This window comes from Ahaetulla prasina, chromosome 1, assembly GCF_028640845.1.
Source record: "Ahaetulla prasina isolate Xishuangbanna chromosome 1, ASM2864084v1, whole genome shotgun sequence".
Lineage (NCBI taxonomy): Eukaryota > Metazoa > Chordata > Lepidosauria > Squamata > Colubridae > Ahaetulla > Ahaetulla prasina.
In genome coordinates, this window is record NC_080539.1 from 243,826,236 (window position 1) to 244,064,565 (window position 238,330).

Below are 238,330 nucleotides of genomic sequence, written 5' to 3' on the forward strand. Positions count from 1 at the left end.
GGGCTGATCTTGTCCATTTATACACTGGTTAAAAGAAGAAGAAATGAGAACTTGTACAAATAGATTTGCTCCACTAGTTTTAAAAAAATTATTCAGTCCTGTCTGACTCTTGGAGACTGCCTGAACAAGTCCCTACAGTTTTCTTAGCAAGGTTTTTCAGAAGTTGTTTGCCAATGCTGGCTTCCTAGGGCCAAGAGAAAATGAGTGACCCAAAGTCACCTGGCTAGCTTTACGCCTAAGAAAGAGTTAGAACTCAGTCTCTCCGTTTCTAGGCTGGTGCCATAACCACTACACCAAACTGGCTCTCCAAATTGCTATTAATTATACTTAATTTAAAAAATAAATCCAGAACAAACACTAAACTGGGGCACGATACCAACACAACTGGAGTAAACCAGGACTTTCCTGGGCAAACTACGTCATATTGCTTAGCGTGATCCACAAGTCTAGTACTGTGAATTTCACATTGCTTCTGTTCCTTAGCAATGGTAATTCTAAGGGGTATGGCAATTACCACTTAATATGGTAATTCTGTTCTGTTGTTCTGTTGAAACCTTATGTTAATGTCAGGCTTGAGTAATAAAGTTGTAACCTTAAATTTGTATCAGATTAAATCTTTTTCTGATTATTTTCAAAGACAATCTTCATATTTAATTGTTACAGGTTTGCTGACTTCAGTGGCAGCTGAAATTATCTGCTGCCTTTGCATTAAATGTCAAAGCTGCAAGCTGACACTGGATGTGTTATTCTATACAGTAATTGCAAAAAAGTTCATCCAAAAAAGGCTATAGAAATAACCTCTTTTGCAATATTGAGTTGGAGATAGTCCTACATGTGCATTATTAGTCTTAATAAATCTTCAGTTCTATCCATGCACTGTGTAGTTTACTTATTGAATAAAGCAGAATTGGCAAGGTTTGTCCACATTCTAGGCCACAAGGCATTATGACAATATGTTGCATGAGCCTAGTCTTAGGCTGAAAGCATGCAACATATTGAGCCATAAATTGCTCAACTGCATTTCAGCTGCTCTGTTGCATGAATCTGGCTTGCCAAGTTAGCTGATGGTTAAGTATGTCATATAAAACTATTATATTGTGTTAATTGACCATGACAAATGAACATAGGCATATGTTCCTGAACAGACGTTAGGCCCGAAAACAATACACCAGGACTAAATTAAAACAGGGAAATATAGGAAGGCACATCTGGCCAGATTGTATAAAATATTTTCATCTTACAAATTTGTTATCAGCCTTGTTACACAATATTTTGCATATAATGGGTACAACAATGACCTACAAAAATGGAATCCAAAGATTAACACTTTAGAAACAATCTTGCCAGCAGAGGGAGCCAGCTCCCTTTGAATACAGAACCTATATAAATTGAGCTGTAACTTTTTCCTCCTGGTTTAAACTATGGTAGCAAAACTTTAAAGATTACTTGAAGTACCTAAGAGTACAGTAATTGAAGTAATTTTGTATAGGAAGAATTGGTTGTATATTTTGTTTTCTAACTCTTAATTCAGAAACCAACAGTTGATTATTTCATATAAAAGATTAGTTTTGCCTTCTAGAGCAGGGGTTCCCAATCTTGGCAACTTTAAGACATGAATTTCAGATCCCAGAATTCTCCAGCTAGCTAAAGAATTCTGGGAGTTGAAGTCACATGTCTTAAAGTTGCCAAGAGTGGGACCCCCTGCTCTACAGCAACTAAAAGTATCTGAAGTTTGGGGTCAAGAATGGACAGCAAGAATTAGCAAGACTCGTATATATAGAAGACTATGTAAGGAGGTCAAAATATGAAGATCTGGAAAGAATTATGGTAGAATGCCCCAGAAGGGTTACAACACTGAAGACTTTTCATTCACTGGTAACAAGTCACTAGTAACTCAAGATTATTGCAGTATTCCATTAAATTTATTAAATAAAATTTACTAAGTAACGGCTGCTAAAAACAGATCTTATGACCCTGAGCAGTTTCACTTTAGTCACTCAGCTAGAAGCATGTATCACTTGGTGGCATGTAATATTTTAGCAGAATCATACTTAAGATGATATAGTCTAAAAACCCTGTTTCACTAATAGCTGCCTGAATCTTGCTTTTCTTTTTCCCCACCCCCTCTGCTTCTTTCTTTTGAACTTTTATCTCATGTGCCTTTCTGACTGCTCCCTGGTCCCTAGAGACCATCTTGCCTTCCTCTGAAGAGCGGAGAGATGGGGGTACAAGTAATCTTCTAATTACGATCACAACTGAGCCCAAAATTTCTGTCGCTAAGCAAGACATTTTAAGTGAGTTTAGCGCCATTTTACAACCTTTCTTGTCACAGTTGTTAAATGAATCACTACAGCTGTTTAAATTAGTAACACGATTGTTAAGTGGATCTGGGTTCCCTATTGACTTTACTTGTCAGAAGGTCACAAATGGTGATCGCATGGCCTGGGACACTGTAACTGTCATAAATATATGCCATATGCCCAGTGCCCAAATTTTGATCATGGGGATGCTGCAATTGACATGCCCCTGTCGGAGCCTGAATCTGCAGAGGAGGACAAGCCGAAGCTGGAGCCCATGGAGATAGAGAAGGCGGCTTTCTTGGCTTCGGAGGAATGTGGGGAGGAGCAGGCCGAGGCAGCCCAGGGCCCCTCAGGATGGGGAAAGCTTGTTAGAAAGGAGGAACGGGGGAAGAATGACAGAAAGAGGGTAAGCAGTGGATTTGAGGAGCAACGGAGCTCAGGAAATGAGCAAGAACCACCCCCTCCTGATCCCCAAGCACGGAGAGTGGAGAGAAGGCAGGAACAGCACAGGCCGATCCAATGACTTGGGAGGAGAGCAACCCCCCCTCTTCCCAAGGCATATCTGGGGACTGAGATTTAAGGAGATGCTGTGGGGAAGGGCATTTGTCGGGAACAAACACTGAATTGGTAAAATTTGATGTGCTGGTACAAACATTTGGAGTTTGCAGGACTGCTTGCTTCTTCCTTCCTTCATGGACTCAGAATCTTGTTCCTGACTTTGTGAACTCCGTACATTGTTCCTTACTTGATGGACTACTTGTTTGTTCCTTGTTTTATGGACTCATTTCCATGTTCCTTTGTTTTGCTGGATTGGGCGCAGCCAGAGGCTGCTTTGTGTGTGTGTGTGTGCACACGCGTGCTTTGCTCTGGGACTTGCCAAGAATGTGGGAGCATTTGGGGGAAAATCTGGAGCATTAAAGGGGAGTTTGAACTCTCAGCTGGCTGTGTGACCCTCGTGTCTTGTCATCACCGTAATGGGGTTCCTGGTCTGGCTACCGTTTGTAGTAGTCCAGGAGGTTTTCCCGGAGGTCTTTTGGATGATGCACAGACCGGGCAACTTGCCACATATGCTTGAATGTCTTTTTTAAGACTTGGCCACCAAAATTGTCTTTTAAGAAGATGCAAAGTTTTCACAAATCCAAAATGCCCTGCCATCTTGGCATCATGGCATCGTTGTAGGATGGTTTCTCTGAGTGATAGAGGAACATATAGTTTTGTTCCAATCCAAGCTAGTCCATCACGGAGTGTGCATTCATGGGAATGCGTTAAGTACCAGTCATCGGTGTTTAAAGCTTCTTTAAACGATTTGGTTAGTTCATCTGGGAGTGAGGGGTCAGCTTTCGAGTGGCTTCTAGTTATTGCTGGGGCCGCCAACTGTTGCACGGGAAGTATTGGTTGAACCACCTCGGAGCGAGTGCAATTGTATTGGGGTAAACGTGAAAGAGCATCTGCTAAGAAGTTTTTCCCTCCAGGAATATACTGTAAAGTAAAATTAAAGCGGTTAAAATATTGAGTCCAACGGGCTTGTTTAGGCGAAAGTTTTCTAGGAGTCTTTAGCGCTTCCAGATTTTTGTGATCAGTCCAAACTTCAAAAGGATGATTTGAACCTTCTAAGAATTGTCTCCATGTCCGTAGAGCCCAATGAACTGCAAACGCTTCCTTTCCCAAATAGCCCATCGTCTTTCGGTTTCAGTCAATTTTCGAGAAGTGAAAGCACAGGGTTGTAAATTACCATCAGCATTGTTTTGGAGCAAGACGGCTCCGACTGCTACATCACTTGCATCAGCTTGTATTACAAAAGGAACATCCATGTCAGGGTGCTTTAAAATAGGTTCGGCGGCAAAGAGTCGTTTCAATTTTTCAAATGCTGCTTGACATTCCATTGTCCATTCGAGGGGTAATGATGGTTTGGGTTTCGTGTCTCCTTTAGTTTTTAAGAGGTTAGTGATTGGTAAAGCAATTTGAGCAAAGGAGGGGATGAATTGACGATAGAAATTTGCAAATCCCAAAAAACTTTGGAGCTGTTTATGCGTGCGTGGGGGCCCATTCCAAAACAGCTTTCACTTTTCCTGGATCCATTTCTAACCCATCAGCCGAGATGCGATATCCTAGGTAGTCTATTTTGGTTTGATGGAAATCACATTTGGATAGCTTGCAATACAGTTCAGCAGATAATAACTTTTGAGAACTGCTCTTACTAGTTTAATGTGTTCTTCCATAGTTTCTGTATAGATGAGTATGTCGTCAAGGTAGACAAGAACCCCTTTGAACAAATGCTGATGGAGTATTTCATTTATCAGTTGCATAAAAACTGCAGGCGCCCCCTGCAGACCAAAAGGCAGTACTCGAAACTGGAAACACCCTAGTGGACAGTTGAAAGCGGTTTTCCATTCATCCCCCTCCTTTATACGGACTCTGTAGTAAGCTTCTCGCAGGTCCAATTTGGTGAAGAACTTCCCCTTCGCTAAGTGTGCTAACATATCTTTCATGAGCGGCATGGGGTATATGTTTTCGGCGCACACTGCGTTCAAATTTCTATAGTCAACTATAAGACGAAATGAGCCGTCTTTCTTTTCCCGGAACATCACAGGTGCGGCCACGCGAGGCCTAGCTGGTTGGATAAAGCCCCGCTCTAGGTTTTTGTCTATGAACTTTCGCAGCTCTCCCAATTCTTTTTGGGTCATGGGGTAAGCTTTTGGTTTTGGAAGTTTTACCCCCGGTAGGATGTCGATGGCACAATCAATAGGCCTATGGGGAGGTAGAACGTCTGATGCTTTCTCACTAAAGACTTCCCGCAGGTCCCAGTACTCCTTAGGTATCCTTTCCTCCCCATCTATCCGTTCAACCATTGCCCCCCATTTATCTTGGAGCATGGCCATAGTCTGACTCTTCTTGGAACCCCCTTTTCCTCCTTTTAACGCTCTTGAGCGGAACCGTAAGACTCCCGTTCTCCAGTTAATATGGGGGTTCCATTTCCGCAACCATGACAGTCCTAGTACCAAAGGTTGGTCCATTCCAGGGGCTACTATGAAGTTTAAAATCTCGCGATGGTCTCCAATTTCCATTTCTATGGGTTCTGTTACGAAATGGGCGGGTCCTCCCCCTGCCACACTGCCATCCAACTGGGCAAATGCTATGGGCCTGCTTAGGTGTCTCAACCTTAGTTCCATTTTTTCTACTAGTTCGGGACTGATCATGCATCTAGTACATCCCGAATCTAATAATGCTAACATTTCCCCCTTGTTGCCCGAGGAGGGAACATGCAGGTTGACTGGAATGTCCAAGGGCCCCCGTGCCCAACTCACCAGAAAGTCTTCGTCGGACTCCGATGTGGTTTTGCTGTCATCAGTGTCGGTCGACGCTTCGCGGTCCTCTTGGATGGGCGTGCCCTTCTTGGCAATGCCGTCCTCCACTTTTGCCGGTTTTCGCGCCTTAGCAGTTGGTTTCACTGCTTCCTTCCCACCACCAGGGGTCGTGCTTGGAACCAACTTCACTCGACAGTCGGCTGCTCGATGGCCCTCTTTTCCGCACCTGTAGCACGCAGTCGATCGTGTCTCCTCCCTCTGGTCTAGGCGTGTCCCTTCAGGGCCACCCAGGAGAATGGGCCGGGTAAGGTCTTCCAGTGCGCTGCTTTCTGCTATGGTCCTTCGCTAGTTCAATTTCCATCTCTGCTGCCAGGGTATACCAGCCATACAATGTGGTTGGAGACGCTCGTGCCCGGCACAGTTCATAGAGATCTCCATTCAGGCCCTCTTTGTAAAGTCGACCAGGATCACCTCCGACCACCCTCTCATCAAGGGGACTAGATCACTGAATTCCTGGGTATAATCAGCCACCGGTCTCCTCCCTTGCCTGATGGTTTTCATTCGACCTTTGGCTTTCTGCTCCGCCAGGGGGTCCTCAAACCTCCTCCTTAGTGCCGTAATAAAATGCTCGTAATTTTGCAGTAGGGGGGAGTGGTTTTTATACAGCGACACAAACCATGCAGCTGCTCTTCCGGTCAAATTGTGGGTCACAGCTCTAACTTGTGCTGCCTGTGACCAATAATCTCCCCCCCAGTCTAACATGTGGTCATTCACTATCGCCAGGAACAATTCCAGCTCCTTCGCATCTCCATCAAATTTTTCTAATATGGGAGGAATTTTTGGCTTTTCCCTTCCCCTGCTGGCCTTGCATGGTCAGCAGGTGGCGCCTGCCCCCATCCAATTCAGCTTCCTCTGGGAGAGAGTTTCCGTCTCTTCAGGAATCTCACCACCCTGGAAATCACCTCTAACGGCCTCTTTGTAATTTCTTCTTCCTCTTCCTCCCCTTGGAGGACTGAACAGGGATTCATACCTTTGGCGAACAGCTAGCCTTACTTTCACCTCACGGAAAAGACGAAGGCTTCCTCCAGCTGGCGTCTGTCTCTTATCTCTCTCTCCTTGCCAATCCGAAAGTCTCACCGTCCTTCTTTTCCTCTTTTGTTACTCCAGGCTGAAACTCTTCGGCAGTTGGTTTCACTGCTTCCTTCCCACCACCAGGGTCGTGCTTGGAACCAACTTCACTCGACAGTCGGCTGCTCGATGGCCCTCTTTTCCGCATCTGTAGCACGCAGTCGATCGCTGTCTCCTCCCTCTGGTCTAGGCGTGTCCCTTGAGGGCCACCCAGGAGAATGGGCCGGTAAGGTCTTCCAGTGCGCTGCTTTCTGCTATGGTCCTTCGCTAGTTCAATTTCCATCTCTGCTGCCAGGGTATACCAGCCATACAATGTGGTTGGAGACGCTCGTGCCGGCACAGTTCATAGAGATCTCCATTCAGGCCCTCTTTGTAAAGTCGACCAGGATCACCTCCGACCACCCTCTCATCAAGGGACTAGATCACTGAATTCCTGGGTATAATCAGCCACCGGTCTCCTCCCTTGCCTGATGGTTTTCATTCGACCTTTGGCTTTCTGCTCCGCCAGGGGGTCCTCAAACCTCCTCCTTAGTGCCGTAATAAAATGCTCGTAATTTTGCAGTAGGGGGGAGTGGTTTTTATACAGCGACACAAACCATGCAGCTGCTCTTCCGGTCAAATTGTGGGTCACAGCTCTAACTTGTGCTGCCTGTGACCAATAATCTCCCCCCCAGTCTAACATGTGGTCATTCACTATCGCCAGGAACAATTCCAGCTCCTTCGCATCTCCATCAGATTTCTCTAATATGGGGGAATTTTGGCTTTTCCTTCCCCTGCTGGCCTTGCATGGTCAGCAGGTGGCGCCCGGCCCCCATCCAATTCAGCTTCCTCTGGGGAGAGAGTTTCCGTCTCTTCAGGAATCTCACCACCCTGGAAATCACCTCTAACGGGCCTCTTTGTAATTTCTTCTTCCTCTTCCCCTCCCCCCTTGGAGGACTGAACAGGGGATTCATACCTTTGGCGAACAGCTAGCCTTACTTTCACCTCACGGAAAAGACGAAGGCTTCCTCCAGCTGGCGCCTGTCTCTTATCTCTCTCTCCTTGCCAATCCGAAAGTCTCACCGTCCTTCTTTTCCTCTTTTGTTACTCCAGGCTGAAACTCTTCGGCACTTGGTTCCACCTTCCTCTTCCAGCTTTAATTGCTCAGTCCACGAGCTCTGCAAACTTCCAGCTCGGGGTTAAAAGTGTCAGCAAAAATTCCTCCGGACGCCTCCCCCAGCTCAGCCGGCGGCAGTCCTTCCATCACATTTGGGTTTTCTTCCCCCCCGGTATTGCGATTGCAATCCTGGTTGGTAGACATGGGTGAGTTCCAGCTTAATGTCAGGCTACCCCCGACGGCAAATAGGAAAGAATTCACCTTGACTCCATTTGAAATAGAAACAAGTACTTTTACTTTTACAGTCTGGTTAGCAGCCAAGCAAAGCTGGAACTGAGACAAAATATGGCAAACATATCATATCCCCCCAATTGTCCCTCCTCCTCCAGGAGGTCAGGCTGGTCTGGTCCAATGCCAACTCCTTCACGGCCCCTCGTGGTAATCTTCTTCCACAAGTCTCTGGATGTCAGTCAACTCAGGAATGCAGTGTCGGTTAGGAAAGCGCGCGCTGATAACACTCAATCATTAATCACCCCTCCTCCCAGTTATGTCAGCCGACACTAATAATAAGCTCTTTTCCCTTACCCCGGATGGTGGTATGATTCATCTCATGATCCTAAGAGTTTATAATACAGAAATAAACATTTTACATTCTATCTACTGATATAATCATTTAAAAGTAAATGAAGAGTGGAGTGGAGGCTGACAGTGGGAGCATTTGGGGGAAAATCTGGAGCATTAAAGGGGAGTTTGAACTCTCAGCTGGCTGTGTGACCCTCGTGTCTTGTCATCACCGTAATGGTCATAAGTGTAAAAAAAAACATCATAAATCACTATTTTCAGTGCTGTTATAATTTTGGTCACTAAATGAATGGATGTAAATTGAGGATAACCTGTAGACAGTCCTCAGATGGTTTCAGCATGCTTTTGCAGACCATTCCCAAAAACAGCACCCACCTTGGGTAGGGGGAGAACAGGCAGGAGGGTTTGTTCACAGTGGGCAGCACAATATTGTGAGAGGCCTTGGGGCATTGTCTACTTCAGGGGTCTGCAAACTTCGCTCTTTTAAGTAAAGCTGGCTGAGGAACTCTGGGAGTTGAAGTCCACAAGTCTTAAAAGAGCCAGGTTTGCAGACCCCTGGTCTAGTTGACCCAGCCAGCTAGACTCTGCTATGGCCAGGAGACTCACCACTAAAGCTAAGGTGAGCTATGAGGTTGTTTGTCTTCCCAGAATACTTCTGACAGCCCAGCTGGCCCATGTACACTTTCCCTAGGCATATTTTCAGCATCTTCAAATAAATGATTTGAAGAGGAGCTGAATCTCTTGATGGATACCTCCATTTAACTGTTCCAAAACGAAATCCCTATAATATTTATGAAAATGGAAGTATCTCATTGGTGGGATTCAAGTAATTTAACAACCAGTTCTCTGCCCTAATAATTTCTTCCAACAACCAGTTTTCCAAACTTGAAAAAAAAATGCATAAAGTCTACTTCTATTACATGGAAATAAAGCATGAGCCCTTAACCTTACCTTTATTCTGTTTAAGGGAATTGTGTTGAGCTACATTCAGAATCAGTGTCTTTCAATGTCTACATACCATTTCAGTGCCAAAGTATGGGAACGAAAATCCATTTTTACCATTTCCACCAGCACTGCCATCTCCACCCCACTTCCTCTGCTTTCCAATGTGATCATATCGGCTGTCTTTACAAAGCTATTTAAGAGAATCAACCCAATAGTTTGTCAACAACAGATGACACCATGAATCATCTTTATCTTTCAAGAATGTTTAAAAGTCATGTGGACTCCATGGTCATTTTGTTAATTAAGAAAGGTGCTTTGCTTTATAGATGCTCGCCTCCCCCCCCCCTCTTTTTTTAAAATGAAGTTTAAAATTTAGTCAACGAGGAATATGGAATTTAGTATGATTTTCCTGGCATTTTGATGTCCACCAATGCTCAGTTGTCTGTTCTTGCTCAAGGGAATTGAAAGAAGAGAATATTTGTAGCTCAGGATTAAATTGTGGGGGTCTTTGGTGAGTTTTCTTGCAGACATTTCATTAGCAAACGAGCAAGAAAAAAACCCTACCGAGCTCAGAGAGCACCAAGGACCCCTCGAGGGAGTTTTCAAACTTCCTGATCATGCTCTAATTAAACATCTAGATTGCTATATTTGCAGGAGCCCATTTGGACTTTGGCAGCAATACTGCTGCACTGCTGATAAAATAGGGTGTTTTTCTTTTTGATTCTCATGTTGCAACTTTTTCTGAAGCAGGAACCATTGATCAAGTATGGCAAAAGTGTACAAAGTTGATCATTTAATCTCAGTGATAAACTTTTCCTGCTTATTTTAGTAATTAGAACACTATCGTGTTCAATGTATGTAGTATCAAATGTTAATGTCTGAGACCTTTAGTAAATTCTCTAACCCATACAAGGCTGTCAGTCTGTTCTCTAAATATTCATCTCTGCTGTGTTTTCTGTTTGATCTTTAAAGGTATATTTGGAAAAAGGCTTAATTTCTGGTTTGTAACATAATTAAAAAAGACTTCCTACAGTGACAAAATAGAATGAATGAATGTGTGTGTATACACACACACCCACCACTAAAAGTATCATCAATCCTTTCATTTAATTACATTATGTGGAATCAAGTCAATAAAATGAGGTCTTGAAGTGTGTCAATTCCTGCATAACAGTCATCATCCAGAAAGAAAGAACAGAAGATACTCAGGAACACAGGAATATCATGAGGTAAATTAAACAGTATACTGAACACACAGAAAAAAAAGGCGGGAAAAAAGGGAAACTCCCCCTTTACACTTATGGCAGCCAATCATAGTGTAGATGACCTCATGCATGAATCAGCACTCTCTAATCAACTATAACCAGTGGTGGGTTGCTACCGGTTTGCCCCGGTTCAGACGAACCAGTAGCAGCGGGAGGCTCCGCCCACCTGCCTGGAGCACGAACAAACAGGTAGCAAACTAAATTGAAACCCACTATTGACTATAACTGTATATTCTGGCCTATTTTACACTTTACCGTTCCAGCTAAATTCAGTATCCTAACGAAGTGCAACTCTACAGTACTTCAAAAGTGATCCACAGGATGCTTTGGGTCATTATTTGTAAGGAATAATACTGCATAAAACTAACAAAATAATCAAATAAACATATCGCATTAATCATAAGAAAAAGTCAGAAGAGCACGCAGATCTGCTATATACAACAACAAAAAGAAAATGGCCCATTCTGAAAGAAAATAGCAGAAAATAGATGCATTATTTATGGCACAATTATATGCATATGTATTCAGGATACTTCCTCGGGGCTAAATTACAGTGCTGTCCACACTTTCTTGAGCCAGCAGAAAACTATCAGAACCGAACACTTGTTAATCTCATTGGCAATTCCTATCCTGCCAGCATAATATCAGCAAAGGGTGCTATATGTATTTATGGTGTAGAGGACACACCAGGAGAAGGGACTGGTGGATCCATCTGGTTTTGTGTTCTTCTTCTGTTATTGGATACCACTATCTGGCAAAAAATGGGGATTTTGCAGTAACCTTCCCCTGGAGTGGGGTGGGAATGGAGATTTTACAGTATTCTTCCCATGCCACGCCCACTAAGCTATGTCCACAGAACCGGTAGTAAAAAATTTTGAAACCCATCACTGCTTCTGTGGAATAAAATGGAATCTGACAACCTAGCTACCTATTGTCGTGTCCCACTCCTCCGCTGACGGCCAGGTCAGGGAAATCCGAATCAGGCTTGCCTCTGCAGCTCTGCCCAAAGTCCTAGCAAAGTCCTCAGAGCAGGCAGGAGACCAGAAAGTGACTTCAGCAAGATAAGTTCGACTTTGCCTGACTCAGAGACTGCCAGAAAGCAGATCCTTTATATAGGCCATGGGGTGTGGCTCCATGACTCAGCACTCATTAAGGCCTGCCCCTCCCTTCCTTCTGTTGCCTCAGCCTATCCAGTCTTCTGATGCGAGGGTCACTCCAATCAGCAGCTGTTGGAAATAAACCTTCCTCAGGCTCACATGCTGTGGAGGAGGGGGAGGGGTCTAGCTGCTCCGTTTGCCTGGGCATGGAGCCAGGGCTGGGGCCGGGGCCGGGAGGTGCCCCCTCCTCTTCAGCTTGTCTGGGCATGGAGCCAGGACTGGGGCCGGAAGGCATACATTCCTCCGTGTTCGGGAGCAGATAAGAAGGCCCCGGCTGCTGTGAGAGCGGGCAAGACACAACACATATCAAGATTCCCAGATGAAGGTGAGTGACTGGTAAATGTTTTCCTACTGATCAGCTGGGACTTGGGAGGCAGAGAATAAATGGGGGCGAGGCCAGTCAGAATTTTTACTACCGGTTCTCCGAACTACTCAAAATTTCCGCTACCAGTTCTCCAGATCTGGGCAGAACCTGCTGACACCCATCTCTGCACAAAAGCACTAAAATTCATGTTGCAAACTGCCAACCGATAAAGAAGACTGCAGCCTGAGACCTTGTCTCCCACTTCTACTTTGCTGGGCAGCTCCTTTCCAACTGGTCAGCTGCAGATCAGTCTGCAAATTGAGAAGAGCCCGGTTTGAAAGAATACAACTTTCCCCACTGCCCAAAGCAGAATGGCCCTGAGTACCCAGGGACTGGGGGAGAATAGTGGTTAATAGAAGCTACAGTAGATTGACTCCACCCTATATGGCTCACCAAGCTGTGCCACTGACAAAATGCCTGGGAGAGCGCATCAGATGGTAACCAGGGCAAAAATGGTGATCAGGTAAGGATGATCTAAGGCAATGATGGCAAATCTATGGCACATGTGCCAGAGGTGGCACCCAGCACCCTCTCTGTGGGCATGCGAGCTTTCACCCCAGCTCAGCTCCACTGTGCATGTGTGCATGCCTCTCACTGACCCCCTGGTCTTTGGGTCTCTGCCATGCATGCGCGGGGGGTGGGGTGCAAATGGGGGGCCATGTGCACATGTGTGAGGGGTGGGGCATATGCAGGGGGGACAGGCATGCATGCTCAGGGAACAAAGTGCATGCGGGGGGCTGTGTGTGCATATGGGGGTGGGGGGCATGCGGGGGGCATGCATTTTGGGGGTTCGAGTGCTTTGGGCACTCGGTCCAGAAAAGGTTAGCCATCACTGATCTAAGGCTTTCTCCTGTATGGGCTGGACAACATCACAGCAGACATAAAAATTTTGAAGGGCATGTTGGTGCTGACATTAGCTGCCAATGAGGAAAGGCTCTCATATACATTCTACCGTAATATAATTCAAAGGTCACAGAATGTGAAGCTCATGTATTTTTCATCTTATCCACATTTCATTACTGAAGTCAGATGGAGGGGGAAGGGTTGTTTCCTTTCTTCTGCACAAGATCTGCGTTGAGAAGGGAAGTGAAATGTGAATCCACATTCAAATCCTCATTCCTAACAAACAGGAAGCAGCAGGTGAAGCTAAGCAAGATCACATCAAATACCTGTACAATTAGCACAGAGGCCCCCCAAGGCTGTGTGCTCTCCCCACTTCTCTTCTCTCTGTATACCAATGACTGCATCTCCAATGATCCATCTGTTAAGCTACTGAAGTTCGCAGATGACACAACAGTGATTGGTCTCATTCGAGACAATGACGAATCCGCATATAGACAAGAGGTCAAACGACTAGCCTTGTGGTGCAACCAAAACAATCTGGAACTGAACACACTCAAAACCGTAGAAATGGTGGTAGACTTTAGGAGAAACCCTTCCATACTTCCACCTCTCACAATACTTGACAACACAGTATCAACAGTAGAAACCTTCAAATTTCTAGGTTCTATCATATCGCAAGATCTAAAATGGACAGCTAACATCAAAAACATCATTAAAAAAGGACAACAAAGAATGTTCTTTCTGCGCCAACTCAGTAAGCTCAAACTGCCCAAGGAGCTGCTGATTCAGTTCTACAGAGGAATTATTGAGTCTGTCATTTGCACCTCTATAACTGTCTGGTTCGGTTCTGCAACCCAACAAGAAAAACACAGACTTCAGAGGATAATTAGAACTGCAGAAAAAATAATTGCTACCAACCTGCCTTCCATTGAGGACCTGTATACTGCACGAATCAAGAAGAGGGCCGTGAAAATATTTACAGACCCCTCGCATCCTGGACATAAACTGTTTCAACTACTACCCTCAAAACGACGCTATAGAGCACTGCACACCAGAACAACTAGACACAAGAACAGTTTTTTCCCGAAGGCCATCACTCTGCTAAACAAATAATTCCATCAACACTGTCAGACTATTTACTGAATCTGCACTACTATTAATCTTCTCATAGTTCCCATCACCAATCTCTTTCCATTTATGACTGTATGACAATAATTTGTTGCTGGCAATCCTTATGATTTATATTGATATATTGACCATCAATTGTGTTGTAAATGTTGTACCTTGATGAACGTATCTTTTCTTTTATGTACACTGAGAGCATATGCACCAAGACAAATTCCTTGTGTGTCCAATCACACTTGGCCAATAAAAAATTCTATTCTATTCTATTCTAGTTTTCAGCCCAGCCTGGCTTAGAAGGTTCTTCTTAAGAGGATAAATACTCCACATATCCTACCCCTATATTCCCCCAACCAACCCCTAATGATTGGTTTAAAGATGTGCCTCTCAAGATGATCTGAGAACACAACATGCAGTCCAAAGGAACTCATGTATAAATTTATATCCAAGTCACAAAGTGTGGAGAAACTGCAGTACTTGGAATCTTCTTCTTGTTCCATCATCCTGCTCCAACAATAATTTCACTGCACAGGCAAGGAGTGCTCAAGTCAAAATAGTCTTGCTCCTATTTGATTCAAGCAAAGTCTCCTGCTTGAGCAGAGGATTGTACTAGACGACCCTTCCAACCTATTATTCTATGTTTTATTTGTTTCCTTCATTCTGTAATTCCTGGATAGTTAATTCATACATTTATCTCATGTTTTATTGTTACACAGAGTATGGGGATAGAATATGTGGAGTATTTCATTTTATCCTCTAAAGAAGAACCTTCTAAGCCAGGCTGGGCTGAAAACTAATGAGGATTTGAACGTGGAACTTGAAGGACTATGTTCCATGCACATTCCCTACTTGTTCCAACTTGTGAGCATAAAGGGAAACATAGAAGAATAGTAGAAGATTGCCCATGGATCATCTTAGCATAATAACGATGCCAGTTTCATGGAGATTAAAAGTGATCAGAAAAAGACAAAATGCTGACATGGGTTTCAGTTTTTCCAGACTCGCTAAAATTACTCCAGTCCAGTGGTGAAATCCAGAAGATTCTGACAGGTTCTGAAGAACCGATAGCGGAAATTTTGAGTAGTTTGGAGAATCGGCAAAAACCACCTCTGGCTGGCCCCAGAGTGGGATGGGAATGGAGCTTTTGCAGTATCCTTCCTCTGCTATGCCCACCAAGCCACGCCCCCTATGCCAAGCAAGCCATGCCCACAAAACCGGTAGTAAAAAAAACTGGATTTCAACCCTGCCAAAGTCAATATTTCTCCTGTGACTTCTAACGTTATATGTGTTGTGTAATTCTTGCTGGGCTTATCCCCTTGTTGAAGAGATGTTTTATAAGAAGGGATGGAGATTTGCAACATTTTAAAGACGTAGCAAAATGAAGCTTTGCAGACTCATTCAGCTATGAAACGTATGAAATGCTTTTCTCGGTTGAAAGGTTTTATACAAATAGGTTTTGAGGTATCATAAAATCTGATTTGGCATTTGTTTCATTGTTGCAGGCAAGGTATTAAGTTAATAAGCCAATAAAACAAAATAATGGTGTTAGATGCAATTAGATGAGATGCAAGAAACAATTGGTTAATTTCTCTAACTCAACTATCCTCCTACATATCAAAACATCTGCCGATAATGCTACTGCAGTACAAGTAGTCCTTACAAGCATTCATTTAGTGAGCATCTGATGTTACAATAGCACTGAAAGAAGTGTCTTAAAAAGTGACTTATTTTCATACTTAAGACCATTGCAGCATCCCCATGGTCACGTGATCAAAGGTGCTTGGCAACTGGCATGTATTTATAGTTGCTGTGTCCCCAGGTCATGTGATCACCTTTTGTGACTTTCCCAGCTGGCTTCCAACAAGCAAAGTTAGTGGGGGAACCCAGATTTGTTTAACAACTGCACGATTCACTTAACTGCAGTGATTCAGTTAACTGCTGCAAAAAAAGGTTTGAAACGGGGTGCAATTCACAATTGTCCTGCTTAGCAACAGAAATTTTGGGCTTAATTGTGATAGTAAATTGAAGACTACCTATATATATGTGGTGGATCTGATTGGATTACTTTACCATATCTACACTCATTCATTTGACATCCCATTTTCTTCTTATCCAAGTTGAGCAAAGTTTTTGTTTTGTTAAAAAAAAAAATAGATTAGAGTCCTGAAGGGAGCTGAGTCACAAGCAGAATATTCTGCTCTTCTTTATCTTTCTTTGTCTGCAGACTTTGATCCAGGAGGCTGAGCTTGATTATTTGCTTGCAGATATTCACCAGATTAGGTAATATCTTCAAGGATTTCTCAGTTCAATCCTGAACTTCTACTCTTCTACTGAAATTTTACATAATTTGCAATTGCCATAAGATGTTGATTTCATGAAGAAAAATAAACTATTTTAACAGCAGTACAGCTATGGATTAAGTAATTAAGATGCTTTACTCAAAAGAGAAAAATTGTTATTAGGAACATGGCATCTTCCACCCAAAAACAAAAATTAGCCAAGGCATACTGGCTCTGGTTAGGTGACTGTAGAAAAAGGTCTTTTAAAACCCAAATTGCCATCCTGAAATGTTTTTTGAAAAAGGATCTTCAAAGGAAAACTGAAGTATGGCGCACCTGAATCGGAAATGTTAGCCTGGATTGAGTCACACATTAGACCAATGTTTTGGCAAACTCAGCTAAGGTAATTTAAACATAATGTTTTAAGTAACAATGGTATAGCAAAATATTTAGCACTTCTCCTGTTTATTCAGGGAGTTTTTGGGAGCACATCTGCTATTTTTTTCTACCTTTCTAACATTGCATCAATCCCATCAGATAAATCAGATTGAACAGATGCTAAATGGTCAGACAAGAAGCTCTGAGGTTGAGATAAAATTAGCACCCAAATATTTTACTCCCAATGTGACATTCTATCAACTAAATGCTGCTGTTCCTTCGTTTTGTTCTTGTAGGATTTACACTTCATCCAACAAAATTAGAGCATTACACAGTGTTGTTTTCACTTCCCTTTCAACCTTAATTTCCACCTCCTGGGCATAGTGTTTGATGCATATATTTTAACACTGCTCATCTCATTATTATCAGGAGTCTAATCAATCAAACACTGTCAGCTGCGTGGCTGATTCAAAAAATACATTTAAGCACATCCCTCCCTTTCTTTCCACCAGCTTGCAGATAATATGTGAACAGAGAAAAATGCTAAAATCAAGAGATACCCAGAATTCTGATTTATTTTCGTTTTCCTGAATGGATATTATCTCAATTTTGCTGTACTTCAGAATGGGTAGTGTTTTCATGATACACCTTGTTCATGCAAAAAAAAAAAAAAAATTCCCCCCTATCCTGAGAATGGGAAAACGGCCTTTGAAAACAGAAGGACAAGGTAGAGAAAATGCAATTATCTTCTTGATATAATAAATAATTGAGTAGGTAGGACACTTTTTCTAGCCTAGGACCCTATAGATCGGGGGTGTCAAACTCATGGTGCCACATCATCACATGATGTATCATAACTTTTCCCCCCTTCACTAAACCAGGGATGAGTATGGCCAGCACACGACGCATCGGACCCACGGCTGCAAGTTTGACACCCCTGCTATAGATGTACAGATAAGCCTCAACTTACAACCATTTGTTTAGTGACCATCGAAAGTTATAACAGCACAGAAGAAAGTGACTTATGATCAGTCCTCAAATTTATGACCATCACACTATTCCCACAGTTATGTGATCAAATGTGACTTGGCAGAGTTGGGTGCTTGGCATCCAACATTTATTTATGACAGTTACAGCACCCTGGAGTCATGTGATCACCATTTGCGACTTTCCCAGCCAATTTCCAACACCAAAGTCAATGGGGAAACCTGGCCTTGCTTAACCATGTGCTTCACTTAACTAGTGCTTCACTTAACAACCATGGCAAAAAAAGGTTGTACAATTGTATTACAGAGATTGAGAGATGGGTCTTTATCCTACCTAATTTTGCTGGCTGGGTGTAGCATTTTGGATCAACAGGATAGGGCAGAGCTGGCAATATCCTTATCATATTTTAATTACTCCGATGTCCTGTCTTGTGCAACATACTGACCCAGAAACTAACCAGAAAGGCTGGGTTTGCATAGAACTGCTTATTAAATGAAAAGGTAACTGGGTTGTGCTTCAGAGACTCACATAACCCAGTCACTGATTACAGTTAAAAAGCAGAAACTTTCCACAATTCCACAATGTTCCCATTTCCACAATTAATCTACAGTTGGGATGGGGCTACCAAAAGTGATCTGGAAAACCAACAATCACTGGATGGCAAGATGGACAGTAAACTCTTATCTCTTTGTTACCATTGAGTGACCATCTTGATTTGGAAGTGTTTGGCTTTGTCACCAGAAAGTCAACATGGATGTGATTATCCTGATTGCAAGTAGCTGAGTCTGACTGCAAGAAGATGAAATCTTTTTTTCTTTTTCTTTTTGAGGTAGGGGGAGAGGGGTTGTGGGCTTATTCTAGCCTCTCTTCTTCTGGCCTTTAACCCTCTTTATTCATCCGCTTTTAAAGAAGGATAAACAGTGGGTGTCACTGCCCTGCAATTCTTTCCCGGCTTTGAGTGGGATCCAGGAAATAAGATGCTACTTAGGCGTTGCAACATCCTGCCTGCATTTGCATAAGAGATTAATCTTGATGAGTTTTTAACTTTGCTCAGATGTTTGTGTTTGTTTTCTTTGCGGCAGCCTATTGTGCACAACCCATTCCGCTCGCGCTCTCTTGTGCAACCATCTCAAGCAATTGGGTTAATTCAGGTTCCCGAGTTCCACTACTGTAATTAAGGTCTTCAGCCAGTGACAACGCAGCACAACCTCGGGGTTTGGATGACCCACTGACCCGCTAACCCCCAAAGCAGCCACCCTTATATTAACTCAGCCTAGGGCAACACACTCACCGACACATTCATTCCCTTTACAACCCAGTGTATGGTGGCAAACCTAGGGGAGGGGGGAGGCAATGAGAGAGAGGGAGGGAGGGGGAGAGAGAAAATGAGAACGATAAAGAGAATGAGAAAGAATGAGAATGAGAGGGGGGGGGGCAGAGAGAATGAGAGAGAGAGAGAGAGAGAGCGCGCGAATGAGAGAGAGAATAAAAGAGAGAGAGAGAGCGCACCGCCTTCTTGGAAGAAGCTCGGGGCCCCCCGAAGGGGGATGTCTTGCATTAAGTATCTACCCCCCCCCCCAATTCGCAAGGTCGGCGCAGCAGACAGCGGCCCTTCCCGGCGCGCTTTGTTTCTCCGGAGCATTCCCCGCGCGCCCCTGCTTCTGCCCGCCTCCTCCTCCTCCTCCTCCTCCCGGAGTCTTTGGGCTGCTGACTCAGCCGGAGGGAAAACTCAAAGGGCGCTCCGCCGCCCGGCTTGCCCGCCTCCCCGGGGATGTCGCCCGGGGCCCCGCTCTCTTCGCAGCTCTTGCTCGAAGCCGCCTGGCTCTAAAAGCGACGCGCGGAGACTTTTCCCGCCAGCGCCGGGAACAAAGCGGAGCGAAGTTGCCCTCTGCTTTCCTCCTCCTCCTCCTTGTCCGCCGGGAACCCCAGTCACCATGACAGCCATAGCAGCGCAAGTAAGTTGGGGACAGCGGGGGAGAGGGCCGCGTCCTGGGGGCGGAAGGGGTGCTCTTTGGGACGGGGAGCGAGATTTGGGAGTGGGGGCAGGAGGAGAAGGGGGGGTCCCATCCCTGGAAGCCTTGTGTCGGCCGGTCCTTTGTTCTCCCTGGTACAATGTTCGCTCTTCGCCCTACAGGCAGAGCGGTTCCTCTGGGACTGAGCGGTCGGCGGACTCACCTGTTGCTCTTCGTCAAATTTTCTCTCGAAACGCGGAGTGGGTGGAGGGGGGAGAGCCCTCGTGTCCCAAAAACGTAAATCCCGACCGTGGCGTTTTCTCTTTTAGGCGGAGGGCTTCCCTAACCGAGCACTCCAAGAGTGGAAAGTTGAAAAGTCTTTCTATCATGCGATTTGTCCTCTCTCCCCGCTCGCCCAGGAGTTGACTTTTAAATCTGCCTTCCGAGATTTACTATCGCCCAGGGATGACAAATGCCTCGCTTTTTGTTGGCGAGTGGGTTGCACAGCTTAGAGAAGGGCTTTAGGGCTTGGGGAAAGGGGGTGCGGGTGGGACACGATTGAAGATGGGCCTTCAAGTAAAGAGTACCAGTGCTGGCTCGCTCTCGCTCTCTCTGGTTCCCCACATGGTTCAAACTTTCTGGCCATCCATCAGCTGGGTGACTCCCAAAAGTGAACTGAATGGTTTTTTTAAAAAAAACAAAAAAACCCAGGGTGGGTGTGATGGGAGAAGCTGGCAAAAGAAAGACTAAATTTCACAAAAGGAAAACAAAGATCTGCTTGGAAGACAATCTTCCTGGAAAACACACACACACACACAAAAGGCAGCTGAGACTGCTGTTGTTTAAGGGTCCATTCTTAACCTCCTCTTGTAGTCATGTGACCCAGGGCAGAGCAATTAAGGGGAACAAAAGTAGGCATCCTCTCTTTCAAGATGGAAGGTCATGTGGTTTAGAAAGAAGCATTTACAGTCTGCCCTATTCTTCCCAGAGCTTCCCAGAGCTTACATACATTAAAACAAGACAGGGGGGCGGGCGATGGACAGACAGAAACACAGATACCATTAACCTAAGGTATATGAATCAACCTGATAATATTCTGAGGGGGATTCAATGCAAATCCAACTAATGGAGTGAGGCGAAGCATACCGGGCGTATGCAAAGTGAAATGTTTCCAACAAAACAGAAGGTTGGAAAGAAATTGTGTAGAGAGATTCGGGACCCTGTCTATCTGCTCATGCAGAGGGTATCTGTACAAACATTGAACAGAGTTAGACTAAATCTAAGAGGGGAAGCCAACAAAAGACAGTGGAGTTTGAAAATGGGTCAGAGTTGGCCAAAGACTGCAAAGAAAAATATTCCAGGGGGGAATAGATCTGCCTGTGCATCGTTTGGGTATTTTCACAGATTGCAATTAACGATTGCATTCTAAGCCGGTTTTCCTTTTCTCTCTCCTGGTCATGTGAGCAGAGTATCTGCACACACACACTGATGCAGACATTACACAAACACAGACAAGAGGTAAGAAAGAAATCACACTAACCCAGAGAGATGAAACATGTTACTTCATTATACAGAAGCCAGTACAGATGCCTCATCTAGCTATTGTTGACAAGGAGCTTGGAACAAATTAAATAACTTATGCTCCATATTCTGTCCCTATTTTTTTTTAGGGGTGAGGGCATCCAAGAATCAAAGTGTTTAGGGGCCGGGATAGCTCAGGCAGTAGAGAAGCCTGTTATTAGAACACAGAGCCTGCAATTACTGCAGGTTCGAGCCCGGCCCAAGGTTGACTCAGCCTTCCACCCTTTATAAGGTAGGTAAAATGAGGACCCAGATTGTTGGGGGGGCAATAAGTTGACTTTGTAAAAAAATATACAAATAGAATGAGACTATTGCCTTATACATTGTAAGCCGCCCTGAGTCTTCGGAGAAGGGCGGGGTATAAATGTGAACAAAAAAAAAAAAAAAGTAACTCAATTTGCTCAACTTCCTCCTTTTTTCTTAGACTGCAATGAGTTGTTTACAAAGATCAGCAAATATGTCTCGTGCTGGCATGTTGTTCCTGATGTTTCAGCAAAACTAGCTCATACACAGCAAGGCTTGTACAAGAGTGGTTTTCAAAACAAAGTGCGCCACAGGAATGACAATTAAGAGAAACGGAAATGTGGGGGAATATTTCTTGGTCAATACTTTTAGAGCTAAATTTCTCACAAATGGGGCAGTGCTGATTAACTTGAGATACGTTTCTCTAATCATCTTTAGCGTTTATGTATATTAGAGTTTTCAATACCTCTAAATGCAAGGATGATGACTCATTAGTCCTCCAAATATTGCTGACCTTAAGTTCCCAGCATTTCTCATAATTGACCATGATGGGGAAGTTTTAATTGAGCAATATCTGGAGAGCTACTGTGTATCCATTTTGCTATAGTTTACTGCTTTTTTGTTTTCTCATATTTTGTCCAAAGTGAAATGCACAATCTCCTATCTCTTTTTTTTATTTTTTTGACATACATACAGACCTTTCCTTCCTTCCTTCCTTCCTTCCTTCCTTCCTTCCTTCCTTCCTTCCTTCCTTCCTTCCTTCCTTCCAAAGTTTGGTCATTGCTTGCCAATTACTGCTGCTTGTTTCTCTTGGTCTTCTGTTGTCTTCTTTTCATCCATCTATGTCTATCAGATATTTAGCTCATTGAAGGTTTAGAATCTGTTTGATATCTTCCCTTCAGCCCGTGTTCACATAGCATGTTTAACTGGGTCAAAGAGGGTATTAGGGGTGGTCATGTGAACATCATAACAGTGAAATAAATCTCAGTCAGTGTTATTGCCAAGAAAAGAGAATTAATTTTAGCTGGAAATAAGTCCCAAGTTGTTCAAAGCCAAACCCCCACTTAACTATCTGAAGAAGGTAAGAAAAGCTTCTTTTCTTTAATAGGATAGATAAGACCCCACAATATTTTTAGGTGATCATTCACTAAAAAACAAACAAACCACGATAGCTGGATCACTTCAAAAATGTCCACCACGAGAGCATCCATGATTGAGTGGTGCTAGATCTGGAATGAATTGATTGCCAGCTGAGCAACTGACTCAGAAATGTCATCTATATAGATCTTGCAAAGGTTCCTTATCCTTGGAAAGCCTTCTATTGCATCATCTCTCCATGCTGATAATTCTAGCACATCTCTTCGTGTCACCATCACTCTACAACTCCATTGATCCTGGACTTCTTGAAATGAATGCTCCCTTGGTATCCCTGATGCCAGAAACTTTTTTTTTTTTAAACCTTCAAACTCACCTCTCCTGAAAAAGCCTTGAGATCTTTCTCTCTCTTCCTCAATACTGTTATGTTATGAGCAAAACCGCATGACCTGCGGTGGGGTGGGGTATACCTATTCTTTCTTGCTATTCTGTTTTCTTCGTTTGGAGGAGGAGGGTTGTTCCCTGGCCTGTCTTAGATTACAGACCTTTGGAATTAAGGTGTTTCCAGCAGTGGTGCGATTCAAATAATTTAAAACCGGTTCTCTGCCTTAATAACTGGCTGGGTGGGCATGGCTATGGTGGGTGTGGCCATGGTGGGTGTGGCCAGGGGTTGTGACAGGCAGCACTTGGCCTCCTGCACCCTCCTGGGAGCAAAAACGGGCCACGGGGGGGTGGGGGTGTGCCGCCCCCCCCATGCCCTGTTCTGGGCCTACTAGGCCTTCCTGCACCTCCCTGGGAGAAAAACGGGCCATAGGAGGGTGCTACACATCCCCATATTCCGTTTTGGGCCTAGGAGGCCTCCCTGCACTTACCTGGGAGCCAAACTGGGGTGCATGGAGACTCCTGGAAGGGGCGGGAAGGGGCAAGGCCAGCCAACTACTGGTTCTCCCGAATTGGCTGAATCCCACCACTGGTTTCCAACCTGTTGCTTGTCAAATATAAAGAATACAGGTAGTCTCAACTTACAACCATTTGTTTAGTGACCATTCAAAGTTACAATGGCGCTGAAAAAGTGACTGATGAACATTTTTCACACTTACAACTGTTGCAGCATCCCCATGGTCACGTGATCAAAATCCAGATGCTTGGATTTTGGCAAGCTGGCAGATATGAGGGCTTTGGTGTCCTGGGGTCGTGTGATCACCTTTTGCGACCTCCTGACAAGCAACGTCAATGGGAAGCCAGATTCATTTAACAACTTAATCATACATGCAGGGATTCACTTAACAACTGTGGCAAGTAAGGAGATAAAATGGGGCAAAACTCAGCATCTGTCTTGCCTAGCAATGGAAATTGGGGGCTTGACTGTGGTTGTAAATCGAGGACTACCTGTATTACAAAATGAGTTCAGTATTACACAGATGAGGGAAAGCAATTGGAAAACAGAGAATGAAGGATTGCTTCTTTGGCTCTGCCAGTATACCTTATAACAATGGCTATGTTTTCATGCTTTATATTTGTCCCTTATGGTTAACTACTTTTTAATGCCAGATAAACATCAACAGCTAGCACTGTATAGTGGTCAAAGTGTTGGACCAGAACTAGGGAGGCCCAGATTCTAGTATTTTCTAGCCAAAGAAACCTATTGGGTGATTCTGCATCTGCCACTGTCTCTCAGCTCAACCTACCTCACGAGGTAAACTCTTATGGATTAAAAATGAAGATAGTCCTACAGTAAGTGAAATAAATATACATAGTTGGAGGACACCAACTATGGAGGATGGAAAAGCTGTTGCCCTTGTGGTGCATACACAAGAGAGTCAAAACAAGCTCTTTCTGGGACTCGGAATGTACTAAGGTTATTTCCACAAGAGGTGAAAGTAGAATCTTGATATTGTTATGATGAGAAAAGCTACAGTAGAGGCAAAACATGTCTAATCCTGCAGCATTATTTCCTGTTATTCCCTTTCAGAGGGGGGGGGGAAGCAGCACACAGACAAAGTGAGTTGGATTGTGCCAACTCCCTTCTTCTCAGTTTTGCCTCTGTTCCATTATTCTTCCTCAAGGATGTAGGAGTAAAGCAAGGGTCCTGCTTGAGGCTTTGCAAACCAAACGGGCCAAGCAGATAAAGTCTGTGGGAGTCGAGCGAGAATGTTTGCTTGGGATATTTGTAGCACAGTCTTAAGCCAAATAGTGCAATTGAGTTAATCAGAAATACTTAGGTAAACAGATCTGTGCTATCCACAGAAATTTTAAAAGCCTATTTTGTAATGGGATGGTGGGATTTCCTGTGAATGTCAAGCATCAGTCTCAACTCTATTTGCAAAATGCATGCTTCTAGCTATATCCGCTGGTATGAAAAGCTGTATCTTGAGACTTCTTTGAATAGTTTGCCTGTTTGGTACACACAGGATGTGTGTACCAAAAAATTGAAAGAAGGAAATCACATTAAAACGGCTGTTTTGGTTTAATTTCCTTGGGAATAACAAATCACAGATAATGTTCTTTATTTCCAATTATTACATTCCCATAGAAAAACTGATGGAACATTTACTAGGGCTTTTATTCTATAGAATTCATGAAATGTATATACTCGAATATAAGCCGATCCGAGTATAAGCCGAGGTCCCCAATTTTACCCCAAAAACTGGGGTAAACTGGGGACTCGAGTATAAGCCGAGGGTGGGAAATGAGGCACCTACCGGTCGGCGAAACCCTCCCTCCCTCGGCCGAGAAGGCTGGCGGCTCCCCCGCCCCGCCCTCTCACTGCACCGGCAGGGCTTCCCCGCGCTAAAGCAAAAGCCCGCCAAGTTCGCGCCGGCCGGTATAATGTGAAAAAAACGAAAAAAAAAAACTCGAGTATAAGCCGTATATACTCGAGTATAAGCCGAGGGGACGTTTTTCAGCACAAAAAACGTGCTGAAAAACTCGGCTTATACTCGAGTATATACGGTACATCAATATTGTTTATTATGCATTCTTCCCAAGGCACTTTCAGATCAATTGTGTATAAATGGTCTTTAAAGTATATTTAATTGACTTCACTGATGGTATTTATTGGCATGCCAAAAATCAGTTTGTTCATTGTTTAATAAGAGATCCAGTATGGTAATGTCAAACAACCCTCAGTCTGTTTTCAGAAACTTTGCAAGTCGGCAATTTAGATCTTTGCTAAGAACAACCTGCCCTGCCACCCTAAGGGACAGAGAGAAAGAAAGAATAGCAGAAAAATAAAGAATTAGAAAAAGAGACATCAGAAAGACAATATGCATGAAGGGTCCTTGGTGCTCTCTATGAACTTCGTTGTCTTCTTGCAGTGTTTCACTACCCATACTAGGTAACATAATTAATGCATGTTACCTAGTTTGGGTAATGAAACATCTGCAAGAAAACAATCAAACACAGAGAGCACCAAGAATCCTTCATTCCAACCCTGAGATACAGATATTCTCCTTTATTGGTAGAATATGCATGGCCTAGCTCCCTTTGGGGTTTGGCTGCACAGCTACTGTCTGTCTTGGTTCCAGCATCACAGGCACCGTGACTTTGAAAAGATAATCTTGAGGCGATGTAGCTCTTAACGAAAATGGTCTGTTCCACCTGAACTAAACCCAGGGGTGAAATCCAGGTTCTGACAGGTTCTGGAGAACTGGTAGCAGAAATTTTGAGTAGTTCGAAGAACCAGCAAATACCACCTCTGGCTGGCCCCCGAGTGGGGTGAGAATGGAAATTTTACAGTAGCCTTCCCCTGGAGTGGGGTGGGAATGACGATTCCCACCCACCTCCCCTGCCACGTCCACCAAACCACACCATGCCCACCAAGCCACGCCTACAGAACCGGTAGTAAAAAAAATTGGATTTCACCACTGACTAAACCTATGTTTCTTTTTTCTTTTTCCTGTTCCTTCTTTGGGAATTTCTCCTGAAGACCCAGTGGCTACTTACTCGTAGAAGACCGAAGAAATCATTCTTTGAGACCTTTATCAGGAGCTTAATTATCCTCTGTGTTGCAATTGCCATTGTTCTGCTGTCCATTGCGGTATGCGATGGACATTGGCTTTTTACAAAAGGAAAACTCTTTGGTCTGTGGCATTTCTGTACCCTTGGAAGCAATAGCACCTTGAAATGCACCACTGATCTCTCTTTGACCAATATCAGAGGGATAAGCATAGGAATGACCTTTATAAGAAGCACGGTGTCTTTTGCCATTGTTGTTGCAATCTTTGGCCTGGAACTTCTCATGGTCTCTCAAGTCTGCGAAGATATCAACTCAAGGAGAAAATGGTCCATGGGCTCAGTCTTCATTCTTGTCTCATTTCTACTGTCATCAGCTGGAATGGTGAGCTTCTTAATCCTCCTGAGAGACTACATCACGATCACAAGTTTTACGTTAACCTATTGGTGTGAATTTATTGCAACGTTCCTTTTTTTCCTTAATGGAATCAGTGGACTTCACCTTAACAACCTAACTTTTCCATGGAACAGAGTGAGAAAAAATTAAACATGATGAACCAAATATCCCCGAGAATATATTGCAGGTCATTAACATTTGAGAAAGACACCAAGGGGGTTGTTTTTGAGGGGAATTGTTTAGTTTGATTATTATTTTTTTGGTAGCATAAGGTAAAAAGATTTCCAACAGCTTGCCACTTTCCAGAGGATGTCTCCAAATTAAGTTGATAATGGATGCTGAGTACTGGAAATGGGAAATTATAACCTGTTGGGATTTTAAATAATGCATCTAACCATAGTAATGGAATAGGAAAAAGTAACTTGCTTAATTTAAAACTCAGTTCCTAAGCCTCAACATCCTTAGTCCAGTTACAGTCATTATCTTTTAAGTGTCTCACTGAAATGAATAAGACAACCAATCACATTATTTTTATTTGAATTGGGTGGGAACCAAATTCCATAGCCAAGTAGAATAAGATATATGCTGTGTGAATGGGTTTTGTGCATTTTCATGATTGTGTTCTTCATATCAGTAATTTGTATCACCATAAATATTTGTACTATGCAGGGCATAGGGCAGTACCAACTAGAACTTCACTTTCTAATAAACACAAATAATTTGCCTTTTCACATTGTCATATGTAAGTCACGGTTAAAATTTGTGCTTTTATCATATATTCTTTGGCAAATACATGATTTATAAACCATGCCAGTACTGTGTGCATTTTCTACCAAAGTAAGATCTTTTACTGCTGAGAAGCTATCCAACCAACATCTTTTTAAAAGAGACCTGTGCTATTACAATTTAATGAATGACAGTGGAGTGTCGGACCCTTCCTGCGAGCTAGAAATAATTTTTCATAGAGACATCTCAACTCTGTGTATTTCTAACCATAGAGTTTGTAACACAAAATGCCCAGTTAAATTTACTTGCTGCTTTTCAAAATTATAGAAAAATAAGTTTTTATCCTTCTACAAAGTACATTCTTTGCTGAGAATATTAGGATCAGGCCATTATCATAGAAAGCATTTACTTGCACATATATAGTGGTAAAAGTGGAAGGAGGCTCCTATACTCCTTTCTGGACATATAGCCTATATGATTTCAGTCCTAAGACACACCCTGTGGTATGAATGAAATAAATTGTATATCAGATTTGGTGTAAGTTTAGAGCATGAATTCTCTATTGTTCAGTAATAACTTGTACCCTTCTCTTTATAAGTGTCTCACTGAAATGAATAAGACAACCAATCACATTATTTTTATTTGAATTGGGTGGGAACCAAATTCCATAGCCAAGTAGAATAAGATATATGCTGTGTGAATGGGTTTTGTGCATTTTCATGATTGTGTTCTTCATATCAGTAATTTGTATCACCATAAATATTTGTACTATGCAGGGCATAGGGCAGTACCAACTAGAACTTCACTTTCTAATAAACACAAATAATTTGCCTTTTCACATTGTCATATGTAAGTCACGGTTAAAATTTGTGCTTTTATCATATATTCTTTGGCAAATACATGATTTATAAACCATGCCAGTACTGTGTGCATTTTCTACCAAAGTAAGATCTTTTACTGCTGAGAAGCTATCCAACCAACATCTTTTTAAAAGAGACCTGTGCTATTACAATTTAATGAATGACAGTGGAGTGTCGGACCCTTCCTGCGAGCTAGAAATAATTTTTCATAGAGACATCTCAACTCTGTGTATTTCTAACCATAGAGTTTGTAACACAAAATGCCCAGTTAAATTTACTTGCTGCTTTTCAAAATTATAGAAAAATAAGTTTTTATCCTTCTACAAAGTACATTCTTTGCTGAGAATATTAGGATCAGGCCATTATCATAGAAAGCATTTACTTGCACATATATAGTGGTAAAAGTGGAAGGAGGCTCCTATACTCCTTTCTGGACATATAGCCTATATGATTTCAGTCCTAAGACACACCCTGTGGTATGAATGAAATAAATTGTATATCAGATTTGGTGTAAGTTTAGAGCATGAATTCTCTATTGTTCAGTAATAACTTGTACCCTTCTCTTTATATGTATTTCACAATATTTTACTACAACAATAATTAGTTTCATAAACTCGGGACAGCTGTTACCATTTAAAATTGTAAATGTTTGACTCCATCCCTGTGAACTTCCTACTTCTAAATATCCTATATTATTAATCCAAATTGTTCATTATTGTCAACAAAAAAAAGTCAGTAGCCGAAGAAATGCGCAGATCAGCTGTTAAATTATCTATGGAAACCACTGCACTGAACCATCGTTTTTGAGAGAACCAGTGTTATTTCAATAAAGCTACATGCTTGTTGAATTCTAAGTTCTCTAATCCTTATTTATATTTGTGTCTTTACAGTTGTGTCTAACTGTAAGACTATTTAGGAATGCCCTAATTATTCTACTAAGTTTTTCTCTAAAACCTTTGTAGAAGTTTCCAAGCCATTTGCTTGGAAATAAAGTAAAGCCAGTATGTTGGCAGTCCAGCCAAGCTTCCCCAATGCTGGTGGGGTCATATTAAATGCCTAACCCAACCAGTATTGCATAGGCTGCTTTGGGCAATGGGAGTTGTAGTGCAATATATTAAAAAGGACCCCCAACTAGAAAGAGTGCTTAATAATTAACTAGACAGGTTATGATACCAGTAGAATAAATAGATTCACAAGCCATCGTATACTTTTATATGTTTACCATGATAAAAAAGAAGATACTCCAGTCATTGTCCCTTAGGAAGATCTTGGCTGTCATTCAACTTGCATTGTTATTATTGCCTCTTATGAGCTGTTAAGAGCTGTTATGAGCTCTTTTGCACGGTTGAAGAACACAATATCTTCTACAGTGAAGTATCTCCAGACCTTTCCCAGGGTGAGGGATGACCTCCAATTAGCAAATCTACTTGTATTGTATCTACCTGTATTGTTTTGTAGTCTGTATAAATTAAATTGTAGAAGGAAGAAGTCTGTCTTTCTTCTGCCTGAAGAAAGAAAGATTTGCTTGATTGGAGTTTTGAAGTTTTCATATTGAGAATATTTTGCAAAATCTATAGTATTTTGCCCCAATTTAGAGCATTGATTATTATTGCCTATCTAGAAGTCTATTATCTTGCTGATTTCATTCAACAGTTTTCCCAACTAGCTGGTGAACAAATTTCATGGGAAAAAATTATGTGCTAAAGAACCGAACACAAATCGCCGTGGACCTATCAAAATGGTTGGCCTTTACTACAACAAATGTGGAATTCATCCAGATTTCTTGCATGATATACTGCCATTGTCTGTCTTTGCTGTTGTATTGTTTAATTTTTTTTGCACTGATTATTCCATCCTTTGCCTGGAATTTCAGTTCATGTTCAAAAGGTGGAACACTCTCTTCTCATGGGCTAAATCAGGGGTCAGCAACCCATGGGTCTGGAGCCACATGTGGCTCTTTCATCCCTCTGCTGCGGCTCCCTGTTGCCAGTCAGCTCCACAATTGATAGGGCTTTTGGTTAGGACAAGTAGAGGAAAAAGGACACCATGCTAGGAGGAGACTATGATGGGGGAACTGGACTTCTGATTGGCTCCAGAATTGAATGGGGGGGCTTCTGGTTAGGACCTTTGTGGCTCTTTGAGTGTTTAAGGTTGCTGACCCCGGGCTAAATGAATGACCATCATCTTTGCCTTCGAAAAATGATGGTTCTGATTAAATTAGACCTTCAAAACTATCTAGCTGTAGTACATTAGAGATCAATTTTGAGCTGATGTTCTAAAAGAGTTGTAAATACTATTTACCGTTGACTCTTTTTTTGTCCTATTAAAGGCCATTTGCCAGTAAATGCCAGAGAATGTTTGTTTAGATGATCTTTATCTTTAATAATAATTGTTTTACTAAGTAAGTTATAACAAGTAAGCTTTTCTAAACTTTAATAATGATTGTTTTATTAAGTAAATTATAACCTGTGGGCTTTTCTAAACTCTTTTCTACAAACTATAAAAGGAAATTGGAAGATATCTAGGATCAGAATGTCAAATGTTCAATAAACTACTTTTTAAAATGGTAATTCTAGTCACTTATACGTGTCACAGCTGGGAGACATACAGCAAATACATGTGAATATATATGCACACACATATACCCCAGTATATTTGTACTAAGTGTTAGAGAAAAGGAACTGGAAAAGGTTCTCCTAGAAATCAGAATTTGAAAATGTTTGTAAAATAGGTTTAAATTGATAATGTCTTTGCTGAGCAAACCTACCCAAATTGAAAAAGGGAGGTAACTTAAGAATTTTAAACAGAGATTCATTAGATAGATAATGTGCAGAAATGAGATGCAATGTGCTTGGTCATTAGACTATTAAAAGCACTCCTGAATGATGTATTTATTCAGAGTGTTTCCTAACTTTTCTCTAAACCCAGCATGACTAGAAGATTTTTAAAAATAAAGCTAAGACTATAGAAACAACTGCCATATTTTACTGCTTTCAACTTTGCATGGTGCACTTAGTCGTTGGATGGGATGATCCCACAAACAGGGACTGACCTTTAGAAAACAATAGTGATTCAGGTATACCACATGGTGGGGATATATACCTTCTACGGATAAATAAATGCTGGAGCATGCTGACTTCTTTATTCATGCCTCATAGAAATTAATCATCTCTGAATGGCATGAAGTTGAGGAAAGTTGGGGTAAGGTATGTTATCCCCAGATCAAATCCAACCAGAAAATTCTTTTCAGACAGTAATGATTTAGCTTGAGCTGGTAAATCATGATAATTCACTAAGTGTATAGGTAGTCCTCAATTTACAACCATAATCGGAACCAGAAAATTTGTCATTAAGTGATACACTTATTAAGCGAGATACTACGTGACTGCACCCAATTTTACATCTTTTTGTCATGTCCATTAAGCAGGAGATTACATGATTGCAATTTGGGATCTTCCCTGCCAGTTTCCCCACTCATTTTGTTGGAATTTAGCTGGGAAGGTTGCAAGTGTCAGTCACGTGACCCCAAAATACTGCAACTATTGTAATTGTGAGCCAGTTGTCAACTGCTTTAATTGACGATTGTAAGTGTGATGACTGATTGTGAGTCACTTGTTTCAATACTGTTGTAACTTCAGTCACTAAACCAATGGTCGTAAGTCAAGGATGGCTTCAAAATGATCATGGTAGGCAAGACAGACATGTCAAAATTGACTTATGGAATATTGGTATTAATGGGTATTATTTAGCGCTCTCAGACTTTTTGTCTCCAGCAACGGTACATATTACATGTTTATATGCACATTCACAAAAAGTTGGGTAGGTGAGAAAGAGAGCGCACAAGATGGAAGCATACCCAGAACTAAATTGACATAGATAAAGCTTCTTATTACCATTAATGCAAAGTTAAAGCTTAAGAATGATGAGGTTGAATTAAGAAAAAAAACCCTAATTTTAATTATTCCAGTAAGTTCGTATTATGGTCAGGACAGAGAACCGTCCAAGCATGCTGGCATGATGTGTGACAGCCCTTCCCCCCTTTCCTATCTTGGGGTCTATATACTGATCTCTCACCTGGGGCTAACAAACAGGTTGCTTTACTTTGAATTTCTGTTCAGGTAGCCAAGTATGCCACCATAACTTTCTAACAACAAAGCAAGTGTACATCTGGCATTCCCAGATAAGAGTTGATATTAACAGAGCCTAAAGCCACTAATGATCTTGCAACAAAGGCACCAAAGATGGGGGCATCATAAAGATCCTGTGACACAAGAACAGGTTAGCCAGAGGCCACTCAGAGAGATAAATGCATAAATAATAAATTTAAGAGATAAACTTGCCTTTATTATTTCTATAAACATCTTAAGATGACGAACCCACACAATACTCCTTCTTCCCCCTCTTTTCCCTACAACAACCCTGTGAAGAAGGTTAGGCTGAGAGGGAGAGAGAGAATGACTACTCAAAGTCAGCCAAGCTGGCCTTCATGCTTTAAGGATGGATGGATGGATGAATGAATGAATGAATGAATGAAGCAGCCATTTCAATGGGTTGGTTCTCAAACTTGGCAGCACCCTAAAACAAAAATTTAATTTGTGTGATGCCTTCCATGAATAAAACTAGTGATTTCATTGGCGTCCCCAGGGTTAATTATACAGTATATTTATAATTGAGAGATATAAGGCTACACAACACAGTTATGTTTGCTATATATATAGCAATTCTCCATTGAGAGCTCATGCAGGTAATTTGAGGGAAAAAGTCCAGAATAAATTTTTGACAGTGTTCCCATTTTGCTTATACAAACATTTTTAAAAATGTGTCCCCTCTCTTCTAAATTACTTGAGATCCTCAATAGAGAGTCTTGGGTCACAGTTGTCAGAACAGTTGACATGACACTTTGGTCATTAACCCACGGGAGAAGGGTTTGATTTATTTTTATGCTTTTACTGAGTGAAACCCTGTGAAAGCCAAGCTTATACAAAGGAACTGGTTCTCCCACCTCCAGCATATGCAAGGGCAGAGGGTTGGATTAAATGATCTCCGGACATTGTGGGCTATAATCAGGGGGGAAAAATCTTAATGGTAAAACTGTTCAGCAATGGTTCAGCCAGCTTTGACAGATTTTCTCTGCTTACTCTAAAATTTTAATCTGTTTTCCACCATAACATGATAAAAATCTATACTGACAGTTTTCAGCATAGTATAATGTGTGAACTCAATCATAGAAAACCAAAATGGGCAGAATATAGCTTTAGGCTCTGTGTGAGATGTCTAAATGTCCCAGGAACATCCAAGTATCTTGGACAACAACTCTCACCACTTTGTACATACTGGCTTGAGGTAATAATCTAACTGTCGTGTCCCACTCCTCCGCTGACGGCCGGGTCAGGGAAATCCGAATCAGGCTTGCCTCTGCAGCTCTGCCCAAAGTCCTAGCAAAGTCCTCAGAGCAGGCAGGAGACCAGAAAGTGACTTCAGCAAGGTAAGTTCGACTTTGCCTGACTCAGAGACTGCCAGAAAGCAGATCCTTTATATAGGCCATGGGGTGTGGCTCCATGACTCAGCACTCATTAAGGCCTGCCCCTCCCTTCCTTCTGTTGCCTCCGCCTATCCAGTCTTCTGATGCGAGGGTCACTCCAATCAGCAGCTGTTGGAAATAAACCTTCCTCAGGCTCACATGCTGTGGAGGAGGGGGAGGGGTCTAGCTGCTCCGTTTGCCTGGGCATGGAGCCAGGGCTGGGGCCGGGGGGTGCTCCCTCCTCTGCAGCCTGCTTGGGCATGGAGCCAGGGCTGGGACCAGGAGGTGCCCCCTCCTCTTCAGCTTGTCTGGGCATGGAGCCAGGACTGGGGCCGGGAGGCATACATTCCTCCGTGTTCGGGAGCAGATAAGAAGGCCCCGGCTGCTGTGAGAGCGGGCAAGACACAACACTAACACACCCAGAGGCCACTTGCACAGGGCAACCTAGTTTACGGGGGGGAAGAGAGTCCACAAAAGTCATTGCTGGCTCTGGACACCCTCAGAAAATAAAAAGTTGTGACTGGTTGTTGGTTCTTTTTGCATCATATGGCCCAGAAATATTATATTTGTGACTACTATTAAATACAATAGTACTTTCACTGGAGAGATGCTTGGCACAGGCAGTGGATGAACTAGAATCAAATTCAACAATATGAAAAAACATGCTTAACTTTCACAATAAGATGATTTCCCAAAGCCACTCAATTGCTCTTACCACAGAACTATACTGGTAATTGTCAATTCAAGCCACTGCCAATATCAATATTCACTGATGCAATATATCACAGCAAGCAAAAGACTGACATGAACTACCTGCACTAGTTTGAACATTGTCCAACTAGTGTAAAATAGCTAGAGCTTGGCAGGTTTACAGTACCTGTCTTATTTTTTGTGAAAAATTCAAAGGAGGAGGAGGAGGAGGAGGAGGGCACTGCAAATGCCACTGATGTGCTGATTATTACGAAGATTTAAGTAGCTAAGAGAGCACTCTTGAAACAGTTTGATAAGATCACTGTAAAATAGGTTATAATGAGAAACAGTCAGTTGAAGGCAGGGATAAGAAACCCTCCAAATCAGTCCCAAAGGTGCTTTTTCAGGAGGCAAGTGAATTTTTCTTGTTTTTTCTTTGAAGGCCTTTCACTTCTCATCCAAGAAGCTCCTTCAGCTTTGACAGGATAGTGGGGAATGGAAGGATTTATATTCCTTGCAGACAGCTGGTCATTTGCAACTTTTTAGAGAGTCATTGAGGCACTTGGAGGTTTATTTGTGTCCTGAGGGACATAGCCATGTGCTTTGGCATCAAATGGTGTGGGAGTATTAATGGATTTCCAGAGGAAAAAATTGCAGACCACAGGAACTATTTGCACTACTCAGGTGGCCCTGAGGACACAGATAAACCTCCAAGTGCCTCAACGATTCTCTGAAAGGATGCAAATAATCAACTGTCTGCAAGGAATATAAATCCTTCCATTCCCCATCATCCAGTCACAGCTGAAGAAGCCTCTTGGATGAGAAGCGAAACGTCTTCTAAGAAAAAATAAGGAAAATCCAATTGCTTCCAGAAATAAGCACCTTTGGCACAAACCATGACCTGGATGACTGAAAATCTCCATAGACCTCCAAATCAGTGTTTTTCAATCTTGGCAGCTTGATAATGTGTGGACCAACTCAGAATTTTTGGCTCGCTGGGGAATTCTGGGAGTTGAAGTCCACCCATCTTCAAGTGGTCAAGGTTGAAAAACACTGCTCCAGATCTGCCTAGTTTCTATCTATTATCAGTTCAAGTCAGCATGGCTAATGGTCAGAGATGCTGGAAAATGTAGTCCCACAGAACTGGGAAAAATAATAGATACAATAAGCCACTTTGACACTTGGCCAATAAAGAATCCTGTTCTGTATTGTTATTTTCTGTTCTGTAGTAGTTAAAATATCAGGTTAGAAACTGGGAGGCTGAGTCCTTCCTTAGGCATAAAACTACTAAAACACTACTAACAAATAAAACTACTAATAAAACACTACTAACCAGAGCATATAAAACATTTGCTAGACCAATTCTAGAATACAGCTCACCTGTTTGGAACCCTCACCACATCTCTGACATCAATACAATTGAACGTGTCCAGAAATATTTTACAAGAAGAGTTCTCCATTCCTCTGAAAACAACAAAATACCTTATCCCACCAGACTTGAAATCCTAGGCTTAGAAAACTTGGAACTCCGTCGCCTTCGACAAGACCTAAGTTTAACTCACAGAATCATCTATTGTAATGTCCTTCCTGTCAAAGACTACTTCAGCTTTAATTGCAATAATACAAGGGCAACCAATAGATTTAAACTTAATGTAAACCGCTTTAATCTAGATTGCAGAAAATATGACTTCTGCAACAGAATCATCAGTGCTTGGAATACTTTACCTGACTCTGTGGTCTCTTCCCATAATCCTAAAAGCTTTAACCAAAAACTTTCTACTATTGACCTCACCCCATTCCTAAGAGGACCATAAGGGGCGTGCATAAGCGCACAAACGTGCCTACCGTTCCTGTCCTATTGTTTTTCTTTTCTTTTTCCTATATATGTTTATATGTGTATATACTATATAATCTTTTTGTATGATGTTGTGACAAAATAAATAAATAAAATAAATAAAACCAGCTGGGAAACCTTGAGCCATTTTCTCTCTCTTAGCCCCAGAAAGGACAAGCCAGTTCTAAAATCTTGCCAAGAAAACTGCAGGGACTTGTCCAGGCATCACCAGGTGTCAACACTAGTTGAAGGCACAGACACACAGATTTATGCCTGGCACCTCCCTAATTCATTGGAGCTTTGTGAATCTAAAGCAATCTCTCAAATTAGGCTCAGAATACAAAAGGAAATCATGTCAGAAAAATGGGCATCTTTCTAATCCAACTTCTGTCTTAGATGAATTGAAGATACACAGCTGTCTCTCACAGAGTGAATTGTTTTTAGCTAGCTTCCAGGTGGCAGCCCCAAGTCTCACAGAGCCGCAATCAGCTCTCAAGAGGAAGTTGTAAAAGGTCTTTTGTGGCAGCTGAATTGCCAAGACTCCTAAACAGCAAACTCAAATGTCCATATACAATGCCTAGAAAAACCCCTTGATTTAATTGTGGGCATGGGCTCGATACCAAAGGGGTATCTTTTCTCTCTGCCAAAAAGATGTACACTCTATCATGTTCACACAATGCAACACTTACCGAAGATATATAACCAGTTTATAAGTCAGTCATATATAAAATGGCAATACTGTTCAGAATCCTTACTCCAATGAAGAACCAAACAGAAAGAGAGGGTACAGATTCCAAAAAACAAAACTAGCAAGTTGAGAGGGATGATCCTTCCATTTGGAAATTACTTTTCACACATCATCTTTTCAAAATAATCCACATGATAGCAAGGTTAGGCCCACAGCCTAAGTCTGTCTCCAGGTAGAGCTAACAACTAGCTTTTAAGTCCTGAACCACAATGCCCGATTAGGTAATGCAAGTTTCCTCTGAGTTTTAGCACGTTCTTGTGTGCCCTGGAAACATTTACAGTTTACTCAGAATTGGGTGAGAAGGTCGCCTTTCCTCCTGAGAACCAGGCTTTGTCAGCTGCAAGATTTGAGTGAGTCCGCTTACTTCATTCGGAAACAAAGAGCTGTGGTGCTTATGAGTACCGAGATCCTTCCTTAAATGCCACTGCCACCATTTTCTGTGAAGCTCCTGCCGGACCTGAACAAAAAGTTTCAGTTTAGTAAGAAGGCTCGTGGTTTTCTTAAGAGAAAGAGGTTGCCCTCTCCCTGTCCAACATAGGGGCTCAACCTTTGCAGTCAATAACAAGGATAAATCCTGACTCTGTGGTCTCTTCCCAAAATCCCCAAATCTTCAACCAAAAACTCTACTATTGATCTCACCCCATTCCTAAGAGGTCTATAAGGGGTGTGCATAAGAGCACAAGAGTGCCTACCATTCCTGTCCTATTGTTTCCTTTCTTTATATTCAATTAATTTAGTTATTACATACTCATACTTATATATATATTTATATACTGTATAGTTATTCATGCTTATGCTCATATATACTATATGACTAAATAAATAAATAAATAAATAAAATAAAATAAATCAGTTTCAAGCAATATCCTGTCCTGATGATATGTGGTCAACCACTACTTGCCTGCAGAGGAAAGAAGCAAAGCCAAAATGTGGGCAGGGACAATCAATTATTAGTAGACAATCAATTATTAGAAAAGGGGAAAGGAAGCTCAGAAAGACCAATAAATGGACTAATGTGAAGAAACAAGAAGAAGAATGGGCTGAGGTAACAAGAGAAATGACACTGCATTGTAAAGATTTTACAGACTTGACAATTCAGGACCCATTGAATCATCTTTTCAGAGATACTTTCTTATTTAAGCAGAGATGGAATGATCACAGGTAGAGCAAAAAAAAAAAGAGTGGGAATGGAAGGGACTTCCAATTTCCTGCTGGCTTCCCCATTGATATTGCTTGTAAGAAGTTGGCAGGGGGTATCAGAAATCATTCCTCCTCTTCCTCCTTGGCTGACCCTTGGAACTGCCTGCCACATTTGTGTGTGTGGGGGGGAGGAATAAAGCGATTTGCGGACTGATAGAAAAATGGCACTCTTGCTTCCCATTCTGTTCCCAAGGGCCCCTTTGCTCCAGGGAGGAAGAAGGCACACCCATCAACTGCTGGAGACCCCAAACTAGCCCTTCTTGCCAGCAGGCATCCGAATTGCTCCCTCACCCCTCCCATATTGTCCACCATTATTAAGAAAAGAAAAGAAAAGAGAGGGGGCCCAACTGGTACAAAAGTCTCTCCATCCAATTGGCAGCTGGAAGAAAGGATATAGAGCTGAATAAAAAAAATCAGTAGCCTGCAGTGGAGTGGGCTTCAAAAATTTTAGCAAGGGGTTCTCTGCCCAGTTGCTGGGTGGGTGTGGCCATGGCGGGCGTAGCCTAGTTGGCCTCCTGCACCACAATGGGGGGCGTTTTTGCTCTCCCTGGGCTCTGGAAGTTTTCCTCGAGTCTGCGGGATAGCGAAAATGGCCTCCCCAGGCTCTGGAGGCCCTCTTAAGGCTGGAAACGGGCCTGTTTCCAGCCTTCCCGAACTTCCGGTAGGCCCGTTTTTCACCCTCCACGAACCTCTGCACACAGCCTGCACTTACCTGCATCCAAAACGGGCTGCATGGGGACTCCTGGGAGGGGAGGAGAGGGGTGGGCAGGGCCAGCCAGGAGTGGGATTTGTGGGTTCTCCGAACTGCACAGAATCTTAGCTAGAGGTTCTCTCGAACCCCTGCAAACCACCAGCAGCCCACCCCTTACTGGAGTCCATTAAGAAAGATGGTCTTTGAAAAGGCATCAGCCTTTTCTACATATTTCTAAGGTGGTCCAAAAGGGCAGTAGAGTCACTTTTTTTCCCAACTAGAATGGGAACTCATCAAGTTTGCAGATGACACAAAACACATTATACACACACATACATACACACACACACAAAATGCCCACAAAAGTCCTGAACCCTGCTGGGTCAACTGGAATTTTGAAAAAGTATCTTAGGGCATTTTCACAAAATGACTTTGGTGGTGGAAGCAATAGTAACTATGATCAAAAATAAACTGATCGCGCCATTAATCACCACCTCTATCCCCTTAAGATCACTATCATTTCCATTTATTTCTTTTTCTTGGGCAAGTGAACTCTCCTTATCCCTGACTGATTTTATTTTCTGATGCTATTTTGGGATATGCGTGGGACTTGAAAGAAAATAAAGCTAATGTTTGCATCAGTTTACAATATACTAGCCTCCCATTTATTCTGTTTATTAGAAGGGTCAAAATCAATAATATAAAAAAATAGGTGAAACATGGAGTCCAAGAGGCATGCTGATAGCAATAACACTTAGACTTATATACCACTTTACACTGCTTTACAGCAGGGGTAAAATGCTACCGGTTCGTTCCAGTTCAAGAGAACCGGTAGTAAAGAAAAAGCTACCGGTTCCTCCGAACCGGTTTTTCCGATGATCAGCTGAACCGATAGTTAAAAAAAGCTACCAGTTCCTCTAAACCGGTATTTCCGCCAACCAGCTGTGCAGTGGGGTTTAGCTTTGCTAGAAAGCAGGAAATCCTGCTTTCTAGCAAAGCTAAACTTCACACCACAGCTGATTCCCCCCCTCACTGTTCTACTTACCTTCCTAAGCCTCCTTCTGGTGTGTACTGCACATGCGCACATGTACAGCATGTGCCAAAAGGAGGTTTGGGAATGTAAGTAGAATAGCGGTGGGGGAGGGGATGAGCTGTGCAGCGCAGTTTAGCTTTGCTAGAAAGCAGGAAATCCTGCTTTAGCAAAGCTAAATCGTGTGCCACAGCTGATCCCCCCCCTCACTTCTACTTACCTTCCCAAGTCTCATTTTGGTGCGCACCGCGCACTGCAATGTGCATGCAGTGCACATTTGACAAGCAGTGCACATGCGCAGCCAGAGAACCAGTAGCAAACCTGTTTGGATTTCACCATTGCTTTACAGCCCTCTCTAAGTGGTTTACAGAGTTAGCAAGCATATTGCCCCCAATAATCTGGATCCTCATTTTACCCACCTTGGAGGGATGGAAGGCTGAGTCAACTTTGAGCCTGAGGGATTCAAACTGCCGAACTACCGGCAGCCAGCAGTCAGCAGAAGTAGCCCGCCGGACTGCATTCTAACCACTGTCCAACACAGTTCTTGATGCCCATGGATACCATGTTGGTAACCCACGATTTAATGCCATGGGTGAACAAGGACTTAAACTAGATTCATAAGGATTCCTTGCTCCTATTTTTAAAACTTAGATGCTGCCATTACGTGGATTAGTAGCTTTGTTGCATGTTCTCCATTTATGAGAATGATAAACGGATAAGAATAAAATGTTCAACACTACATAGGGTGAAGCTAACTATTTGCAGTAATGGCTATATATTACATCCATCTCAGTATCAGGAATAGCATGCTCCTTAGTGCTGATTGAAGGGGAATTTATGGTGAAAAGTGCTATTGTTCTCCAGCCCTGCATTTGGTGGGCTGCCATGGGAAACAGGATGCTGGGTTAGACAAACGTTTGATCTTATCCAGCAGGATTCATGACAAAATCTCAGTCCATGGGAAGCTCACCTCTCCATTAAGAAAACAGTAAAGAACAGCCACAGCCAAACCCTGAAACAAAACAAGCAAATTATTCATTATGAAATACACAATAACAAATGGCAGACTGCCATTCCAGAAGGAAGATGGAACGTCATTTTTAAAAAAAATCACACTGAAATGTGGTGCATGTGGCGAATGGAGATTACTTTGCAGCTTCAATGGTTCCAAAGACCAAGGCTGAGGATGGGATATTTACTTTAGGCTGAACCTGCAGGTGGCTTGCAGCATCCTACACGTTCTATTTACAAAATGACTTTACCAATTATGCTAGCATAATAGCATAAACATTAGGAGCTTTGAAAAAAAAACAGCATAAAATAGTTCAATGCAGAAGATAGGAGTTATACCAGTACTAACCAGAGTTTGAACTTGTAAACATGGTAGGCCAGCCTCCCCCCAACATATGCCATTCCAGAAGTTGTAACCCTAACACATTTAAGGGTTACCGGCTTGGGGAAAGTGGCTTCACTACTTTAGTGCTTACGTGCATTCTCAGATCCCTAATTTAAGTGTCTAAGGAATTTTTCATCAGAGGAACTAACCCCTCTTACCTGGAAAGATCCTAGGGCTTTTTCAAACAGAGCTTGAACTTCCATGGTGCCATTTGTGGTATCAAAAGGGAAAAAAGCAAAAAGAATGTAATGGATTCCAAAGAGAGGGATGAGTACCAATGTTGATTTAGCAAGCCTCCTAGGAGCAAAGAAAGAGAGAATGACAATGATGATGATGATGATGATGATGATGATAAATCAATAAATTGCAGCCTTCTCAATGACACCAGTGGAACTGCAAAAAACTGTACTACTTGGAACATCGTACACAGTAGTGGGATTCAAATCCCAGAGCTACCAGTTTGCTATGGGTAGCGCGAGAGTGTGCGTGCGTGCTTTGCGAGCACACGGCGCTTCTGTGCATGCACAGAGCATTTTTGATGATGTCTGGGTGGGTGGGCGATGCCTCCTGCTGCCGCCACTACCGGTTCACCTGAACCGGGGTGAACCAGGAGCAACCCACCACTGATCATACATCTTAAGAAGGTACTTGGTCGATAACTAGGATGCTGGCAGCAACCCGTATTAACCATCAGCGCCACTTAATAATATTTGTGATATATTTTAAAATGTTCAGTTGACTTAGTTTCATGTTTAATGAGCAAAAGAGATAATCATCATCATCATCAACATCATCAAGATTTGAGAATCGAATTGCAGAGACTCTGGCATAAACCAGTGCAGGTGGTTCCAGTAGTACTCGGCACACTGGGAGCTGTGCCTAAAGACCTAGGCAAGCACTTAAAAGCAATTGGCGCTGACAAGATCACCATTGGTCAGCTGCAGAAGGCCATCTTACTGGGATCTGTTCGTATAATTCGCCGATACATCACGCAGTCCTAAACGCTTGGGAAGTGTTCGACTAGTGATCTGTGATACGAAATCCAGCATAATTATCTCGTCTGCTGTGTATACTGTTATTTTGTGTAAATAAAATAATAATAATAATAATAGTAATAATAATAATAGTAGTAGTAGTAGTAGTAGTAGTAGTAGTAGTAGTAGTAGTAGTAATAGGGCAGTTTAATATTAGCTTTTGGATACAGATAGGTCTATGCTAGCTGGGGTCATCTCAATGTGTTCCATTGCTACTTAGAAGTTATGGAAACCTTGTTTTCCCTGAATAACCTCTTTTCCTGTTTCCCCCAAAAATGTTGACAGTGTGGGTTCTCTGCTCCTAATAAGATAAAGGTAAAGGTAAAGGTTCCCCTAGCACATATGCTAGTCGTTTCTGACTCTAGGGGGTGGTGCTCATCTCCGTTTCAAAGCCAAAGAGCCAGTACTGTCCAAAGTCGTCTCCATGGTCATGTGGCCAGCATGACTAAATGCGAAAGGTGCATGGAACACTGTTACCTTCCCACCAAAGGTGGTCCCTATTTTTCTACTTGCCTTTTTTATGTGCTTTCGAACTGCTAGGTTGGCAGAAGCTGGGACAAGTAACGGGAGCTCACCCGTTACGCGGCACTAGGGATTCGAACCACTGAACTGCCGACCTTTTGATCGACAAGCTCTGTCTTAGCCACTGAGACACCGCGTTCCCTTTCCTAATAACATACTGTAGGTGAACATAAAAAGAGGTGCCTTAAACAGAACCATAGATAGGTTTAGCACCCTTCACTGTAATGGGGCAATCATCCTTGAGGCAAATTTCTATACAGATCCATGACATGCCAACAAAGAAAACCTTCACCCTCTGGTCATTTTATTTGCTGTTGCATTTATTTAAAGAAGCCTCCTTACTTATATTGATTGGAGTCCTTGCCTCTTCCATCTGGCCATCGCAGTTTATTCATCAGAATCCTTACAATATTAATAAATAGAATGAAATTGATCTACAAAACAAGGAAGCACAAGTGAGATGGAGATTTTTCACTATGCTCACCCCATTTCTCCACCAGCATTTTATTACATCTTCTAGGATCTCCCAGCCATTGTTGAGCGTACAAGCTTTATCCCAGGTAACACTAATAATCTCAGCACCACAACATACCTCGCTGTAACTTAGTAGTGGAGAAATAGAAAAGAGTTTATCTGGGAAATTAGCTTTGAAGTAGACTTACTGCAATGGAAGCCACCACCGGGCCTTGAATGAACCACAGCGCATATGTAAGATGCATATCCCAGCACCTGTAAAAACAACAAACAAACAAACAAACCTGAAATCGTTGAATGAATAAAAGGTTCTCATTTAGAAAAACCAGTGGATGAACATCCTAGAAAATTCTTATGCTGAGAGAAATATTTCATGAAGGAATATGTAATCATCTATCACGTTATAGAAATTTACAGCAGGAGCATATAATTATTAGAAAAGGGGGCACATTGGGAGGGTGAGGCAGAGGGACAGTCTTGTTTGGACTTGAGAGATTAGTTTTAAGGAAGATTTGAAAAGTTCAGATGAACTCAGGAACTTGCAGTAATGCAGCAAAGCACGCAATCATTACACTACCCAAGCCTTTCACTTTTCTGTTGCTTGTTAGAGCTAAAGGCTGATTCACACAGGATTCAAATAGTGCAATATTCAATTTTAGTGCAAATTGTAAATGGATACCAGGTTTCATTTAATGAAAGTCAAAATTCAGTTAATGTAAGGCTGGCGGCCAGTGGTGGGTTGCCCCGGTTCGGACCGGTTCTATAAAACCAGTAGTAAAACTGGTGGGAGGCTCCGCCCACTGACCCGAACGTCATCAAAAGCAATCTGCGCATGTGCGTGCAGGCATGATGCGAACCGGTAGTAAAGGTAAGTAGAACCCAGTCCTGCTGGTGGCCACACCATTGCAATTGGGGTTTTTGATGCTAATTATTGTGTACACAACAACAAAAGGAGATGTTCTGTTTGGGGAAAGTTCAAGAAAGAAGGGGCTTATTTTGGAGAACCAGAGCAGAATATAAGATATAGCTTTGGATATGGGCTTAGGCTCTAGCTTAGCTTTGGTCCACTTGATTTATTTATTTTAAATATTCAAGAGGATTATTAATCTAGAATATAGATATGAATTATATTTAGTAATTGTTAAAGTTTGTTACCCTATTTTGGCAAGGTTAAGCTGGAACCAATTACCGTTATTTCCATAGAAATATCACTTTGAATAGCGTGAGTTTGAATAATGCAACTATTTGTGTCAGCATTAATTGAGAACAACCCCTTGTTGGTTGTGACACCGGAGAATGTTTTCTAGATGGCCAAAATAACCACCCTCCTTTATTGTACCTTATGGGACTGTGGTGAGAACAAGGAAAATTCTTTACATATGCCTCTTCCTCTGCCCAAGAACCTATATCACTTTCTCCCATGAGATTGTTTCCCAAATTTTCTGAAGCCCTAAAAAAGGTAAATTACCTGTCCTGATTTGATTGTAAAAACTTAAGTTAAAATGGTTCTTGGGAAAAAAAGGGACTTGCCAAAATGCAACTTCTTTTATTTTCATTTGCTACGTTCTATTCATTTCCCAATTTCTGAACTGGGATGCAGTCTCCTCTGAATCTGAGCATTGCAAAATCTCGCCCTATTGGATGGAAAATTCTCCAAACCAAAAAACTTAATGGCATGCATTGCAGTACACCGATCAGGTTTTAAGAGCCAGTTTAGTCTAGCGGTTAAGGCATCTGGTGGAAGACAATGAGGTCTTGTCTCACACTTTTTAGGCACAAAGCCAGCTGGGTAAACCTGGGCCAGTCCCTGTCTCACAGTCCTAGGAACTAGGAGGCAAAAGGCAAATCACTTTGGAAAAACCTTGCCAAGAAAATTGTAGGGACTTGTCCAAGAAATTGCCCCGAGTCTGCACTGACTTGAAGGCACAAAGTAAATGTATAAATCATGTTTTAAGGGAACTGCCATTTTTGCTAAAAGAGAATAAAATAGCTGGTTGTTGTTTTTTTTTAAAAATCTGTATTTGTATTTTATCATGCTAAGAAATGCAAATAATAACTGCTACACCTGTGATTATACTGCAAAAAGTTCCTGAAAATGTCATGTTCTCACAGAACAGTTCTAAGTTACTGTAATGAACTCTATACAGTCTGTTGATTCAGCTGAGGTCTCCTGCTAGCCCCAATAGCTTAATAACCCATTGAGTGTGTTACCAAATTGTGTTGCATGTTGTCAGCCCAAAATACGTGGCATGCTATCGTTTGGTGTATTGCTTCCTCAAAAACCCAGGCTAAAAATCCGGGTTGATTTGTTTGGCAACAAGAAGACAGGATCTCGACATCTGATGAAATGCTAAATAATGTTGACTCTGTTTACCCCAGCAGAAGGATCCAAATGGAGCCAAACAACCTATGTTTCATTGCACATCACTCATTCCTGGGAAGCTAGATTCATCCGAATAGAGGATAGGTTCACTATCATTAAAATAACCTTGTTATTTTACTTCATGAATAAAAGTGAGTTCCAAGACAAGCAGAATAGAAGAGAGTAGAATTTTTTATTGGCCAAGTGTGATTGGACACACAAGGAACGTGTCTTGGTGCATATGCTCTCAGCGTACATAAAAGAAAATATATGTTCATCAAGAATCATAAGGTACAACACTTAATGATAGTCATAGGGTACAAATAAACTATCAGCTAGCAGCAGAAAATTGGGACGTAGTGGCTTAGTGGGTACGAGAAGATGAGTTTGTCGATCGAAAGGTCAGCAGTTCGGCGGTTCGAATCCCTAGTGCTGCATAACAGGGTGAGTTCCCATTACTTGTCCCAGCTTCTGCCAACCTAGCAGTTCGAAAGCAAGTAAAAAATGCAAGTAGAAAAATAGAGACCACCTTTGGTGGGAAGGTAACAGCGTTCCGTGCGCCTTTGGCATTGAGTCATGCCGGCCACATGACCACGGAGATGTCTTCGGACAGCGCTGGCTCTTCGGCTTTGAAACAGAGATGAGCACCACCCCCTAGAGTTGGGAACGATTAGCACATATGTGCAAGGGGAACCTTTACCTTTAGCAGCAGAAAAGATATCTTCCTGTTGTATCTATTCAACAGATACGAAAATGCTTTGAAACCAGATTAACTTGAACATTATCCATCATTAAGAGGGACAGGAACAGTCTTTTTGTAGATTGTAAATTCTTAAATGAGAATTCTAGGGATTTAGACAGATGTTGGAGACCTGTTGTAAGCTGCCCAGAGTTGCCTTGAATTGTGAGGTGTAATATAAATTTCATAATAAAAAAATAAAATAAATGTGCAGTTGCCCTGTCCAACCATGGAACATTAAGGAGCCCACATCTTTCTATCTCTTTTTTTTTCTTTCCTTCCTTCCTTCCTTCCTTCGTTCCTTCCTTCCTTCCTTCCTTCTTTCCTTTCCCTTTCTTTCTTTCTTTCTTTCTTTGTTTCTTTCTTTCTTTCTTTCTTTCTTTCTTTCTTTCTTTCTTTCTTTCTTTCTTTCTTACCAGTCTGTATATTCCCACTGCATTTCTACAAAATTGCCACTCCTTTCTACAAAAGTATCTTTAAAAGGACAGTTTGGCATAACTGTAAAAAAGCCCATGCTTCTCCTCTAATCTCACAAAGCACTCCTGTTTGTTTCCACAATAATTATCAAACTGCCATGCTCAGAACTCATCAGAGAGAAGGAGATTTGATAGTCAGGAAATGGAATATAATGTGCTGGCTTTTTATTAAGGGCTCATCTCTCTAATCGAACAGCAGAATTTTTTTCTTTCCTCAGAAAGAAGGGGCGTGCATAAGAGCACAAACGTGCCTACCGTTCCTGTCCTATTGTTTCTTTTCATTATATCCAATTAATATAGTTATTACATACTTATGCTCATATATATGCTTATATATTATATAGCTATTTCATTTCATGTTAATGCCTATATATACTGATATGACAAAATAAAAAATTAAATAAATAAAAAGAATCTCTGAGCACTTCACAAACAAACAAACAAAATCAGATTTTAAACCAATTACTATTCATTCTGTGGAGTGATGAGAAACATGAATACATAATGAATACTGTGTTTACACTAAGCCATAATATGTTATTTGTTTAGTTTTGGCAAACCAACATGAACCCTGCCGTTTTATAACTTAAAAATAGTTCTGCTGCAAAACATTCAAACCCTAAAACTGATTCTAAGTATCACAAAATAGATGGTTTCAAATATTCCAGAAGTGATCCAGAAGCTGTTCTGGACAAATTCAAAATGGGCTTATTTTGAGGATAGATCACTTCCAGAATATTCAGAGCAGTTTCTTTCAGGATCATAACATTTTGTGATGGCACATTTTACAACACTTGCAATGGCACACTTTAGTATTCTGCTTTATTCAGTAAATCACAGTTGGAACCAACCGTGTCTTAGCATGATTTGCAAACAGACTGCTGAGTTTGGAAAACATGCTTACCCAGCATTTTCATGTAACAGTCTGGCTATGACCCATGCAATTACAAATAACTTTGGAGCACCTGCAACAGAGAAAACAATTTTGTGGTTAGTGCCTACTCATAATATAGAAGAAAAGCTAGATTAGAATAGCTGAACATTTTGAATAATAATAACCAAGTCTAATAACCTTATGAAAAGGCAAAATGGATCTGCCTAAAAATAAAAGAAGGATGGACCCAAGACACCTAACAAAAAGCTGAAGTCCACAGAAATACATAATCTTTCAAAATGTCCTTACCCATGAAGACAATTCCCCTGCTTTCCCAGCTGAGTGCTGCATGCACAATAAGGGTGATGGGTGAAGGTAATTACAATCCAACATTCCTCTTCAGCATCTTATTTGGCAGGAATGGTATATACTTGCTTACAGGTTCATATTCAGTTATATCAGTGGCAAGAGCTTGGGCATAAATCTCATTTTTTTCCCCAAGCACAGGAAAAGAGATGGAAGAGGAGTAAAAAATTCCAGGACAAAGAAGAAAAGCAAAGAGATGAAGAGGAACAAACCAGAAGCAAAACCAAAATGGGAAAAAGTGAGCCAAAGGCAATGTAGGGAGAGGGAAACTAAGAGACCACTGCCACGAATTAGGCAAGGGGAGTAAGTTGAGGCTCTGCAATAGGTCGCTGAACATCCCTAGACAACATGCTTGTCTGGTAATTATGTAGATGCTTACCCCATCCCAGAGCCACAAACCACCAGAAGAACTTTCTGTCGGAGAAGAAAGAAATGGCCAGCAGGCTGTGGAGATAAAGCCCTTCTACAAGAAGCCAACTGTAATTTGCCAGGATGCAGAAGTTAACAAAGGCTATGATCATCTTGCACCTGCCCTGAAGGGGAAACAAGAAACATTATAAATAAGGTATGTTTTATTTATTTTTGTTTTATCTCCTTTCCAGAGAACCTTTGCCCCATTGCACTTCATTCATCAGTGGTCTATCAGTTCCTCGATCTCAATACCTTAGAAGAACCATGCTAGATCAGACCATCTGCACTGGCATTCTGTTATCCTAGCAGAAGCATAAAAGCACGTCATAAATCTGCCGATATGTGCAAATCACCACCAGAGTGTTCCAGATGTGCTCATACTGGATGAATATTTTACTGTATACTTTTCAGTTCATTTCCTAAGAGGCCTTAACATGGGATTTTTATTTTTCCACCAGCTATGGACTAGGGTAGCATTTTCATCAGGTATCAATCCCAGAATCCTTTGAGTAGTAAAATTGCTTCTGCTTCAGTTTCTTCTAAAGATAATCAAGATTATTAGACCAATTCCTGCAATTTGCTACCTTATGAAAATGCTACCCTAGTCCACAGCTGGTGGAAAAGCTTTTCTAGATGACACATGTCACTTTCTTCAGTCTGATATTAAGTAGGAATTAACCAGAATTGTTTACAAATATGTTTGCCCTATGTTTCTCCTCTGAGCTTATATGACTAATTAATCTATGCTGATCATTTTAATCAAGTTGTTACTGTCACAAAATCAAAGACAAATTAAACACAACTTATGCCACTTTAAATACTAACAACTTCAGGGCGAAAGAAGATGTGGTTTATATAAATGAGCATGGAAATATTAAGACATGATTAAAATATGGAAAAATAATATTTTGGCAGAAATTGTAACTAAGTAAAATGTATTTGGATATGTTAAGTTGTATAAGATATGATATGGCCAATACTCTGTTCATAAACTATGTGCGTGGGGGGGGGAATAAAAAATAAATAAATTGATTATTAAAAGAAAACACTAACAACTTCTTAAACTGCAACTTACTTAAACAAGGGAAAGGTACCAGAATAAGCAATGTGGCAATAAGTTTCTCTGAGCTTAAAAGGGATAAAAGTGATTTTCCCCCCCCACCATTTTCGTTCTCAAGTAGCTTTTTTGATGCTTTAATGAACTGGGGAGGTGTATATTTCTACTTCCTTACTGTGTGTGATTCACAGTAGACAGCATCATCTGTATCCTCTGACAGTATAGGATCCTTGATAAAGTTTGCAGTCACCCTTAAGATGAAAGAAGCAAAAAGCTGTATGTGGATGTAATTCCTTGTACAATGGAGTCTCCTGTTCAAAAGGGGAAAACAAGGCATTATGCAGGATTCAATAGAGATATGTTCATCAGCCACACAAAGATTTAGGGAAGACAGATCATTACTATTGTTTATACTGCTTGGAATAATTTGCTTTAATCTGCAGCAGGCTTTTCAAGATCTCAGCCAGACGTCTTTCCAAGTCTTCTTGCCTGAACCCATTCACTAATGGCACTGGGGACGACATGTAAGGGAGAACATATTGCGTAGAACCCAATTATATGCAAAGACGAGCACATTGCCACTCTAGCTTAATATTTAATGTTGATTAAACATTCAATCGATATGCTGATTAAATTAAAAATGTTGATTTTCAATGCTGGACGCCTTCTAGAGTCACTGTGTGCGAATCAGGCAGCCATATAAATCTACTTAATTAAATTTAAAAAATTTATCAGATGGCTTATTCCTGAGGATAAAAACTCAAAATGAATTCATCTGGACTTGGGTGAGTTCATAGACACATATGTATAGGTTTCCTGGCTGAAGTGGTTTGCCACTGCCTACTTTCAGGATTTTTCCAGTTTAGTCTAAAACCCTGGAGTTCAATCAAATTCCCAGTTTAGCCTAAAGCGCTGGAGTTTTCTGGTAGTCTCACAGCCAAGTACTTTTTGAATCTCAACCCTGTTTAACTTTTTGAGGTCATATGACCTCTGCTATGTCCAGCAACCGAGTTGGGCTTTTGTATGGTAAAACTGATAACTGTAAAATATGTTAATATCTTGCACCGTGGCTCTCATGGAAACATGGTATTAAAAATACAAAATCCACTTAACAAATTAAATGCAGTATCATACGATCAAGTAAAAGCAGATGAAGCAGTACGGTGGCACATTCTGAACATATCATGGAAAAGTATTGTCAGACTGCTGATTCTCATCATTTCTCCACTCTCAACCCCACCAATGAATGGAACAAGATTCAAAGTATCTCAGTGTTTCACATAATTTAACACACAGAGGCATATTCCTGTGGGTCATTACAAGATAAACTAAGGAAAGGGAAGAAATATATGGATAATTCTTCCTCACCGAAAAGAAGCTAAAATGCCTAAGGCTGCTGCCAGAGCTATGAGGGAGATGCTGCTTCCAACAGTATACACTGTCTCCAATTTCATTAGATAAGATACCTGTAAGAAGACATCCAAGGAGAATTTTTTTCAGGTAGGAGTTGTGTTCATACAAGAAGCCTTTCAATGTTGCTTTTAAAAAAACAATCACAGTAATATATCTTTTATTTGCAATAAACTTAGCACCACCATGAATTGAGGCAAATGACTTTCTCTGCAAATCCCAGTTATTTCTCTGGCAGAACTCAGCTTGATTGAAAACATGGAAGGAACAAAACAAAGAAATATCCCCAGCCAGGTGTTTAATTCCTTTTACCATATTTAAATCAGAAGTGGGATATATCAGTACATATTACGCTAGACCAGAATATGATTTATTTGGGGCTCAGTTTAATGTGTGAATATAGCCATTATGATTGGTTTACAATTTAGAAGTTTACAATTTAGTTATGTGTAAGCTCAGTCACTATGGCTTTCTTGACAAACCATGGCTAATCATGGACTAGCAACATGGGTGATCTTCAATGATGGGTTGCTACTGGATTGGGCGAACTGGTAGTGGCGGCGGCAGGAAGCCCCGCCCACCGGCCTGGACGCTTCTGCGCATGTGCGAATGGATAGCAATGGGATTTGGAATCCGCCCCTGGTGATCTTCATGAGTACTTATGTGATTGCAGTAGGAATCAATGATCTGAGGCATGTTGAGTTGCCTTGTTCACATGACCCTCAAAAGCAACACCTAATTCACTTAATGCAATGACAGATATATGATTCTGCCATTCCAACATTTTGAAAGGGCATGTATTAAAGAAGCTGTTGTGAATTAGGCAGTACTAAATTAGATCACTAGGTGTTGCTATTTACAATTATTTTTCTTATATGCAGCAGCTCTATTGTCTCTGAATCCAAGTAACCAAGCAAAAGGAATAAACACTTATGGACTAAAGATGAAAGTAATCCCAAAAAATACATTTTCTGTCAAGATAATAAAATGTCTTTGTTCCTTGGATTTTATATCCCACCTCTCTATGTCTATTTAAATGGAATATAAAGTAAAGCTTTAAATATAAATATAAATATAAATATTATATAAATATAAATATTATATAAATATAAAGTAAAGCTTCTGTAAAGCTTTTGACTCTGTGGCACATGACAAACTTCTCCTAAAACTAAAATCCTACGGCATCTCAGGACCCCTCCACAATTGGATAACAGTGTTCCTGTCAAACAGGCAACAAGTGGTCAAAATAGGCAATACACTATCAAATCCTGTTCCTGTCAATAGCGGTATTCCCCAAGGCAGTGTTCTTGGACCAACACTCTTCATATTATGCATTAATGATCTCTGTGACTATATTACAAGTAATTGTGTACTCTTTGCTGACGATGTTAAACTATTCAACACTACCAACAATACAGCTACCCTTCAAAAAGACCTTGACTTTGTGTCGGATTGGTCAAAAACTTGGCAACTCCAAATCTCAACCAGCAAATGCTCTGTTTTACACATTGAAAAAAAGAATCTGAGCACCAAATACAAGCTTGATGGACATTACCTTGTAGATGACCCCCACCCCGTTAAAGACCTTGGAGTTTTCATATCAAATGATCTAAGTGCCAAAGCCCACTGCAACTACATTGCAAAAAAGGCTTTAAGAGTTGTAAACTTAATCTTGCATAGCTTCTTCTCCAAAAACACTACGCTACTAACCAGAGCATATAAAACATTCGCTAGACCAATTCTTGAATACAGCTCGCCTGTCTGGAACCCATACCTCATTTCGGATATTAATACAATTGAGCATGTCCAGAAATATTTTACAAGAGTTCTCCACTCCTCTGTTCACAATAAAATACCTTATACCACCAGACTTGAAATCCTGGGTTTAGAAAATTTAGAACTCCGCTGCCTTCGACATGACCTGAGTTTAACTCATAGAATCATCTGTTACAACGTCCTTCCTGTTGATGACTACTTCAGCTTCAATCACAACAATACACGAGCACACAATAGATTTAAGCTTAATGTGAACCGCTCTAATCTTGATTGCAGAAAATATGACTTCAGTAACAGAGTTGTTAATGCCTGGAATGCACTACTTGACTCTGTGGCACATGACAAACTTCTCCTAAAACTAAAATCCTACGGCATCTCAGGACCCCTCCACAATTGGATAACAGTGTTCCTGTCAAACAGGCAACAAGTGGTCAAAATAGGCAATACACTATCAAATCCTGTTCCTGTCAATAGCGGTATTCCCCAAGGCAGTGTTCTTGGACCAACACTCTTCATATTATGCATTAATGATCTCTGTGACTATATTACAAGTAATTGTGTACTCTTTGCTGACGATGTTAAACTATTCAACACTACCAACAATACAGCTACCCTTCAAAAAGACCTTGACTTTGTGTCGGATTGGTCAAAAACTTGGCAACCCAAATCTCAACCAGCAAATGCTCTGTTTTACACATTGAAAAAAAGAATCTGAGCACCAAATACAAGCTTGATGGACATTACCTTGTAGATGACCCCCACCCCGTTAAAGACCTTGGAGTTTTCATATCAAATGATCTAAGTGCCAAAGCCCACTGCAACTACATTGCAAAAAAGGCTTTAAGAGTTGTAAACTTAATCTTGCATAGCTTCTTCTCCAAAAACACTACGCTACTAACCAGAGCATATAAAACATTCGCTAGACCAATTCTTGAATACAGCTCGCCTGTCTGGAACCCATACCTCATTTCGGATATTAATACAATTGAGCATGTCCAGAAATATTTTACAAGAGTTCTCCACTCCTCTGTTCACAATAAAATACCTTATACCACCAGACTTGAAATCCTGGGTTTAGAAAATTTAGAACTCCGCTGCCTTCGACATGACCTGAGTTTAACTCATAGAATCATCTGTTACAACGTCCTTCCTGTTGATGACTACTTCAGCTTCAATCACAACAATACACGAGCACACAATAGATTTAAGCTTAATGTGAACCGCTCTAATCTTGATTGCAGAAAATATGACTTCAGTAACAGAGTTGTTAATGCCTGGAATGCACTACTTGACTCAGTGGCACATGACAAACTTCTTCTAAAACTAAAATCCTATGACATCTCCGGACCCCTCCATAATTGGATAACAGCGTGCCTGTCAAAAAGACAACAAATGGTCAAAATAGGCAGTGCCTTATCAAATCCTGCTCCTGTCAATAGCGGTGTCCCGCAAGGCAGCGTTCTAGGACCAATATTCTTCATATTATACATTAATGATCTCTGTGACCATATTATAAGTAATTGTGTTCTCTTTGCTGACGATGTTAAACTATTTAACACTACCAACAATACGGCTACCCTTCAAAAAGACCTTGACTTTGTGTCGGAATGGTCAAAAACTTGGCAACTCCAAATCTCAACCAGCAAATGCTCTGTCTTACACATTGGAAAAAAGAATCTGAACACTAAATACAAGCTTGATGGACATTACCTTGTAAATGACCCCCACCCCGTTAAAGACCTTGGAGTTTTCATATCAAATGATCTACGTGCCAAAGCTCATTGCAACTACATCGCAAAAAAGGCTTTAAGAATTGTAAACTTAATCTTGCATAGCTTCTTCTTCAAAAACACTACACTACTAACCAGAGCATATAAAACATTTGCTAGACCAATTCTTGAATACAGCTCGCCTGTCTAGAACCCATACCTCATTTTGGACATTAATACAATTGAGCGTGTCTAGAAATATTTTACAAGAGTTCTCCACTCCTCTGAATACAACAAAATACCTTATGCCACCAGACTTGAAATCCTGGGTTTAGAAAATTTAGAACTCCGCTGCCTTTGACATGACCTGAGTTTAACTCATAGAATCATCTGTTACAATGTCCTTCCTGTTGAAGAGTACTTCAGCCTCAATCACAACAATACACGAGCACACAATAGATTTAAGCTTAATGTGAACCGCTCTAATCTTGATTGCAGAAAATATGACTTCAGTAACAGAGTTGTTAATGCCTGGAATGCACTACTTGACTCTGTGGTATCTTCCCAAAATCCCCAAAGCTTTAACCAAAAATTATTTACTATTGACCTACCCCATTCCTAAGAGGTCTGTAAGGGGCATGCATAAGAGCACCAACATGCCTACCGTTCCTGTCTTAATGTTCCCTTTGATTGTATCCAATTTTATATAATCATTACATTATTATGATTATATATATGTTTATATATCGTATAGTTATTTCATGCTTATGCTTATATATACAGTTGTGACAAAAATAAATAAAATAAAAAATAAATAAAATAAAATGATTAGTGCCTGTGCACAACAATTACAAAGGAACTAAATTGCAAAATAAAAGCAGCCTCATAAAGCACAACCACTGAGAATAAAAGAGCCATTAAGTGACTGCAAAAATAAAACTCTCTCGGGTCTGCTTAAAAGAGGGCAAGGAAACAAGTGATGACGACATCCCACTGTTTGTATATTGCATCTCCTGATCAAAGTCTGTTGGCAGCATATTCAAGTAACTTAAATTTTCAGGCAGTCTGCCAGGACAGCCCCTTGTGGAAGCCGCTGTAGTAATCTATTCTGTAATTAAGTAGAGTGTCAAAAATAAAGGCTTGATCCAATTCCTCCTTCAAAGGGCATAATTCACTAATCAGTCAAAAAAGAGAATATATATATTCCTGCCCTTCCTCTGTGTGACCTACCTATCCATTTGCACATCCATGTTTCAAATATGTAGTTTAGGAAAGTTGAATCCTTCTTCAGAGTTTGTCCATAGCACAGATGTATGGATGCCCCGTGAGTTCTTAAATTGGTGGGTTTCGACCTGAATCAGTCAGGTTGGCACTTTATTTATCCTTCAGTGTGTTTCATTGAACCCAGTCCTTCAGTGCGCCAAGAGAAAATCCAGATCCATGAAGTCAAATGAGTGCAATTGTATCAGAAAAAAATATATTTCAGAGATATAGAACACTTCCAGACAAGTAGTTTTTCTGATCTACCAATCCTTCTGAATCCAGTTTAAAATGCACCTACTGAATAAGGTGGCTTTAAACCAGTGGTGGGTTCTAAACGATGTTGCCACCGGTTTGCTTCGCGCACACGCCTTGCGCGTGATCGGCTTTGCACACAATAAAATTTGTACGCGCTTTGTGTGCGATAAACTTGTGCTTTGTGCAAGCGCATTGACTGGCTGAACAGCTGAGGCATCGCAATCGGCTCTGCTGCACCTTTCAGCTGGGCTAAAAACGGAGAAATAAAGGTAGGTATAGCACAGAGGTGGGGGGGCGGGCCCGGTTGACGGTTGGAGCGAACCAGTTCGCTGTCACTGCAACATCTCTCCTACCGGGGAGCCGGTAGCAACCCACCACTGCTTTAAACTATTTCCAGACCTATACAGAATATTAAGTACAAGGGCAGTATAGAGTTCACAGTGAATCTCTCATCAATTACTGCTTGCTCTTTTGTCCAATAGCTGAGCAGAAAGAACTGTCAGCTATTTAGGGGTCACTTGACAGCCAATCACTGACTGCCTTCATCCTCCATCCCTCTGCAAGTCCATGCCGTTCATAGAGTCTGTGTTTGTCATGATGGCAATCCTTGTGGCCTTCACCATTCCCAATGGCCAATGTAATAATTATTCCGCATTTTGAGTTCTTCCAATCATAACAGCATGGTGCTAGGATCTCGGATCTTTATGAGCCTTGCTGGCGCATTGGTCCGAATGCAATATGGCAGACAAACTCTGGAAGTTCGATCCTGATGAGGCTCCAGGTTGACTAAGCCTTCCATCCTTTTGAGGTTGGTAAAATGAGGAACCAGGTTGTTGGGGCAATAGGCTGACTCTGTAACTGATTACAGAGGGCTGTAAACGCACTATGTGGTGATATATAAATCTAAGTGCTATTGCTATGAAAAGATGAGAAGCTGGTAGAGCTATGAATATCCCTCCAATAGAGCCCGGACTATCCTGAAGCAGCAACACTATCTTTTTCTGAAGCTGATTTTGTTGCCTTGAAATAGCAATTTTGCATCCATGGTTATAAATCAGTAGTGGGTTTCCAAAAAATTTACTACTGGTTCTGTGGGTGTGGCTTGTCGGATGTGGCATTGCTTGTAGGCGTGGCTTGGTGGGAATGGCATGGGAAGAATACTGTAAAATCTACATTCCCATCCCACTCCAGGAGAAGGTTACTGCAAAATCCCCATTTCCTCCTGATCAGCCGGGACTTGGGAGGCAGAGAATAGATGGAGGCCAGTCAGAATTTCCACTACCGGTTCTCCAGAACTGGTCAGAACCTGCTGGAACCCACCTCTGTTATAAATGATACCACTGACATAGAGACAGAGGTGGACTTTCTTCTTATGTTGACTTTCACATTTCTCTGAATGCTAAACAGTGGTAGGCTGTCAGTATATGTACAAGCCAATTTTCACATGTTCATAGCTAATTTATGGACCTGAAAAATATGAATGTGCTTTTACACATTCAGAAAATACTTTTTAACAACCCCCCCCCTTTTTTTTTTTGTTGGTACTCTACACGAGGGCCAAATATTAGATCAACTTTTGAGCCTGCATAAAGGATTTTCTATCACGTGCAGAAATATTATAGCTGAAGAGGTGAACTCACCTTAGATTCCCACTCAGTTATAGGGGCATTGAGTTGTTTGGCATTTAAGCCACAAGCAATATATGGTTTGGGGTATTTTTCTGACCAGCCTTCCCTGGTGCAATTACGATACATAAACCCTGTATTGCAACAAGAAGAACAGAAAAAACCCATACATTAAGTAGTGGACTGTAAATAAGAGGAAAATGTCATTTTCAATATACAATCTAAATTATTTGATTTTATTGTTAAATTAAAGCAAATATTGATTGTAATGCGACGAAAAGGTCTCACATTACTTCCCATTTCCTTTGCTAAGGAAATTATTTTCTTAAAAATAATCTATTTTATTTTAATTTTTTTAAATAGGAAGCCGGAGCTAAAACAAAGATATACACACAAGACCACACAGAAGGTTTACATCTGTGCCATGATCCCAAGTAGAGCATTGATTGGATTAATATGTCATGCATGGAAGGTAGGGAAGGGGAGCTATGGTAAACAAGAGGCAAATGACAAAATATGTGGCAGAGGACAGAAATATAAAAGGGCCAGGTCTGCACTGTGATGCCACCATGCACATTTTATCATTTCCTGAATCATCATGGTTTATACCCAATGTCTCCGAGAGCATACTAATTAATAATGTCTCCGAGAGCATACTTAGTTAATAATGATACATTCAAGAAAACTAATGTTTTCTTGAACGGATCATTATTAACTAAGTTTCTGCAATGCATTATGTGAGCAATATGTGAACTTTCTGTTCATTTCATAATAACATCAAGCAAGCCCAGCTGAACAGAATCAAGAATTCATCTAATGCACTGTCCTCTGTTTCAGGATGGCCCCGGTAAATTCTTTTGGGAAGGCACTTCTTCATGCTGTCCTTCTGGGATATGAAGGCCACAGCTGCCCTCCATTGTAAGCTCTCCATCAACTGGATTAAGTTATTCCTCCTAACCATCATGGCTAATACACATTGATGAGTATATCTTCATCAATATAACTGTCTAGACCAGGGGTAGTCAAGCTTTTTATACCTAACGCCCACTTTCGTATCTCTGTTAGTAAAATTTTCTAACTGCCCACCAGTTGCACAGTAATGGCGATTTATAAAGTGTATCGTCATCTGCGCATACCTCTCATGCATCATGGATTGGGTTTGGGAGGGGGCGCCGGCTACCAGCTCTGCTTGTCTGTTACAGCTGGGTGGTGTAAGGGGAGATGCGCGAACTCTTCTGGGACGAGGCTCTTTTGTTTGTGGTCTCACAATAGCATCATTTAGTTTCACTTATGTAACATGAACTAAACTTATGCGCGGGCGATACAAATAGTATATTTTCAGAAATTTAAATTGTCACGGGGAATTTTATGAAAACCTAATGAAAATGTTTTTAAATAATGCTATGAATTTGTTTTTACAAAGTCAATTACATTAAAAAAAAGGAAAGTGCTTCAGTATTGGACAAAACCCCTACCGCCCACCATGAAAGCTGGAACGCTCACTAGTGGGCGGTAGAGACCAGGTTGACTACCACTGCTCTAGGCCAACGGTCCTCAACCTTTTTGGGTCCATGGACCAGTAGCAGCAGCGAGTGTGTGTGTGTGTGTGTGTGTGTGTGTGTGTGTGTTGGTATTCAGCTGGTTCTATCTGGTTCGGGTGAACTGGTAGCGGCAGCTGTGGGAGGCTCTGTTCACCCGCCTGGACATCATCACGTCCCATTTTTGATGCTCTGCACATGCGCGGTAGGTCCTGCGCATGCATGGAGATGGGATGTGCAAGCGAAGCAAGCTTGTGCACATGCTCACATTTGCGAACCAGTAGTGAAGGTAATTGAATACCACTCCTGGTGTGGGTGAGTGTGAGGGGATGGTTTCGCGCATACAACCTAATCCCGCACATGCACAAATGGAGCTTTGCGCCCTTGTCTACCCTTGCACAGACCAGTGTGCAATGGGCTGTGGTCTAGACAACTACCAGGAGTCACTTTGAGTCTTGTAGGAAATAAACTAGCAAAGGAGTAAGCAAATTCTTGGACCTGTTACTTTTGCTTTTTTAATGCAACTCTCAGAGCTCAACCTATAGTGTTTTGATGCCCAAAAAATGAGCAACTATGGTGTCCTGGCTTTTGGGGATGAAAAACAGACAAAATTCTTCATATAAGAACAGAAGTTGGTTCCATACAGTTTGCAAAGTAGGCTATGTCAACTCTGAAATGAACCCGGATGAAGCCCTCTTGTCCTGCCTCACAGTTGCCATGAAGCCTGAGAAAGAAAGGGGGGAGGAAGTAAATAGCCCAGCTTGCAGTCAAAATAATAAGTTTTCCTGTGGGAACCAAGGTCATCATAACAGGTGGCTGATGAAGGAGGAAAGGAGCCAGACATCTATATTCATTGGACAATGTGACTGATGACACTGGGGAGCGGGGGAAGTATTAGGTGAAAACCATAGGAACTTTCAGAGTTGGTTTTCACCAGCTGTGCCGATATGATGTATCCAATAAACATATCTTTTGGGAGATCTGCCTGCCTCGGAGTTATGCTTTCAATGGGTGCGTTACTCGAAACACTAACAGTCTAACTCCTTCAGTTCCAAAAACCTAAAGCAACTTCAGATCCTCTGAAAACATGTGTGACCATTAAATCAGTGGTGGGTTGCTACCAGTTCACCCTGGATTGGGTGAACTGGTAGCGGTGGCGGCGGGAGGCTCCGTCCACTACCCGGATGCTTCCGCGCATGCACAGAAGTGTCACACAAGCTTGCAAGCGCCCACAAGCAAACCGGTGGTGACGGTTTTTAAAACCCGCCCCTGCATTAAATCATAGTTTTCATGTTACCTGTTTGTCCCGTGACTATTTGAAAGGCTTGGGGACAGGGTGCACTAGCAGTTTGTCCGATGGGAGAAGATAGCCAACAGGTAAGATTATCCCACATGCCAAGGCATCTGCCTAAGGTACAAGAACACAAACACATCAAAATAGTAAATGAATCCCACAGAGAGGAGGTAAAAAAAATCGTGTCACAATCCAGATGCTGTGCTTGCATCAACCAGTTGTGGGGGTAATCAACCTCTAGCACTGATAATGTTACCTAGTTGGGTAATGAAATGCCTGCAAGAAATCAGCCAAGCTCAGAGAGCATCAAGGGCCCGTCGTTTCAGCCCTGAGCTACAGATATTCACCTTTACTGGTAAATCAATCTCTGTGAAGCAGAGTAAAAGAGAGCAATAACCACACACCGTGCCCTTTAGCCTCCTTCTTTCTGATGCCACAAGTATTTTACAGCTTATAAAAATATATTAAAAGAGTTCCCCCTATTTACCCTGCGTCTCACAATGCACTTGCTGTAATTTTGATCAGCTAGGCCTGCATTATATATAAACCAAACAACACAGATTTTGGCAGTCTACCAGCCTCCATTAACTAATGCCAGTAATCACAAATCATGCCATCCCAGGAGCCTTTATTAATGGACTGTTGAGTGTGCTAAGAAGGAAGGGAGAGGTGAATTGGTCCTCTTATCTTCTACTAAAGGTCTACCTTTACTTTGGTGTTCAGAGCTGTGTGAGATTACTATCGGAGGGCAAGGAGCAAACATATACTCTAAAAGCAGATACAAGTTGGACAGATATTTCTGAATTCAAGGTGCTGATTAATAAGGCATGCAAGGCCGTTCTTTTGTTTAGACAAGGGCTGAGTGGGTCAATGAAACCTAATTAATTAAAACCAGAAAGAAATGCCTTCATATTAGTCTTCAATCAACCATTGTTCCAGAAATCTCTTTCCCAGAAGGCAGCTCTATTGCTAATCCTCCTGAACATTTAAGCCTACTTCATCATATCATGGGACATAAATGCACCACACAGATCCCACTTTTTACACCAGGTTTAGCCCTTTTGGTACTGTCACTCTCTTAAGGGAGCTGGGCAGCGGACTTTCCATTGTTCAGAAGAAATATAAAAAATAGCAAAGGGGTCATAATACTTAAATCTTCATTTTCTAGCATCCAATATGGTTACTGTGGTCGTCCAAAATTGTGGTATCAGAGAAAGGTTTTAGAGATTTGTGGCAAGTTAGAGTAGAGATTTTGGCAAACAGACTATGCCCAATATTGATTTTTGAAAGTTAATCTCAACTCTTCTTCTTCAATGCACAAAGTGACACATAGAGGAGCCTATACTGGAATGGGAAGACAATGTGATCTGGAATTCTTTCATTTTCATATCCTATACATTCTTGCTCCTATAGGAGATGTAGACATCAGAAATTTAGGCTAGATCTATACAACACGCCATGATTTTCTGGATTCACAAGGCATGCTGAACCGTCAACAAACCATAAATTACCTGAACCATGTCTTACCTAAATTATACAAGCCTTCCCTTAGCACTAATCCTTAGTCTGATAGGCAGCTGCACTGGTTCCAAAAGTCTTTTGTCTCTTTATATATATGAATATAACTAGACACAAACATAGTGTGTACACACACACACACACACACATATGGCAGAGAGATACAGAAAGAGAGATGATCCTAACGTGACATTAATTAACAGTTTAACCTTCCAGCTTCTCTACGGGATATTCTTCCCTGATCAGTATAACTACAGTCCTTCGGGAGATAGGGCGGTATAAAAATTTGATTAAATAAATAAATAAATAAATAAATAAATAAATAAATAAATAAATAAATAAATAAATAAATAAATAAATAAATAAATAAATAAATAAATAAATAAATAAATAAATAAATAAATAAATAAATAAATAAATAAATAAATAGTGTTTGGTTCCTCCTTAATTAATCTTTTATTCCTTAAATGGAATTATTCTGATCTTTCCTTCTTCCTTTCTTATAATCCTCCAATTTCAGAATTCTTTATGAAAATGAAAAAATAGGTTAAAAAAAGAGAGAAGAGCTATGGATTAAATTGCCATTTCTAAATTTGCAACATATGCTATTTAATTAAAAGGCACTTTATCACTAATCATTCAACTAAATCAAACAGGAGTAATATAATCACAAAACTTGCAAATAAGCGATCATATTTCTGCTATAACTTGGAATACAAGTTGCTTATTGAATACCCTAGTTTGCGGGAGGGGAATGAAGGCTGAGTAAAAATCACTGTGTTGCACAGGACCACAAATGCTGTGTTCAGATGGTTGTAGAAAAGATCCTGACAAATAACAGATTATGAAGCAACAATTTTCAAAATTGGGAAAGCAGTGCACCAAGGTTACATAATGTCACTTTATTTATTTAACCTGCATGCAGAAAATATGAGAAAAAAATAGAAATTGCAATTTAAAGCACTGGGAGAAATATCAACAAACTCAAAGAGAACTGCAAATGAGAAAGTTTTAAGGAATCTTTTGTAGAAACTGCAAGAAGAGAATACCAAAGCCAGTTTGCTGATGAATATTAAAATAATACCAAAATAATGTCAGTAGATAAAGTGAACTTGTATATATAAGCAGAGAAAAAGTTAACTAGTAAAAGTTTGTCTTATAGTCTCATAAATTCACCAAGACTACAGCTGTGTACAATAAAAGATTCTGATTCTTGGAAGAAAGTCTAGACAATACCCAGGCACACAGACTGAGCTGCACCAAGGCAAGATTTTAATGTGTAGAGATGTTACTTTGATACCTAAGATAAAGTAAAGGTTCCCCCGCACATGCATGCTAGTTGTTTCCGGCTCCAGGGGCAGTGCTTATCTCTGTTTCTAAGCCGAAGAACCAGTACTGTCTGAAGACGTCTCTGTAGTCATGTGGCCGGCATGACTTGATGCTGAAGGCGCATGGAGCGCAGTTACCTTCCCACCAAAGTGGTCCCTATTTTTCTACTTGCATTTTTTACGTGCTTTTGAATTGCTAGGTTGGCAGAAGCTGGGACAAGTAACAGGAGCTCACTCCTACACGGCACTAGGGATTCGAACTGCTGAACTGCCGACTTTCTGATCAATAAGCTCAGCATCTTAGCCACTGAGCCACTGCGTCCCCTTGATAACTAAGATACATACTGTCAAAGCCAGGGATTTCCAGTTGTAAATGAAAATTGGACTATCAGAAAGGCTAAACAAAGGAAAAATGTTGGCCTTTGAATTATGGTTTTGGAGAAAACTGCTGAAAGTACCTTGAATTGCAAAATTAAATTATTATTCCATATAAAATGAATTAGAACCCACCTACTCACTAGAAGCACTAATCAAAAAGCCAAAGCTTAAATATTTTGCGATTATTATGGGAAGATAGGAATCTTGGAAAGGACCCCAATGCTTGGAAAAATCAAAGGCAATTAGAAAAATGGCTAACAGAAGACAAGCTGGCTAAAAACTAACATTGACAATGCAAGCATGAGTGTCAATGATCCGACTAGTGGACCCAAAATAAGAAAACACTCTTCAGAGCTCTGAATTCCCAAAAGCAAAACTTTATTGGATACACCATTTCATTACTGAAGAATCAAAACCAGCTCTGGTTTTCCCACACAAATGCTTGCTTAGCACATATTAAACAATAGCTTCCCTTTCTCCCCACCTCTGGGTGTTCACATTGTCCTATAATGACACGTCCTTTTGTTATGGGAACCATCCACCACCTTATCAAGCACCTGCAGTTGTGACCTTGATGGTTTCCAGGCTCTCACGATCTATGCACAAAATCTCAGCATTCCATTCCATTCTTCCCTTCCCCCAGTTCATTGGCAAGTTGAATAGTGATAAGGTTTAAAAGAAACAAAGTGGTTCAATCTTGACAATGAGTTTACAAGAATACTAAAAGACAATTTTTAAAACTGCCCCAGTGAGTCCCAAAAAGCAACAGAATTCCTGAACAAGAAGATGTTTACAAGACATGGTAATTGAATATATAGCCGTTCCGCAATTTTAGGTGATCCAAGTTTCTCTTGCTAAATTTTCAAATAGTTTAAACTACTGTTTCTCAATCTCAGCAAGTGTAGGATGTATGGATTTCAGCCCCCATGGCTGGCTGTGGAGGGGCCGCGGTGTGGTTCAGGCTGTAAGAAGCCTGTTATTAAACACAGCTGCTTGCAATGACTGCAGGTTCTAGTCCCACCAGGCCCAAGGTTGACTCAGCCTTCCATCCTTTATAAGGTAGGTAAAATGAGGACCCAGATTGTTGGGGGGGCAATAAGTTGACTTTGTATATAAATATACAAATAGGATGAGACTATTGCCTTACACAATGTAAGCCGCCCTGAGTCTTCGGAGAAGGGCGGGATATAAATGTAAAAAAAAATAAAAAATTCTGGGAGATGGTCCAAATATCTTGAAGTTGCTGAGGCTGAAAGACCGCTTTAAAACACTGATAAATAACTCTGTCTGCCCATTAAATTTATTTGCAATTTTCAAACTGAGATTATTCCAGATTCATATTATCTAAGTGAATAACTCATTTTGGATCCCATTCAGCTGTCATACAATCTTACCCCAAACTGATCTCTAGTTATTTTATCAATATAATTTACTGTGTACCTATCACCATCTTATGAATTCTTATTTTAATAGAAGTCCACAATGATTTAGATCAGAGGTCAAGATCAGGGCTGTCAAACTCCTGGCCCATGGGCCGGATGTGTCACGTGCTGGCCACGCCCATGCCTACGCCCCGTCTAGTGAAGGGGAGGAAAGTCCCCGATACGTCACGAGATGCCATTGTGACGACATGAATTTGACACCCCTGGTCTAGATCATTGTGGACTTCAATTCCCAGAATTCCTCAGCCAGCTTGGCTGATTGAGGAATTCTGGGTATTGGAAGTTCACAGTTCTTAAAGCTGCCAAACTGGATACCCTTGATCTAAATGGCCCCAGTTCATACTCTGAGACATACCTGTACTCCTCAATAATTCATTTCCAGCTGTTCTGTTTGCTTCTTCCTGGGCAAGTGCCAAGGTGCACAGTTCTTCTTCCATCCTCATAGTTTTTTTGATTTCGCATGATGAAATGAAAGCTCCAATCTATGTAATTAAGAAAAATATATTTGAATAGTTTGAACGGTATAAGATAAGGTCACTACTGTGTTTGTGTTTGTGTGGAGGGGGGAAAATTAAAAATCAATAAAAAACTTGTCTAAAAAAAAGAATGAAAGCTCCAATCTGCTGTATTAAAAAGTTTCACTTTATCACTCTTTTGTTACTCTGATTACAAAATACTGCAGCTAGGTCCTTTTTTATATAATTACAGCATTTTAAAATAACACAGTGACTTTTTTTTCTTCTGAACTCAACTAGAACCCAAACTCATTGGAATTCAATCCCACGATTTGTTTGCAGAAGTGGGGAAGCATTCTAAGAGATAAAGCTGCTTTCTTCCACCCCGATAAAAAAAATTTTTTTAACAATCCCATGACAGTTCTGAAAAGGGTATTCAAACTTAAGGACAAAATGGTTAGCTAGATTCCAATGTAGATAGATCTTTTTTTTAATTGCCTTTCTCAGGTTGTTATGTGACACCTAATTCCAATCAATGGATCACATAATTCCAGTTGAGGCTTATAGCACAATCAGTCAAAACCATGATGAGGTTATTCCATCATGATTGTCATAGGCATATACTTCAAACTGGGAAGGCAGAAAAATGACCCAAAAATGCATTCTTATATCACTATGTAAATGCTTAAGTTCTGAGCATCATGCTGTGACATCACAACATTCCTTTGTGTCTTCTTGCCCTCTTGGGAGGTCTCCTGTGATAGTTTTCCCCATTCCATTCACTATTGAGGCCTCTTTGTATTCTTCCAACCTTTTTTGCTTAATGCAAGTAATGTACAACACAATCTAAACTGAAAATGATTTATTCATCAGCTCTGTTTTTGGGGTTTTCCTAAGGAATTTATTAAGTTTGGGTTTTACCACATAGTGTATTCAAATCTGATTGGCTAGTCTGCGGTTTAGTAAGTCTTCCGAATGCAACTTCAATGCAGTTACTGTGTCTTTTGACTGGATCCATGGGAAATTGAAAGCCCCCCCCCCTTTCTCTATGCTTGCATAATTTAGGCACTACCAGTGGAATTAAGATTGTAAATTGTATATTGCTAGTAAGTAGATCCTGGGCAACCTTTTGCGATTCCAAACAAGCAGCCCCAAGAGATTTACAACATTCCTGGCAACTGCCTTATATGGTGGTAAAGCATAGTTGGCTTTGCAGGTCAGTTTATGCAAGCCTGATTTACATCAACCCTGCCTAGTGTACAAAAAGTATCTATTACTATTTGTGTAGCTGGGCTAATATCTATTTTCACACATTATGAAAAAAGGTAGTATGACCATTATTGGGCCCCGAGTCCACTTCTTCTACTAAAATCAATTATGTATATGAATTAGAAAGTTTTATGCAACAGATACCCCAGAACTGATGATAACATAGTTTATCTTGACATGTTACCACCTGCAAAGGATTGTTGAATGCTGAATGCCCACAAGGTTATGTCTCACCCAGCCATTCTTCATATAGGTTTCGATTCCTTTACTTAAAATACTTTTGAAATTCTAATTTGCATGCCAGTTTATGTTACAGTAAAATGATTGCCTTTTAAATCAGATTTCTTAATCCATCTATTGCCCTCTCTATCTGGAGGGGGTTATGTCCAGCTATCCAAAAACCGAAGGGAAAGACGAATTGATTCAGAAAGAGCAACTGTAGACACAAGGGGAAAAGCATATGATGTTTAGCACATCAAACTCATGCAATTTCTCTATTAAGGAATTACAAAGGCTATTGCATAGGTAAATCCAAATCCAAATTTATTTTATAGAGTGCATCTCTTTTAGGTTATGCAACGACCCATCAGTTATACATTAGGAAGACTTTCTGTTTATGCAGCTGAATCATTTCTCTGAGTAAGAGCTGTGAGTCTTATTGGAATTAAGCTTGAGCTTTAATTTATGAGACCTTTTAGAATATCGCTGTAACTCAATCAAAAACATTTCAACTTGATTAACCTAACATTATGGTTAAGTAACTATACAGGTAAATGTTGCAATCAAATGCATGGCGTCTGCATTAGATATGTCACTCAGAAAGCAAAGATTGCCATCTTTGCCATAAGAAGACTGTCTTCAATCCTGGATAGGTGAGATATAAGGCTTCTACTATTAATGAAAAACAGTCATTGAGGCTTTCTGCAAATCATTTAGGAAAGTTATAAAACATAAGTGGTTATTTTTATACCAGTCAAAAGTATTTTGTCCTCCAAGCCAGGACTATATTTTCAATTCTGACAGGCAATTGCTTACTGTGTTCTCAGGGGAAAATCTTCCTTTTCCTCTGTGCTTTCTGAAAAAGAGATGCTAGAAATTCAGCCTAACAGTTTGAGAGGTCACACTTGGATTTTTGTAGACTGTGGTAAGGCAAGGGTAAAGTAGGAGTATACCATGAAAAGCTCTTATTTTGCTTTAGCTGCATCTACTTTTTGATGGAGATTTCGCCACTCCCATCCATTTTCTCACTTTGTCTTAAAATGACATTTAATTTTATTTACCTATCAGTAATCGTAAGGAGTTGAGGAGAGATATACAGGAAATACTAAGAGTTTGATGCATCTTGAAGATATACAGCAATATTGACCGCCATATGGGAACCAGGGCTTCAACTTCTCATATGGCCAGATGGGATGATGGCAGTTATATGTTCACCCTATCTGGAAGATCATAGCTTTCCTACTATCAATTGGCCTAACTTTATCCATGTTGATGGGACAATGACATGACTCCAACAAAAAGGGGAGGTTTCTACTTGAGGAAGTTTCTCTAATTGCTATACCAAAGACAGAGTAGCAACTTCAGTTAAGACGACAGCCTAATATTGATAAACATTAACGCAAGCTGTCAGTCATACACAGAGAGAATCATGTTTATGCAAGAAGGAGTTTTTCTTTCTTGGTCCTAAATGGCAGATTATTTTGGAAAAAGAAACCTATGACACTTAGCGGTACCATATCAGATCTGGATCGTAACTTCGGGAAGATCACTCAGTGGAAAGAAAGACAGACAGACAAAATGCTCTTTTCATTCTAATGATTGCCCAGATTTTTGCATCCAAGATCCAGTAGTCCTAATGAAGTGTGAGCCTTGTATCCACAACCATAAGAAATACAGGACAGCAAGTTGAAATTCTTCTATTTCAACTTTGCAGAGGTAAATCAAAATTGCCTGTGATAACAACTGGCAACAGGTTTCAACACAAGATGCATTCTGCCTTTCAAGAACAAAGCAAGACCTTTTCCCTCACCTTAGAGGATATGCCAGAATAAGTAAACATCACATACGGCTTCCTGAAGTGATTCAAGGGCTTGAATTGGTTTCCATGCCTGACATTCTAAATACCAAGTGGTGTTTATAAATGTGTGTGAAATAAGTTGCCTGAAAAAGGGAAAGGCATGAAACACTGCTGCTACAGTTATTCAGTCAGTAACTCATAAGGCTTGCAGTAGGTACGGATAGCACATCCTTATTACAAGACAGCCTCACAATTGCTGCACCTGCTTATGTGTACAATACGGGAGGTGGGAGGAGGGGGAGAAGTATAGAGGAAACCATAATGTGGTGAAATGTGATGAACACTGTGCAAAAGATTTTGAGGTCCCTCAGCTATTGTCCTCTAAATGTTTTGGACGTCAACTTATCATCCCACACATATCACACACATTGACTTATGACAATTGAGCCCAACAGTTCTGTTGCTAAACAAAACACCTTGTTAAGTGAGTTTTGCTCCATTTTATGACCTTTTTTGCCACAGTTGTTAAGTGAATCATTGAAGTTGTTAATTTAGTAACATGGTTATAAAGTGAATCTGGCTTCTCTATTGACTTTGCTTGACAGAAGATCTCAAAGGTAATTTCATGACTTCGGGACACTGCAATTGACATAAATATGAGTTAATTGCCAAGCGTCTAGATTTTGATCACATGACCATGGAATGGTGCAATGGTCCTAAGTGTGAAAAACAGCCCTAAGTCAACTTTTTCAGTGCCATTGTAACGTCAAAGGGTCACTAAATGAACGGTTGTAAGTTGAGAGCTACCTGTATACACGCATTCATACATACACACCCACACTCTTTTCTTTCATTTTTTCCTTCTTTTGGTTGCACTTTAAATAAAATGTATGGGAGGGAGGGACGGAGGGAGAGAGAGAGAGAAATCCACAGGGAAGGTGATTCTGTCTTGTTTCAGTTCCTGGTATTTTGCTCTGCCAAGAAGCAAAGTCACAATGCCACTTTGTCAATGGGATCATTTTGCAAATAGGACAAAATTATGGAAGTTAACATCTTAGAACCACAGTGCCACATCACAACTTTATTGCAGCTTATGCAGGACTAAGGCACAATTACATCACAAAAGTCATAGATTTTGTAAATAATGTTGATTGTGGCCAAATACCTGAACAGAAAAGTCACAGATGACTTCTGATACCTATTATTTATCCAATACTAACATGTAAAAGAAATTATCTGTCATTTAAAACTTATAAAAATGAATGCAATATTTTATTCCATTCATTTTTATTTCCATTTACTATTTATGGTAGCTTCCCTTAAGTGTTAACCCTCTGTGAATAAAAAAAATTCAAAATGAAAGAGTCAATAAATTGTTATAATCTGAATAATAATTCAAACTTTATATAAATGTTTACATATCCATCTTTTTTATTAGAAACGTAATAATTTCTATTTATTTATACCATTATTTGCATGCAGTCTCACCTGACAACTATTCATATTTTTAATATGTACTTGATTATTTGTTTCATCTCTATATTTTGGGCCTCAGTTTAAACTATTCACTCCTGCCCATACTAAGCAATATTTGAACACGAGACAAGGAGCAAGAAATAACCTTTTAATCAGACATACATTAGCACAGTTCCTAATTTTAGAGTGAAATTAGTGTATCAATTTCAATAAATTATTATGCAGAACGCAATTAAATATTTATGTTTGACTAGCAACTGTCTTTATATGCTCCTTGACAATCCAGCAAATTGCTGTCATAAATTATATTTTTACAGACTGCGTAACAAGCTAATTGTCCTGTCACTATAATGCACAGCGCTTGTGCGTTTTTTGGTCTCCGAAGCACAACCAGACAAGAGTTTACGCAACCTACACATTTTAACTTTGATCAGGGCAGATGGGACTCTCTAAAGCGCATTCTCATATTTTTTATAAATCCCACTGAAAGAGTTCGAAGATATTTTAAGCAACTCTAAATCCCGGTTTGGATTCCACACACACACATGCACACACCCGCATTTTACATCACAATCCTATATAGATACTGGCTCAGAAGCAAATGCCAATGAATTTTAAAGAAGTTGTTCTGTATACTGTATACTGCTCTGCTCTGATATCCCTCTCCCATATTTTTCTCCTTCTCCCTTTAAGTGGGTGGACAGAGACATTTGGCTTCCTTGCTACCAAACACGGTATTCCCCTGATCAGTTACAGTCCTTACCGTTAGCTCCAGAGATGTGAAGATAATTAATGTAAAAACCCACATGGCTGATGCTTGCTTCTTCCCTTCACTTCTTGCACACAGATCAAAAGTTACTTCCATGGGTTCCTAGGTGTTCTTCCTTCTCTCCTGGATAATGTGGCTGTCTGCATCTTGCTGGTGCTGTTATATCTGTCCCTGAATACTAGCAGGATGCTAGAACACCTCCAGCCACAGGCAATGTTAGGGTTTGTGCCATCAAGATATTTCCACCTCTCTCTTCCATTACTCACTGTTATCATCCCGTGTCAAGAGGAAAGATCAATCCTTTGTGTTCCCATGGATAAGAGAACAAGTCTGGTTATGGGACAACTGCATTCAAGTTTCACTAAACCAAAGATAAATCTGTCAAGGCATGGAAAATAACAGAAATTGTTCCAGAACCTAGAAGGAATAAAGTGGCAGCACAAATTTCTGGCAGGAGAAAAGCTACTATCCATGGGGTGATTCAGCTAGTCTGAAACACTCTGCTAGCGTCTGCCCTGTGCAAACTGCATTTTCCAGGAGCACAGATATTCAGAGAGCATCTTTGACAGACAAAAATGTATGCTCCATCTCACAGGATGGCTGTTGGATGGAGCCTCCTTACTTGGGCAGAAAGCAACATCAGTACAAAGCAATCTACTCTGGTATGACAACTATATAATTCCATCTATACCAATATGATTCTCTAAACAAAAGGGAAAGACTGGATATAAATTTCATAGACATCAAAAAACTTTTTAATAACTACAGGTTATATTGATATGAATGGATGGATGGATGGAGGAATGGAAGAAAGAGAGTGAGAAGGAGGGAGGGAGAGGGGGGAGAGGGAGATGGGGGGGGGAGAGAGAGAAACTAGATGTACCAGAACTCAAAGTTACCATAACAAGTTAATTTTCAGAAACAGAATGGTTCAGAAGAGGAAAGAAAGTGAGACAAGAATACATATTGTTCCATTTATGTTTAACTTACACAGCAAGTGCACCATAAATATAGTGTGGGGAAGAAATGACAGCTGGAACAAAAGTTGCAAAATTTCAAAACAATAATAGTTTGTGGTACGTAGATGATGCCACTTGGTATTAAGGACTTGGAAGAGCTTATAACCGAACAGAACATGCTGGAGTTTTCTTTTGTTGAACTCAAGATGGATAAAGATGAACAGTGTGTTGGACAAGTATCCAGTCCCATCACTTCCGGGCAAATAGAAGGGAACGAAATGGAAGCTTTGACAGATTTTATTTCCTTGGGCTACAAGATCATTGCAGATGGTGACTGCAGCCATGAAATTAAAAGACCCTTGCTCTTGGGAGGAAAGCTATGGCAAACCTAGACAGCATATTCAAAAACAGAGACCTCACCTTGCTTACAAAAGTCTGTATAGTCAAAGCTATGGCTTTCCCTATAGTAATGTATGGCTGTGAGAGTTGGACCATAAGAAAGGCTGAGCACCAAATAATTTGATGCTTTCCAATTGTGGTGTTGGAGAAGACTCTTGAAAGTCTCTTGGACTGCAAGGAGATCAAATCAATCAATCCCAAAGAAATCAACCCTGATTGTTCCTTGGAGGGACAAAAACTGAAGCTCAAGCTCAAATACTTTGGCCACTGAATGAGAAGAGAAGACTCCTTTGAAAAAACCCTGATGTTGGGAAAGATTGAAGGCAAAGGGAGAAGGGGACAGCAGATGATGAGATGGTTACAGAATGTAGACTGTGCAACCTTTCAGTACCGGAATCACTTCCAACACTGGTTTAACATTCTCACAGTATTCAAAGGCCCCTGCACAAAAGGAGCCACAAACAATATAGCCTTAGCTCTGCATTGTTAGAAGAAATGTCCATCTGGGTTCAGTTCCAAGTGGTAAGAAAGGCACTGGAAACATGGAGGCTGCTTGGAAAGCTGGTTTAATGGAGCAGAACCATTAAGCACATGGTCTTGGTGCAGCTGAACACATGGAGTGGAGAGTGAGTGTTATTTATACTCTCTCTTGGGCCTTGCCCTAGAGCTGTGATAGCGAACCTATGGCACACATGCCACAGGTGGCACGTGGAGCCATATCTATGGGCATGCAAGTGTTGCACTAGCTTAGCTCCAGCATGCACATGCGTGTTAACCAGCTGATTTTCGGGCCTTCTAGGCCCACCGGAACTCAGGAAACGAGCCGTTTCCAGCCTCCGGGGGGCCTCTGGGGGAGAGAGGCCGTTTTCACCCTTCCCAGGCTCCAAGAAAGTCTCTGGAGCCTTGGGAGGGCAAAAGATGGGCCTACCAGGCCCACCATGCCATCACATGCCAAAAGCAGGGGGAGCATGGGGGGGGGGGTCACACACGCATGCATGGGGGGCAGGGCACATGGGGGCATTGAATAATGGGTGTGGGCACGTGCTGTAGACCACCCTACGCTCCCCCTGCTTTTTGCACATGATGGCAAAAAGGTTAGCCATCACTGCCCTAGAGCTTCCTGTTCCTGTGTAAGAAATGTATCCTATTGGTTGCTGTAGGGGTCATGTGCAAATCCTAGGAGTTTGTCTGAGATAAGCCAGGTTGAACTGTGCTGGGTGATGTAATATCCCCAGGTGCCCTATGGTGAGTTCTGCTGCTAGATGGGTAGAGGGCTAATCCTATTATGTCCTGGAGGGTCATGTCTTAATCCCATCACCCTGGAGCAGGAAGCCTTTTGATTTGTAGATAGGATGGTCCAGTCTTTCTGGGGCTATTAACAAAGGTGGGGGGCTGCTTTCCAAGAGCTTGTTTCTCCTTTTCTCATCCAGGGAGGTATAATATTCTGCCTTTTTAATATTTCCTAGAATATTTCATTCTTCTAGGAAACGGATGGGTGCTAACTTTCTACAGCATCAGATAGTGAAGTTGGACCCACTGAAAATAAGCAAATATCTTAAAAGTTAAAATTGGCACTATTTTGCTTGGAATAAGGCAATAGTTCCATTTGCAGTTTCATGTTTATATATAACAGGTAGCAGCACAGTTTCTTCTTCCACTGGGCTGGTTTCTAGTATCTGGGTAAAATATTCATTGCAAATAATGCTGTTTAAGTTATCACAATGCTGTAGAAATGATCAAAATGAGCATTGTACATTTGCAAACCTGCTACTTTCAGGGAACCTTTTTCTCAAAATCTGGAACAGTTCCAATTATTTAAAAAAATAAATATTTAAATATTTATAGCCTCCCTCCCCTCCACAGACTTATTTGAGAAAAGATATAATCTAGACCTAGAAGTATACCTGCTGTTTCAATTGGAAGGAAGATGTATCTTGGCAGGAATGGGAAATGTGCAGCTTTGCTGAGCTTCATCTCACAGCATTTCTTCACAGTGGGCTTACCAGTTGGAGCAGCTGCAAGCTGTGTTTTAAGAGTGCCATAAAGTCTCCACTGTTGACAGAGATGCAATAAATCAGAAGATGGTAAGAAGATGCTCCCCTTCCATGGAGGGCCTAAAGGGAGTAATCTGGTGCTAGAGGTCATGTCCTAATGCTACACTACCCTTTGGTTTGATTTGAAAATATATGCAGTGCAGCTGAGAACTGTACTGTATTTTTTAAAAAGGCAAAATCTTTAAATAAACCTCAGATCCTAGTGACTTTACAGACATGTCCTTTAAGGGATTTTGGAAATTGTACTAAAGCTCTTTACTAGATTGTTTCAATACAACTAGCCTACAGTGACAGTCCTGGGATTTTCTGGTGGGCTTCTATCCTAGTGCTCTCAAGATCAGTTGTCAGTTATTTCCTGCTACCAAGGTGAGCAACTAGGCATGGACACACATATCTATACAATACACAATATTAACTGCAAAATACGGGTTACTATATATATCCTTTTAAATATGTAGTCTTAGCAGCTAAAAATGTATCAGCATATTTTTACAGTGACTGTGCTGGCACACTTACCTCTCAACTCTTCACTGTTTTATTTTTTATTTGATATTTTCTAGGATATAGTTTTTTGGGAAACAGCTTTGAAGTTGAGCTATATACATGTAGCTGAGATAATAAAGGCAAAGGGTGTTTACCGTGTCCCTCTTTATTAATTCCACCCACCCCATTTCCTCTTTCAAATTCAAATTCAAGTCTTGCAATCCCTTGGCCGTCTCGGCTAAATAATTAATTGCCACAATTTGCTACTGATTAATTGCTAGTAATTAATTGCACACCACTATCTCTTATTATTCAACTCCCAACTCTTTTCTAAGAGTTGCAACGCAACCCCAACAAGCACAAAACCATTCCGTTTTCCACGGCTGAGAGAGACACTTTGTACACTTCGTTGACCGTCCGTCAACATGCTATATCTGCATAAGCGCACCCGCGGGCCTACCGTCCCTGTCCTAATATTCCTTTTTTACTTACTCTTTTCATGTATCCAAATTATGTTTATACTTTTACCTGTTATCTTATATATGATTGACAAATAAAAATAAATCAAATATCTCTTCTCCTTGTCTTCCCCTCCCAAGGTTAGAGAATGGTACGGTCCAAAGCCCTCTTGCCGCTCTAGAACGTCACAGTTGACGACCAGCATAGCAACCGAAGCTTTTGAGGCGGGCGGGCGCGAAGTGGTTTGTGAGCTACAGATCGCACCTGGCCGGTTCACCGGCTCAATTCTTCCTCTGTGGAAGGACCTCCGCCCCTGGTAGGTTCGCCGGTCCCTCCAAGCGAAGGACAAAATAAAACTGGGAGGGACCGTGGAGTGTGGGGAGGTAATTAGGAGTTTCTGGGGTCCGCTGCAAATGCAAACTCCTCTTCTCGGAGCAGCGCCTGCCCCCTTTGATCTAGTAGTGGCTTTTTTTCGTTTTGCCTTAAGACTTAAGAGTTACCACTTGCACATTTTACTACAAGTTCTTTGTCCACCCCACCAGAACAGAATGAAAATATATATGTGTGTGTGTATGTATGTATGTATATATCTATATATATATATATATATATATATATATATATATATATATATATATATATATATATATATATATATATATATATATATATATATATATATATATACACACACACACACACACACACACACATACATATATTATGTGTGTATGTACAAAATATATAGCAAGGGCTTTAATTAGAAATGCTAGGCATTACAATGAAGATTTCCTTTTTTTTTTAGCAAGCATTCTGCTTGTTGTTAATTGTCTCAACCTTGGTCCTTTAAGACTAGGATTAACTCCCAGAGTCCCTCAGCCAGCAAAGCTGGCTGAGGAACTCTGGGAGTTGAAGTCCACAAGTCTTAAAGGGACCAAGGTTGGAGACCCCTGCGCTAAATGATCAGCACTCCACTCCGCTGAATCTATGTATAAGCATGTGAAGAAGCTAGCTTGCTTTTTTTCTAGGTACCAAGATTGTTAATTATAGTACATATTTTATACTATTTATAAAACTATACATTTTTAAGAAAAGTGTATAATATATTTTTTATATTATTTGTAAAATTGTATATTTTTAAGAAAGGTACACAGGTAGTCCTCGACTTACAACCATTCATTTAGTGACCGTTTGAAGTTACAAGGGCACTGAAAAAAGGGACTTATGACCATTTTTCATGCTTAAAACCTTTGCAGGATCTCCATGGTCATGTGATCAAAACCCAGGCGGTTGGCAACTGGCTCACATTTATAACAGTTGCAGTGTCCCAGGGTCATGTGATCACCTTTGTGACCTTCTGATAAGCAAAGTCAGTGCAAAAGCCAGTTACTAACCGTGTTAGGAACTTAGCAAATGTAGTGATTCATTTTACAAGTGAAATACGCGCGCATGCCAGAAACTGGAAGAGCATATGCATGCCGGGAAGATGATCTTCTGGTTTCCAGTGCGTGCATGCGCATCGACCAGTTGGTCTTTGCGTGTGCATGTACACCAGAAACCAGAAGACTACGTGGCTGGTGTGCATGCGTGCACTGGAAACCAGAAGAGCAGCTGCCCGGCGTGCGCATGCGTACCGAGTGGCTGTTCTTCCGGTTTCCGATGCTCCCGGGCTCATGAAGACCAGCTGGCCAGTGCGCCGGAACCCAAAAGAGCAACAGGCGACGGCTCACATGCCCAGAGAGATGTCTCTGTGTGCCACTTTCAGCACGCATGCCATAGGTTCGCTATCATGGATCTAGGCTTTTTTATCTTTTTTATCGAAATTTGTTAAGTCTAGGGTGTTAGGTGGCAGGTGCCTGTCTGCTTACTATTATTTTATTTATTTATTTTTGTCGGACGATGGGCCTGTGTTTATCCCAAGCAGGTTTAACTCAGTTAGTGATGGCTGACCTACTACTTCGGCTGGAAGTTGATTCCAAGCTTCTACTACTCTTTCTTTGAAGTAATACTTTCTAACGGTACTTTTGAACTTTCCCTCCAGTCAGTCTGAGGTTTCAGTCACGTGCCCCGCTTTCCCTCCTATCCTCCATGCTGTACATATTCAGTTTCTCCAATCTCATCTTAAGTCATTTGGTCAGGTGTAAGAAGATTTGGCATTGGGATGCTGTTTAATGGTCAGCTTCACCTTATAATATATTGTATCTTCCTGAAAAAGTATTTGTTTCCCTTTGACATTGTGAGGGAATTGGCAGTGACAGCTGTCAAAAAAGTCATATTTTGGGAACTGGCGTTTTATAGCTTAATTTTCTGTCCTGAGCCTCAAGCTAGATTTACATTTAAATAATTCATCTTATTCCAGTTGGACATATAATTTCTTCTAGGTTCTACTGTGTTTTATATTTATCTTCATTATGTAAACAACTCATTCTAAAGTTACCGTATATACTCGAATATAAGCCGATCCGAGTATAAGCCGAGGTCCCCAATTTTACCCCAAAAACTGGGGTAAACTGGGGACTCGAGTATAAGCCGAGGGTGGGAAATGAGGCACCTACCGGTTGGGGAAACCCTCCCTCCCTCAGCTGAGAAGGCTGGCGGCTCCCCCGCCCCGCCCTCTCACTGCACCGGCAGGGCTTCAGTCCGGTAAAATGTGAAAAAAAGAAAAAAAAAAACTCGAGTATAAGCCGTATATACTCGAGTATAAGCCGAGGGGACGTTTTTCAGCACAAAAAATGTGCTGAAAAACTCGGCTTATACTCGAGTATATACGGTATTTTAAACTTTAAATGCTACTATTATGCCACGTATTAAACGAATGAAGAAAAAACTGGAAAAATTAAGATACTTCTAAATATTGCCTGAGGAGAATAATTATCAAATAGACAGATCTGGAGCCAGGGGAGATCATTTCAAGCTGTTGGCAGCAATCATTTGTTTAATTTCATTGGAAAATCTTACTAATTTGTATACTAGATAGCAGTTGAAATAAATACATTGATGCATGTAGAATTTCTATAGGTAGTGGCATGGTGGCCTAGTTGTGAGGATGCTCACCTCCCCCTTGGAAGGTTGAGAGTTCAATCCCAGGTAGCGGCAGAGGTTTCTTTCCTAGAAATAAAGAAAAAATATCTGCTGCAAACTCCACATGATGTCAGGAGGAGCATCTAGCCATTAAACACTCATTTTAATCTGGTTGCCCTGACTCTACCCTGAATTAAGCTATTATAGCAAGCCTGTCAAACTGGTGGTCCGTGGGCTTCATACAGCCCACGCAGGCCACACCCACCCTGACTCCACAAAGGCAAAAAATATCCCAATATGTCACGATATGGCCCACAGTGTGATCGGACGTGACACCCCTGGATTACAGGGACGGATTTTTTATGTTACATGTTTTGTATCGGGTAACAAGGAACTATCTTTTTGCTTTTCTAGAAACTGTAAATTCCAACCAGAGGATGGAAGTTGTGAGTAATATTCAGACTGACTTCCACAGCACCAAAGGGTCTTGCAGAAGCCCTCCATCCCTTCTTCTGGACAGCTTTGTGGAGGAGCCCCAGCAAACAACTGATGTTCCCCATCACCTCCTGGAATCAAGTGAGTGATTAGTTGACTATTCTCAGGCAGAAAAGAATTGTTGGTTACCATAATAATCTTGACGAACTTGATTGTTTATCACCTCGGCTTATAGGCAGAGTCTTGTTGATTCATTTCAAAATATAATAATTCAGTAGATTATCACCAGTTGTTGCTGTCTCTGTTAATAGCATGCACTCCCCTTTCTTCCTCCCTTACAATCCACTCCTGAGGTTGGAATATCCTTTCCAGTGGTTGAGGAAGGCGGAAACCTAGGGCACTGCCAGTGGAGAACAGAATTTCACTGAACTAACAGTCCTCTTTTATATTTTTTTCAAGACATATATCATCATGTAAGATAATCTTAATTTTAATACTTTGTTTAGCCAAGTGTGATTAGACACGCAAAGAATATTTTTCTGCAGAAACTCTCACTGTACATGCAAAGCAACAGAATAATAATAACCATAATCATAATACCAATAAAAGGAAGTAGTAAAGAAGATAATAAGATGGATAAATAATAACACTTCAGCCATACTACATGGGTAAATATACATAGTAATAGACAGCACTGACAGAAACATAGACAGAAACATAATTGTTTCTGACATTCTAGACATTCATATTGAATGAACAGAGAATATTAGTTATTTGTTAAATTTATTGGCTGCCTATCTCACTGTGGGGCTACGCTAGGCTGCTTACAATAATAAGAAAATGAAAGGACCCTAAACAGAAGAGAAATAAAATAATGGGACAATAAAACAAATAATGAAAAAGCAACACAAGAGTACAACAATATCATAACCAAAAAGATGGGTGGAAAACAGAGAGCTGGGGGGGGAGGGGGGGAGGGGGACTCTGCCATCAGTCCAGCAGCCACCTCCAATTTAGAACTCCCCCATTTGATAACCAGGTTCTTGTGGAAGGATAAGAGGGTGGGAGCAGATCTTAGATCTTAAGATATTCCAAAGCGCAAGCACCGCAGCAGAGAAGGCTCCTGGATCCCAATAGTTGGAGTGGGATCTGAAATAAGCCCTCTCTGCCTATATAACATAATTGAATAATACAGTATCATTGATCTGCATACATAATCCCATACATAATGCTACCTTAGGATGAAGCCTAATATTGGCCAGAAAAAAAAGACTGTCAAATTGAGGAATGGGGTAGTTTGAGGTTTGGTAGACTAAATGGATTGTTTTTGTGCAGGGAAGACCTTGAGATAGATTATATCAGTCCATCTAATATTAAGAAAAAAATAGAATAAAATTAGTCATAGTGAACTCCTGGAGCTATTGTCTGGCTGTGCCAATTATTGTTTTGTTTCTTTTTTTTATTTCAGAGATTTATACAAAGCTATTAAGAAATAATGCTATACAGGCTAAACCTGCTATCATGCATTATGGAGGATTTGAGGTAGAAAAACATCATCAGCAAGTGCTGGTAAGTAATGAAAGAGTTGAGAGCTGATACCCTGAAATGAGTTCATGCATTTATTAACTTATTTATGATTTACCGACTTACATATTTAGGATGGGTGGCTTAGGGGTTTTAATGTCTTGATTTTTAATGTTGTGATCCATCCTTGGTCACGTATGTGTGAGTTGGGTGGCCATATAAATTTGCTTAATTTATAAAGAAATATAGTCCTTATGAACCAAAGCCGCTTACAGTGTATAAAGATAATGACATATATAAAACATAATTTTAAAAGCAATAAATTAATTACAGTTCATAAAAGCTATTGTTGTCCTTGGGGGCATGTGATTTTAAAGGGAGGGAGCTGCTCCTGAGAATGCAATTCTCCAAATCCCAGCATCCCACTTGTATTGTATTCTCTTTCTGCTAAGACAGAGTAAGGCAGACAGATTCTACAAGAAGAAGAAAGTCCCAAAGATAATGAGGTCCTAAGCTGTATAAGGTGCTATACTCAGGACTTTGAATTGGCTTCAGAAGCCATAGTCAACCAATGCAGCTCCTGCAGACGGGGCATTACCCACCTGAATTGACTAGTGCTAGTTAACAAACTGTATCCTGTTCCATTCGTGTCCTCCACATTAATTTAAATGTTAACCATTTTATTTACATCACTGTCTGTCTGTAATTGTGCCAAAAATACTGACAGGAACATCTTTTTTCTTCCATTGAATTATTTGCCTTATCCTACAGAAACTGATAAATATTTCCGGAGAAGTTATAAACATCCATATTATTCCGCCGGAGACAAACTATTTCCAGATCAAATATAGCAAAATTGTAAGTGTCGGTTCAGTAACCTTGAGAGTGCTCACATTTATTTCGTTTCTTCCTTTTTGAATTTCGCCAAATTGCAAAGCAAATAATTTGAAGCCTTCCATAGGATATTGTTCTGCTCTGTTTTTATAGCAGCGGCTTGTCCCTGGCTTGTCCTTTTCAGTAACGGTTGATTTTTGCCCTGATGAATGGCGATACTATTATGACTGCATCCGAATCCATTCTCAGGTAAGAAAAGATAATACATCTAGGTAGGAACTCTCCTCTCCCTATAAATGCAAATCGAGATAGTGCTGACTGTACATGACATCAGCACATACAGTGAATATTTTTACTATGCTTAGATTGAAGATTCTTTAGACTCTTTAATGATCAGCTTCTTTTACTAGCTTCTTTGACTCATTCCTTTTCTTCAAGTTATTTTGTTCCAAGGTCAATCAAAAGAGAATGCACCCAGCACCTAGTTGTGGGGAGGGGGTGGGGGGAATGGACACTCAAATGGAATTATATACTTCAGTTTAAAATAAAATAGGTGACAGGTTTCCACCATTTTTTTATTGCTTTCCTAGGAACTGGGTTGCTTATTTAAAAACATTCCTGAACATTTTGTAAGATGGAACATGTAAACTAGGTTGTCAGCTTTAATATTAATTGTGCTACATGCAGCTTTCATACTAATTGTGATGAACATTAGTAAATTGGCCAAAATGTGCCAAAAGTGATCGGTAATTATATTGACAGTATTGATCACTTTGGCACATTTTGGCCAATTTATCACAACTTCAACCAAAGCTCAGTTTTATTCCAAATTTCTTCTACTCTAAGTTAGGATTTCTGATTTAGAGATTTTCTTGCAAACCAAGGTACTAGTTGCATCCCACCAACTATGCAATACATTTATGCATAGTGAATTGTAACTAGGCTCCACTAGGTTTCTTTTTTCTGTTTAGAACTCATGTTTCCAAGTACTTTGGCATCCTGCTTCTTATACCTTTTCTGAACTCAGCATAATATTTATTCTTTTTTAATACAATAGTTTTTTATCCAGAAATTTAAAATACAAGCTCCAAAAAAAGTTTTTTTAAATGAAATAAAACAGACAATTTTTTAAAAAAATGTGCATTAGAAAGACACACAGAGACAAATAGACAGACAGATAAACAAACAGACAGATGACTAAAGATAGATATAATCCTCCTACTTGAATACTGATAAATATATGGATATTTGGTACCTTGCTCAATAGTAGTAACTGTGAGAGGGATCTTGGAGTCCTAGTGGACAACCATTTAGATATGAGCCAGCAGTGTGCAGAGCTGGCAAAAAAGCCAACACAGTTCTGGGCTGCATAAATAGAGGGATAGAATCAAGATCACGTGAAGTGTTAATACCACTTTATAATGCCTTGGTAAGGCCACACTTGGAATATTGCATTCAGTTTTGGTCACCACGATATAAAAAAGATGTTGAGACTCCAGAAATAGTGCAGAGAAGAGCAACAAAGATGATTAGGGGACTGGAGGCTAAAACATATGAAGAACAGTTGCAAGAACTCGGTATGCCTAGTTTAATGAAAAGAAGGACTAGGGGAGACATGATGGCAGTGTTCCAATATCTCAGGGGCTGCCACAAAGAAGAGGGAGTCAAACTATTCTCCAAAGCACCTGAGGGTAGAACAAGAAGCAATGGGTGGAAACTAATCAAGGAGAGATGCAACTTAGAGCTAAGGAGAAATTTCCTGGCAGTTAGAACAATTAATCAGTGGAACAACTTGCCCGCAGAGGTTATAAATGCTCCAACACTGAAAATTTTTAAGAAAATGTTGGATAACCATTTGTCTGAAATGGTCTAGGGTTTCCTGCCTGAACAGGGGGTTGGACTGGAAGACCTCCGAGGTCCCTTCCAACTCTGTTGTTGTTGTTGTTATCATTATCATTATTATTATATTGCAGCAATAATAGTTTCTGCCCCTTGCAAAGCAGGCCTACAATTTATAAATTTCTGCATATCTATTTACTTCTAATTTAACCTGTCATCTATCCACTACTACCATATAGCTAAGAAAAGGTAGTTAATTGGTAAGCCAACAGCAAAATTAAACATCAAAGCCCTCTGTTAACAATCTAATGTGGTGTTTAACTCGTAGAATGTCTAAATGTTTCTCACCCTAAAAGAAATAGCATGGTGTACATGCATGTGGGCATGCATGCAAGTGGAAAAATTCATGTTAATTTGGGGTGTCAAAACTTCAAGAACAGGAATGGTAATAGGTTTAGTCCTCCCAAGTCTTAAATCTAGGAAAATATACAAAATTAGGCTTTCACATGCTGCATGTTTTATATTAGCTGGGAATTAAAATATCCCCATAATTATTTAAGTCATATGAGCAGTATAGCCTTAACTGTGTAAGAGAGCAGAACTAGTTTCCCCCTAGATCACAATTCTCCTGAGACTGTCTGTATCCTTCTCTTCTTTTCTTCTCAGGGAGATGAAACTTTGCTGATCCCTCTCCATGCCTATCCTGTGATGAATAATGTAGATTTTCCATCCTACATTAATTTGTCGGATGTTCCTTTGGGACAATGGCAAGTGGCTATTAAAGCAATAACTTTTCTTTCATCTCTTCTTCATGCATGATAAAAAGAATTGGCATAATTAGACTTTGGCCGGTGGGCAGCGAAAGATCAGAATGCCTCATCTACAGCAATAATTTAATCGGGAAATGCAATTGGAGTTGTTTTTATTCTAGCCATATTTATATATTTTTCGTTTGGTGACAAGGCACTGTGAAATGTAATTCTGGAATTACTTTGTAAAATTATTGATAGCTATTACACCCTGATTGTGTTCACTGATGACTCTGAGAACATTTGCAAAGAGAGAAAATGAAAGTGGGAGGCTAAAGATCTAGACAATATTTTTGTTTTCTGGAGCCTTAAATCTGTTAAGGAAATGTGATTAGTGGGGAGGTATTTCTCTTTTTTTAAATTTTCCCCTGAAAAAAAAAACAGGATTTGTTTCATCTTTTTCTCTGGGTAAACATTCCCATCTGAACACCTTTATATTGGTGGGAATAAATGATTATATACAGAGAAAGAATAGGCCTATGGATAACTGCTATGAAATAATAGTGTGTTCGTAGTATAAACTGAGTAGAATTACTGCTCTCTGAGCTTACAGTAGTGGCCAAAATTGTGGAAATGTTTTGGGAAAAGTGTATTTTTGAGTTTGATGGTTAATAACACCACTTTTTTTTTGGAGTTTCAAGATAAACATATTCCACTGCTGGAATGGCCTGGCAACAGCCCAGACCTTAACCCAATTGAAAATCTATGGAGCCGACTAAAGAAACTTGTTAGTCAGAAGTGACCCAGCAATAAAACCCAGTTAATAGAAGCAATCATTCAATCTTGGTTTCACATTATAACAGCTTCAGAACTAAAATAATTGGTTCACTCCATGGGAAGACGTTGTAAGGTCTTAATTCATGCTAAAGGTTACCCAACTAAGCATTAACTGACATGATAATTTTTGTATATGTCATTTTTTCTATGGTGATAATTTTTGTATATCTCATTTTTTCTGCGTTTCACTTTTCTTCTTTATATTGTAACTTCTATTCTAATAGCAAATCCTTCATAAAAGTTATTGCATTACATTCTTGATTAAATTATCTTTCCATTGATATATAATTTTATGGTACTACTCCCCCAAAAAAGTAGTGTTATTAGCTAGTTTTAGAAAATACACTTTTCCCAAAAGGTTTCCACAATTTTGGCCACTACTATAGTTGCTGTCTTGCAGATGTCACATTACTCAAACTAAGTAACATCATAATGATGATTTTACCTAGTTTGGGTGATGAAACATCTGCAAGAAAACCACCAAGTTCAGAGAACACTAATGACCCCTCTCATTTCATTCCTGAACTACAAATGTTCTCCTTTATGAGTAGTATAACTTGGTGGTAGCAGTAGTTCTAGTAAGTTTTATACTCAAATATACCATCCCTGCCTGTCGAAGGGAGCCAGTTTACCTACAGTTCATGATGCCAACTTCAATTGTATATTCAAGCATTGAACTTCTTTTCTGTTGTAGAAGCAGATGTATACATCTTTGGAAAAAGTTATGTAAAGAGGTTTTTGTGTTCTCTGTGCTGTAAATTTCACATATCTCTTGTTGGAGCAAGGTCTGAAATTTATGGCAGCCCCGCCTGTCTCTAGCTTTCAGGATGCTGTTGCATTATTTTTCGAGAATGTTCAAATTCTCCATCTAATATACTTGTTAAATGAACTGAGAATTATTTCTGAGTAGGACTAAGGCGTTATTCTTATTTCTGAGTAGGACTTAGTCCTGAATAGGACTAAGGCGTTATTCTTTCTTAGAATTTTTTTTGTTTTTTACTTTTAAATCTTACATTTTATTTTATTTTATTTATTACAAATGCTGTCTTTTTTACCTTTTCTTTTTTCCTGCTTTAATCCTTGGCCCATATCCTCTATACATCCATGGCTTCGTTTATTTGCAAAGGATAGAAATGTTTCCCAAGTTGAACTTCTTGAAAGCCCATCATAGAAAGATACTATTGATAACAATTCACACAAACAAGAAAGACAGAAAGAATTGTTTTTAGGAAGTACTGTATGTAAACTACATTCCATTGTAATCGGCTAGACAGGATTCAAATGAGACAGTTTATTTATATTGGAGTTCATGGAATGAAATATACTTAAATGGAGGATATTCAGATTTTTTTCCTAAATAATATTGAATCAGGAATTGCTATCTGCACAGAAAAGTAAACTTGGGGGAAAAATTACAAGATACTCAAGAACGTACAAATTGAAGCTACATGCTAGTTATAATAGCATTGGATTTTATGGAGGAAGTCCATTCCCTGAAGCTCCATTGCCTGATGCCCACCTAGAGGATCATGGCAGAATTGCATTCAGTGCTTCACCCTTGCATTCGATACTAAGGTTTGAAGTAAAGCTTCTTTATTGATTTAAGCTGCTGTCCTAAACAAGAAATGAATTCATGCACATAAACACATAAATTATTAAACAAGGCTTTATAAATATGGTACTGTATATGCAGTATATATTACAAGTAAGAGTCAAGTTATAGATTTAGTTTTCTTCAGTTCTATCTTTTTTGGTAAAGAGATCTAGTTTCCAAATGTCCCTTGTTCATTTTTATTATTCATGTCATTCCACTTGAAAAATCCCATTAATGGAAGTGAAAAATTGTAGTCTTCCAGCCGCAGCCATTAGTGATTTTTTTCAGATTACTTTACAAAATTAAATTTACTGAATTAAAATTGTGCAGTTTCATAGACTTTGCTTCATTTTAAAAACAGAACAAAGTTTGTGAGCTTGCATATTTTTAAATCACAACAAATAGTGCAATATTGCAGATCTGTTAAAGAAGTAAGCCTCACTGAATTCAACAGGATTTCAAGGAGGTGGATGGAATAGAAATATGAAATATGAAATAAATAAATTACAGCCATGAAGCTTTCATTGTTAATTTTTAAAAAGGAAGAATATTTAAATTAAAATCAAGTCAGGTCTTTTTTTTTTACTCATGAAAACAGGAAGCTGCTTTTTCTTTTATATGAATTCATAATGCAAAAGCTCAAACCTCACTAAAATAAATTACATACATACAGAGGTAAATGCATATGTATTTTCAATTATTAATATGTGACTGCCAACTTTCATAAAATATGAAATCATAACTTATCTAATATAGTTGCTTGATTAGGGCTGCATATTCATGTAGCTCGTTTTCCAGTAACTAAATAAAATTTGGGTACAAATCATTTAAATTGGAACAGGCTTTAATTTAACATATGGCAGGCATTGTTTTGAAAATTGCTCTCCTGTTTACAGGTTCCGGATTTTATGCCATCGTATCAGCATATTTTCTGCCATGCTACTGCTGGAATGATAATATTAAAAATTTGAATATAATTATGTCCTATTTGGTCCTGTTCTCCTTTTTCAGTAAGCCCTATGTGATCCCACTGCAGTGTGGCTGCCCCATAGATTTTGAGTTTCAAATTGAGTACCTTCAATCCCACAAAGCCTTCACTGTACAACCCATGTCAGGTAAGTTCTGAAAGGAAAGCCGTGTTTCATGAATGTTTGAAATTTTACATAGTAATATATATGAATGAATGAATGAATCTTAAATGGCTATCTCCCAGGATGATTTCATGCGTCACCTTAAGTCCTCCCAAGTTCTGTTTGATTTTCACTGAGCATGTTATGTGAACCTATCCATAGGTCTAATTTATACACCCAAAGCAAATCAACTTACCATGTATATACTTCCTTCCTACTCTGCCTTGATAATGGGGATAATTTGCTCCAGCATAGATTTTCAAAATACAGACGGTCTTCCCAAAATTTAGCCTGCCTTGGATGCCGGTCTCCATAGGATAGGAATGGTTCACAGACTCTCTTTTTGTAAAGCTAACCAAAACTGAGCTTTCGTAATCAAAACACTTTATGTTGATTTTAAATCCTTTGCATCATGGATGTCCAGACATTGGAATGAACAATAAGAAAAATAATGGGAAGGGTTTGAAAAAGGATGAATTAGGAAAGCCATGTCATGAACTTCTTAGAAAGCAATCCTAACTGAAATTCAAGGGGAAAGAATGTACTCAAAATTTTCAAAACCCACCAATTCACACAGGCAGAAGTACTTTTATTGGGCTTTTCAGTGCAGTGCATCTAACTTTGGGGAAATTGATCCTACCCGCCAATTCAAAATAGCAGAATGATCTGAAGGAGATGGCAGTTCAGAAATATGAAAACAAAGTAAATGTATTATACTAGCTCTAAATTGATTATTTGGGAAACTTGATCCAAGTCTTTCCAGGGAAACGAGGCTTTTGAATTCAAAAATAATTTAGTTCCAAGCTACTTTTATTCCAGAATCATCTTTTGGTACCTTGGGCCACAAGGACAGTCAATGTACGATATGTATAAAGGTTCAGAGAGGAGACATGTTAATTCTTTAGAAAGCAATCCAAGTAGTTGAAGGTTGCTTTGCTTAGCACACACACACACACACACACACACACACACACACACAATATATATATTTAGGCAGGAAAAGAATAGCAGATTTTTAGAATTAGTACATTAACTCCAACATAACATTTTGTTTGTTCATTACAGGAATAATTCCAGCCAGTGGGAAAGCAGAAGTGATGGTTACATTTGCACCTTTTGAATATGGGACAGCCCAAATAAAAATCCAGTTGTGGATTTCACAGTTTAACTCAAAACCTTACAGTTGTACGTTCACGGGAACATCTATTCCACACCTAAACTTAATGTATGTGAAGCTCATAATGTTTTGAATATTAGTTAACAGAGATCTTTATTAGATAATATTTGCAACTGAGGGTTACCTATTCAAAAAACTATATCAATTGAATAGGTCAAACTCCCAAAAACATATCATGTTGAAAATGTTAATTACATTTATCTCCCATTGAAATTGATGTACTATAAAATATCCTCCTGGTTAAACTCTTTTTTTGCACTGCAATCTATAGGTACTTGCCTCAGTGATAGTTTTGACTACTAGACCATGTTTACCAAGACTCCTAGTTAGTGGATTCTGGACCAGTGTAGAAGAAAGTAACAAAACTGTGAATTATTTCACAAAACAATTCACAAAAATGGCTTTCATTTGAGTTGTAAGGTGCAGGACAGCATGTCAGCAACAGAATAACTTAATATACAGGTAGTTCTCGACTTATAACAATTTGTTTAGTGACCGTTCAAAGTTACAATGGCACTGAAAAAATTGACTCACGGCAATTTTTCACACTTATGACCATTGTAGAGTCCCCGTGGTCACGTGATTTACATTCAGATGCTTGACACCTGTTTCATATTTATGACGGTTGCAGTGTCCCTGGGTCATGTGATCACCTTTTGTGTCCTTCTGACAAGCAAAGTCAATGGGGAAGCCAGATTCACTTAACAATCATGTCACTAATTTAACAACTGAAGTGATTCACTTAAGAAATGTGACCAGAAAAGTTATAAAAAGGCACAGAACTCACTTAACAAATTTCTCACTTAGCAACATAAATTCTGGCCTTGAGGACTACCTGTAAAAAGAAACAAATGGGACTAGGTCATTGTAAAATGGTTCACTAGCCATAGGCCCTTTCCACCTGCAAGGGACTCACTAATATTGGCATTTGACGTCCTTGCTGTGCTATGGATTCCAGTTGTCTTCAGAAACTAAACTGATTAACTCAAGATGATTAACACAAGTTAATCAACTCAGCTCCAACACCAGAGGAGACACCGTGATGGTAGTACCTCTTCTAAACTTGTGAAATAGCTTTCACATCCTTGAGAACGCCAGCTTCATCTGTCTCCTGGATTCCCTCTCCTCCTCCTCCTCCAAGAAGCCATGGAGCTATGACTTCTCCTCAATCCCAGCTGCACAGAGAAGTAGCTTTACTGTTCCCTAAAGAAAGGTCAGCTTGCTTCCTCCCCCTTTCCCTTATTGTTTAGCTAATGCACCATGTCATGTGATGGAGACAAGCAATAGAAAACCAGCTGTCTCCTCTTTTTGATACTCTGTTTATAAACTGGCTGCAGGAAGCTTTGACAAGTGCCAAGAGAGTACAAATGATCATTAGAGTGATGAGGGCCAAGATGATGTCTGTGAAGAAAAAAGTCATAGTATTTCAGTCAGGAGAACATCGTTCCAGAAACATCCGATCATATCTAAGCCTTCAGAGCTCCAGGGAGAAAACTGCCCTTGAAGACATTTTAAGAATGGACTGTTTTGGAGTAATAAACCAAACAAGCCAGTTTAAAATAAATAATGTGCCAAGATTTTTTTGGAATTGAGTCTGGAGAAGTGATGTTGCGTCCCACGCCATTGAAGCAGTTTGCCAATTTTGGCCTCAGATTTCAAGAATCCCCATAAAGTATGTTTCAAAGGGAGAAACGTTTGCTACAAGATTTTTTCCTCCAGTCCAAATGAAAATCTGAACTGGAGAACAGTTTTGGCCTCCCCCTTGGTTACCGCTACCACATTCCATTATTCCCCAAGTCTACTGGTGCTACACTCTAGCACAAGGGTGGGGAACTATGGCCCTTTTATGACTTGTGAACTTCAACTCTCAGAATTCCTGAGCCAATCATGCTGGCTTAGGAATTCTGGGAGTTGAAGTTCACAAGTCATAAAGGGGCCATAGTTCCCCACCTCTGCTCTAGCACATCCATTTCTTTTTCCTCAAAAGTAGCAGGAACTGGTTTAACGATCTTTTACAATGAAAAGGGAAATGTCTCTGTGGTGTATAATTTGAACTGAGTTCTATGTGTGCTCTGAATGTATGTAATTTTCCCAAGGAATCCTCTCTTTACTAGAGCTTTACCTTTTTAGAGCAATATTTCATTACCCAGATAATAAAGCTAATGTGTTTCCCCCCGCCTAAATTTCTGTACTCTCCCATCCCCCAATTCCAGAAGAGGAGATTTGGAGAACCAAGAGTCAGTTTTGCAAAGAATACCAAAGTCTGCTGAAAAAGCAGTGTTGTGCCTGCCACAGAAAACACGATCACCAAAAGACAAAAAGCTCAGGCTGCTACAAAAAGGACAGGTACAGAATGGACAAAGATAAATTGTTGCTATAAAGGAAGGAAATAACATTCAACAGTCATTTTGACATAACCTATTTGTTTTCGTAGACTATTGAATATAAAAACTTGAGGTTTCCTGTTGATTTGTCCAATCCTTATGCTGTGGGAACAGTTTTGATTCAGGAACCAGGCAAATTGAAGATTAAACATTTAAGGGAAGGTAATAACTATTATTATTATTGTTTGGTCACATAATCACCCAAATATTTAGACTTGATTTGACATTTTTATCCACCAATCAAGTCCTCCTCAAAGATAGTTAGGCAGATGTTGTTTGATGGTGTTAAAGGTCTCATTGCAGAATAGAAGCTGTTCCAGTTAAGCTGCCTTTTGCAATTAACTGACGTTGATTTTTGTCAATTCCAATGTATGTTCTTACCATACTTAATATTAGATTTTATCCTGCCCTATTATATATAACCGTGATGGCGAACCTATGGCACGTTTGCCACAGGTGGCACATGGAGCAATATCTGTGGGCACGCGAGCGTTGCCCTAACTCAGCTCCAGTGCACATGCATGCACTGGCCAGTTAATTTTCGGACTTTCTGGGCCCACTGGAAGTCAGGAAACGGGCCATTTCTGGCTTCCGGGGAGCCTCCAGGAGGGTGGGGAAGGCTGTTTTCGCCCTCCCCAGGCTCCAAGAAAGCCTCTGGAGCCTGGGAAGGGCGAAAAACGGGCCTACTGGGCCCACCATGCCATCACGTGCCAAAAGCGGGGGGAGCGCGGGGTGTGTATGTAGCGCACACATGCATAGGGGACGGGGCACATTGAATTATGAGTAGGGGCACATGCGCGCGTGACTTCCCCTGCACTTCCTTTGCTTTTGGCATGTGATGGCAAAAAGATTAGCCATCACTGATATACAGTTTACATTTATTTTACTAAGGACTCCACAAATTTATCATATATATAATAAATTAGCATTTATTGTTCGTGCGCACATATATATATGTGTGGGTGGGTGTCAATCGTGTAGGAAGTAATATAAAATATAATTATAATAATAATAATATATCAGAGTTGGAAGGGACCTTGGAGGTCTTCTAGTCCAACCCCCTGCCCAGGCAGGAAACCCTACACCATTTCAGACAAATGGCTATCCAACATTTTCTTAAACATTTCTAGTGTTGGAGCATTTACAACTTCTGCAGGCAAGTTGTTCCACTGATTAATTGTTCTAACTGTCAGGAGATTTCTCCTTAGTGCTAGGTTGCTTCTCTCCTTGATCAGTTTCCACCCATTGCTTCTTGTTCTACCCTCAGGTGCTTTGGAGAACAGCCCGACTCCCTCTTCTTTGTGGCAGCCCCTGAGATATTGGAACACTGCTATCATGTCTCCCCTAGTCCTTCTTTTCATTAAACTAGACATACCGAGTTCCTGCAACCGTTCTTCATATGTTTTAGCCTCCAGTCCCCTAATCATCTTTGTTGCTCTTCTCTGCACTCTTTCTAGAGTCTCAACATCCTTTTTACATCGTGGCGACCAAAACAATGCAATATTCCAGGTGTGGCCTTACCAAGGCATTATAAAGTGGTATTAACACTTCACGTGATCTTGATTCTATCCCTCTGTTTATGCAGCCCAGAACTGTGTTGGCTTTTTTGCCAGCTGCTGCACACTGCTGGCTCATATCTAAATGGTTGTCCACTAGGACTCCAAGATCCCTCTCACAGTTACTACTATTGAGCAAAGTACCACATATCCGGTACCTGTGCATTTTGTTTTTTTGGCCTAAATGTAGAACCTTACTTTTTTCACTGTTGAATTTCATTTTGTTAGATAGTGCCCAATGTTCAAGTCTGTCAAGATCTTCAAAATGTATTTAATGATAATAATGTAATAATAATTAAATTAATTATCTTAGGATGCTCCTGATATCAGTGAAGTGTTTTGAAATCTTGCAACTTCTCAATAATTCTACTTCTTTCAGATATTTAATAATGGGAAATATGCTTAACGCTACCCTGGAGCAAGTAATTCATTGCCTTTTTAATATACTGATTAACAGTTTTTGATTTCTGTGTTATGCAGTCCTAGGAGGACAAGGTGATGGAGGAACTAAAACACGACAGATAAAAGAGGCCGTTTTTCAACTAAAAGTCAAACAGGATATACAAGAAGAGGAAATTAATCAACTTAAGTGGTGAGTCATGGCACACTTTATACCAAACGGGCAGGATGTTAAAATAACTCTTCCAATCAAATCATTCTGCCACTTAGCATATTAATAAAAGAGGTTTTGCAATAAAAGTTACATAATTATCATTTCTCAGTTTGTATTTGATTACATGTTCTAAAATTGTGGTTAATTGTTTCACTGTAGGTAAACAGCAGATACCAACAAAAGTGGGAAGGGACATTTTTAAATCTGTTGGTGGCCTTTTAATAACTCCAGATGTAATAATACATACATCCAAGGATAATAAAGAGGCTTGATAGAGGTTTTAGAATAATGTAAAAGAGCAGAAATAATAAGAGGGAATAATAAATAAGTGTATTGCTTGATCATTTGATTGATTGATTGATTGATTGATTGATTGATTGATTGATTGCCTTAACATGAACAGAAGCATTGTTGCAAAGCCACCAATGAGTACAATCAATTGACTAGATTAACACAATGCTCTAAGACATTAAAAATGTAAAAACAAATCCAGGCAAAGTATTTAGATGTTAACCTAATTTATTACTTTCAAACCATGATTTATGGTTTACTGCGTTCTGTGAATTCAGCCATTGTGATATGTTTAACAACCAGAGTTGAAACAAGCCATGATTTTACATATGTATGAATTAGCCATTATGATCTTTGACCTGGCTTGTCCATTATTAATTACAAGTCCCACAGCTCTAAATTTGTGAAAACCCTATGAAGCATAAATCAGCCCAGCATTTTACAATTGTGTGACTTCAGGAGAACAATTTAAGTTCATTTCTTTAACTAAAATAAGTGGATTTTTAAAATCTTCAATGCTATAATATTGTTATCCATCCTGTCACCTCACTTTCAGTCATGTGCATCAACATGATTGATTGATGTGTGTAGTGAAGTGACAGTAGGTCAGTGGACAGATAATCTACAAAAGTCATTTTTATATTACCGGTAGGTTTATTTTTCTTCAGATGGAAGGATTGTTGGTCAAGAAGGCTTTGTCTGATCAGATAGTTTTTTTTTTACTAAAACTCTTTTTCTTTTGAATTTCAAACATAGGCAAGTTCATTTAGGTAAAGATCCAATATGTCCAACTCTTCAAAAGCAAATCCTTGAAGATCGACTGAAAGAAGAAGAAATTTACAAGGTGAGTAGAGTTATAGAGTATAAAAATAACTCCTGGCTATCTATGGAGACTCAATAATCCAGGTCATGGTTGTCCCAAAGATGTTTTTTTTTTCCAAAAGGCAAGTGGACTTTCTTGGTATTTGCTTTGAAAACCTTTCGCTTCAAGAACTGAAAAAGCTTCTTGGATGAGAAGCAAAACATTTTCCAAGAAAACACCAAGAAAGTCCAGTTACCTTTGGAAAAGAAACAGCTTTGGGACTCTGGCTTCATATATTCTGGGAAATATCAGGAGGATAGAATAAATTTTTTAAACTAAAGAAGATGGGATCTTATCTTGAAACACAGCAGACATCATTGTTGTTGCTATAATCTTTTGTACAACTTATTTTAAAAAATGGTTTATTTTCCTAACTCCAGAGTTCACATGCAATGTCAAAAGAAAAGAGGAGCAGTAGAAGAGAAATGGGGATAGTCTGCTGGACAATCCCTTTGGGAACATCTAGCCATAGTCTCTTGTGGTTTGGATCCAAAAATAGCACTACTGCTTTATTTCTTTTCGAGTCCTTTATTTTGTATATGTCAGATTGTACTTGGATGATATCCTGTCCCATAGAAGAACATGAGAAACTGGAGATCTGTCGCTTTCCAACCCTTTGTTTTTTATTTCTATTCTTTATTACAATTCTGTGGGTCCCATCATCTCCCACATCTTCTCTCAATTTATTTTTTCCAAAAAATAGCTCTCTACTCTAAGCCACTTTTCCTTGAAAGAGTTATTTTTTTAATGAACAGCAGGGATGTAGAACTGTATAGATGGTGATATAATTAGAATCCCTTCCCAAGTACTTTGAAATGATTATTAGGGCTGTGCAGCAATTCAGACTGAAAATGGAAAATTGCTTGGCTTTGTTGGACTACGACGGCATAAGGCCAGGAAAAGGTGCTGCTTCACTAAGAGCCAACACTAACTTGCTGGCACATGATCAGCCTTTAAGAAAGTATCAACGGACCTTATTTGAGCTTCCATGCAGATTCCAAATCACCGTTTCATCTTCAAGTGTAGCTTGCTGCAGGACTTCGATTATTATCCCTGCAGGCCTGATCTTATAGTTCTGAAAGGAGTCCCATTGAACATAGCTGGATTTCATTCTGAATAGGTTGAAAACCTCCGACTTAAGATTGCTTTCAGCTGTATAAAATGATCTAAGGAATCCACATATCATCTGCAATCACTTTTTTCTTTTAATTGTTCTAATTAAAATCCCTCATTTGTCAATATCTATATCTGTTAGATACAAGTAGTCCACAATTGGGATGGGAATTTCCATCATGTATTGGTGCAGTTGTAAAGCAAGTCATCACATGACCAGAGTCAATTTTAGCACCATTTTTTTTACCATGGTTGTTAAGTGAATCACGGGTCGATAAGCAAATCAGACTTCCCCAATTGACTTTGCTTGTTGGAAACAGACTGGGAAGATACAGACCATGATCATGTGACCACAAAACATTGCAACCATTGTAAAGGCAAGCTAGTTGCCAAGTGTCTGAATTGTGATGAGCATGGGGGGGGGGTTGGACTAGATGACCTATAAGGTTCCTTCCAACTCTGTTAATCTGTTATCTGTGATCACAGGACCAAGCGGGTGGTGCGACAGATGTAACGGGTCAAAAGTGACTTTTTCAAATAGTTCTGAGAAGAAACATTTTGAGATAGCTTAAAGAGAAAAAGAGTCATATATAAATGTCTGTGGACAATTCTCAGTCATCCAGGTCATGGTTTTCCCTTTTTGAAAAGGCAACTGGACTGTGCTTTTTCCTGGAAGACATTTCGCTTCTCATCCAAAATGCTGCTTCAGTTCTTTAAAGTCTTTGCCTTCAAGGAAAAACAATGCCCAGTTGCCTTTTGAAAAAGCACCTTTGGGTCATATATAGATCTCATTAGATTCCCAGGAACTATAATGTTACAATTAAATTTTCACTTTTGGAGGAAAGCAACGATGCTACAATATTTGGAGCTTTGTGTCTGAAAACAGCCCTATACTGTCATGGGAATTAAGGGAGTGTCCAGATGTTTTAGACTTCAATATCTTCTAGCTCCAACCGATATGATAATTGCAAAGACATGTTGGAACTGTAGTTTAAAACATTTGGCAGGTTGTATGTCTATTCCTGCTCTACATTCACAGCGGTTTGTGCGTGGATTTTAATAGCAACCATATGGATAAGATACTTGGCATGCAACATTTTGCTAATCAGCTCTGCTCATATTACTAAACACAATGCTTTTGATTGATGTGTTTTATTCCTTCCTTCCTTTCTTCCTTTATGGTCCGAACTAGATTAAAAGAAGAGACCCCATCCTGGAGAAGGAGTTTGAAAGAAAACATATCGAAATCTCTGTGAAACGTATCGTCCGGCACATCAGTGAGGTATGGCTTTGTTTAAAAGGGTTAAAAGTAGATGGAATTATACTTTAAAATTAAAATATACAAGTAAATATTTATTTCCATTGTCAGGCCCTCTTGTCAGAATATTAATGGACGGAGAGGTCTAGATGTTTGGGTTGCACAAGTGAGAATTAGATTAGTATTGCACAGGGATCAGGTGGAAGATAAATTTAATAGGCTTGTCCTAGATTTAACTCATGTGAAGTTGGTAAAAAAAAGAAAAAAAATTACGTTGTCATCATAAATCTTTGATTATGATTTAGATTAGATTTTTTTATTTTTATTTTTATTCTTTAATTTTACTTTTAATAAACTTCCTCCAGATGTGCTGGATTTTTTTTTATTTTTTATTTTTTTAGACTTTAGACTTAGAATAACTTTATTGTCACTTTGAATGTACACTAATCGGCACACTCCAAAATGAAACCCCGTTGCACACAGCTCCCAAAGGGCCACCACCTCCAATACACACCACACAAACATGATGAAATAAATAAATACAAACCCATGCATATACCCACATATATTATATGACATGGAGAAACAACACAGTCTAGTTCAGATCTATACATATACATGGCAAAAAAACCAACAACACGAATCTTGTGAGTTTACCAGATGCATGGCATAGAGCAGGGGTCTCCAACCTTGGCAACTCCACGACTTGTGGACTTCAACTCCCAGAATTCACAAGTGGTAAAGTTGCCAAGGTTGGAGACCCCTGGCATAAAGAACAAATTATTGTAGCTATAATAGCACTGAAAACAACCAATTATGACTATTTCTCACATGACCATTGCAGCATTCCCATGGTCTCGTGAGCAAAATTCAGACACCTGGCAACTGGCTCATATTTATGATGGTTGCAGTGTCCCAAGGTCATGTGACCACCTTCTGCAATCTTCTGGCAAGCAAAGTCAATAAGGAAGCCAGATTCACTTAACAACCATGTTACTGATTTAACAACTGCAGTGATTTACTTAACAACTGTGGCAAGAAAGATCAGAAAATGAGGCAAATCTCTTAACAAAAGTCTCGCTTAGTAAAAAATTTTGGGCTCAGTTGTGGTATAGGACTACCTGTAGAGGCAGATGTGCTGGATTTTTAACTCACCATCAACCCCACCTAACATGGCCAAATTCAGGGGAGCTGAAGCTTAAAACATCTAGAGGAAGCAGGTTGAAGAATGCAGAGTTTAGAATTTCAAAAATAAACCCATTTACAAGTAGTTCTTGACTTACGACCAAACAAAGCTTCCCCATTGACTTTGCTTGTTGCAAAAGGGATCACATGATACTGCAACTGTCATAAATACCGTATTTTTCAGAGTTTAAAACGCACCTTTTTCCCCAAAAAAAGAGGGTGAAAATCTGGGTATGTCTTATACTCCAAATGTAGCCCCACCCAGCTTCTCAAACAAACGATACGGCATCAGAAAAAAAGCTTCAGAAAAAAAGCCCCAAACAGACCTTCAGAGACTTTTTTTTTCTGAAGTTCTGTTTTGGAGGCTTTCAGAGGCAGAAAAATGTTTTTTCTGAAACAGAGTTTCAGAGGCAGGGAAAAAAAAGCCAAAAAAAGCAAGGCACAGAGCTCACAACCAAGGAGCCTGTTGCTAAAATTCACCTCTGGGACCAGCTGATTGAGGGTATTCCGAGAGGCCAATCTACCTGCCAGTCAGCTTTTTTCTTATTTTCCTCACCAAAAACTAAGATGCTTCTTACGAAAAATATAGTACGTGCGAGTTGCCAACCATTTTGATCATGTGACCGTGGGGATGCTACCAACAGTCATAAATGTGAAAAACAGTCCTAAATCCCTTTTTTTCAGTGCTATTGTAACTTCAAATAGTCACTAAGTGAATGGTCGTAACTACCTGTAGTTATCAATAGGTACTGCTTAAGGAACTGGTTCAAGTTTCAAGGTTCTCCTCCTCTTTTGTACTTTCACTGCTTACCACTTTGGGTGTCAAGAAGGACAAATTGGGTTGCTGAGATGTAATGTTCCATTGTTAAATTAGATGTAATAACATTAAATCGGTAGTATCATTGCTTAAAATTCCAAACTCTGAACATTTACGGCTGCAACGTTCTTTTCTTATCTGCCAATAGAGTCCCCAGTTTCAGCCTACTTTTGACCTTCTGCTTAATAATCCTTGGTATCACAAGCACAGAATTCAGCAGCGATTCCAACAAGCTGCACGAAAGGTACTGAAACAAAATTACTGCAGGTAAATACACACATGCAGATACCAGCTGCAGATATACTTATTCAGTTTTGCTCAGCCTTTTTCTGATCCTATAGATATATGGTATCTAATAAATTTGCCTAAGAGATGAGCGCTTTTAAAAATTGTATTTATTGGAGCTATTGTAGATTCACAGTGTTTACATGCATGAATAGAGTTGTGTATCTTCAGCCCAGAAAAACTTTCCATTTAGTTGAAGTGGAGAGAATGGGTCTATATTTGTTATTTGTTTAGGATTAAACTCTGTTGAGTTCTGTTCCCCCCCCCCCTTTTTTAGTACATACAATAGGGTTGAATAAATATTCTCTATGTTTTATTTTTCATAAAATAGAAATGTCATCCTTTGTATTTGCTTCAGTATGAAAAGTTCTAAGTTCTGATTAAAATCAACAAGTCTGAGCATTAAAATGAAGGAATTCCAGTATATATTATAAAGCTATTATAACCTTTAACATTTACAACACTTGGCTCTAATTTTTTTAGATATTTGTTGACTGATAAATCTTCAAGTTTAGGAAAAACATATCTCAATTTTCAATAAGCAAATGCTCTGCTAAATTAAAATAATTTGAAATATATAATCTCAGTTTACTCAGTATTAATACTGTTTTGTGCATTCCATGTACTCTCTATGCAATTATAATAATGTTCGGTATCAAAGAATAATATCCTATTATCGAAGAATAATATCCTATTATTGAAAAACTAAAAAATTATCATAATTCAATTCTTGATTTTAACAAGACATTATATTTATTTTCCCCACACTGGTCATACTCTTCTGCTGATCAAATTGTATTTCAATAAATTCATGCTATTAACTAGTTTTAATCTGCTATTGCAGTTGTTATGTTTACTCTTTTCAATACAGTGCTACCTTCTGAGGTAACTATTTGGTGAAATTAACATGAAATTTGCCTAAATAAATAAATAACTACATAACAATGATAAAAACTTCCCCCTGTACTTTCTACTTTTTAATTGGCTCAATCTAGATATCATGGTTATGAAGCTTAACTGACTGGGTACCATTTAATTTGACAAGTTATGACTAGTAATTGTCTAGTAACAAGTATCAGAATATTTGCTATGGAAAGTTTTGCGCTTCCTTAATCATTTTGTTCCTAAAATTTTGAAAGTTTATTTTTAGAAATTTGGGTTTTTAGTTACAGTTACATTTAGGATAAGCCTAGATATGCAGTCTATTTACTCCGCACTACCGGTGTATGGTACTTTCCAGATATTTCAGACCTGCAGTTTGCACAGTCACAGCCTACATAGCAAAATACCAGGATTACTGTGGATTCTGGGAGTTGTAGTCACCAAATTTTGAGTAATTACGATAATGCATTGGTGATCAGCTTTCAGTTATTTTACATCCTTTCAGGAACATTTTGCAGTTTTTGACTTGTTTGCAAAAAGTTAAAAATAGTGTTTGGCCTGTTATCTCAAATACATATCATTATATCTCAGTGTTTATGTGTTGTACCTTAATTTTTTTTAAAAAAATAATATGCCAAAGGATTATTTGTCTTATCTATTTTCAAGATTGTTCTATAAACATTTATGATCTACAAACATTTATAATTTTAATAGAGAAAAACTGAGAATAGAATAGAATAGAATAGAATTTTTATTGGCCAAGTGTGATTGGACACACAAGGAATTTGTCTTGGTACATATGCTCTCAGTGTACATAAAAGAAAAGATACGTTCATCAAGGTACAACATTTACAACACAATTGATGGTCAATATATCAATATAAATCATAAGGATTGCCAGCAACAAGTTATAGTCATACAGTCATAAATGGAAAGAGATTGGTGATGGGAACTATGAGAAGATTAATAGTAGTGCAGATTCAGTAAATAGTTTGACAGTGTTGATGGAATTATTTGTTTAGCAGAGTGATGGCCTTCAGGAAAAAACTGTTCTTGTGTCTAGTTGTTCTGGTGTGCAGTGCTCTATAGCGTTGTTTTGAAGGTAAGAGTTGAAACAGTTTATGTCCAGGATGCGAGGGGTCTGTAAATATTTTCACGGCCCTCTTCTTGATTCGTGCAGTATACAGGTCCTCAATGGAAGGCAGGTTGGTAGCAATTATTTTTTCTGCAGTTCTAATTATCCTCTGAAATCTGTGTTTTTCTTGTTGGGTTGCAGAACTGAACCAGACAGTTATAGAGGTGCAAATGACAGACTCAATAATTCCTCTGTAGAACTGAATCAGCAGCTCCTTGGGCAGTTTGAGCTTACTGAGTTGACACAGAAAGAACATTCTTTGCTGTCCTTTTTTAATGATGTTTTTGATGTTAGCTGTCCATTTTAGATCTTGCGATATGATAGAACCTAGAAATTTGAAGGTTTCTACTGTTGATACTGTGTTGTCTACTATTGTCCTAGTATAGAGCCTGTCACTTTTTAGACGTACTGACTGAGGGCACCTACCTGAACATATCTCAAAGATAGATAATCCTTTTTATAGGTCCTGATTCAGATTCGGCTAGATAAAGTGATAAATTTGCTTCATGACGTGTTTAAGCGGTACAAAGAACAAGAAGAGGAAGAGAAGAGATTGATATCAGGTAAACCCTCAGAATGATACAACTATTGCCAGTTTTTGCTTCCTTTACAAGTACAGGTCATTTCATATGTTGTAATTAAAATATGTGCCGCCACAATGTGTAAAATGTGTGATGAAAACATGGAATTTATTAGATGTAAATAATTAGAAAAACATTTCCATGAAGGTGGCTTCCATTGTCAAGTGGGCCCATGTCTTTTCGTTCCGCTGCTTTCCCCACTTCTTTGTTGCCAGGCCATAATTCACAATTATTGAAGCCACAGAAGATGGGTAAATAGGTTGTCCCATTTGACTCATAAAAATCAAGCGATAGAGCACAAAGAAAAGATGAAAAGATACAGCTTTGTCCTCTTCTTCCTCAGCCTTGGAGTCAAGAGGTAAATGACTAGATGAAGCACCGGAATGCTTCTCTGTCACCCATCCAATGTTCTTATACTTCAGATCTTAGCATTTGTCCATGTCTGTCTCCGTGTGGCAGAATGCAGCAGTTTTAAAACATCCAGCACCGCTGCTATAAACGAAGAGGAGAAGAGAATGCCTTTTGCCTTGATTGCAGCTCGAATACAGCCGTTTGAATTCCCTACTTACAATCCACCACAATGGGCTGATGAACTGGTAAGTACCACCAGGAGGATACCAACAATGCAGTCCCCAATAACCCTCTTTGTTTGTTCTGAATCCACCAATCTATAGAACCAGCATCAGTGAAGCTGTCAAAACAAATTTGTGAACGTTATGAGCACTAAACCTCAGTTCTCTTAATTTTTCACAATTGCTCTTTTAGATGATCCTGTTAAAGGTATTATCCTAAAACAGATGTTGGGGTTTTTTCCCCCTTACATGAGCCAGTGCAGCCATCATCATCGTTCAAGTTAAACCTGATTCACCAAATGCACACATAAATTTATTTGTTTATAAAACTTTGTGGCCATCCATCTTAAATAAGGGATGTGGTGGCTCAGTGGCTAAGATGCTGAGCTTCTCGATCGAAAGGTCAGCAGTTTGAATCCCTAGTGCCGCATAATGGGGTGAGCTCCCATTACTTGTCCCAGCTTCTGCATTTTGAAAGCACGTAAAAATGCAACGTAGAAAAATAGGGACCACCTATAGCATTTTGAAAGCACGTAGCATTTTGAAAGCACGTAAAAATGCAAGTAGAAAAATAGGGACCACCTTTGGTGGAAAGGTAACAGTGGTCTGTGCGCCTTTGGCATTTAATCATGCAAGCCACATGACCACAGAGACATTTTTGGACAGCACTGGCTCTTTGGCTTTGATACGGAGATGAGCACCGCCCCCTAGAGTCCGCCCCCTACTAGCATGTAGGTGCGAGGGGAACCTTTACCATCTTAAATACATACTCTGGGTGGCTAACAACCAAATAACCAAAACTAATTTAAAAACAAAACCCTGTAGCTCCTGTAACCAAACAAACTATAGATAAAATATAAAAAGAAAGGGTTGAGGCATATTGAAACAGAGTCAAGGGAATGGCGGTGAAAAATAGACATTTTTATCATGCAAGAAGAAAAAGAGAACAGGAAGTGAACAGGAGAACAGGAAGTGAACAGGAAGTGAGGAAGGAAAAATGAATCTCCGAAGCTTGCTCCCCTCAGTGGCTTGCTTTTCAAAAGGTTTTTCTTTCTCTCTGTCAGATTGGAAGAATTTTTTAAAATAAAAATTAAGTGCGGTATATAAGTATGATTAATAAATAAATAAATAAATAAATTCTGCTGATACAATGCTAGCTTTTAAAGAGTTTTGGGATTGGTTTTGTTTTTATTTGTTTTTGTTTAGGTGGCTAGTAGGCTGATCTCTATTTGCGCTGATTTGGAACAAAAGGAGCCGCTGGTTTAGCTCGTGTAATATTCCATGGCAAAATCTACTGGTTTTTTGTTTTTTTTTGCTACTGTTTGTTTGCTGTGTGAACCAGCCATTGTAGTTTACAAACCATAGTTTATGTACAGTGCATTTTGTGAACGTAGCCATTTGTAGTTTATTGAATAAGCTATATATGAACATAGCAATAGTTTTAACGTGTGCAGCTCTTCCAGTCTCATAAACAATTTATGGGATAGGATAAGGTGGAAGGAGACATAAAAGCCAGCCTCAGAGCTGCACTATTTCCTTCTTTGGACCTAAAAAAAGATTTGCAGCCTTAGAGTAGTAGCATTGTCTGGATAGTTCTGCCTAGCCAGGATTACTCTCAATGGAGGCAGTATACCTTGTGTTACTGTATTACCTGGGCTCTTATTCTGGGTAGAGAACGGCAGAAATGTATCTGTAGAGATTCTAAATCATCCAGGTCATGGTTGCCCCAAAGGTGCTTTTCAAAAGTGAGCTGGACTTTCTTGTTTTTTTCTGAAGTTTCTATCAGAACTGAAAAAGCTTATTGAAGGGGTCCCCAACCCCCAGGCCGCGGCCCACTATCAGGCCTTGACCCTTTCAGAACCGGGCCGCTGAAGTGGCTGGCAAGTGCATATGCGCACCCCAATCTCACAAGCAGCAGGTAAGCACTTGCGCAAATGGAGCTGCACACCCACCTACCCATGCAGGGAATCATCCCTTTGCCCCCCTCCCTCTCGCCAGTCCGCAATGCCAAAAAGGTTGTGGACCTCTGGCTTATTGGATGAGAAGCTAAACATTTTTAAGGAAAAAAAATCAGAGAAGTCCAGTTGCCTTTTGAAAAGCACTTTTGGGGCAGAAATGTCCGTGTCCTTGTCTTGGCTCTTTGCTGGCTCTGCCGTGATTTGATCACACTTCTTCCTTTCGATCCTCCTGCAAGTAATCTTGGCTGCATTTATACACATCATGGAGCCAGGATTCTTTTCAATATTCTTGTTCAACAAACCATTGGTTTTGGACATAATGCTAAACTATGATAGGTGGATTTTAAAAAATGTTTTAAGATAAATTATTACGATAGGTGGATTTTCTCATCACAATAAGCAATAGAAGTAACCATACATTAGCCTAGTATTAAATGTGAACCAAGTAAACGTATGTGCTAGAATTTATTTTTGCAAATCATGACTAACAATGTGATACATAAGCTACATTGTGAACAAAATATGTTCCAATCTGATACTGATGATTTTAAAAAAACGAGCAAAAACACATATCCACATAACAACTTGGTTGGTTGATTTTTTTTTTCTCCCTCCAGGCACCAGAAGTTTTGGGCATAGTTCCTCTTAAGTCTGCTTCAGTGAAAATCAAACAGCTCCATCACTTTTATGATCTAAAGGTTAGCTGCAATTGATCGAGTCATGCTCTGTGGTCATATTAATGTATTCTATGCAAGCAGTAGTTAATGTTAATTTAGTACCCAATTCGGCATCCCCAAGTATGTAGAATTTCAATTACTGCAGCCCGAGATGACAGTAAGTTCATTTTTAATTGGGATATGTGAAATTTTAGAGGACCAGAAGGTTCTGTATATAGGTTCTGAACATCACTTGTTGGCCTCCTTAAAGGAACTGCCCCTGCTAGCCTACCACAGAAACCATGCCACCTATAAGTAAGGAAGCCCCAAGAGTGCTTTCGTACCCATTCCAAAGGATCTTCTCTCACTCTATCAGTAACCCTTAGTTCAAATGCACGCAGGCAGTCCTCGATGTATGATTATAATTGAGCCCAACATTTCTTTTCTTAAGTGAGACATTTGTTAAGTGAGTTTTGCCCCCATTTTATGACCTTTCTTGTCACCATTGTTAAGTGAATCACTGCAGTTGTTAAGTTATTAACACAGATGTTAAGAGAATCTGGCTTCCCCATTGACTTTGCTCGCCAGAAGGTCCCCAGGATACTGCAACTGTCATAAATACATGCCAGCTGCTAAGAGTCTTGATTTTTGATTACATGACCATGGGGATGCATGGGGTCGTAAGTGTGAAAAACAGTCCTAAGTCCCTTTTTTTCAATGCTATTGTAATTTGGAATGGTTACCAAATGTACTATTGTAAGTTAAGGACTACCTGTATGTTCTTGGGACTGTACAGCTACTGTGAGTCCAGGAAAAGATGCAACCTCTTGAAGGAGCCCAACAAGAGAGGCATGTATGCCAGTGCTGAAATTCCATTTTTTTTGAACTACCGGTTCTGTGGGCGTGGCTTGGTGGGCATGGCAGGGGAAGGATACTGCAAAATCTCCATTTCCACCCCACTCTGGGGCCAGCCAGAGATGGTAATTGCCGGTTCTCCAAACTGCTCAAAATTTCCGCTACCGGTTCTCCAGAACCTGCTGGATTTCACCCCTGATGTATGCCCACATATGCCTATGAAGGAACTTTGCTGCTTCAGCACCGGGCATCCATGGCAGAACACTTTTCCTGTACCAAGAGATATTTTGTAGCAAGTTACATGCTGGGTGTGCGAATCATGAACAGTAAGGTACTTTTTAAATTTCATTTGGTTTATTCATTTGATTTTCAGGAATCTCTGGTTTTTTGTTTTTTGTTTTGTTTTACTTCAAGGTACCCCAGCATTTCAGTAGCATGGCATATCAGCCATTCTGTGTACATCATGCAGCCACTAGTTACAAGGTTCCAAAATATTTTCAAACACTGAAATCAGGCGCAGAGGTAATTAATCTGTAATTAATTAATTAATTAATTAATGTGGTCACTTCCCATAATCCCAAAAGCTTTAACCAAAAACTTTCTACTATTGACCTTACCCCATTCCTAAGAGGACCATAAGGGGCGTGCATAAGAGCACAAACGTGCCTACCGTTCCTGTCCTATTGTTTTTCTTTTTTTTTCTTCATATATATATATGAAGAAACAAATATATATATATATGCTTATACCTCCTTATATTTCCTCATATATATGTTTATATACTATATAATCTTTTGTGTGATGCTTATATATATTGTTGTGACAAATTAAATAAATTAAATAAATAAATAATCTGTTCTGTGTTTTATTTTTATTTTTCGGATCTGTTGTTTTGGTCATGCTACGTCCCTGCAATAATTTTCTGCCTTTTTTCAGGAAGAGCTGATTCCACTAATATCTGCCTCTAAAGAAGAACCTTCAGTTGCACAGGCTGAGGATTGGGACACTTCCCTCTTAAACCTGAAAGCCCCTGAAGCTTTGCTTCACCCTCCAAACCATCATCCACTTCAAATTTTTGTGAGTAAAACAGACAGAGTTAAGGAACCTGGGACAGTTTGTCCCACAACAAAGGATGAGGAATATCCACAGATAAGATTGTTGCTGTATAATTTTAGGACAGTTGTATTTAATCTTGATCATATGCATACACACACACACACACACACACACACACACACACACACACACACTTTATTTAATATTTGGACAATAATCTAATTCAGGATTAATTAACAAATGTTTGCTAAGATCTTGGATTTCCCATTCCTGAATGTTTCCCAATGCCATTGAAGTATGTTGATTGGATTTGCACATTGTGCTGAAGCATGGTACAGTTAGTTTGCTTTTGGCTTAGTATTTTGAGCATATTTCACACTTCTGGTTAGTGGATTCTATCTTATGACTTAGCATGTTGTGAGAATGCAACCATGGATGTTTATTAAATAAATCTTAAGTGTGTTCCCTAAACAAGCAATTCCTCCCAGGCAAAAATTTATAGCTCTTTTTGCTCCAAGGATCTCTCTATCAGCAGCCAAGTATCATTTGGCCCTTGGATGGGAGCCTTTTTTAAAATGCAACCTCCAATTATAAAATAGTTTTCTAGCATGTTTTATTTGAGCACGGTTGGTGAGGTTTGCATAGTCCACTAAGATACAACCTAGAGAGGCTACTTTCCCACAGTAGAAAAGAAGCAGCTATATTTTACGGTGGTGAACGAACTCAGTCAAAAATTCCAGGATCGCTAATCAGAACTTTCAGAATTGCTAGGCTAATAGTCTTTCTATCAGACTCAGCATGTCATCCTGTGTGACTTCATATTATATGCTGAGGTGCTTCCTTTTTGATGGGAATAAAAGCTATGCAAGATGACTGTAAGCTTTTCTTTGTTTTTGTTCCAAAATTAGGTTTTTTTCCCCGCAGTTGGCCCAAAGGTGTTCTTGCTTCAATGTTTCTCTTCTTTGCTTTTCAGAATCCTTGTCCAGGACTGCTTGATCTTAAGCTACCCCTGCCCTATACAGAAACCAGCATGGAATATCACGTTTGCCCTCTTCCAAAATTTCCAAATTGCAATAAATACCCAAACGGCACTACAGTTACACAAAAGAAGTTTCTTCATCATAGGGTAAAACTTGTGACTGGAACTTTTAACAACTTTTAAAAGCTGGATAGCTTTTCCTAACATGTCATTATGGTCATTTCAGGAAGTGATTCGTGGTGTGACTAACTGGAGAAAATTCCCACCAGTTATCAATTCAAGCTTATCGGGTACACTGCCTCTGAATAGCACGGCAGTGCCATTTTGGTAAGAATATTTATCATTTTTATTAAAAGCATCTTCACTTTCTAGACCAGAGGTCTTCAAACTTGGCAGCTTTAAGACTTGTGGGCTTCAAGTTGAAGTCCACAAGTCTTAAAGCTGCCAAGTTTGAAGACCTCTGCTGTAGACCAAAGTGGCCCTTTTTCACTTGGAATACTGCTAAAAATGGTAAAGAGAGTTTCAGCAACATAATAGAAAAAGTTTGGAAAAGTTTGACTTTATAAGAAGCAGTGGAAAGCCCTTCTCCCAAACTTCTGGATGATTTTAGGCTGCTCTTCTTGAAGAAAAATGTCCTCTGGGTGTTTTAGATCCCCTATATTCCCAAATAAAATATTTGTCATATTTTATAGGTTTGGATAAAGTCAAAAATATCAAGAGAGGATTAAGCTGATGCCTCTGCTGTAAAGTAATACTGCTTCTAGACACATTGTATGAGTTGATTATATGAAATACTTTTAGTATCCTAGTCTTCAGCTGTTTAGGTTCTTAAATTTGTTAGCTAAAGTCAGTTGCAAACAATGTGATTATTATTGCTCATCATTTAGTACCTGGCTCAGATTTAGGTATAGGTACAAATCCTGGAGCTTACTTAGTTTGCTTATACTAGGCATATTTAATAGAAAATGAAACATAGTTAAAGTGTAAGGTATTTGGAATGGTTTTCAGAGACCAGAAATTTTATACTTTGCTTCTCAGCAAAATGGGGTGGGGGGAATGGGAAAATGATTGAAGACTTAAGTGAACGAGTGTGGCTTATTCCACAGACTATAATTAAAACAAGCCTGAACTTAGCAGTGTGTGATGTCAAGCACCATATATTCTAGACAGTGGTGAAATGTAAAATTCGTTAGTACTGGTTCTGTGGGCATGGCTTGGTGGTGGTGGGGTAATGTGACTGGGTGGGCATGGCCAACTTTTTTTTTTAACTTTTAAAAGCATTTTTTCTACAACCTCTTCAGGTTGTAGAACCTTGGCAGAAGAAAAAATGCTTTTAAAAGTAAAAAAAAAAACCTCTGATGATCGCGCAGCTCAGCTGAGCATGGGGGAGAGGCAGGAATTTTTGCTACTGGTTCTCCGAACTACCCGTCACCATCACTACCGGATCGAACGATCCGCTCCGAACTGGGAGCATTTCACCCTTGATTCTAGATCATTAAGGGGAAATAGAGGTAAAGCATGGAAGAGTAGTAGTATACCGGTAGCCCTCGATTTAACAACCATTCAAAGTTACAATGGCACTGAAAAAAGTGACTTATGACCAGTTTTCACACTTATGACCTTTGTAGCATGATCATGTTGATCGCATGATCATGTGATCAAAATTCATATGTTTGGCGACTAGTTCATACTTTCATGATCATTGCTGTGTCCCAAGGTCATGTGATTGAGCCTTTTGCAATCTTTTGATCAGCAAAATCAATGGTGAAAGCCAGTTTCACTTAATAACCATGTTACTAACTTATCAATTGCAGCGATTCACTTAACAACTATGGCAAGAAAGGTCATAAAATGGAGCAAAACTCACTTAATAAATGTCTCACTTAGTAATAGAAATTTTGGGTTCAGTTGTGATTAATAAAGTCAAGGACTACCTGTAATAGGGAAGAGCCTATAATGAATGTGGTTCTTGTTTATTGTAATATATTTTTTTACTTTTTAACTGCTTGGTATTATATTAGAATAAGATAACATGCTTCATTTATTTTAAAGGATGTAGCAGAGGTAAAATGCTTGGGGATTTGGGGATGATTTGCTGTACCAGTAGCAATTGCTGGCTGGCCACGCCCCTGAACGGTCCACGGCCCACAGCCCTGCTATGCTTCCCTGCCAAACTCATTGTTCGTACCATCAGCGATTAAGGAAACATCTTCCAACTCTTCAAGATCGACTTTAAAAGCTCCAAAAAGCCAACAGCAAAAGTAGCGGCAGCTGGGATGACGGGTGTGTTTGTATGTGTCCCTCCGCAGTCTTCCTCTCCTAGGTGAGAGACTGGGCTTCGCCACCACCTCTTTTCCTAAGAGGGGTGGTGTCTGCATCCAAGTCCTTGCAGAAGGAAACACACACACACACACACACACGCCTGTCACCCCCGCTGCCACTTTTTTTGCTGTTGGCTTCTCGGCGCTCTTCAAGGCGATCTTGAAGAGCTGGAAGATGTTTCCTTAGATTGCCAAACGTCAGTGATCTAAGGAAATGTCTTCTTACACTTTCTCCTCCCTCCCCTCTCATTTTTCCATTTCTGTGCCTGAATTCTGCTTTTGCAAGAGAAGGCTCTGATGTTCGCTTGGGTGGCGGAGGGAAACTCAAAGTGTTGGGGGCTTGAAAAGGGCAGAATGTGCTTCAAAATCTGCAGCTCCTGGCTCTAATAGTGAGTAACATCAAGTTGGCCATGCCCACCCGCTCATATAGAATAGAATAGAATAGAATAGAATAGAATTTTTTATTGGCCAAGTGTGATTGGACACACAAGGAATTTGTCTTGGTGCATATGCTCTCAGTGTACATAAAAGAAAAGATACGTTCATCAAGGTACAACATTTACAACACAAATGATGGTCAATATATCAATATAAACCATAAGGATATGACCACCAAGCCACGCCCATCAAGCCATGCCCACAGAACCGGTAGCAAACTTTTTTACATTTCACCCCTGGGTTGTAGGTATCAAAACCAGGCAAATGGCATCAGTGCTGTAGTTCATCCATATTCAACATTAAACCCTACACTTGTTTTAGAATGCAATACTTCTATGGATTAGGAGACGTGTAGTCCCAATACCACTGGAAGAGCCAGCCCTAAAGTTAATTTCAATTGTCCTTACCACGTGCTTCCCTTAACATCTCAATATGATTCTACTTTCTGCAGCATTGATCCTTATAACCCCGACATGCTTCCAGATGATGTGCCTCCAATTCTGCATGAGTTACCACAACAAGACAAGGAAAACGTGGTGGACGAGTAAGTTTTCTCTCCACTGCTCATTCCGAATAATCCTATTGCATATCAAGCACTGGGATTTAATATAAGCGGGTGCTTATGTGTGGGTGCATAGCTAAAAGCTCACAAGTTTGCCGTCAGACATCTTGAAAAGTAAAATAATTGGCAACTTAAATTTTAGAGCAATGGAAGGAGAGGCTGCCGTCTTACTTACACCACAGATGATAAAAGCCGAATTTCCACAGATTGACACCTTAGCAGAAGAGAGTAAATCAAAAGAGGGAAGGTATGTCTGTTTCTGCTGAAATCTCATGCAAAGCCTATGCTCTGGTCCTTAAAATGTGAACTTCAGGCAACATGCAGTGGTTCTGAACAGGAAATGCAGGGATGGAATATTCTGAATGGATAGCTTTTCCTGTGAGAAAAAGAGAGATTTAAATGCTTCATGAACCTTAGGAATAGTCCACAACTATTTATGGATGGTTTTGCCCTTAAGCACAAAAATCAGATAGGGTTAGGTACAGAAGTGACTCAGAAGTGTAGTTTTTGTAGCACTGATTAATAGCAAGGAAGTAAAATATTTAACCAACCTTGCCTTGAGTTATAGTCTGGAATTGGGGAAAGGGATTTTTTTCTTCCTAAATAATAGTTCTTTGAACAAAAAATGTTGCCACATTCCCCACGTTCAACCCAAGCTTGCTTGGATTTTTATGGTAAAGCAATACGCTTTATAATGCTGATTGACAAATATTTATCCTCTAGACTTGATTAAGTTTTTCTGTTCTTAAGTCTAGAGTCTCAAAGCAATTAAGACGATGGTTGGAATAGTCCCTTAAAAGTGTGTTCCAGGCAGCCAACCATGGTGCCCAAACTGCTACATTGTGCCACCATAAATTGCCACTGCTTTAGTTCCGGAGAGCTTGCTATCACATACATAATTTAAAGGGCATTCAGCTCCATTTAAATCACATTCACACTAATAAAGGGTATTGGCGACAAGCTTATTCATGCAGGGATGTTCCCTACAGGCAGAGTTGACAAAGAAGACTGGTCCATCACTTTTTGCCCCATCCCTGCACTTATTAGTTATATTAATTTATTTCTGAACACCAAGCCTTCTAAGACATTCTGGAAAAGTCAAAATAAAAAAGTCATAATAAAATTATTACCCAATGATGGAGGAGTGTTTTTTTGACAATTATTTCTTTTTTATTTCTCTTTTAGTGAAGGAAATGCAGAAGTGAAAATCGGTTCTTTTACATCTCTATATAAATCTGTGCCTGTTTCCAGGTAATGGAATTATTTGAATTGTAAATGCCAATGGATTGCTTTGGTATTAGCACTAATAGAAATCATACTGAAGTGTATTGTTAGATGTGCAAAGATTCCTTATGGACATATTCAGTGGAGTCAAAAGAGCAAAAGGACAAGGCTGGATGCCCTCAAGAAACTTAGTAAAAAAAAGCTAAGAAAGGCTGGATTTTAGTAAAATTCAGCAAAGAATTGCAAATACTGACAAAGCAATGGGGCTTATTTCCGAAAAGGCCTAATAATGTTCTCATTCTTTACAGATTTATTCAAATCTGGGCTTCCTTAACTGATCTTATTGAGATTGGAAGGTTTCTTCCTTTATTTGGTTTTACAAAAACTCAATAATGATGCTAGTAGCATTATAGAATTAAAAAGAAACTAGACTATATTTCAAAGAAATGGGGTTTTGTTTTGTTTTAGCATGTTACAGACTTGCATTTTTTTAAAACCCTTATTTTGCCCTAGGGCAGAGTTTTTTGGAACTTGGCAACTTTAAAAGGATTGGAATTCTGGAAGTTGGAGTCCATATCGTATAACTTAAAGTTGTCCGGTTCCAAAAACCCTACTCTAGCACTTCAATACAAAATGAAGATGGGATATGAACATAAGCTTTCCTTTTATTCTACAGTTCTTTAGGATCAGACCTTCAAAACATACTTTTCTTCCTCTTCTTCTCCCATCCCATCCCACCCCACCTCATCCTATCATATACCTCCCGCTTTCCAACATACAAAATCTTTTCCCTCTCTCCAGTGCTGTTTCTTTCATGGTTAGTTTTTTCCAAGCATGTAGATAATATATTTTTGTTCCTTTCCTCATTTTCATAACACTTAGAACAGGGGTGTCAAACTCGCGGCCCACAGGCCAAATGTGTCACGTGCTGGCCATGCCCGCTCACCCACCCTGGTTCAGTGGGGGGAAAAGTCATATGATGACAATGTGATGCCACAAGTTTGACATCCCTGACTTAGAATATATGGAAACCACTTACCCGTAATTGATTCTGCTCCCTGAGGCAGAAAGATAAAACTGGTTTAGCCTTATGATAAAACCTGCTCCTTAAGGATTACCGTATATACTCGAGTATAAGCCGATCCGAATATAAGCCGAGGTACCTAATTTTATCACAAAAACTGGGAAAAACTATTGACTCGAGTATAAGCCGAGGGTGGGAAATGAGGCAGCTACTGGTCAATGTAAAAAATAAAGATAGAGCCAAGTAAAATAACATGAATATTTATTTGAACGAAAAACAATAAAAGTGCAAAAGGGGGTCCCCAAAAAGAATATGGTATCAAAAATACAGTATCTTTAAAAGTAACAGCAACCAAGCTAACGAGAGCTAAAATCCCTCAAAACTGGAGTTCTCCTCCTCATCATCTGTTTGTCCAAACAGAGCTTCAGCTACTTCAGCTTCTGTGATGTTATCCGCATATACGTTGTCGTCATCACTGAGTTCACAGTCGTCATCATCACTGCTGTCACTCTCATACAATGCGCTGTCTTCACTGCCATCCATAGCATTACTAATGCCACATTTCTTTTTTTTTTTTTTTTTTTTTATTCAAAAAGTTTTACAAAATTTTTTTTCCCCCTTTCCCCCCCTCCTCCCCCCTCCCTTCGCAACCCCCCTCCCCCCCCCGACTTCCCGGAACGAGCACAAGGTATAGTTAAAAGTAAAACAAACATATGCTAAAAGTTTTGTCCCAACTTAATTATACCCCTACAATCATCAATTCCTAACTTCCCCAAAAGCAATCAAAATAATACATCATAATCATTCAAAACAGTCTGATAACTCTTAGTCTGATATCTACGTTGAATATAGTCAATCCATTTTTCCATTCCTTTAAGTATCTTTCTTGCGTATTGTCTTTCAAAAGGCTGATATCTTCGCCATCTCAGCCAAATTGGCAACTTTCAATATCCATTCTTGTATTGTTGGTACTTCTTTTTCTTCCAATATTGTCCTATTAGTAATCTTGCTGCAGTTATTAGATTTAAAATCAATTTAGTCTCAATTACTGTACAATCCGTAATAATTCCCAACAAGAAAAATTGCAGGAACTTTATCTTCTTTTCAGAACATTTTGTAAAATCCACCAAATTTTTATCCAAAAGGCCTTTATGTCCTTACAAGTCCACCAAATGTGAAAATATGTAGCGTCATCACAATTACATCTCCAACATTTTGCTTGCATTTCTGGATACATACACGATAATTTTTAGGATCTAGATGCCATCTATAAAACATTTTATAAAAATTTTCCTCAGATTCTGTGCTCGTGAATTTAACATTTCTAACCCAAATTTTTCCCACGTTTCCAATAATATTGGCTCCTGAAAATTTTGTGCCCACTTTATCATACAGTCCTTTACCAAGTCCCTTTCAGAATCTATTTCAAGTAACACATTATACAATCTCTTTATATGCTCCTGAGACTGATTTCTAATTTGCTTTACCAAATTTTCCTCGTTCTGCTCTATACCAATTTTCTGATCTCCTTCCATCTAGCATGTAATTGCTCATATTGAAACCAAGTATAATTTTTCCTTCCTCTTAATACTTGCAGAGATTTTAACTGCAAATTACCTCTTTCAGTATACAAAAGATCTTTATATGTAATCATTTCCTGCTTCTGTTCTATGTTTATATTTTCTACTGTATGTCTAGGACATGCCCATATAGGAACCTTATAATTTAGTTTATAAGAGTATTTTTCCAAACACGCAGAAGGGCATTTCTTAGCACATGATTTTTAAAGGCCTTATCCACTTTTTTGTCATAAATTAAATATGCATGCCATCCATATAACAAATCATAACCTTCTATATTCAAAATTCTGTCCTCTGTTAAATTAAACCAATCACTTATTGCAGAGAGAGCAGCTGCTTCATAATATAATTTAACACTAGGCATTTTAAACCTCCCTTTCCGAGAATCTTGAATTATTTTCATTTTAACCCTAGCTTTTTTACCTTCCCATATAAATTTGTTAATTCCCTTCTGCCATTCCTCAAGATTCTTATCTTTCTTAATTATTGGTATCATCTGAAAGAGGAATAAAAATCTAGGTAAAACATTCATTTTAATAGCAGCAATTCTCCCCAGCAAAGATAATTGCAATTTTTCCAAACAATCAACTCCTTCTGAACTTTTTGCCATAAAACCTCATAGTTATTCTTATACAATTTCACATTTGATGACGTAATATAAACCCCTAAATACTTAACCTTCTTTACAATTTCAAATCCTGTTACTTCCTCTAGTTTTTCTTTCTGTTGTCTGGCCATATTTTTTATTATCACTTTTGTCTTTTTCTGATTTACCTTAAACCCTGAGACATTCCCATATTGATCAATTATTTCCAACAAAGATTTACTAGAATTTATAGGGTTTGTTAAAGTAATCACCAAATCATCTGCAAAAGCTCTTAACTTATATTCATACTGTCTAACTCTAATTCCCTCTATCTCCTTTACTTCGTATTTTATCCAATAATGGTTCTAGAGTTAAAATAAACAATAATGGTGATAAAGGACATCCCTGTCTTGTTCCTTTCGCAATCTTAAAAGGTTCTGTTAAGCTACCATTGATTATAATCTGTGCTGTTTGCTCTCCATAAATTGCCCTAATTATTCTTAAAAAACCATCTCCAAATTGCATCTTTTCTATTAATTTAAATAAAAAATCCCAATGCAATCGATCAAAAGCTTTCTCTGCATCGAGAAAAATAAATGCTGCTGGAATAAAATTTTTCTTTTCTAAGTACTCCAGTAAATTAACAATCTGCCTAACATTATTCCTCATCTGTCTCCCTTTTATAAATCCAGATTGATCATTATGAATTCTTCGCTGCAGAATCAACATTAATCTATTAGCTATTATTTTAACAAAAATCTTATAATCATTATTTAAAAGTGAGATTGGCCTATAATTCCCAGGTTTAGAACAATCCTGTTCCTCTTTTGGTATCAATGAAATAAAAGAGGTTCTCCATGAGGGGGGAATTCCCCCTCCTAGTTGTATCTGATTAAATAATTCCTTAAGTGGACCTAACATCTCATCCTGTAAATTCCTATAATAACTAACTGTAAGCCCATCCGTACCAGGAGTTTTCCCCATTTTTAATTGTTTAATTACCAAAATAATTTCTTCCGAGGTTATAGGCCGATTCAATTCATCCGTTTGTTCTAAAGTTAAATTTTTAACCTTATATTCCTTCAAATATTTATCAATATCCCTATTCAATATATTATCTTTAAGATATAAATTTGTATAATATTCTAAAAAAGCTTTTTTAATTTTATCCTGTTGATATCTCTCTTTACCTTTGTATTCTATTTTTTCTATAGTACGTTGTTTTTGTCTTTTCCTTAAAGTGTATGCTAACCACCTACCAGGTCTATTTGCGTTACAAAAAGTATTATGTTTGGCATATTGTATATTTGTTGCCACCTGATCAGCCATTATCATATTAAATTGATTCTGTAGTAACTTTATTGCATCTTTAAGTTTTTGATCATGTGGGTTATGTATTAATAATTGTTGTTTCTTATAGATTTCTCTTCTAAATACCTCGCTGTCTTTGTTGCTTATTTCTCTGTCTATTATTAAGATATATTAATACACCTCTCATAAAAGCTTTACTGCAGTCCCAAACCATTTCTATCGATGTTTCATTATTCAAATTATAATCAAAAAATTCTTTCATCTGCTTTTTACATTGATTTACATTATCCTGATATCTAAACAAATTTTCATTTAATCTCCAAGTTCTTCTACCCTCTTTTCCATATTGCAATTCCATCCAAACAGGACTATGATCAGACAAACATCTTGGAAATATCTTAGTTTTCTTCACCCTAAAAAGCAAATCATTAGAAATTAAAATAAAATCAATACGTGAGAAGGATTGATGCCTATCAGAGAAAAAGTATAGTCTCTTTCCTCCAGATTCCGTAGTCTCCATACATCTCTTAACTCAAAATCTTCTATCATATCAAAAAAGGATTTAGGCAGCTTTGCATGTGCAGGTATCTTCTTGGGAGAAATTCTCTTGTCCTTTCGTGTATCTATTACTCCATTCCAATCTCCCAAAATAATACACCATTTATAATCCCATAGATCAACTTATCATATAACATTCTATAAAATTTTTCTTGTTGCTGGTTGGGTGCATATATACCAAGCAAGAGAGTCCTTTTTGTTTCTATTGTAAGTTCAATAGCAATATATCTTCCATAAATATCTGCCTCTATTAACTTGGCTGGTATTTCTTTTCTCAAATAAACCACTATGCCATGTTTTTTCTCCAAAGCTGAAGCAACAAAATGTTTACCTAACTTTGAGTTTATTAGGTACTTTTGATCTGATAATTTAATATGCGTTTCTTGTAAGCAAATAACATCATTTTTAAATTGTTTCAAATAATGAAATATTTTTCTTCTCTTCTGAGCTGAGTTCAAACCATTGACATTCCAAGTCAAGATTTTATTTGCCATTACTGGGCTGCTGAAGCCTTTGGGCAATCAACTGAAGATCGTCCTCCCGTATCTTCGGCCGTGCTCCTCCCACCGCTTCTGTAGCAGAGTCCTGAACTTTACTTTGAGTTTGTTGCTCCTTTTCTTTACGCTTAAGGGCCCCTCGTCAGTCTTTGTTCTTGTGGTTGTTCCTCTGATGGTAACATCACTGGAATCACCTCAGCTTCCACACCCATTTGAGTCTCTTGAATTCTTTTTCTATTATTTCTATTTCAAATTTCAGCACTGTAGAAAGAAAATCTTTGGCCTTAAGCACTGTGTCAATACGATATCTTCTTCCCTGATAATACACTGTCAAGCCAACTGGAACCTCCCATCTAAATTGAATCTGGTATTTCTTAAGTTCTTGTGTAAAAAATGTAAAGTCTTTTCTATCCCTTAACATCTTGGGAGGGATCTCTTTCAAAACCTTCAACACCTGTTCCCTATTTTCAAGTTTTTCTGAAAAGCAACTTGCAAAATTTGATTCCTCACTGTTCTTTTCAACAAATAAACCACGATGTCTCTAGGAAGTTTCTTTTGCCTAGCAATCCAAGAATTAACTCTATAAATTTTGTCAATTTGATAAGCAACCTCTTGTGGATCAAGTTCAATAAATTCAGCCAGAGCTTCTGATAAAATTTTTTTTAAATCTTCCCCTTTGACCTCATTCAAACCTCTAATTCTCAGAGCTCCTTCCATCATTCTATACTGCATCACCACCACTTGATCTTCATTTTATCCAATTTGATTTGCATTCCCCATTCTATTTTCTATTTGTTGATTTGACTGAACAATTTCTTGCACCTCCTCCTCCACCACCTCCAGTCTTTTGCCAAACCTTGAAAAGCCATTAAGATATCTTCTCTTATTTTTTATTATTCTCTTATTTCTTCTCTTATTTTCTCATTATTATCCATAATCTCCTTAAACCTTTCTTCAGACACTTTCCTTGCTCTTTAATCAGATCTTCTAAAGCTGGTTCAGAACCCTTCTGCCCCAGTCTTAGGTGGTTTAGTAGCCATTTCAGTTTTAAAATTCACAAAATATAAGTCTAGAAACTTCTTTTCCCTTTAAATATAGGAGAGCTCAGTTCACTTCATTAAAATCCACACATAACATTTCTTATCTTCTTAGTTGCACAGACTGTTTAAAATTCCATTCGTCATTTTCACTCCCGTTCAGGCGCCATCTTTAAGAGTCAATTAGAACAAAGAAAAAAAAAATTCTCTTTTTTAGAAAGTAGAAGTCAGGAAATCAAAAATACTTGCAATCCAATAATCGTCCGCTTGCACTCATTCCGTCTGCTTAAAGAGATCCATAAAGATAAGACAATTAGCAGAGATGGACACCTTCTTCTTTTCCTGCTTTTGCAGACACGCACTGAAGTCGGAGATGGCAGGAATATTTATGGGACCCATCGACCCTTCGAGGCTCTGCTTAATTAAAACAAAGCCTCTGGGGAGGTCTACCAACATTCCTGCGCTCTTATCTTGCCCCTTTCATCCAGGGAAAAAGATTAAAAGGCTTTTCCTGGCTTTTACGATGTTCAGTGCGGAGCCCCTTTAATTAGGGCTCAGCGAAGAGGTGGAGCCACCCGGAAGCCACTAATGCCACATTTCTTGAAGGCACGTTGCACCATGTCCTCTGGAATATCTTCCCATGCATCACGAACCCACTGTGCTATTAGTTCTATGTCTGGCTTTCTCAGATTTCCAACTTTTGTCAGACGAGCTTGACCAGATGTCATCCATTCATGCCACATCCTTCGCACACGGTCCTTGAAAGGTTTATTTAAACTGACATCTAGGGGCTGCAATACAGATGTAAGCCCACCTGGAATAACGGCCAAAGTGACTTGAGATGACTTTGCCAATTTTTTTATGTCATCAGATGTGTGGGCTCTGAACATATCCCAAACTAACAGTGATCTTCTAGTCCAGTCCCCACTCCTCAAGCAAGAGATCCTATACTGTTTCAGACAAAGGATTGTCCAGTCTGTTCTTTAAAAACCCTCCAGGAATGAAGTGTCCAATAAGGTTCAAATTGCAAGTACCGGTAGTCCTCAATTTAAGACTGCAATTGAGCCCAAAACATTGTTTTGTTATTTTTCCCTAACCGTGTATGTATCCCCCTGCCCCCCATTTTACGTCAGGCTGCCATCAAAGCGAAGCACGGCTGAATATTATTATTATTATTATTATTATTATCATTATCATTATCATTATCATCATTATCATCATCATCATCATCATCATCATTATTATTATTATTATTATCATTATCATTATTATCATCATCATCATCATCATTATTATTATTATCATTATCATTATTATCATTATCATCATCATCATCATTATTATTATTATTATTATCATTATCATTATTATCATTATCATCATCATCATCATTATTATTATTATTATTATTTATTTATTTATTTATTTATTTATTTAATTTAATTTTTATACCGCCCTTCTCCCGAAGGACTCAGGGCGGTGTACAGGCAAGATAAAAACCAACAATACAAATATACAAGTTAAAATACCCTTTAAAAAACTTATTTAAAATAGCCCAAAGTTAAAAAATTGCCATCAGTTAAAACCCCATTTAAAATTAATAAAATTCCCCTTATTAAAATCCAAATTTAAGCCAGCCCCGCGCAAATAAAAAGATGGGTCTTCAGTTCGCGACGGAATGTCCGAAGGTCAGGTATTTGACGTAAACCCGGGGGAAGCTCGTTCCAGAGTGTGGGAGCCCCCACAGAGAAGGCCCTTCCCCTGGGGGCCGCCAGCCGACATTGTTTGGCGGACGGCACCCTGAGAAGTCCCTCTCTATGGGAGCGTACGGGTCGGTGGGAGGCGTGTGGTAACAGCAGGCGGTCCCGTAAGTACCCAGGTCCTAAGCCATGGAGCGATTTAAAGGTCGTCACCAACACCTTAAAGCGCACTCGAAAGGCCACAGGCAGCCAGTGCAGTCTGCGCAGGAGCGGTGTTACATGGGAGCTACGCGTAGCTCCCTCTATCACCCGCGCAGCTGCATTCTGGACTAACTGAAGCCTCCGAGTGCACTTCAAGGGGAGCCCCATGTAGAGAGCATTACAATAATCCAAGCGAGAGGTAACGAGCGCATGAGTGACCGTGCATAAGGCATCCCGATCAAGGAAGGGGCGCAACTGCCGAACCAGCCGATCATCCAGGAGGACACCTAAGTTGCGCACCCTATCCTTTGGGGCCAATAACTCGCCTCCGACAGCCAGCTGCGGCTGCAGCTGACTGAATCGGGACGCCGGCATCCACAGCCACTCCGTCTTGGATGGATTAAGCTTGAGCCTGTTTCATCCAGGTATTGGGGTAGCTGTCGCGCCACGGCACTCTCTACAACCTTTGCAACAAAGCGAAGGTTGGAGACTGGACGATAGTTACCCAAAATAGCTGGGTCCAGGGAGGGCTTCTTAAGGAGGGGTCTCACCACCGCCTCTTTCAAGGCGGCAGGGAAAACCCCTTCCAATAAAGAAGCGTTGATAATCCTCTGGAGCCAGCCTCGTGTCACCGCCTGAGTGGCCAGTACCAGCCAGGAAGGACACGGGTCCAGTAAACATGTCGTGCCGTGAAGCCTCCCCAACAACCTGTCGACGTCCTCGGGAGCCACAGGGTCAAACTCATCCCAAATGAGCTCAACAAGACGTGCCTCCTCTCCCTCGCTTGGATCATCCCAAATTCGGTCCAGACCGTCCCTCAGCTGAGCGATTTTATCGTATAGATACCGGCTAACCTCCTCGGCCCGTCCCTGCAAGGGGTCATCCCGTACCTCCTGATGTAGGAGAGAACGGGTCACCCGAAACAGGGCGGCCGGGCGGTTATCTGCCGACGCAATGAGGGTGGAGGCGTAGGAACGCCTCGCTTCCCTCATTGCCACTAGGTAGGTCCTAGAATAGGACCTAACTAGTGTCCGATCAGCTTCGAGCGACTGGACCTCCAGGTGCTCTCCAGGCGTCTTCGGCGTTTCATCTCCCTCAGCCCCTCGGAGTACCAAGGGGCCGGACGAGATCTACGCCGGGTCAGAGGCCGCAAAGGCACGACACGGTCCAAGGCCCGGCCGCGCCTGTTCCCAGGCCACGACCAGTTCTTCAGCCGTGCGTGGGCCAGATCCTCAGGGAATGGCCCAAGCTCCGTCAGGAACCTCTCAGGGTCCATCAGGCGCCTGGGACGGAACCACCGTATAGGTTCCGTCTCCCTGCGGTGGTGAATGGCGGTCCGGAAATCTAGGCGAAGGAGGAAATGATCCGACCATGACATTGGTTCTGTTACTAAATCATCTAACACCAGATCATTAAGCCACTGTCCAGAGATATAAATCAGATCCAGCGTGCCTCCCCCCGTGTGCGTAGGGCCATCATTTACTCGAATCAGGTCCAAGGCCGTCATGGAAGCCTGGAACTCCCGAGCTGCCGTTGATAACAAGCCAACTGATGGCAGGTTAAAATCCCCCATGACTATAAGTCTGGGGGTCTCAACCGCCACAGCAGCGAGTACCTCCAACAGCTCAGGCAGGGCTGTGGTCACGCAGCAAGGAGCCAGGTATGCGATCACCAAGCCCAACTGATTCCTATAGCCCCACCGCACATAGAGGGATTCACAGCCGGCAATCTGAGGAACAGTGGTCTCCCTCGGCTCTAGATCCTCCTTAATGACAACCGCCACCCCACTACCTTGGACCTCGGCTGATGAAATGCTCGAAACCTGAGGGCACATCTCGACAAGGGGACCCCCTCTGGGCCCAACCAGGTCTCCGTGATGCCCATAAGGTCCGCGGACTCCCCCTGAATAAGATCACAAATCAGGGGGGCCTTATTAACCACGGACCGAGCATTACATAACATCAGCCGAAGATCCAAGCTCTGAGGATCATGGCCACCCGGGGAACGGGTCGGGACTGAGGGGCCGAGCACGCGATCGCCGCAGACATCGAACGCGTGCTCCCTCACCTTGGTCCGGCCCCTCCCCCCCGCCATATCTGCCTCTCCCACTTACCGTACAGATCGAACAACCCACTACACCTGGAACGTCCTCCCCCCCTGCCTTCAGACTAGATGGGATAGTGTCGCGAACTAGCACAGGGGCTGGATCCCTCCCCGACGGGTTCTCACCCCCACCCGCCACATCCCTCCCCCCCCTTAAAAAACCCTTATTTAAAAAACTATTATTATCATCATTATTATCATTATCATCATCATCATCATTATTATTATTATTATTATCATTATCATTATTATCATCATCATCATCATCATTATTATTATTATTATCATTATCATTATTATCATTATCATCATCATCATCATTATTATTATTATTATCATTATCATTATTATCATTATCATCATCATCATCATCATTATTATTATTATTATCATTATCATTATTATCATTATCATCATCATCATTATTATTATTATTATTATTATTATTATTATTATTATCATTATTATCATTATTATCATTATTATTATTATTATATGATGATGATGATTTTTTTGCATTGGACAGAGCGAGCTTCAGTTTACCAAACTTTGTATCTTTTAATGAAACGTGTTAGTCTGGAAGGGACTGTTTGAACTCACAAAACACTTGCAACTTTTAGTTCCGTGCTGAGGATTTTTGGAAAGCAGCCCAGCAATATTTATTTATTGCTCGGACTGCTCTTATTTTCACTCCCCCTTTTCTTTTCTTTTCCTTCCTCCTCCTCCTTCTCTGCCTCTCTTCGTCCCCCACCTCCCGGGATCCTTGCGGGTCGAAGGTTCTGCCCTGCCTTGCACCAGCCGCCCACCTATGCCAAGGTCTCCTGGCTCTTTCGCTCTCTGTAAGCAGCGGCTCGGCAGCGTCGCCCCTCCCTCCATGGATCGGCTCCTTCCCCAGCACTGAAGGCATCCTTAGGAATACACCTCCACCTCCAGGAAAATAAAAGAGGCAGAGAAGGTAAATCGCCCGCCTGCTCGGAAAGGAAGGGAGAGGACTCCAATGGAAGAAGGAGAGGAGAATTACCAATAACAAACACAAAGCGCTGGGTTAGAGGTGCCTTGTCATGTACAAGGAGATCAGAGAGGGCAACCACCATGAAACAATAATCAGACTCAAAACGGGCTGCTTATTTGCCATTTGCTCTGGGTAGAACGGGTTTTTAAAAAATTGGTTTGGAGAAGGAAAGCTAATTTGCTGATCTGCGAGGGTCGGTTTCTTTTGCCTCCTTCTTCTTCCTCCTCCTTCTTCCCACCCTAGCTTGCAATGCCCCCATCTCTCCTCCTCCTCCTCCTCCTGCCCCTCTCGGATTCGCGTTCATTTCTTGCCTTGCGGAGCGGAGGTGTTGGGGGAGGTTTGGGAATAGATTTGGCAGAGGAGATTACCGTAATTTTGCTCACTGTTTACGAGCAAGTCTCGGGTTACAATGTTCACTCGGGGGAGTGAAACGCAAAGTATAGTTAGCCTGAAAAAAAACTGAACCGTGTGACTGGCGGGAGAGAAGGACGGCGCTGGGAGGGGCGGGGGGGGGGGGGAAAACCGTTGTTCTTGCCGTATTTCTTCCCTTTCCCAGGGGCCTTTCCTTTTCCCCTCTTTCTCCCTACCTCCCCAATTTTCATAGGGGGAAAAAAAAAACCTGGGGAAAACTTGGCAAAAAATAAAATAAAATAAAAAGTACTGAGTGCAAATGTTTTTTTTTTATACTGTAGTTGGAGTTTTCCACGTTTCTTTCACATTCAAGGCAGCATTCTCCCCCCATCCCTCGCTGCTTTTCCAAAACATGCTTTGAAACCTTTGCATTTTATTGGGATGTATTCGTGACAACGCCTCCGCCCCCACCGCGGGCAAGAGGAGGACGAGTGAGAGGGGGGCGAAAATGTCGAACGCCCCCTCCGCCCCCCGCCCCCTCCGCCGACCACCGCCGCCGCCATCAAAAAGCGGCGGAAGAAAACGCTGGAGGGCAGCCGCCGCCCCAAAACGAGCCGGCCGAGCTGGCAAAGCATGCCGGCAGCATTTGGGCTCGTCCTGCCGGCCCAGCTGTTCCCGAGGGCAAAAAACCCTCTCCCTGGGTCGGCTCTGCAAGGGTAGACTCGAGTATAAGCCGAGGGGGCGTTTTTCAGCACAAAAAACGTGCTGAAAAACTCGGCTTATACTCGAGTATATACGGTAGTTAATTTTGTTAAGATGCTAAACTCATGATGAAGCACACCAGAGGAGCTTCTATTGAGAACTCACTCCGTCGTCTTCTTTACAGGAAAAGAGAACTCTTTTCCTGTAAAGAGGAAACTAGTACCAAATAGGTAATCCATCCTCCCCCTTGAAGGTCTGTAGAACCATTTTTTATAGGACTCGGTTTTTTATCTATATATTTATAAATTGGCCAGGATATCCAGCTTGGAGGACAAAACTAGGACAACCTAATCAAAACAGAAACTATGATAAAAATAGAATATGTTTTGATAGTCTGACTCTATTTGAATTCTAAGAACAGTTTTAAACAACAGCAGACTATGGATGATAATATAAGATTATATTTTGAGACTTCAAGGTATGATCCAAATATATAACTTTGACAGCAAATCTTTTATTTTCCAAATCATCATTTGCCTAGCCTTTTTTATTTAAAACAGTATTTCCTTTTGCTGGTTTGAAAACAACCTAATTCACATGTTCAAACTTTTTCTGTATTCTTATTTCTAGTGATGTGAGGGACATTGTGGATTCCTATATTGCGAGTCAGAAAAATATTTATGGCCGAAGGATTTCAGAAACTGCAGAGAAACTGAAAGAGAAGACTATTGACAAGACTATGATCCTAAATTAGATTGTCTCCTTGGGACAGGCTTGAATGTTTTTATGTGCCATTCACATTTTTCTATGCTTCTTATAATGTGAGTCACCCAGTAGGGACACAACATTCTAGTGATTCAGGAACAGAACATTCCAGAGAGCTCCAAAACATTCTTTTTCCCTTCTAGATTATGTCAAACCGAGGAGGAATGGAACATTCCAATGTTTTTCCCACTTCTAAATTGTCAAATTTTGCTGATCCATAGTGCCCCTACTGTTATACTTCCATGCAAGATACTATAACTTTGCAAATTATATTTGTGCAGGAGCCTCTGCTACACAAAATGAAGCATAGATTTCCTAGCTACTGAGATCAACTTTGTATGTTAGCACAGGAAAGAATGTCAAATAAGTTGTTATGTGTGTGATAATCTTCCGTGGGTAATTGCCAATTTGATCTTCTGTGTTCTTTATTTCTTACTCTCATCTCCAATGTGGCCTCTTTAATTATTGCTGTTAATATGTATATATTTATCCATTCCATTAAAATTCCTAGACTGGCCAGTGTATACATAAACCCACCTAAACTATTTTTATATCTGTGCATATATAGTTTTGTCAGTCTCCTGTGAATGAACACTTACCACTTTCCAATAAAATGTAGAGAAAGTACTATTCTGTATTTGTGCTGAGTGGCTATAATATGAATAGTATTATAAGCTGGATCGCTGTGAAGTATTTGATTCTCGTGTTTTCCTAAGTCTAACCCAATGGCTGTTCTTCAGACTATAAGTCAAATAAATTAGGTCAGGAGTAGGCAGGTTTGAACTTCAGTTCTTGTTAGATGTATCCAGCGCAGCGATGGACAAGGGACCAGGGGCAGGAGGTTACAGTTTTAAAAAAGCTGCACTAATTTGCCAACCCCTGGAAAAAGCACATTAAGTAGAAAAAGTGATCAGGAATAAGTGAACACATGGCCCTGCCCCCAACTTGAATCCATTCAGAACCTGTTTAAAATGACACATTAGAGTTGTCTTAGCAGCAGTCAAAACAGAGAGGAAGTCTTATTTGTTGTTCCATCAAAGCCAAGAAAAATATCATGGAAACAAAATGTCAGCAAATAAGCTTGCCCCTATTAATTTACAATAAATAAATGTGCTTTATTTTCTCCTTTTTTTTGTAATGGGATTAATTTGTTAGGCAGGTTTTCTTACCTTGTTGCCTCATATCTGTTTCACCTGGCAAATCATCATGTATTTATTAATATATTGATTCATGGCTTTCATTCATGTGAAATTGAATATGAGGGGCGGATGTATGGTGTTCATTAATGTCTTAAAAATTTGAAAATGCTGATGAGTTTTGATGCTTGATGTTCATAGAAAAGCACTGTATTTTCTAATGTTAGAATTACATCATAATTAAGGTGAATTGTATGGCTAACTACATTTAGCAGGTGTAATATGTGGTTTATCTTAAACTACACGATTATAGGGAGAGGAGAAAAATAAACTGACCTGAATTTATTTTTATTTATTTATTCATATTTTTATACCGCCCTATCTCCCTAGGGACTCAGGGCGGTGTACAGCCATCTAAAAACAACATAAATATACAAAGTAAAACATTAGTCTAAAAAACTTATTAAATAGGCCGAATATTTAAAATAGACATATAAATAATAAAACCCCAATTTAAAACCAAATCTAAAATTTAAACAATTAAAATTTAAAAAATCTAGTCCAGTCCTGCGCAAATAAATAGATGTGTCTTAAGCTCGCGGCGGAAGGTCCGAAGGTCGGGAAGTTGACGAAGTCCTGGGGGAAGCTCGTTCCAGAGGGTGGGAGCCCCCACAGAAAAGGCCCTTCCCCTGGGCGTCGCCAGTCGGCACTGCCTAGCTGACGGCACCCTGAGGAGTCCCTCCCTGTGGGAGCGCACGGGTCGGTGGGAGGCATTCGGTGGCAGCAGACGGTCCCGTAAGTAACCCGGCCCTATGCCATGGAGCGCTTTAAAGATCATTACCAAAACCTTGAAGCACACCCGGAAAACCACAGGCAGCCAGTGCAGTCTGCGCAGGAGAGGTGTCACATGGGAGCCACGAGGGGCTCCCTCTATCACCCGCGCAGCCGCATTCTGAACTACCTGGAGTCTCCGGGTGCTCCTCAAGGGGAGCCTCATGTAGAGAGCATTGCAGTAGTCCAGACGAGATGTCACGAGAGCATGAGTGACCGTGCATAAGGCATCCCGGTCTAGAAAGGGGCGCAACTGGCGGACCAGGCGAACCTGGTAAAAAGCTCTCCTGGAGACGGCCGTCAAATGATCTTCGAAAGACAGCCGTCCATCCAGGAGAATGCCCAAGTTGCGTACCCTCTCCATTGGGGCCAATGACTCGCCCCCAACAGTCAGCCGAGGCTGCAGCTGACTGTACCGGGATGCCGGCATCCACAGCCACTCAGTCTTGGAGGGGTTGAGCTTGAGCCTGTTTCTCCCCATCCAGACCCGTACGGCTTCCAGACACCGGGACAACACCTCGATAGCTTCGCTAGGGTGGTCCGGTGTGGAAAAGTACAGCTGGGTGTCATCAGCGTACAGCTTGTACCTCACACCGAAACCACAACAACAAATAGATTTAAGTATTTCTAAATTCTAATGAATAATATCCTAAAGCTATAAATGTCCGATTCAGACTTGCATTCATTTCTGGGTATGTTGCTTAATTTTCACTTTCTGTGAGGGCGCAGAATATATTAAAGTTTATGAAAGTATTCTTCTAAATCTGCTGGTGGTACTATATTTGCAGTTTTCTATTGACAGGTGTTAGCTGTGTTCTGAAGTTGTCGTCTTCTAATGAATATCATGAACCTTCTCTTAGGGCACTGAAGATACCACTGAAGACTTTTTTCAGTGCCATTGCAATTTTGAACAGTGCCTAAGTGATGTAAGTCAAGGAAAAAAATGTTTTTTTCTAGCAGTTGAATCTAGCACATAAAAATAGCCTTGTTGGATAAAGCCAAGGTGCATCTTGGCCAGCATTTTTTGTTTGTTTGCTTGCTTGCTTGCTTGCTTGCTTGCTTGTTTTCACAGTGACCATGGCTTTGCCTTGGATTGCTGTCAAAGAGAAAATGAAATTTTCTGCTCTCCTACCTTTGCTCCCTTTGGAATCCTCCAGATGTACTAGAGAGCAGCCCATCTCAATAGTGGCAAACATGCTATGGGATGTTCTCCCAACCAGAAATACAAATGCACTTTTCTTTTCACAGTGTTGTAAAGACCTCCCTATTCTAGAGCCAGATAGCAGGTAGGATCATGGTGCAGTACTAGAAAGAGTCAAGAAAGCAAGTTAAGAGCTCTTTCTTGTTATCCAAGTAGACTTCAGTTTGAAAACGCCTTTATAAGAGTCAATCTAAGTAACCAAAGCCATTCCATTTTCAGGGACCATCCTTGTTTCCATTCCCCCCCGCTTCCCCCCCCGCCCCCCCGTTACTCCTTTCTAGGGTGCCACCTGTTAGTGATCTGTAAGCTAGCACGCCCGGATTCTTTTATTTGTGAAGTGGGAGTATAAATGATTTAAATGTTAACTGAACAAATAATCCAGTTAATAACCAAAAGGTTGGCTGGTGGACTTTAAGGCCAAAAAATTTTCAGATGACTTGTGATTTATAACAGAATATGACTGTAATGTGGCCGCTTTGAAAAACGATTACAAATCTTCAGCTGATACACAAAAGGCAAATAAAGGACTGTGAAAATGAAGGACTGTCCTGCCATTTTTAAGACACCAGCCTTAACTACTAAAGTTTGTAGTTCTCTTCAAAGCAAGATTCAGTATTTGTATCTTTGACTTCCTGTATGGCTTAGGATCAATATCTTATCTAGAACAATTGCTTTTGCACAAATCTGCTGGATATTAAGATATATTAAAGAAATAAAGAGAATAATAACCATAAATTGAGAATCCCCCGCCCCCCGGTGCAGGGGCGGGTATCTCATTTTTAAAATCCCTTCTGTCAAGGATGCTTACCCAGCACTGGTTTTACTATTTTTTTTCCTGCATTTAACAATGTTTTTAAAATGTTGTCTAAGTTGGGATTTGCAGACTTCATTTAAGCAGAGATTTTAAATCTACTTGGTTTGAATTTTCTCATATCACCATCTTTTATTGTTCTATGCAGTTGTTACAAAATAAATGTAACATAAAGGACTATTCGTTTTTTAACCAGACTCATTAAATCATTCAAACATTATTTGTTCCTACACCATTCTTCAGAAATTAGAGTGCTGATTTCCTCAAGTTGATTCATATTAAAATAGTTACTATATCAGGTAGGCACATCCTATTTGTACACCTATTTTTTCTAAAAATGAATATCTAAAAACTGAATTAAGATGTGAATAAGGTTAAGAAATCTTAACTTGTATAAATAATAGTTGGTACAATCATAATTCTAACAGTAAACTTATGTAAGCCAATAAACTAACAACTAAATTGGCAATAAATCAGGAACAGGCAGAAAGAAATATTAGTTCACAAGTGGATAATTGCATTATGGAATTCGCTGTTACCAAGGCCAGCAATGTATTGGTGATTTTAAAATATAATCACGCACATTTATTTTTTATGAAGTGTTTATAATCTGCAAGGATTCCTGCTGGTTAACAATAACAGATGGTATGCATAAAAATTAAAATGTTCACAGCAAAAATGTATTTAATTAAAAACATTAAAATAAACAGTGCAGCGACAATAACATTCTAACAGCACAGACAGCATCGTGTTACTCTCCAAATACTCTCCAGAAGATCTCTGTTTTCAACAGCTTGCAGTGAGCAAAGATGGGCTAATCTGATTTTTAACAGGCAGCCCTTCCAATCCAGGTGCCACTATAAACAAAAATTAGCTTCTCTAAAGTTCATCCTCCTTCACTTCATAAAAGTGAGGAACCTATTGTGCTTTCCGCTGAAATCACAAATCAGACCAGTTGATTCCACTTGAAATCTTCCTTGTATCAATTTCACTTGTCCATTCAGCTGTATAATCCAGTCCAGAACCATGCCCAAATCCTAGATGTGATCCTTCTGGTGTTATGCCTTTCCTGCAAGAATCACACTGGGGCTGATGGAGAACCTCAGTGAACAAAAAATAACATTCCACCTCTCGAGTTCAGCTTTAGTCTTTTTCATCCCAACAGCCTCCAAGCATGGGTAAAAGATTATGACAGTATCTTCAACTTTATCTAAAGTGGTAGTTCCCATATGGAAAACATAATTGAATGCACTAAGAATTGGCTGGCTGATTAAGAAGTACATGTGCTAAAACCAGAAGAGATGAATCAGTAATGAACAAATGTGGATGGAATACCAACATGTGTAACCAATGCAAGACGTTAAGGTGGTTTGGTCATATAGAGAGGATTGTACTGCAAAACAAAGAGTGAAGAGTGAAAGGGTTGAAAGCAACAACACATCCTTAGAGAGAGGAGCGCAGAAAGGGTAGGCAAGATGGAAGGTACATGTCGCAACTAACATCTTGTCCCTTTTTCATATGCACCAATATTGCACACATATACAAAAGAGGTAATCTTTTGTGCATGACTGCCACCTTGCATGACTGCCACCTTGCTTAATTTAACTCTGTCTGCAGATGGTGGTGGTGGAGTGGAAGGGAAAGACTGGGAAAGTCAAGGGTGGATGGAGTTGATGTAATATAAAGCAAGAGGGTTAAAGAGCAAAAGACAGTATATGGAGTGGTATAAGAATTAGTCCTTCCTATTTCTTCTTTTTTTCCCCTGCACTCTGACTAACTATCTACCACAAAAGGGGAAAGCATGATGGGTATGCATATAGTATATGTATGCTAGCTCTTTTTAGAAAGGTATAAAAACAAGTTAATCGAAAAGCCATTTGTCCTATAGCATCATTAAAATATGGAAACATTCTTGGTTATTGTATGCATGGAACGAACTACCATAATAAAATGCAGGTATTCCAGTTTTGCCAGTTTGCTGAATTGGTTGAGTAAATACTTCAAGTGTACCTTTTCTTTTATTGTATCTAGCACATATTTATTGCTGCAGAAATAGTAAATAAGTAGCACCCACAATTTAACTTCTGATATTTGAAATATGCTTTAATGATTAGGTTAATGCACCCTACCTTATAGTCTATGAGCTGACTACATAAAATAGCGACTGTTAATTTATTTTTCCTTGCATTTTTTCACCTAAGCACCAGATGGCATTAGGAGCAAAGTAATAAAATATACATATTTTTTTTTAACCCAGCATATTGTTCCAAAGAAAAGTTATCCAATCCCTCCCTGCATAAGGGAGCCAACAGCATATTACTGTCAAATCCTATAGAATAACATGGAAGTCTATGAAAGCTAATTCTCTTGCAATGTAGTTATGGTCTGTCCTCTGTAGAATTCAATCTGCAGTTGTATGTCAAAGCAAAAAGGAAATTAATTCTCTTAAATCCAAAACTTCCCTACTTTAAGTCTGAGTTTTCAAAAAAATTATTTATCACTATTCTGCTCAGCTTGGCTAATCTCCAAAAAATTAAAGAAGATGAACTGTAATTCATTCTTGAATGGCATACCTTCAGAAAATCCTGGGCCGAACCTTAGACTTGAAACTCAAAGAAATTTTTAAAAATCCCAGAACAAGGCTATGACAAACCACATTCATACTTTGGCCAAAAAAAAATAATGCATACATTGTGTCCATGTGGAACACGAAGTTGAACTTTATGTTAAAGGAATCTTTTTACCTGATCATCAAACGTCTAAGAATAATTGAAGAAATATGATCCTCTTTGCTCTTTTCCACTCCTCCATGATTCATAAAGGTTATGCTTAAAATCCTACAAGCTAGGCTCCAGCAGTATGTAGATCGAGAACTACCAGAAGAACAGGCAGGATTTCGAAGAGGCAGAGGAACTAGAGATCAAATTGCCAACATACGCTGGATCATGGAGAAAGCTAGGGAGTTCCAGAAAAACATCTACTTCTGCTTCATTGACTATGTTAAAGCTTTTAATTGTGTGGATCACAACAAATTGTAGCAAGTTCTTAAAGAGATGGGTGTACCAGACTATCTTATTTGTCTCTTGAGAAACCTGTATGCAGGTCAAGAAGCAACAGTGAGAACTGGACACGGAACCACTGATTGGTTCAAAATTGGGAAAGGAGTGTATACTATCACCCTGCCTATTTAACTTATATGCAGAGCACATCATGAGAAAGGCGGGGCTGGATGAATCAAAAGTTGGAATTAAGATTGCCGGGAGAAATATCAACAACCTCAGATATGCAGATGATACCACTCTAATGGCAGAAAGTGAAGAGGAACCTCTTGATGCGGGTGAAGCAGAACAGTGCAAAAGTTGGCTTGAAACTCAACATTAAGAAAACTAAGTTCATGGCATCCGGCCCTCTCAATTCCTGGCAAATAGATGGGGAAGAAATGGAGGTAGTGACAGATTTTATTTTTCTGGGCTCCAAGATCACTGCAGCCAAAAAATTAAAAGATGCTTGCTCCTGGGGAGGAAAGCTATGGCAAATCTAGACACCATAATAAAAAGCAGGGACATCATCCTGCCAACAAAACTGCGTATAGTCAAGGCTATGGTTTTCCCAGTTGCAACGTATGGCTGTGAAAGTTGGATCATAAGAAAAGCTGAGTGCTAAAGAATTGAGGCCTTTGAACTCTGGTGCTAGAGAAGACTCCTGTGAGTCCTTGGACTGCAAGGCGATCAAACCAGTCAGTCCTAGAGGAGATCACCTGATCAACCCTGACTGTTCTTTAGAAGGCCAGATCCCAAAGATGAAACTGAAATACTTTGGCCACCTAATGAGAAGGAAGGACTCACTGGAGAAGAGCCTAATGCTGGGAAAGATTGAGGGCAAAAGAAGAAACGGATGACAGAGAATGAGGTGGCTGGATGGAGTCATTGAAGCAGTCGGCGTGAGGTTAAATGGACTCCAGAGGATGGTAGAGGACAGGAAGGCCTGAAGGAACATTGTCCATGGATTGGACATGACTTCTCAACTAACAACAACAGCAGTATTCCAGTATTTTAAAGGTTGCCACAAAGAGGAGGGCCGCAGTGTGGCTCAGGCTGTAAGAAGCCTGTTATTAAAACACAGCTGCCTGCAATTACTGTAGGTTCTAGTCCCACCAGGTCCAAGGTTGACTCAGCCTTCCATCCTTTATAAGGTAGGTAAAATGAGGACCCAGATTGTTGGGAGGGCAATAAGTTGACTTTGTAAAGATACAAATAGAATGAGACTATTGCCTTACACACTGTAAGCCGCCCTGAATCTTCGGAGAAGGGCGGGATATAAATGTAAATTTAAAAAAAACAAAACTTATTTTTCAAAGCATCAGAGGGCAGGACAAGAAATGAATGGAAATTAATCAAGGAGAGAAGCAATCTGAAATTAAAGAGAAACTTCATAACAGTGAACAAGTAACCGGTGGAACAGCTTGCTCTCAGAAGTTGTGGGTGTTCCATCACTGGAGTTTTTAAAGAAGAGACTGGACAATCACTTGTCTGAAATGGTATAGGGCAGAGTTTCCTACCTGAGCAGAGGCTTGGACTAGAAGACCTCCCTGTCCTAATGTTCCTTTTAATTGTATTCATTGTATGTATTCAGTTCATTCTTATACTTATATATATTATCTAATATGTACTCGACAAGGTCCCTTCCAGCTCTATTCTGATTGATTGGTTGAACCATAACCTGAGAATTTCTATAGACAAACTTATCGAGGTTTTTCCTTACCGCGTGGCCCTCTAGGGGGCAGCAAAGCGCAGCGACACGAGATTTTCTCCCACCTGCTGGCCCGGCTGCAGGGAGGAGGAGGAGGAGGAGGAGGAGAGGCCGAAAATCAGCAGCACACCTGAGCGAGACTTTGCCTTGCCGGGGCGTCGCTGAGGGAGACGGAGGAGGAGGAGAGTAAATGGGCGGCGGCAGCCGCAGCAACAGTAGCAGCACTACGGATGCTCTTGGACGACCGCTTGGAGCGCTCCGGGCTGCCTGAGGGAGCTGCGTTGAGGTGCTGAGCACCTGCCCTGCCGGCCGGGAGCAGCGGCGTCGTTCTTCGTGGTTTCGTTCGGGCTCTACCCGCCATGCAGCCGACGGCTGCGGCTGCGGCCCCGGCGCACTCCGACTCTGCTACTACCTCGAACGCCGCTCCGATGGAGCCGAGCGAAGAACAACTTTCGTGGTGGGAAGCCAAGCCGCTGCCCCCGCTGCTCCGGGAGCTGAGTTCCTTCGCGAGCCGGGCTGTGCTGTGCCTCGCGCCGGTCTACCTGGCCGGCTACTTGGGGCTCAGTACGATCTGGGTGCTGATCGGCTTGTTCTTCTGGATGTGGTGGAGAAGGAACCGGCGCGAGAAGCACTCCCGGCTCTTGGCAGCCTTCGGGCTGGTTGAGGATGAGAAGGAAGCCATCAGCCAAGGAATCGCCCTCCAGCAGCTCCCGGCCTGGGTGAGTAACGCAACACCGACTTTGCTCTCTCTTTCCGGCCTGAGGAACAACTTGGGAGCGGAGGGGCTTGCTCTTCTGGAGCCAGTTCTGCAAATGAGCCCCTGGACCTTATATCGCCGGAGGCTTTAGTGGGCTCCCTCTCTGTTCCTTGGTACCTGGTATTAAATAGTATCGAGTTAGGGAAAATTACTCCCTCCCACCAAATAGCCCGTGTCCAACCTCAGGTGGGAGACTGGCAATGCAATGGTTCTTGTCCATTCTTTTAGGGGAGTGAGGGAAGCTTGCCGTTCTACACTGCTGGTTTGGAATTCAGGGGGACACCTGATAAATTAACATGAATCGAAACTGTGATTTAAGTATGCTACTTGCTTACTGATCCTACTCATCAGAAGTAAGTTAACAGAGTTGGAAGGGACCTTGCAGGTCTTCTAATCCAAGCTCCTGCTCAAGCAGGAGACCCAATACCATTTCAGACAAAAGGTTGTCCAATCTCTTCTTAAAAACCTCCAGTGCTGGAGCACCCACAACTTCTGAAGGCAGCTTGTTCCACTGGTTAATTGCTCTAACTGTCAGGAAGTTTCTCCTTAGTTCTAAGCCCTTTGATTAGTTTCCATCTGTTACTTCTCATCCTGTCCTCTGGTGCTTTGGAGAATAGGCTAACTCACTCTTCTCTCTGATAGGTTGCCTACTTTTAATAGGATTCAGAGTAAAACATGGGGCAAAGGATTTGAAGTGGTAATGGCACAGTTTTACAAATCTTTCCTCTATAAAACCAAACTGATGCCCAGCATTCAGCACGAATAGAATAGAATAGAATAGAATAGAATAGAATAGAATAGAATAGAATAGAATAGAATAGAATAGAATTTTTTATTGGCCAAGTGTGATTGGACACACAAGGAATTTGTCTTGGTGCGTATGCTCTCAGTGTACATAAAAGAAAAGATACAGTCATCAAGAATCATAAGGTACAACACTTAATGATAGTCATAGGGTACAAATAAGCAATAGAATAGAATAGAATAGAATTTTATTGGCCAAGTGTGATTGGACACACAAGGAATTTGTGTGATTGGAAACACAAGGAATCAGGACACAATATCAATATAAATTGTAAGGATACAAGCAACAAAGTTACAATCATACAGTCATAAGTGGAAGGAGATGGGTGGTGGGAACGATGAGAAGATTAATAGTAATGCAAACTTAGGAATAGTTTGACAGTGTTGAGGGAATTATTTGTTTAGCAGAGTGATGGAATACGGGGAAAAATTGTTCTTGTGTCTAGTTGTTCTGGTGTGCAGTGCTCTATAGTGTCGTTTTGAGGGTAGGAGTTGAAACAGTTTATGTCCAGGATGTGAGGGACAAGTCTTTAAGCTGTGATTTGTGACTTTTAAACTTCTGTTCATTATGTTTTGTAGTTAAAATGGTTGATGCAAGTTTTACAGTCCATTTTGGACATTTTTTTAGGACTTGTTTTCAAAATGCTTTTATATTCTTTTTCCAAGCACAAAGTCATTGACTGACAAAAACAACAGCATCACTTCCCCAGAGTGAAATAGAACACCTTTCACTTTGCTGCCAGGAGCAAATCTGGGGAGCTTTTTCTGGTCAAGGAGTTGCACTGCTTTTGAGGATTTCTTCCAATTCTATTGAAACAAAAACCCCTCCCTAAAATCTTGGCTATGACTGAAAGTTGTTGTTCATTGGGAAAGACAAAGACTCACAGTGGCATTACTAGGATTGTGGGGTAATTGGCCAGAAAGTCCTCTGAGGTCCATGCACATACTCATGGGTGCTTTTTCTCTGTACGTCCCATCTCAAATATTGACATCTCCATCTCTTTTCTTAATAGTTACAAGTGTTGAGCTGTGCTGCAGATTAGATCTCATTAAGGTGTGGGTGAATGAGAGAATAGAAAATGTGAATATGTTAAGTAACTTCCGTTATTTTCTGGCCTAGAAAAACAGCAATTAATATTATTTAACTAAATCCCAACTCCTGGCGATTTCTTGGAAGCATCCATATAGTTCAGTTAACAATAGTGTGGAAGTGGCTTGCCATTGCTTTTTTCAATATGCTTTTCTATTCCCAAGTCCAGCTTACCATTTAGCCTTTGCTGGAGGTCTCTTATCCAAGTATAAAGCAGGCTCACCCTATTTAATTTCCAGATGCAGACAAAGCCAGTCAGATGTTGCCCCCTGATAAAACCAGAATATAATCAACAAAAAGCTTAGGCCTCCTAAACTAAAGTGACCAGATTTCAGCGATGGCAAAGCGGGACACCATTGACCGGGGGGGGGGCTGCGCATGCGCACTGAGTCTTGCCACCTGCCTGAAGGAGGAGGAATGGCTGCTGCTTCTCCGCTCTTCCAGGCAGGCTCGGCTCTCCTCGGCTCTCCTCTCGGCTCTTCTCTTTCTCTCGGGTGAAGTCAAGCGGCGTCTCTCCTCCCTCTCGTGCCCCCTTCTCTGCCACTCCCCCTTCCCCGCCTCCTCCTCTTGCGTTGCCGCCTCCCATTTTCAGAATGAGAGTGAAACAAAAAAAAATCGGGACTTTTTGGAATTGCCGCGGGACGCAGGAAAAATTATTAAAAAGCGGGACTGTCCCGCCAAAAGCGGGACGTCTGGTCACTATATCCTACACTGCTTCCAATGATCCAACTGTAATGGCACCTTGGGAGAAGCAGAACTCTTAAAGTCTAGGGCAATACCAGAAACTCGTCTCCTCAGCCCTCCAGTGAACTCATCCCCTTCGTACTTCAGTGAGAAGACCTCAGGGAGTGCTACCATCTGCTGAGATAGAAACATGAGATAGAGACTTCCAGAAGGTGTTCCGCAGGTCATCATTTGCCAGACAAAGAAATTGGATGGGCTGAAGTTTCCCCATAGTTAGTTGCAATTAAGTTTTTAAAAAAACTTGTATAAAGGAAATTAGTGGAACAGAAAATCTGTTGATGCATATGTTTTGAGGAAATGGGATATACAGATGCAAAATTAGTTGATATAGAATGCATTCAGAATGGTTAAAGGACTATCATATATAAGAAACTCAACCAAATGATTGTTTTTAACTTTGAACTTTACTAGATGCATATTTAATATTTTTTTAAAAAATTAAGGTAACTAGTTGATTACTTGTATAGCCACTCTCTGCCAGTAGTTTCTGTTTCATAGAGTTTTAACAAGGACTGCAAATCCAGAATACCCACCAGAACCATATTGTTGTGTCTGCGCCCCCCAAGCCGGGCCTGCTGCCAGAAAGGGACTTGGACAGTGAGGGGGAAGGGCCGTCAGGACTTACCTCGGGAGCACCGGCTTGCCTGGCTCAGCTCCAGGAGCCAGAAACAGGTCAGGTGGAAGAGATAACGAGGCCTCCATCCCCTGACTCTTCCCACCCCCCAGGGCACGCCTGCAGACCCAGCTGACGGCAATCAGGCTTGGTTTTGTAGGCAGGAGAGGAGGGAACAACAGAAGCAAGGGTGGGGCAGGCCCAGGAAGTGCTGAGTCATGGAGCCACACCCCACAGGATATAAAAGGCAGCCAGAGCTGCTGTGTCTCTTTGTAACAGGCAAATCCACTGATTAAGAGCTGAAGTTTATTTCTAGGTGACTCACCAGCGTCGTGGAAGATAACAGAGGCTCTTGGCAGATGCTGGCTATTCTGCTGCCAGAGCTGATAGTGACGGCTAATCAAGCCATCATTCGGACGGAGGCGAGGGAGGACAGAACACATATGTTGTAGTTGTTAAGATCCTATACTAGGACTGGAGGGATGCACGTTCAAGTCCACTTTCAGCTGAGACAACTCATTGAGTACCTTTGGACCAATCCTTATTCCCAGTCTAGTTCACAAAGTTCTAATCAGGATAACATTAGAGAGGGTTGTGCAATGGATGTTTCTTTGAGCCTGCAGTAGAAAGGCACTATATACAGGTAGTCCTTGACTTAACAACAAACTGTTGTTAAGTTTGTTTAGTGACTGTTCAGAATTACAATGGTACTGAAAAAGTGACTTATTACCGTTTTTCATACTTACAATCATTACAGCATCCTCATGGATCAGTGGTGGGTTTCAATTTTTTTTACCCTGGTTCTGTGGGCGTGGCTTAGTGGGCGTGACAGGGGAAGGATACTGTAAAATCTCCATTCCCTCGCCAATCCAGGGGAAGGTTACAGCAAAATTTCCCCATTTCCTCCCAATCAGCTGGGACCTGGGAGGCAGAGAATAGATGGGGGTGAGGCCAGTCAGAATTTTTACTACCGGTTCTCCGAAATATTCAAAATTTCCACTACTGGTTCTCCAGGACTGGTCAGAACCTGCTGAAACCCACCTCTACCCTGGATATCTTCAGAATTCAGACTTTTGGCAATTGACTCATGTTTATGATGGTTGCATTGTCCTGAGGTCATGTGATCCCCTTTTGCATCCTTCTGACAAGCAAAGTTAATGGGGAGCCAGGTTTGCTTAACAACTGTGTTACTAACTTAACAACTGCAATGATTCACTTAACAACTATGGCAAGAAAGCTTTTAAAGTGGGGCAAAACTCACTTAACTGCCTCGCTTGCCAACAGAAATGGTGACAAAAATTGTGGTCGTTAGTCAAGGACTATCTGTACACCAAATAAATAAATAGATTTCAGAAGATGGCTCATGAAAGGGTCTGTAGAAAAATATTTCGTACTCCTTAATGTCAGCAGAAATGTTACAGATTTCTAGAAATATTCTGCTCTGCTTCGTAATAAAGGGGTGGATCAGTGGTGGGATTCAAGTAATTTAACAACCGGTTCTCTGCCCTAATGATTTCTTCCAACAACCAGTTTGCCAAACTGCTCAGAAAGTTAACAACCGGTTCTCCTGAAGTGGTGCGAACTGGCTGAATCCCACCACTGGGGTGGATGTAGTAATAAGAACATATTTAGAAAATTGTCTCTAGTTTGTTCAGTCATGGATTATTGAGTGAACCAAGTTTGATTACATCCATTCAATATGCTAAGCAAAGCCAAAGAAATCATATTATAGCTTAATGCAGTGTACAAACCCTGACTCCCTTAGCACTGGTAACTTTTGACTGCCTGCTCAACTAAATTTCTACTGGGTTAATGTCGTATTTACAATATCATATTATTGCAGTAAAGGATTTGCTAATGTAGCCAGCTTGGATGGGAAAGCTGAATGAGGTTTTTAAAGACCTCCTGAGACCTATCAGGTCTTATGGCTTTGAAAAGTTTTGAGTGTCAGATTTAATTCATATGGGCCTTATGCAAAGAGCATTCCTTTAGTTCTTTAAACCCGGAGCTGTTTCATGAAGGAATAAAGCTTCCAAAGGAATTCTTTCTAGAGGTATTCCAGAGCAGGTTATGAAGGGATCTGATGTTAAAAACCCGACAAACCTGTTAAATGGTTATGGGTTTGATATGTTTTTGGGTGGCTGATTGGGAATCTTTTTCAACAAAGCAGTCTTAATTTCTTTCAGAAACAGAAACAGGATAAGAGTAATAGTAAGCAAATACTAGTTGGGTCCTAGGTTTACCTAAATCTCAAGGACTGGGCACATGATAAATTTGGCACTTAAACTTTGTAAATCCTAACTGATCCAAATACTTCACATCATAGAAAACAGCCTATCGAATTACTAATGTATTTCAAACGTCTCTTTTTCCTGGCTACTTAATGTGAAAGGTTAAGTACAGCTTTCCTTTTCTTTCGGTATAAAAGCAATGTAGTAAAGAGTTATGTATGGCCAATTATGAACTGTTGAATTCGTTATCACGAGAATACTTTCAGAACAGAATGCCTCAGCCTGACCTCTCTCAGTTACACAGACACAATACAGTAGCTGTTACACCATTAGTGTGAATGTTAGCGTAGGGGAAATAAAGAACAATTTTACATTGAGATCTGTTTAGAGCTGGACTTGCCAACAACTAATGAACTTTTCACCTAGTATTTTAAAAGATTTTGAAACTTACCTACAATAAGGTAAAGGTTCCCCTTGCACATATGTGCTAGTTGTTCCCGACTCTAGGGGACGGTGCTCATCTCTGTTTCAAAGCCGAAGAGCCAGCGCTGTCCGAAAACATCTCCGTGGTCATGTGGCCAGCGTGACTAAACACCAAAGGCGCATGGAATGCTGTTACTTTCCCACCAAATGTGGTCCCTATTTTTCTACTTGCATTTTTTACATGCTTTTGAACTGCTAAGTTGGCAGAAGCTGGGACAAGTAATGGGAGCTCACCCTGTTATGCGGTTCTAGGGATTCGAACTGCTGAACTGCCGACCTTTCGATTGACAAACTCAGTGTCTTAGCCACTGAGCCACCATGTCCCTTTTTTACCTACAGTAGAGAATAAAAAGCAACAAAATTGGTTCACTGGAATGATCACAAAACACCTGTGATTTTTTTTATGCATTCTATTCTTTTATACTATACCAGCAGTATTTGCTTGTGTTATGAACTAGCTAAGATCATGAGTGGCATAGTTCAATTCTTTGGGTGGGCTTCATCCTCCTAGACCATCTGGAGAAAGATACAAAGTTATGGGTGAGATCAGGAACAAAACGAAGCTTGCACTCTGAGTGATTGCATATACCACATACAAGTACTGTACAGATCAAGTCCCCATTTTTATCGATTAATGTGATGTATTCTAACAAACAGTCTTTAAAACTGCCTTAGGTCAATTTTTTTCTGTTGCTCTGCTCCTCTGTTACACGTGAGGAACACTGAGGCTGAGTAAGAAATACCTGGAGTACTGTAAATCAGATATGGCTTATCATTTCGTTTACTTTGCATTTTTGTTTTGCTTTACAAAGCAATCTTGTGTGAATCACTTTACCATCAGGGACTGGTTTGTTTCCTATTTGCTTAATCTAGTGTACCTATTAAGGTGGAAGTATACTTAATAGTAAGAGAGTGCACATGTTTACCCATAAGTGACTTTTGCTTGGTTGAATATATCTTCTCCTATGCAAGTAGAAAACAGCTTGTCTCTCCCTCCAAAGTTATAGTTGAGAGTGGGAGTGGGACTCTGGTCATGATCAGTAGCATTTGATAGCTTCTTGCAGTGGTTCCATCCTATTAATGACCTTTCTTACTGAGTAACAGGAAACTGTGGCAGTGAAGATATTGCCTTTTCTGCTTACACCTGTAATTTTCTCATGCTTCTGTAACAGATCATGGGCAAGAGACTTCCTAGGTTGATTAGGAGCTAACTGTCCATACAGGCATTCCTATAAAGTATAATAAAGTGATAAATGAGAAATGCCATCATGGATCTCTAAAACAGGGTACTGAATTTAATTCCTGAATTCCACTACCTCTTGGACTATCCTTTCCCTCCCATCAAAGGTCTTGTAATACCCACATCACATCTAACGTCAGCTTTCACTCAAATTGAGTCTCCCCCCTCTTGTCTGAATTGTATTGTGTATGGTGTTAATATATTTATACACGGAGCCAAGCTTATAAATGTTATAAGCATATCTTTGAGAATTGGGATGAAAAAAAAGGAAGATACCTATTGTGTCTGAGTATTCATGTACTCACCAGGGGTGGGTTCTACTCAGGGGTGGGATTCAAGTAATTTAACAACCGGTTCTCTGCCCTAATGATTTCTTTCAACAACCAGTTTGCCAAACTGCTCAGAAAGTTAACAACCGGTTCTCCCGAAGTGGTGCGAACTGGCTGAATCCCACAACTGGTTCTACTTACCTTTACTACCGGTTCACAACAGGAACGTGCACGTGCATGTGCAGATCTCCTATGATGACATCCGGGTCGGTGGGGAAGCCTCCTACTGGTTTTACTACTAGTTCTTGCGAAACAATCCGAACCGAGCAACCTACCACTGGCACTCACCTATTTACACAAGAAGGATTTTGTATCTACCATAACTTCTCTCCCTCCCTGGGCAAATTTTGTGCAATTTATGTTGCAGGATTTGCTAATATGTGTGTTAGATTTGGGCAATAACGAGGCAGGAGACCAGATGAGTAACAACAGCTCTTTACTATATGGTGAACCCAGCAAAAGCAAACGGTAAAAACCCCTCCTTATATACAGTTCAGCTGGAGGCTTCAGCCAATTAGCAACGTGCTATTTCCGCCTATTTTCCTCCAAAACCCTTAAAGATACATTACACCTCCCTCCCAGAAAACTTTTACCCTATTTACATAAAATGAATAATTATTTTTCACGTAGTCACGTAAGCACGCAGGGCGCCTCCTAACTCTTCGGACCTGCGCAGTTCATTATCTGGGAGTGAGTCGAGCTGGCCGGAGGGACTGTTCGTTCCTCTCAGCTCCTCCTCCAGGCCATCCGGCCTTGGATTACTTGCAGAGTCGTTCCTGCTTTCCTTTGGAGGGACCGGTTGGTGTCGCTGGAACTCAGATAAGTCCTGCGGTTTTCTCGGGTTTGAGTTAGCTGTGGATTCAATCATTGGATAGTCAGGGCCTGTTTCGTCTGTTTCTAGACTGGTGGCCATTCTTTTTCTTTACTGGTCTATGTGGCGTTTCCAAACCCGCCATCCTCTATTTCTACGAGATATGATTTGGGCCCGGTTGTTTCTAGGATTGTTCCCTTTTGCCAGTTTGGGCCTTCACCATAATTGTGTGCCCATACGGGACTCCCTACTGTCAATTCTCTTGTTTTGCCGGTGTTGTTTTGTACCCGTCTGGTGTGTAGTTCGGGTTTAACCGGTCTAACGGGCATCTAAGCTTTCTCCCCATCAGTAGCTCTGCTGGGCTGCGGCCAGTCGCTACACAAGGGGTTCTGTGTTGTACCGCTAAGAAGGTGTCAATTTTTAATTGCCAATCCCCGGGTCTGATTCTGGACAATGCCTCTTTTGCACTCCGGACGAAACGCTCTGCAAGGCCGTTCGTCGCAGGGTGGAAAGGCGCCGAGAGGACATGCCAGATGCCCTCTTCCGCCAAGTACCCCTCAAAAAGGGTCGGCGTGAACTGTGGCCCGTTGTCTGAAATGAGTGTGTCTGGTAACCCGTGTGTTACAAAAAGGTGCCGCAGGACTGAAATTACAGCCTCTGCGGTCATGGATTTCATTAGAATGATTTCCAGCCATTTGGAAAATGCGTCTACCACCACTAAGAATGTTTGGCCGTGGAAAGGGCCGGCAAAGTCGATATGGATTAGGGACCATGGGCCCTGGGGTTTCTCCCACTCTCGGATTGGGGCCGTTGGTGGTAGTGGTCTGGATTCCTGGCATGCTTGGCATTTCCCAACCCTATCGCTAATCTCCATGTCCATCAAGGGCCACCACACATAGCTCCTGGCTAAACCCTTCATTCTCACGATTCCAGGATGGCCTTCGTGCAGAAGTTCCAGAACTTTTTTCCGCAATTTCTCTGGGACCACCACTCTATCCCCCCAGAGCAAACACCCCCCTTGCACCGACAATTCCCCGCGCTTTTTTACATATTCCCTAAAACGCTCACCCGGCGCAGCGGGCCATCCTCTTTGCACCCAACCCATTACAGTCCTTAATGTAATGTCCTTGTAAGAAGCCCGAGCCACCTCCTTGGAAGTGACTGGACCAGAGTCCAAAGAGTCAATTAACAAGACGGGTGTGCCCGGAGTGGGGTCTTCGATAGTCGCTGGTAAAGGGCATCTGCTCAAGGCGTCTGCATGCCCTAACTCCTTTCCTGGCCGATGTAGCAGTTTGTAAGAATATGCAGCCAGAAAGATAGTCCATCGGGTCAATCTGGGCGAAAGTGCCACGGGCGTTGGGCGGTCGCCCGCCAGCAACCCTAGTAAGGGTCTATGGTCTGTGACGATTTCGAAGTCGCGACCGAAAACATATTCATGGAACTTCTTTACCCCGGAGACTATGGCCAAGGCTTCCCTATCCAACTGGCTATAGTTCCTTTCAGCTGAGGACATTGTTCGGGAGTAAAACGCTATAGGGGCTTCTGTGCCATTTGGCAGCCTGTGGCTGAGCACAGCCCCCACCCCGTAGGGGGATGCATCACAAACTAGCACCAATGGTAGTGTGCTATTGTATTGGATCAATAGGCTATCACTAGACAGGAGGTTTTTTATTGCTTCGAATGCTCTAGCTTCCGCCTTTCCCCAAGACCATGCAGCATTTTTTCCTAGTAATTTGTGTAGCAGCTCGGCTATGGTAGCCTTACTTTTTAAAAAAACCGCGTAAAAATTTACCAGACCCAAAAACGCCTGCAACTCTGTTTTGTTTTGGGGTGCTGGGGCCTTTCTGATTGCCCTAACCTTGCTCTCAGCGGGGTGGATCCTCCTGTCTATCCGTAGCCCAGGAATTCTACGGATCCTACCCCGATCTGGCACTTGTTTAATTTGACTTTTAAACCGGCGGACCGGAAAATACTCAAAACTTTTCTCAGTCGCACCCCTAGTTCTTCCATATTATCGGCGGATACCAGTACGTCATCAAAGTACGGTACCACCCCGGGGAGCCCCTGCAGAAGCCGCTCCATTAAATTTTGAAATAATCCTGGTGCCACACTGACCCCAAACTGTAACCTGGTGCATTTGAAAGCACCCCTGTGCGTTACGATTGTTTGTGCCTCGGCCGTGCTGCTATCTACGGGCAACTGTTGATAGGCTTGGGCCAAATCTAGTTTGGCAAAAACCTGCCCTTGCCCTAGCGAGTGCAGCAAGTGTTGCACCACTGGGAAGGGGTAAGCGCTTTTTTGCAAAGCTTTGTTTAGCGTCGCCTTGTAATCGGCGCAAATCCTGACTGACCCGTCTGGTTTCACTGGGATGACTATCGGCGTCTCCCACTTCGCATGGTCGACTGGTACTAGTATCCCCTGGCTTGCTAGTTTGTCCAGTTCCCGGTCAATCTTGGGTTTCAGAACGAAGGGAACCCTCCTAGCCTTTAAACGGATAGGGGCAACTTGAGGGTCTAGGTTGAAGGAGGTAGGGGTCCCCTTGTACTTGCCCAGGCAGTCTTTGAAAACGTCCTCGAACTCCTTCATGAGTTCGTCCTTGAGGTCGACTTCATTTCGGAAGACTCCGGTCACTCCCATGCCCAATGCCCGGAACCAGTCTAGTCCCAACAAACTCGGCAGAGTCCCATCGACGATGGTGATGGGCAGAGTTTTTTCGAACTGTCCATACTTGACGTGGACGGTCGTCGCCTCGGACAGGGATCCTGTTCCTTGATAGTCCTGCACTCGTAGCTTCTGTGGCCGCAGTTTGGGTTCCGCGATAGCCGGCAAGTATTTTTCTAAGTTGCTCCAGGACATGATCGTAATTGAAGATCCAGTGTCCACTTCCATTCGGCACGGCACTCCTTCGATGAGTGTTTTAATAAAGATTTTTTTTTCTAGGCGTGTTGATGCCTGGCCCACTCTCACGGCGGTCTGATTCAACTTCGCGCCTTTTTTCCCTTGACCAATCCCGGGCCGTTTCGCGGTTCCCGCGCTTTGATTGGTCGGTTTGAATTTTTGGCGGGAAGGTTGGGGCGCTCGGCAGGCTTTCACGATGTGCCCTTTTTTTTCACATCGCCGACACGTGGCATCCTTAAATTTGCAATGTTGCCGTTGGTGTTGGCCCCCGCAACTCGCGCATTCGCCCCGGTCTTCCCTTTCCGGCTTCCCGGTGTGGAAGACTTCTTCCTCTTCCTCCTCTTCCGACTCGGCCTGTACTTCCTCGTTGTGGACCGGGGTTGTTTTCGCTGTCGCCCCTGGCGCGACCGGCTTTTGTAGTGTTTCTGCCGCTTGGGTAGACATCTCGTGAGCCCTTGCCTCGTCCAGGGCGATTGCGAGCGTTAGGTTGCTTCTGGATAGCAGCCGCCGTCGCAAACGGATGTCCCTGACCCCGCAAATTAGCTGGTCGAGCAACGCGTCTTCCAAGTCTCGGTACTCACAATGGTTCGCGGCTTTCCTCAGTGCTGCCATGTACACACTGATGGACTCGCCCTCTTGCTGCATGCGCTGCCTTAATTCGAACCGTTGAACGAACTTGGAAGGCGTTGGTGCATAGTGGGCTTTCAAAACAGTCTGCAGAGTTTGCCACGGTACTGCCTGTACCGGCGTTGGCTCAGAAAGCGATTCCGCGGTGTCGAAAACCTCGGGACCGCAGTGACTCAGGAAGATCGCCCGTTTCCTGTTGTCCGAGACTCCTTGGAGCTCGTTGGCTTCGAGGAAACACTCGAAGCGAGCCATGTATGACCCCCATTTTTCTTTGGCTGGGTCGAATGGCGCTGGCGGTGTATAGCTGGACATCGTTGCTAACCGCCCTTATTTTGCTGGGTTCGTTCCTGGTGCTCTTTTGCCTCGAGATCCCACCTTCGTCGCCAGTGTTAGATTCGGGCAATAACGAGGCAGGAGACCAGATGAGTAACAACAGCTCTTTACTATATGGTGAACCCAGCAAAAGCAAACGGTAAAAACCCCTCCTTATATACAGTTCAGCTGGAGGCTTCAGCCAATTAGCAACGTGCTATTTCCCACTCTATTTTCCCTCCAAAACCCTTAAAGATACATTACAATGTGATTATCATTTTTATTGAACTATGCTGAGAACTGATCTCAACCTGCCATTTATTTTATTTTTCTCCCAAAGCCACTACCCATGTAGGCATAAATTCCTTGGTTTTATTAACATATATCCTTACATTCATCTGATTTACTCACATAAAATGTAGATCTCCTTGATATACACCCATAATAAAAGCCCACAATTTTGGTTGTAAGTAAGTTGTGATGGTTGTAAAGCAAGTCATCGTGTGACCGTGTCTGATTTTATGATATATTTTTCCAGCAATTGTTCAATTGCTGCAGCACCGCAGTCATTAGGGGAATGCAGTGGTCATTAATTGAATCCATTGTTTGCTATTTTTCCAGGAACTGGATATAAACACTGGTTTCGGGGGGGCGGGGGAAACAAAATCACAGTCATATGACTGTGGGATGCTCTGTCTTACACATTGGGGGGAAAAAATCAGAACGCTAAATACAAGCTTGATGGACATTACCTTGTAGATGACCCTCATCCCGTCAAAGACCTTGGAGTTTTCGTATCAAACGATCTAAGTGCCAAAGCCCACTGCAACTACATCGCCAAAAAGGCTTTAAGAATTCTAAACTTAATCTTGCGTAGCTTCTTCTCCAGAAAAATTACACTACTAACCAGAGCATACAAAACATTTGCTAGACCAATTCGTGAATACAGCTCGCCTGTCTGGAACCCACACCTCATTTCGGACATACAATTGAGCATGTCCAGAAATATTTTACAAGAAGAGTTCTCCACTGCTCTGATCACAACAAAATACCTTATGCCACCAGACTTGAAATCCTGGGTTTAGAAAATTTAGAACTCCGCCGCCTTTGGCATGACCTGAGTATAACTCATAAAATCATCTGCTACAATGTCCTTCCTGTCGAAGACTACTTCAGCTTCAATCGCAACAATACATGAGCACACAATAGATTTAAACTTAATGTGAACTGCTCCAGTCTTGATTGTAGTAAATATGACTTCAGTAACAGAGTTATTAATGCCCAGAATGCACTACCTGACTCTGTGGTCTCTTCCCAAAATCCCCAAAACTTTAACCAAAGACTATCTACTATTGACCTCATCCCATTCCTAAGAGGTCTGTAAGGGGCGTGCATAAGAGCACCAGCGTGCCTACCGTTCCTGTCCTAATGTTCCCGTTGATTGTATCCAATTTGTATGGTTATTTCATGCTTATACTTATATATAATGTTGTGTTTGACAAAATAAATAAATTAAATAAATGGCTGCAAATGCAGGCTGACTGCAAGCACCCAAAATGCAGTCATGTGACCATGGGAGATGGACATTGCAACTTTGAAACTGGATTGTAAATCCCATTCTTAGGATCCGTTGTAACTTTGAACCATCTCTAAACAATCAGACATAAGTCAAGAACTAGCTGTACTATATTTTTAAATAAATACGATATATACATCTGTGTGTTTGTGTACACTAACACACACACACGGGGGTGGGGGAGAGAGAGTTCATATTCATCATACTTTCAGGATGAGCAAGTGTATGCAAAATGCAGGAAGAGTAACGAAGTCACCAAATGGACCCATAAATATTGACTTTTCTTATTTAAGAAAGCTTAAATAACAATTATCTAATTGTAATATTTAATACAATTAAAAGCAAAAATATTATCCCCTAATCTTAATTTAAATCAGACTTCCAGTTAATTCTACAGTGGTTCTTTTTTTTTTTTTTTAAAGAATGTGTGGCCTTTTTAACTAAGATATTTGCTCTCAGTCTTTAGGGAAAAGCAATTCTATTTACTAGCATTATCTTAAGATGTAAATACAAAATAGGCCTTTTATTGTTGCTCATTTTTAATAAGCTGATGAGATGATGAGCATTTTATCTGTACAATAAATCTGGTTTACTATGAAGAGTTAGCCTAAGGCTAGCAAGGTGAAATAAATCACTTTATTTCACATTAGTGTGGGTAACAAAAATTGAAGGTAAAGAAATCCCAATATCTCAATGATCTCCACCCTGAAATGTGTGAGAACCTGGATTGCATGTAAGGTATAATTGTGGACTTCTGTAGACGCCTTTATCGTGATTTCTGAATAGTTGGTTGACCTACTCCAATTGACTGTTCTCAGAAGAAGAAGAAGCTGTCAGACGGAAAAACAAAAATAATGTTTTTTCTGAAGTATTGCTTAATTGACTTTTAAATGGAAGTTCCACAAATTAATTTTTTCCTTCCTTCCTTCCTTCCCTGTTTCTGGAGGCTCTGGTAACTAATAATCAAGTTCCCATAAAATAAAAAGCAGCCTCCTCAACCTAAAAGTAATAAACGGAAAAACAGAAATTAGCTTGTTTGTATATAAAATGTTGCCCTCTACTGCAAAGCTATAGCAATTTCTTGGAGTTGAATTAATCTTGTCTTCCATTTTCAGTATGGAGCTCTGTTTGTAACTGTAATTGTCTCATAATGGATATAAATCTGAAAATGAAATACATTTTGTAGGGATATTTTTTATATTTTTATAGAATTATGCTATATTTCAGACTTTATAATAGTCCTTTGTTAGTCCTGTCACTTTACTTGCATCTTGTGTATTAATTCTCATAGTCCAGTCGGTTTTCACTTGTTTCTTCTTTGCCTTGCTTTTCAGGTGCACTTCCCAGATGTTGAACGGGTAGAATGGCTGAACAAGGTAAGGCACTGGATAAGTTTATCAGCTTTTATCTGATAAACAGAAGGCTGAAATGTTTCTGCTTTAAAGTTTGCTTTGTAACTTGGCTGCTGAATCAACCATGAATAAGCTTGTTTGCTCTACTTAAGTGGCTGGGGTAAGTTGGATATCGTTTGTATCACATTCAGGGTTTGCCCTGAAGTTTGTTTGATCAAAATTCTCTTCCATTGAAGAAAAAACATTGCCATCTGCCTTTGCCAGGTTCTCTCCAAAATAAATTGCGCAGCAATCTTTGTTACCAAAACTAACTAGCCATAGCAATTATGTTATAATGTATGCTCAGCACTGAAATTTCTTAGGCAGATATTTAAAAATTGACAATTCTCCAATGTTTATCTTCTATTCTACTATCTCCTGGTATTTTCGCATCAATTATGCCAATGGTGAAATCAAATTTTTTTACTACCGGTTCTGTGGGCGTGGCTTAGTAGGTGTGGTATGGTGTGGTGGGCGTGGTGTGGCTTGGTGGGCATGGCTTGGGCGTGGAAGGGAAGGATACTGCAAAATCTCCATTCCCACCCCACTCCAGGGGACGGATACTGCAAAATCTCTATTTCCACCCCACTCTGGGGCCAGCCAGGGTGGCATTTGCTGGTTCTCTGAACTACTCCAAATTTCCGCTACCGGTTCTCCGAACTGCTCAAAATTTCCGTTACCAGTTCTCCAGAACCTGTCAGTACCTGCTGGATTTCACCCCTGAATCATGCACACTTTCTTCTTTTCAACCACAGTTAAATCTGGTGTGTAACATGCCAAGGCTATCAATTTGAATTCAGAAAACCCACAATATTTAACCGGCTCATTTTCATCTAAAGAGTGTATGTTTTACCACTTTAGAAACATAGATATTTAAAAAGTTAGCATTCTGTCTTTAAAATAAAAATGGTAAACAATGTTTGTTTGTACAAGTGTTGATTTTAGTCTTTTGTTGTTTTATGACTAGATTGTTGAACAGTTCTGGCCATATTTTGGAGCAATTATGGAAAAGACATTTAAGGAAATCCTTGAACCAAAAATCAGAGGAAAGAATGTACATCTGAAAACATGTACATTTACTAAAATCCATCTTGGAGATAAGGTAAGGTGATGTCTTTGAAAATGACTGCCGCGTTCAGACTGATTTTTCATGAGTATATTTTCTATGTATACATAGGCTTAAGATATATCTGGATCCATTTATTTTAATTTCTGATTATTTGTGGTACAATGATTTCTGATATTCAGTTTCTTAATTATAGGTGTAATAAAATGGTCTTACTCAAACCCGTTCCTTAAGTTACTTAACTAAAAGGTAGAAGTGTAGCTAGGGTAACAAAGAGTAGATGTTTGTGCAAAAGGATTGTGAACTTCTGTCCATTTTATTTAAAATAGCTATTTGTTTTCAGAATCTTTCAGATTATACTTGAATCCTCAAGATGTTAGTATAAAAAGAGAACAAAAAGATCTTGCAGCTTTAAAATCTAACTCCTGCTAGAAGTTAGAACTATTCTTATGATGTTTTCTCTCATCCGCTTCTGAATGTGTAATTGTTTAGTCTCTATTTATAGGGGTTATCAATGGTAAAGAAAAATCCTCTTATTCATTACTCACTTAGTTTCTGATTTTATTAATATAAAAAGAACAAAGATCCTTTGTTAGGTATTTTTAAAAATGCACACAATAATATTGAAAAAAAATGCTTTGCATTATAAATTCAATTAATTAAGGACTTAATTTTGTTCAGTAATCTTAAACTGGCATCTGAATTTCTGTTTTCTTAACGAGCTTTTAAATTTTGGATGTCTTCCTTCTGTTGAATTCAACAGCTAACATTTTTAGCTGGCTGAATTTTAAAATGCAAACTTAAGGGCTGCAGTACAGCTTTCCCCCGAATGATGCCTTGGAGAAAAATATTTCAATTCCCTGGTGACCGGAAATGATATCAAGTTTAGCTGCATTACCTCTGAAGGGTAGCAGATTAGAAAATATTCTGTATTTTATTGGCAGAAAGAAAACAAAACAACGAGCAGGAAATAAAGATTCTGTAATCTTTCTCTCCTGCCCATTATTTTGTTTTCTTTCTGCAAATTTTTTTAATTATGATGGCTCTAGATTGACATTTGGCTGTCGTTATCTTTGTGCTAAGATAAATGAGACTTTCTCATTGCTGTATTAATAATACTGCTGCATGCTTTCCTTTCAGTGCCCTAAAATTAAAGGAGTGAAAACCTATACCAAAGAAGTTGGTCGAAGACAAATAATCCTGGACTTGCAAATATGGTAGTATAGAACTGCACTGTTTCCTATGGTTTATCGTTAGGAAAGGGCATGATTGGCTTCACTAAGCAGTGAACAGTGACTTTTTCTGTGCATTTTGTTGCTAACAGTGATTGCTTTGCTTTTCCTAAAATGATGCTATAAAAATGGAATAAAGGCAACTTTATGGCATCATGTGACTTCATGCAGGGTATATGAACCTGTAAAGGGACATTTATCACAGTGAAGATGAGTTTAGAGAGGTGTTTCTCTAGGTGTCCAGCATGCAAATAAATGAATAAAGATGAACATTTGCTTCAAATAGGGAAACTTAGATTGAGACCATCCAGGAAGGATATTGATTGCAGGCTATATTTATTGAAACAAATGGGCTGAAATAACACTGATTGTATGCCTGCAGTTTGTTAGACATAGTCCATATTTAGCAGAGAAGATGCATCTGATTAAGTCAAGATTTCACGAATATCTTGAAACAAAAACAGAATCATTGAAAAAAAATCTTAGGTATGGTATTCACTATGAATATAGCAAAAATCGGTACTTTTGATGTGAAAGGTTTATTGAGCTTCTGTCTAGAAATAGATTAATGTTGGGCATTTAATTATTAATAATTAGTAATTATATACCCTGTTTCTCCCAAAATAAGACATCCCCTTATAATAAGCCCAATCGGGCTTCTGAGCACATGTGCTAAAATAAGCCTCTCCCCGAAAATAAGCCCTCCCTGAAAATATTTAAACACAGAGCTGGAAATCAGGTAAGACAGCAAGAGGAGCCCCACCTTGCTACACCAGCCCCAAAATAATAAGACTGCCCTAAAAATAAGGCCAAGCACTTATTTTGGGGTTCAAAAAATATAAGACAGGGAAACATGGTAGTAGCAGCCAATCCCATTTGCATTGAACTTTGCATAAGAAAAAAAACTCTCATATTGTATGTCTATGTCCTTGGGTGCCCTGAATATATAAAAACAAAGAACTCGGTGAAGCCATGTTTAGCTAAGTACTGCCTGACCCTCCTCTTTATAACATGCATTGTTGAAATACTTCAGGGGAGTAATTTATTTGGCTGTAGGAGAAAGCTGGATTAGCACTGGATAGCTACAGTATTTCTCTTCTGACTCTTTTTATAAAAAGGTGATATGGGTGTTTTCCCACTGAAGAGTTTGAGCAAGGAGGTAGTTTTCCATTGCAAATAGACCTGTCTTGTTCGACAGGAATCCACAATCCTGGATGATTCACAGAGGATGCCTAGTCAAGGGGGAAGGATTCAAAACCAGCTCATCCTGTTAGGCATCCCGGAGGACACACCCTTGTATGTTGATTGGGAGTAGGTGCTGAGTTCTTCCTCCAGTTCTGAGAAAAAAGGTGGAGCTATTCAAATCTTCAAGCCACCTCCTTATGCATTGTCCACATTGCTTCCTTGACTCGTTGCTGCTTTAGTTCCTTTCAGACTGTCAGGGAGATAACAAGGCGCATATTGTTAATATGAAAATATGGGGGCGACATGGCAAACCATCAACATCCTCTTAGAGCAGCATTATAGGTGTTTGTTTCTCCATTATTTAGTTTATCACATTACAATTGCTTATCTTAAGTAGTTTAGATTATTAGAACAGGCAAGTGCAATATTTATAGCTACCTACAGTATATATAAACAGTATGTGAGTGTGTTGCTACTTATAGTCGACTTTCTATTTGGTTTGCATAATCTCTGAATATTGCCTTGTTCAAATATTTGTGAAAAGTGCCTGCATATTTGCGGTACTCTTAATTCATCGAGTCGCATTACATTTGGTGATCCACAAGTTATTATATGGCCGCATGATATATTTCCTTGTTCTCCGCATTGGTACTGTGATCTAATTCTCACTGCTTGAAGATGGAGGATCAACTTTGATGACATTCAGCACACAGCTGTCTGTTCAGCAGAATTTAATTTTCATACAGTCTAATGAAATATGAATATTTGTTTTGTTTTGAAGAGCCTTTCCTAGAAGAGGTGTTACAGGGGAAATAATTTCTATTGTATTGGGATGCACTTGTCCAAGCTTTTGGGTATGGTTTCTGCCACCAAATTGTGGTTTTTAATGGGAAAGAGAAAATTATTAAATACATAGAGAGCGTAATGCTAACAGTTAACTATTAGAGTTATTTCGCATACAAATAACAGATATCTCATCTCTGGAAAAGAATTGAAAAAGTGGGAAGTTTTGCTGCCATGATTTAAAATTAGATGCCTCATTTGAAAGTAGAGTACTAGCTAGAAGTCCTGAATTATAATATTTGTCTATATATAATACTTTCTTATAATTGCTGTTACTCAGAATTCTTGAATTTTCCTTTCTTGGATTAAGTGTTATCTTTTAATGAAGACATTAAACTTAATTAAATATAATTTAATATCCCTTTCCCCCACCCCACCTTATTACTCTTTGGCTACTGGCTACTTTTTGCCACCAATCAAAGGCTGAGGAAAGTTTTATTTAATTATTTAAGAAAATTTGTATGGCTGCCCCCTCACTCTCAGTGACTCTAGCTGGCTTACAAAAATAAAAACCCAATATACAAACAAACAAAAACAATAACCCTTGGCAACACTTGATGGGTTCCATCACACTGTGGCCTTTTGGCAAAACCAGGTCTTCAGGGCCTTGTGGAAGAATGTCAAAGTGAAGGCCAGTCTAATCTCCACAGGAATGCAGTTCCAAAGAGAGGAAGCCACCATAAAGAAGGCCATTCTTCTGGGTCCCACCAGATGGTCCCTCCTTAAGAGAGGGGATGTGCAACATTCCCTCTGTCCCTGCTTTTGTGGGTCGGGTAGATATGACAGAGAAAAGACGGTCCTTCAAATTCCTGGCCTGCAAAAGACTTTGAAACCTTAGTCTATTGCATACACTATATCTAGCAAATTAAGTGGGAACTAAGATTCATCTCACTGAGGCATCAGTGCCACTTACATGCCACTAGAGTATCTCATGCATGTGCCCAGCAGTCTGCCATGTATGACTGCATCATCATGATGTTAAAAGTATGTCTCTTGTGCTGCAACACAGGAAGTTATTTAAAAAGTAGAAATCAAAGTAAATCTAAATACAGGCATTGGCTTGTGACCAATGTAAGTACTATGTTATGCAAAACCATTCTCTTCTTAGGGAAGTTTGTACCATGCTCCTTCCTACTCCATTGAATAGTTTTGTTTGGCTCATCTTTTCCTTTTCCTGCCACCGCTAATTTATATAGTCTTCCCCACCAAGCCATTAAAGCAGGACTGAAAGCAGAGGTCCAGAAGTCATTGAAAAGAGCAAGAGGGAAAAGTCATACCTGTAAAAATCCATGACTTGCCACATTTTTAAGTGAAATGGGGCACCTTCTCACAGCCTTCCCCAATCTGGATGTTTCGAAGTGTATGAACTTCGGTTTTCAGATTGTCAGGCAGCACGGCATTGCTCAGCAAACATAAATGCAGTTTGCTTGGTTTAGCTTAGCATGTTGTATTAACCCACCAATTGGCATCCTTTTATAACCATGCTTAAAGAAACTTCACCTGGTAAAATAGATAAACTGCACCACAAACTGAGCTACTTCTGCTCTGTATTAGCAGAACTTTTGGTCCAGTGAGACCACTGTAGACATAAACTTGGGGGAAGGTACCTTTGAGATAGTAAAGCAATCTGGGTTCTTCCAGATATATGGACTTCAACTCCCAGAATCAACTATGCTAGTAATCTAGTCTCCTGTGGGCAGACTTGATAATGTCAGGAGAAATGCCTGACAACCTCCATCCTCCTTGTATTCCCCTACTTAGGGCCTTTTGACTTAGAAATTTCGAAGGTAAGGCAGGAGATGCTGGTTTTCTGCCTCATTTTGCATATAGGAAAAGACAATTGAAGGTTGTGTGGTCAATACTCTGGAATTAACACCAGACAAACAGTCAAGCAGAAAACATTACCCTAATCAAAGAACTACCAAGGAGAAAACCATATCCCCACCAAAACTGGCAGGGCTAATACTAGCAAATTCCACACTCACTAGCATTGATGATATTACTTACCATAATTGGATAATGTCCCCAAACAAACAATCAAATCCAGAAAGCACCAAAGGCTCTACAATTATTGTGTTCATTAGACATATTTGCACCTGCTTTCTTTGGTTAAAAAGACAAACGTTTGTTTTTAAAAAATAATCATATGGTTTCAGTCAAAAAAGAAAACAAAATTAGATTTTGCTAATGGACACTCTGATCACCAAAACATATTTTATTGCAAATACACTTTGGATGGTGTGCTAAAAGAAATTATTACCTCTTGCTGCCTTAGATAACAATATGGTCTTAAGTAGAGCTTTTTACACACTAGAAGGCTACAGGAGTTGAATAAGCATGCTATCATCAGGTTAATGCAAAAACAGTTTGACAGCAGAACGTGACATATCTGTCAAAGCTTTTGACAGCAGAAGGGATTACACAGGAAATGCATATTTATTTTAAACACTTCCAAGATTTTGTGACATGTGAAGTCAACTAAACTTGACTTAGATTCTATTTTGCAAATGCTCTCCATATTTCATTCTGACATGACAGTGCGTTATTAGCAAAGATTGAAAGTAAAACTGATGTGACTGTAAATAGCTCAGTAGTTAGATTAAAACTTTTGAAGGGAACAGGCAAAGAATTGGAGGTGGGAAACTGCTTGTTTGAGCCACATTATTGGCCAAACTATTTTGAGTCATTCAACTGGACAGTCTGTTCCATTGGAAAATTTAAAATCCAAAAGAGATTTATGGGCCTGGCTGTAACACAATGTTATATTTATTACAATTTGTGTTTTTGGATTCCCAAATGTTCCTATAACAAATTTAAAAGTTCACACTTGATAGTTGTCTTGTATCTCCACAAGGGAAGAACTGTTGTGTGTGAAAGCACATTACAGTTGGGGCTTTTGTAACATGGAATTTGTAAGAAACAACATACTGGTGATTGATTGGTTGGTTGATTGATTGATTGATTGATTGGTTGGTTGGTTGGTTGGTTGATTATTTATTTATTTATTTATTTATTTTGTCACAACATCATACAAAAAGATTATATAGTATATACACATATAAACATATATAGGAAGAAGAAAAGAAAAACAATAGGACAGGAACGGTAGGCACGTTTGTGCGCTTATGCACGCCCCTTATGGTCCTCTTAGGAATGGGGTGAGGTCAATAGTAGAAAGTTTTTGGTTAAAGCTATTAGGATTATGGGAAGAGACCACAGAGTCAGGTAAAGTATTCCAAGCACTGATGATTCTGTTGCAGAAGTCATATTTTCTGCAATCTAGATTAAAGCGGTTTACATTAAGTTTAAATCTATTGGTTGCCCTTGTATTATTGCAATTAAAGCTGAAGTAGTCTTTGACAGGAAGGACATTACAATAGATGATTCTGTGAGTTAAACTTAGGTCTTGTCAAGGCGACGGAGTTCCAGGTTTTCTAAGCCTAGGATTTCAAGTCTGGTGGGATAAGGTATTTTGTTGTTTTCAGAGGAATGGAGAACTCTTCTTGTAAAATATTTCTGGACACGCTCAATTGTATTGATGTCAGAGATGTGGTGAGGGTTCCAAACAGGTGAGCTGTATTCTAGAATTGGTCTAGCAAATGTTTTATATGCTCTGGTTAGTAGTGTGGTGTTTTGGAAAAGAAGCTACGCAAAATTAGGTTTACAACTCTTAGAGCTTTTTTTGCTATGTAGTTGCAGTGGGCTTTGGCACTTAGATCATTTGACATGAAAACTCCAAGGTCTTTAACGGGATGGGGGTCGTCTGTAAGGTAATGTCCATCTAGTATGTACTTAGTTTTAGAGTTCTTTTTCCTATATGTAAGACTGAGCATTTGCTGGTTGAAATTTGAGCTGCCAATTTTAGACCAAGCGGTTAGATGGTCAAGGTCGTTTTGAATGATAGAAGTGTTGTCTGTGGTGTTAAATAGTTTGACATCGTCAGCAAAGAGAACACAATTACTTGAGATATGGTCACAAAGATCATTAATGTATAGAATAAAGAGTGTTGGTCCAAGGACGCTGCCTTGAGGAACGCCACTCTTGACAGGAACAGGATTTGATAAAGCATTGCCAATTTTGACCACTTGTTGTCTGTTAGACAGAAAAGCAGATATCCATTTGTGGAGGGGTCCTGAGATGCCATAGGATGTTAGTTTAAGGAGAAGTTTATCGTGTACTACTGAGTCAAAAGCTTTGCAGAAGTCTATGTAGATTGCATCTATTGATTTGCCTTGATCTAGATTTGAAGTCCATATGTTTTTGCAGTGGAGAAGTTGTAAGTTACATGATAACTTTTTCCTGAAACCAAATTGTTTGTTGGAGAGTAGGTTGTTAGTTTCTAAGTGTGAGGTAATGGATTGATTGATGATAGATTCCATGACTTTGCAGGTGACGCAGCAAAGGGAGATCGGTCTGTAGTTTTCGACTAAGCTGGGGTCTCCTTTTTTGAAGATGGGGATGACTGTGGCTAGTGACCAAAGTTTGGGAAGAGAACTGGTAGTGAAAGCTTTATCAAAGATAATACTTAGGGGTTCAGCTATATTAATGGAAAGTTTTTTTAAGAAATATGCACATAGACCATCAGGTCCAATAGAAAGCGATGGTTTTAAGTTGTGAAGAGCTTTACCAACGTTGTCTTCTGTGAAATCTATATGAGTTAAATCATCATAGTCATTGCTGGTTCGTTTGTGGAATGTTGGATATGTGTTATCGGAGTTAACAAAAACTGAGCCAAAGAAAATGTTGAAGAGGTTTGCTTTGACTGTTTCGTCATTGCATTCTTTGTTGTTAGAATCTTTTAGTGGTGGGATGGATCTTGAATCTTTAAGTTTACTGTTGACAAAATTATAAAAGGCACGATTGGAATTTGTGCGTAGAAGGTTTTCTTCTTGCTTGGTGTGGTAATTATGCCACCTACCTTGCTGTCCAAATGAATTAGTTTTGTTGCCTTCAAGCAGCAAGAATCCTATTGGTCAACACTTACTGTTTGGCTGCAATCAGTTGAAGTAATCAATATAAACTCATGTGCATTCATACTTAATGTTAAAAACAGGTTAAAGATTTGAAACTTTGGTTAACCAGTGAGTGACCTTTCTGAAGTATTTTATATGAATAGCTATTCCTGTTACAAATTCTCTGCAAAATTTATTGAGGCTAAGTAGCAGAAATAGGAGTTATAATTTGCAGAATTTCAATGGAGCCCTATTATTAAGCAATGTTAATCTTATTTTAGTGTAATACTTTAATCTGAATGGGTCATCATCTTTCTTTGTACATCCAGGGTGCTTTCTGATTATTCAAATTAGTAGATTCTGTGCTGTTATTTTATCCCTTTTTCCTTAATGGACTTTTGTGGGAGGAAAAAAGTAAAAATAATGGATGGTGTCTTATTGTTTAGTAAAAAGGCAACCAAAGGGGGGGGGATTTTTTCACCATAATTCTTGGTGTATGTTTGTGTATGTATATATTTGTGCATGCATGTATATATACTGTACATACAAATACATACATACACACACTGATTAAATCTACCAGATTTTATTAAAGTTACATAATGATAAAGAAATAGGGTTAATCTGGCAAATATATTACTTGAGATGCCCAAATATATAAATAAATAAATGTCATGGTCTTTATATGTAGCAGAAAAATATTAGCATGATAAGAAAGTAAAGTACTATAATAAGTTATCTGCTTCTCGAAGCAAATGTGATGTGATATAGTAAAGTATCTCTGGTCTAAAACTGTATTCACACATACTATTATTACACCTTTTTAATCAGAGTTTTGTTCTTCATCTTATACTATTACAATATAAGAAATTCCTTTAAAATGATGATCATTTTGTCTTTTACTTTGTTCTTTTCTTTTCTAATTAATGCTCTGCTAATTGTAACACCTTTTCAGTTATATAGGTGATTGTGAAATTCACATGGAGCTCTCCAAGATTAAAGTAGGAGTGAAAGGACTACAGGTAGGTACAGAACAACTTTATGAAACATTTTCAGATATTTCCTATTTTTTTCCTTCCTGGAAAAAAATCAACATTATTTTCTTCCATTGTTTTATTATTATTATTTTGCAGTTGAATGGAATGTTACGAGTAATTCTGGAGCCCCTTCTGACAGATATACCCTTTTTTGGAGCTGTAACCATGTTTTTTCTACAAAAACCTGTAAGTCAATTCTGATACACATTATAGAAATAGGAGGAGGACAGCTATGTTAGTCTGTCATAGCAGACTAACCAGAAGTCTGGTAGCACATTTTCCAACTAACAAATTTTATGAAAATACTTTTAATTTGTAAGTCAAATTAACAAGTTAGCACTCTTCATGTTTTGCCAATTTAGAAATAGCATCCTTCCACATTAGGATTGCTGATTTACACATTGGTCAGTGTGTTTTAGAATAAAATTGAGAATTTATTTTATTTATTTATTTATTTTTGTCACAACAGTATATATAAACATAAGCATGAAAATAACTATATAATATATAAGCATATATATGAGCATAAGTATGTAGTAACTATATTAATTGGATATGTTAACTATATTAATTGGATATATTATTATTATATATTAATTAATTTAGAACGTGCTTCTAAAATGTGGAAGATTATTTCTTCTTCCCAAACATCATTTTAAACAAAGTATACCAAACCAAACAGGAAGATTGCTTTAAAACATGCCAACATATTACTATTCAAGATAGTAGTAGTCAATAAGTTCAGTTAATTTAACTACAAATATTTCACTGTAGCTTTTCAAGGAAGTACCCTCCATGATAGCTCATTGATAGAAATAAAAGCGCAAAAATTGGCACTGAAATTGGCACATAACCAAGTGTAGCCCTTATAAAAGTAAAATGAAACCATTTAAAAGTAATTAACCCAACCTTTAATAGTGTTAGTAAAGAATTCTATTCAGATTAACTTTCAAGAACCATTGAAAGTTTTTGAGATCCGTCTAAATCAATGAACATTAAGCCAACTGCACATTTCTTCAGCACAAGTTTCATATATTTGAAACTATTTCCAAAAGGACATGTGTGCTGCCAGGTTGCCTCAGGGTGAAGATGAGTCATTTCAGGTGAGCTGAACTGCATTACCACTGCCTCAGTCTGTTCCCAACCTATTGAGAAAGCAACTTCTACCCCAGTTTTCTTGCTTTGTATTAAAGGAGATTTTGTTTTCTCCATGTTGGTGAAAATAGTGTTAGACCAATTTATCTAATGAGTGTATTTCATTCCATCTTACACAACTTCTACTCCTAATGGTTAGCACCTCCCCCAAATCCCTGGATTATATCTTCAAGGCTGAAGGACCTTTGAGGGGTCCTTAAACAAAGTTCAGTAGTGAAACAATTCAATTTTTGTGCCTTCCTTCCTTCTTTCCTTCCTCCTCCCTCCCTCCCTCCCTCCTTCCCTCCTTCCCACTCAAATGATCAGTACACTTTTCCCAGCAAACTGCCATACAATTGTAAATTAAAACTGTGGTATGGAAAGAAAATTGGTCTTATGTACTTGAACAGTGTTTGGGGGAGGGGGGAGCCAACTAATCTCTAAATCTATCAGTAGTCTATTTCGATTAACATACTGTTCAACCTGTGTACCCAACGTAAGTGGAAAGCATCATCTGAAGCACTCTTATTATCACACTAATATGCATAAGATCACAGCTTTTACATTGTGCTCACTCTGGCTTTTCAATTATTTTGTATCCTAGGGAAAAAATAGTATTAGTTCAAAAGGTTGCTTTGTTTTAAGATTCTTCAGCCTCCTCTTTGCCCTCATTGCACTAAAATTGATGTTCACAGTCTTGTATGTTGAGACACCATCTTCACCTATATAAATTTTTTTTCATTGATTGATTGATTCAATTTCTACACTTCCCAGCTTATTTAAGTGACTTTGGGTGGTTTAGAGCACCATAATAAAACCATATAAGCACATGAATCAAACTCAGTTTGAAAATAGAGTTAAGAACAAATTTCAAATTTTCCTTAGAAGGAAAAACAAAAATCAGGGTTAAAATTCAGAAGACTAAAGCATTGAAAGAGATTTTATTGTACAGGAGGATTCATTCATGGAAAAAGTCTCTGAACCTCTGGTAGTCAGGAGAGAAGATCCCCACAGTGCTATGATAATTCAGCACTCAGAATGCACTGTTATTCCTGAAACTAGCTATGTGAGTTCTGACCAAGTATATACACCTGACAAACGTGTGTTAAGTTTAGAACATTGACACATGCCAATTGTCTCAGCCCTTCATTGCAAAGGCATGAGAAGAATCCAGTCAGTGTGACAGGCTCCAGTGAAGGAAATGAACCAATGCCTCGATGATGCTTATTCATCTCCTCTGAACACAAATCACTCATGTATGTTCCTGCCCTGAGGCTGCCTTGCTAGGGGGTTAGTTTTCTTGCGCATGATACTTGTAGCACTAGCCAAAATGCCTTTTATAATGGATGGGTACTAGAAATGACCACATAATTCCTCAAGGCTTGTTCAGTTGACAATCTGAATTCACTCAGAACGGCGACACAATACTCATGCTGAATTAAAATACCATAAATATATCAGATGAATGAAGGATGCTTCATTATTTGTTGTCAAATGTTTGCATAATTTTATTGTTATCATTATGGTGATTTTATTGTACTTAATTTTTCAATAGTATGCTATATGTAACAAGAAAAGATTGCAGGTTCACTTTCTGGTATCTCCAATAGGATCTCAATGAACCATGCATCTAATTTGATGTAAACTAGATTTCCATATTCCTACTTTTTAAACCAGCTCTGTTTTCAGTTATTAACATCGCACTTTTGTTGTTGGTTTAATTTTTATTGCAGCACTTGGAAATCAATTGGGCGGGGCTAACAAACCTGTTGGATGCTCCAGGCATTAGGTAAGTGCTTCCCTCCAAATGAGTTGGGAACAATCTAAATGTTAAACACCCAGTTTGGTTTGTTTGCTGTCCTAGGAACCAGGAGACTGTGAGTTCTAGTCCTGCCTTAGATATGAAAAACCAGCTGGATGACTTTGGACCAGTCACTCTTGGCCAAATTCACCTCACAGGGTTGTTGTCGTCAACGGAGAAAGAAGTATTAAGGAATGTTCACTATCTTAAATCATTTATGAACAATAATATCAAATAAATAAAATCTCAAAATGGAGATTAAAGAAAAGATCTGTTATATAACAGTTCTATAATAGGAACGGTTTATTGTGGGTAGGCACAGGGCCAATCAAACAGAACCTATGTCCTTCACATGTTCCTCTACTTGCCGGAATGTTCACAAACATTCTGGCAAGTAGAGGCATAAGAACTGACCACACAATGAGCCTGCTTGTAAAATTCTTATAGATTCTTAGTTTTGTTTATAATTCTAGTTAGAAATGTCAGAACCATTTGAGCTACTTGGTTTCTAATGGGAGTTTTGGCTTGCTTTGCTAATTTGCCACACCTTGCATCACCGCAAAAGTAATGTCAATAGTAACCAAAGGAAACTGTCACATCGATGGGAAAATTAACTATCTTATTCTGTTGAGGTATTGACAACCTCAACATTTGTTTTGGGGCTACCTGACAATAAAGATATTTTTGAGTGTTTATGTTTCTTTTTATTGATTTTGGTTTGGTTATTTTAGTGAAGGAAAAATATGGTTCTTACCCCATAAGAAGAAGAGTTTTTGCTTCCAAAAAGCAACTACCTGTGAACTTGTTGGTGTCAGGAGTTTTACATTTACTGATAAGAAAAGTAAAAGCTGTTGAAATAAAAGAAATTAACATGTCAAGAGAGTGGATCTGATATCCACTAAGTCAGCTGGCAGTAGAACATCTGGGACTTGAAATTCACACCTCTTCAGGGTGCCAAGGTTGAGAAATACTAGTATAGGGGTTCAAGCACCAGTCTAGAATCCAGAAGACTAAGTTCTAGTCCTGCCTTCAGCCAAAGCCAGTTGAGTGATTGATCCGGTCCCTTTCTCTCTTAGAAAGAAGACAAGCACAAGCTACCTCTGAAAATCTTGCCAAGAAAACAGCAGGAACTTGTTCAGGCACTTGCTAGAGTCAAGTGCATCTTGAAAGCATAATATAAGAGGCATAATTACCTCAGGCTTATCTGCACATCAGTAACTAACCTTGTTTTCTATGTTTTCTTCAGCAGTCAAGATGTTCTTTTTTTCTTTTTCTTTTTCTTTTTTTTATTTGCATTTATATCCCGCCCTTCTCCGAAGACTCAGGGCAGCTTACACTATGTCAAGCAATAGTCTTCATCCATTTGTATATTATATACAAAGTCAACTTATTGCCCCCAACAATCTGGGTCCTCATTTTACCTACCTTATAAAGGATGGAAGGCTGAGTCAACCTTGGGCCTTGTGGGGCTTGAACCTGCAGTAATTGCAAGCAGCTGCTATTAATAAAAGACTGTCTTACCAGTCTGAGCCACAGAGGCATAAACTACTTACCTGTTTGTAACAAAGCATCCTAAACGCTCAGACTGAAAATAAACCTGAGCCAGCATCCCTTCTACTCCCCCCTACCCTGCATCCCATATCTCTTGATGGGCAACAGACCTTGGCAGTCTGCTCAGATGGACTCTACAAATAATGCAAGAGTCACAGCTCAGTAGAGCAGTGGGACACACATATGACTCTTCCGTTTTGTTCTGAATTAAATGTCTCCTTTATTATTTCAGTTTATTTTCAGACTCGCTAATTCAAGATCTCATTGCTTCCCGGCTGGTGTTGCCAAACAGAGTCACAATCCCATTGAAAAAGAACATGAATGTGGCTCAGTTGCGGTTTCCTATTCCACGTGTAAGTCTGGGGTCAGAGTTGCGCTTTGAAGATTTGTTAGTGAGGCGCCTGGCTCAAATTATAGAAAAAAAGGACCCTTCTAAAGAGTGAGGCTTATCCCAACTTGTTTGTTCTTCTACACACCTGCAGTGTAGTGCCACTTGAAGGAGAGATTGCAAAGTTGCCCCGTACTTGCATTTGAAACTGCACAGTGGAGAGAAAATTGTAGAACAAAGATTTATCTAGTTGTCTTACCTAATAGTTGGCGTTTCCTCTCTTTTCAATCCCTTTCTTTATCCAGAATATCACATAACCTTAAAAAGTTTGGAAAGACTTGCTTTTGATTAAAAAAAAATATCCTGATTTGGAGAGAATTTTTGAGCAGACAAAGGCATGGTGGGAATCAGCTCAGAATGAATGAAGCTCGGTAAATACGTAGCAGACTTATAGTCAGTGCAGGTTTATTTTGGTAAATTATTTTTTGATTTCAAAAAATTGCAAAAACAAAAAGGTATTGTATATGTCCACCCCCCTGCCCATCCAATTCACCAGAGAATCATCAAAAGCAAACTAATTGGCTTTTCTCCTTATTCCCCACAATAAGAGGCACAAAGAAAGATCAGAGATCATGTAAGGCTCATAATAAAATCAAAATGCAAAATAACAATGAAGATTTTTCTCATAAATTTAAATGTTCTTATGCTTCTGTAAGTTGTGGTTAGAGACATTTCCCATTTTCCTTAATGTTACGTTGATAATAGTATATACCAGAGAGATCTTTTGGGATGAACATCCTATGTAATATTTAAAAATTGTATATTTTCAAGGGAGTCCTAAGAGTGTATCTTTTGGAAGCTGAAAATCTTGTCCAAAAAGACAACTTTCTTGGAGCAATCAGGGGCAAGTCGGACCCTTATGCTCTCCTTCGAGTCGGCCTGGTGCAACTCCGGAGCAAAACAGTACAAAGAGACCTGAATCCCATCTGGAATGAAATATTTGAGGTGACACTTCTCCTTGCCTATTTAGAAACAAAGTGCTGGTGATTATTTACAATATATCCCACCTCCTGAATCTTATGTTGTAGATTTGAGATGGTTCATATCTTAAAGAGTGCAAGGGATAAAAGGGGAAGGAAAAAAAACAAATTATTGTGGAAGTTGACTAACATAATGCTAGATCAGTTGAAATAGATGGGTGGTTGTGTCTGGAGTTTTGCATATATTAGCAACAATTCTATATATGCCTTCTCCAAATTAAGCCCCATAGAATATAGGGGAAGCTTTTTTTTCTTGGTAAGTGAATATAGGAATACAGACTATCTTAATATACTTTTGAAATTAAATGTGTTCTAAAAGAAGACTTTTTGTTTCTGTAAATAGGGTGAATAAGGAATATAATCAAGGGATTGAGGAAACAGTATTTCAGCAGGAATAGGCAACCAAATACTTTTCAGATATTCTGACTGCAACTCCCAGAATTCCTGAATGTCAGCCATTTTGCTTCATGTCTAAGGGCGTTGTAGTCCTAACCATCTAAAAGTCATTAAAATATATGTCTTGTTGCCAGCAACAGAAATGGATTAATTGTGAACTAATTTACAGTACTAAACAGTTTACTGGAATAATAGAAAACTAATTTACAAAGGGGGAAAAAACCATTCTAAATATTGACCTCTTTGTCCTGTTGTGTTTTAAAGAAAGTCAGTGAAAGGCTATTTGAAAGGCATTTTCATGAAGCTTTTGGAATAACTATAGCAAGTTCTCTTGAAAAAAGCTTTTCAATTAAGCCAGTATAATAAATTAAAGAATATTTGAAAGAGTTTATTGTTGCTGTTGTTTCAGCAAAAAGTCTGTCTGTGCGTTAGTGGTTCCTTTAATATTTTTTCTTGTAATGAATTGAATTCTGTTTCGAAGAGAAACATTGCTCCTATTACACTCACTTCAATTTAATTGATTATAAAGAACATGAGTAGAAACTTTATTCTTCCGCCACTTCAGGTGGCAATAGCAATAGCATTTAGACTTATATACCGCTTTACAATGCTTCACAGTCCTCTCTAAGCAGTTTACAGAGTCAGCATATTGCCCTCAATAATCTGGGTCCTCATTTTACCTACCTCAGAAGGCTGGAAGGCTGAGTCAGCTTTGAGCCTGGTGAGATTGGAACTGCCAAATTGTAGTCAGCCGGCAGTCGGCAGAAGTAGCCTGCAGTACTGCACTCTAACCACTGCACCATTGAGGCACCTGTTACGATACAAGTAACTTCAGAAGGACTGGAAGACTTTTAATTTAATGCCTTACATGGAAGAACTGAAAGACTTTTTACCTGACATAGTGACATTTTTCAAAAATAACTCCTAGCTGTTCTCTTTTGTTACTTAATTTTTCTTTCATTCATTTCAGTTTGTTGTTCATGAAGTACCCGGCCAAGATCTAGAGGTTGATATTTATGATGAAGATCCAGATAAAGATGATTTTTTGGGCAGGTAAGGAATACAGATTTCCTTTTTTATTGTGTGTAATGTTATACTGTGTCTTTTTCTGCCGTGTGGCAACTTAGAGCCAATGAAATTGGTACAGTCATTTCTATGCATTCAGAAACATTTCTGTTTTTTGCATAACTTTTCTGAATGCAGGTAGAGTATTGCATGTTTGAATGCTGCTGCTTCCCAAAAAAAAAGTCATCATAAAGAAGTGTAATGTTGGGAGTGAATTAGTTCCAGCTCATCTTCTGATCTGCTGACCTTTAAAGAAGCACTACAATTTTTCATATAAAAAAATATCTATTCCTCCAATGTGCATTGTACAATCCCAAGAAGAATTATACCTTTTAATGTACATATTGCATATTAATGTTGAGCCTAAATGGTACTTTTTCATGTCACATTCTGCTCTAGAAAAAGTCACTAAAATATGAGTTAGTTCTGGGTGTTTTGTCACTGGCACACCAACCCAGATTGTTTTATTAGTAAATATGGCACATGGATGTCTATCATCATAACCTGCTTGCACATAGCTGATTTCTACTAAGCCAATCAATGCCAGGCATGAAGAATTGGGACCACACATTAGGTTCCAGTTAAGGTGATTTATGATCTATACCAGAGGTTCTGACCTGTTCTGGAGAACCGGTAGCAGAAATTTTGAGGATTTCAGAGAACTGGTAAATACTACCTCTGACTGGCCCCACCCCATCTATTCTCTGCCTCCCAAGCCCCAACTAATTGGGAGGAAATGGGGATTTTGCAGTAACCTTCCCCTGGAGTGGGGAGGGAATAAGGATTTTACAGTATCATTCCCCTGCCACCAAGCCACGCCCACCAATGCCATCCTCACCAATGCCACGCCCACAGAATAGGTAGTAAAAAAATTTGAATCCCACCACTGGTCTATACCTATATACAAAAATCTACTAACAGTCAGCACTAAATTGGTGCTACATAAAAGTTGACAGAATTAAAAGGGAATCTGGGCTTGGATCTCTTGTGGGAATGTAATGAATCAGGATTAATTCCACCCCTAGGTTCTGCCTCTTCTCCTACAGTCATAGAATTTGTAGTAGTTCTTTCCATTGCAATGAAAGAGTCTCTTTTCTTATTGAATATAAATCCTGACAAGCCAGAACCTTGCTCAACTTGAATTATTCATGGACTCGGCTGTGGTTTCAAAGAATTCTAATATAGACTATCCAATAGAACTATACAGCAAATATACAAATAAAGAATAATGTTGTTATGTATTTGCAAATTGACTCAGACAATACACTGCTTATTAAGCATTTATATATGTTAAAGAAAAATGTATTAAAAAAAACTAAAAAAAAAGAAATACTAAGCATTACTAAGTTTTGTAAGTAAAGAAACCACTCTAGTCTCAGAGAACTCCATGTTTTTTCAGCCTAGGTGTATTGCATCAATTGAAGAAGAAAAAATGTCAGCTATTATTAGTCTACAGAGAGCTTATTTTTTATAACCTTTATTGCTGAATTAGGCTCAAGATCAAATAACTTCCTTGGGAGCATTCAGTTATTAGAATCTATGAGATTCTTTTGAAATTTTATCACAGACTGCAAGGCAGAATATTTCATGGAACTCCAGGAGGTACTATAATTGAAAAAAAATCACAGTTCAGTATAAGGTGCTATAAGTCTCCATAGCAGCATATGGTAGCTATTCATTATGGAAACAAATACGGTTGTCCCAAGGGATTTCCTTTGTGTGACTTCTTTTTTTTTTTTTAACAGCTTGGTTATAAACCTTGTTGATGTGATGAAAGACAGAATTGTTGATGAGGTAAGTTTTGGTGTGCCATGTTTTATGAATGGCTTATCAGCTATTTTTACCAAATGTAAATGCTAAGTAGGACTGGGTTTTCCCCCCCAGGCATATGAGTTCTCATTGCTGTTATAGGAAATTAGAAATGTTTGTATGGGTTGTGAGATTGCAGGGTCCTGTAAAATCTCCACAGTTTATTAGTTTTGTGATAGCATTGGTTTTAAAGGGAAAATTCATTATACTGAGAGTGTGTGGCACCAAAATATGTATGTGTACAAATATACAGATCAAATGGTGCAAGAATCTTTGCACCATCAAGTAAATGAGTGCACATGTAGTACAATGGTTACTGATTTTATTCTCATTCTTGAGAGACTAAGTGGATCGATTGAGCACTTAGCATTTTGAGAGTATTTAAATGGAGGAGCAATTTGCTTCTGAGTAGAACATGGAGGGCCTAGATACTGTAGGTTGCAGCTGTCAGCTCTTCAGAGTAGACCAGATCAGAAAACACTCCTAGGAATTCTAGAACTGTTCTTTATTAAGACAGGATACAATATAGGTAGTTCTTGACTTATAACTGGTTGCTAAGCAACCATTTGAAGTTCTGGCTTTCAGCACAAAAATGCCCATTACAGACATTAAGTTTGCTTAATGATTGTGGTGCTTGCTTTACAACCACAGCATTTGCTTTACAATCTGCTGTATTCACTAACCACCACCACAGAAAAGGACCTAAAATTGGACAGAGTCATATGATGCTTAATGACCAGTTCAGCGTACAACAGTTATTCCAGGCTCAATTATGGTCATAAGTCAAGGACTTTCTGAAACAGAATCTTATAGACCTGATTATGATTTATTGCTCCTCCCTCTTATATCCCATTTTATTTATTTATTTATTTATTTATTTATTTATTATTCATATTTGTATACCGCCCTATCTCCCGGAGGACTCAGGGTGGTTCACAGGCAAATAAAAACATTTATATATACATTAAAATAACCATTAAAAAACTTATTCTAATGCCAAATTTTAAAATATAAATATTAAAACCAATTTAAAACCCCTATAAATTTAAAATCTAGGCCAGTCCTGCACAGATGAATAAATGTGTCTTGAGCTCGCGACGGAAGGTTCGGAGGTTCGGAAGTTGACGGAGTCCTGGGGGGAGTTCGTTCCAGAGGGCGGGAGCCCCCACAGAGAAGGCCCTTCCCCTGGGCGTCGCCAGACGGCACTGCCTAGCTGACGGCACCCTGAGGAGTCCCTCTCTGTGAGAGCGCACGGGTCAGTGAGAGGTATTAGGTAGCAGTAGGCGGTCCCGTAGATAACCATTGAATCAGGAAGAGCCTTTCTACATCCCATCTTGTTTCCCAGGATCTAAGGAATGTGTTTTAGCTCCTTCTTGCCCATTTCCCTCAAGATCCCAATTCTTAATGAATTGGCAGCTGACTTGGTTTTCTCGGATAAACCAAACAGCATTGCAGGGTTTTGGGGTGAGCTGCAAAACTGAGAAAACATTGTGTGTGTAGTAGGTGGGAGGTTGGAACAAGCCAGGGGTGAAATGCTCCCGGTTCGCACTGCTCACCCGATTAGGTAGCAATGGCAGCTGCTGGTTCGGAGGACCGGTAGCAAAAATCTCTGCCCACCCACCCACCCCCCGCCTCTGCTGAGCTGCACCATCAGCAGAGGGTTTTTTTTTTTACTTTTAAAAGTTTTTCTTCAGCCAAAACATGCCTTTAAAAGTAAAAAAAAAACCCTCTGATGATCGCGGGGCTGAGCAGAGATCATCAAAACCCTTTAAAAGTTTTTTTAAAAAAAAACCTCTTCAGCCGAAGGGAAAAAGAAAAAAACGCCAGGATTTCAAAGCCTCCTCTGGCAATCCCAGAGGAGTTTCCTGATCCTCACAGGCTTTTAAACTCACTTTTTAACAGCCCCCACTTACAAGAGACCTCACCCATGCCCAGCCAATTCCCCCTCCTCACTTACCTATAATTACTGCTCTTTCGGGCTGGCAACGCCATGCTTTCTTCAGCTACTGAAGAGAAGAAGAAAAAAAGCTTGCTTTGATTTCCTGCTTTGCTGGCTGAGGAACTCTGGGATTTGAAGTCCACAATAAAATAAAATAAAATAAAATAAAATAATAAAATAAAATATTTGTGCAGCTTTCTGAGATTTGGTGTGTTTCTTTAGTGTTTCACTCAAACTACACAAGCACACAAAATCTCAGAAAGCTATATGTGGCATTTTGTGTGTGTGTGTGTGAGTTCTGTGTGTGTAAAGTGTGAAAGTTGGTTTTTGAGCTTTTTGTGGCTGTGTGAAGTGTGAAGTGCAGCTGCTTTTACATTGTGTGTGAGTCAGTTGTGTTGTCTGTGTGTAAAGTGTGAAAGTTGGTTTTTGATACCTCTTATTGTTTTGTATACTTTGTTTATTATTTTATTATTTATTGTTATTGGCCACACCCACCCAGTCATCTGACCACCAAGCCACACCCACCAATTAAGCCACGCCCACAGAACCGGTAGGGAAAATTTTTAGATTTCACCCCTGGAACAAGCCCCTTTCATATAGTTGCCCAAAATTATATTGATGTGTCTAAAACATTGCTAGGAATCAGACTTGAACAAGACTTTCTAAAAAGGGTGGAGGACTATCCTTTCCTTAAATAATTTGTTTGGGTACTGTCATTTATTGTAAAATTAAATGCTATCTGTTTTTCAAATTAGGGCTCATTGTGCCTCAGCAATCATGGTTTTCCCTTTTCCAGCTGAACAAATACAGTTAAAAAGAAACAAATTTTAAGGTAGAATAGAATAGAATAGAATAGAATAGAATAGAATAGAATAGAATAGAATAGAATAGAATAGAATAGAATAGAATAGAATAGAATAGAATAACAGAATTGGAAGGGACCTTGGAGGTCTTCTAGTCCAACCCGTTGCTTAGGCAGGAAACCCTATACCATTGTGTATCATCTCAAAGCAGGTCCCATAAAATATCAAGATAAATGAGTTCCTCAGTTTCTCCTTGAATACAGATCAACATAAAGATGAAATTTATGTGTATTTCTGGCACTGATGAAGTTTCTTTCTTTTTGTGAAGTGGTTTCCCTTGAGCAAGATAGCAAGTGGGCATGTCCACTTAAAGCTTGAGTGGTTTTCTCTAGTCACCAATCAAGAGAAACTTAGCGAGGTGAGTGCTTTCTTGGACTTGAGAAGAAATATATGCTGCAAAACAACTGAAAGAATTCAGAACGAAGAAATAGCCCAGTGTATCTGACATTTTGTGTAATTTCTTCCGAGAGCTGTATTTAAAACATCACTGTAGCAAATACAGTTGCATTGATTGGGCAGGATTTGCATCTCTGTGGAGTTTGGGTAATGTTTGTATTATCCTCTAGTTCCATGATGGCGAACCTATGGTACGCATGCCACAGGTGGCACGCAGAGCCATATTAGTGGCCACACAAGCGTTGCCCTAGCTTAGCTCCAGTGCGCGTGAACCTGCCGGCCAGCTGATTTTCGGGCCTTCTGGGCCCACCAGAAGTCTGGAAACAGGCCATTTCCGGTCTCTGGAGGGCCTCCAGATGGGTGGGGAAGGTCATTTTTGCCCTCCCCAGGCTCCAAGAAAGCCTCTAGAGCCTGGAGAGGGCGAAAAATGGGCCTACCGGGCCCATCGTGCCATCGTGTGCCAAAAGTGGGGGAAGCTTGGGGCGGTGCGGGGCGAGGGGCACATTGAATTATGGGTGTGGGCATGTGCATGTGCTTCCCCCGGGCTCCCCCCGCTTTTGGCCCATGACAGCAAAAGGGTTAGCCATCACTGCTGTCATTATTAGGGGATGGAGGAGGGCCTTGAAATATTTGCAGTGTCCACATGTGTATATTAATTTTTTGTGGAATTGTTTGTTTGTAGGGTAGGAATGGTCTTGCCACCGGAATGCTCATCGTCTATTTGGAGAGTGCTTTAAACCTTCCTGTAAGTAAACCAAATAAATAACATTTCCACATATTCTCTGGCGACACAAACTTACAGGTTTACCTGTTTAGTATGCTTGTTATTTGTACAAATGTGGTTTGGAGCAGGAAAGCACACCTATGTATCTGACATAAGTTTGATGCCTTACGCAGCCAAAATTGGATATAATGCATGGCATGTATGCCTGTGTCACAAATAACAATGTTGTGGGTATATTACAGTTGGAAATCAAGGTTTCACAAGACAAAGCAGAGAATCAACAGTATCTGATTAGCAGGTCAAGGGAGATGAAAAAGGCTGCAAAGTATTATGAAGTGAACTGATGACGTTTTCCCTTTTCTAAGCTTTATATGTTTTTCAGAGATTCCCCCAGACGTTGTTGATTTATCACTCCCTGCATTCCTGATTATTGACCATAATACCTGGGACTGCTATTAGTTGTATTTCAGCAACTTCAAGAAAGTCACAGGTTTCCTATTTTGGTCACAATTTATTCAAGTGGTCTTGGATCTCCCAACTTATTGGCATCAACTATTGCAGAATTTTAGCTTTGTTTCATTGATAGAAAAACTTTTTTCCCTACTAGATGCTTATCCATGCTAGTTTTTTTCTAGCTGCTTCTAAGATTTTTGTTGCTGCCAACATTAGTACGCCTTTTATTCCTGATTAGTATCAGCCTGTCTTGGGCTGCCCTTCAGTTGATTTACTAATTTTGAAAACATACTAAGTTGAAAAGGGTGAAAATAAACTAAAAACAGCAGACACTAGAACAGGACCATAAAAATACAAAGCCAACCAACCCAGATAAAACAGATCAGATTAGAAAATAGTCCTATAAAAATCCTAGGTAAAACTTCTGGGGGAAACAGTCCTACACTATCCTATCACTTAATTTTCTGAAACTCCTTTTTCATTTCAAAATCCTTTCCTAATATAGAAAAATCAATTGGAATATTCCAATGGTGAATATGGAGCAAAGAAATACAGAAAAGACAGATATCTCAAGGTAAATATCTCTTATTTCTGAATGGGTATTGAACTGAATACATTAAGGATTTAATAAATACTAAAAGATTTTAAAAAAAGAAAAGGGTACTAAATGCAAAAACTGCCAAAGACTCTCTCAATGCCGAGATTTGTGCAAAGTGGAAATACAAGAGATTGGCTACATGATTTACAATGGATATAATGTTTGGTACAGCATCAGGCAAAGATTTCAGTTCTGAGCCAGCCAGCCCACTGGCTGAAAAATCTAATATCAGCAACTAGCTACGCCAAGTTATAAGCATCCATCTGAACATGACATACTTACCTGCCATCGTTGGCTAAGTGGAGGCTAATTCTCAACCCAGCTAAATTGGGCAGAGCTATCAATCTGCTCGCCTCCCTGTTTGACCTTGAGTTAGATGGTCGAAAGGGCCAAGTTGACCTCAGTTGCACCATAAATAGAATGGAGATGGGCCCAGCCTTTCCATTTCATACTACATATTTGAAATAAATGTATAAGTGAAACACAGCATGTAGAAATAATGTTGAAACAAAGATTAGGCAATCTTTATTTATTCATTTGTATTCCTGCCTCCATTATTTTTATAAATAACTCAAGGCAGCAAACAAATCCAACATATATATGGGGTTGCCAAGAATAAATAACATGCTGAATAACATGTAAATACTAAATTCTGACTCATGTTTAGGCTTCTTCCAATCTTTCTAAAACAATTGAGTAAATGTTATATCCTTTCTCTCATTTTCTCTTGTGAATGTTATCTTGCTATTAATGCTGTCTTTTATTTCAAAATTGTAATTACGAACAGAAGATAGAAAGAGAACCTTCTTCCTTTGTCCTGCTCACAGTGGGCAACAAAACTCACAAAAGCAAGGTAATAGACATCAACTTCTATTTCATAAGGTAAAATAGAGTTTGAAATAACTAAATTCTGAAAAATTGTTTCAAAAATATCCAAACCATAAAAGAAGGATTGGGGAGCCCGACCCCAATAGCCTAAGTAGCATGACCAAAACCGAGAAATATTGCAAGATGGAGTTCAGATTTCTAAAGTTCAAAGCAACAGAAAACATACAAATGCTTGGCCCACTATGGAGTATAGTAGTATCTGGTCCCCATATGCTGAAGATAGGGTTATTGCTTTAACCAATATCTCCACGTTGGGGTCATTTTTTTAATTATGAAAAAGAAAGAAACAAACTGTATAAATAAATAAAAATAACCCTCCTGCTTTATTTTAAGTAATTTTGCAAGAAGAGATTGGATGAGATCCTGTAAAGCATACAGCCACCATGGATTAAAAGAATACACTTGCTATGCTATTTTTTTTTAAAAAGCTCAATTTTTCCCAAATGGTAGAGCAAGGTGACATCTTGAGAGGTTTCTGCTTTGAACCCAGATTACTAGATGATTGAATGCAACTTGACTGCATTTACATCTGCTGAGAAGTTTTGAAAAAGGCCCTTCAAAGGTGCTCAGTGGATGCAAATGCAGCTGCACAGCCTCAAGTGTCCTACTTAAAGGCCAAATATTTTTACTGATGTGAAAAGTAATAAGGAGAAGAGGGAGGAACTTGGTATTTGTTGAATCAAATACTGAATATATGTGCTATAAAGAACCTGAATATAATGTCCCTGCACTGTATCAGTACTACTCAGTATAGTCACTCGGCAAATATTTGATCACCTTTCCCACAAGTGTGGTATTCATCTATAAATAGATGTGGTACAATTGTCTCAACGGTGCTTTTTTTCAAACAGCAACTGGACTGTTTTTTTTTTTTTCTTTGAGGAGGAAGAAGACCTTTTACTTCACATCCAAGAAATTTTATCGGTTCTGGCAGGATGGTGGAGGTGACGGAAGGATTAGTTGTGACAGGATGCCGTGAGGGGGGAATTGGAAAGATCATATTTCTTTGCAGTCATCTGGTCATTAGCACTCTCCCTGAGAGCTCTTGAAGCCACTTGAGGAAGAGTATTAATGACCAGATGACTACAAATAAACATTCTCTTTTCAACCCCTTTCCCCCCACATCCTGTCAGAACTAATCCTTCCATTGCCCCCACCAACCTTCCAGGACCGATGAAGCTTCTTGGATGAGAAGTGAAATGCCGCCATCGTCGTCTTCTTACTCAAACAGTCCAGTTTCCAGTTGAAAAAAGCATCCTTTGAGACAACTGGATGACTGAGAATGCTTTCCCTGAGCTCCATTTTGAGAGCTGCTAGTACATCCAAGCACTAATGAATCCCTCATTACTGAGGTCCTTGATTTTCCCCAGCAGACATTATGTTGACAGGGTAAATAGGGATCTGTGCCCCTATGCAGGAACAAGGTGATTGATGGATTGTATGCTGGGAGCAGATTACAACCAGCCTGTCAAAACCTGGACTGTTCTTTGGAAACAGATTTTGATGTAATGAATTATCATTCCTAAAGGGGTGGAAAGGAAACACCCTATTGCTCCATTTTGAATTCAGGATTAATTCATCTGATCTCAGGATCAACTGTGGCCTTGTTAATGGTGTATTTAAAACCTCTGCACAAGGAGCAAAATTCTTCCTGTTCCCTCAGGGTCGAAGTAAGTCACCTTGCTCAGAGTGTCAATTACACAAGGATTACTCAATTGTCAGATTTTAATACAGGTAGTTCTCAACCTACAACCACAATCGACCCCAAAATATATGCTGCTAAGCGAAACATTTTTTATGTGAGTTTTGCCCCATTTTACAATCTTTCTTGCCACAGTTGATAAGTAAATCACTGCAGTTGTTAAGTTAGTCACAAAGTTGTTAAGTAAATCTGGCCTCACTTTGCTTGTCAGAAGGTCACAAAAGAGGATCATGTCACCTCAGGATGCTGTAACTGTCAAACACTATAAGCCGCCCTGAGTCTTCGGAGAAGGGGGGGATATAAATGTAAATAAAAAAAAATAAATATGAGTCAGAATTTTGATCATGTGGTCCTGCAGATGCTGCAACTTAAGTGGTCATAAGTCATAAGTTACTTTTTTCAGTGGTGTTGTAATTTCAAATGGTCACTAAACAAATTGTTGTAAGTCAAATACTACTTGTATTCTATTCTGGACCTGTTAAATAGAGAACAATTCTTTGAATAGCTCTGGTGAAAGAAAATGAATTGGCAGCCAGGGTGATTGATTTATAAAGCTTGAGTCATATCTCCTTTGGATAGTACAAATGGTGGCCTTCCAGATGTTGAACTGCAACTCCCAGCATTCCTCCATATAGGCCGTAGTGGTAGAGTCTCATAGAGTTGTAGTTCAGTAAATCTTGGAAACCAAATGTTCCATCCTGTTAGAGAACAGCTTTGTACATTTTGAACCAGGTCCCATTGAACCCAGGAAAACTGAGTTGATTTGAATGCAGAATAGAGCAATTCTAATCCATTTCTAATTAGACGTATGCCTTTGTGAATTGGATTGCAATCTAAACCTCTTTGATCTAATGTCCAGATGTTAATTCTGCTTTCTTTTTCCTCAGACTTGTAATTTCACTAAAGATCCTGCATGGAGGCAGGCCTTCACCTTCTTTGTCCATAGTGCTCCATCTCAGTCTCTTCATTTGGAGGTCAGTTTGTTTTCTTCTCTTCCTAATAACATTGCAGAACTGGGATTTATAGATCTACACTCATGACCATCACTTGCGTTATAACAAGAGAGAAGGAGACTGTTGGGCTTGAGGATTTCCCCCCCCCCCCGAATCTGACCAAAATTCATGATATTACTCAGTTTGTCTGTAAGTGCCAGTGAATCTCAAAAGTTCTGCCTCCAATGGATTGATTGCTTAATTTGTTATTTATTTATTTAACCTATGGAGAAAGGTGCTCAGTAGAAAAAAACATTTACAGATTAATCATTTGTAGTAAAGTATTAAAAGATATACCTTAATAACCCTTTGACTGATTTGACAGGATATTCCAAAATATGGACATTCATTTGTAAAAATGTTACTGTGTTTTTTTTGGGAAGGGGGGAGGAATATGCTTTTATGATACATTTGGAAATGTTTTTAATGAGCATACTTCCAGCCAATAAGGCAGGGTGACCCACACCATATTCTACAGCAGCAGTCTCAACCTTTCTGGCACTAGGGACAGGTTTTGTGGAAAACAATTTTTCCGCAGACTTGTGGGGAGATGGTTTCACTCACAACCTAGATCCCACATATGCAGATGAAGTTTCGCTTGCTTGCCCACTGCTTGTGCAACCCGGTTCCTAACAAGCCTTTGATCGATACCGGTCCACAGCCTGAGCTTGGGGACCCCAACTCTACAGGACCTAGTATAAATCTGGGTCACCTATGAAAACATGGATTAATGTTACAAATAACCCACACTTTTATGTATTATCAAGTACAACGTTTGAATCACTTCTGTGAAAATGTAAATTGCAGCATCAATTTGCAGCATCTAAAGTACCATGTGGCACTATGGCCCACCCCCAGTCTTATTTGGATAATATTAATTAGTCTTGTTTTTAAAGCTTTTCTTCCAGTGCCTTCAAGCCTTATATTGACTGAATGAGCTGTTGTCAGCTTTGAATGCTTTGATAGGTTTCTAGTAGCCCAGATACAATTGATTCTGCCGTTATTATTAGAGCCTTCCTACCATGATCATTAGCTTTTCTTCATCCATTATGAAAGTTAATGTAGTCATTTCCCATAAAGAGGTTTAAATGGCCCTGTTAATTGGTGAATTACCTTTCAATATATCTTGTCTCAATGCTCCCATGCGAAATGGAGAAATTGCTGCTGATTCACATAATGGCGGAATACATAATCTGAAAAGGGGAGGTTTAAATCACTGCCAAGAGCCACTTGTCTTGCTCATTTGTACTGCCTCTGTTTTCCTTGTTCTAGATCAAAGATAAGGAGAAGGAGAATGCCCTTGGGACTTTGGTGATTTCTCTTGCTCGCCTATTAAAGAACCCTGAGATGACACTTGAACAAAATTTTCAACTGGATCATTCTGGTGTGGACAGTTCTATTAAGCTGAAAATTGTCCTGAGAGTAAGCTTAGCTTTCTTCTGTTTTCTTTTTTTTTCCCCATTGTAATTTTTTCAGGTCTGTGGAAAACTTTTTGTGTGTCCATGAAATTAATATTTTTTTCCTATGAAGTATGACCTTATTATCAAATTTAATGTACTAATAATTTGACTAAATATTCCTTCTAAGGATAATGAGTCTTGGAGAACTATACTGAAACCAAACTTGCATCATATATAGGCCTGTATTATCCATGCCAAATGGATTATGAGTTTTAATGGTTCAAAATTATCTCTTGATCTTGCCTCTTTATATAAATGTAATACTATATAGGTGGAGTATTTGTTCATAACTAGGATGGCACATTAGCGGCTGGTAGTTCTTCCCTGGGTCTGATAGAAGTTTTGATCTGAAGTTATTTTAGTAACTGACGTTAGTTTTACACACAAGCAGAAATTCTGAATAAATTTATAGTAATTTTAATTAAAAACAGATTTTTCTGAACCTTGGCTTAGTTGGAGATTGAATGCAATTGCTGCATTAATTCCTACATGCATGAATGTTTGTATGCTGAATGTCATTTGTGGACTCTGGTTTACCATGAGCAAAACTGGGCTAAACTACAGCAAGACCTAGTCCTAGAGAGCTATCTTTTCCTATAAAGTGCCAGATTTGAATGTTTATTGGTGTTTGCATTCCTTCCAAGAGTGTCATTCCTTTCTATTGCTAATAAATACATATTAATTCTATAAATAAATGGACTGGTTTGGAGAAGCAGCAGTAGAAATTAAAGAATTAAAGTCCTATATCTTCACCCCTACTAACATTTTAAAGACTAAGTTACTGCATGTCTGAAGTCATAACCCTGAAAAGTGTACCCTAAATCTATTGACACCCAGAGCCTAAAAAGATTATCATTAGGGGCATTTTAGTGATAAAGCAGAATAGTTGGCTGCAGAACTCCCAAGTTTTGTGTGGAAAACGGTTTTTTAAATCAGGTGAATGATTAATTTTAAAAATGAATTTCTTATCTTGACTATATACACCACCACATTGCTATATTTTAAAATAGAAAAATTTCTTTTCCAGGAGATGGATTTTGGACTTTGAAAGAACAGCTAGGTAGTTTAGAAACAGAAGTCTCCCGGATTTTCAAAGGAATAATCTTAGGTGGATATGTGATGCATACATTTCTAACATAGGATTTGCATTCTTTCCCAAGTGAGCAATTAAATGAAAATTGGTTTGAAGCCAACAACACTTACACACCTGGGTCCAAATCGTTTCTGGGTTTATTTGTATGATACAAATTATACAACAGTTTACATTTATCTCACTTTCACTCTTAATAAAATAATTCCTGCTGTTGCTAATAAAATTCATAAATGGGAAGGATTATGGCAACACCAGTTTCTACCATAATAGAAGAGTTGCTTTTATCAATACAGAATCTAGGAAAAATTCTCTGTAAAAAATATCTGATGAAATAAGTATGACATCCTTTGCAAGCAAATATCTGACTGAAGACTTATCATTTACTGTAGGCATAGATATTGGACTAAAATAACAAAAATACCTTAATTGTAAACAACAAAAAGCTACATAAATAGTACATAAGATTAAACAGTAATGGTGTGCTATGTAGACAAATGTAGCCTTTGTACAAGTGCAGCGATGAGAGTGAATGACAAGAATGTTAAGCAGTAAACACAGCACATGCAGTAGTGGGATTCAAGTAATTTAACAACCGGTTCTCTGCCCTAATGATTTCTTCCAACAACCACTTTGCCAAACTGCTCAGTAAGTTAACAACCGGTTCTCCCGAAGTGGTGCGAACTGGCTGAATCCCACCACTGAGCACATGGTACAGTATATTTCATAGTCACATATTGGACATAGGAATCTTGTGATTTTTCAGTCATTGTCTTCACTGGAGAGGTGATACCTCCCCTTTTCCAGAATCAGCAGCTAAAGGCCTTCCACTTCTTAGCTAAATTGACCAGAATGTGATTAGACAAATCACATTCTAGTCAATTTAGAATGTGCCTTTAGACAAGGATGTGCAGTTATTTCAGGCTGAAAAAACTTGGCCCTTGAATGGCATTTTGGACTGAATTAACAGCGGATATTTGGCATGTGTTGATGTCTCATTGCTATTTCACATTGTTTATACTTTATTGTTTTTATTTTGTTTTTAATTGTTAGCCACCCAGAGTCATGCATTTGAGATGGGTGGCAAAACGGAATGAATGAATGAATGAGGTCCATAATGCAATATATTCATGAGCCCAAGTCAGAAACTACATGTTATTTATAATTAATACAATTGCTTGCTATATTTTTAATAATTTTTGCATTTTCTCACACTTGGCATCAACAATTCAGTAGCAGTTTGAAGGGGGTTTAAAGAGTCTGGTTTGCTTAATAATATGATCATGGCTAACTTCCTTTTTCTGCCTTAGGCTCTGGACATAGAGGTCCCTGTTTCAGAAAACACCAACAATGGGTCTAATGCCTTAAACCAAGTTCCTGCCTCAGCCCCGGAACAGAACGAGGACCAAAACAAGGCACAGCTGCCGCCACCACCTCTTCCTCCTCCTCCTCCTCCACCACCACCACCAGTAGAAGTGCCCAAGGCAGTCCAAGGGAACAAAGAATCTAATGTTCCTGAATGCAAAAATGACAAAGTGGACAGCAATGCTAAACTTAATGGAAATGAGAAATGGTCAGAGCCCATTGTGATAGAGGCAGTTGCTGGAATCAATGAGCAAGGAGTTACAGGTGACTTAGACCCCAAGTCCTTGACACTTCCAGAGACCATTCAAGTGCCCCCAACATTGCCAGCTCTGCAGAGACTCCAGATTGCCCCCAGCCTTGCATCTTTAGGCACAGAAGCCTCTTCAATCATGGATATAACTTGCAGCAATCTGAACCTCAATAAGTAAGTCAGACAGGACATCAGCTGGGTATTTTATTTCACAATTGTATTTGGTAATACAAAACTGACCTACCTAGCTCAAATACTTACTTCACTCTTTCCTTAATTGTTTATATAGTATTAAAAATAGGGTGAACTTCGTATGCCAGAATATTTGTGTTTAAATTGTAGGTGTGCATTATAGAAAAATTGAGGTTCCTAACTAGGTCAACTCAAAGGCTCATAAGGAAGGGCTTGCGTTTCTTAAGATCTGGGTTTTGGCTAGAATGCAACCGGGCAACCTTTTGTTGACAGAGGCCACCATACATTGTGTTTTTTGTGTGGAAAGAGCCACAAGGGTTGAAGTTGCAATATAAAGTGAGTGGGACCTTGTATTATATATACATGAAAAGGAGCTGGTATTTTGCTTGTGCTCTCTGGGAGATAAGTTTTTTATTATAATTTTCAGGTATTTCCCACCTGAGAATTAGGGAAATGCACTAGTGCTTTGGAAGAAGGGCTTCAAGAATCAGAGTGGTTATTTCCGGAAGACATCTATATAAAGATTATTTTATAATTAAAATTATGATTCAGTATAAGAGAATATAGACAGAATAATTAATGTAGATCTCTAAGAAAATAGTTCCTCTGAAAACAGTTGGGCTATAATTTCTCTCATTGCTATCTAACATTGCCCATCATGGTTGGGGATTATGGAAGTAGTAGTTCAACAAATCTGGTATGCATTAGGCTACAGAAATGCAATAGCTTCTTGAGGACTGGTGTCATAGTTGTTGTGCATCTTATATTTTTCTGCATAAGTCAGTGGTGAAATCCAAATTTTCTTACTACCGGTTCTGTGGGCGTGGCTTGGTGGGCGTGGTGTGGCTTGGTGGGTGTGGTTTGGTGGGCATAGCAGGGGAAGAATACTGCAAAATCTCCATTCCCACCTCACTCCAGGGGAAGGATACTGCAAAATCCCCATTCCCTCCCGACTCCTGGGGGAAAGATATTGCAAAATCTCCATTCCCACCCCACTCTGGGGCCAACCAGAGGTGGTATTTGCCGTTCTCCAAACTACTCAAAATTTCCACTATCAGTTCTCTGAACTGCTCAAAATTTCTGCTACCAGTTCTCCAGAACCACTCAGAACCTGCTGGATTTCACCCCTGCCGTAAGAGATCTTAATATTCTATGGTTAGAATTTTACTTATTACTTTATTAAGCTGTTTCTGTCTTCGACTGAATTAAAGTGGCTTACAATCAAACCATAAATAAGATTAAAAGAGCAAAACTAAAAACAACCAGCAATATGCATAGTTAAATATTCCTATGGTGAGGAATCATGACCTATATACTATTAACACAGCACAAATCCCTTTCAAATCATCTTCTCCTGCAAGATCTATTGAAATTTCCAGGTATTAATTGCTTTTCTTAATCTCAGAAGAATGTATACCTCTGTGACTAACAGTTTTTCTTTTAATATTAGTTTGGCTTTGGAATATACCGAAACGCACCAGAGAGAGAGAGAGAGAAATGAACTGCCACAACTACCAAGAGATACAGTATATCTTAGTTGAAATACAGAATGCTTCCTTTGAGAAATGATTTAAATCAGGGGTCTCCAACCTTGGCAACTTTAAGCCTGGCGGACTTCAACTCTCAGAAAGCCTCAGCCAGCAAAGCTGGTTGGGGCATTTTGGGATTTGAAGTCCTCCAGGCTTAAAGTTGCCAAGGGTGGAGACCCCTGATTTAAAGGTAGTTTGGCTTGTGTACAACAAAATGCACAAGCATCTCTTTCTTTTCTCTTTCTGATGGTTTTATTTTTTCGTCTTATATATTTATAATATCAAACAACAACAAAAGCTTAACTCTTCTATGGGATTAGACTTAAAGTTTGGCTTTGAAGCAAGCAGGAAGTAGACGGCTACTTCAGTCAGAAACTTCCTTTAATTAAGCCAATTATCTTGCAGTGGGACACTTTCTGATGGCAGCTCTATGGGAGAGATTCACATCACTGTTCGGTATGCTTCCTTAAGGCAATCTCTCATTGTGTTGGTCAACTCATGCAGGTACAGTAATGTTTAGCAATCAAGCTCTGATTATCTTCTGAGAGAAATACCACTCTTTTTAATATTTGGATTACCCTTAATATATCTTGGGTATAATGGCAATTATTTTACCTTAATCTTTGCTTAATGGAAGCAGTCTCCCCTTCCAAATTTTCTAGATTGGAGGATTCTATCAGAGTCTGCAACTATTGTTGGCTGAACATATTGCTGTTTCAATTTATACAGTGCTCAAATCCCAACAATTCTAGGCCGGTTTAAACATTAAAAACAAAGCATTAAAAACAGCAAGAGACAATGAAATAGGTAAAGAAGGCAAAAAAATAAAGCAAGTGAAAACCAGAGAAAGTAACCTGGGTTAAAAGGCAGCTTCAGTCATCCCTATCAAAGGCTTGAACGAAGAGCAAGGTCTTCCGGGCTCTTTGGAACACCAGCAAGTGGGGGCATTAAGATCCCAAGAGAACCTCAGTCCAGAGGTTCTCTGTGTAGTGACAGAGAAGGTGCACTTCAGGCATAGCCTAATTGAAAGATCATAGAATGCATCTATCCTGCAAGATTGAATTGTCTGGGCAGATATTATGGGACACTTCATTTGACCATGCCTCATGCCCCATAGGGTTTTATAGGTAACAAGCAGTACCTTGAATTGTACCTAGAAGCAACTGGCAACCAGCATAGCTCACAAAGCAGAGGTATCATGTGGGCATAAGTGCATTCTGGTCCAGTTGAAGCTTCCAAGTGGGTCTTCCCCATGTAATTGCATACATATGCCCACCAAAGAACTCTTCCAAATTGGGTTCCTGGTCATTCAGAAAACTGCATGTGCTGGACCTTTTATATATTTCACTTCAATCCAGCTCCACCTTAGTAGCAATTCTATCCTAAGAATAGCCTATTATGGACAAAGATTCTCTAGATTTTTGTTATTGTTGTTCAAATTCAAGAAAAAGGCTTAACCTGACTGAATCTTTTATTCAGACATTTTTCTTAGTCTGTTGATTGTAAATATGCTACCATTTTCTACCCATAAGAAATTTACCGCCGTGCTCTCGGCATGGAGCATATCCGTATGTTCGCATCTACTTGCTACCCGACAAAAGATGGATAACCCGAAGAAGAACTACTGTGAAGAAAAGAACACTGAATCCTCGGTACGACGAGAAGTAAGTAAATGCTGTAATGACATTGCTTCCTGTTGAGGTCTAGATGTTGCACCCGATATCCCCATAATGCTCATCAAAAACATGCAATAGTCATTACGTGACGTAATTAGAGCTCGGTTTAAGTTTTACTTTATTGTTAGGGTCACAGCTTTTCTCTGGTGCTGTTTTCAAAACATCCAGTCCTGGATGCAACATGAAGCAATCTGAGGTTTTTAATATCACTCATGTTTCTTGGATGCAAAAAGGATTTGGAGTGACCTATTGCCTTTCCACTTGAGAAAGGAAGATCACCATCTAGAGATTGTGCAGTAATTAAGTAAATGAAAATATGATCTGTATAATTCCACCTTCTATAATTTTGAATTCGAGAAATCAAAAAAGCCAGCTGGGTGACTTTGGGCCAGTCATTCTGTCTCAGCCCAACTCACCCCACAGGGCTGTTGTTACGGGAAAAATAGGAGGAGGCAGGAGTATTACGTTTGTTCACCGCCTTGAATTATTTATGAAAAATAATAAAGGTAGGATATAAATAAACAGAAATATATTGTATAAAAACCCAGAACTTTATTATAATCATTCAGCAGAAATCCAATATAATAAATAAAACTAATACATAATAAAACATTCAACAATTTTCATATGAAAGCAAGGTTACCTCTGCAGATAATTTATTCAGTTCTCTGTGGGCAACTTTTTATCAAGGTGTATCTATGTCATTGAGTAACAGAATTTTACCATGGAATAGCGACTTTCCGTCACTACAAATGATGGTTAGCATAGCCAGCCTTAAATCCAGAATAACTGGCATAACCTGGAAAAAACATGCTTCATGGATTCAGTCACATCTGATCTAATCTATGGGAGCATTGCCTCTGCAATCTGGAAATGTTTGGAATTTAAGCGGGTCTTACATATTGGATGTATTTTTTCTAACTGATTGTTTATTAAAGTTTATTAAAGTTTTGGTAAAACTTTAACCTTTCATCATTAGAGCAGGGGTCCCAAACCTTGGGCCATAGCCCACTATCGCCCCACAGCCTATTCAGAACAGAGCCACACAAGTGGCAGGCGAGTGTGCATAATTGTGTGAGTGGCAGGTGCGCACCTGCCACTCACATGAAACCATCCCCTCTCCATCCCGCTGATCCACCAAGCCAGAAAGGTTGGTGAACAGCTGCATTAGAGGATTGCTATTTACATAGCGTATTTTTTTTCATACATTTAGATTTGAATTTAATGACACCTTGGAAGACATTAAGAAACGAGCCTTAGATGTTGCTGTGAAAAACAGAAAGTCACTTATTTCACATGAAAGGAAAGAACTTGGAAAGGTAAAATATTCTTTAAAAAATGCTATTCACATCTTCCTGTGGATTTTCTTCCCTTTCTCTCCACCCTTCTACACTTGAAAGTAAGAATTTGCTATACAAATTATTTAGACAATAACTATGGATTGCTCTATAACTTCTAAATATTGCTACTCTCCAGAGGAAGTACTTTAAAAAAAATACAAAGAGGTATACAGTAAATAGCAGTACTATGATGAGCTGTCTAGGCACTTTATACGTGGAAATACACTTTATTTTTTAAAACCATGTACTTGTAACTCAAATATTTAATTAAGCAGCTTAACAGTTCTGACTTTTCTTTTTAAAGGTGCTGATTGACTTATCAAAGGAAGATTTAGTCAAGGGCTTCTCTCAATGGTATGTTTGGATGGTCAGCATATTAAAAGGTAGCAATACAACCTATCAAGTTGGGCTAGCTGCAATGAAAGGATTAACTGTTAGATCTGGATTGACTGAGCAGAAGAAATAATAATTGCTTGTTTCAAATATGGGTTCCTCTCCCTCCTAAAAGAGGCAGTGGAAAATCTAGGGAGAATTTCACTTCTTATGTTTAGGATGTGCTTTACAATATTCCACATCTTTGCTTTCAGCAACAACTCAAATTGCAATCTTGCTATCCGTTTAATTTTGCTATTGAGAAGAATGTTAAGATCTCTAGTGATAAGTGTGAGCTATTTATGGCCAGTCAGTATTCGTCCAAACAAGTTTTTAATACCAACACATGAGAAATTGGGTAGCCCTGTGGTTTAGTAATGGTCTTCTGGATAAACCAAGAAACGATGGCTTGAGTACTAATTATATATGGACTTGGTCCTGCAGCTGTGCTGCTTTCACCATTGTCAGTTTTAAAAACTTGATTTCATAAAATAGGGAGGAAACAAAGTAACAGTGAAAAATATGAAAAGGCCACAGATGTATTTATTATTTTTTTGTTGCTCCAAACGTTTTGCTTTCAAACAGCCTGAGAATGGCAATGCAACATTTTGAATATTTTAGGATAAGTGATTCTAGCAGAAGGTCCTGGAACTGGGAAGGTGTATCTAGAAGGCTGTTTTTAAGATAACTAGACCAATGCAGTGATTTAACTACGCTTTATTCATCTGATAATTTCACCCTCACACTGCCAGATAATGCAACCACATCTAGGCCAGACAAGATGAATTCCATTGGGATTCTTTGGTTCCCTGTCTTATATACATATACATGTATACACATACACACACATGAAAGACAGGGATATGCTATATAGCTAGTTGGTGGAGGAGTATCTGCCTTAACTCATCATGCCACTTTTTTTTTTATAGGTATCAGCTGACAATAAATGGACAGCCCCAGAGTTGATTCCTTCAACACACTTCATGTATATTTGAAACTTTGAAGACTGCTATAGGAATTTGTAAATGTTTATACTTCAATAATGCTTAACTTATTTAACACATTACTACTGATTTCTTAAAATTCTGACTTCTTCAAGGGATGAATTTTGCGTCATCCTATATTTAACTTTTAATGGCAAAGTTTGTAACAGTAAATGTGTACTTGAGGAGTTCCCCAATTGATTGACCAAAGACAGGTGGCATCCTGAGGCAGACGGCTCTGCTTTCAATATTCTCAGGTTTTACTGACCAAGCACTCTTTGTTGCTGCTTAGTTTTCCCTCCCCAGCTCTATCCCACTACACAAAGTGCCACAAGTAAACCAGAGTCCACATCATTTTGAAATCATATTGACAGGTATGCTAGTTTTGCTTACAGAACGTTCTTTTTTTTAGTCTGGATCGAACCCTCTTTTTCTGGGAGGTGAGGAGACCCCCCCAAAAAACCCCTCATCTCTGCAGCTAGAGTTGGGAGGATCCCCTCCTTCAAGCAGCATTTCTTCACATTTCATTGAATCTTATTCTAAAGGATCCTCTGATTCTTTTTTAATGTTCCAAGAAATTAAGGAAAGAGGATGGCTGGCAAAGAGGCCAATGCTGTAGTATCTAATCATTGCCTTAAATTTTGTACATAAAACAGACCATGTTTTGCATTATTTATGCCAAGGAATCTAATTCAGAAGCTGTTTGTCTGAATTACAGATGTAATGTGCTTTTAAAGAATAAACTAAGTTATGATATAGTAGCTGCTTACGAGTTATTAACTACCAATATTCTATTAATACTCATTAGTCAGCTTTGAAAACTTGGTTCCTATGCTATGGAAAGCAAATAACAAATCTTCAGATTCAGATTCCATTCAGACATTTTTAATAAAAAATATTCAAAAATACATAAGAGGTAAATATGATAAAGGTTTACATTTAGTTTACATTATCGGACCATCCATTTCAGCTTCTGTACAGCAGGTAATATTTCTGCAAGACTTCTGACTTCTGAAACAAAAGCAATTTTGCAAACATTATTTTGCCTTTTCAATTCAACAGTTGCCTATTTTTAGATATCCAAAGAAGTACGTAAAAGGTATGGCTCTATATTTATACTTTATATTGTAAAGTATGTAAAATTTCCGTTACATTTCGGAAGTAAACTATAAACAAACCAGGCTATAATTAGTTTATGAATGGAAAACTCCAGTCTGGACAGAATAGAACCCTACACTCAAAATGACCAGGATTGAATATACATTCTAAAGATTTCTTAAATTATATTCATCAGCTTCTGAAATGAAAGGGTTCTTCTCTTGCAATATTGCTACAATTCATAAAAACATGTCCACATGAAGGTTGAACATGGCTATTTCAGGGTTTTATCCAAGGTCATCTCACCTACATTCACAGTGGACTCCTCCAATGAAAATGGCAGTAAAAACAAACAACCCTCAGTGGCAATCCAAGGGGAAGTCTTTTGGAGTCCTAGGAAGACCTTAACATGCTTTCAAAGCAAATGCACCGAGCCTCTCAAAAGATGCAGTCACAGCATATCACTCGCAGCAACTTCATGACTGAATTGTCCTGCTGAATGGCTGGCAATCCCCAATAAAATAAGTAGCCAATATAAAACATCATGTGTACAATCTTTATATAATTACTATTAATTTTGCTGAATGAGCCTAAGATCACTTTCTACTTGATTCTGACAGTAAAATTATATAACAGGTAGGCATATAGTCCAAAAAAGAAAGGATGCAGAGGGAAAAACTATTTTACAATTTTAATTTATTTATAATACTACTTTCTAGACATGTATTAAAATTACAACTGAGCAATAATTTTGGGTGCCCTTTGATCACTTAATTTTTTTAATTTTTTTTTTGATGTGGGATATACAACACTGACTTACCAGGACAATGGATAATTCCACATGATTATAAATTTCTTCTGAGATACAGTTCAAAAGTTCAAAAGTTAAATGTTGCCCTTAAATACTGGTGAAAACAAAATTCATTTGGAATAATTTACCGAAAGCCTTAGCCTCTCTATTATCATTAATTTGCAGAAAGTGCTTACCTAAAACACGAAGCAAGTTGTTAATAAGAGCATGAAATGCTGGGAAAAAGTCGTCATGTTCTTCTAACTTGTAGATAATGCTGAAAAATATGAATTTGACAAACATTCATTCTCTCATTTTGTCATTTAAACAACATGCCCTAATCTTATCACAGTGGTCAACTGACTACAGTTGAGTGCAAATTGAGTATGAGATAGCAGTGTGATGTGGCTGCAGAAAAGACAAATGTAGTTTTAAACTCTTATCAGCAAAAATGTACAGGTAGTCTTCATTCAGCTATCATTTATTCAGTGACCATTTGAAGTTACAATGGCACTGAATGAAGGGACTTATGACTATTCCTTGTAGTTGCGGCTGTTGCAGGATCCCTGCAGTCACATTATTATTTATTATTTACATGATTGTGATTCGGGCACATGGCAACTGGCTGGCAATTAAGAGGATCACAATATCCACAGTCATGTCATCACCATTTGTGACCTTCACGGAATGGAGAAACAAACAGGAAATTGCAAATGGTGGCCACATAATCGCAGGACATTATGATTGTATGGGATTCCCCTGCTAATGGCAACTGGAACTGCTGCAACTGCAATCATAAATTAGTGTGGCTGTGTGACATCATGCTTTATGACCCCATCCTTAGGGACAGAGTTGCCAGTCCCAATTAGTATCATTAAGTGAAGACTACCTGTGATATCACAAGAATACTTAAGCATAAGAATGAAGCATTCCCTTCTCTTATGATCAGGCTTCACATGTAAAGTATCCATATCAACCTTTGGATGCCCCACTTTTAAGGAGGACTGTGAAAAAATGGAACATGTTCAGAGAAAGGCAAAGAGGATCAGGTCACTAGAAATTAAGCCCAATTAAAAACTGAAAAAGCTTTCTAAGATTTGCCTTGAATAACATGACTGCGATGGTCGTGACAGTGTTCTTCAAATACCTGACAGGACATCACATCATTCTCTCTCCATTATGCACTTAGAATGCAGGGCTAAAGGCATCTTTCCAAAGCTACTATTAGTTAACTATGAAGATCTGCATACCTTTCGATGTCTTGTGTGCCCAGCAGTTGTTCCACCTGCCAGGCCACATTCTCATTAAACAAATTGCACAGCTTTCCAACAGTGTTCACCAGGACACTAGGTGGTGCCGAGCAATCTGTGAAGAAACATCGTATCAGTTTCTGTGCAATATTTCACAACAGATAGAAGTGGGAGCAAATGAAACAGCAAGCTCCTCGAAATGGTTGCCAACTCAAACACCCAAACTAAGCAACACGGGGAAAAGGTTGTGCAAGACAGGCATGCACGAGTTTTTAATGGGAAGATGAAAACAACAACCCATTAAAACGATTGTGGTGCTGATAGTGGAAAGATAACACCAACACGATTAACAGAGCAATCCTGTTATTTCGGAGGCCCTGATATTTCACAAGGCTGGCTTGGTTCATGCCAACAGGATGGGATGGAAGAAGGTTCCTTCCTATCATTTCTTTACAGGAAGAAAACCTTCTTTTATAGGCAATGAGCAAAAAAGGCATTTAGAACAGCTCTACGATTATCAGAAAGAGAATTTAGGACTGTGTGTGGAGATTGGATGGATTTACTTGAATAATTTATTGATTAAACTTGTATGGCACCCATCTTGTCTAAAGGCAACTCTGGGTGGCTTACAAACATTAAAAGCCAGTAAATATTAAAACTGTAGATAATAATAATAATAATATACAATTAAAAGAAGGGAAGGAGGGAAGGGAGCAGGATGCACATGGGGAATATATGACAATTTTAACCTGCTTCCCATTTATCCTTCCACATCTCAAAAAATGATGGGCTTTTATGTAGGGACATAGCAAAGGAGATATCAGATCTCCTCCATAATGTATTTCCAGTCTTTCTTATGGCCATATAATAAAGTCTTGGGAGCTGCAGAATTATTGCCTTACATGGTTTTTAAAAATCCATAAATCCTCCATAAATCCCAAAGAGTCAGCTGCAAATCTGGCACTGCATTTAATGGTCTTTTGCAACATGCTTTTGCTGAGCTTGTATGTGGCCAACTTTGAATATTAAAATGAAACCAAATAAAATATGTAGAATTCAATGTGATCTGGTGCCGTGTTCTGTATTTATTATTCCATCCTCAACTTTTATTTCAATTCAAGTTCATTTGCAATTAAGTCTAAGATGCAGAAAAAGTGTTTCTCTGAGGTAAAATTTTTATGGCAGCCATTCTCTTCCTGCAAAACTTATGGTAAATTATCATGTCCTTTCAATATACAGACACACACACACCCTCAAAGTATACAGCTGAGTTTTTCCTCATCTCCACATTACCCTGGTCTGACTCTGAGCAGGTTAGAGGAAGGGGCAACAGATTCTTACCTAGTTCTAACAGGTCACAGAGGTTCCTCATAGCGTTGATCATTTCACCAAGTTTTGTATAAACTTCATTCATTCGAGGGTAAACGCCATTTAGAGTCTTCACATCAAACAGTTTTTGAAAATGACATACAATGGCATACAAGGTTTGTTGTGAAGGGATCAGACTTTTCTGTAGGATATGAATAAAAGCAAAAGGAGGGCAATAATCATTTCAATCCTGATTAAACATAATAGAACCTGGGGATGCATTCTATTTAAAGCCTAGGATTCTCCCAGATATAATAACTGGAAAAGAAATAGGGTGTCATCTTCTAAATAGATAGATAAATAGATAGATATTTTCTAAATAGATACGATCATGATAAGCCCACATTATATACATATGAATGCATATGTACTTTCAGGACCAAAATGATATACTATTATCATATTTCCACATAGGTAAGGAAACCCATTAGGCTAAGACTTCTGAATAATCAGAATTTTTGAACAAGATTACCTTTTCTTCATTGCCTACTTCGTCAGAGAGTTCCTCCACTATTTGCTGAAGATCCTCAACTCTAATATATTCATTAGTGTCCTGCACAGTTTTGGAATGCCAAGGAACTAACCGCAGAAAGAGCTTTTTCAGAGACTGGTGCAAGATCTTGAAAGAACAAAAGAAAGATGTTGATGTGTTATTCTTATTCTTTTGGGCTTTCAATAAGAATAGGTTACTATGGGAAGATCAGGTTCCCTGTATCCTTCTCCTTGATTAAAATCAAATCATTTCAAATGAGGCAAGAGAAAGACTTCTCAGGATAACACGTAGAAAATTCTTCGCTGCGAACCACATTTGTTTATTATTTAACTATTTGTATGTTGAAATTAGAGGGTCACGGTGGCTCAGTAGTTAAGACGCTGAGCTTGTTGATCGAAAGGTCACCAGTTCAGCGGTTCGAATCCCTAGTGCCGCATAACAGGGTGAGTTTCCGTTACTTGTCCCAGCTTCTGCCAACCTAGCAGTTCAAAAGCATGTAAAAAATGCAAGTAGAAAAATAGGGACCACCTTTGGTGGGAAGGTAACAGCATTTCGTGTGCCTTTGGCATTTAGTCATGCTGGCCACATGACCACGGGCATGTCTTCGGACAGCACTGGCTCTTTGGCTTTGAAACGGAGATGAGCACCGCCCCCTAGAGTCAGGAACAACTAGCACATATGTGTGAGGGGAACCTTTACCTTTTATGTTGAAATTATACTCACTGAAAAGGAGTGCAAAGATATGTGGAAAACACAAAGGATGTTCACTGGAAGAACTAGGGGCAGGGGCAGGTCCCTAGGCTGAAGAGAACAGTCAAAGATCACCAGTACCTTCAGGGCCATTAGCTGATCTGCCCAGGTTTCAATCACAGCAGGGAGATGCTCAAATCCACTTTCCTCCTCAACCCAGCTTTTCCCAAGGCCCTTTTTCTGCATAAGTGTTATTAGAGGAGCTCTTCTTGGGCTTCTGATAATAGAGTCAATGCTGGATAATACCTTTAGAGTTAAAATATTAGAAGGAAGAAACATTATTCACTAATCTTTATACAATGTTCCAGATAGCCACTTGGCTGGAGTAACATTGATTTTATCTGAGGAATACCGAGCATAATCCAGTCCCAGTTAAAATTCCAGGTTTAAATGGACAGTTAGGCAAATGTTCAACTCTTTCATTAAAATAATAAGATCTCAGAGAGCTACACTTCTCTTGGGTTTTGATCAAACAGTGATTAGGATGGACTTTCTATTGTGAAGTATTTGATAATCAGGCTTCTTCCTATTCACCAACTCCCAAACATATTAATCTTTCACTACGTCCCTGTGTTTCTGTGTTTAGCAAGGAAACTACATTTTTAACACAGAATATATGATTTAACTAAACATGCATGGTATTATTCAGTGAAGTTGGCTTTCTAGCTATACTATATTTATTAAGTACACTGTTTTGATCAATATAATTGGTCAATCCAGCCACAATAGTAAACCATAATTTAGCACTGCATGAACAAGCCTGCTCCAATTTTTCCTGATGTGGTTTCACTAAGCAAAATCACTTTGTCTAGGAAGTAACATTAAATTGTTGTTTGGTTTACAAGCTTCTTTTGGAGGTAATTTCTAAGCAAATCCTAGTTTGCACAAATAAAAATGGTTTAAACTGGAAGAAAGACTGGTAGTCATGGAAGTCACAATGAAAAAAGCCACAAGCATAATTTCATTTGCATGTGACTAGAATTGATGTGTGGTAGTTTTATTCTCCCTGAAATGTAAATGATAAGAAAATAGGTATTCCACACTGCAAATGTTACATTTACTAAACAGCAACATCAAGTAGATTACACTGTAAGAAATATGGCATTCCCAGATAGAAACTTAGCAATTATCAGAGCGGTACAATTCTGCAATCTGAAAATACATGCTGTCAGCTTGTAACCCAGTGGGATCACTCTCAATACAATCAAGAAGCATGATGGATGCTTCGGGAAAGGCTTCATTTCTATTGGTGCCAGATGGCATTTTTAGCGGAAAAGGGAGTTAAATGAACAGAAGCTTTTAATAAAGGCATATTTTCTGGCTCAGTTACATACTTAACTGGGAAAACGTGGCTTCCTACCATAGGATACAGCGCACTGCCTTTTCCTTCTGGGAGTTGAAGTCCATAGGTCTTAAAGTTGCTAAGGTTGGAGACCCCATTCTAGTCCAACTCCCTGGTTAGGCAGGAAACCCTACACTACTTCACACAAATGGCTCTCTAATCTCTTCTTTAAAACTTTCATTGTTGGAGTATTTACAACTTCTGGAGGCAAGTTGTTCCACTGATTAATTGTTCTAACTGTCAGGAAATTTCTCCATAATTCTAAGTTGCTTCTCTCCTTGATTAGTTTCCAGCCGTTGCTTCTTGTTCTACCCTCAGGTGCTTTGGAGAATAGGTTGACTCCTTCTTTGTGGAAACCCCTGAGATATTGGAACACTGCTATCATGTCACCCCTAGTCCTTCTTTTCATAAGACTAGACATATCCAGTTCCAGCAACCGTTCTTTATGTTTTATCCAGTGGTGAAATCTGAATTGGTTTGCTACTAGTTCGTTGGCTGTGCATGCGCACACATGCGCAGTTCGCACCAAGCATGCGCTGCACGCACATGCACAGTACACACCAAAAGGAGGCTTGGGAAGGTAAGTAGAACAGCCCGGGGGAAGGGAATCTGTTCTGTTTCCCTTCCCCCAATACTCCCAGCAAAGAGTCCGTCAGAGGCCTTCCTTTTTTTTCCCTTTTATTTACATAGATACATGTCCTGGCCACGTCTACCCACGGGCCTGCCAAGTTTCTGGAGATAACGAGGAAATTATAGATAAGGCCAGAATTACTCACGAATATATTCTTCCCTCCATGAATTAGCTTGCGCCAAATTCATTGCTTTGTCCGAGACAAAAAACCAGGAAGTCCCGCCTCCTATTTATAGTCTCTGCAGATGTCACTGCATGACAATTATGACTTGGCTTTGTCCCAACTCTTCCGCTGCTGCGCGCCGATCAAGCCTTCGTAATCTTGCGTCCTCCAAAACTGTTCTTGGGCGTTGCCAAATCAGAAGAAGGCCGGGAGAATCAGGCCTTGCCGGCCCCTCCCTTTGAGTGGGTGCCAGGAGGAGAGGGCTCAAGAGAAGCAGGGCTTGCCAGGTCTTCTCCTCATTTTCTGAATCATCCGAGTCCAGGAGTCTGGGTCCAGGAACCTGGGTCACAACACTATCCTCACCGCAGGGCCCTTCCCCGGGCTGACGATCGGGATGCGGTCGGGCTGGGTTCTGCTCATGGAAGGCCTGCACCAGGTCAGGGGCATGAACGCCGGAGGCATCTACCCAGGAGAAATCAGTCCCGTATCCCTTCCACGCGATCAAATATTGGAAACGACCCTTTAGCCAGCGAGAGTCTCGACGCTGTGGACTTCAGATTCTCCGACCCGCCCTCGGCGACAGTGACGGTGCTGTTGGGCACCGAAGGGGACTCGTGTGGCCTCAGGAACCAGAAGGGACCGTGAAAACGGGTGGATCCGCATGGATCGTGGCAGGGTCAGTCGGTAGGCTACCGGGTTGATGACTGCCTCGACAGGAACGGGCCGATGAATCGGTGGTCCAACTTCTTTACCGGCGGTCGGACGGGAGGTGTTTGGTGGAGAGCCACACCGGTCTCCAACTGCCAGCGGGGCGCGTTGCCGGGAGCGGTCAGCGGACCGTTGTAGTCCTCCTTTGCCCGATTCAGCTGCTGACGTACCAACTGTTGGACCGCATGCAATTCCGTCCAGGAAGGTCTGCGTTCGGGAACAGGAGAGTCCGGTGGTGCCAGAGGAAGAGCCGCGGATGGTACCCCACATTGGCAAAGAACGGGTCATCTGAGTAGAGGTGTGCTGAGAGTTGTTAAAAGCAAACTCCGCCAGAGACAGGTAGTCGGCCCAGTTGTCCTGTTGCTGGTTGATGAAGCAACGGAGATACTGTTCCAGTATACCGATGACCTTCTCTGTACCCCGCCGGTCTCCGGATGGTGCGATGACGACAGACATACCTGCACCTCCAACGCGCCATCAGGCTCTTCCAGAAGCGGGCTGTGAACTGAACTCGCGGTCCGAAACCACCCTGTCCGGTAGACCATGGAGGCGGAAGATGTGCTGCAGAAAGAGGCGGGCGTTTTGCGGCTGTGGGCAGTCCGCGGCATGGGATGAAGTGTGCCATCTTGGTGAGCATGTCCACCACCACCAGCACCGTGGTGAACCCAGAGGACGGCGGCAGGTCTGTCAGGAAATCCATAGAGATCGCCCCAGGGTCTGTCGGGTGTCGGCAAGGGCTGGAGGAGCCCGGAGGGGCCCCGTGGCGGTCTTGGCTTGCCGCACGGTACGCAGGATGTCACGTAGGCATGTATATCATGCCGCACTGGGCCACCAAAAGGTCCGTGTCACCAGGTGGAGGGTCTTGAAGAACCCAAAATGTCCTGCTGCAGGGTTGTCGTGGCACTGGGTCATGACGAGGGCTCGGAGTGGTCCTGTGGGCACATATAATCGCCCAAACTTGAGTAAGTCCTCCTCCAAGGTCCAAGGAGACGTGGGGCCCACCTCCGCCTCCTTTGCTGCGACCAGGCGTCCTGGCGCTGCGCCTCGCACCTGGGCCCGCAAGTCCACTGGCTCCCGTGCTGCGGCCAAGGCTTCTGCCGCAGCACTGTCCGTGGAGGAAGGGGTCCTTGGTGCAGAGGTACTCTGGCTTCGGGACAGGGCATCCGCCTCGGTTGTGACCGCTGGGAATGTAGGTCACGCGAAGTTGAACCGGGCAAAACAACGACCACCGGATCTGCCGCTGGTTTAACTTCCGAGCTGTGGTGAGGTGCTCGAGATTCCGATGGTCCGCTCGACCTCCACCTGATGTCGGGCCCTCCAGATGGTGTCGCCAAGCCTCGAATGCAGCCTTGATAGCCAGCAACTCTTTTCCCAGATAGTGTAGTTGCGCTCGGAAGGATTGAGTTTCCGGGAGTAGTAAGCGCGGGAAAAAGTGTGCCACCATTCGTCGGAGCCTGTAGCAGCACCGCTCCCAGAGCCACATTGACGCGTCCGTTTCCACCACAAAAGGCCGGAGCGGGTCGGGATGCCTCAGGACGGGTTCCGTGACGAAGGCTTTCTTGAGGGCTGTGAATGCTTCTTGCTGCGGGGACCCCACCGAATGCAACCTTCTTCCTGAGGAGCTGGGTAAGTGGAGCTGTCAGTGTGGCGAAGCCCGGGATGAAGGTCCGGTAGTAGTTGGCGAAGCCCAGTAGGCGCTGAACATCCTTCACCCGACGAGGGCTTCCCAGCTACACAAAGCTTCTACTTTACATGGGTCCATGGCTATGCCCTCGGGCGAGATGATATGCCCGAGGAATTCTATGGAAGTCCGGAAGAAGACGCATTTCTCCAGCCGCATTGAGTTGTTGCTCCATAGCGTTGCAGAACCAGACTGACGTGTCGAAGGTGGCTTTCCTGGACCGGGAGTAAATCAGGATGTCGTCGAGGTAGATAACCACGAACCGATCCAACATGTCTCGAACACGCTGCTCATGAAGTGCTGAAAACGGCGGGAGCATTGGTCAACCCAAATGGCATGACAGTGTATTCGTAGTGTCCGTATCGGGTGCCGAATGCCGCCTTCCATTCGCCTCCTTCTCGCATCCGCACCAGGTTGTAGGCCCCGGAGATCGAGCTTGGTGAAGATCGTGGCCTCCCGCAACCTTTCCAGTAGCTCCGGGATGAGCGGCAGGGGTAGCGATTCCGCACCGTAATGGCGGTTAGCCGCGGTAATCACAGCATAGGCGCAAGTCCCTGTCTTCTTCTTCACAAAGAGGACCGGGGCCGAGAGGGACTTTGAAGGCGGATGAACCCTCGGGCCAGGTTTTTGTCCAGGAAGTCCCTGAGGCGGCCAACTCGGCCCGACATGGAATACAGGCGTCCCACAGGCAGTGGTGCGTTGGGCAGAAGGTCCACGGGCAATCGAGGGGCCGGCGCGGGTAGTCGGTCCGCCTCCTTCTCGCTGAACACGTCGGCTAAGTCCGTCAGCTCAGGAGGCAAGGTGATGGCAGCGGTGGGGACGTTCTGGCCGGCACAGGTGTGGCGGATGTGATCGACGCACTGCAGACTCGGGAAAGAGATGGCGTTCGCGACCAGGCCACCTGAGGATCGTGGGTCCAAGCCAGGCCAACCAAGGACCAAGGGAAAATGAAGGTCCGCCGTGACATAAAACTGGATCGCCTCCTCATGGTCCCCAATAGCCAGGCGCAAAGGCTGGGTGGCGAATTTAATGGGGCGGACACCAGTTCTCGTCCATCAATTGTCTCTACCGCATCGGAGGGTCCACGGAACCACGGGACCGCAAACTGGGTCACAAAGGCCTGGTCCATAAAGTTTGTTGTGGCCCTGAGTCCACCAGCGCATGCGCCTGGAGCCCGTCCGACTGGTTCCCCAACCATATCCGTGTGTCCAGAATCAGATGCCGAGGGGCCCAGAGTCTACTTCCATAGCGTCCAGTGGGGCTTAATGCGTGCCCGACCTAGGGTTTCCCAGTCGGGCCTGCTCCGCTTCCGATTGGTCACGCTGTGATTCGGGACCGGCGTCGTGCCCCACCGCTTTCTGGGGCAAGAAGCGGCGAAGTGGCGGGCTCCCCACAGTACAGGCACAATCCCCTTGGCGCCTCGGTTCCGCTCCTGGGCTGTTAGGCGAGGTCTGGCGCTCCCAACTCCATGGGCTCTTCCGCAGCGGTTACAAAACGTGGGCGACCCTGGGTGCTGGTGGTGCAGGAAGTGGGGTGCAGATGTCGACGGAGGTCCCGGGGTGCGACGGGACGGTCGCCGTTGCAGACGGGCATCGAGGCGGAGACAAAGGGCACCAAGTTGTCGAGGGTCCGCGGGCGCCCACGCGGGCCAGCTCGTCTTGCAATTCCTCTGAGAGTCCCTCCTGAACGCTGGCCCACCAGCGCTGCATCATTCCAGTCAGAGTCCTGGCACAAAAGACGAAATTCGGCGATGTACTCCTGCAGGGGGCGTTTCCCTTGATGGACTTCCTTAAGGCGCCTGGTTGCCGTCAGCATTCGAACGGGGTCCTCGTACATGGTGCGAGGTGCTGCCAAAACGCTGTTGGTCCGCCAGCAGGGGCTGTCCTGGAGCAAGAGGGCGTGGCCCATCGAGCAGCCGAGCCGGAAAGAAGGTTAATCACGAAGGCCACCTTAGCCCGGTCGACTGGGAAATCCTCTGGCCTCATAGCCATGTAGAGCTGGCACTGTCCCAAGAAGGTCGGGAACATCTCAGGCTGCCCAGAAAACTTATCCGGTACGGTTATCGGGCACTTGCGGCGAGGAGGAGGTGGGAGGATGGGGGGCTGCAGGCACATTCCTGGCAGCAAGTTGGCCTGCCAAGTGAGCCACTTGCTGCTGGAGCTGTTGATTAGCCGCGTAGCTGCTCTAACTGCTGCTGTACCTGCTGCTGATCCATCTTTGGTGGAAGATGTTTTAGTCAGGTCTTGGACAAAATGTTCTGTTTCCTTCCCCAATACTCCCAGCAAAGAGTCCGTCAGAGGCCTTCCTTTTTTCCTTTTATTTACATAGATACATGTCCTGGCCACGTCTACCCACGGGCCTGCCAAGTTTCTGGAGATAACGAGGAAATTATAGATAAGGCCAGAATTACTCACGAATATATTCTTCCCTCCATGAATTAGCTTGCGCCAAATTCATTGCTTTGTCCGAGACAAAAAACCAGGAAGTCCCGCCTCCTATTTATAGTCTCTGCAGATGTCACTGCATGACAATTATGACTTGGCTTTGTCCCAACTCTTCCGCTGCTGCGCACGCCGATCAAGCCTTCGTAATCTTGCGTCCCTCCAAAACTGTTCTTGGGGCGTTGCCAAATCAGAAGAAGGCCCGGGAGAATCAGGCCTTGCCGGCCCCTCCCTTTGAGTGGGTGCCAGGGAGGGAGAGGGCTCAAGAGAAGCAGGGCTTGCCAGGTCTTCTCCCTCATTTTCTGAATCATCCGAGTCCAGGAGTCTGGGTCCAGGAACCTGGGTCACAACAGAATCAGCTGTGGCTCGCGATCTTGGGAAACTTTTTAAAAACTTTTTTAAAGCATTTTTTTACTACCTATTCACCCAAACCAGTAGGTAAAAAATGCTTTAAAAAAGTAAAAAAAAAAAAAGGTTCTGACAATCGCGTGTCGCTCAGCTGATCGTTGGAACTTTTCTTTTATACTTTTTTACTACTGATTAGGCAAACCAGTAGCATTTTTTACTACTGGTTCAGGCGAACCAGTAGCATTTTTTACTACTGGTTCAGGCGAACCAGCCCAAACCGATAGCATTTCACCCCCGGTTTTATATTCAAGTCCCCTAATCATCTTTGTTGCTCTTCTCTGCACTCTTTCTAGAGCAGGGGTAGTCAACCTTTTTATACCTACTGCCCACTTTTGTATCTCTGTTAGTAGTAAAATGTTCTACCCGCCCACCAGTTCCACAGTAATGTGCCATGTATCGTCGTCTGCACATGCCTCTTGCACATCGTGGATTGGGTTTGGGGGGACGGACGCCGGCTACCAGCTCTGCTTTTCTGTTACAGCTGGGTGGTGTGGGGGGAGATGCGCAAGCTATTCTGGGACGAGGATCTTTTGTTTGCGGTCGCACTATAAGCCCATTTAGTTTCACTTATGTAACTTGAACTAAATTTATGCATGGGCGATACAAATAGTATATTTTCAGAAATTTAAATTGTCACAGGGAATTTTATGAAAACCTAATGAAAATGTTTTTAAATAATGCTATGAAAATTTTTTAAAAAGTCAATTAAATTAAAAAGAAGGAAAGTGCTTCAGTATCGGACAAAACCCCTACTGCCCACCATGAAAGCTGGAATGCCCACTAGTGGGCGGTAGGGACCAGGTTGACTACCACTGTTCTAGAGTCTCAACATCTTTTTTACATCGTGGCGACCAAAATTGGATGCAGTATTCCAAGTGTGGCTGTACCAAGGCATTATAAAGTGGTATTAACACTTCACATGATCTTGATTCTATCCCTCTGCTAATGCAGACTAGAACTGTGTTGGCTTTTTTGGCAGCTGTAGTACACTGCTGGCTCACATTTAAGTGAATGGGTGAGAAACCTTTTCTTCATTTTATATTTTTTGGGTGGGGAAGAAATTCTACAACAGAAATCCACTTACTTGTAAATATCTTCTGCAAACTTCCTGCAGCTGGCTCCCTCCCAAATCTTTTTTAAGTTCTTTGTTTTCTTTCATGTTTTCTTCTTTGCTGCTCTCCGGTGATCTAACAAGCAACCCAAGAAAGGCGAGGGAGACACACTAAATAAATTGTTCTATAATCCATGCCTTATGGATCAAACATGGAATCACAAAATCTAAAGTGTATGGTCAGCATCTATATACAGTAGAACCTCTGGTCACGATCATAATTTGTTCCATAACTTTGGTTGCAACCCGATTTGGTGGTGACCCGAACTTAATGCAGTGGCAACATAGGGGTGTTGTTTTTAAAGAAACAACAGGAAATATGGCACTTACAAAAAAAAAAAACCTGCATGGAAGGGGAAATTGGCTGCGGCCGTGTTTGATTGCCACCTGAATATGTGTTCGTGACCAGATTCAAAAATTTTGTGAATTTTTTGGTCGGAACTGATTTGGTCGTGATCAGAATACTTCGTGACCAGAGGTCCTACTGTAAATATGAAAGATTGCATTCTAATTATTTTTTTTAAGGTATTCGTTTTACACAAATCCTAGCTTTCAAAATGCAGAAAAAAGTAAAAGTACAAATTATAATAACAAATGGGTTTACTGGTTCTTGGGTTATACTCCTTGTTTCTCGATTTGGCTCTGCTCCCATTTTGGCTTCCTCCCTTTTAAAGTGTCTAACCCTAGATTTCAGATCAATAATCGTTACACAGTCCCTATTTTTATCCATCTGCAAAACAGGTTAATGATAAAGGTTCATTCAAAATGCATTACTTGATGTTCTTCAATGTTTTCTCCAGCTTCTTCACTTGGTGTTTATAAAATTTTAATTCTTGCACAGTTGGCCTGAAGGGAAGAAAATGGTTCTGTCAAGCATCACAATGAAAAGATTTGTCTTGTAGATTTATTGCTGTTTGTTACTTTTTACAAGGCCAGTAACACCCCTGCCAAACATTCACCAGATCATGTTTCTGTTGCTCTCGGGTAAGTTTATTAAATGGTCATTTGTTGTTATGATTGCATGAATCGGATACTTGAAAAAATGGCTTGTAGAGATTGTTTGATATTTAGGAGTGAATGTTTTCACACAGAATTTAAGATCCAGGATTTAAATCAAATCCATGCATGCATGCTATGCTGAAATTATTTTGCCCACTCACCTAATTTCCATCTCTTTCTTAAGATTAATATTTTCATGCACAAGTTGTTCATTTCGAGCTTTTGTTTCAATTATCTGTGTCTGGAAAGACTTGGAAATATTTATTACAAATATTACACTCATACATATGCATGCAAATAAAACATCTTCTCATTTGTCCTAACTATTAAGTAGATGATTAATGAATATGATATACTAATAAATGCTGAAAATAATGACTTACTTAAAGTTTGACCCAAGGAACCAACAGTTAATAGTTTTTTTAAAAAAAAATTAAATACCCCTTAAAATAAAAAAGTCAATGATTTAAATCCATGTATTTAACTATTTGAAAATATCTGAAGATATAAAATGTAATGTGCAATGTTTTATATTTCAAATTGAATTGGTAAATAGGAGCAGGAAGATGAATTTCTGTATCTAGCAGAATGTTTACAAAAAATGGGAAAATGGGAGGGAAAAATTAGGAAAATTCTAGTGAAAAGATGAGGTGTGCTGCAAAAAATGAATATTTGCTGAAAAAAAGCAAAATGGGTTTTTGATGTACATAGTATTTACAAACTGATGATAGAGGATATATGTAGCTCAGGATTGGAGTATAGGGTTGTGTGGGTTCTTTAAGCTTTGTTTTTCATTTGTAGACATTAGTGGGATACATTTGAAGACTATCAACCAATGCCTTCAACATAATCCCAAAGTGAATCACACTATAACTTACCAATTGGGAAAGTTAAAACTTTACACCTAGAGGTTTTCCAGATGTACCTCTAGGATTATACAGTATTTCCTTACCATAAGTAGAGCTTTGTAATTAGCAGTAGCATCTATATTCTTCAAGAATTCGTCCTCCTCTTTTCCTTCGTCTTGTAAATGATTGATCTCTTTCTTGTACTTCCTATGAAGGAAATTGGGTACGTTTCACTTAAGCGTAAATTTACAGAAATACAAAACAAACTTTTACATTTAACAGAGTGAATTTGTTTGGCCGAAAAGATGTTTCTTCTTCCATCTTCCTTCCCTTTGCAAGTTTGCTCCAAAGAGTTTGAACACATGCTAAAGAAGCAAAGTCTATTCAGAAAATATTGGATGCCATGTAAGGTTGTTATATCATTTGGTTGACCCTACGAATTTTAAATAAAACTTTTAATATATCTCAGTTATGATTCAGGTTGGGATGGGTAATGTGATGTTCCAAACAGTTTTGAACTCTAACTTCCATCAGTCTTCGACAACATGACTAGTGAGGAAGGCTAATGCGAGTTACAGACTATGAGTGGTTGGGGATCTCTCGCCACAATGTCTCTCTTAACACTTTTGTCATCTAAAGTATACCTTGCAGCCGTAAGATAAGTCCACAAACTGTATAAGACCAAACATTTTACCTACCTTAGTTCTTTTCTCACATGGCTGATCTGAGATTCATAATGATCAATTAGACAACAAATCCTAAAAAAGAAGAATACCCTAATTTAGCCAATATAAATCAGCAAACGTTAAACGTAGATATCTCACTCTGCCCTAAGAATAACTTTTATAAGAAAGAATGTGAACTTGTAGACAAAGTTTAGTTCAGTGTAATACCTTTCCTTAATAGTTTGTTCTGTTTTTCTGCTATAAGCTCAACTATCAAGGATAGCCATTAAATACAAAGGTAACGATTTTTAAGTTATATGTATGCCATTGAGAAAGATTAGGTTTTGCAGAAAATGTTATATTACGATATATCAGAAAAAAATATCCACATTTATAAATCCATTGAGTCCAGAAAATAATAATATTGAATGAGCACAACATAAATTAAAACAGAGCAACTAAAATAATTGCAATAATTCTCAATCCAAAAATTAAAATAAAAACTATTTTTTTCCTAATATCTACACTTAAGCAGTACATACATATGCAACTTAAACTTCCCTAAAAGGGCTTCCCTTTTTTGTGGAAATTAAATTAAATCCAAACAATTTCCGGATGAATACGGGAAGCTAGAGATTCTGTAAATTTCATCCTGTTATTGCCGCTTGTGGCTGATGAGCATAATGGGCCAAAACATTTGGAGGAGAAAGTAGAAACTGGGTTTTAAAAATACGAAATCTAAAATGGTATTTCCAAGACGGAGTCATCCATTGTATTTCATACTTTACTGATTAACAATCCTATTTAAATTTTGGAATTCTGTACAGTACTTTTCCATCAATGTGTTATGTAAATAACATAAATAAAACCAAGCCATATTGATGCAACTTTTATATGTCCCTAAAGAAAGGATGTGCAATTTAAGATGGTAGCAAACACATTGCAGGTTTGTAATTAGACTCAGGTGCATTAGCATTATCTAAAACCATATAAATATTGTTGATGTAGATATGTGCTTTGGATGATTTTAACTCCACAATATTTTTTTAAGAAACAAAGAGTATGGTTGAGACAGATATTAGTTGTTGCTAGAACTCTGTAATTAAAAAATTGGAATGACCCATATCAATAAATCAATGCTTAAGAGTTTTAAAACACAGGTGTGAATCTGTTTGTGGTTATGTTTTATATGATCATAGAATGAGACTAATCCAACAAAGAATTACATTTCAAACTGACAACTGTTGAAAAGAACTGGTGTGAACCTTGTTACCTAGAAGTGTAAAACGGGTAAGGGGACATTTCTGTGATATAGGCGTGTCCCACTATCACCTTGTGCCAATTTCATATTCATAAATTTGTCAATAAGATATTAAAAGAACAGTATGGTTTAAGGATATGAATTTACTAGAACTATATACAAAACGCTTGGATGTTATTAGCTCTTTGAGGGAGATAGGTGATTTAGAAATATAAAATATAAGAACATAATACAAATACAATGCAGCAAAAAAAGTTCTTTTATATTTCAAAGATAATGTGAGACCAGAAGGATTCAATCTAGGCTCACTTACATATATTCACTTTTAATTTATAAAGTAGTTTGGCAAGGCTGATCAATATTTCTCTGTGAAATCAAGGGTAAGTGATAAATTGGGCTAAGTGACTTTTTCCTTTATGTATATTTTACTGGGGTTGTGGGAGGCTTGACACCATTTGATTTTTTTTCTTTATTTGCACATCAAAGCATAAGCATAAATATTTTTTTAAAAAATTATGCACTGAGGAGCTGAGAGAGATGAAGCGCCGGAAAAGACGCCTAGAGAGCGCTTGGAGAGCCAGCCGTTCCGAATCTGACCGAACACTAGTGCGGTCACATATTCAGGCCTATCTAGTGGCAATAGGGACAGCGAAGCATGAATACTTTGCCGCTCTTATAGCATCGGCAGATAACTGCCCAGCCGCCCTGTTTAGGGTGACGCGCTCCCTTCTGTTTCAGGGGGCGCGGGAGGACCCCTTACAGGGTCGAGCTGAGGAATTTGGAAGTTATCTGCACAATAAAATCGCTCAGATTCGGGACGAGTTGGACACTGATTGGGTGGATCTAGGCGGGATGACGCAGGCACGTCTTGAGAACATTGTTTGGGATGAGTTTGACTCTGTGACTCCCGATGACATGGACAGGATACTGGGGAGGCTGAATGCCACCACGTTTATTGGACCCGTGTCCCTCCTGGCTGGTACTGGCCACCCAGGAGGTTACACGAGAATTCAGAGTTCATAGTAATCCAGAGAATTACTAGCGCTTCTTTGATGGAGGGAGTCTTCCCTGCCGCCTTGAAAGAGGCGGTGGTGAGGCCCCTCCTCAAGAAGCCCTCCCTGGACCCAGCTATTTTGGCTAATTATCGTCCGGTCTCCAACCTCCGCTTTCTGGCGAAGGTTGTTGAGAGTGTGGTGGCTTGGCAGCTTCCCCGGTACCTGGAGGAAACTGTTTATCTAGACCCGTGCCAGTCTGGCTTCAGGCCTGGGTACAGCACAGAGACGGCTTTGGTCGCGTTGGTTGATGATCTCTGGAGGGCACGGGACAGAGGCTGCTCCTCTGTTCTTGTCCTGTTAGATTTGTCATAGGCGTTCGATACCATCGACCATGGTATCTTGCTGCAGCGGTTGGGGGGTTTGGGAGTGGGAGGCACCGTTTTATGGTAGTTCTCCTCCTACCTCTCCGACCGTTCGCAGATGGTGTTGACAGGAGGGCAGAGATCGACCACTAGGCAACTCACTTGTGGGGTGCCGCAGGGGTCGATTCTCTCACCCCTCCTGTTCAACATTTATATGAAGCCGCTGGGAGAGGTCATTCGTGGTTTTGGGGTGAGCTGTCAGCTATATGCCGACGACACTCAGCTGTACATCTCCACCCCGAACCACCCCAACGAAGCCATCGATGTGATGACTCGGTGTCTTGAAGCCCATTCGGGTCTGGATGGGGACGAACAGGCTCCGACTCAACCCATCCAAGACGGAGTGGCTGTGGATGCCGGCAGCCCGGCACAGTCAGCTTACCCCATTGCTGACTGTGGGGGGCGAATCGTTGGCCCCCAGGGAATCGGTGCGCAATTTAGGCGTTCTCCTGAACGTACGGCTGTCTTTAGAAGATCATTTGACGGCCGTCGCCAGGGGGAGCTTTTTGTCAGGTTCGCCTGATTCGCCAATTGCGCCCTTTCCTGGACCGGGACTTGTTATGCACAGTCACTCATGCCCTCGTCACTGCCTGCCTGGATTACTGCAATGCTCTCTACATGGGGCTCCCCTTGAAGAGCATCCGGAGGCTCCAACTGGTGCAGAATGCGGCCGCGCGGGGGATTGAGGGAGCTCCTCGTACCTCCCATGTAACACCTCTCCTGCGCGGGCTGCATTGGTTGCCGGTGGTCTTCTGGGTGCGCTTCAAGGTGTTGGTTATCACCTTTAAAGCGCTCCATGGCATCGGACCGAGATATTTACGGTACCGCCTGCTGCCGCCAGTTCCCTCCCATTGTCCGGTGCGTCCAGTGCGCTCTCACAGGGAGGGCCTCCTTAGGGTGCCGTCAGCCAACCAATGTCGGCTGGCGGCCCCCAGGGGAAGAGCGTTCTCTGTGGGGGCCCCGGCTCTGTGGAACGAGCTGCCGGTGGGACTCCGTCTTCTCCCTGATCTTCGGACCTTTAAACGCGAGCTCAAGACTTTCTTTTTCCACCAAGCGGGGCTGGCCTGATTGATTTTAATAATTAGGGATTTTAGCGGGTTTTTAACAGGGGTTTTATCTTTGTATTTTTATCTAATAGTTTTAAGTATACAGCAGTTTAATAAGTTTTTTAATTTTGTTATGGTATTTTAAATGGTTTTTGTATTATTGTCATTTTATTTGCTGTACACCGCCCTGAGTCTTCGGAGAAGGGCGGTATAAAAATGTGAATAAATAAATAAATAAATAAATAAATAAATAACCATGACTATTTTAAAAAAATACAATGTGTAATGCAGAGAAGAACTGCCTAACATGAATTCCTATGTAAAATCACATTTAATATGTGACACACGCACAACTTAGTTAAAAAAAGCATACAGAATTTCTTACTGCTGATCTAAGTGAGTTCTTGGAGCCTGCTTACAAAACTGGCGGAACACTTTTTTCTGAGTGGCGATACGCTGCTGCTCTTCCAGACCCAGCTTGGAAAGCTCCTTTTGTAAATGGCCAATCGTCTCTTCTTGCTCCTCCAATTGTTTCACTTGGTGGCAGTACACTGCCTGGGTTCAGAAAACCAGAAAATTGCAAAAGACAAAAAAAAAAAATTACTAGCTGGCCATACTATCAATGTTCAAGAAAACATCTGCCTTCTATAGGCAGAGATAACACTTTTCACTTTTTTTCTTGCATATTCATTTAAAGCAAGAGCTTCCAACCTTGGCAACTTAAGACAGCATGGCTTACTGGAGAATTTTAAAGTTGCCAAGGTTGGACACCTCTGATTTAAAGTATAATAACAACCTGCTGCTCTTGACATAATGCAATTTAGAATTCGTTTTGCAGCTGCTGTAGTTCTTAAAAAGCCTCTCATCTACAGTAAACAAACCTTCCTGGAATTTCAAACTCCGAACAGTATTGAAGTACCTGTGAAATTTCATGATCTTTTTGAAGATCTCTGATTTGGTTATGTTGCTGAGAAGCATTGGCTATTGACTCGTCTTCTAGTTGACGTATTTTATGTTTTACATTTTCCACAATAACGTCCAAATCGTTCGCTCGTTGTTCCTGTCGGGAAGCCCGACTCCTCTCCAAGCGTAATTCATCTCTAATTAAAAACAAAACAAAACAAAAATAAACTTTAGTGAAAACAATAGGCTATCCCTTAGTTGAGGACTTGAGGTAGTCCTCAACTTATGACCAGAATTGAGCCCAAAATTTATGTTGTTTAGTGATAATTTGTTAAGTGACTTTTGCCCCATTTTGAGACATTTCTTGTCACAGTTTATTTATTTATTTATTTATTTAATCATATTTGTATACCGCCCTATCTCCCAAGGGACTCAGGGCGGTTAACAGCCACATAAAATATACATAAATACAAGTTAAAACCCCAATTAAAAAACTTATTAAATACGGCCGAATATTAAAACCACAATAGAATAATAAAAAACCCCATTAAAACCAAATTTAAAATTTAAAAAACCTAGTCCAGTCCTGCGCAAATAAAAAGATGTGTCTTAAGCTCATGTGAAAGGTCCAAGGTCAGGAAGTTGTCAAGTCCTGGGGAAGTTCGTTCCAGGGTGGGAGCCCCACAGAAAGGCCCTTCCTACGCCGCCAGCCGGCACTGCCTGGCTGACGGCATCCTGAAGAGTCCCTCCCTGTGAGAGCGTACGGGTCGGTGGGAGGCAATCGGTGGCAGTAGGCGGTCCCGTAAGTATCCCGGCCCAATGCCAGTTGTTAAATGAATCTGGTTTCGCCCTTGACTTTGTTTTGTCAGAAGGTAGCAAAAAAAGTGACCCCAGAACGCTGCAACGGCTGTAAGTATGAACCAGTTGCCAAGCATCTGAATTTTGATCACATGATCATGGGGATGCTGCAAAGTTTTAACTAGGGAAAATGGTCATAAGTCAGTTTTTTCAATGCTGTTGTAACTTTGAACAGTCGCTAAATGAACTGTTGTAAGCCAAGGATTACCTGTATGTTCAAATCAAAAGTAACGTAAGAGTGTCCATATAAAAGACTGTATCACACAATTTGCTAATTCACATTTGGTTTAATAATGGTTCTTGAACAACCTATAATGATTTGGTTCAGAAATTATAAAGTATGGATTGCAAAGGAAAAAGGCTTGGTTTATTTATGGGGTGGGAGTGGGGATAATTTGTGGCCCACACATGTTGTTTAATTCTATAATAGCCAGCATAGTTTAACAAAATCAGGGATTCAGAGGTGGATCACCCCTGCAATAACCCAAGCTAAAGAAACCACCTTAGAGCTTGGTTCATAGTATTGTATGGTGCTATCCTGGGTAATACTGTACATCAGGAGTGTCAAACTCATGGCATCATGGAGGCATCACATGTATTGGAACTTTATTCTCCTTCACTAAACTGAGTGTGGGCGTGGCCAACGCATGACACATCCGGCCTGTGGGCCACAAATTTGATAGCCCTGTTGTACATTAAAACCTAGATAGTCTAAATCATGGGTGTCCAATCATTTGGCTTGCCTGGGCTGCGCTGAGAGAAGATAAATTGTCTTAGACTGCATATAAAATATATAATATAGTTAATGTATTTATATTATATAATAATGTTAGAAGTTTATCATCTTGTGGAGCCACATTACCAACTGTCCAGGGCTGCAAGACATGGGCCACAGATTGAATACACCTGGTCTAAGTCATCTAACTCCTGAAATACACAATCAGAAGACAGCATCAGCCTGGACTTAATGCAATAAAGGAAGCTCATCCTGCTGCAAAGAAGCTGCATTGTCATTCTTTCTCTGGTAAGAACTCAAGGAAATGAATCTACATTGAAAGTATGGAATTCTGACCCAGTGTTACCCAATTTTCCTCAAAGAAAGACATCACCTGATAATAGGCCCAATCAGGCTTTTGAGTGCATGGTAATAAGGCCAAGCGTTTATTTCAGGGTTAAAAAAATATAAGACAGGGTCTTATTTTTGGGGAAACGCGGTAGCTTTTCACAGAATCAGAATCACTATTAAGTGGGAAACTTTATAATGATGAGGAGAGCACGTAGGAAGTTTCCAAAATGCCACAGCAGAATGGAAAAGCTAAGAAACCTTTTAACCAAATAGAATGACCAGAAGAGAGGGGCTAAGTGAAAATTGGGAAGTGCGACAACACAATTTTGTCCCTCATCCCTTTATGTAGAAACTATTCTATGAATTCCACCACCTAGACTGGAGTTGGCCCTAAAGTCTCCAGACTTTTTCTTCGGGACTTTCTTCCCCTCTCCGTGTCTTCCCTGATTCTTTGTTTTAACTAATCAAAGATTTTTTTAAAAATTTAAAAATTGCTATCCGAGGCTTGAAAGCAGAATTCAAGGTTCAAACCATCCTCTGTACATCTGGGCTTCACCTGAGAGAGCAAACAGGCAAGAAAATTTAATATCTAATTAGCAGTGAGTCAAAAAGGCATTGTGGTTATTTCACTTAGAATTATATGGCTATAGCTGGATCTCTGGCAGGGATGAGGCAAGATATATTTGTAAGACTGCTCTTGGAAGGTCAACAAAAATGTAGATGATAGCATCTCAAAAAGATATTTCATTGTGCTACCTGAAGCAAATCATGTCTGACAGCTTTCTGCAGATTATTTGGTCAAGGCTACTCCCTTGCAGTAGCCATGTTGTGAGATTGGCGTGAGAGTTTCTGGATAGAAAGATCCAGTTGTTTGTGCATATGTGTGTGTGTGTGACATCAAACTGAATTCTAAAAATATATCTTACCTAAGCTGGTGATTGTCCTCTATCAAGCCACGAATAATTTTTCGTTGACGCTCTGTCTCTTCCAGTAATGTTTTCAGTGCATGCTGTACTGCTTCGGAAGACGGTTTGTCCATAACAATTTTCTCTGTGTCTGGTATTTTAAAAAATAAATGTTTTTTAAACACATTATTTTAAAGCATCTCCCAAATTAACTAGAATGGTAAAAGTGTACCAGATAAAAGATGGCAAAAGGGAAATAATTCCAATACAAAACAAGTGCCTTTTATGATACTTTCTATATCACTGAGATAGATGGAAGTATGCTATTAAAGAACATTCTTTGGGAAATACTATGCTTCATTTATATCCATTGAACAGAAGTACACAAAGTTATTTAGTAGCAGCATCTTTACTCAAGACTCTGGCATCAGCGAAACTATAGCATAACTGTAATACCTTTACAATACCTGTAAAGGGAGGAAGACATAGCATAGGAATGCAAACCGTCAATAAATAAAACTGTAAATTAAATCTCAGTCCTGAAAAGAACTAAGCATAAGGAAAAGGCTAAAAATAATCCTCTTACTTCTACATGATATAAGACAGGACAGATGAAACTCCAGGAGGCATTAAAGCTTCTGATGTTTACAACAATAAAGTAGGATTCCATAGTTTTTACAATGTCTGATTGTTGATCTGGCCTGCCTCACAAGGGTCCTAATATTCTTACATCCACATGACTAATAAACCAATAAGAAATTAGTAAAGCTTTCTTCAATATCAATATTATGATTTAATTTTTAAATAATGAACTAAACACAGGCCATGCAGAATTGTTTACTATGGGCTTGTCTTTCCTGAGAATTGATAAATTTCATTTAGCCAACTTTTGGAGTCTAGAACCTGAGCATGCTTCTATCACTATAATTGGCCACTTTTTTTTCAACTGTCTAAATTCAATCAAAGTTCTTTATAGACTGAAAAAAAATCAGATTTTAAGGATACTAATTACAAAAACAGTAACTTTCATTCCTAACGGCCTGATTTGTTATCATCATAATACCTTATCATTGGAGCTTCCTAGAGTTTGACATTAGATGGCATATATGTTTTAAATAAATAACCAATAAAGAATCACAAATGGACCCCATTGGCACCCAATGTTAGACACTTCCTCAAAGGCTGAATATAGAACAGTATTAATAGGAGCAAAAATCCAAGGTTAAGGCTAGATCTTCAAGGAGAAAATTTATCTACATGGTCGCTAAGAGTTGTCAACAACTTGATGGCATGTCAATCACCATTATTACCTGGTTCATTAATAGTAACATACTTCAGTGTATAAAATAAAGTTGATTAAGAGCCAGCAGCCCAATCCCAACCTGACATATGAACACCATACTCATCAAAATAAATGCTCCAACCTCAACAATTTGCAGACATCAACTCTTTAATGTTTTCAGCAATGGCTAAGCTGTCTGGGGAATTCTTGGAGTTTTGCATGTTGAATCTAATTGATGGTACTTGTAATTGCAAAGGGCAAGCCATTCAATTGTAGAAGATCTGGAAGGAGCACTGTTTGGGCCTTATGGAAGATTCTTAATTTGGGAGAAAAAAGTTTGGATGTGGTGTTCTTAAGACCTCAACAATGTACTGGGGTTATCATCATTCCTTGCTTGAAGGGAAACCATAAGCATAATTCAAGTATTCATAACTTAGTACTTGTATTTTTTTCAAGCTATAAATATATTTTGTTTTCATGTAGTTATATCCCAGCCATTTCATATTGTTTTATATGCTAAGGGATCACATTGCATCCTATGGGATAGGACCATTTGAGGTTGCCCTTAACTAGTGAAAAATCATTTACCTGTCCTAAATTTCTTTCTTACATTGATGGGTTACCAATGTTTTTCTTGTATCCCATACTGCTCAGAACCATTTGGAGTGGATATGAACAGAAATGTCAGTAATAAATATTTTATAAATGTATGGGTACTTAAGTATCTAAATCTTCAAACAGTAACAGAAGTGCAAGTTTCTACTGGTGCGTTTAAATTAGTTTAGTAAAAAATAGGATTACCTGGCACATTTCCGCAACTTCCAGGCATATCAAGGCACACAGGTCTTAAGCCATGTTGTCTTAATAACTTGTTTAAGTTTTCCCATTCTTGCTCTTGCTGTAGTGGAAAAAAATAGGAAGTTTCTCATATTATCATTGCAAAGCATTGCCAGCTTGTTCGCTAATGCAATCCTCTGAAATTCCTCCTAACTGTTCACCTAATATTAGTACTTCATGGTAAAATTCTGAAAATAGACACAGTAGCAAACATACGGGGGGGAGAGAGAGAGAGAGCTACATATCACAAGCTTTCTCAAGTTTAAATTCTTTGCTTTTTCATTCTAACAGTGAAAGAAGGACCTTACTCTTCTTCAGTTTTACATATGACATAAAAATTGAGAGTTTATGAATCAATTTTATATCATTTCTATTTTACTGATTTTAATATAGACTTGTGAACCAATAACATCATTTATCACATTTTTCCAGTCTGTTCCACGAGCTCCGTTTTTCTAGCATCCTCCTTCTGAACTTTCATTACAATATTGTATCTCCAATTAAACACTTCAGCTCTATCTATGGGATATATATGCATTTAACTACCCTCAGATTCCTTCAAAATGACATACACAGAAGAAAAAGAAAATAAACCAAAAGAAAAGTGGGAGAGACAGAAAAAGGGAAACCAAAATCACTAGATGGTTTCCACAATACTCTCCAATAATTTTCCCCTACACTTTCAATCCACTCTTAAAAACAGTATAATACAGAGTCTTTATTATTGTAGCTATATGATCCCAGCTCATGGATATTTTGGGTATTAGATTTCACCATCATAGAGCCTCTATTATCCTCTTTGGGCAGTCTGCAACTTTAGATGCTTTGAAAAGCATGTCCACAAAATTATTTATCACTAAGGCTTGATTCATAACAAATGAACTGCAGGTAAGAATTTCATTTCAATAAAGACTCATTAAGTCACTCCCATAAACCGGAGGAGGGCTTACAAATTTAACAACTATCTATTTCCTCAGGCTCTTTTTGCATTTTGTTCCAAAGGCCTGAAACTCTGAAACACTAATTAAGATGTTAGAGAGGAAATTAATGCAGATTGCCTCCTTCCCTTTTCATAGAATTCTCTATGTCTATGACTGATTCTCTGTATCAGTCTATAGACAGAATCAATAAGCAGAATCCTCTCTTGAAAATCTAGAATTCATACTATTATGTTCAAACACATATGTGACAGTACTTCCCATCCTGTTTAGCAATAAAATCCTACTGAGTTTATTTCTAGAAAACCGGGCTTAGAACTATACATGAACAATGTTATGCAATAGCAGATTATACATAACAGCTCCAAAGCTTATACTGAGATATGATAATTCATAATACAAACTGATAAGGTGCTTTTAGAGTCTTAATCTTTATTAAAATTCTGGGACCCTTTAATACACAATTGGCAAGAGACCCTGCAAATGTTACTGATCTCAGGCTGTCATCAGACCTGAATACCGGCATGCAGACTATAGCAGATAGAAGTTTGAACCTAACATTACACACTGAGCTGTAGGTACTCTATTTACACGTTACTATTGCTCTTTAGTAACTTATTTCTATCTAATATTATACTAACATAAAACAATGCAACAAAATTAGTATAATAAAACATTTTGAACAATATAATTAAAAATTGAACTATGTAAAATATTAAATAATACATTTTGAACTATTGAACTTTTGCTGAAAGTAATTCAATTCTATGCTATTTTTTACACATGGTTCGACAAAGATATACCTCTGTCATTGGGATTTTGAACTCTTGACTTTAGTTGACTAGTGGATAGGATGCCAATTTTTTCTGAAATCTGAAAATGGAAGATGGCATAGGAAAAGCAAAAAAATTAAACAGCATTACAGCATGAGGAAAACTAATCAAAGCTATGCTATCTACTTGTTTTATAGCTCAAATGTCTCAAATGTACACATATTTAAAAAAAACAAAAAAATAATTTGCCAGAAGAAGCCTTCAAAGACAAATCCATCCCTCCTAGATTTTGAAATGAGATTCGCTTAATAAAGGGCCTTTCCCCACTACTAAGTTGGAGCTATCTGTATTGGCATGAAAGCTGTGTTGTCCCCATTGTTCGGCTCTACTGTACCTCTATTTTAAGTTACAGCAGTCCCCTGGCTTCACCCCCATATTAATGGGCAATATAGCTATGCAGCATTTGCATTCAATATTCAAAATGTCATTTGAAACATGTGAGAACCTTCGGTAGCATGTTCCTTGGAAGAGGTAAGAAGTGCTTCAAGATGTTCCAACTAGGTGATATATTTACACACTGAAACAATCTCTGGAAGATCCAATCCAAAGTGCTGCATAGTCCTAACACGTTTCAAAGCCTAATTCAGTACCCCTTCAGGATGCCTTTGGATGGTGTCACAAAAGGGAGAAACACTTATTTAATACTAAGATAGGAGATTGTCTTGCTGTTTTACTCATGGGTAACAGATGAGATAAAGGCATATCATGGGGATATAGGATTAAAAAGGGATATTGGTAGGACATGCTTGCATTGTAGGTCACAAAAAATGGGGAAAGGCCCACAGATTTGCTGCTATTATACTTAGCATCCCTAAAACTAAGCTAGGACTGCTCATTTTTCTTTATAAAAACAAAAGTGTTATTTGTGTCTTTCTAGGAGCATATTCAAGAGCCTGCTGTGACTACCAGTGTCTATAAAGTGAAATAATCAAGCAGGATTGTCCCCGCAAGAGATCAAAACAACTTCCAAGCAGGTGGGAAAACCTCATTCAAGCAAGAAATCTTTATAGGTAGTCCTTGACTTACAACCAAAATTGAGCCCAAAATTTGTTACTAAGCGAAATGTTTGTTAAGTGAGTTTTGCCCCATTTTAAAACCTTTCTTGCTGCAGCTGTTAAGTGAATCACTACAACTTATTAAGTTAGTAATATGGATGTTAAGTGAATCTGGCCCCAGAACGCTGCAACCGTCATAAATATGAACCAGTTGCCAACCGCCTGAATTTAGATCACATGACCATGGGGACACTGCACCAGTCGCAGATGTGAAAAACTGTCATAAGTCACTTTTTCATTGCCATTGTGACTTTGAATGATCACTAAATGAATGGTTGTAAGTCAAGGACTACCTGTACCGTACATTCTTTCTCTATTGGATGACCTGAGATACCAGAATAGGGATAGGTTGCCACGGAGAAACTCTATGTGGTTGCTAGGAGTAAAAAAACCTGACCCGATGGCTCATGATCAATCAATCTCTACTAGCTGACTCGAACTAAGTACACTCTTAAGCATTCCCTTCCACAGGATCACACACATATCCCAAATATTTTGAGATGTGAAATTCAAATGCATTTTTAGGATGGTAATCCAAGCACCGCCAAGCTTTGATCACATCGTCACTGTCAACACTGAAAGTAAAGCTTACTAACAAGCAGTTACATCTACATCTGGTGAAAATATTGGACATCTCTCCCCTTAATTAGCGGTGCCTAACACATGAGGTGGGACACCTGGGATAACGCTGCAAACTGGATCGGGTAACGCTGGCAAGGCAGGCAAGGGCATTTACTCTAATAAAATAATAAAATTAATAATAATAATACCGCCCTGAGTCCCTAGGGAGATAGGGCGGTATATAAATGTGATAAAATAAATAAATAAATAAATAAATAAATAAATAAATAAATAAATAAATAAATAAATAATAATAATAAATAAATAAATTAAATAAATTAAATAAATAAATAAATAATAAAAATAATAAAATAATAAAGCAAATAATAGATTCAAACTTAATGTTAACCGCTTCAATCTTGATTGCAGAAAATATGACTTTTGTAACAGAGTTGTTAACGCTTGGAACACACCATCTGACTCTGTCATCTCTTCCCAAAATCACAAAAGCTTCAACCAAAAACTATCTACCATTGACCTCACCCCATTCCTAAGAGGTCTGTAAGGGGCGTGCATTAGAGCACAAACGTTCCTGTCCTATTGTTTTCCTTCGTTATATCCAATTAATATAGTTATTACATACTCATACTCATATATATGCTTATGTGTTATATAGTTGTTTCATGCTTATGCTTATATATACTGTTGTGACAAAATAAAATAAAAAAAAATAGAGCCAGACCCAAATAGGAAGTTGTGTGGGACCCTCAACGGAACGCAGAATAAACTTGAGTTTATACAATCTTGAATATTCTTACGGTTCTGTTTGCAAGTCTGCTTACGTTCGATCATAACATTATAAAACCATAGTCCCGATCTAATCTGTTATTAAACGCCGGCAAAAAACAAAACCAAGCTCACAAAACCAAGCTCTCTACAACGAGCAAAAAGGAACAAAAAGCTTTACTAGCGACGCCAAGGGGCCTCTCATCAAGACTTCAACCCATAGAAACTAAGGTTCACCGGAGAGGCTGCTTTAAATGGACCAGGCCCTCCGGCTCCAGGCTGCTCGAGGCTTCTTTCACGCCGTCTCTCCTTCGCTCCCGCTTGCCCTTAAGAAGATCGCAGAGGCGGCCGCCTTCTCTCCCGCTGCCTCTTTCTGCTCGACGAAAAGGCAAAGGCGAGGGAGCTTCCGCGGCCGTTAAAGGCGGGCTCAGAAGCCGAAGTAGAGCCGCCCCTGGGTTTGGCTTCCAGTCTCCACCTCTTGGCTCTTCTCAAGCGGCTTGGGGGTTGGGGGGGTTGTAGAGAAACACTTGCTTGCAAAAACGTCCGTACACAAACCTACCGACTCTGCCATGTTTCACGCAAAGCTCAGCTGAACCCCGGCCCTAGCCGACCTCCGGACAAATTTCAGAGCCCTAAAAATATCTGAATAGCCTTAAAAATGATAAGCAAGTTTCAGGTTCAGACCCTGGCAGCAGCGATGTCATGTTTTGTTTTGTTTTTTGGCTGCCGGGGTTCTTAGGCTTTAACATTCTGCAGGTATATTCGATTTAATCTACGAGGCTCGTCTGGTCCAAAGAGAGGACTTGCCTGTGGAGTTATTCTAGCAGTGGTTATTAAAGGGAAAGTTATTCGAAGGAGAATAAGGGATGCTGGCTGCAAAGATTGCCTTCCTACTTAAAAGAAACGACAGCCTCTGCTCTGGAGAGGGAGATTGAGCCTCCAAAAAGAGAGAGATCTGTCTTGTTAGTATCAATGTCTTCTGTAGTTGTTCACCAGTAGGAAAACAGTGGAGGAGGAAGCTTACTTCCATTTTTAACACTCCGTACCTTCTTGTGGTATCAATAAAACGCCACAAAAGAGATTATCGGGATCAGGCGAAAAAAAACCCTCTTTTGTACTGAAAACATGACATAGGCAATCTTTTCTTAGAAGGGCACCCCCAAACTAGATTGCTATTTTTAAAGGGGGGGTTCTCCAGTGAGCAACCCCTGTACTTCATCTGTCCGAGACATACGGAGGTCTACAATTATTTATTTCATTCGATTTTTTTTTAATGCAGCCTTCATTAACAAGATTGTAACCGTTGATCCAAAATGCTAAACTTAAAATACACCTGCCTAGTTTGCTTCTCAACATGACAAAGGCAGTCTAGTCAGTTAGCTTATAGTTTGATATATTGTTCAAATTCGCTAAATTGCTTGGACTGAGAGTGCTAATTACAGATTAGCATGTTAGACCCATAGAATGTAAAGAGTAAAGATCATCTAGTCCAACTCCATTTAGTGCGGGAATCCGTTACTGCAGCATCCCATTCAGACTGCTTAACAAACTCCAGTGAAAGAGAAACCATCCAACACCTCCCAAAGTAATCTGTTTGATTTTTTTAATTGGCTCTCACCATGAGGATTCCTCCCCGCCCCCCATGTCCAACAAAATCTATTTCCTTGCAATTTAAACCAAAGGAACCTTGCTTGTCCTACCTTCTGGGGTGGGGGGGAGAACCCCAGAAGGTCCAGCCAGCATAGAAGCGGAGCCGAAAGAAACCCTTGGCGAGGTTCTGCAGAGGCTTCCTTCGGAGTAACAGCAGCACCCCCGAAAGCAGCGAGGCTCGTGGCGGTGAAGAAGGCAACCCTGATGCGGAGGAGAGAGTCTTGGAAGGAGGCGGAAAGGAAAAGCCCGTAAAGGCAACCGAAAGGAGCGGGTGGAGTTTCGCTTCTCTTGGGCAGCCGGCGAGGCGTTTTCAAAGGCGTTTCCAAAGTCCGGCGTCGGGCAGAGATGAGGAGGCGCTCCGGCGGGCGGCGGAGGCGGCTCTGGGACGCCTCTCTCGGCCGGGGCCCGCGCGTGTGCGCGCCTGTTGCCAGGGAAGGAGAGATGCGCCGACTGCGCTTTCCAAGCGACGCTTTCCCGGCTTTCCTCTCCCGGGCCGCACCGCCATATTGAGACTCGCAAGGGCTCTCGGAAACGCGAGAAGCCCCGCGGGAGGCGCAGAGGTTGTAAGGCGGGGGGGGGGGAAAGGGGCGAAGCCGCTCCCCTCGGCTTTCCCCCGTCCCTTTCTACTCCTCGGGCTGGGAGACCCGCTGTCCTCGGCCGAAGCCGGCGGGTCCCTACTTCCCACACACCGACGAGGCCTCGCTTTCGACCGGCGGGCGGGAGGCGCTCTGTCTCTAAGGCAGGTAGAGACGGGCCTTTTAAAAAACACCAGGGCTTTCTTTTGGACCGAAGTCAACCCGGCGTTGCTAAAACAGGATTCAGAACAGCCTTAAAATGGGTCTTGGTTAATGGTTGGCGATGGGGGAAGTGGGCCGAATGGTCGTTTCCTTCCAATATGCATAATTTTGTATTTATATGCATAATTTGGCATTTATTTATTTATTTTGTCATGCTTATGTAGTGTGTTTTGGAGGTGGGTGACCCTTTGAGAGCTGTATGCAACGAAATTTCATTTTAATGTGTGCTGATTAGTGTACATTCAAAGTGACAGTTATTCTAAGTCTAAAAACGACATGGAAGGGGGTCTTTTTTTCCCCTGATCCAGAAGGAGTTAATCCGAATATCTGTTGATGTCCCCCTAGAAACAGGAGTGCAGGTAATCCTCGATTTACAACAGTTCGTTTAGTGACCGTTCAAAGTTACAACGGGCACTGTAAAAACTGACTTAGGACTGTTTTTCACACTTATCACCATTGCAGCATCACCATAGTGATGTGATCACGATTCAGATGCTTGGCAACTGATTCTTATTTATGACGGTTGCACAGTGTCTTGGGGTCTTGTTATTGCCATTAACAAGACCTTCTGACAAGCAAAGTCAAGGGGGAAGCCAGATTCACTTAACAACTGTGTTACTAACTCAATGACTGCAATGATTCACTTAACAGCTGTGGCAAGAAAGGTAATAAATTTGGGCAAAGTTCACTTAACAAATTTCTCACTTGGTGACAGAAATTTTGGGCTCAATTGTGGTTGTAAGTCGAGCAGTGGTAGGTTGCCCCCAGTGTAGTAAAACCAACAGGAGGCTCCACCCACTGACCCAGACGTCATCAGGAAGCTTATGTGTAGAAGTGTGCATGAAGCATGCACATGCACACAGTCCCATTGTGAACCAGTAGTAAAGATAAGTAGAACCCACCCCTGAAGTTGAGGACTACCTGTATATAAATCTCAAATCCCATTCCTGCATAAAAGTTATTAGAAAGAGAAATAACGTGGAGTGGTATGATTCCTTTAGTCCGCTGTAAGTTTTATCTACAGGGAAATGGCTTTTTTCGTATGGAAGGGTGATTGTACCCAGCCTCATTATTTCAGATCATTCAGGAATAAAAAGAATCACTTTGAAAAATTACTTGGTCTTCCCTTAACTAAAGTCACCCAAAGCACATCTAAATAGGGAGGCCTGTTTCCCTAACAACCCCTTTTCAGTATTTTTTTTAGAATCCAGAAATGTGGGTTGAATGAAATTAAAATTGACATACTTAGCTGGTTCATACAACATTGCAAGCATTAATATTTTTTTCAAGCAACACATCTATTATGTGAAGTTAGTTTTTGTGACTTTTAAATGTATTTGATGGCATATTCTTGCAAATTCAACTGATTATGGTTTATTGAATAGATCTTAACATATGGGCAAACTAGGTGAAATTTGTGATATAATCACACTGCCGTTTCTTTTTTAATTCAGAGTTGATGCCTAGAATTTAATTGAATTTGTTTTGCAGAATATTTTGCTATAGTTTTCATCAAATGAAACTTGGAGAACTCAACAGAGAATACTGTTTAAATTTAAGCATTACATTAACACAAAGAAATCTAGTAGCATGCATAGCACAGAACTGATTGTTGTTTTAGTTCATAGCTGAGAAATATTACTCTATTCTTGTCAGATATGTAAAAAGTGCCAAAGTCAGAAAAAAGCAGGTTAAAGTGGCTGCTGTGGAAAATGTTTCCCGTCATGAAACATCATTAATTAGAATTCATCTCCACTTTCATTAATTTGTCAGCATTCTGTATTACCATTTGTCTTTTTTATGTAGATTGATAAGTATCTTCCAAACATTGCCATCCCACTTTTTATTTCTTAGGGATGCCTATGGAATCCTTCTGCAATTTTAATGAAAAATATGGAAATGCATATAATACCGGCCTTAATCATTTTATTTTTTTTATTGCATACCAGTTTTCTGCTTATTTGTTTATAATAAAAGTAACTTTTCAAGTGGTGGGGGAAAATATGTGGGTGCTGCTGTAACATCTGCTGTTTTAAACCTTATATATATTTTTTAATGTGCTGCTTTGTGTTCCAAAAGTGTCAAGAATGAAAAAGTTAAAGTAGAAACCAGAAGGAAGAAATTGCTGACCATTAACATTAGCTGTGATATGTTGGAGCAAGCAGCTTAGAGATTTCTTATTTTTGTTAAATAACTTAGTGATTATAACATCTTGTTGCATTCCTTAACTGAGGTTCAAGATCTTTTGAGCTAGGTCAAAAGGTTATAAATGCTACTGGCAAACTTGCAAATATTTGAGGAACAGGTTCAGCCTGCTTTTTAGTGAATGATTGTAAGTAGTAACTATGGTATTTCTAGGTAAACTGCGTTTGTGTATCCAAATTAATTTCAAGCCACTGACAGATTGGCAAGATCAAGAAGTAAAATTAGGATGCTTTTCTCAGCATTTCTCCCCAGCTCAGGATTTGAAACAGCAGTGATTTGTCATGAACACAATTATTCTAAATACCTTAACTTAGTTTTTACTTTTTTGCTGCTACTTCTTTCTGCTTTCTTTCTTTCTTTTTTTCTTTTTTTCTTTTTTTGCTGCTAATTGGATTAAAAGCCATTTTGTATACTATGGCAACTTGGATGGAGACTGATTACAATGAAGATGTAAGGTAAAATATACCCCATAGGGTAAGAGATATAGAAAGTTATTTTTGAAACAAATCTTAGCCAAGTATGAATTTCTCTCTTCGTTTGTTTTATATACTGCTATAGTCAACAAAGGTTCCCAATGGTGAATATCAATAAAAATACCAAATAAAATTCAATAAATACAGTGTTCATATATGTGGTTCTTTAATTTCTCTGCTAGATTTAATATAAATTTCTTATCAAGGTGTTTTGTGGTGCTTATCAGAGATGACTTTTATCTGTTATTATATTTAATTTGATATTGGAACCATTGGTTTATCTATCAGAAAGACAGGACCAGATTTGGATTTAACTGGCTAGGACTGAACACATTATTGTTAACCAGTGGTATATTAAGTTTAATAATTATTTTTAAGTTCTTCGTTTGGCAAATTATCAGGTTACTCAATTAATCAAATAATATATTTTCTTTAGAGTTTAAATGAAAATTATAAAAATTGGAGTTTTATTTGTTTAAATTATTTTAAATACTGGTATCTGGGAATAAATAGTCCAAGGAATCTTTTAGGCTTGGAACAAATATGTTCACTTTCTGTTTATAAACTGATTTTGTATCAGTACAATGAAATGACTGTATGGGATTTAACAAGGTGTTTAAAAATAAAAATTGGGCTGAGTGATTTTTGCTGTATATAATGTAATATGTCACTTTTTTCTTATTAGGTGTAATAAAAATATAAATATGTACACAGACAAGGATATGCATATGCCTGAGTAGCCAAAACATTTAGTAAAAACTAAGCTCATAATTTAAAGAGCTGCATAGTATGTTCTGTAAATATACTTAAGTTTCCAAAAAGAGAGCTTGGCTAAGTTGGAGCCACTTTAGAACTGTATTTCATTTTTGAATAATACTGCTTGAAGTAGGGCAAATGTACATATTTAAATGTTTTGTTCTTCTACGTCTCATTACAGTTACCTAGACAGAATGGCGGACCTGGTGGCTGTCTGGGAAGTAGGCCTGAGTGATGGTGTTCACAAAATTGAATTTGAACATGGGACCACATCAGGAAAGCGTGTTGTGTATGTAGATGGAAAGGTAGGAAATTTGCATAAAATGCACTTAGTTCTTTGAAAAGCAATAAGTTAACAACTTGTTTATGTAAAACATGGTTCTCTGAAAAAGTACTTCTCAAGAAAGCTTTTCTAATTAGTGTTGAGTAGCCTTGGCAATTAATTTTCCCAAGGGGCCACATGAGAAACTGGGACTGCTGTGGAAGGCCATTGACATTGCCTCAATGCAGCTGATGCTGTGGGCCAGACTGGGATCACCTGCCAGCCAGATGCGGCCTACGGGCTGTAAAATGCCCAGGTGTGGTGCTGAGAATAGGCTTTCTGGCCATAGTTCCAGTTTATTTTCTTATTTCTTTCTTGTTTTCAATCTCCCATAAAACTTTTTCTTTCTATTCTTTTCCCTCCTGTTGATCTCCTGTTGAACCTCTGAGTCAATCCTGTTTTCATTACCATAAATAGACTTCAGCGTGTGAGAAAAGTGGCCTATGACATCAAAAAGTACCTCAATTGTCTTCTCCTGTACCAGACATTTGCGTATGAGTAGAACAACCTTGTACTCTGCAGGAGTTTTGAGGCCAAAAGTGAGAGCTATTTTGAGAGACTCTTCATTCCTCCAGATCCTTACTGTCATTATTACAGTAAGAAGGAGGTTGGTTGCACCATTATCTGATAGATTCAGGTCCTTTGTGGAACTGGAAGGACTCTATCTCATTTTGGTAAGGCCATACATTAGCACTGGCAGGAGAATTTCCAAAAGACACCAAAAGAGGATAAGCAAGAAAGCATTTTAACCCACCAGGGTTAAAGTATGAAGGGGCCTTCATAAATATGAGGGATAAGTATTTATAGATTAAGGTTCCCTTAAATAACTATCACTTGAAATACTATCTTTATATACACCACCCTGCTGAAATGAGTCTTTTCAACAGTTTCCAGTTACCCAATTTTTATTTGAAATCAAAATTATACAAGGTGGTTTAGACTAAATAAGCATTTCATTCTTTTTGAAATTAGATTTTATTGCTTTTAGCGGAAATCGCTTTGAGATGCCCCAGCGAGGAAGTAATATACAAATATATTGGATAAATAATAATGTTGAACTGAAGTTTTGAAAATTTGTTATTAAAGATAAATAATGCAGTTGTATGAAATATTTTTCTTCTGAACAGATGTTGAGTTCAGCTTTTGGCTATTAGAAGAATATTTATTCACGGCTTTAAACTGATAGATTAATTGATTTTCTCTGTTAATATAGGCAAAAAATATACAATAACCAGTTTGGGAATTCAATTGTTTCTTGAAAACACACATCACTTGAATGCACAGTATAAGGAATGAATAGTCCGTGGTACTAGAATCTTGCTGTTAGTCTTGCTACAGATATTAAATAGAAAATCATTATTAAGGTATACAGATGTATATTGGGAAATTGAGAAATATTGCAGTCATAATAGATACGAATGAGCCGGTTAATTGGAGAGTTGGCTTAATTTATCAGATTGCTTTTTAGGCATAATTTTTCCTTATCTAATTCCTTTCATTCCATTTTTTATCGCTATACTATCTTTTTTTCAAGTAGAAGGGTAAAGAAAGGGACATCCTGACAGTATGATGATTCCTTTCTTTCTGGCTTTTGGGAACTGAACACCAGCTCCTGCCAGTGTATTTGAATGATCCCATAAGATCAAACCTGGGTAGGTTTTCCTTCTCTATGAGGGCAAAAAAGCACATGCAGTAGAAGATGGAAGAGGAGACTAGATCTATTTCATCCAAATGACCAACACAGTGCTACAAATTAAACTGCTATCCTTTCATAAACTCAGTTCCCTAGCACAACTACGCTACTGCTCATTTGTAGGATTAGTCCTACAAATAGGAATTCTAGAGCATTTCAGTCTTCAAATACATAAATATAAGGTATATGCAGGTATATTTGAAAGAATGTTCACAGAATGTATATTCTGGTACATACATACTTATTCTTCAGCACTATTATATTTTAGATATCATAGAATCATAGACTTGAAAGATATTTTAGAGACAACATAGTTCAACTTCCTCCTCAGTGCAGGATCCAGTAGAGCATCTCTAATAAAGGCATCCAGTTTCTTTTTAAAAACCTCTAGCAAAGGAGAACTCATCACTTTACAAGGCAACCTACACTACGGCTGACAGTTTCTAGAATCTTGGCATTTAACCTGAATCTTATTTTTGTAGTTTTAATTCATACAGCCCTGTTAGGTGATAGTTCTAAGTCTACTCCCTTTTCTCTGTGACAATCCCTGAGATATTTGAAGTCTGCCATCATGTCTCCCCTCAGTTATCTAAACCTATATACATGTCATTTATCTTTCCTGATAGAGTTTACTTTCTGGACCCTGCTCGGGTGGGGAAATGCTAGGAATTTTAGAAATAATTATAATAATAATAATCCTCTGACAGTACTTTAACACCATCAACATCTATCTATCCTACATTCTTAAAAGGACTCGATGAGTGGATAAAATGCCAAATACAGTCAAAACATATCACTGACTGCAACAAATCATAATAATTCACCATGTTAGTAAACATTATCTGAACCTGCTCTTCAGTTTGTTTTTGTTTTTGAAATGTAAAGTGTCTCAGAAATGGGATACAATCAGACATTTAATAATTACTTCCTGTGATTTGGATTCTGTGTTCTTGTTAAGGAAATATTACCATACAATAGGATGAAAGGATAATAAGTCTTTTGATTACATCTGATTTCATCATTTTTTCTAATAATAAAACAAAAATGTTGACTGGTTTTATGGCAATCAAGTTTTCAGAATTGAAGCAAAAATATGTTTGTATTAAATGTCTTTTTTTCCTCCTTAGGAAATAATAAGAAAAGAATGGATGTTTAAATTAGTGGGAAAGGAGACATTTACAGTTGGAGCAGCTAACACAAAGGCTACTATTAATATTGATGCAGTCAGTGGATTTGCCTATGAATATACTCTGGAAATAGATGGAAAAAGTCTCAAGAAATATCTGGAGAATCGGTCAAAAACAACAAACACTTGGGTATTACACCTAGATGGTACAGATTTTAGAGTTGTTTTAGGTATGTTAGTTTCCTGAAGTCTCTTGTATGGTTCATGTACTATTTTAGTTGTATTTTGGTACTTTACAATATAAATGCTATAACCCATTTATTTGAAATAAAGACTAAGGGAACCTTTATAGAAAATCAATATGTGTGATGGCTTAGAGTTGACAATTTCTTCATGGCACATAATTAAGTTAGTTATATACCCTTACCTTGGAGACATTCTGGGATTACATAAAAAATCTCTTGGATCCAAAAAGGATTTGTTAAATTAGTGTTAAGTTTTAATAGCTGTTTTTAATTTACTAGCATTGGTTTACATTTAGTGTTGAATCTTAACTATGTATCGTTGGCAATGTGATTATTTTATAACAAAATAGAAAATAGCATTACTATAAATCCAGAAAACATCATATTGGATATATATGTGGCTATGGGCATAACCATGAGAATTAAGGATACTGACTAACAAGCTGGTTTTTAGATACTAGCAGCATTTTGTAAATAAATATGTAATATCAACCTGTATCTGCTACCATAATATCTAAAAAAAAAAAAAGTCACATGGAGCATTCTCTAGCCCTTTGCAAATTTTAGAAGCCTTTCTAGTTGCAGGAAGACTACCACAATCAAAGTCCTTCTGTCAAACTGGCATCAGCTATAGATTTGATAACAATGTACGCTCATCTGCCCCCCAATTTCAGTAGCCATCCTAATTTTCAAAATGTCACACCTTTTAGGCAGTTTTGAGTTTTTCAGAAATACAGTTTTCTGTATTTTTTTAAAAAATTGACAAGTTACATTCATAAAGCATTATTTACATAGAAATGATTGTCCTTTTTCAGATTGAATCTATTTTCTATTAAATTGATAGACATTTAACATTCTTGCAGTCATAGAATAAGCAGGACTTGTGATAGTTGCAGTTTAGTGCATTTCTCTTAAGGATACCATTCATTCTATTCTTCCTTCCATTTGGTTCTATTTCTCAATATTCCATCTGCATTTGGTGGTTGCTTGACATTCTATAGGTTTGCTCTTAAATTTTTATTTTCTACAAAAGCACTATATTATAACTATATGAACAGCATTCTTAGAGAACTATCATGCATATAATGAAATTTCATCTGGACCAGAATGTAATTAGAAATGCATTTATAGCATTTTGTAGAATTCAATCAAAATAAAAAATAATGTAAACTGCAGAAGAGCTTTGGTCTGGGTACAACTTTTATACTTAAGATGTTAAAATCGTATATAATTATTTCTGTAGCAATCCTTTTGTGGTTTTGTTTTCCAGAGAAAGATACAATGGATGTCTGGTGTAACGGTAAAAAAGTGGAAACAGCGGTATGTAACATCAAAAAACATAATTTTAAGTAGATTATTTTAGTTGAAAATAATTAAGTCATAAATTAAAGGGGCTATTTCATAGCATCTTTCTCTCCTCCCTCAAGAAATTGACAATTAAGACAAAATAATTGAGATAGCTGAATAGTTTAACAAGCAATCATAATGAGCATAATCTTATAGAATTTTAAAAATTATTACTGGTAGGAAACCTGTGGCCTTCTAAATGTGAAAAACTACACTTTCAGCAAACTCTACTGGTTGTGGATGGTGGAAGTTATAGTTCTGTAGCAGTCCAATATAAAATAAGACATGAATTAGCAATCGTGATGGTGTCACAGGTTCATTTTTTAGATGATACAGACACAAGAAAGAAGGTAAACAGATTTGTATTTTTCCATGCAGGAGTCAGTGTTGTTGAGCAAATATGAAAGTGCAACTTTATCTTTACGAGGCTTCTTTTTGTTTCCATATCTCACTTTTTAATCTGATAATAAAATAAGCTAAGAATCAAGCTGCCACCCTGAGTCTCCAAATTGATGACTATCTCTGAGTGATGCTGAGTTCTCCTCAGCCACTTTATCAAATTTCACTTTCATTTCACTTTCTCTTGCCAGCCTTTTGTCATCAGGTTACTGCTTCCCTTGTAGTGTAGTTCATAAGTGTATCTCTGTTGAATGAGATGAGTCATTTGGAAGGAACACTTGGCTCTTCCAAACAGTTGTATCTCTCTTCTTTGTTTCACTGCCATACACTAAATAAATAAATCTTCATTTCATTATTGAAAGCAGGATTGATTTATCCATTAGGCATAATAGGCAGAGGGCTCATAAAATATTATAATGGAGGTTTTTTTAAAATCAGAAAAAAGTAAAGTAGAAGTTACTTATTTTGGTGTCTTTTTAAAATATTTATTTTGCCGCCTTTTAATAAAAGCATGCAAGAAACTCATAAAACGTTAACAACAAATCTTGTTTGTAGACCATGTATGACAGACATAATTAACCGCCCACAACTTATTATTATTACACAATAATGTTTATTATCTACAACCTGCTTCTTTGTTAAAAAAAAACAGAAAATACTGGATATCCTATGGAATATCCTATTAAATATCCAATTTAATATTATTGTTTTTATGGAAGAAGGCCACACCAAAGCAAAAATGTATTGGGTTTACAAAAGTCCTCCTATGGCCTGGCCTGAAAAATATTTTTTCTTTAACCGGGCTCCTGTACCTCCTCCTCTTCCTCTTAGTCTTTCAATATCTAACTCATCTTTACTATCTCACAAGGTGCTTTTTCAAGAGACAACTGGACTTTCTGGCTTTTCTTTGAAGACGTTCCACTTCTCATCCAAGAAGCTTCTTCAGAGCTAAGCGAAACATCTTCAAAGAAAAAACAGAAAGTCCAGTTGCCTCTTGAAAAAGTACCTTTGGGACAATCATGACCTGGGTGACTGAGAATCTCCATAGACATGTGTCACAAGTTCTTTCCTTAAGTTGAGTTTTCTTCCTTCCTTCAGCAGAAAACCCAAATCATACATCAGTATTGGAAAGCTCCCACTGACCTTTGCTGCTGCCGCACCTCCTTTTATCACTTAGTTTAATGACTGGGAGGTGGAAAAAACACAAAAATCCATGCATGTTCTGGAATGCTTATGCCTCTTATAAAAAGGAGGGACTTCCGTCTTCCAGAACCTTGGCATCAACTTCCAGATCAAAACACCTCACAAGAAGAGCAATAGGAGATTTGCTCTTTCCCAACCTTTTACACAGCTAAACTCTACTACAAGACAAATGGAACATTTCTTTGAGAAATTTCATAGAGTACATAAAGAGATAAAATAATTGCATGCTTATAGTTCAAATGGCATTGGCATTTGAAATTCCTAAAGTCACAGAAAAATTAAAGGTTGAGCTTGCTGTCCTGTTTGTATGCTGTAACTCAAGAATGTTTTATGCTTTATTGAAACTAAAATAAATTGATAGCTATTAAAAGTCTGAAACATTTGTGAATCATTAAATAGCTTTTTTAATCTTTTTTTTTTGGTCAGGGTGAATTTGTAGAAGATGGGACAGAAACACATTTCAGTATTGGAAAGCACAACTGTTATATCAAAGCTATCAGCAGTGGGAAGAGAAGGGAAGGAATTCTTCACATGCTCATTGTGGATGATGGAGAAATTCCAGAAGTCTTGGAATAACTTTCAGAGACTAATGCAGATAAAAAATATCAGGGATTTTCAATTACTGAGGTATAATTGACAATTGTAATGTGTACTTGTTCATTGAGTCTGTGCTGGATTTTTTAAGTTAGAATATAGAAAATTCACTAGAGGGCCAAATAAATATGTAAAGTTGTGTATAATCTATTATTTTGTTATATGGGGCACTGAAGGGGAACTGACTAATGTAGAAATTGTTTACATGGGACATTTTAATAAAATAGTGCAGAATGAAAGAGTCAGTTTGTTCATTTACATATCGGAAGATTTTTTAATCCCTTTAAATTAAGCTTAATTTTTTTTAAAAAAATTGGTGTATACTGCAGTGAAAAACTAAATGTATCTTTTTGAGATTTATGATCAGTGAAACTGATATCAGACACCTGCATGCCTATGAAGTCAACTTTCAGCTCTATGTACTAGGATTGCTATAAGAGCCCCATAACTACCTTCCCTATGTAGCCATTTCATTCTGTGGGCCTAAGGAGATCTATCTAATGAGTTTGATTGAATTCATGATCGATGAGTGCTTGTGTTCAGAAATGGTGAAATCACAATGTCCTTTGACAGTTCTATATAGAACTACATATAGAAGGTATGATTCAGTAAAATCAAGTCTTATATTTTCAAAATCCATGTAGCTTTAAGAATGTAAACACAACTATGAAATAAATATAAATCTAGATTGTGCCCAAAACACTTCTATGGCTCTTAGCACAAATAGCATTGTGTAGATGAAAAATAATAAATAAGCATAAATGTACTAGAATCTTCTTAAAAGGATTGTAAAATAAAATCAAGGGATTTAACAATGGAAGTTATTCTTCTCAATGGCTTTCTAATATACAGTTATCAGGAAGGTTTAAAGTGGATAAAATATGTCTTTGAATAATGCAGACTGAGTTTGAAATAGAAGTATGCACAAATGATGAGCTTGTTACTGCCAAAATGTATAAACTTTTGTGGAAATATGAGTCAGAAGCAATAGCATTTAGATTTATATACGGCTTCATAGTGCTTTTACAGCCCTCTAAGCGGCTTACAGAGTCAACTTCTTGCCCCCTACAATCTGGATCCTCATTTTACCCACCTCAGAAGCATGGAAGGCTGAGTCAACCTTGAGCCAGTGAGATTTGAACTGCTGAACTTGCAGCTAGCAGTCAGCTGAAGTAGCCTGGAGTGCTGCACTCTAACCACTGTGCCACCTCGACAAATGGATTAATGGGAAAATAGGTGGCTGAAAGGACTACATTATATTTACCTTATATTCTAGCCTTAAAGAGAATTCTTATAAAATGCTGTATCATTGGCATTTCTCACCAGAGAAATTGTGTAGAATGTATGAAGGTACTTCAAATATTTATTGGAAATGTGAACAACATTTTATTTATTTATTTATTTATTAAATTTTTATACCGCCCTTCTCCCAAAGGACTCAGGGCGGTGTACAGCCAAAAGATAAAAAACACAAAAATATACAATTAAAACGACAATTTAAAACTGAGCATATTAGAAAAAATGGCCAACATTTTTAAATTTAAAATTATAAACCATAAAATAATAAAACCCTAGTTAAAATTTAAAATATTAAAAATATTATGCCAGTCCCGCTTGAATAAATAAGTGCGTTTTCAGCTCACGGCGAAAGGTCCGAAGATCAGGCACTTGACGTAGTCCAGGAGGAAGTTTGTTCCAGAGCGTAGGAGCTCCCACAGAGAAGGCCCTGCTCCTGGGGGCCGCCAGCCGACATTGTTTGGCGGACGGCACCCTGAGAAGACCCTCTCTGTGAGAGCGTACGGGTCAGTGGGAGGCATGAGGTAACAGCAGGCGGTCCCGTAAGTACCCGGGCCCTAAGCCATGGAGCGCGTTGAAGGTGGTGACCAAAATCTTAAAGCGCACCCGAAAGACCACAGGAAGCCAGTGCAAGCCGCGCAGGATTGGTGTTACATGGGAGCAACGAGTTGCTCCCACTATTACCCGCGCAGCTGCATTCTGGACTAGCTGCAGCCTCCGGGTGCACTTCAAGGGCAGCCCCATGTAGAGAGCATTGCAATAATCCAAACGGGAAGTGACAAGAGCGTGAGTGACCGTGCATAAGGCATCCCGGTCAAGGAAGGGGCGCAACTGGCGGACCAAGTGTACTTGGTAAAAAGCCCTCCTGGAGACGGCCGCCAAATGATCATCAAACGACAGCCGCCCATCCAGGAGGACGCCCAAGTTGCGCACCCTTTCCATTGGGGCCAATAACTCGCCCCCGACAGCTGGCTGTACCGGGGTGCCGGCATCCACAGCCACTCCGTCTTGGCATAAAGGTATATTTTATTATGTATGGTGGATATGTAAAAAAAGACATTAATTTTTAGATACAAATAAATATATTAATTCAGAAGATAAAGATGAATGTACAATTGAAACAAAAAATTTATCTTTTGGGATTAAAAAAGCCATGGAACTTGGTTTTTATAAATGATGACTACAGTGAAATTATATGATTATGATTCTTGATGAATGTATCTTTTATGTACACCGAGTGCGAATGCACCAAGACAAATTCCTTGTGTGTTCAATCACACTTGGCCAATAAAGAATTCTATTCTATTCTATTCTATTCTATTCTATATGGTCATAAATGGAAAAATTCAGTGCTACCCACAACAGAGGAATGTTGGTAAAGATGATGGAACTTGCAGAGATGCGTAATTTCCTGATTTCCTTGATCAGAGAAAAGCTAGTATCTAGATATGGCTAACTGCAAACCCCTTTTAGACTTTTTGCATGAAACAGAAAAGAAAATGCACTTAAGATTTGTGAACCTTTGATGATTAGGAAAAAAAATAGATAATTGCAAAAAGTGAGCTTTTGTAATTACAGAGTGATAATTTTGTAATCATATTTATATTTACTGCAAAGGAAATTGGAAGACTTTTTTTGCTTTTGTTTTCTTTATCCCTTTTGTCTTTGTTTTCTTTATCCTTATGAGTTTTTTTAAGTTTTTATGGTCTGTTTAAAATTTTTTGTAAAATTTATTTTTTAAAGAAGAATGTAAACAAAACTATAACAATGACTATACCAGAAACTATAGTATTGTCATTAATATAGAAATCTAAAGGAATAAGAGAAGTTTATGTTTAGTGTTATGGACTGATCTATATGTACCGTAAGACGCTCCAGACTATAAGACGCACCTACCTTTTTTGGTGAGGAAAACAAGAAAAAGAAATCTGCCTCTGCCTCTCAGCAATTTTGCCTCATTGCAGCAAACAGCAAATAATCTGCTTTACTTTCATTTTTGTTTTCAGCATAGCTTGATTAGCACAAGAAAAAAAAAACTTCTCCCAGCAATTTACCTCCTTGCAGCAAGCAGCAGAAGCCTGCGCAGCAATAGGCAATGGCAATCCCTGCAGCCTGAAACAGCTGAGAGTCAGGAGGCCGATCCAACGGACAATCAGCTCGTGCTAATTAGGTTGTGCTGAAGCTGAAATGGGCTGTTTTTTCTTGCTGCTTACTGCAAGGAGGTAAATTGCCAGGAGGCAGAGGCCAAAGGGTGGGGGACAGTGGGTGGACGGGGCTACATTCAGTGTATAAGATGCACCCAAATTCTCACCCCTTTTTAAGGGGGAAAAAGGTGCGTCCTATAATCCGAAAAATACGGTATATGTCTAAATATTGATGTGAAGAGATATAACATGAATTTAGTGGGTTCATGGAGTTCTAACTTTTTGTTGGACTGTGAGCAGCATTTAAAACTAACTATTCTTGATATTTGGTTTGTACCTTCACAGACTCTTAAAAGAAAACCAGTCCTGGTTTAAGAATACCAAGCTAAATAGCATTTTTTAAAAATTTTACAGCATTGCAGGATGGAAGCCGTTCTTATAGCCTATTACAAATTAGAAATCTTGTTTCTGAATGTTCAATATTTTATTGAGCAATTGAATGCCATATATACTGATAGTAATATATTAGTTCTTAATTATTGATATTTTATATGCTGTGGTACTAATTCATTATTAATTGGTTCTGGGTGGCACGATAAGTACCAAAAATGATTAGTACCAAACAATTTTTCCCATAAGGAACAATATGTTGAGTTACAAGGCAGCTGAATTTGACAAGTTCTAGCTTGTACCAAACAATGATGAGTAGTGGGACAAATGTTTCATGTCAAAATGTTTTGTTTACCAAATTCGATGAGTTTCAAAGCAGTTGAATATCAAGGTATCACTGTATAAGACACTCAATTCTTATTTTTTGTTAGTTAGTTTCTAAATATTCTTGATAAATAACTTGTGACATCCAATAGTAGGTCTGTTTTAAAATTAAGCACGGAGTTCAATTTTAAGAAATATTGAAAGAAAAACACTTATACATCTTATACATCACAATCTCTGAAAACAAAGCAAAAGAATGGCATTTTTTTATTGTACCAAAAACATCACAATCTACTTTTCAATATTGTTTAATGAGCTTAAATGGACTCCAGAGGATGGTAGAGGACAGAAAGGCCTGGAGGAATGTTGTCCATGGGGTTGTGATGGGTCGGACATGACTTTGCAACTAACAACAACAATATATATAATTCACTGTATTTCTACACTATTCTAATCTTGTGCAACAGAACTGTAATTTGAAAATAGGTACTGTAATTGAAAGTTGATATCTAAATACTTGGCTCTCAAATAGTTGTACTCTTATAATAGATTACAAAAATAGAAGCAGTTTTGAGAAAAAAAAACTAGAAAATTTATATATTTAAATAATACTGCAATCTTAAATATTTGCTCTATTTATGTGTGTAATTGGAAGTGCAAAATATATGCTGAGAGTGAGTGTGTCCCAATTGAGTGCCGGATAGTTGAGCTAAGGGCTTGGCCTCAGAGTTTAGTGGCTCGGTGTGTGGGTGTACACACACACACACACACACCTCCCAATCTTGTACTATTAAATGTGATCAATCTAAACTTTCAAGTGCAATTTTCCAAATTCCTCACCATGTCTCCAATACTTCACTGTTGTATACATGGGGGCTGGAATGATAAGAGGAGACTAGAATATGGCAAGCTGTATTTCTATACTAGATGGAGCTAACACTTCTCCCTCGTTACTTTTACTGACCGAAGACAGATCTCAAAGTGGGTGAAAGCAAGCAGATTACAGCACACACTCTCCTAGGATTTTCACTCACTATCTTTGGACTATGAGCAAGCAAGGGTCAAGCTCAAGTAACATGCTTAATATAGACTGTCAAAAGTCTATATTGCTTGTAGTATCTCTCAGCTTCTCATGGCAGACAGCAGGAGATAAACTCTGACACCAACTTCTTATGCAGTGTGAGAAAAATCAATTTTTAAATGTGTGCAACTGTTTAATAGACAAATTGAGACATGAGGGATATGGGTGCATCTCTTTGTCTGCAGGGATGTGTCTCCCACTATTCTTCTGGAGGAGAGCTCCTCCGGTATATACTAATAGATCAGAGCAGTGAATCTAATTATTTGTTTTGGGTTTTGATTCCAGAATACCCTATTTTTCAGAGTATAAGACGCAGTTCCTCCCCCACAAAAGAGGGTGAAAATTTGGGTGCGTCTTATACACCGAATGTAGCCCCACCCACCCACCGGCTCCCACCCTTTGGCCTCTGCTTCCCAGCAATTTACCTCCTTGCAGCAAGCAACAAACAGCTCATTTCAGCTTCAGCACAGCCTGCTTAGCACAAGCAACTGATTGTTGGTTGGATCGGCCTCCCAACCCTCAGCTGTTTCAGACTGCAGGGATTGCCATTGCCTATTGCCAGACAAATTGCTGGGAGGCAGATTTTTTTTCTTCTGTTAATCAGGCTGTGCTGAAAATGAAACTAAAGCAGGCTGTTTGCTGTTTGCTGCAATGAGGCAAATTGCTCAGAGGCAGAGGCAGATTTTTATTCTTGTTTTCCTCCCCAAAAAAGGTAGGTGTGTCTTATACTCCCAAGCATCTTATACTCCGAAAAATGTAGCTTAACATCCCATAGCAGAAAGGGACTTTACCCTTAGTCCAGTGTAAATACTATATCTTCAGTTCTTCTGGCCCAAAAATACACATAAAAAACACCATACCCCATACGATTAGGTCCTTGTGACATGTTGTTCTAT

General features: G+C 39.8%; 6 protein-coding genes across 15 annotated transcripts; 4 read left to right on the forward strand and 2 right to left on the reverse strand.

Annotated features, from left to right (window-relative positions):
* Positions 1–19,239: 19,239 nt before the first annotated feature.
* Positions 19,240–28,260, forward strand: TMEM37 (transmembrane protein 37). The gene is made up of 2 exons (XM_058194565.1): positions 19,240–19,706; positions 26,551–28,260. Exons 1-2 carry the CDS (start codon positions 19,299–19,301, stop codon positions 27,121–27,123), a joined length of 981 nt encoding a protein of 326 aa, XP_058050548.1. The 5' UTR covers positions 19,240–19,298; the 3' UTR covers positions 27,124–28,260.
* A 9,179-nt stretch (positions 28,261–37,439) lies between these two features.
* Positions 37,440–71,555, reverse strand: SCTR (secretin receptor). Its single transcript, XM_058165360.1, has 13 exons — positions 71,501–71,555; positions 65,876–66,002; positions 60,858–60,968; positions 58,038–58,156; positions 51,353–51,450; positions 50,160–50,295; positions 48,896–49,049; positions 48,181–48,241; positions 43,888–43,954; positions 43,568–43,659; positions 41,828–41,966; positions 41,244–41,285; positions 37,440–37,809 (listed from the first exon to the last, which is right to left on the reverse strand). Exons 1-13 carry the CDS (start codon positions 71,543–71,545, stop codon positions 37,627–37,629), a joined length of 1,374 nt encoding a protein of 457 aa, XP_058021343.1. The 5' UTR covers positions 71,546–71,555; the 3' UTR covers positions 37,440–37,626.
* Positions 71,556–76,094: 4,539 nt separating this feature from the next.
* On the forward strand, positions 76,095–126,612 carry CFAP221 (cilia and flagella associated protein 221). The gene is made up of 25 exons (XM_058194624.1): positions 76,095–76,176; positions 79,296–79,457; positions 80,785–80,885; positions 81,612–81,698; positions 81,828–81,923; positions 84,180–84,280; positions 87,705–87,808; positions 88,889–89,048; positions 91,214–91,346; positions 91,435–91,546; positions 93,421–93,532; positions 94,601–94,688; positions 97,012–97,101; positions 99,228–99,323; positions 101,845–101,944; positions 102,422–102,558; positions 105,110–105,190; positions 106,418–106,525; positions 106,940–107,080; positions 108,033–108,185; positions 108,265–108,365; positions 111,249–111,341; positions 111,502–111,606; positions 112,545–112,610; positions 125,876–126,612. Exons 2-25 carry the CDS (start codon positions 79,319–79,321, stop codon positions 125,997–125,999), a joined length of 2,628 nt encoding a protein of 875 aa, XP_058050607.1. The 5' UTR covers positions 76,095–76,176; positions 79,296–79,318; the 3' UTR covers positions 126,000–126,612.
* Positions 126,613–134,911: 8,299 nt separating this feature from the next.
* On the forward strand, positions 134,912–189,654 carry ESYT3 (extended synaptotagmin 3). 2 transcript variants are annotated; one of them, XM_058194635.1, is made up of 23 exons: positions 134,913–135,457; positions 150,588–150,629; positions 151,612–151,746; positions 152,851–152,927; positions 160,878–160,944; positions 161,056–161,145; positions 163,827–163,882; positions 165,678–165,798; positions 166,605–166,778; positions 168,180–168,262; positions 170,020–170,068; positions 173,154–173,243; positions 173,964–174,026; positions 174,964–175,032; positions 175,844–175,909; positions 178,534–178,620; positions 179,911–180,060; positions 182,499–182,977; positions 184,930–185,028; positions 186,057–186,188; positions 187,414–187,519; positions 187,845–187,894; positions 188,842–189,654. In XM_058194635.1, the coding sequence occupies exons 1-23, from the start codon at positions 135,098–135,100 to the stop codon at positions 188,876–188,878; spliced, it is 2,682 nt and encodes an 893-aa protein (XP_058050618.1). In that variant the 5' UTR covers positions 134,913–135,097; the 3' UTR covers positions 188,879–189,654. The 2 variants fall into 2 exon arrangements, with proteins under 2 accessions (XP_058050624.1, XP_058050618.1); XM_058194641.1 differs by lacking the exon at positions 184,930–185,028 and having other exon boundaries at positions 134,912–135,457.
* A 52-nt stretch (positions 189,655–189,706) lies between these two features.
* On the reverse strand, positions 189,707–221,226 carry CEP70 (centrosomal protein 70). 5 transcript variants are annotated; one of them, XM_058194676.1, is made up of 17 exons: positions 219,627–219,812; positions 216,958–217,027; positions 215,181–215,277; positions 213,119–213,248; positions 210,285–210,465; positions 209,751–209,920; positions 205,675–205,734; positions 205,081–205,183; positions 204,290–204,378; positions 203,904–203,975; positions 203,103–203,205; positions 194,726–194,890; positions 193,874–194,020; positions 193,375–193,543; positions 192,034–192,148; positions 190,981–191,060; positions 189,707–189,903 (listed from the first exon to the last, which is right to left on the reverse strand). In XM_058194676.1, exons 2-17 carry the CDS (start codon positions 216,964–216,966, stop codon positions 189,845–189,847), a joined length of 1,749 nt encoding a protein of 582 aa, XP_058050659.1. In that variant the 5' UTR covers positions 216,967–217,027; positions 219,627–219,812; the 3' UTR covers positions 189,707–189,844. The 5 variants fall into 5 exon arrangements, with proteins under 5 accessions (XP_058050659.1, XP_058050651.1, XP_058050643.1 ...); XM_058194668.1 differs by having other exon boundaries at positions 189,707–189,906; XM_058194660.1 differs by lacking the exon at positions 219,627–219,812 and adding an exon at positions 221,090–221,226 and having other exon boundaries at positions 189,798–191,060.
* On the forward strand, positions 221,169–232,438 carry FAIM (Fas apoptotic inhibitory molecule). Of its 5 annotated transcripts, XM_058194696.1 has the most exons (6): positions 221,640–222,195; positions 224,442–224,496; positions 225,452–225,575; positions 228,413–228,641; positions 229,927–229,976; positions 232,032–232,438. In XM_058194696.1, the coding sequence occupies exons 2-6, from the start codon at positions 224,456–224,458 to the stop codon at positions 232,179–232,181; spliced, it is 594 nt and encodes a 197-aa protein (XP_058050679.1). In that variant the 5' UTR covers positions 221,640–222,195; positions 224,442–224,455; the 3' UTR covers positions 232,182–232,438. The 5 variants fall into 5 exon arrangements, with proteins under 5 accessions (XP_058050694.1, XP_058050679.1, XP_058050703.1 ...); XM_058194711.1 differs by lacking the exon at positions 224,442–224,496 and having other exon boundaries at positions 221,169–221,778; XM_058194720.1 differs by lacking the exon at positions 224,442–224,496.
* The last annotated feature ends 5,892 nt before the right edge of the window (positions 232,439–238,330 follow it).

Bases quoted from the DNA above. Each gene is read 5' to 3' on its own strand.
- ESYT3 (XM_058194635.1), top strand. From the start codon at position 135,098: ATGCAGCCGACGGCTGCGGCTGCGGCCCCGGCGCACTCCGACTCTGCT. The intron at 168,263-170,019 runs GTAAGGAATACA...TTTTTTTAACAG, and splicing joins AAAGATGATTTTTTGGGCAG to CTTGGTTATAAACCTTGTTG. The intron at 175,033-175,843 runs GTAAATATCTCT...AATTACGAACAG, and splicing joins GAAAAGACAGATATCTCAAG to AAGATAGAAAGAGAACCTTC.
- SCTR (XM_058165360.1), bottom strand. From the start codon at position 71,545: ATGTGGGTTTTTACATTAATTATCTTCACATCTCTGGAGCTAACG. The intron at 51,451-58,037 runs GTGAGTTCACCT...GTCTTCTTACAG, and splicing joins TAACTGAGTGGGAATCTAAG to GTATCTTATCTAATGAAATT. The intron at 43,660-43,887 runs GTAAGTCTACTT...CTTGTTTTGTAG, and splicing joins CGGTGGTGGCTTCCATTGCA to ATCAATTTCATTCTATTTAT.
- TMEM37 (XM_058194565.1), top strand. From the start codon at position 19,299: ATGTCTTGCATTAAGTATCTACCCCCCCCCCCAATTCGCAAGGTCGGC. The intron at 19,707-26,550 runs GTAAGTTGGGGA...TTTCTCCTGAAG, and splicing joins TGACAGCCATAGCAGCGCAA to ACCCAGTGGCTACTTACTCG.
- CFAP221 (XM_058194624.1), top strand. From the start codon at position 79,319: ATGGAAGTTGTGAGTAATATTCAGACTGACTTCCACAGCACCAAAGGG. The intron at 97,102-99,227 runs GTATGGCTTTGT...ATCTGCCAATAG, and splicing joins TCGTCCGGCACATCAGTGAG to AGTCCCCAGTTTCAGCCTAC. The intron at 107,081-108,032 runs GTGAGTAAAACA...TTTGCTTTTCAG, and splicing joins ATCATCCACTTCAAATTTTT to AATCCTTGTCCAGGACTGCT.
- CEP70 (XM_058194660.1), bottom strand. The intron at 194,021-194,725 runs GTACTGGTGATC...TGTTCTTTCAAG, and splicing joins ATCAGCTAATGGCCCTGAAG to ATCTTGCACCAGTCTCTGAA. The intron at 191,061-192,033 runs GTATGCAGATCT...CATATTTTTCAG, and splicing joins GGCACACAAGACATCGAAAG to CATTATCTACAAGTTAGAAG.
- FAIM (XM_058194696.1), top strand. From the start codon at position 224,456: ATGGCAACTTGGATGGAGACTGATTACAATGAAGATGTAAG. The intron at 225,576-228,412 runs GTAGGAAATTTG...TTTCCTCCTTAG, and splicing joins TTGTGTATGTAGATGGAAAG to GAAATAATAAGAAAAGAATG. The intron at 229,977-232,031 runs GTATGTAACATC...TTTTTTGGTCAG, and splicing joins GTAAAAAAGTGGAAACAGCG to GGTGAATTTGTAGAAGATGG.